This window comes from Rhinolophus sinicus, linkage group LG12, assembly GCF_036562045.2.
Source record: "Rhinolophus sinicus isolate RSC01 linkage group LG12, ASM3656204v1, whole genome shotgun sequence".
Classification (NCBI taxonomy): Eukaryota; Metazoa; Chordata; class Mammalia; order Chiroptera; family Rhinolophidae; genus Rhinolophus; species Rhinolophus sinicus.
In genome coordinates this window covers 42,996,556-43,266,735 of record NC_133761.1, presented here as the reverse complement: position 1 = coordinate 43,266,735, position 270,180 = coordinate 42,996,556, and the positions used below count along the sequence as shown (strand labels likewise).

Sequence of the window (270,180 nt, the reverse complement as noted above, 5' to 3'; positions counted from 1 at the left end):
TGAGAATTTAAAGGAGCTCCAGCCACACAGTAAGTTTGTACCCACTCATCAACTTCCAGTAAGTCCTCACAGAATGGTATGGCAATGGCTGCGGCCTTTTTTGGGTGTGATGGGCCTCTCCTAAGTACCAGGCATCGGCCCTTGGAATAAGAGGACAGGGCAGGAGAACAGACAGAAGTGCAACGTAATGCCTATGACTTTCAGTTCCAAATGCTGGGGAAAAGAAAAGAACTGAGAGAAATCCTGTTCAAGCAATCTGGGTTTCCACAGAATGGAAAGCAACTGTCCTCCAAAGAGTGGTAGTGCTACAGCAGGACAGACAGAGATCTCCTAAGGTACAGAAAGATGGGGCCAGTACTGGAGAGCAAAGAGGACTCCTCAATAAACCCAAAAGTTGGTGACCAAGCTGTAAAGTGAAAGAGATCACCCATGGTTTAAAGAATGAATAGTCTAGCTGTAAAGTACAGAGATCTCTGGAAACTTGCCATTGCTCAGATCTTAAGTCCTGCAGAATAGAAAGTCTTGATTCCATCATCAAAACATTTAGAGACAATGGTGAACTAAATTCAGCTAAAGATGCAACAAAGCCCAAACAAAGGCCAACTACTGAACAAATTGACTCAGCTCCCAACTCTAGTGGCTTGACACAAAACGGGCATGCACTTTTCTAGAAGAAAATATTATTTACTTCATTTTTTTGGTATTTTATAATACATATTACCCAGTATGCAATTAAAACTTACAAAATATGAAGAGGCAAGAAAATGTGACCCCTGGGAATAAAAGGAAGGAAATCATCAATAGAAAAAGACACAGAGATGACCCTGATTTTGGAATGATTAACAAAAATTTTAAAATAACTATGTTAAAATGCTAAAGGATCTAGTAGAAAAGGTGGACAACATGCTTGCAAAGGTAGAGAAATTTAGCAGAGACATAGGATATATTACAAAAAGAACCAAATGGAAAAGTTGGAAATAAAAATTTTGATATCAAAAAGAAAAACTTATTAGAATAACAGCAAACCAGACATAGCAAAAAATAAAATAGGATCAATGAACTTGGCTACAGGACAATAGAAAGTGCCCAAGCTGAGAAAAAATAGTTGGAAAAAAGAAAAAGAAACAGAACAGAGTGTCCAAGATCTGTCGAACAATCTCAAATTGTTAATATATGGGTAATTAAAGTCTCAGGAGACGGAGGAGAGAGAATGGAGAAAAAAATGTGAAGAGATAATGACTGAGAATGTTCTAAAATCTGATGAAGGACATCAACTCATAAATATAAACCTCAAAGAAAAAAATCTAGGTATATCATAATCGAACAGCTGAAAGATAAAGAGAAAATATGAAAAGCAGTTAGAGAAAAAAAGCATATTAAGTACAGAAAACAGATGGACAAAAAGCAAGACTTAAGTATATGCTGTTTATAAGAAATACACTTCAAGTACAAAGTTACAGAGAGATTGAAAATATGTCATGCAAAATGTAAAAGCTGGTGAACTCCAACTAAGGTTTGTAGTTTAGTTAATAGTATTGTACCAATGTAAATTTCCTGAATTTGATAATTTTGCTTCTTTTTATGTGATATGTTATCATTGGGGAGAGCTAGGTGAAGGGTACATGGCAATTCTTTGTACTATTTTTGCAAGTTCTGTGTGAGTCATCCTCTTTGCTATGAAAAATAGCTGGTCTTTCCAGCTGAGTAGTTTTTATTTTACTTTATTTTTATTTGTTTGTTTTTCAGATTGCTTCCTACTTGTAGTAGTTCAGAAATACAAAGGCCTTCTTTCATTTTGTAATATCTCTGTCCCTCTTAACTCTTTTGCTGCAACATTTGGATATGTTTTCCTGTGGCTTACACTATCAACAACAAAGATGTTTTGTATGCCATATTGTGTAACATTTTGCAATAAATTTTTGATGTCATCAATGCCATTAGATTCTAATTTATCTATACTTGAATCTAATTGATGACACTTAGTATGTTTTGAGTAATTTTTGCTAAAATTCAATATAATGGTAAATTTATTATCATATAACAAAGGTTTAAAATAAAAATAATGTCATTTATGCACAAGCAGCTCAAAAAGTTATTAAATGCATAAAATAGTCAAAATATCAACTTTTTTGGTGGGTTTTTGACACATTTTGGGGGAAAAATTGAAATCAATTAATGTAGTGAAAGAGTTAAACCAAGCTGGGGATATTTTCACCAATGTAATTCCCTTAAAAACATGGTGGATTTCCTAAGACTCTTAATGGTGTTTATTACATTCAACACAAGCCACACCCACAAATATCACAAAGATAAGCCCTTTTTACCTTGGGCTCCCTGTAAGATTGCAGTGGGACTGCGACATTAAGATTCTTAGAAACCCTGCTATTTAATACGGAAGATCCCCAAAGAATGCTTTTAAGATTCTTAGAGACTTTTGTCTATTTGAAAGGGTTTAGGATGCACCTGTTAAATCTTTCTGAGATCTTAACAAAGAGTTTTACAGTCACACTATTGACTTCATCTCTAGAATATGTTTTCTTGACAGTGTACTTTATTTGCTCTCTGCCTAAAAGTCATTTCTTAATTTTAACATTGTTTTTCACTTGGAGAGTCAGAAAATAAGAAACAGTGTTTTGTTTTTGAATCCAACAAGTCCTAGATCCTTATATTTTTTTATTATGGCAAAAATAAACAAATAACGTAAAATTTACTCTACCAACAATTTTGAAGAGTACAGTACAATGCTGTCAACCACATGCTCATTGTTGTGTAGCCACTCGGAGAGGATCCCCAGTACTGCATGACTGAATCCCTACCCCCACTGAAAAATAATTCACTGCCTCCCCCTGCCCCCAGTACCTGACAATCACCATTCTACTTTCTGTTTGTATGAGTTTTACTGCTTTAGGTGTGTCATATAAGTGGAATCATGCAGTATCTGTCCTTTTGTGCCTGGCTTACTTCACTGAGCGTAATGTCCTCAAGGTTCATCCACTTTGTAGCGTATGACAAAATTTCCTTCCTTTTAAGGTTGAATAATATTCCGTTGTGTGCATATACCACATTTTTTCCAGCTCCATTGAGGTACAATTGACAAATAAAAAATGCATATATTTAGCTGTACAGTGTGATATTGTGAAATGATTACCACAGTCAAGTTCATTCACACATCCATTACCTCCCACAGTTACCTTTTCTGTGTGTGTGGTAAGAACACTTAAGATCTACTCTCTTAGCAAATTTCAAATTGCAATATTATGTTAACTATAGTCACCATGCTGTACATTAGATCCCCAGAACTTACTCATCATATAACTGAAAGTTTGTAACCTTTGAACAATATTTCCCCATTTTCCTCACCCCTGCACTCCTGGCAGCCACTGTTCTAATTTCTGATTTTATGGGTTTGACTTTAGTATATGTGCTGCCAGCGAGCATGGGTTTGACTTTATAGATGCCACACATAAGAATATCATATGGTATTTGTCTTTGTCCAACTTATTTCATTGAGCATATGTCCTCCAACTTCATCCATGTTGTTGTTAATGCCAGGATTTCCTTCTTTTATGGCAGAATAATAACCACACACACACACACACACACACACACACACACACACACACAAGATCAGACAATTAAGTTTGTGAACTCATCCTATAAAAAGTGCTACATACCTCATTGCTGAATATCACTAAGGTCACCTTCCAAGTACTCCCCTTGGGAAGCTGTGCACAGACGCCAGCGCCTAGTCCACTCTTCAAAGCAACTTTGGAACTCTTTTTCTGGAATGGCCATCAGAGCTGTCGTCATATTACCCTTGATGTCCTGAATGTCATCAAAATGTCTTCCTTTCAATATTTCCTTTATCTTTGGGTAAAGAAAGAAGTCACTGGGGGCCAGATCAGGTGAGTAGGGAGGGTGTTTCAATACAGTAATTTGTTTACTGACTAAAAACTCCCTCACAGACAGTGCCCTGTGAGCTGGTGCATTGTCGCAATGCAGGAGCCATGAATTGTTGGTGAAAAGTTCAGGTCGTCTAACTTTTTCACACAGCCTTTTCAGCACTTCCAAATAGTCAACTTGGTTAACAGTTTGTCCAGTTGGTACAAACTCATAGTGAATAATCCGTATAGTGAATAATCCCTGTTATATCAAAAAGGTTAGCAACATTGTTGCAACAAGTTTCAGACCTCCTGCGTGCCTCTGTGTGTGTGTGTGTGTGTGTGTGTGTGTGTGTGTGTGTGTGTGTGTCACATTTCCTATATCCATGCAACTGTTAATGGACATTTAGGTTACCTCCACCTTTTCACTATTGTGAAGAATTCTGCAATGGGCATGGCTGTGCAAACACCTCTTTGAGAGCCCGTTTTCAGTTATTTTGGGTGTATACCCAGAGTGGGGACGCTGGATCATATGGTAGTTCTATTTTTAATTTTGTTGGATCATTAACATTTAACAATTCTGTCTTTTGCTTGTCTCTGTCTGTCTATACCTGATGATACACAGCTTAAAGGAACTAAGTGACACTCTTGACACCTGTCTAAAAATCTCCTTGGCTGGACCCATCAGTTCATTAGGTACATTGTCTATTTTCCATGTTACTATGAATAGCAATATGAAAGGCTTTCTATTGCTGCATAACAAATATCTCCTTCTGTCCAGCTTCCAATAGCATTTTTCTTACTTTCCTGTAAGCCCTTGCCAACAGCATCATTGAGGGTGCCAGGCTTTAGCTCTCAGTCTACTCAGGCCCTCCTCTATCCCTCCCACTGCCTGCTGCCAAAGTGTGCGTTCGTATGGCAGCACCCCACTCACAGTTACCAAAATCTGGTCCAGTTACATATCCTGCATGATGAATCACCACATTGTCAGTGGCTTAAAACAATTATCGTTTTATTGTTATTTCTCATGGATCAGCGGTCGGATGAGCTCAGGTGGTTCTTACTTGGAATCTCCCACATTAAGTAGGAGTTTATCAGCAAGTTGCAGTGTCTAGCAGAGAGACGATAGCTTGAGTCATCTCAAAGCCTTCCTCATTCTCTTTCCTGGTTGTCGATGTCACTTGGGACACTTCATGTGGCCTTTCTATGTAGCCTGTGGTTCCTTACTCATAGCGTTGAAATTTAAGGGTGCACACCCCAAACAGAGAGAGCCGGGTGGCAGCTGTATTGTCTTTTATGAGTTGACCTTGGAGGTCTTACTTCTGGGGTCATCACAAAGAATTAACACATTCAAAAGTAAAAGTCTTCCGCACTACCCCCAGGCCCCTGAGGATAATGGCGACAGCTGAGGTACGGAACATGAGTAAAAAGCTCTATGAGGGTAAAACAAAAGAAGCCTATGAATTGTTACATAGTCCAAGAAAAGTTCTCCTGCAGTCCAGGGACCAGATTCCAGCAGGAAATACAGCCAGAAAGAATCACCTGGAAGGAAAGGCTGCTTTCTCATATAAAATCACCAGTTGTATTTTACAGTTGTTAGAGGAAGCTAGTATGAAAACTGCTTTCACAAAAAAATGTGGGGAGACAGCTTTCATTGCACCTAAGTGTGAAATGATTCCAATTGTATGGGTTTGTAGAAGAATCCCAATGGGTGCTTTTCTCAAGAGAAATCCTAGAGTCAAGGAAGGATACAGGAGTAAGTTTTATCCCCTAAAGTGGAGGTTTTTCAAGGATGAGGCCCCTAATGATCCACAGTGGTCTGAGGAACAGCTCGCTGCTGCAGATGTTTGCTTTGCTGGACTTGGTATAGGCCAAACTGAAGTGGATATCCTGAGTCACACTACACAGGCTATTTTTGAAATACTGGACACATCCTGCTTGCCCCAGGACTCTACGCTGCTTGATATGAAGATTGAATTTGGTGTTGATGTCACCACCAAAGAGATTGTTCTTGCTGATGTTACTGATAATGATTCCTGAAGACTCTGGCCAGCAGGAGATGGAAGCCAACAGGAAGACAAACAGTCATATCATGACCTCAACGAAGTAACTCCTGAAAGGCTCTGGATGGCAAAGAAAACTTTTGAGTGGGTTGCAGAAAGAGCAGATGCTTCTGAAACGAGAAAGTCAGTGCAGGGTTGTAGTATGGATGGGCTCAGCTTCCGATCTCAGTCACTGTGAAAACGTCAAGAAGGCTTGTGGAAATTTTGGCATTCCATGTGAACTTCAGGTAACATCTGCCTGTAAAGAACAAGGTAAAACTCTGAGGATTCTTGCAAGCTGAGTGTGAAGGGGATGGCATTCCTACTGAATTTGTGGCAATGGCAGGCAGAAGCAGTGGTTTAGGACCAGTGATGTCTGGTAATGCTGCACCCGTGCTTCTCCCCTCACTCCAGACTGGGGAGCTCAAGATGTGTGGTCTTCTCTTCAACTACCCAGTGGTATTGGCTGTTCAACCATACTTTCTCCAGAAGGATCAGCTCAGTTTGCTGCTCAGATATTTGGATTAAACAACCATTTGGTACGGGCCAAACAGCAAAGCAAGTATGTTCAACACATGAATTTCCTTGAAGCAGGCTGACAAGAAAATCAGAGAGTGCAATTTATAAGAACATCACTGTATTTTTTTAGAAGAAAAAACTATAAATTTCTAGTTTAGCTGCGGGGGAAAAAATAAAACAAGATGGAAAGATTTTAAATCAATCAGAGAAACCAAACAAATTTATTAGTGAATAATATTTTTTTAAAAGGGTGAGAGACTTTCCCTCTCTTGACTGGAGGAGAGTCAAGTTTCTGGAAGAGCATGTAAGACTGGAAATATTGTTGCAGTCATTTCTGGAAAAGACAAAAATGTACCACAAGCCCCTTTTGAGGTGGTGGGTTGGTCAGTTTTCAGATTCCAGGCCAGAGGAACCTTTAATTACAAGTAGGCCACAGGGTCACAGCCATCTCCCAATCAGTGGTGGGTAGGATTCTATAACATTCATAGGGGGTGGGCTAAAAGGGAGTTTTGATCACGCTTCCTAAATGAAGTAGCACCAAAACCTAACGTTTTTGTCAGATACGTAGATAAGGCCTTGGCCAACTATTACATGAGGGCTGAACCCAGCCCACCACGTTTTTATAAATAAAGTTTTATTGAGACACAGTTACATCCATTCATTTACATACTGTCAGTGACGGTTTTCACACTACAATGGCAGAGTGGAGTAGTTGCAACAGAGAATATATGGCCCGCAAAGAGTACAATATTTTCTAGATGGTCCTTTATAGAAAAAGTTTGCTGAACTGTGAGATAGATGGCTCATGTTCTGTCATAGGAACAGGTGAGAGTACTTTCCCTGTCTCAGGACCTCAGGATCACAAAGGAGGTTTTCGCAGCGTCCTTCAGTTAAGGTGCACTGAGAGAGGGGTTGGTAGGGTGCTCTACCACTCAGAGATGGGAGGATATTGGACTTCTTGGCCTGCAAGTTCATTGATGAAGGTAAGCAGACCATGAATCACAGGTTGATGTTTGTGAAGCTATTTCTTAAGAAGATCTCAGATTAAGTGGTGTCCTAACCATAGTCTCCAGATCACTTCTTGTCTCATTTAACTAAGTAGATGAGTCAATGAAATATCTTTAATGGGGCTGACACAGGAACGAGTCAAAAGAATCTCTCCAGAAGACTGCTCTGTGGAGGGACTGGCTGAGCAGGCCTTCCGGTCACTGTTCTCTGAAGCAAAGCTCTATTGTGTTTTTCTTTCTAACTTAGGCTACTTTTTTCTTCTCTTTCGTAAGGGCTATTTCAGTAGCATAAGCATAAGTCAATTGTCATGGCTCTCTCTTAATAATAGCAAATTGCTATTCATAGAAGCTCTATTTTCTGAAAAAGTACCTGCCATCTCTTGAATTCTGCCTACAAATTTTTATTTTTTCTACATCAACCAGTTCTGTCCAGTCCTTACATGTCCATTTGCTCAGGGAGTTCTTTATGAGCCTCTGTTTTCAATACATTTTGTTTTCCAGTAGTGTTTTGATTAATTGCAGTGATCAAAATTCGTTACAACTTTTTGTTGTTCTCCCCAATCATACCTACCTCATACCCCATCATTTGGGACCGTAGATGGTCTCTGTCATTTTCAACTAATACTGATACAGTTTCCTCACATGGGACATAAACCACCTCTCTTTTCTGACCTTTTAGTGCTTCATTCCAATGTTCTATCAGTGGTCACTAACTAATTTACATCTGACATTTTCTCCTTTGTTATATTGTACTTGCCATCCAATTCAGAATGAAAATCTGGCTATTTCAGTTGCACAATGCATGATTTAAACGTTTAGCTTCATTTTCCTTGTAAACAAGAGTTTTTCTGTGTCTTTCTGAGACTTCTGAACTAGTTGGGTTTGTCCCTTCAGTGAGTTCCAGTTCCAGGCCGCTGCTTGCTCCCACATGCTCCCACATATTTCAGCAGGAAATAGCACTTTAAACTTTACCTTCGCTTATTGTCTCTACTTCATTAGGAATATTTTTATATTTCTGAATATTTTCGCAGGGTTCCTTATCATTACTTATAGCTTCTGTATAGATTTCTGTCTTTTTGGTATTTCATCCCTTTCTTTACATAATATTCTTTCTTGGTTTCAACGTGACAAGTATATATTTCAACAAGTTTTGGCTGTCTTCTTCAAGCACATGGGTTGTATCTTTAATCCAAGTCCTTCTGTCACAGATATTTGTATTTTTGTTTATTCATCTATTGATCCTTAATATTTCATTTTAATATTATTTCATTTTCAATATTTCATTTTTTATTTGTTTGTACCCAGAATATTAATCAAACCCCCAGGTCTTGACTTTGAAATCTTCTGAAGTTTCAAATTTCCTTTACTACATTCAGTATGTATGTCTTTAAAGAACTGCAGTTCAGGGCCGGCCCAGTGGCTCAGGCAGTTAGTGGGCTCTCAACCACAAGGTTGCCAGTTCAATTCCTCGAGTCCCCGCAAGGGATGGTGGGCTCCGCCCCCTGCAACTAAGATTGAACACGGCACCTTGAGCTGAGCTGCCGCTGAGCTCCCGATGGCTCAGTTGGTCGGAGTGTGTCCTCTCAACCACAAGGTTGCCAGTTCAATTCCTCGAGTCCCCGCAAGGGATGGTGGGCTCCGCCCCCTGCAACTAAGATTGAACACGGCACCTTGAGCTGAGCTGCCGCTGAGCTCCCGATGGCTCAGTTGGTCGGAGTGTGTCCTCTCAACCACAAGGTTGCCAGTTCAATTCCTCGAGTCCCGCAAGGGATGGTGGGCTGTGCCCCCTGCAACTAGAAATGGCAACTGGACCTGGAGCTGGAGCACCCTCCACAACTAAGATTGAAAGGACAACAACTTGACTTGGAAAAAAAAGTCCTGGAAGTACACACGGTTCCCCAATAAGTCCTATTCCCCTTCCCCAATACAAATCTTTAAAAACAAAAACTGAAGTTCTTGTCCAGATTATTTCCCACGTAATTGGCTAGCCTTTCTCTCTGGACCAGATTTAACTTTGGCTCCATTGTACGTAGCCTGACTTTACTCAGGAGGAAGGTTGAGAAGCAGTATATTCTGAACTGTTCTACAGTCCATTTGTCAACACATGTTTATTGTAAGCAACATTTTCACGAGACTACTTTTTCTTTATCCCTATAGAAGCAGAATAATCAAGTTATAGTTAAGTTGTTTCAAGTTGATTGATTTTCTCTATATGAATTTCTTCAAGTCCTCACGACATGTTTCAACAAAAGTCACTGCCACCAATCCAATGCCAACAGGAGTCCCCAGTCTGGGGTATGGTAAAAGGAGAAACTTTATTCAGGTGAAAAGTTTGCAAACCAGGGAAATGCAGCCTCAGGTGGAAACCAAAAAATGCGCCCCTCCTCGATGAAGGAGAAGCCTGATATATAGAGAAAATGCCTCCCAGTTCCTGATTAATACATTCTTGTGCAAATGAGGAATCCAAATGTGCACAGTTTGATTGGTCCAAATAGCATTGTTTTGATTTGTCAGAATCACATGGCCTGATTGGTCATTATGGAGCCGCTCTGATTGGTTGGTAAAAATGCAAATGAGGATATAGCTGTGCAGCTCCAATTGGACAGGGCAGGTCTCAGTCCATTGGTCAAAAGACACAATACCAGAAGCTCCTTTACAAGGGTCAGCTCAGACGACAGGAACACAGTACAAGAGGCTGGCAGCTCAGTCTTGTGGCTTTTCCCTGAAATGCAGTATGCATGAGAGGATCCTGGCAGCAATGGCTGCTAAACTCTGGTTATGGATTTGGGCCTAGTTAACCATTAGGAGTCCTTCTTGGCAGATATAATCCTTCTTGAGAGTCACACATGTTTAGTAGAATTCTATGTTAGGCTTTTCAAAAAGCCTGAAGATTTTTGCTTTTTGAGTCTTAATTTTTTACTCTATTGAACCTCTCTCTCTCTCTCTCTCTCTCTCTCTCTCTCTCTCTCTCTCTCTCTCTCTCTCTCTGTTTCTTCCAAGGAGAAAAAAAAGTGTAAGTAATCCCAGGCAGAAGAATGTAACCAGAGACACAAGCGTGAGGGAACTTCATTTATTTGTGGAAAACCTCATGTGGGTATAATGGGAGAGGTGGCGGGAGCCAAGGTTGGGAAGGCAAAGTAGAGCAGTGTGGGAAGAGTCCATTATAGTACCTGAAGGAGTCTGACTTATCCTGCTGAATGGGTACCATTTAAATTTGTTTGTTTTAGCACCTGAGCAGTATGTAATTTCTGTGTTGAGAAAGATAATTCTGAATTAGTAGTTTGGGAAGGTGACTTGATAATCAGGCGATAGCTACCATAGTCCAGAGCGAGCTGGGGAAGGTCAGTTGTGTCCCAGCTCAAGCAGCGTCTTTGAAACACCAAAGGGGAAAGTTCTCATGATCCACATATGAGTGGCCCGAACTAGAGTGCTAAGAAGAGGGAAAGGAAGGCATTGGAAAGAACTAGAAGTGGATTGAACTCTTGGTAGCCTAACTAGGGCCTGATTATTCTGGAAGACACTCCCCAAACTGGATCGGATGTTTCTGACCTTTCTGACTGAGCTGGAGCCCCCTTTGATCTCGTTACCGTCCGTTACTGTTCAATAAATCAGTTACATCCATTCCCCCACATGCATCAGCTGCAGCTGACTACAAGTGCCTTCCCGATTTCTGTCTGTGCAGCCCCTACATGGTACCACGTACAAAAAGTAGTGGGGACACTGAGGAAGATTGACTTGACAGCCCTTTCTGACTACAACTTCTGTGGCTCATTTGCCAACTAAACAGATATGGGAGATAAACAAGAAGAAACAGCCAACGGTGACTCTGACGTGTCCACCTCACACAACTGCACATTAGCAAAGACTTGAAAGGAAAGGCTTGGCGGGATGAGCTATTTTCAATTTTTTTTAAGTTTGAAGAGCCTGCAGGACATCAAGGTCCAGATCTCTGGCAGCAAGCTGGGACTGCTGCTGGTGTCGTCTCCTGAACTCTTTATCCAGAGCCAAATGCCCGTAGGTCACGTCAAACACTATGTGAAAGCCTAGCCAGAAGCTTCCTGGTGAAAATACTTACAAGAGTGTGTTGCACCTTTGGTTTTTCTGTTATGGTCTTTCCAATACTTTAACCCTTCAGCTTCAGGCCCGGCTCTTGGCACTCCTTTGTTTGTCAGCCACTTGGTACCCCCTTCTCTGATTTATAGACCACCGTGCTTAATCACACTGTATATACAATGTACAATATTATATAGCTATCTGTATATTCACATAGATCACCCACTATAGTAATGTATAATGACCTCCACTGCAGATGAAATTCAAACATGTCTGCTTTGTCTTATACATAGCTATAGAAGTAATAACTGAAGATAAGCATTACATAGTGTACTGAGGCTCTTTAACAAATGGATCATGATTAATTGTGTGGGAAATCTTAATCACCTACCACAACCAAAACCACAGCTTCTTTGTAGGAAAAACTGCAGCTACCCCCAGGAGATTATTTGCACTTTAACTCCCTTCCCTTGCCTCTATTGTCATCCTAATATTTCAAGGAACATTTCTAACAGGCCACTGTTAGACATTCTTTTTATAAGGATTGCCTAGATAATTCCTATCAGCAAACATGTTTTTTCTCACATCTTTCAAAAACTTCCTTGCTTGACTCCACTTTCCCTTAATCACTGCCCTATTTCTATCCTCTTTGGAGTAAAAATCCTATACTCACTCTCTCCAATTCTCTCCTCCCACTTTCTCTTGAACCAACTACAATCAGGTATGCACGCACCCACCCCATCCTTATGTCAACATAATCCTTATGTCATAAGTGCTCGCCTTATGTCATCAATAATCTCCCCATTTTCAAAGCCACTCGTCACTTCTCAGTCCATGTCTTACTCACCTTATCAGCAGCATTTGTCATAGCTGTTCATTTTCTCCTCCTGAATCACTTGCTGGACACCACTCTCTCCTACTTTTCTGCCTCCTCTTCCTCAGTCTCTTCAATGTTCTTCCTCTCTGACCTGTCAGTGTTACAGTTCCCCTACCACAGCCCTTGGTCTTCCTGTCTTTCTTATCTATCCTCATTCACTTGGTGATCCTTGTTCAGTTTTGTGGCTTTATATGCCATCTATCTGCAGGTGACTCCCAAATGTGTGTCTCCAGCCTGGACCTCTCCCCCAGATTACAGACCTGTATGTGCAGCTGTCTGTCTGACATCGTCATTTAGTCCAGTGATACATATTTCAAATTGTACAAGTCTAAAGCTTATCTTTGTGTTTTTTTTAAGATTTTTAATTGGGGAAGGGGAACAGGACTTTTCATTGGGGAACGGTGTGTACTTCCAGGACTTTTTTCCAAGTCAAGTCGTTGTCCTTTCAATCTTAGTTGTGGAGGGTGACGTTCAGCTTCAAGTTGTCCTTTCAGTCTTAGTTGTGGAGGGCGCAGCTCAGCACCAGGTCCAGTTTCTAGTTGCAGGGGGCGCAGCCCACCATCCCTTGTGGGAGTCGAACCGGCAAACTTGTGGTTGAGAGGACGCGCTCCAACCAACTGAGCCATCCGGGAGCTCAGTGGCAGCTCAGCTCAAGGTGCCGTGTTCAATCTTAGTTGCAGGGGGCGCTGCCCACCATCCCTTGCGGCACTCGAGGAATTGAACTGGCAACCTGTGGTTGAGAGCCCACTGGCCCATGTGGGAATCGAACCAGCAGCCTTCGGAGTTAGGAGCATGGAGCTCTAACTGCCTGAACCACCAGGCCGGCCCTAAAGCTTATCTCTTAATGACTGCCCAACACCATCCCCAAACACCATCCCAGCAGTCCTCCTCATCTCCGGTAATGGCAATTCCATTCTACTAATTGCTCAGGTAAAAAAAAGAAAAAGAAAAAGAAAAAATGTTGGTGTCATTTGACTTGAACTCATCTCTCTCACTTCTCTCTCTCTCTCTCCAGCTGAACTGTTAGTAAATCCTGTCAGTTCCACCTTCAAAATAATTGGGCTACTTTTTGCCAAACCCATTGTCACCACCATGACCCAGACCACCACCATCTCTTGCCCAGAAGATTGCAATAACCTTCTAGGTGTTTTCCACAAGTTTCCACACGTTTTCCGTCCTTGCCTCCAACAGGCTTTTTTTCCTGCTAAAATGTAAGTCCGACTATGTCACTCCTCCATTGAAAACCCTCCAGTGATCTCTCAGCACATTCAGAGTAAAAACTGAAGTTCTTTATAACAGCCATGAAGCCCTACATAATTTGGCTGCCAGTTACTTCTGCGAGCTGAGCTCCAGCTAGTCTATGCCTTGTTTTCTCTACCTCAGCTACACTGGCTTCCTTGCTGTCCCTTGAAATACCAAACATGATTCACCAAAGAGCAGGCTTTACCTGCTCCTCCCTCTACCTGGGCTGCTCCTCCCCACGTATCTGTATGGCAAGCTCCTCACTGCCTTCTATCCCGATTCAGACGTCACCTTCCTGGTCACTCTACTTAACAGTTCAATCTCCCCTATTATCCCCCCTCATTGCTTTATTTTTCCTGCTTAGCACTGTCATTTTTTAATGCACTGTAATTATATTTATCATTTTGATTGTCTTTCTCACTACATGCTAATACAAGTAAGGATTATTTTTGTTTTATGCATTTTTGTATTCCTAGTGACTAGAACAGCATCTCACACATGCTAGGCACTCAGAAAAAGATCTGTTGAACAATGAAAGCAGCAGGACACTTCATAACGCACACAGCCAGACAGCGCTGCCCGGATCAGAAGGGCGAGAAAGCATACACACAGCCAGGCCGCCCCACTCAGAGCCCACTCCTTCCGGTCAGGCAGCACACAACTATAACTGGCCTGCCTAAGCCATCTGGCACACAGTCTACACAGAAGCCGCTTTTTCAAGATTGGGAGAGATAGCTATTTCATCTAACTCATAGGCACAAACACAGAAGTCAAACAAATGAAGAGACAGAAGAATATGCCCTACATCAAGGAACAAGAGAAAAAAAACAAAAACAGGAAAAAAATTCTAATGAAACAGAGATAAGTAATTGGCCTAATAAAGAATTCACAGAAACAGTCATAAGGATGCACAATAAAAACTGGAGAATAGAGTAGAGGAACTCAGGGAGAACTTCAACAAAGAGAAAATACAATAAAGAACTAATCAGAGATTAAGAATATGACAACTGAAACAAAGAACACTTTAGAAGGACTAGACAGCAGAATAGTTAATACAGGAGAATGGATTAGTGACCTGGAAGGCAGAATAGTGGCAATCACCCAATCAGAACAGGAAAATGAAAAATAATTTTTAAGAACGAGGACAATATAAGGTACCTCTGGGACAACATTAACACTCTAACATTCACATTATAGGAATTTGGGAAGGAGAAGACAGAGAGAAAGGGGCAGAAAGTATGTTTGAAGAAATAATGGCTGAAAACTTTCCTAACCTGGGGAAAGATACAGACATCCAGGTTCAGGAAGCATAAAGAATTACCAACAAGAAGAACTGAACGAGGCCCACACCAAGGCATATTGTAATTAAAATGGCAAAGTTAAGAATAAAGAGGCAACGAGAAGGAAACGAGTCACATACAAGGAAAACCCCATTAGGGTATCGTTCTTAGCAGCAACTTCACAGGCCAGAAGGGAGTGAAAGGAAATACTTAAAGTGCTAAAGAAAGGAAACTACAACCGAGAATACTATACTTGGCAAGCTTATCATTCAGAATTGAAGGAGAGTTAAACAGTTTCCCAGACACGCAAAAGCTAAAGGAGCTCACCACCACTAAACTGGCTTTACAAGAAATGTGAAGAAATCCAAGGAATGAAAACACTAATTCAAAAAGACATATGCACCCCTATGTTCATTGCAACATTATTTACAATAGCCAAGATATGGAAGAAACCTCGGTGTCCATCATAGATGAGTGGATAAAGAAGATGTGAATGAATATTCACATAAATAAATAAATAAACAAACAAACAAACAAATAAATAAAAATTTTACTCAGCCATAAAAAAAGAATGAAATCCTACCATTTATGACAACATGGATGGACCTACAGGATATTATGCTAAGTGTAATAAGCCAGACAGAGAAAGACAAAAGCACATGATTTCACTTATACGTGAAATTTCTTTAAAAATCAAAACAAATGAAAAAACAAAACAAAACAGAAACAGAATCATAGAACAAACATGGTTGCCAGAGGGGAGGGGACATGGAGAGATGGGTGAAGAAGGTGAACGGAAATACAGTCAATAACAGCGTGACAACTTTGCACGGTGACCCATGGGTACTAGGCTTAGTGCAGTGAGCACATCGTAAGACATATAAATGTTGAATACTATGTTGTACAGCTGGAACTCATGTAGTATGATATAACAACCATACTTTAATAAAAAATAAAAAAAATCTGTTGAATAAATGAAAGAAAGAAATAACTTTTTAAAAAACATTTCATGTTTATTCAAAACTTACATCCACTAGCAAGTAGGCATACAAGATTGGAATTATGAAACTCATTGCAAGATATTTGTACATATATTTATCAAACCAATGACTAGCCAGCCATACCACTGATTCCAGATTTAGTTATACTTAAAGAGTAAAGTTAATTTATAATTAATTGTTTTATATTTTGCCTAGAAAATTCTCAAAATTATAGCATTAGGATATTAACGCTATATCTTCTAAACTACATATATCCCAAATGGTAAAATGATATCTTATTTCCTTATTCATATCAATTAAATATGATTAGAATGCTTAGCAGACCAGAAAGCAATTTTGTTTCAGTTTTAGATTCACTTAATATAAAATCACTTTATAAATTATTTAAATATTAAACAGATTAGTTTTGTAAAATATTTCTAAAACACAGTCATTCCATTGTTACAGTGTTACTCACGGATTAGTTATCATCTGCTTAGGGAAGCTTTATATTTCCACTTCCCTATGAAATATTTAAAGTATTCATAAAACTTATCAGAGAACATGGGAAATCAGAGAGCATAATAACAGTTCTCAATGACATAAACATTCCTGAAGAGTTTTGAAATATTCTGATTATTTTGAAAATAATTTTCCGAATCTAATAAAAAATTGATTTTCCAAAATGTATGCAACGTAAATGGCAAAGGAAACTCTAGAAATTTCATTCTAAACACTTGTTCAGGAAGTAAGTCTTCTCTACAGCAATGAATTTCTCATCATCTTCATATTGTTTACTATGTTCAGATGATGGGTATTAACTTGCCTCTTCCTACTTTTTCACATGTTCATTTTGAAATCTGGTAGTAATTCGTTCAGTACAGAAAACAATTTAATTTTCATTAAGGCTCTTTGAGACTCTGTACATCTGCAAAAATATCAAAAAAATGATCCAGAGCTCCAGTAACTGCAAAAGGATTGTTGTTAGAAACATGAAGAAGAAAGCATCCAGTGCTACTAATCATTTTCTCAGTCCTTCCTATTTCACTGCCGGTGAAATATTCCTAAAATATAATACTAACATTGGCATTATTATGATGAAAGCTTTCTATAGATAATAACATTGACTCATCAGGAGTCAAGAGCTGAGAAATATTTTTAGAGGCCATTGTCTGCAAAAAATGCCTTCTTACAGCTTCTGGGACTGCCATGCATTAGCAAAATTTGTTCAAAGGAAAAAGGTTGTGATAGGTGTTTTGCAAGGATCTGAAGGGTCCAAATGATTCTGCCAGTGAGAAAGAAGAGCAAGGGTCTAGTGAAAAAGCAATTTACATAGAGTACAATACCATTTGCGTGAAAAATTCAAATACACAAAATTATACCCTCTATTATGTACACATAAAATGGTAATGGTGATTGTCAAGTGCATGGGGAGTATTTTCCAGAAGGGCGCTGGATTTCACTTTGTATTCATTGATTCTATGACCTTGAGATTACATATGAGCATTCACGGAATAAAGAGATTTAGAGAAAGATTTTTCATGTGATTGTAAAAGAAAATGCAAAATGGGTCAAAAATTCAGCTTAAAACAAATTTTTGAAAGTGGGTCTAAGAAATTAGTTTGGAAAGCTAGTGGAGTGTAAATGTGCTTTACAGAGAACTTTGAATGAGTCGTGTAAATGATCTCTTTTAACTCTTACCACAAGACTGAGGCAGATGGGTAAACTAAGACTCAGGGAGGTGTCTGACTTTCAAATATCACATAAATATTAAGAAAGTTTGAATTTGAACTCAGTTCTTACTCCAAAATCCATCCTCTTTACACTGGATGATATTGCCTCTAGTAAGTTTGTCAGTTTTCTTCTGTGATCACCTACTAAAACATCTTTTACTTTTAAGTCTTTTAACACTATTATTCTATTACAAACAAATAATTCTATTATTGTTTGTTTTTTAGATCAAAAATATATTTAACAAATGTTCTACATATTATGGGATGGTTGCAGAGTAAGAAAATATTGAAGTGGAAACAAAAACTGTATGTGCCTATACCATTTAAACATAATCACTGTTAACATTCTGATAAACATCCCTTCATCTCTTCAAGATCACATTTTAGGGGCTGGCCCGGTGGCTCAGGCTGTTGGAGCTCTGTGCTCCTAACTCCGGAGGCTGCTGGTTCGATTCCCACATGGGCCAATGGGCTCTCAATCACAAGGTGGCCGTTTCGACTTCTCGACTCCTGCAAGGAATGGTGGGCTGTGCCCCCTGCAACTAAGATTGAACACAGCATGCGGGCTCTCAACCACAAGGTTGCCAGTTCGACTCCTGCAAGGGATGGTGGGCTGCACCCCTGCAACTCACAACAGCAACTGGACCTGGAGCTGAACTGAGCCCTCCACAACTACGATTGAAAGGACAACAAATTGACTTAGAAAAAAATTCCTGGAAGTACACCCTGTTTCCCAATAAAGCCCTGTTAAAAAATAAAAAATCACATTTTAATACTGTTCTGTAATCAGCTCTTAAGACTCATTCAACAATTATCAATTGAGTGCTGAAATGTGTTACATAACAATATGTCATGAACATTTTCCATCACTAAGTATCTTCTATGGTCATACTTGTTACATTACAAAATTTTAAGCTAGACCTCTAGTCTTTTGCTTCCTTAATGAAGGATACAAGCTGATTTTTTTTTGTATTTAGTGTGAAACTCCAAATAAATCAAATTGCTATTTTATTAATAGTCTCTGAGTTTTCAGCAGAACCACCTGTCATAATATTTTGTAATTTGTTTTATCTGCTTTGAAACCATTTCCTAGGGACTGGTATATGCCAGGGGTTGGCAAACTACGGTGCGTGGGCCAAATCTGACCCACTGTCTATTTTGCTGTAGAATTTATAGGACCACAGCCACACTCATTTGGTTACTTGTCTTTGGGTGTTTTGTGCTATAACAGCAGAAGTGATGGCCCACAGCAATAGTATGATCCCCAAAATCCAAAATATTTAACATTGGGCCTTTACAGAAAAGGGTTGCTGACCCTTGGTACATACTACAATGTTGATTTCTGCTCTGAAGCTTCTCTGGCCCATTTGCTCGCAAATTACCATAGTTTGGTACTAGAGAGCTAATTCCAAATAGAACTTCCGGTCTGGAACATAATGTTGGCTGCCTGAATCAGAATATGTCTATACAGCTTCCCCAAAATCCTTAAAATCAACAAATGGTGCAACCTTCAGCATTAATAGGACACAGGAAACAACTCAAACTTCAAACTACCTGTAAGTAGAGAAATAAACATTCCAGCAAAACTCATGCTCCTACAACCTGTGGGTGCTAAGAGCAGGGGAAGTGGCTTAGAAAGCTCCATATACAATAAAAGAGGGGAGCAAAGGACTTAAGCAAAGCATAGACAAAAATCACCCTAGCAACGTGCTCGCTTCGGCAGCACATATACTAAAAATCACCCTAGCAAGAAAATGTCCAACACTGTGTTAAAACTCAGGTCTGGGAGGTCACATTCATAGTACTAGATACGCAGAAGAGGCTTGAAGGTGACTGGGATTTGAGGCAACAGCCTCAAAAACAGCATTTCTGAGGGAGTCAGATGAATAGAGAAGGGGTGATGCCCCTCAGAGACAAAACAGTGAAGGGAAGAAGAAAGTTAAGGAAACTACAAAATAAGACACACCAACAATTTTACCCTCCTACACTATCACAAACTCATTTATTTATTTTTAAACTGTACTTACTTATGTATTTTGGTTGAATTAGGCATTTATATTGTCCATAAAGTACCTAGGAATAGCAAAAAATTAAACCAACTGTATACAAAGCAACTATAAGAACACAAACACACACAAAAAAATGAATCATACTTTTAGCTGACGAAAAATATTCCCCAAAACCAACCACAAAATACTACAGTATAACACAAAACTCTACACTGAATTATATATCACAGACAAGCACGTAAAGATCATTTCTTTTTTTAAAAAAAAACCCCACTTAGAATCATAAATTAAAAGACTGAGACTGGATGTAGACCAAGTAAAATAAAATTAAAAACCCAGGAAGAAGTGCAACAAGAATTAATCAAACTCAGGAAAGGAATTAAAGAATGAGACATAAGTGTCTAGGGCGGCCGGTTAGCTCAGTTTGTTAGAGCGCCAGCTCTTAACCACAAGGTTGCCAGTTCAATTCCCACATGGGCCAGTGAGCTGCACCCTCCAGAACTAGATTGAAGCAGAACGACTTGACTTGGAACTGATGGGTCCTAGAAAAACACACTGTTTCCCAATATTCCCCAATTAAAAAAAAATTGTTTAAAAAAACATAAGTGTCAGAAATGAAGGATAAGCTACAAGATGCCCAAGGAAGAAGGAATTCAAATAAAAATCTACTACGAAACGTTGAAAGTGAGTAAAACAACAAGTGAATGAAACCGAGATAAAGGCATTTAAAAGGGATCAGAGAGAATGTGATGGGAATGGAAAACAGATTCGCAAAAATTAAATATACACATAATTGGAATCCCTGAAGAAGAGAAATAAAACAGTAGAATAAAAGTAGTGTTTAAAAAGAAAAACTTTACTTTAGTGATCTGTGGGACAATATTAAGTTGCCTAATATATGCATAATTTGGATTCAGAAAAGTAGGGGCAGAAAAATATTTGAAGAAATAATAGCCAAAATGTCTTCTAATTTGATGGAACTATAAACATTCCTATTAACAAAGCTCAGTGAAGCTTAATCAGAATTAAAACAAAAGAAAACACCACCAAGTCTTGTCATCATAAAATTGGTGAAAATAGTGATAGTATACTTTTTAAAAGCATTTAGAAAACAAAACATCAGCAGTAGACCAAACGTAAAAATAATTGAAGACTATTATCAGAAACAATGGAGGCACCAGACAATGGAATGACATCTTTATGTTGCTAAAAGGAAAACGCTCAACCTAGGGTTCTAGATCCAGCAAAAACATGTTTTGTAAAAAAGGCAAAATAAATACTTTTCAGACAAAAAAATGCTACGAGAATTTTTTTTTGCAAACCAGACTTATACTAAACAAGTATTTATGGAAGTCGGTTATGCTTAAGGAAAATTGTATCAGAAAAACATACTCTACCAAAGGAGAAGAACAAAGAGAATGAGGAAATGAAGGGGTAGAGGAAGGGAGAGGAAGAAAGGAAAAAGGAGAAGGGGGGTGGGGGGAGAAGCATGAGCAAGACCAAACAAGTAGGAGGATAGGAGGAGAAGCAGAAAAAGCAGAAGCAGGAGTCTCCTGTTTTTGTAAATAAATGGGCCACGTGCATATGTATTTTTTACAGCTGTTTTCACACTCCAATAGCAAAGTTGAGTGATTATGACAAAGACCAGGTCACTACCTGGCTCTTTACAGAAAAAGTTTGTCAATCCCTAGTCTACATATTTCAGTAAAATGCCAGTGATTATCAGACTGGATATAAAAGCAAGATCCAACTATATACCTCCTCTAAGAAACATGTTTAAAATTCAGAGGCATAAGTAAAAGGATGAAGATGATACACGAAAAGGATGAAGGTGACATACCATGCAAGCACTAATTGTAAGATAGTTCATGTGGCTATGTTAAATCAAAGTAAATTTTGGGATAGGTAAAATTAACAGGAATAAAGACAGGTATTTCCTAAAGATAAAAGGATCAAGTCAATTATAAGACATAACAATTTCAATTGTGGAAGTATTGAATAACAGAACATCAAACACACAAAGCCCAAACTCTCAGAACAGAGAGAACAAGGAAAATCCATAACTATAACAGATTTCAACCCTCCTTTTCTCAACTGATAGTACACAGAAAATAAGTAAGAATTTAGAAGACTTGAACACTATCAACCAACTTGACCTAACTGACATCACAGAACAGTACTCTCGGCAACAGCAGAAAATACAATCTTTGAAGCACACATGGTTCATCACAAGAGACCATCTGCTAGGTCATAAAGCAAGTCTCAAAAAATTGAAAGACGATTGAAATCATAGAATATGTTCTCTGACCAAAATGGAATTAAATTAGAAATTAATGGGAGAAAGCTATCTGGAAACCCCAAATATTTTAAAATTAAATAACACAATTCTAAATAAGCCATGGATCAAAGAAGATACCACAGGTACATGAGTTCAAAACATATTTTACTAAATAAAAATGAAAACAGATAATATCAACATGTATGGATTACAGCTAATGTAATATTTAGAAAGGAATTTATACCTTTAAGTGCTTGTATTAGAAAAGAAGGTTTAAAATCATTGACCCAAGTTTCTACCTTAACAGATCAGAAAAAGACAGCAAATAAAATCCAGAATGAATTCAAAAAGGAAATTGTTAAGGTAATAACAGAAATCAATGAAACAGAAAAAGACAAACAGTAGAGAAAATCAATGAAACTGAAATTGTTTTTTTAAGATCAATAAAACTGATCAATCCTTAGCTAGATGGATCAGGGGAAAAAAGAGAAAATACAAATTATCAATATCAGGAAACTACTTAAATGTTCAAACATAGGAGACTGGTTGAATAAACTATGGTATATTTACATAATGGAATACTACTAACCAAGGAGGTGAAAGACCTGTACACTGAAAATTCTAAGACATGATGAAACAGATTGAAAAAGACATGAATACATGGAAAGATATTTTGTGTTCTTGGAATAATTGGAAGAATTACAACTCAAAGTTATCTATAGATACAATATAATCCTGATCAAAATTCCAATGACATTTTTCACAGAAATAGAAAAAAGATCTTAATATTAGCATGGAACCATAAAAGACTCTGAATAGCCAAAAAAGAAAAAAAAAAGTCTTGAGAAAGAACAAACCTGGAGGCATCACATACTGATTTCAAGCTATATTACAAATCTGTAGTAATCAAAACAGTATGATACTGGAATAAAAACAGGCACAGAGATTGTTGGAACCAAATAAAGAGTCCAGAAATAACCCCCCACATATATGGTCAACTAATTTTTGACAAGGGTGCTAAGAACACACAATGGGTAACGGTCCGTCTCTTCAATAAATGGTGCTGTGAATACTGAATATCCACATGTAAAAATATGAAGCTGGACCCCTATCTTTCACCACTCACAATAATTAACTTGAAATGGATCAAAGACTTAAATGTGAGACATGAAACCGTAAAACTCCTTGAAGAAAACACAGGGAAAAAGATCCTTGACATGGGACTACGCAATAATTTCTTTGATAAGTCACCAAAAGACAGACGACAAAACCTAAAATAAACAACTGGGACTACATTAAACTAAAGAGTTTCTGTATAGCAAAGGAAACAATAATTAAATTGAAAAGGCAACCTACAGAATGGAAGACAATATTTGAAAACTATATTTATGATAAAGGACTAATATCCAAAATATATAAAGAACTCACACAGCTCAATAGCAAAAAAGCAATTAATCCAATTTAAAAATGGGCAAGGACCTGAATAGGCATTTTTCCAAAGAAGATACACAAACGGCCAACAGGTACATGAAAAGGTGCTCAGCATCAATCATCAGGGAATGCAAGTCAAAACCTCAATGAGATATTATCTCCCACCTGTTAGGTTGGCATTTATCAAAAAGACATGAGATAACAAATGTCGGTGAGGATATGGTGGAAAGGGAACCTGATACAATTATTGGTTGGAATATAAAATGGTACAGCCATTATGGAAAAGAGTGTGATGGTTCCTCAAACCCACTTCTGGGTTTATATCCAGAGGAATTGAAATCAGTATCTTGAAGAGATATCTGCACCCCCATCTTTACTGGAGCATTATTCTTAATAGCCAAGATATGGAAACATCCTAAGTGTCTCTCAACAAATGAATGGATAAAAGAAAACATGGTACATATATGAGTATACAGTGGAATACTATTCAGCCATGAAAAAGGAAATCCTGCCATTTAAAACAACATGGATGGAACTTGAGGGGATCATGCTAAGTGAATAAGTCAGAGAAAGACAAATACTGTGTGATCTCACTTATATGTGCAATCTAAATAAAAAAGAAACAATTCATATGGGGAGAGCAGATTGGTAGTTACCAGAGGTAGGGGTTGGGGGGAGGGGTGAAATGGGTGAAGGGGGTCAAAATGTCAAACTTCCAGTTATAACTTGGGGATCTCATGCACAGCATGGTGACTATAGTTAACAATACTGTGTTGTATATTTGAAAGTTGCTAAGAGATAAACCTTAAAAGTTCTCATCATAAGGCAAAAAAAGTTGTAATATATGATGTAATAGATGTTAACTTATTTTGCAGGACTTACATATATCAAATCATTGTTACACACCTAAAACTAATACAACATTATATGTCAATTATATCTCAATAAAAATTAGATTTAAAAAAGGCAAAATGGGATAAAAATGTTGATAATTGTTGAATTAATTCGGGTTAAGGTTGAGTATACTATTATATCTATTTTTGTGTATCTTTACATTTTTTCACATAAAAAAAGTTAGGGAAAACATTATTTAGTTGTCTCTAACCTGGATTGGTGTAAATTACTAACTGAACTACACTAAAAACGTCGGTTCAGTGCTAGGAAAAAAAAAACCTCACAGTGTAATTGCATTAACACATAGTAATATACAGTAGCTCATGTTTATGAGTAGTAGGAAAAAAATCACTATAATGAGAAATGGTTGTACAGTTTTACATTTCTTGAGATGAGATTATCTATTTTCAATTGAATTGGTGGCTAAATTTTAAATCCTAAACTGATAAAGTTGGGTAATAAATACATTTCCCTGAATGTGGAGAAAGTCTATTTACACATTTTATTTTCTCAGTAGACAGTAAAGCTTTCTCCGCGTCCGTTGGAAACACACAGCTCCTGTGTGCATCTGGCAGAACCCCCAGTACGGAGAAGAGCAGGTGCTGTTTCCGACGACACCTACTTGTGCGTGTCCCAAAACTATAGTTAGAAAATGGCTCCGATTTAGCTGCTTTTCCCAGAACTCGAAGATCGTCTTCCTGTTTATCTTGGTGGTATGCCTATACTTGTGATTTCTCTGTCCTCTGTAATGTATTAAAACAAGATTGTCACAGATGGGGAACAAGAGGTCAGTAGTTAACAATCAGATGTTTGATTTCCTGAGCAGAAAAGATACTCTCATGCATTTTTAACGTTTTTAAAGGAGAAATAGGGCTAGTCCCTTGAAGGTAAATTCTGTTCGCTGGGCTTTCCTTAAGACTCAACAGTCATGTCTACATTCGTTTCCTGATTTAACTGTCCTTTGCATTCAGCCTCAGCTTTGCCTCTTTCAGTAAATTTTTTGTCAATCTGTAGTAGTCACTGCTTTATAGCTTAAGTACGCATTGCCTGCCAGAAAAGCAAAGGGAAGCCGAATAGGTGCTCAGTTAGCTTTGGTCCCAGTTGGTGTGATATGGAGATACTACTTTTACTTTAATTCATCCTTCAATTTCTAGAACAATTGATCTCAATTAGGTTGGGGGCAGAGAAAAATTTATAGTAATTCCTGGCTTTGGGAGACACAAGCCTTTGTTCTTCCCAGAGTATTAGGTAACACACCTAGTGCTACTAATCGTGTTAACTTAATCAATGGGAGGGACACTCATGGCCTGACTCCTTTCACTATCTGTAGATGGGCATAATAATAAAACCCACCTCATAGTGTTATGAGAGAGAATTAAATGAGTTAACACTTGTAAAATGCTTAGGACAGAGATTGGAACATAATAGTAAGCACCGCAGAAGTGTTTCTAAATCTCTGAGTGACAATGTGAATCTTTTTATAACATTGAATTCGGTGATGACTGCTACAATGCTGGTGGAGTTCCAGACTCTTATTGGTGACTGTTTCATTGGCTACTGCAATGCCAGCAGGTGGTTTGGTGAAACCTCAATAATCTGGAATTAGTTCACAGATTAAGCATGACTAAGTGAAAATTCTGATTATCATGGGTCTTTGGAAATACTTGAAATAATATTTTATTTTGGACTGTTCTATTCATGAAAACTGTGTCATATTTGACTGATTAAGAATCTTCAAGATACACATGTTCAACTTTTGATTTTGCAGTTAATTGGAATAAAAGCTAATAAAGGTTTTGATATGAACATTTATTCTTATAAGTAGATATCAATGAAAATACCTGAAAAGAGCATATAGAGACATAAATACACTTGTTTGCACAGCAGACCTAAACAATAATTTCTAAAGAAATTGTTGGACTACCTTTACTACCTACAAATAACTAAACTTAGAAGAATCAAGAGTTTGTGGAATGAGTGTTCCCTAGTAAAGTTCCTGCCCTTGAGAATAATTAAGGATCATTAAGAATTACTACAGCAAAAGGAGTACTAGATTTTACTTGTATTGAAATTATACTTCATATATGTATATCAAAGATGTTTTAAAAGTTTACTCTCTTAAACCACTTTTAAGAATTTCTAGATTAATTTCCTTGGAATCTTGATTGGTGCAAAGGGCAGAGCTAGCAAGCCCTTTTTCCTTGTTCCCATCCATTCCTATGCATCCCTCTTAGGGCACTTAACTCGGAACTCTAGACTGTCATTATTTGTTTACATGTCTGCCCCCTGCACCAGACTGGACACCTATGTAGTGTAACTACTTCCTTGGTGTGCCAAGGACAGTCTGGCAGATTGCATGCTCCAATAACATCTGCTGAACACCCTAACTAGTAATATCTGAAACAATGACATATTACTGTATTAAATAAAGCTCTGGGAAAGTTGGATACATACCTGACATAGTTCCAGGTCTTGATTCTTGACAAAAAGTTGGATTTCGTTTGGTCTGGAATTTAAAGCTGTGAGTATAATATTTACTGCAGTCTCCCCAAGGCCAAGCTAACTGGAATTACTGTCTTCTTTCACCATGTTGGATTCCCAGGATACTGTTTATTTATACAGGAGTATTTAATGACACTTTGCAGTTCTGTGTAGTTGAAGAAGAGCTTTTATGTTTTTGGATTCAGGTTAGTTTTTTTAAAAAAAAATATCCTACAAACCAGTTTATAATGATTCCTTATATTCTTCTACCTTTGACCTACACATTTCAGCTCTTGTATTGTTAAGTCTGAAACGCTGTCATTTCATGTATAAATAGGACTGCTGAAGTTACTTGCAGCCTATTCAGATGACACACCGGCCAGGCACAGCCTTTCCACATTAGCAGGTGTGCAATACAGATTGCAAAAATCTAAATCACACCCTTTTTATTCTTAAAATAAATGGCAGGCGGAAAGAAACACCCTTGGCTTATTTCTGGTAAGGTTTTAATGTTCTACAAAACAAAGAATTGTATTCATCAGCGTAGCACAGATTCTATTCATAAGTCTTTTTTTTTTTTTTTTACTTTAAAAAGTCGTTAATGTAGTAATGCTCATTTACAACTCAATCCAATTCTCAGGAGTAGTTCTATCAATTTGAATTGAAGTGCCTGAATGCGGATATTGGAATGAGCGCTGATTGCTTTATTTCACTCGGTAGCCAAAAATCTCTTCCCGAGGTTTCAAACTCGGCAAGATATCACAGGGTTTGAAAATGGTAAAAGTACATCAAATTTCAGCACTTTTAAATTTCAGGGGATTGGATTAACACCGCAGCGATACTCATTTTTTGTTTTTAACCATTTCAAGCCTAATTGAAACACAGGCTGTATTGGTGTAATGGAAAAAGCAGCCTTGGAATCTGATAGACTAACGCCTGGAGTCAGTCCCAGATCTGCGTGACACCGGCCAAGTTACTTGACTTCTCTGAATTTCCGTTTCCTCCTGTGCAAAACGAGGGCTGTGGGAGCCACCTTGCCCCGAGTCCAGAGCGCCAATTCAACAAACAGCAGCCATGTTCTGATCCCGGCTCCGAGACGACCTGGCGGCCGGCGCTCTCCCAGCAGGTGTACCACAGTCCCAGACGCCCTTCGGTGGCTCGCGGGCAGGCCCCTCGGGATCCCCGCGCAGGCTCCGCAGGCGGCGGCGGCGTCCCGGACCCGCCCCCGGCGGAGCCGGCCGTAGGGCGGGGGGAGTGTGCGGAGACCCGCGCAACCCCGCAGAGCACGCGCAAGGGGGCAGGCCGCGGCGCCGCCCGTGCCCGAGCGCGAGTGCGCGCCCGCCCCCGGCCCGCCCGCGCCCCGCCCCGGCCCGCCCGCGCCCCGCCCCCGGCCCGCCCGCGCCCCGCCCCTCTCCTGCCCCCGCGCACCGCCCGCCCGGGTCGCGGCGGGGCCGTGGTGTACGTGCCGAGCGCGCAGAGCGAGTGGCGCCCGCACGCCCTGCGCTCCTCCTCGGGCCGGCCCGGCGCCCGGGACACTGAGGCGGCCAAGGAGGCCGGTCTCGCGCGCCCAGGCCCGCGCGCCGGACCGGAGGTCGCCGTCCGTTGCGGAGGCCGCGCTCCCTCAGCTGCAGCGGCGATGAGGCGCTGAGGCGGCAGCTGGCGCTGCGCGACCGGACCCGAAGGACTAGGAAGCGGTCGGGCCGAGGGCGCAGGGTCGGCCTCCCGGAGGCGAGGGGCGGCGGGTGCATGGCGCAGTGACGGCCCGGAGCCAGGCCGTCCGGCCGTCACCCCTCCCGCTCGGCCGCCGCCATGGCCAACGACAGCGGCGGGCCCGGCGGGCCGAGCCCGAGCGAGCGAGACCGGCAGTACTGCGAGCTGTGCGGGAAGATGGAGAACCTGCTGCGCTGCAGCCGCTGCCGCAGCTCCTTCTACTGCAGCAAGGAGCACCAGCGCCAGGACTGGAAGAAGCATAAGCTCGTGTGCCAGCGCGGCGACGGCGCCCCCGGCCCCGGGGCGAGCCAGCACCCGCACGCCGGCCCCGCGCCGCCCGCCGCCGCCGCGCCACCGCCCAGGGCCGCTGGGGCTAAGGAGGCCAGGAAGGCGGCGCCGCGCCGGGACAGCGCCGCCGCCGGGGACGCAGCCAATGCAAAGGCCAAGCCCGCGGCGGCCGCTTCCCCGCCTCGCGCGGCGCCGGGTGGCCAAGGCCCGGCGGCGGCGGCGGCTGAGGCGGAGCCCGCCAAGGAGGAGCCGCTGGGCCGCTCGTCGCTCTTCCAAGACAAGGCGAACCTTTACCCTCCGAGCAACACGCCGGGCGAAGGGCTGAGCCATGGCGGCGGCCCGCGGCCCAACGGGCAGACGAAGCCGCTGCCCGCGCTGAAGCTGGCGCTGGAGTACATCGTGCCGTGCATGAACAAGCACGGCATCTGTGTGGTGGACGACTTTCTGGGCAAGGAGACCGGCCAGCAGATCGGCGAGGAGGTGCGCGCCCTGCACGACACCGGCAAGTTCACGGACGGCCAGCTGGTCAGCCAGAAGAGCGACTCGTCCAAGGACATCCGAGGCGATAAGATCACCTGGATCGAGGGCAAGGAGCCCGGCTGCGAAACCATTGGGCTGCTCATGAGCAGCATGGACGACCTGATCCGCCACTGTAACGGGAAGCTGGGCAACTACAAAATCAATGGCCGGACGAAAGTAAGTGTTGCTCAGGGTTTGCGCTGGACCGCCCTCCCTGGGCGGCAGCCCCCTGCGCGCGACAGGTGCCGCGTAGGGCGAGGAGCCCCGTGTCTCTATCAAAGGGGTCCCCTTATGTAGCACCCCTTAGAGAGGACGGACGTGATCCGTCAGTGGGTGTTCAGCCGGTTTCTCTCCGTCCGCTGTTTTCCACGTACCGCGCGTTTACAAACTTCTCCGTCTCATTGCGTGGGCTCGCCCTTCAACTTTGCTGCCTTCTCTCTTCCATTGCGCTATTACTTCAAACCCAGATGGAGTTTTAGCTGCCCAGTGGGGGGTATTAAAGTACTACCCAAAGCAAATGCTGGGTCTGCGTCTGCCCTGTGTTTGCTTTAGTTTCTCCATTCTCTGTGATCTTTGAACCACTCGTCAGATTCTAACCTACAGAGTCGGATGCCGTGTTTGGTTAAGAATCTCCCCGCCGACCACAGAAAGGTAAATTTAAAATAAGCGTGTAGTTAAGAGCCTTCATATCAGGAAGACCATGGCCGCTCCCCTCCCCCCTCCCTGCTGTTCTGAAGCCCATTACAAAACTGGGAAAGAAGTATTTCCGTTTTCAGACCTCTCAGTGTAGGCAGGTTACATTTTTAGCATAGGTTTTCTTTATTTGCTTTGTTAATGCAATCCCTCTGTTTTGTAGCTTCCTGGAAAAAAGCATGGAATTGGAAAGGGAGGGAGGGCTCGTTCTAACATCTCCATTTGGTGAAATCTCTTTGTTTTCTCTTTACGAGTGTAGTTTTTCCCTAACAGATTCTACAGTTCCCACCTAGTGTAATCCCTCTCCCTCAGTGTGGTGAATGGTACTCTTTCCTCCTTAGTACTCTCTTGCAGTTCTTTTTCATTTTTCTTCCCGGATGATAGGAAATCTTTTCTTTGTATCCAGCTCCACTCCAAGCCACCCTGCTCCACCCTCCACCATCAATCTCTGATTTTGTGAGTTGAGAGCTTGTTTTAGGAGACCATCACACGTGCATGTTTGCATACACACTGACTCTTCCCAGTAGTTCTTTGTGTGAGTCAGGCCATCTATTTTGTTAACCGTTTTGTGTTGCCTCTCAGGCGGCCAGAAAGGCTGAGCATAGGCAATGAGGAAAGGTCTAAACATGAAAATTTTGTGGGGGAAATACGGTGTGAAGTCTGATTTACGTGTGACCACTTCCTTGCCATTGCTACATGAAGGCACATGTCTTCAATATCCTGTAGTCTCAAAAAATGAACAGTTGCTTAATCAACCTGTCTTTAATGAGATTTTCGTTTATATATTTTTAAGTAACTTTGTCATGGACCGAATCTGAATGTAGTCATGAACTCGAGAGCAAGAAAGGAACTAGCTTGAGTCTATAGCTCTGCGAAGACTGACCTAAGTATGTTGTTGGGGCATAAGCTTCAGGGGAAGTCATGAAGATAATGGCAAAATCTTCCTTGATCTGCTTGCATTAATTTAGCTCTCCACGTTAAGCTCAGCCCTCTTCTCTCCTAGCTTCCTGTTTTCACCTGTCCTCAGGGAAGGGACTGCAGTCAGCCTTGTTCTTAGACTAGTTGCTTCTCAGGAGGAGGCTGTTAGAAAAGAGCCATCACCTTCCTAAGAAGCCCCAGTGGCTGAAGGAAACAGTAGTTCAGGTTTTAAATTACTTGACTGTACATACCGTTTTGTGATAAGGGACTAGCTGAAGGAAGGATTGATTTTTAACTCTTTAGATTTGATCTTATGCTTATAGGAATTTTAGGGACACAATCTCAGGATCTATGAATGATTTTAGGGAATCCCTTTCATTGGCTGAGAGAGTTGATACTAATCGTGTTTACTCATGTAATTTAAGTATGTATGTACGTATGAATGACTAAATGAATAAGTAAATAAATAAGCAAGCTTGCTTTGGGGGAAGGACACGGCAGTCAAATTACCAGCCACCACATTTGCAGAACCAGCGTGTGCTGTGCTACGCACCAGATTTGTCTCAATACAGACATGATGACGATAATCTTAATCCTATAAAGCAGGTAGTATCATTCCTAATTTACATTTGAGTCTATTTCAGCTCAGACTTGGCCAAGGCCTACCACTTAGGATAACCTAGCTGGGATTCAAACTTTGGTCATTTAGCTAGTAGCAAGCTCCATGCTTTTTCTACTGCCCTGCATGTTAGGTGAGAAGGTGTGGACTGCTTAGCATACTACTGGAATGAAAATTTGATATACAGATTTTGTTGACAGTGACTCTCACTAGCCTTGTACATGAATCGTATTTTATAGATGGGCTATATAAACTTTATTAGGTGACTATACAATGTTTATTTCAGATCTTGGCCAAAAAGCCACTGTCTAGCTATCCACCTGAATCATGCCCATTGCCGTGGCTCTTAAGAGACGCAGAACATGGATATATATGTGATTGACGAGAGGGGCTTCAGTTAAGAATTTTATTACCCTTTACAACATTACAGAGATTTGAAGCATTACTTGCCTTGATGTGTAGTATTTTTCTCACTTAGATTTTCACAGAATCTCTGTAAAATAGGTAGATTGTTGCTGTAGTCGCTCTGTTTATAGATTAGAAAAGTGAGCCCGGGATAGTTAGGTCACTTACTGGAAAACATGCAGCACACTGGGACTTAAAGTCAGGTTTCCTGACCAAAGTTCTGATGTTCTTCTTCACTGACGTTACTCTCTGGGGTCTTCGTGTTATGTCAGGGCCTGCTAATCAGGTGCTATGTAATGGGCTGTGGCTCCTTCAGTGCAGGCTCTGATGTCCCCCGCCTGTCTGGCCATAGCTTGTCCAACTACTTTAAAAGAAGAACTGCAGGGAAGGATGGCGTAACGCGGGAGAAAAATGGGAACATGGTTGTACCCACTTGTGTAGCTGATCCCCTCTTCCCACCTTTTCTGGTCCTTTTTTGGGGGAATTTTACCCCCTTTTGCTCTTAAATTGACCTTTGATCCTTCATCCTTTCTCACACCCTTTCTTCCATCAAGAAGCCTTAAAGTGATGTCCAGTAAGGAAGAATCCTGGTCTGCTGGTTTGTGAAGAGTAGTGTTGTGTGGGCTGTAAGAAATCACAGGAGTCTTCACGTGGGGGCAGAGGAAGAAGGAATGCAGAGGACTAAGGATCATGGGAAAGTGCTGAACTGTTCAGTTGGAGTTTCTTAGCCACTGTAAAGGAAAAAGTTTGCCTGCTAAAATTAAAATACTAGAATCACATACATACTTCTGGAATTTTATCCCAAATTTAACTCTGTTCAGTTAAAAAGTACATAAAGGAGTGATAAAATAGGTTGAGACCAATAAGCAGCAGATAATATTCCTAAGATTTTTCACTTAGTACTGCAGTTAATTACTCAGCTCTGGCTGATTACGGCTTTTTAAAAATATGTATGTATACATTTTATTGGGGAATATTGGGGAACAGTGTGTTTCTCCAGGGCCCATCAGCTCCAAGTCGTTGTCCTTCAATCTAGTTGTGGAAGGCGCAGCTCAGCTCCAAGTCCAGTTGCCGTTTTCAGTCTTTAGTTGCAGGGGGCACAGCCCACCCTCCTGTGTGGGAATCGAACCGGCAACCCTGTTGTTAAGAGCTCGCACTCTAACCAATTGAGCATCCGGCCGCCCCTGATTATGGCTTTTACAACAAAGACTAGGGGGAGGGAAGTTCTGTCACTTTATTATCACTGCCTTAGAAGTGGTGGTGACAGTCCTCTTCAATGTTATAAACAAAACCAAAAAAAACTCACTCTCTCTCTACTCTTGGCATCCAGGATGTATAAATTGAAGCAGCTTGTTTAATGTTTTAAAAGCTGTATCAAAATTCAAGATCAAAGTCAGTCATTCTGTATGCAGAAAGGCTGGAAATACTGCCGCTGCAGTAATTTTTACATAGCGCTTTAAAATTTAAGAGCTGCATGTGGACTGAAAGAGTAGTCTTAATAGGTTGTGACTGAACCAAGTTCAACTTTGTAGGAAGACATGTTATGTAGTGAATTAGTTTACATGCAGTTTACATAGAAGGTATCTCCTAAAGGAATTTTATTTGAAATTAAAAGGGTTTTTTTTGACATGTTTATAACTCTTCACTTATCTACGGCCTACTAAGCCACAAAAATACCCTGCAAAACCTTAATCACACCGGAGGGCATCTAAACGGAGGAGGGTAGTGGACTTGGTGCTGCTGTTAGATCTGGGTTGGATCCTGCATCTGCACGTTTCTGTGTCCTTGAGCCAGTTGCTTAGTCTCTGAGCCTCAGTTACTCCATTTATAAAATAGTGTTAAATGAAACCTGTCTTTCCTGCCTCTCACCTTGCTGTAAAGACATGGATGCAAAAACTTTTTAAGTTGTAGAACGCTGTGCAAAACTGTTGTTAATTGTGTTTCCCCGAAAATAAGACCGAGCCAGACCATCAACTCTAATGCGGCTTTTGGAGCAAAAATTAGTATAGGACCCGGTCTTATCTTACTATAAGACCTGGTCTTATATAATATAAAATAATATACTATAATATAATACCGGTCTTATATTAATTTTTATTCCAAAAGGCACATTAGAGCTGATGGTCCGGTTAGGTCTTATTTTCGGGGAAACACAGTAACTACTACTGTTCTTCCCATTTAAATTTTTTTCTATTTTTCTGATTTTTTCTTTAAGAGTGCTGTGCTTTTCCTGTCTTTCCCCGTTATAAGCAGGAGGAAAAAAGACTTAGTGATCACCCATTTTTGACCTAACAGTTCCCCCCCACCCCCCCCATACACACACTTTTTTAAAACAGGAAATAAGTTCCAGAGAGGTTAAGTGACTTGTTCAAGGTCAGAGCTGGTTCGTGACAAACCTGACTGACTGACGTTTGAATTAGTTCATTCTCATATCTGCAACTTTATGCTGCATCTCATGTAAAAATTGCATATTCCTATTTAACTAATTTCGGTCTATTTTATAACATTTTTGAGGATTGCTTGAACATTTATGACTTTTCCTTCTCCCATTAACTATCATTCTGCAGTTTGGCTTATCTGACATTCTAGTTTAAATTTTCCTCCTTTAGATAATTCCTCCCCAATTTCCCTAGGTATTCTGTATTCACCTTCTTTCTCTTCCTCGGTCATTAAAGCCACTTTCCCTGAAACAGGTCGAGTCTGCCTGCACTTAGTAGGAACTGTCTTTTTGTGCTGTGTCTGATTTACATGTTTATCCTGTTTTCCTTTCCCTTATTTTCCTCTATCAGCCCTGAAATCTTTGTTCATCTCCTCCCATGTTTTCTGACACCTCTGCCTTTCTGGTATGGCTTCGGATTGATGTTATCAACTTAGTTGTTTTTATTTAATTTTTTGCTTTAGGCCTTTCACACGCCACCAAATGTTTCAGTCTCCCTTTCATTTTTGCACATTCGTAAACAGTTTTCATGGATGCAGTTTACTACTGTGCTGGCATTCGGTCTCCTTTTCCACTGTGCCCTTGTTTCTGCACTTGAAACATTGTAACTACAGGATGACATTCAGATCTTAGCTTGTCTTTGCCTCTTATTCCAGCTAATGCTTTTTGTTCCAAAAAAAAAATGAAAGAAACAAACAGAAAACTGATAAATGGCTAACCTAAGTTTTTCTTTTATTTCACACCTGTATTTCCCAGTCCAAACTCTGAACTATTCTGTCACCTTTATTGGAATGCTTTGTACTTCATTATCACATTTTTCCAGAACCAAGTCACTGTTGTATTTCTGAAGACCTTGGATAGTATCTATATCCTCTGTTTGCTTATTGAAATCACCATAAAATTTTCATGAGTGTGGAATTCTTCTTTTCCTTATTCATTGTCCCAAATCCCATTTCTGTTTGTTGTTTTTTCCCAAATCCCGTTTCTTTACCAAAGCAAAATACAAGTACTCTTCTCCTTATTGTATTTTCTGAGTCCTGTTTTGATAATCTTTTCATTCATTTGTTCATTCAACAAGAATGAAGTAAATACCTTCTACGTATAGGTACTGTTTGGGGAGCTAGGAAAACCTGAGCAACCGGAACAAAACTCCTCTTCTCATGGGAGGTGAGGGGTGGGCAGACAGGCAGTAAACATGTACAATTAAATACACAACATGTTAGGTGGTAAAAGTTAGGACAAAAAGTAAACAAGGACAGAGTGGCCTGGGGAACTCTGAGTAGTACCTGCAGACATGATGGGAATTAGTTGGATCTGGACATAGTTTGAAAGTAGAGTCAGTGAGATTTGCTGATGGATTAGATGTGAGGTGTGAGAGAAAGGAAGGAGTCAAGAATGACGCCGAGGTTTTTGGCTTGAGCAGTTGGAGGGAATAGTTATCATTTTATCTTGCCTAACTCTTCTCCTTTTCTTCTCTTGCCCCACTTTTTCAGTTTCCATTTATAGTAGGTTGTCGACGCTTTTTGCAGCCAAAGCCTGAAGAACAAGGTTCTATGCTCTACTTTTCCACATTCCTTCAAATTGGCTGTGCTTGCTGCCACTGCTGTTGACTTTACAGTCCCATCCTTCCTTCTCCAAAGGCGTTTGGGTTTCTTTGCACAGTCAGTTCTGGCACAACAGGGTGGGGGCTGCTGGGGATCCTGCCGCACGTGTGCTGCTGACAAGTGCTTCTGCTTTCTTGCGTGAACTACTCACGATGGCTTGAGGGTGCATCTGTGTCACAAGAATTACACAGATCCTGAAATTTAGGGAAACTGGAGAAAACTCGTTCAACATGAGGGGCAAGCATAGATTTAGATTAAATGTGAAAATAGAAGTAAAACATTCATTCCATTTAAACATGTCTTGAAAAAATAAAACTACTACAGAAAATTGAAAAGAGGTAGAATGACCGTAAAACATCAAAAATAATTCCATTGACAAATAGATACGAGCAACTATACGATAGCTTCCTAAAGTAGTAAATAAAGAAGGGGGAAGTTTATGACAGCTTAGGGACCATCTTTGATGGTCTGAAAAAATGTTAGTGGAATATGAGCCCTCATCCTCTTGAGGTGGAGCCTGACACTGGAATTAGAAATAAAAGTACCAACTTTCAAGTGGCAACTGAAAGTGTTAAAATTACAGTATACATAGTATCCAGGACTTTTAAGCATAGGAAGCCTTGCTTTTGACTCCTGGGCAAGGGAGTGTTATAAAAGTATGGGTATTTTAAAAACTTAAAACCTGAAAGGTCGATCACCAGCTATGGAATCCAGAAACCTATAATCTCTAATTCAAACAACTTCAATTTAAGACTTATTTTTGTATAATAAAACCTAGATTGGAAATACCACATCTAGTTCGTTGAAAAGGTCTAATCAGGAGTTTGGAATCTTAAAAGATTGACCATGCATCTGAATTTTTTCTCATGAATATTGGTAATCAACTCATCTATAAGTGTTAACTAGAACTTCAGAATAATCTGGATGAAACAAAACTTGCCATGAACTGAATAATTGAAGCTGGGTGGTAAGTATAAGGAGATCGTTACACCAGTCTCTGTACCTTGGGATAGATTTGAAATTTTTTCATCAATACGAACATTTTTTAAAGAAAAAAAATGGGAACTAGAAGTTCCGAGTCTATAGTTTCAAACCATTTGTTGTTGCTTAATTGCTCTCTGATTTTAGCCAAATTTTCTAACAAAGCAGTAGCTTCCTCATCAGTGTAACAGGTTATTAATAGGACCTCTTTGAGTAGTTTGTTTGAAGTGGATAATAGGTGAGAAATGCTCAGCAACCAGTGCTCATTTAGCATGAGCTGTAATTATAACAATAGCAGAAGGAAGAGGACGGGGCAGCCAGGACTTCAGCTATAATATTAGGGTTTGTTAAAGGCTCCTTGATCTGTCTCTTACTCTGGCATCTGTACGCTGGTGGACTTCTCCACCTGAATGTTCTGGAAGTACTGCAAACTCAGCATGATTAAGACCAAAGTTTCCTTTTGGAGAGCATGAGGGTGGGTGGGGGTGTCTGATGGGGGAACATGTTTTAAAATTGATCCTATCTATGAACTCCATGATTCTTTCAACAACGATTTATATAGTGCCTGAAATATGCAAGACGAGTGCTGGGCACTGCGAGTACCCCAGTGCCTGGTCGGGGGGATTCTGTCTGCTCTCTGGAGTGTTACTGTGGGAAGGGATGCAGCACTGAGCCTGCAGTGAGTCCCATGTGTGATGCAGCTTGTGAGACGCACAGCATCCTGGGGGAGCGCGGCCTGGGAGACCCAGCGGGCTGCCAGCCAGAACCGGAGTCCCTGAAGAAGCAGTGATTAGACTGAGGTTTCTGGAGAGTGAGTCCATTTCAGGAGAGTGAAAGTCTCCAAGTCGAACAGAGCATGATGTTGTAGAGGACCATTCCTTCCTTTATCAGTATATCAGTTTTACTCATTTAAAAATTATTTCCTCTCTGTCTCATTCCTCATTCCCCTTTATACTTTCCTATTGAAACCCACCTTCATCTCTGTCCTAGATTACTGTAAAAGCCTAATTTTGTTGTTTCCCCGTAAATAAGACCAGGTCTTATATTAATTTTTGCTGCAAAAGACGCATTAGGGCTTATGTTCAGGGGATGTCATCCTGAAAAATCATGCTAGGGCTTATTTTCCGGTTACGTCTTATTGTCGGGAAAACACGGTATATCTTTCTAGTCCATTCTACCCATTGCCCTTGGCTTTATCTTTCCAAAACACAGACCCCTATCCCATTCTCCTGGTTGAAAATACTTCTTTCCCCCAAAGTCTTGATGTGCTGTGCAGCTTTTTTAGAAGAACATTTCATTTCCTGTCATGCTTTGTAGTCCAGCCACCAGAGCCTAGGAGGAGGTTCTGTTTTCTACCCCTGTGCATTTCCCTGGCTCTTTCCCTGTGGAATCAGAGGTTTCTCTGATTTGTTTCTTGCCTGGGTTTCTCTAAGCAGAACTACCACTCTACGCTGTCCTGTCTGTGGGCGTGGCACTTACCACTGATGGGACACCTACAATGGTGCTTTCCTCTGCTGATTGTGAGCCCCTTGAGGAGGGGGAACAGCCAGTGGGACCCTTGTCCTGTTCACATTGGTGTCCTCAGCTTCTGCGTCTGGCACAGTGCGTACTATGTTTTGAATTTCCACAGCACCACCTGAGATTTTAATAGCTTTATACCTGGATTGTTACATGGTATTGTTGTTTCCCTTAATTCATTCTTCTCCATGTACCACCTGTATCCATCTTACATAGTTTTACCAACACTTATAAAAATCATACTCAAAAATCTTCCAGATTTAGTTAAAAGATACAGTTTGATTCTCATGCATCTAATACTAGCAGACTGCTTAGACCCACACCATCTGTCCACGTCCTCTCTTCTCTGTTTCTCTGTTGCTCCTCTTCTAAATACAACCACTCTTTCAGCCAGACTGTTTTCCTGTTACTCCTGCCCGGCTCACTCCTCCCAACACGTCTGTGAATTCTTTGGTTCACGACCCACACCCCTCCCCCCACAATTTAAACCCCGTATGTCCTTTAGGGTCTAGCTTAAGTCCCATTCCCAAATATCTCCCTGACTCTGAACCTCCATTGAGCTCTTTTCTCAAAAGCTTTATGTACCTTTTATTCCTAAAGTATCTTCTTCAGAAAGTTACAAGGGCAGGGAGGCTGCTTTAATTTACATAGTTCTGTCTTCCGGAAGCACCTTTGCTGCTCTCCTCAGTCACTCCTCAGTCATTATTCATGGTAACACTTCGTGAATTGCGCTCATCCTACCGGCCCTGTCTGTACCTCACCTCTGCTTCCCCTTTTTTCTGTCCAGTTTCTACAACTCCGATAAGACTTTGAACATGCGGGAGGGTTTTTGTCCAATTGTGGTCAGTTCCCTATTCTGTGCTTACTATGCTGTTTCTAGTCCCCATTTTCCAGATAAAAATAACCCAGGCCCACGTGGCCTAAACTATTTCTGACTCTGAATACTGAAGGTAAAATGGAGTTCTGTGCTATTGCCTAGGCCCAAAGTCAGTTGATCAGGTTACAGATTGTGGTAGGATCCTGCACCTGCAGGAGCCTCCAGGGCAAGTAGCTTACCTCCCTCACCCCCACCCATGGCACGGGAATCCCCAGGGAACACGTGTCACTTCAAAACAAAGCAACATAATAGACAAGATGTTGAAAGAAAGCGACCAGACCCACTGAATGCTCTTGTGTGACCTAGAAGAGGAGCTGTGGCTACGAGCTGGCGGGAGCTTAACATTCCTACCACATAACTGGTGAGCAAAGGACAAATGTTTTAGAGCAAAAATTTAAATTTCTAAAGGTATAGTTTTGATTTAGTTTTAGAACTCTGATTTATTCAAAATCTCAAATAACCTTAAAGGAGGTTTAGGAGTTATATTTAACAAGATGAGAAATATTTCTTGATGATCAGAAAACCTTTGCCCTTAACCACGTTCAAGCATTTCATCAACTTTGGGGCAATGGTGGTTTACCTGTGTTGACAGGACACTGGCAGTGCAGCGACAGACTGCAAGTGTAGAGGCCGTTTGAAATTGGTCTGGGAATGCATTTGAACATTTTTATGCTTTAAAAGAATTTCACGTCCCAATTTTGCTTAATTTTGGTATTTAAAATGTATTTTTTCATTCTCTGAGTACAGTTTTTTAGTTGGTAAAGGAAAGTAGCCTGAGATTTAATATTTACCACAGATAATTTATGTGCAAAGAAGGGTTGTAGTTTTGGGTGGTTACAACCCAGAGTATTTTGGAATTGAATTTCTTGAATAAACAAAGTTTTAGCCGAAAATCATGTAAGATAATAAAATAACATTCTTCCCAATAGCTCACAAGTTTTTCAAGGTGATTATGTAAGTTACTGGTTCTTAGCTTTGTGTTGCTTCTGGGCCCATTTAGGATCAAAAGGAAGCGGTGTACCGTCTCACCATAATCATGACTGTACACAGTTTTCCTGACAGTAAAGCCCATCCAGAGACACTGCATTAAGAACCAGTGTTATAAGAAGCGTTCTGAAGAACAAAACAAAACGAAAAACACTTTTATTCCTTTTGTGTCTGGTTATGAAGAGCGAAGTTTCTGTTTTGTTTGTTCAGTTGGTATTCTTGCCCTGTGTCTATAGAGATATGCTCCCCACACTCTGCCATCCACAAATAGTCTCAGTTTAAAGTTCTAGAGCCCCCGATGAAGGGGTATGTGTTGTAACTTAACACCAGTGGTCTGTACAGACTTTGGAACGACGTTGGCCTTGCACAGCCTGCCTATGAAACAGCAGTTCTTCGGTGGGTACCAGGGGGGCACCGTGACCTCCCTGAGCATGTCTTTGCGGGGGGCACGCTGTTCCAAGCCCATGTGCGGGGGCGGGGGGGGGGATCCTCGCTGTGGGATTCTGGGTGTGAGGTTTTGCATAAAAAGACAGACTTACCCCAAAGTTTGGCGCTGGATTTTGCTTCTCACTTTCCTCTTCCTTTTACACTGTCCTGTTCCCACTGTGTATGTTCATGTGTGTTTTGCTTTTGTTTGGTTTTACTTGTAACTGGCATTTCAGTGAGATTAATCTGAATTTTAAAAAAATAAAAACCTTAGTAATAGTGCACCAGGGCAGGGGTGGGGCGGGGAGTGTGCTTTTACTAACAAAAATGAAACATTCATATCAGTTGATTTTCTTTATATTAAAAATAATTCCTATAATTGTTAGAGCTGAAGTATCTCTTGGTAATTTTGATAGAAAGTATTTTTAAAATATGTAAAACTGTTTATATTGCTGGTTTTCAGGAACTATGCTTTGATGTTGCATAGTAACTGGAAGATTGTTCTCTAATGTATACTTACTCTAAAGGTTCTCCCAGGTGTTTCTTCATCTTAGAATTGTCTGGGGCTGGGTGATTGTTGACCCAGCAGGAATGGGAGCAGGGCCTGCTGGCACTGCTCTGGATTCTTGTCACCCGGCTCTCAGCTCTGAGCAAGTCACTCAACTTCCCTCCAGTGTCTTCGTCTATGAAATGGGAATAACACTGACCTAACTGACAGAAGAAATGTTGAGAGATTGATTATTGTAAAAAGCTTTATAAAAAGTGATTATATTTTTAGCTCTCAGCAGCGCCTTTTCGAAGTATTAATTAAGCCTTGGCCGCCTGCCCTTAACTCTAAACCTTTGCTCTCACTCACTGTATTCGTTAACATTGGCATCACAAGTTCAAGTTCAGTGTTAGATTCAGAGTTCTTGGCTCGCATTCAGTCAACCTTATTTTTAATCTAACCTACTCTGTTGCTGATTGGGCAGTTGGCACAGCCTTGGCACTGTGAAGAGAGAAACTAGTCATAGATTAGGTTAGATTGTTTTGTAACTTGCTGGTATTATTTATTTTTTATTTACCATATCGTGTATAATTTAACAGGAGTCTTTTAAAACAAAATCCTAACAGGTAATTCTTCCTTAGCTATTTTTCAGTCATGCTTTATGGCTTCTTTACCCTTAATGCTCTCATCTTGAGGATATTATCAATTCCTAGAAGTATTTTGGTGTCCGTGCTGTTGAATTTGACTCCTGTAATAATTGTGCTCATAGTGAAAAATGCATTTTTAAGGTGCTCGTGTTGCCCTTGTTTTAAGAAATTGCTTGTAGAGTACACCCTTTTTTCTAAAATTGATCGTTCTTAATATTTTTAATAGTTGAAACATGAAACCATTTAGATGTGAACCATCTTACTAAATGTATTATAGGAAATAGCTTTTTTATGTTGACACTGGACAGTTATTTTAGTCATTTACAAAGAAAATAAAGCTTATTTGAAAATAAGGAATAAAGGGAAAGTGAATTTAAACTGCACGTGTCCACATCTGTATTTTTCTTATAGAAATCCATGCTGTCTAGATATTATAGGAGAGTAATTGCTTTCAAGTGTATAAAACTTTGAGTAATTTAATATAGTTTAAATACTTGGTCGTTTTAGTGCTTACTGTCTTTTCAGTTTGGGAATTGCATATATATCTTAACTGTAAAAATCTTATAGGAAAGAGATTGCTGCTTTGCTTGTGACTTTACATGTTTTCTGATTATAAAATGAATGCAGTGCTTCCAAATACAGGAAGAAAAAATTGACAGAATAGAAAAGGGCAATTGCCAGATTAAAAATTATAGGTGGAGATTTGTTCTAGTAAATCTTAGGACCAAGGAGACAAAAAATCAATAAGGGAACAATAGAGGACTTGAGCATTATCTGCCAATTTGACCTAATTGACATTTGTTGAACACTCCTTGAAATAATGGAATTAAACACATTCTTTGCAAGCACACATGGTACAATCACCAGAGTAGATCCCATGCTGAGCTGTAAAACTAGTCTGAGCAAACTTGAAAGGACTGAGGGACATCAGAGTATGTTCTAGGACCACAGTGGAATTCAGTTAGAAATAAATAATAGGAAAAATCATACAAATCCCATATATGTTGAAATTAAACAACACATTACTAAATAACTGTGAGTCAAAGAAGAAATAGATACAGACATATAAATTTAAAAGAAAACATAAGAGGAAATCTTTGTAACTTTGAGATTAGGTAAAGATTTTTTCAGACAAAAAGAAGATGAACCATAAAAGAAAATAATTGACAAATTGGACTTCAAACGTTAAAGCCTTTTGATTATTGAAAAACACCATTTTTTAAAAAAGACAAACCCTTTGGGTGAAAATACTTGCAAAACATATACCTGACAAAAAAGCTTGTATCTGGAATGTATAAAGATTTCTTATAACTTAAGAAGAGAAACAACCCAACAGAAAAATAGGCAACAAATTTGAATAGAAATTTCACAAAAGAAGATATATGAATGACGAAGTACATGAAAAGATTCTTAACATCATTTCTTACTAGAGAAATGAAAATTTAAAACTCACTGAGGTCCACTATACATATACTAAAATGGCTAAAATTTAAAATATTGACAATGTCAAGCTTTGGCAAGGAGGTGGAGGGATTAGAATGCTCACACACTGATAATTCATTACTTGTGGGAATGTAAAATGGTGTGGCCACTTTGGAAAACAGGTCAGCCATTTTTCAAAAAGTGAAATTATAGACTTGGCACGTGACACTCAGTATCTAAGTTTTCCACTCTGACATATCTACCAAGAGAAGTAAAAACATGTCCACACAAAGACTTGAGTATAATTATTCATCATCATCAAAAACAGGCAACGATCCAAGTGTCCATCGTCTGGGAACTAGATAAATGAAATGTGGTGCATCACACAAAGGGATACTACTCAGCAGTGAAATGAAGTGAACTAACTCCTCTTGTGCAACAAGTGGGTGAATCTCAGAAACACTGCCAAGTGAAAGTGTGTACCATAAATTATTTCACTGACTCCTTGTGGTAGAAGTTTGGGTGCTTTCTAATTTTTTTTCTATGACAATTCTGCATTAAATATTCTTGAAGATAATATCTTTGTGCATTTTTACAAAGTTTTATAAGAAAATTTTCTAGAAGTAGAATTGCTGGGTTACAGAAGATGATAAAAATCTTATCTGATATTGCCAACATTTGCTGAACACTTATGTACCAAACACTCCAGACCTTCTTGTTTAACTCTCCCAGAAGCCATGTGAGCTATAGTTACTATTATTTTCTTCATTTTAGAGTTGAAGAAACTGAGGCACCAGAATTTTTTTTTTTTTAAGTTCCAAATTATACACTAGGAAATTGCAGAGGCCGGGCCCAGACCAGGATAGTCTGATTCCAGCTCTTGACCTCTTCGCTAAGATGTGAAGTATGCTTCTTTTCGTTATGCATGTTTTCAGGGTGTTGTGTTTTCAGGTCTCCCAACTTGCTCTATGCATGACAGAAATTTCTTAATTTTAAAAAATTGAGGATGGGCCAAATATTTATCAAATGAGTCTCCTTACTGAAATCATTTCAGAAAGGCACCATTGGAATGTTGTTTAATTTCATCATGGACAAACTCACACTCAAGAAAAATACCAACCATTTACTTAAAGGGACATTCTTTTGGTAGTTTACAAATGTAGTATACAATTCTTTGAGCAGGTTAGTTTTTTCACATGAACCAAGTAGTAAAGCTCCTATTAACCATACGGTTTGCAGGTGGGCAGTATATGCAGAGGGTATCACCACCCTTCACGTGTGAAATCTGCGGCAGAATCACATGCGTGGCAGGATCCCATGAGAGCTTCTGAATCCGATTCTGAATCCAGGGTGAAGGGCAGACATGAAGTCTTAAAACTTCATGGAGATTCTAATTTACATTTGAGTCTGAGAAAACTGGTATAGGGCATACTCTTAATTGGTAAGAGATATAAAAAATGTGATACATGATTCCTCAGATACCCAAAGGACATTGAGTAACTATTCTAAACACCTTAACGACCACTAAATTGGCAAAGAAAAAGGACCGCTTACTAACTAAAACAACTGGTTTACATTTTCTTAATTGTATTAATCCCATAAATTAACACTTTCACCTTTTCCCCCAGGGTTTCTACAAGTAGGTGATACCATCTGCATTTATTTGGTCATCAGTGACTTAGTCCTTAGTGTTCTTATAATACATGTACCTTCAAGCGCTGTTCTGAAAGCTATTCATCTTACAAGAGGACCAGTCCTTTTCTCTCTCCCACCTTTTCTCTCCTTAGCCACTCTGCTTCACGTGACCCAGAGCTAATATGGTATGTTGGTTAAGATACTGCGTCAGAATGCCCAGATTCAAAACCAAGCTCTGCCACTGGCTAGTTGTGTGATGCTAGGCGTTCTCTGCCTTGTTTTCACATTGTTTCGTGGATAACAGTAGTACTTTTGTCGCAATTGTGGAGAAGACTAAATGAGCTTGAATGTCTGGAAAGCATTGTACGTGTCACACAGCAAGCTATTAGACTTAGCACCCCTCCCGTTTTCCTTTTCTCCTCAGGTGACTGACTACCTTGCCCTGGCTTTCTGTACTCTCTTGAGCCATTCCTTCTCTGCTGGCTTCCCTTCCTCTTCTCACTAAATGTAGGTATTTCCCTCTGATTTGGTGTCAGCATTCTTCTCTAGCCATACGGAACTCAGCCACTGGCTTTTATACCACGCAGACCTGGGTTTCAGTTCTACCTCTGACACATCCGAGCTGTGTGACCTTGGAGGTTAGCCCGAATCCTTCCAGGCTCAGGTTTCTGATCTGTAAATAGGGCTAATGCCCCGATTGCAGGCTTGTTGGGAGGATGGCAGATAACACAGCGCCAGTATCGGGTCTGACACAACGTGGATGCTGAGAGAATGGGATCTGCGGCTCTGCTGCCATTTCTGGCTTCTCTCATCCACTTGATCTCCAATTTTGTATCTTCACGTACCATTACTGAACTGTTGAGTCTTCATTCTCTTTCTCTAGTTGGATTTCATTCTTGCAATGTTAAAGTAGACTTTCTGTGTCTTGTTGGTGTTTTATTCGCGTTTTCTTATCTGATACCGAACTAATCCTCTGTCATCTTCCCTCTGAAACTTGCTCTTTGTCATGTGTTCCTTTTTGCAGTTCATCTTGACGTCCTCTGAGTCATGCGTAGCAGCATTCAGCACTTGATGCCCTTGCCTCTGCTTCCTCTCGGTGTGGCTTCCGTTGTACAGAGGCTCAGACACCCGTCTTTGGCTTTCACTTATCAGTACTTCAGTCTAGACCCTCACTACCTTGTATGCTTTTTCCAGTAGGCAGGGATGTCATCTCCCTGCCTCCATTATTCCTTATCCTCCCTCATCTCTCCTTTATATTCATCTTTCTCTTACCAGATTTCATCTTCCTAAAATGGGGAGTCAGCAGATTTTTCTCAAAGAGCTAAATAAATAGTAAATCTCTTAGGCTTTGTGGGCCACGTCGTCTTTGTTGTAGCTACTCTGCTGTTGCCACCGGAAAGCATCAGGGGATAATATGTAAATGAATGAGTGTGGCTTATTCCAGTAAAACTTTATTTACAAGAAGTGGTGGTGGGCTAGGTTTCGCAGAAAAGGCCAGAGTGTGCTAGCTCCTGTTGTCCTAAATGACAGCTCAGATTGTTATCAGTGCTTGTTTATGTTACTTCAGGCATTCATTCTATAGCTTGAAAAATCAAGTCTGAATTCCTTAGCATAGCATTTGAGATCTGCTATTATGTGGCCTTGATACAGCTTTATTTCTCTTTGCTCATCGTGCATTCTTTGTTTTAGCAAAGGCAGCTACCTCCTGTTCCCAGGACATGCCATGGTTTATTAGGACTCCTATGCGCCTTTGGTTGGATAAGGTCCTAGAGTAAGTACTCTGTATACGTTTTAATTTTCTTCCCTCCCTCCCTTCCTTCCTTTCTTCCTTGCATACTTTGAAATTACCACTCTTACAGTGTTTCTTGAAATCTTTCTTTTTTTTTTAATTATCGACTGCTAGGTAGGACCGTCTTCCTAACTCCACTTTCCTACTCTTATCTAAATATTTTAGTTTTAAGTGGTTTGCTTCTCATCATTTGGAGAAGAAAAATGTGCAATTACAAATGTTACAGAAATATTAATGCTCATAGCAATTAATCTGAATGGTAGTTCCTAACTCTTAGGTGCTACGAGACGCATCTATTAGTGATCCAGTGTTACATGGAAGTTCTTTGGGAAGGCAGCTTTAGGTCTGATGGCGTACCAGTTTCTTCCCAGTCCTAAGTCCTAGCCTTACCAGGCCTCATGGTCTCATGCAGACGTCAGCACACTCTTCTCTAAGGCCAGACAGTAAATATTCTAGGCTTTGTGGACTACCTGGTCTCTGTTGCAACTACCTATTCAGCTCTGCCATTGTAATTTGAAAGAACCATAGACAATACATAAATGATTGAATTTGGCTGGATTTCAGTAGATTTTTATTTGCAAAAATAGGTGGTGGGCCAGATTTGGGCTGCAAGCTGTAGTTTGTCACCCTGGCTAGTGGCATCGTGCCAAGTGATGTTTGAAGCCCCAGGTAACAAGTGTATCTTCCTTGAGTGTCTGTTTTACTCAGTTAACATGTGAGAAAAGTAGTTTAATTGGTAAGTAATTCTAAACATTATTTTAATACCTAAGTGGCTATTCATGGAATAGACTATAAAATTAAAATGACTAAGATAAAACTGAGCCTTTCAAGAAATGTCTTGCTTGTAGTGAGCTGCTTAGATCTGTATCTTCAAACTCTCTACCATTTGCTGGAAAAGTTTAAAAAGCATTGCTAGGTGTTGGAGCCATTGAAGGATTGGAGGAAGGCAATGACATCACATTTTCATTTTGGAAAGCTAACTTGAGTGAGTGTGGAAAATGGTTTGGAGCAGGGCATGGCAGCCCTGGGGGCTGGGAGACATGTTAGGAGGCTGGTACAGGACCCCAAGCAAACAATAAGGACCCTTTTTACGTGGAAGTAATGGAGATGGAGAGATTCCGACAGACAGGACATACGAGAACATTGGACTGCACGCCGCAGGGTAAGTAGAGAAAGACGAGTCAGGATGGTTTCTAAGCATCTCCAGGGAAATTGGTTGAAAGGATGCCATTTAGTAAAGGAAAGAATATATGAAGAAGAAAGAGCAACTTGAAAGCCAGGGAAGACAGGCAGGTAAGTTGTTTTGGGGATAGTTGAGTTTCATTTGCCTGTGTACATACAATTGGAAATTGGTTTTACGGGTCAAGGCTCCGGAGAGCCATCGGGATGGGCTGTGGTCAGCACACAGGAGCCGCCGAAGCACAGGACTGGATGCAGTCAGAGGGAGAGTTCTGGGAGCGTGAGCAGTGCTAAGCACGGAGACCCTGGGGGCAGCAAAACCTTTCATTGGTGGAGAAGGGGAGGTGAGGAAAGTTATGTTGAAAGAAAAGGAGGGAAACCAGAAGTTTGCTGTTTTAGAAAAGGAGGAGGAATAGAGGTGCAAGATGAAGAGTGATGGATCACACACAGCAGAGAGGGCTAAGCGGGATGGGGAATGGAAGACACGTGTGGCTTTTATTAAAAGCGGGGGAGGCCTCGTTTGGCACTCTGCCTTGGTAACGCCGTTGGAGTTAGGAGAGCGAAAGTCAGGGAGCAGTGAGTTGTATGAATGGGGAGAAGATGTGGCCGAGCGCTCGGGACCTTCTCAAGCCTGAATGGTGTCTGAGTCATCACATTCTGTGACTGGAGATTCTGAACCATGACTCTGGGCTGACTCCTGGGAGTCTGCGTTGCCAGCAGCCTCCCAAGCAGTGGGTGCTCCTCTTCTGAGGACGGCCCGGACCCACAGTTCTCGAACTGTGCACTGAGGCACCCCCGCCATTCGCAAATTCCCCAGGGGTTAGGGAACATTTTGAAATGTCAAGGGAAACACAGCAGCATCTCTTGGACACCACAGCATTAGATCGTTGTACAGCAGGTCCTCGAGTAACTGTCATTTTTTTCAACGTTGTTTCTTTGTAACATTGATGAGATGCTGCAGGAACATAACTCCTGTTCATAGCAGTTAGCCTGTGGGAACATTGGTTTTCATACACATGGTTTCGCTTAGTCTCAGAACCTATTGATGACGTTAAGTGAGGACTTACGTATTTCTTTTGCTGATGTCATGCCTTTGTAAAGCTGCGTAAACGTCAATGTGAAACAGCAAATGAGGCTGACATGTCGAATCAGATTCCAAGGTTTGAAAAGTTACGCAGTGTCCAACAGATGCTAAATTGTTCGGACTTAAATACTTGCTAAGCGCTCTGGCCTATACTACTTAGTAAAGAGAACGAAAGATACTGCTTTTGGCCTCGGAGTGTCATGAAAAAGTGGCTGAGACACTGTCATGGGGGCGGCCTGTGGGGTCTCAGCTCCTGCTCCCAACATAAGAACACAGGATGTGGCTAAGCCAAAAGGACACCCACGGAGCCATAGATGGGGGAGTCATACCACTATAGTCTCACTGGAGGCTGGATTCACATGACGTGCGACCTGCTGTCCGCTTTTCTGCCAACCGAGCGAGCGACTCCCTCTCTCCACCACAGCCCCGGCAGTTATATCAGCGGCCAATTGGCTAACCGGCTACAGCCAACGGCCATCTACTACCTGAGCCAGCACCTTTCCACATGAGGCCGAGAGCCTGGAAACTGCTCTCTGGGGCTCTGTACCCACCATCCACCCCTCCAGGGTCTCGATTCACAATCTGCGTGACAAGCATCTTCTGCGAGGGGCCCTGTGCCATATTAGCCTACAAGCACCTACGGACAGAAAGAAACAATAGTCTTAGGAACCAACAATGGCAAATCCCTTCCATCTGGGAGGATACACGCTAGCTTTTTGTCCTGGGAAAGGAGGGTCCCTGCCACTGGCACCTTTCCTGGTTTCTGGTACCAAACCTTTATGGCAGTGCTTGGGGTCCCTTGCATAGTTTCAACATGTAACAGAACAGGGTACCCCATAATAGGCCATAGTGAGAGCACATAGGTTCCCCGCAAAATCATCCCGGTATTGGGACCTCCGTATACTACAGTCACTTGCGGTGGCCACTCATCCACCACCCCTGGCATCACTTGCAAATCATGAGTCAAACCGGCCCCCCATGGGGCTATCAGGCCCAACCACCGACAGTGGGGGCTTTTGACCTGCCAGGGCCAAGTCCATTGCTGCCGTTCCCCTGCTTTCAAGCATGTGGGTGCTGGCAGCAAAATGTTCCCATTTCTGCCGTAGCCTGGCTTTAACAGAGTCTCACTTGTGGTAACTTGTAATTGAATGGGAGCGGCCGTTCGATGTAGCAGAGCTTCTACTGGTGCGGGCCTCCCTTCCGTGGTCTCTCATTCAGGACTCTCAGGATGTCCCATAGATGTGAGGACAGCCGCACACACATCGTGGGAGGGTGTTTCGACACCCGGAGGCCTTGCCTCAAAAGGCTGTTGAAGCGTTCAATCATGCCAGCTGCTTGTGGATTGTACAGGGTATGAAACAACCATTGTACGTCCATCCTGCTGCACTTCTTACCCCGTAAAATGGGTACCCCTGTCACTTTCAATGACTTGGGGGCACCCATAGAGGGCGCACAGCCGTGTAAGGGCGACCACTGTATGCCGCTGATCCGCAGCCGGACAGGGCCAAGCAAACATCAACCCGGCAGCAGTGTCCACTGCTGAAAATGCGTACATCGCATTGTGGGCCTTAGGCAGGGGTCCAATGTAATCCACTTGCCAGCGCATGAGGGGCACCCTCCCTCGCATAATCTGCTGTGTCTCCCAGGGGAGCCTCCGCCTTTGGGGGCTGTCCTGGGCACAGATGGCACAGTCATAGCAGGCATCTGCTATCTCCTGCCATTTCAAAGGCAGACCCCAGCATCTGCTCACCTGCCACATGGTTCGGCTCCCAGCGTGCTGCAATTTCCTGATGTGGCTAGTGGGCCACATCAGTGGCAGGGGCCCGCTCTAACCATCGGACCCGTGCTAGGGCATCTGCTTCATCATTACCTAGGGAGACTAAGGGGGAGTGACCTGTGACATGCATTAAGGTCACCTCCTTTCTCTGCCCTAGATCCCAGAGGTCCTGCCACATGTCTTGACCCCACAGTGGACGGTGTTCTACCAACCAGTTTTGGTGTTTCCATGTAGGAAGCCCCAATGTTAGGCCCCGGAACACCGCCCAGCTGTCAATGCAAATAACTAGGGGCCCAGGCTCGAGGCTGATTATCATCCACACAGCTCGTACCTCAGCCCACTGGCTACTCTGGCCCGTCCCAGTATCAAAGCAAATGGTGTCTGTTTTGGGCTGCACACCAATAGCCGTCCAAATAGCTGCAGCCCCTTGGCTAGAACCATCGGTAAACTAGGCATCTTCAGGTACTGGGGACTGTCCTTTGTAGGGCGAGGGCTCCAAGTCCTCCCCTCTCGGCAGAGCGCTGGGCTCAGCCTGGGCTACAAGCTCTGCAGGCCCCAGGACCTGTTACAGCTCTGTGCTCAAAGGTCTTGAACTAAGGGTGCTACGTTGCTCCAAGTAGGCACCCCACTTGGTGAGGGTGGTCTTTGCCACCCCCGTTTTGTGTCCCTGGGTCCACGTATGGACCCACCCATGGACGGGATATGTTGTTTGAACCAACACCCATGCCGTTCCTGTGATGGCTTCTGTGGCCACTAGGGCTGCGTACACAGCAGCCAGCTGCTTATTAGAGAGTAGCGGACTTCCACTCCTTTCCACAATTGGGACCAAAATCCCACTGGTGACCGGAGACACTCCTGCCGTTGCCAGAGGCCCCAACCATACCCCTCTTGGGTTACGTGAACATCAAGTTCAAATGGGCGGCCAGGGTCTACTACTTGCAGAGCCTGTGCCTACTGCACTGCCCGTTTCCTGGCAGTGAAGACTTGCTCTATAGCGTCTGTCCAATCCCATGAGGCCCCCTTTTTTATCATGTTATACAAGGGCCTTGCCATTTGTGCTAAATGGGGTACAAACGCCCGCCAATATTCTAGCAGACCCAAATACATCTGCAGTTGGGCGACCTTGGTCGGCCGGGGAAAGGCTTGTATTTTGTCAATAATCACCTCAGGTATGACCTTTGTCTTACCCGACCACACAACACCCAAAAACTTGATGGATAGGCCAAGGCCTTGGACCTTTTCCTCATTCACCGCCCAGCCGCATGACTTCAGGTGGCGGAGAAGAGAGGGAGCTGCTTGCTCTAAATCTGAAAGAAAATCAGAAGTTAGAAATATGTCATCAACATAGTGAAATAAGATCACAGAGGATGGGTGATCCCACTGTGCCAAATCCTGGGCCACGAGCCCATGGCAGATAGTGGGGCTGTGCAAGTATCCTTGCGGAAGGACTTGAAAAGTCCACTGCCACCCGTCCCAAGTAAAAGCAAACTGCTCTTGACACTCAGGTGCAGTGTCAATGGAGAAAAAGCATTGGCCAAGTCCACTACATAGTGATATGTCCCCAGGCAGACAGTCAGACGATCCATTAAATCATGAATTGAAGGCAGTGCAGCGTGCAAGGGTGGCGTCACCTTATTTAACTCCCTATAGTCCACAGTCATTCGCCAGGTCCCATCTGGCTTCTTGACAGGCCATACTGGGGAGTTAAAGGGACTGTGCGTTGGCCTCGCAATATGTGCCTTCTCCAATTCCATATTGTACGACCAATCTCCTCCTGCCCTCCTGGCAGGCGGTACTGTCGCACTGTAACCACGCGCCAGGGCTGTGGCAACACTTGAGGAGGGTGGTGAGCATGTCCGCGTGTCACCGCTTTCACCACCCGGATCCGGAGACGGAACTCTCCTACCGACGTCTGTAAGCTGAGGCCATGTAGCACGTCCACCCCTAGAATATACTCCGGAACGGGGGAGACATAAACCTTGTAGGTACGAGGAGGAAGCCTTCCTATACCCAGTGGTAAGGAAACGGCTTTCACAGTCACAGTTTTTCCCCCGTAGCCATCAATGCAGATTGCTGGTCCAGGGAACAGTTCTGGGTTCCCATAGACAAGACTGCAGTCTGCGCCAGTGTCAACTAGAGCCAAAACCCTCTGCACATTAGAAGGGAACCAATGTATGGACAGTTCCACGTGGGGCCTCCGGTCCCTGCTTGTCCCCTCTGACCGGGTACCTTGGCCCCACCCCTAATCAAGCTGAAAGGAGTCGGACTCAAGTGGCTGCATGAAGTCCTGGAGGGACATGGGTTGCGCTTTCCCAGACTTCTCCTTTAGGCTTCTCCGGAATTGTTCCAGACGCAACTGTTTCCAAAGTTCCAACAACAGTACATTGGGTTGTCCGTCTGTGTTCTCCCGATCGACCCCTGCTGCCTTGCAATCAGTCCACATCTGTGCGTGTGTTACTCTCTGAGGCCCGCGACCTCGCCCCTTTACTTTTGCTTTGGGCTTCCAGGTCTCAACTGTGCGGACCTCCTGTCTTAACTTCCTTCGCCTCCGGCTTTCAACATCCCCTAGGGTGGCCATGGCAGTTGTAACTTCATGGATCCGTTGCCCCACATAGGGTGTAAGAATGGCAACCAAGGATCCAAAAGCACTCGCAGGTGCAGTATCCAAAACCAGATCTCTCATGCTGACAGTAAAAAGCTCGTCATCCGGTCCCTGCATGTTAAGGTTAAAAATAGCCTGTCTCATACCCATTTCACGGATGATTTGAGTAAGTTCAGTACACGATTGCCATTGACTCACAGTGTCTGGCAGCTCGCCAGCCTGTCCCCATACTGTGCGTACCGCAGCAGTGAGCCACTGCATTAGAGAATGGTTGCCCTGGTTGTTGGCCAACCTATGGCAGTTTTATAACTTTTGTCGCAGGGATGGATGCGCTGTCACGAAGGCTAGCTTTTCCTTCTCGCCTGGGGAGCAGAGAATGCTGTCTGCTCCCTCGTCCCATAAACGTAATAGCCAAGCCGAGACTGGCTCTCCAGGGCGCTGTCTGTACCGCCTCCCCAGCTCCTGCAACTCAGTGGGAGTGTAAGGGGTGTAGGTAGTGAACTCAGTCACAGCTGGGTTGCCGGCAGCAACGCCCCCGGGGCCCAAAGGTTGCTCACGTTTTACCCTTTGCTTCAAGATTGGCCGGGCTTGGGGGTTGGGAGCTACATTGTCTCCACTCGCTTCCTCCGCCTCTGCCTCAGAGTCTCCACATTGGGGCTCCTCCTCTAACAGGCGGACCCGAGCTTCCAGCGCCTCCAACCGGGACACCTGGTCCGGCACCTGGGCCATTTCATTAAGCGCATTTTCCATGTTGAGACTCAAGGCCGTGAGGAACATCCAGCCCACACAGCCGACTGTAGCCTTCGCCTCCTCAGGCCACCACTCAGCCAGAGCCTGCAGGGCCCTCTCCACACTGGCTGGAGAGCCGTCCATGTCCTCCCACCCCTCCTTTGGGGTCCAACTCCTGAGAACAGTGGCCACCGGGCACCATACACTGTGTGGGGGCCACACATCCTCCTGCCCAGAGTCAGACGCCATTCCTACCTGGTCGGATCTTGCTCACCCTGCCAGGTGTCTGAGTGGGTGGAGGCCTCCGTGTAAGATGTCCACCACCCTCGGAGCCTAAGGCCGCAGCAGATCACCAAAATGAAGGCAACGCCGTCCATGGCCAAGAGGGTGGTGTGCCATCTGGAGGCGCGAGTCTCCCAGGCAGACCGCGCCTCCCATTCCTGGTGTCGCTCCGAAGCTGAGCTCTAACACGCACAAACCGCTCCACCGTGCTTTGGTAGGTTTTGGCCGGCACTGTACCCTGCTTACGAAACTGAGCTTTTATACGTATAAACTGCTCCAGTACTTTCTGGAGCGTTTCGGCTGACACCACACCCTGCTCGCTGAGCCATTTCTCGTGCGGGGTATCAGGCGGGGTCTCAGCTCCCGCTCCCCACATAAGAACGCAGGATATGGTGAGGCCCAAAAGGAACACCCACGGAGCCACAGGTAGGGAAGTCATACCACTATGGTCTCACTGGAGGCTGGGTTCACCCGACGTGTGACCTGCTGTCCGCTTTGCTGCCAACCGACCGACTCCCACTCCCCGGCGCCGCCGCGGCAGTTATATCAGCGGCCAATTGGCTAACAGCTACAGCTGACGGCCATCTACTACCCGAGCCAGCACCTTTCCACGTGAGGCCGAGAGCCTGGGAACTGCACTCCTGGCTCTGTCTCCACAGACATTGATGGCTCTGTGAACCAAGAAAGTTTAGGAACCATTGACATAGACAGTTCTGCACAGAAACTTCCCTGTGGAGCCAAGCAGCTGAAAAGGTTGGATGGTAACTGAAAGAGGAACGGGGAAGGTTTCTTGTAAAATAGAAGAGACAGGTGTGTTCTATGTGGAGGGAGGCAGCAGCTGACGGAGAAGCAGATGTGAAGATGTAAGATACGGATGCTGACTTGGAGTAAAGGGTGTCTGAGGAGATGAGACCCTACTTTTCTAAACGTCGCCCCAAACCAGTGGCATTACCGAATCTCATGGCCCAGTCCAGACCTCACGAGTCAGAAGATGGATTTTTGATAAGATTCCCCAGGTGATTTGTATGCATGTTCAAAGAGGCAGGATTAGCACTTCATGGAACACCTTTTATTTATTCAATTGCAGTATTGTAGGTTGTGTACACACCAGCTGTTCTGAGGGGAGTGACGTGGTGGGGCTCCTAGATTGAGAGACACTGACAAATCGGGGAATAAGAAGCTGAGCAAGTTGTCCCCGGGTTGCTTTAACACGTTGCGTACAGATCACAAGAATCTTCACGAGGGATTTAAACCCCGCCGTACGCAACGTGTTAAGTACCTCAGGTAAGTACCGTGTTTCCCTGAAAATAAGACCTAGCCAGACAGTCAGCTCTAATGCATCTTTTGGAGCAAAAATTAATATAAGACCCGGTCATATTTTACTATAATATAAGACCAAGTATAATATAATATAATATAATATAATATAATTAATATAATATAATATAATATAATATAATATAATATAATATAATATAATATAATATAATAATGATATAATACGGGGTCTTATGTTAATTTTTGTTCCAAAAGACACATTAGAACTGATTGTCTGGCTAGGTCTTATTTTTGAGGAAACCAGGTAGGAGACATGTCCATCTAGTGAATTAAAAAGTAGGGGTGAAAATAGTGGCTGAGAGAGGAGGGTGATGGAGAATTGGAATAGCCATTTTGAGGAATGCAAACAAATTTGACCGGGAATATAGACATTGCTAAGCAATTCTGAAGATCCGGCTGAGGTCAGAGACAACTTTTGGTGGTGCTAGTCTGCATGGTTGTGACTCTTTCCAGTGGTGCCAAGTAGCTGGGGTGTAGGAGCTGCAAAGATTGGATTCATCTAAATTTATTAGCTTGCTGGGTGATGTTAAGGAAAAAATGAGATGGCTAGCAAAAAACGTATCCTGGATATGGAAAGAAATGAAGCCACAGGAGAAGGATGAGAAAAAGGCAGAGTATAAGGATTGGCGGTCTCCTGACAGCCAATGAAAAGGTCACACGTCCTAGAGTTGGAGGAGTTTTTTATCCACCAGGAAGAGGAAATGTTCCTGTCAAGCTGACGAGCTTTACCAGCACTGGACAGGTTGCTAACAGGCAGGAAGTGTCAGCCTAGGGTCACTTTCGGGATTGAGGTATTAGAGACGCTTAGGACATACTCTTACTCATCAGTTATTAACAATGGCTGGACCACTGGACATAGAGACATGAAACTCGAGAGATCAGATACGAAGATCAATTTGGGAGTCAGTTATGTAGTAATAGCTTCTGCTAATTGAGTGTTTTCTCATTGTTAGAAGGCTGAGCAGTTTCTATGCGTTACCACATTCATCCTCTCATCAACCCTTTGAGGCAGGTATCAAACCACTTACAGATGAGGAAGCAGGATGAAACAAATCGCCTGGTCACACAGCCAGTACGTAGTAGCAACCAGATCTCTCTAATTGCCAAATCTGTGCCCTCCACTGCTACACTGCTACGTCCTGGGTCACCAGACTCTGGGAGGTGATTGGTACCAGGTGTGTTACATCTTCTCAGATGCCCATCCCAAAAACAAAATGAAAAATCCCTCAGATAGGCTTAAGCAAACCAAAAAATTTAGTGGTCCCCATAACCAGAGGTCTGATGATCCATCTTCTGGCACAGTTGGAACCGAGGGCTCAAACAATGTCATCAAAACTTGATCTCTCAACTCTTCTTTTCTGTATTAGTTATTCTCTTGTATGCTCTCTTCATGTAACAGCAAGATGACCCCACCAGTTTTTGCCCTTTGGGATTCTATTTGTAACTGAAGAGTTTGGGCCAGGCTTTATGGTCTCTTCCAGTTTTAAAACTCTATAGAGTTTTTATTTTCAGTCTCTGCTATGTCAGCAGTGCTGCTGGATGGAACATACAGTCTTGAACTAGATTGGAAGTGTGGAGTGCAGGTTCCTTGTTTTAGAGATAGAGAAAGCGGCCTTTTGTTATTATTGCATTGATTCTGCATCAAGAAAATTAAAAACAAAAATGTATTCCTCTATAGAGTAACTCAAAGAGGAAGTAGTAACTAGCTGGCTGTTGACCACCTGCAGTAAGAAAAGCGGATCTTACAGCTGTGCTCCAGTCATGGTGCCGCTCAGACACCTGCTCAAGTGAACAAACTACAGAACTGATTGGGCCCCTCCCTGGCTCACAACTAACTCTTCAGTGGCTCCCTGACCCACAAGATAGAGTCCCAGTTAGTTAGCAAGGAACGCTCGCTCACCTTCCTTCAGGAAGGGCTTGGATGTGGCCAGCCTCGCCTGCGCCACCCATTGCCTCTCACTCCCATCCCCTTGCACCGCACACGCTGTGCACACACCGTGCTGTGTCTTGTCTTCCATTGTGACCCTCTTCCTGGAACAGTCTCCCTCTTCTTTGCCTGGCTGATTCATATTCTTCCTTCAAGATGCAGTTTTCAGGAAGCTTTCCTTGATCCCAACTTGCCCCGGTGTCATTTTAACTGTTGGTTGCGTTGAAAAGCAAGGGTGCCCTTCTTACTTAGCCTGTGCAGGGGTCTGAACATAAGTCCTTCCAGAGCAGGGACTGGCTTGCCGGCACTGTGCTTCCATGGACCTAACTGAACACGTGCAGAGCTGCCCTCCTGCTCTTCCCCCTCCCCACGCTCAGGCTCTGCCACCTGTTGTCTTCATCAGTTCATGGTGATGACGTGTTTCTAGCTTCTCAAGTCACGACCTTAGCGTCCTCCTCTCTCTCTCATAGCCCATACCATCCTTCTGGAAATCTGCCTTTTCTGCCTTCAAAGTAGAATACGCACCCAGCCACATCTCACACGTGGTCCAAGCAGTCACCATAGCTCACCTGAGTCCTTACAGTAACCTCTGACTCATCTTCTGCCGTCTGCTCCTGCCAGCCGTCCATCTAGTTCCTCAAGGGGGCAGCAGCCTTTCTACAGAGGCCCAGATGGTTCAAATGCTGGTCTTCGTGGACCACACACTTTCTGTCGGAGCTGCCATCTCTGCATTGTGACATGAAAACAGCCACAGAGGGTATAGAAACGAGGGAGTGTGGCGGGAAACTGGGCATATACAGGCCAGGCAGTGGCTGGAATCGCCAGCCCAGGCTCTCCACTGCAGGCCCTTCTGAACCCTCGGGCGACTTCCCTTCTCACTCAGCCCGTGCCGTGCTCTGCACAGCCCATGTGATCTGTGCCCGCAGCCTTCACCCTCCCATCGCATCTTCTGCTACCCCACTGCCCCTTCTTGCCCTCACACATACCAGGCGCTGTGCCGGGAACACTTACTGCCTCATCTCTTTCAAATTTGCTCAGATGTCTGCTTCTCAGAGGTCGGCCTAACTGTCCCGTTAATAATTACACCCAGCATTGTATTCCCCATTCCTAGTTTTCCCCACAATATTTATCTTCTGACATCTATTATTCTCTATGTTGACTTAATTATTTGTCCTTTCTCCTTCTAGAATATATGTTCCCTAAAGGCAGTCACTCTTTTGTCTGTTCTGTTCATTATTATATACATCCCCTAATGTATATCATTCATGTATATCCCCAAGATCTAGAACAGTGCCCGATATGTGGTAGGTCTCAGAAAATGCTTGTTGGATGAATCAATAGTGGACATTTTTAAGGTGGGCTTTTTGTTTGTTTGTTTGTTTGGGGTTTTTTTAGTGACTTCTTCCTTCTCTCTTACCACTGCCAAACCCCATTTCACATTCTTAATTTTGCTTTAGCTGCTCTGTTCTCTCCAATTCTCCTCCCCTTCATCCAGGCCCTCGTGTCATCTATGTGTCAGTGACCCCTTATCCCGTGTCACTCAGTCCATTCCCTACAGGTAGCTCGGTAATACTTGTAGATTGAAATATGATTGTTTGGCTACCGTTACTCAAAATGTGGCCCTTTGCTAATCAGAGTCCTGAGGGTACACACTTCCAAATCAAGCTGGTGAAGGGCAGTGCTCCCAAGGCAGTGTAATCTAACTGCCCACTGCTCTCCACTTCCCTTTGAGCTCAGAATCGGGGGAAGTCAGACCTTACAAATTAGGAAGCATCTGGTTTAAATTCCGAGGTCCCAGGCCGCATCCCGTCCCCACTAAGTCATGGTTTCAAGTGGGGAAGGGGCTGGGAATTACTGTGTTCTATGGATACCCGTGAATTCTTATGAACACTTGGCTACACTGGCTTATAAAACCATCCTCAGCATGTCAGTAAGAGCTTGTCTTTCCTTCCCCATCTCCTGTGCACAATAGTGTTTACCGTTGGCATTTTTCTCATGGTGCCATATTCTTGTTTTTTGCAGATACTCTGTTCCCTCTACTTGGACTTTCCCCCTAACTCTGGAAAACCTCTATTTTTATCCTCCATCCTTCTGCGCATGTGTCGCTGTCTTCGTAAAGTCTTCTGTGACACCCCATCCCCATGAGCACTACCATCTTTGTTGCCTGGGTACCTTGTGTGAGGCTGTTGGTCCGTTACACTCTTGGATGCCTTTGCATGACTGCCTACCTATTGTGACCCTACCTGAGCGAATTCAGTTCTCTAGATGTTAGGGAGGTTTTTTTTGAGAGGTACTGCCCACGTTTCAGGCCACAGATGGATGGGTGCTCTAGACCTTCTCCCCCAAAACCTAGCTTCCAAAAGGCATGGTACTATGACAGCAACACTCACACTGAGTTCTGCCCCACACACATACAAAAATGTGTTAGCAAGTGAGTACAAAAATAATCGTACCAACTCTTTTCTAACTGGGTGATGTCGCTGCTCCATCCTTTTGTGAACAGTGCCAAGCACCATTTATGAAAGGTTTATTCTAGACAGAAGTGCTAATTTGGTTTTAGGATTCCGTTTGACCTAGTTGGGATCAGACAACAGAATTCCCTTCGTGGGAACGAATCGCAGAACCAGCAGGAGTCCTGAGGCCTGGGGTGCAGTCCCGGAGAGCACGGGGCCGCTGGCTTCCCTCGGTGGCACGTGTGCTCGTGTGGAAGCAGCGCCCCTGTGCAGCGTCTCCAGCCAAAGCACGGATCTGGAACGCCACTCTTCTGAAACTGTAGTCATTTCTAGGGTCACTCTGCTCACTCCCAGACTCGGTGGATTTGAGGAGAAAAGCATCCTGGACTACCTCACGTGACTGAGGTTTTTGGTCAGAAGCTTTCAGCATGAACCAGTGACTGTGTAGACGCAGCAGTGGTTTTACAAATGTTAGCTGACTGCTCCAGGAGGAATGTCGGGAACTCTAATCCAGCCCCCAGTCTATTCAGCAAGTAAATGCGTGGTGCACTCTCTCTGCTGAAGTAATTACATAATGGTTTACATCACACCTCTTCCAGACTCGGAACTGGAACAGGTGTCAAACTTCTCATCTCTGTACCCTCATGCCTGGTGCGGTGCCTGCCCACGGGCACCCAGAAGTGCCGAAGTAATTGTTTGTAACCTTAAGCAGCTGGGGGTTTTGTGTGTTCTTTTTTACTTTTGATGCTAAATTGCAAACTCTGCCGGGGAGTTTAATAATCACAAGTTTGCCATAGCTGTCTGAGCCCGTCTTACCAGTGGCATCTCCTTGCCCGGGCTGGAATGAAACCGCGTAACTCCCTGGGTGGGGAGCAAGCTGAGGCCTGCCCGGGGGTCCCCGACCTCCCTGCTGCGATGTGGCTCTGTCCTCTCCCTCCAGTGTGCCCTTCAGGTTTTGTGGGTGAGTGGCTGCTTAGCCAGCAACCTGAGGAAGGCTTGTGTCGGCTGGTGAGAGTGCAGCCGAGGCTGACAAATTACAGGTCTCTGTTTTGACAGTAGAGCTGGACAGTTCGAATACAAGCTGCTTCACCAGATGGTTCCCAGTTTGTAAGGTCTGACTTCCCGGATTCTGAGCTCAAAGGGAAGTGGAGAGCAGTGGGCAGTTAGATGACACTGCCTTGGGGGCACTGCCCTTCACCAGCTTGATTTGGAAGTGTGTATTGTTTTCTCTTGGGCTAGAGTTAGGGCCCAATAAGGAAAGTAGTGTGTATGGAGTTACGTTTAAACAGCCCATCGTCCTTGGGCTACCTGGGGAGTCATTTAGAGCAATGCTGCTTATTATCTTTTCTTTTTTCCTGTGGTTTTCACGTTCCTGTGAATATGGTCAAAAGAGTCTCTTGCACTTTTTAGAACTTCAAACTTGTGTTAATAATTAATATGGTTATACTCTGCCTTCCTACACAAATAATAACTACCTTGTATGAAAATATTCTATAGGAGCATAGTAAAAATATAGAAATTGTTATGTCACATGACAGAAAATTAATAGCCAAAGAGCTCTTAAAAGTCTGTAGAGAAAGGATGAACAACCCAGTAGGAAAGTGAACAAAGGCTGTGACTCAGCATTTAACAAAAGAAGATTAAATGGCCAATAAAAATATGAAAAATGTTTACTTTCACAAGTTGAGATGTAATAAACATTAATACAGTGGTACCTCGGTTTTCAAACATAATCCGTTCCGGAAGACTGTTGGAGTTCTGAAATGTCCGAAAACAGCCGACGGCTGGGCCTCAGGATTTTGCACTCAGCGGAAGCTGCGTGACGTTCCACGAAGCATTTACTTCTGGGTTTATGGCATTTGTAAACTGAAATGTTCGTCAACGGAGATGTTCGAAAACCGAGGTACTACTGTTTAAATGTTTACCTATCAAATTGATCAGCTTTTAAAAGAATAAAGTTTAATAATCAATGGGTGGGAAGATGTGTGTGCTGTTACGATGCTGGTGGGAGTACAAGCTAATGTAACCATTCTGGAGAACATTTTGGCCATAAAAAAATTTTAAGCCTTATCATTTCACTTCTAGGAATTTAATTTTAGGAAGGTATCAAGGATATTTACAGTGGTAAAGCTTCAAAACTGTTGATCATAATATTATAATATTAGGTTGGTACAAAAGTAATTGCGGTTTGAAAGGTTAAAAATAATTGCAAAAACCGTAATTACTTTTGCACCAACCTAATAGCAAAAGTTTTTAAAAACATTTTAAGGAAAAAACCTAAATGCCTTTTAAGTTCTGTTTTATAATGTGTTTAATCATTTACAATTAGGCAGACAACACAAGTAGTAAAAAAATTAGTCAAAAATCATTTATAATGAGTCAACTTTTGACCAGTTGTTTAACCATTTTCCTGTGATCAGGAAAGCAGCAAAAGTTTAATGAGTTCTTATTCTAAATGAGTTTATTCCATAAGAATCTGTCCTTTGTTCTCTTCTTTCTCCCTGCAATCTCTTCCTGGGCAATCTCTGGCAGCCACTTGGCTTCAGCTGTCCCCTGTGAAGACGGCACCTAAATCTGCAGCTCCAGCCATGACCTCTTTTTGGAGTTCCAGACTCGCATTTCCAACTACCTTTTGAGCATCTCCACCCGGATGGCCTACCAGCATGGCAAACTCAGTATGTCCAAAAAAAAATGAACCCATCTCTCCCAAACCCGTGTTCCCGACTTCCATTAATGGTCTGTTATCCTCAGACTCAAACCCTCCTAAACCATCTTTGATTCGGCCCTGTCCCTTGATTATCTGTGAGAGCACTTACAAGTCCTTTCGCTTTTCATATGTTCATCCCCCCTCCCCATCTTCTGCCCCCTGCTCCCCCTTGCCCCACCCTTCCCAAAACCCCTCCTCTGTCTTTGTTGCAGTTATGTTCTGGTCTTCACAGGGTCATTTTTATTTCCTGCCTACTTGCGCAAATCTGGTGCATTCTACTTGTCATGTTTCTGAAGCAGCTGTGATCAGGCTGCTGCCCTGCCCAAATGATGGCTTTCCTGCCTGTAGAATAAAGGCCGTTCTCCGCTGTCTGTCTCTTCCCCTCTCAGGAACTCCGTGTGAGTCAATCCGAATATTCCTTTTTACCAAGTATGACCTGGATTTTGTGTTTAAAACGTCCCTTACATAATTCACTTTGTTTGAAATTCCTGCTTTTCCAACTTTTATATTTCCTTTATGCGGAGCTTAGATAGTTTTCCCATAAGTCGGCCATGATCTGTCATAATGCTGTCGTGCTATGCCTGCTTTTCCGGGCTTCACTTTTCACCTGGAATCAGTACTCTGATGGATTGCTGCTCTTCTGAATGGTGTCGTCTCCCGCCCTGTGCGGATGGAGGCGTGTGCCCAGAGACACTGCCTGTGTCCTTAGTGCCATGTCCTTGTTTTCAGTGCTAGTTCATTTGTGCCATGATACAGATTTGAAAATTTTACCTCTCAAAACATGAAGTCTTGAGTTTATTTATGGTGAGATTTGTTATTTATAACATTGAAGTTTGGAAAAGTCAAGAGATTTAAATTTTTAAATGCATGTGGATTGCCCTTCCCCATTTCCCACATTCACTATACTAATTCATGCATTGAACAAAATGTATAACTTTTTATAAAGTTTATAATTGTATCTTCTAGGAAATGAGATTTGCATAAACTAAGCAAGTATAATTGAAATCTGCAGTTTTAAAAATCAGATTATTCTTACAGTAAATACCAATTAGCTCTTAGTCCAGTTCTTTTTCATGACCTGTTTTTCCCCCTTTGAGCTAGATTCAGGTAACCCTCATGGAGGATAATGGTAGCTGTGTGCTCTGGGAGTGGGGGGGAAGAGACTTAAAGGGTTTGATTGTGGAGTTGGAAAACCTTACGCGGTACCTCTGTATGTGGGAGAATTGCGCATATGTATGAAGTGTGTGTGCCACTCGGGCAGGTGGGTAGTCACTTCGGGGCCTGCTACCAATTTCCCCTGAGCTCAGTCAGACTACAGATGAGCCTTCCTGACTGAGACTGAGCAAGAACATAGGGACCACCTCAGTTCATATCCCACCTCTGCACTTCCTCTGTGACCTCTGACGAGTCTTTTATTCTCCTTGTAATTCAGTTTCCTGATACCTAACATGGAGAGATTAATTGTGTCTACCGCATAAAGTTGTGAAAATTCAGTGAGATGGTCCGTGCCCAGCGTGTCGTAGATACTCACTAAATAGTGTCAGAACCTCCAGGCCCGTGGGCTCTAAACCCAAAGCGTATGCGTGTATTTACTTGGATACATTTTCAGATCGGAAACCTTTTCTCCTCATTCAGAGTAAAAAAGTACTTTGATAGCTCATAAAATTTTAGTTCTTTTAGCTTTGAATCAGCCTTTTAAAAATAATTCAGTTCAAAAAGGAAAAAAAGTTTTCAGTCTCCTGGTTCAACTTCATATTGAGTACAAACCTCTCACTGCCAGTAATAAGTGTCTTCAGATTTCAAAAGAAGTATTGCAAACCTCTTCCCTTTCTTCTCAGGGTAAAAAACAAAATTATGGTGTTTTTTATTTTAAGAACACCCTCAATCATGTATATTTTCATATCAAAAAGGAAAAAGTAGTATTTAATTGTTTTGCTTATGTTTAAATGGGCCTTTCCCAGTGGGAAACTGAAATATTTAAAGTTGAGTCTCACAGAGGGGGCAGATTAGGAACATGTCTCCGAATTACATTACTTTGTCAGGCGCACGCCTGGACCCTCAGGAGGGTATGGTCGGTCGTGTCCTGCTCCTCTCAGGAACGACACGCAGACAAGCAGGGAGGCTCAGGCCGCCCCGAACAAGTCTCTGGACTCAGAGATACTTTCATTTCTCTTGATGGATTTTAGTATACTTCCTTATCCTAGAATTCGTACATCCAGCGGAAATCTCGGAGCACGGCCATCCTTTGTAGCTGTGTCTCAGTCTGCTAGGCTGCCAAGACAAAACACCAGACTGGGGCTGAGAAACAGCAGGGAGGGATTTACTGCTCCCAGTCCTGGAGGCTGAAAGGCCAAGACCAAGGCCCCATGCTGGCAGCCTGCTATGCCCTCTCGTGGTGGGTGAGCAGGGACCCCTCCTGTCATAGGGTACGAATCCCACCCTCATGATCTGAGCACTTCCCACAGACCCCACCTTCAATACCTGCACTTTGTAGGTAAGGATTTCCACATACAAATCTGGGGAGGAAACACACAGTCAGACCATAGCGGGGTGCTTTATCTAACAATAATCTTTCATGTAGTCCTGGAATAAGGAAGCTGCCTTCTTAAAAGCTTTCACCGTGGCCATCCCCACCCAGGACCACAGGGGTTCGCTGCTGCTTACCTTTCACATCCTATTTCTACCAAATTCACTTTACCTATAACTACCTCACTGTCACTTCACTGTTTCCTATGTTTGTTTTGCTCAGACTCTGTCTTCCCTTCACCTTTCTGAATCACATTTGTCTTTTATTAAGGATAAGCTCAGGTTGTCTGTGTGTCTCAAAGCCTGTCCTTTTTTTTTTTTATCCTACATAGGTAGTTCCTTTTTTCACAATTCTTTTCCTATTTATTATTTGCACTACTCAGTTTATCATTTATTTTGTATGTGCCCGGTTTTTTCTTTCTTTCCAGTTTATTCCATTCAGACAGATACCATACTGACCCTTTTTGTAGTGATGGTAGGTAGTCCATAAATATTTTTTAATGTTGCCAATTTCTTGGCTAATAAGGTTCATTAGCAGGTAAAATCACATGTAGAATGTGTTGCTATTAGTTGCTTTACCAAGAGATGAAGAGAAAATAATTGAATTTATTAAAAATATTGTGAATAAGAGTATGTTAGTCTTCTGTGTATTAAAAACAAACTAAGCAAAAACAGCAATATCAGAGTCTTTTTTACACAGATACGTGTAAAATACACCAGAACAACAAACTTACCAATTAAGAAATAGAGCATGAATATTATTTCAAAACTGGAAAAGCTGTTATATTTAAGGAACTTTCAATGTTGATACTCCAGGCCGTAGCTAAGAAGAACGTGAAGTAGGAACACTAGTTTTAAACATAGGAGCGGCCAGATTTGGTGAGACTTTAGAAGTAGCTTTTCATGTTTCTAAAATCCCCAAGGGGAGGAGATACATGAATTACCATATGTCACTGTATCAGTATTAGGTCACATGGTTATTTGAATGAATTCATGACCCTTCCACATTTTTTCTAAGTTTCCTACAGAATTTCTCTTTCCCCAGAACCTCTAGGAATTCGGGTCTCCGATTTTCTGTGACAGTGTTTCTCTTGGGGGTGCTTGGGCTACACTACACCCCTTCTCCTATAAAGTCCAGTTCCAGGGCCGGCCGGCCTGCTTGTCTTGTCTGCTTCCTTCTCACTGAGGCTCACCCTTCAGTTTACAGGCACCAGCACTGAGCTGTACTTACCCGCAGGCTTGCTAGTTTGCTGGGTCACGGTGATGTTTGGCATTTTGTGCTTTTTACCCTTGCAATATGCTGCTGCCTTTCCTAGGGCCGGTATTGACAAGCTGAGATGGCGAATTAAATGCAGGCCCTGCTGAGCGCTTACCCCTCCTACCTTCCTTTCTCTTCATTTGGCGGTGTCCCTCTCCCCAGAGCAGAGCTAGGGACCCAGGGAACACCAGATAAGGCTAAAATGGTAATGGCCACCTCCAATAATACGTTTAGATGCAGGTAATTGAGCTATAACAGGGATTGTAAAATTTAATTAACACAATTGTTTAAAACTTCTTTCATAGCATCTTTTTATTTTTTGAAGAAGCTTACTTGGAATTCAAATAAAGGAAACAGATAAATGCAACCCCTAGTTGAAGGTTGGGACAAAACCTGCTTGTTTGGCCTCTTCTCATTTTCCTGCGTCCCCCCACTTTTCCTCCCCAGTTAGCACCCCGCGTACCTCCACGTAAATCTAAGGCTCTCAGGAAATCAGTTCCGAAGTGACTGATAGAAACAGACCCCACATTGAGGCGTCGTCTTGGTATCTTTGATTTTGTTCTGTTCTCGGATGTTTGGCTCATAACCATTGCTGGGACGCTCCTTTCCTACCCTGCATGTTATTAAAACACTCTTTACCTGGCGTTTCCGTTGTAGTAAGTAGTTAACTGCATCCATTCACCTGCGTGGCTGAAAACCTCCAGTCATCCTTCACTCTCCCCACTCTGCGCTTCCCGTCCATCAGCAAGTTGGCTTGCGGCCTTCCGAGCCCATCCCACTTTGCCTCCCTGGTCAGCCTCTTTGTTTCTGCCCTAGAAACTGCGATAGCCAACTAGCTGGCATCTGGTTTTCATTCTTTCCCCCCCTGCAATCTAGAATAGTGGTTAATGACGTGGATTCCGAAGCAGATATCCTGTATTCACACCTGGTTCTACTGTCATGTGACATTGAGAACATTAATTAACCTTTCTGGTCCTCGGTTTCCTTAACAGTGGAAGGAGGGAGATGATCCTGTTCGCATCGTATGTGGGTGTCAGATGAGTTATTACCCAGAAAGTCCTTAGAACGTGCTTGGCAAATACGGAGTCAGCATCCGAGAACTGCTCAGTAGTGGGTGGTATTGAGGTGACTGCCATTGCTATTTGTTTTATTCATCCAGAATGAAAACCAAACTCCGAAACATGAATCAGGTGGCTTCTCCGTGGGCATCCTGTCACTTTTAGAACAATATCTGCAGTCCTCACCAGGGCTGGATGGGCCCGCTCCGATCGTTCTGTGCCTTGCTCTGCTGGTCCAGCTGGCTTGCGGTGGTTTTCCACCCTGCCCAGCCATTTCTGTTTTTGCACTCAGTTTCCCTCCCTGCAACGTGCTCACCCTGCGTGACTTGCCACACCCGTCATTTAAGTCTCCGCTCAGATGTCGGTTCCTCAGAGGCTCTGACCACAGCTCTAGCATATCATCCTGTCATTTTCTGTGTCCTCGGCTTAATTTTTTTCATAACTTATGAAAAGATAAGTTTTCACTACCTAACATTATCGTTTGTTGGTTATTTACCCCCACACACACACACACTAGGTTCCATAATAAATGAAAGCGAGGGACTTTGTCTATTTTAGTCGTCAGTGTGGCCCCAGCGCCTTCATATACGTAGCAGGTGCTCAAGAGGTGTTTGTTAAATGCCTGGTTGGGAGGGGGTAGACAGAGAAATATTTTTCCCTTTGTTCTCACAGGAGACAGGCTAAAGTTACCAGTTAGTTGGAGAGGCCTGGGTGAGCTTGTTTGAGATAAGATCGCTTTAGGGAAGAGTTCAGATTGTTTTGTTTTGTTTTATTTTTCATTCTTTTCCGTGGATAAGAATGTATCGTGTACTTCACCATAATTGTCTCAATCACAAATGGATTAATTGGCGTTGTTAAAAGTACCTTCTGACACTTACTACTCAAGGTCTGTTATAGGTGCCTTTTCTTAGCAGCGAAATGACAAGGAAGCTGGGTTTATTGCGCATCGTTAAACCCGTGCCGGTCTCCCTGTATTACCAACCTCAAGTCTGTCTGAAATCAGGAAAAATAGAGACAGACAGACATAATAGTTATCAAAAATTCTGCTTCTGCTTAAGAGCAGTAGGTCCAGGGTGTCTATGAAAATATGATTTTGTTTTTTTAAGCATTCAGGTTTAAAATGCTTCCTAGTCTCTCAGAGATGGAACACGGAATGACTTATTCACTAATCAAGTGAATATGAATTTTTAAAATTAGCATCTACCATTCAGCTTAAATAATTATATAATTTAATTACTGTTTGGGGACTTTGTACTAATTCTTTGGCATTAATACTTAACTGGTAACCTTCAGCATCTTTGTTTTTGTTTTCTTTGTAATTTTGAGATTTTCTTTAAAAACCACCCTTACTAATTTCATAATTTCAGTTGATTGTTATGTCCTACTTTCCTAGAACATGCAATTTATTTGTTTTTTATTTTGGGCCTCTCTTCTGCTTTCATGTTTAATATCCAACAGTCTTCTGAACTACATCTTGTTTAATCTGAGCAGAAAAAATGATTCTGGTTTGAAGAGAGGTTAGTTATATGCTAATTTATCATTTACCTTTTTTTTAAAATCACTGACGTTAAATGAGTTAATGTTTGGAGCTGACCTTCTAAGTTATGCCTATCCGCATTGGCACACTGGGAGACACTGTCAGCTGGGTGTTTGACCGTGAGACTGGTGGGAATAGAGGTGGTCTGTGGCGAACTCGGGGGACGGACATTTCCCTTGGAGCAGGACACAACTCCCTGGATCGTGATTGTCAGTATGAATAAGGATCGGGAAAGTGGGTCCTGCCATCCTTCTGCTCTTTGGGGTTTCCAACAGGAGCACCTGGCTTGTGACCCCAGTGTTCGTAGCAGGGTCGCTCGCTGCCTGATCCGTCAGGGTCGGCTCTCCCCATCGCTGAGAAGCAGAATCCCCAGCCCGTGGGTTGTTCACCGGCCTACTTTGTGTTCTTAAAATAAGTTCGACATAGAGTACCTTGCCTCTTCTTATCTATAAAATATGATTTTTATTAGAAGAGTTTAAGTGTACGTCAGAGTAGTCAAAAATCAGAGATCTCTTTTATAAGCTATTTTTTCATTTTATTCATACATGGACTTTTAAAATCATCATCATTATTATTATTACAGGCCATGGTTGCTTGTTATCCAGGCAATGGAACGGGCTATGTACGTCATGTTGATAATCCAAATGGAGATGGAAGATGTGTGACATGTATATATTACCTTAATAAAGACTGGGATGCCAAGGTATGCAACTTCAGCGAGCATTTATTTTTACTAATTTTTATAAAAAATACTTCTGCAAACGATTGTTTTATAATGGCTTTTGAGGGAGGTTCTATGTAAATAATTATTGTGGTTTATTTGCCGCTCACTCCTCCATTTTATTCTTTGCGTTCTTGTAGAGATGTTTTCTTACCTTGGGCTGTTAGATGGACTCATGGAGGCAGAATCCCTTCTTTCCCTGATTATGGAAAAACTAGAAGTGTATCAACAGTTATGACAAATCCTATAAACCAATTAGAATGTATAATACAATCTCTTGTTTTAAGTACATGTTCCCTTAATATTAGCCTATGTTTCAGTTATATTTAAATGATTTAAACTTTAGAAGTATGTTATGTATTACTTTGGAGGTGGTATAAATTAATTTTTAAAAATCTCTTTATTTACTTTTTTTGAAGCAAACTACTCAAATAGAAAAGTGAACACAAGGTACAGCCCAGTGGATTTCCGCAGAGTCAGCACACCTATGTAGCCAGGGTGATTTTTAAAAATTAAATAATCTTTGAAACACCACACACACACACACACACACACACACACATAGAAACCACCAAGTCTTTTTTTTAATTCCATTTTAATTAGGGGGAAATTTATTTTTTTAATTTTATTGGGGAATGTTGGGGAACAGTGTGTTTCTCTAGGGCCCATCAGCTCCAAGTTGTCCTTCAGTCTAGTTGCGGAGGGCGCAGCTCTCTGGCCCATGTGGGAATTGAACTGGCAACCCTGTTGTTCAGAGTTTGCGCTCTAACCAACTGAGCCATCCAGCCGCCCCGACCACCAGGTCTTAAATGTGCAAAACCTAGTTCTGTCCTAAAAGTGTATCCTAAAAGTTAGGACGTGCTCACAGTGCTCCAGTGATCTTTCTATACCATCCTGATTTAAGGCATATTCTCTGTCCTAGTCCAAGTTCAAAATGGAGGTAAGTTTTATTGCTAAGTAGAGTTTGAGGCATTATGCCAACAAGCATGGTTTTTCTGTGATAGTTTTCAAACTTTGAAGCAGAGAAATAAATTTGGTGATTTACCCTGAGCCCAACACACAAAACGATTAGTTTAACTTCAGTTAAGACTTTAAAAAAAAAAAAATTTTTCCCAAGAGTTTTTGAATATCTAGACAGCTAGAAATACATCAATCAACTCCTAACTTCTATATTTTGTTAGGTCTTTCTAGGCTGATCTTTTCATTTTGATATGACCAAGCCAAAGTCATTAATTGGTAGTTTGGATTAGTAGCTAAGCAGAAAAAGTCTTCAGTATTTTTACATGTAGAACTGAAAGCTCCCATTACAAGAGTGCACGGACTATGGTATGAGCCAGACATGGTTCTGGGTGCTGGAGATCGAGCAGGAACAGAAATAGCCTCCTCGAGCTTGGGACCTGGTGGAGGACCCAGGTTAGGAGCGTGACAATGACACCTGGTTGTGCCGCATGCAGGACGGATCACTGGGGCAGCACACAGGAGGCCACCTAATTCAGACGTCACGGAACGTTTCCTGGAAGGAGACTGGAAGCTTCAGCTATCTCTCTCTTTAAACATTTTCAGCAAGCCACCTGTGATATTCCCAATGACTCCAGTCAAAGGGCAGGGGGCGGGGGAAAGAAAAGAAGACATGTTCTTGGTCCCAGTCTAGAGGTTCTTCAGATGTTTGCATGAGTGCTGTGGGGACACTCTGAACGACACGGGAACCTGAGGAGGGCGAGCAAGGGAACCACGTAGCTTGATTTACCTTCTGTGGGTAAGCCTGGTCGACAGCTTCTCTCATTGTAGCTTCTGGGAATAGGCTTGGCCTCAGGGTGGCCTGATCAAATCACGTATTACTGTTCTTTCAATTTAAGAGTCTGTCTGCTTGGGAGTTTAGTTTTTGAAGGGTAAAGAGCTACTCAGTTGGGTGGGTTTTGCCTCCTCACTTTAATTCCCCCCAGATTATAAATATCACAAAGCCAACATCTGTCTGCATTATTCCCTCCCCTGCATCCAGTGCCCAGAGTCAGTATTGGAAGGAATAGATGGGTCCATCTAATCCCAAATGGAGGATATATATTTGGGTAAACAGTAGTAATCCTTTTTGGATGGAATCCAGTTGTAGAAGCAGATAGGTGGTCACCAGTGTGTCAGGCCCAGTCTGGAAAGGGAGAGCTGTCATCTCTAATAACGGCCACAGTAATGACGACGACGACAGCACTTTCTACTGATACGCTAACGCCTTAGGTGTTACATTCCATTTGTGACTGTCCTACTAATTACCTGTTGAACTTTAAGATGTGATAAACTGCTTACTGGACATACTTAACCATTTGTGGTACAGGCACACCTCAGAGAGATTGCGGGTTCAGTCCAGACACCACAGTAAAGCGAATTGCGGCCTGTTTGCTGCTGGAGGGGCTCGCCTCCGATTTGTGAGAAACACAACATCTGTGCAGCGCAGTAAAGCACAGCATGCCTGTAATTTAGTCAAGGTGATTTGAAATGTGTACAATTAAGAGTAGGTTAAGCAGATCATTAGCATACATAAATAAGAAATGCTTACTAATTTTTAAAACTTTCAAATGTCATTTTAAGACTTGCATTTAGATAATATTCATCTGTTTCATCAAGTAGTTACAAAAATTCTGAAAGAAATGAATTTTTCCTTGTGTCAGTGCATACACTTTGAATACCAACTCACCGTCAGACCTTTTTAATTGAGGTATATTTGTAAATAATCCAATTAAGAATTTTGATTCACTGAAATGGTCTTCCCCACTAAATTTAATTTTGTAGCATTCTTGGTTACTCATACTAACATATTTGGCTCTTTCCTAGGTAAGTGGAGGTATACTTCGAATTTTTCCAGAAGGCAAAGCCCAGTTTGCTGACATTGAACCCAAATTTGATAGACTGCTGTTTTTCTGGTCTGATCGTCGCAACCCTCATGAAGTACAACCAGCATATGCTACAAGGTAGTATTCCTTTAAGACACAATTGGTAAAAAGTATGGTAGGACAGAGGGGATAGATAGGAGAAACTTGAAAGTTTGCTAATGAGTATCTTGCTATTCTTCAGTTACCTTTATAATGCGTCAGTTTCAACTTTAGCTTGAGTAATTTTGTAAGATTTATTCCCAGTCAGTACCACGTGTGACTTTCTTTGCATGGTCACTCCTTGTTTGGGGTAAGAAATGGTAGCACAGGCCCCGTCATCTTGCCAGGCCTGCCTCCTTGTTTTGTGTGTCTCTTAACTACTAGCCATTCTATGATTTTGTGAGAGTACAGTTGACCCTTAACCAGTGTGGGGGTCACGGGCAGCAGCCCTCCGCACAAATGAAACCCGAGGATAACTTCTGACTCCCCAAAGACTTACCTACTAAGAGCCTGCAGTTGACCAGAAGCCTTACCAATAACAGTGAATTACATGTATTTTGTTTGTTATATGTATTTATACTATTTTCTTACAATAAAGTAAGCTGGAGAAAAGAAAATGTTATTAAGAAAATCATAAGGAAGAGAAAATACATTTACAGTATTTATTGAAAAAACCTTGCATATGAGTGGACCCACTGAGTTCAAACCCCCGTTGTTGTTCAAGGGTCAGCTGTATTGACTTGGAATAGAAACCTTAGATAGAGAAGGAAAAGGGCAGCTTTTTAAAAGGTGGTGAGGGGGAGAAAGGAGAAGGATGATGTAGAACAATGATACAGAATAGAAACCTAAGAGATAACCAGAGAGTAGACATGAAGAGAAGAAAGAATAGAGGAAAGAAAAGTAGAGAAAAGGTTCCCATGTGTGGGATTTAATGTTAGAAAAACATCCCTTTAGTTGTAGTAATAAACATCTCTTTTCCTATATTACACCCTTTTTCTACAAGGTTAATATTCTAAACCTATTATGTTTAATGTACACTTAAAAAATTTTTTTACCATTTACCATGACTCAAAATGTTAAGACTATTAAAATAGAAGATGTTGCAGACATTGTTATAAAAATAAATATTTGTAGAAAAATAGCACTATTTTTTAAGTACCTATTTTTCATTATAGAAAGGACTTGGAACATTACGATAGTGAATTACTGGCATGCAGTTGCTTAGAGCTGGTGAGAGAGGGCATACCCCCAGACACACGGGGGGAGAGTGGGCTTTTTTTAATGTTAAGACGCCAGCCTTTGATGAAGTTCCAGAGCTAGAGACTTTGTTGTCCTCTCTCCCTTTTCTCTTGCTTCTTTCTGAGCCCTGTTCCCGCCAGCCCCAATCACACAGTGAGGAAGCTGAGCAGTCTGGGGCGAGAGATCATAGAAAGCCAAGTACGGAGACCGGGGGTCCAGGCACCAGACGCCGGCCTGAGTCCCCATCGCTCCTGTCCACACACCAGGGCCCGTCTCTGCCCCGCTGCTTCTTTAGAACCTTTTCTGACCTCCACACCGCTTCTAAGACCTTTTTTATGAAATCTTGGTTGTATCCTTTCTAGGTAAAGAGGTGACAGACGTTTTCAGGTAGTGAGTGCCCAGTGATCACGGAAGATAAGTGCTGTAGGACCTGGAGAAGGGAGACAGGGCTGTTCAGTGGGAATAGGTGGGAAAGGGTCACAGTGACGCAAGCAGCAGGAGTGTGGTCATGTCCATGAGGCCCTGGGAGAAAGGGCCAGCCTGTCCCAGGTCAGCGTGGAGTCACGTGGAAGCTCCTGAGTAGATCAGTGGGAGACAAGAGGGAAAAACAGCGACACATGGTTGTTGACTCTTGTTTCCTGGTAAGGCCTTAGGGCTCAGAGGGGAGCTGGCCCAGATACCTGGAACTCTGATGACTAAGTAAATAAAAGTTTGGGGCAAAAAAGAGATACAATATTTCATGTCTGTGCACCTTTCCTGTTACCACACCACCTGGAAAACTAGGAGAGTCCAGAGGATGAGAAAGGGGCCGGAGCTCTAGAAAGAGCAGAATCCGGAAGTCAGGAGGCTGAACGGTGACCTCAGCTGTCACTTACCAGCTGGGTGGTCTGTGGGCCTCGGATTCCCCAGTTGTGCAAACCCCCCGACTCTGACTCTCACTGCCTTTGACTCTTTACTTCAAGCATTGACATGAGCTAGTGCTGTCATGTTACTGGCTCTTCGTGTGATCAGTGTTGCTTTTCCCCAGTGAACACTGGCCAGAACCTGCCAGGTGCCCTAACCTCTGTGTCCCGATGAGGGAGGGAGCGTTTGTAGCTTTCACTGCCTGTGGTGTGTGTGCACTTTCCCCACTGTTGGTACCAAAAGGTGTAACGATGTGCTTCATAGTGTTTAATAAGCCAGAGTCCTCATTTATTTGTGGAATGAGACATTCCAGATAAGTGAAATTTTCAGAAAAACGCAGTTTAGCTAAACTTTATGTCAAAACATAGTGTAATTATTTTGATAAAAATCCTAAAAATCCTTAGCATAATTTAAACCTTCCTTGATGACTCGAGGTTATAGCATTGTAAACATCCATCATGATTCTTTGCTGTGATGTAGCGAAGTCCCCTGAAGCTGGGATTTCAGTGCTTCCTCTCACTAAAGGGCCCCGGGCCTTGAGGCTCTGTTTCTCTTCTCTTCTTTTAGAAGTTACGCTGTTGATAGTGTGCTTTTTCTGTAACAGCTGTTCTTTTACCTTCTTAATGTCTGTTTCTGATCTGCTGTGGGCTTGCAGAACAGATAATCAAGTAGGCTAAGTAGCTACTGAGAAAGTCATAAAAACTCATCAACTTGGCCATACTAGTTTTAGCTACTCCTGGTTCTCTGCTCTGCTCCTGAGCGCGGAGGTTACGGGCTAGCGGGTTGGTCCCGGGCCGTTCAGCCTCCACTAACATTCCTACTGAGACATTATTTTAACATGACACGTTTGATAGACCATTGCAACAGCATACCACGTTTTTCCCCCAGTGTGATCATTCTTACCCTATTCTAAATTTTCTTTTAGGTACGCAATAACTGTTTGGTATTTTGATGCAGATGAGAGAGCACGAGCTAAAGTAAAATACCTAACAGGTAAACACTCGGGGCCACGGTACACCAGCAGGCAGCGCCGCAGCCAGGGGCTGAGCCGTGAGGCTTGCTCCTTGCTTTTGCCAGATTCCTTAACTCCCTTATTTAACAGAGGACTTCTCTTAAGTCATCTTCATTGTTAGTTTTACCCAACAAAATTGTCCAAAGATTAGGAAAGTCTGAGGCAAAGGAGGCTGAAAAAATTCTTTAGAGACAAGTTGAGTTTCTTTCCTGTGATTATCCTTTCCAAGCACCGGCTGCTGAACTCGTAGTAACCGCCATCTGGCTTCCTCTCATCCCCCTGAGAAGGAAGTTAATATCTTTCCTTTTTAAAAGCACATGCTCTAAAGAATAGGCCAGGTCTCCCACGTTGAATGTGGACATGAAGGAAATTGATACAAAGCAGATGAAACGCCGAAATGGGCAAATGAGCCAGGCCTGGAGAGTCCATGTGTGCCAGCGGTGTCTGCATAGGGCAGCACACTTGCCCTAAACCTGGGGTCAGACCCTTCAGCGTGCCGGCCCCTCCTCGCCCGCCCCTTGGGCTGTCTCCATCTGGTGGACACTTCCCTGCTTTTAACGCTGCCTCATAGTTCCCCGCGTGCTCAGTGTTCACGTCACTGATCCGCTAGCTGCACTCGCACAAGCCTTGGTAACCTCACATCAGCCTTTTATAAAACTATCCAAATGGGATGCTCAGATATTTTCTATGTATTTTTAAAGTCATTTGTAGCAGAAGCCTCGCAGTGTGCTTGTAGTGATATACTGAACACACTACTATTTTATGCCAATTCCAGTTGCTTTTCAAATAAAAAGACAGTCATTATGTCTGTGTAGAGAGTGGGTTTTTTTCCCTTCGAAGGTTTCCTAGTGCAGAAAACACACCGCCCTCACAGCGCTGAGTTGGCCTGTGGAGGCGTAGGTGGGGTAGTTTCCAGACCTTGTACGTTTGCGAGTTGAAACCTTGTGCTACTTACTGTTAGGGACTCATTGGGAAGCAGTGACAAGCTCTCTGGTGCTGAATGAATGAATGAATTTTTTGTTTTGTTTTTTTGTTTTACCTTTCAGGTGAAAAAGGTGTGAGGGTTGAACTAAATAAACCTTCTGATTCAATCAGTAAAGACGTCTTATAGAGACTTTGATCCAGCAATACCCCACTTCACCTACAATAATTGTTGATGCTGTTTGTTAACTTGTGACTACAAATAAATGGGATAAAGAAAAATAAACAACCAGTTGGCATTTTAATAAGGAAACAGAAACAACTTTTTTGTGTTGCACCAGAAAGAAGATTTTGACTGTATGGCTTTATACTGCATGGCTGACTCCAGACCCTGAATGCTTACGGGAAGAATATAAACTATCAACTGAAAAATGGTATTTACATCTGGACATGAAAAAAGTGCCCTAGATAGAATGTTTTTCACTCTTATATTTTGCCAGATCTGTCATCTAACCAAGTTCATTTCATCTCTCCCTTTTTTATATAGTCAAGTTTGAATTTGAAGTAATTTTTGTATGATCAGGTACAATTTGTCAAAACTGAATTAAGAAAAAAAATTGCAGTATTATTCCCCAAAATAGCACCAATCTATTTTTGTAAACCTCTTCGTACTATTAAATTTTGCCCTAAAAGACCTCTTATAATGATTGTTGCCAGTGACTGATGATTAATTTTCTTTTTACTTAAAATAAGGAGCACTTTAATTACCAACTGAAAAATCAGACTGTTTTGTAGTCCTGTCTTACACTAATTTGAACTCTTAAAGATGCTGCTGTTGTTTTTTTGACATTGTTAATAATGAAACATAATAGTAAAACCATCATCATTTACTATCAATAACTTTTAGTCCATGTTTTATAAGAAAAATTGCAGAGTAAGAAGGTTTTATCTTTTAAGTTAAATTTTTTAAAAACCACAGTGACTGGCACTAAATGAACTTGAGGTTCTCCTCAGCGTCAAGTTCCCGCGATAAAGGGCTTTCTTGAGCTTTCAGGTGCACGCTATAGAGTAGAAGATAATGTCCCATCCCTAAGACTTTTCATTTAGCTTCCCGTCAAGTTAATGGCACTTCCAATTTTGCTCTAATGTTTTCCTCCTCGTGGGACCCATGTGATCCGCAGGCCACAACCTTGTTTCTGTGGGACAGGACTGAGGGGGCCTGTGCGTCCACACGGACTGTCGGCGATGCCCAGACCACGGCAGATGCATTGCCCACAAGATGCGGGCCTGTCATACTGAAAGGTGTATGTTTAGCTGACAAAGCAAAAGAAGCAAAAAATAAGATAATTTTATTTTTATGTTTTATGAGGTTTTTTTTACTTCTCAAAAGAGAGAATATTACAAAATCACACAAGGCCTCCCAGACTTCCGCTACGTCATATATGAATTGGGATGGGTGTTGTCGGCTCCAGTCCCCTGGCAAAGCGAAAGGACGGGGTCCGCATCCCGCGTGCACTGTGGGTGGAAGACCTTCCCGCTGCACTTTCTGTCTCTGTCCTTGGTTTTTGCCAAAATAATGTGAGTATACAGAAATATTTCTGTATATTTCATCTTATGACACTTTTAGCATTTGTATAGTTTGTATTCAACTAGAGACCTTTTCTATGGAAAGCTCAGTAATTTTTATTAAAAGATTGCTATTGTTCATGTAAAACATGAAAAAAAAATTTAGTGACTGACAGTGTGGACTTAAGGTGGGATGAAATATTCAGTATTGCCATCTCACTTAGGAGAACTTGCAGGAGAAAAAGTACAGTTTGTCGTCGTTTTCCTTGCCCGTGTTCGGTTCTGTCCCGCCTCCTGTCCTCGTCCTAAAGAGTCCAGCAGAACATGTCTGAGTAAGGCCTCTGCGGCCTGACGAGGAGTGCGAGCTGGCCTTGCCACCTGTCTGCAGTGCGCTGCGCTGCGTTCACCCCCACTCAGAAGCGCTGTCACTTTCCAGTCCAGGAGAAATTGTATCATGTTGGTGGGAGGTTTGTCTGATGGTCGGGTGACGGCTACAGCCTCGTAATCGTAATCGGGAAGCCCCTGTCGCTCGGGTGCGTGTCTGCAGCTGTGCCAGGTGTCAGACTGCGCCCCACACGTCTCACTGTGTACTTTAGGAAAAGTTAATATAATCTCTTGGAGATCATTGTGAAAGGATCAAGAAGTCAGGGTAGCCATTTCTTTAATATCCATTTAAAATCTGTTCATTTCATGTTAGTGGGACCGTTAACTTGTCACCAAGCAGGACTCTATTTAAAACAAAATTTAAAATTATTTGTGGCCTCTATGTGTTTAATCCTAAAGGTAAAGCTTCTAATGTTGTTTTTATTCAACACATTAACCAGCTGTGAAACACAGACCTCTCTCAACAGCAGGCAAAGAATTTCAGGATTCATATACAGACAGACCATAAGGTCATGTAATTTGAAAAGCAGTGTTTCATTATGAAAGAGCTCTCAAGTCGCTTGTAAAGCTAATCTAATTAAAACGATGTATAAATGTTCTTGAAAAAAATGATGGTGGTTATTTCCAGCTGTCTTTTTTGTTTTTGAATCCTTTATCGCATCCTGACTTTCTTAATGGGCCCTTCCAACAGATAATGTGCTTTTCTCTCACACATCTCTGGCTTAGTCCAGGACATTTGGTGTTACTTTTCATAAATGATAACGAGGGAAAGAGAGAACAGGAAACACGGGAGTCCGGCCGCGCTCGAGACGTCCTGGTGTAAGTGGGCTGCCCCTGGGGCCTAGGAGCTCTGTGTTTGTGTTCTCACCATTTGGATTGTGTCCCTTTTCCCAGGATTTTAAAAACTGCCTAACACATGCTCTTGCGCATGTCTGTATCTCCCCTCGGCTGCAAAAAGGAAAGGGCATTGGACTCTTAGTTGTCACAGGTGTCCTATTGTGTACACAGAAAGTTATCATTTGTGTCATCATAGACTAAACTATATAAGAGCTCTTATAATGTGAGATCAGTGTACATGTTTGTTCGTCTCTTATTTAAATATATTTTTATAGTGTGGTGGTTTTGTTATTTTCCGGCCTATCTTAGGGCATTTGGAAAATTGTACTGAAATATAGTAGTAATAGTGGGTGAATTGAAGGAGAGGGCAGACGAGTTAGAGATGGAGACTAACTAAATTAAATAGTGGAGTAAAAAGAGCACAGGCAGAATTGACAAATCTAGTTCTGGTTCAACCACCTAATTGTGTGACCTTCACAGCCTTTTTCATCTGAAAATAAGCACAGTGGCTCCAGACGTAGAGTTGTGTGAGACCTAAATGAAGTCCAGATTTCCCAAGGTGCACCTGGTCCGAGGAAGAGTGCGGTGTTTGCCATGGACTGCCCTGATACACGTTTGCACCATTTATTTAATAATATTCATTGTTTGTTGTAAAAAGGGCTGGTCTTATGAGCTGGAAAGACTTTTATAAGAAGAGAACACGTAAATATAAGCCACTGCCCAAGGCAGGAGAGCCTACACAGCTGCAGCCAGCTGAAGCTCATTGAATGGGTGATATTTCAACTCTGAACAAGGTGGCATAAAGGCTATTGGATTACGTTGCCTTTTCATTAAGACTTTTTCTGCCAAAATTACTATATTTCTACGGTGTTCTATAAAACACCTTTATACCTTGTCTCAGAACACACAAAGTAGGCAGAGCAAATGTTACCCACATTTATTACTGAACCAGGATCAGAGAAGCCACTTGTTCACACGTGTGCTAGAGAGTGGTTGGGAGCCAGGACTTGAACACATGCTTTCCTGTCATTAATTTTGTTAAGTCAAAAGTTCGACATGCATGTGGGGTGGAGTTCTGTAGGCTTGTTAGGGAAAGAGCCCTCACCTGCTTCCCAAGAACAAGTTTTAACCCTTGTGATTCTTTGGGTATTTGCCCGGTTAGTTCTACGGTAAAGAACATAATTACATCGCTACGTCTTGGTTTTTCAGTGGTGGGCGGTATCTCTACCTTCCCTTCCCAGCACGGGAGACGAGAACGCCGTCTCTGTCCAGCCCTCCACCATCCCTGCCAGGCACGCTCAAGCATGTCCATGCCCCTGCTCCTCCTCACACATCACCCTGTGACTTAGATCAGGTTAATAGACTACTTGTGCAGTTCAAGGCTGGGCCAGGACGCACGAAACCATGACTTTCCTTCCACAATCTGCTTTTTCCTTAGTGTCTTGAGTTTTCCTTTTTTCCCTCTGGCTTCTAACCCTTTGTGCCAACTGCACAGCTGTCTTCCTTAGACTCCCCCCCCACACCATTGTTCTGGAGAGCCCTGCACCACTCGCTGTTGGATCTTGTTTCCTGGACCCGTACTTCCTCTTTCTTGGTTTACTTCCTCAGTCTGGTGGGGCATGTCCTTTGATGCTTCCTGTGGAAGAGTATGTGGGTGGCACATTTTCTGAGACCAACGTCTGTCTTACCTTTGCACGTAATTGGTAACTTCCCTGAGTTGGGAGTCTAATTGGGAAAGGATTTTCCTTCAGAATTTTGAAGGCATTGCCTCCCGGCTTCTGGGTTCCAGTGTGGGTGCTGAGAAATCAGAAGCCTTTCCTGCTCCTAATTCTTCACATGGAAGCCACTTTCTCTCTGGAAGCTCGTGGGGTTATTCTCTGTCCTCAGACTCTGTAGTCTTAGGGGGCCCTAGTGTGTGCCTTTCCTCACAGCCAGCATGCCAGGCGTGCCGACTGGCCGTGCCCTGCCTGTGGGGACATTTTGTTACATTACTACATTCATTATTTCTGCCCTCCATTCTCTCTGCTCGTTCTGGAACTACTGTTGTCCAGACAGTGCCTGTGCTGGTGGGAGCCGTTGCTTCTCTCCTAGTTGCTGTATCTCTGTTTCCAGTTCTCCCAGCAAGGGTTTCAGGTTTTTAATTTTCAAGAGCTCTTTCTTTGTTCTCTCATTTTTTTGAAAATATGTAACAACCTGTTCCATTTAATGGATATAGTATTTAACCTTTTTTCTGTTTAATGTTTGTCTTTCATGTTAGAAGTTTTCCTCACATGTCTGGCAGTTCTTGCTCGAGTGTTCATATTTAAAGGGCTTCTGGTTTTCCAATAAATATTGGCAGCTGCCTAAATCTAATCTCTTTCCTACTCTTCTCAACACCATACAGACAAGGAGAACAGTCACCTGTCACCCTCACCTGCAACATAACGATGAGACAGAATAGTTCAGCGTGTCTGAAAGCAGAGCCAGCATCAGAACCCGTGAAGACAGAGAGTCAGGTGGAGACTGGGAGGGAGGAGGGTAATGGGGGCCAAGCTGCGCAGTACACGGGAGGGCAGGGACCCCAACACAAGGGGCGGAAACACTGATAAACCTGACACCAGTGCTTCCGAGCCCTGGCCACCTGGGCATCAGAGGAAGTTTGAAAGTTCTGAGATTGCAGGTAGCCCTTTGGGGAGGGTGCGTTTCTGGGAGAGGGGACGCTGTCTCGTGGAGGCTTGATGGTAAAGTGGAGGAAGGAAGCAGGGGTCTTACAGGAAAACACGACAGACTCAGATGAGACTCCAGCCCCCCCCCCCACCGCACAAAGGCAAGTATCGTCTCTGAGACATACTGCATTGCACTGCCGAACAGAAGACAACACAAATCAGAAACCCCCTCTCCGCCTCCACAGAACCAACTTATTTGCAAGTCAGAAAATGACACCTTTCAAATGAGCAGAAAAAGGAAGACATGTATAAACACCAGGTTGGGAAGAAAATAGTCACTTACAGCTCAGGAAAATTCTCTTTTCAACCATAAGGCAGAAGACAACCGGAACAAGATCTAGTCTGAATTAATACCCCTAAATGGGACTTTGCAGAAATAAAAATTAACACCTGAAAATGTAAATTCAAAATCTCAGAACAAAAAATGGACCAAAAAGGGAGGGGGGAACCCTTAGGAAGCTGTGAAATAAGAGTTAATGTAACTTGGCAAGGAAATTGAAAAAGACAAAATTATCTCAGATTAAATTATAAGGTGCCCAAAGGAGAATAGACGCAACTGAAAAATATAATGAAGGGTGTTGAGAAAAGGTAGGAAAGCAGCCAAGAGTTCAAAACAGAATGGACACACACACACACACGTGTGCATTCTGGCATGCTTACACAACTAAATGCCACACAGCAGTGAACAACTGAACACAGTACGGTGACTCAGACGTCTTGTTAAGCTACACCATCCTGTGGAGCCTATGGACGTGGCCATTTGAATATCTGGTGTTACGAATGCAATTGAACAAGAAGTGGGTGCATCTTTATAAATGAGTCCCTGGAAACCATTTATATGTATATATACACACATTTATCTAGTGAATTACTTTAAATGTACACAAATACATAAAAGACTCCCGTGAGCAATCTTGTAAAACAAGAAGTACCCTCCCAGCTCCTTTGATGCAGATTTTGGTATACTGTTGGTTAGGGGACCCCACCCGTGCCCCCTCCCTCCCAGGTCCCCACCCAGCACAGTCAAAAATAACGGGTAACTTTGGACTCCCCCAAACTTAACTACCAATAGGGCCTGTTGACTGGGAGCCTTAACCGGTAACAACCAGTTAACATGTATCTTGTGTGTCATATGTATTATATACTGTATTCTTACAATAAAGTAAAAGTCATAAAATATATTTATGATATTTATTGAAAAAAACCCACGTGTAAGTTGACCTGTGCTGTTCAAACCCGTGTTGTTCAAGGGCCAGCTGTATTTAGTTTGCAAGGAATGCCTGTAACCTGGAATGATTTGTGTTAAGAGTACTCTAGCTTGGAAATACACAAACTTGGATTCTTCAGAGAAGCATGGAGACAGCGATCGCTAAGGTGTGTTTGCAAAAGCAGATAACACGAACTTGAGAAATGTGTTTCCCTCCCTGAGCACAAGAATCTGAAAGGCTCCTGTTCTGTTAGCCTCTGATGTAGGGGGCAAAGGACGCGTATGTCCTAGGAAGCTTCTAGACTAAGCTGGACGATCCAGAGCAGCGTTAGACATAAAGGAAAAGCACTGTAATTTCAGAAATAGTGGAAAAGTGTAGGTCTGGCCTTGTCTGGAAGGCTTCCTGTTGGGAATTACCATGTTTTGTTCCATGTGGGTACTGGTTTCTTTCTTGCATAAGACTATTACGTTAGTGTTCAGAGTGAAAAGTGAAATAAGTGCGAGTTTAGGGAGAAGAAGGTGCCCTGTACATCAGTTCTTGTATGAACAAGCACATTCCTGGCCTGCTGGGTTACCTCTTACAGGACTTGGGATCATAACCGATCCTTTCCTTTCTATGAATCAGAACTGGCAATTACCGCTACAGTTCTTGGCAAGTTTCTGTCTTGTCCATTTGGCTTTATGTTGCCTTCTGGTTTTTCAGAGACATTTATCTTACCACGAGTGCCACCTGGTGTTCAGTGACCAAGAGGGTAACTTCTGGTAGGTTTAGCACCAGCAGTGAAGCAAGCAAACAGCAGCTTGTTTCTGTTCACAATATTCTACATCGTAAACTTGAATATGGTTCCAGAGCCACTTGAGAAGACGGCTCCTTGGGCAGCTGGTTTGCTCAGTGGTTAGAGCACAGTGCTCATAACACCAAGGTCGCTCGTTCGATTCCCACATGGGCCAGTGAGCTGCACCCCCCCCCCCCCGTCCCCAACTAGATTGAAAACAACTTGACGTGGTGCTGATGGGTCCTGGAAAAACACAGTTCCCCAATAAAAATTTTAAAAAATAAAAAAGATGGCTCCTTGTTATTTCAAAAGTTATGTGATGATGGGGCCGGCCCGGTGGCTCAGGTGGTTAGAGCTCCATGCTCCTGACTCCGAAGGCTGCCGGTTCGATTCCCACATGGGCCAGTGGGCTCTCAACCACAAGGTTGCCAGTTCAATTCCTCGACTCCCGCAAGGGATGGTGGGCTCCGCCCCCTGCAACTAAGGTTGAACACAGCACCTTGAGCTGAGCTGCCGCAGAGCTCCCGGATGGCTCAGTTGGTTGGAGTGCATCCTCTCAACCACAAGGTTGCCGGTTCGACTCCCGCAAGGGATGGTGGGCAGTGCCCCCTGCAACTAGAAATGGCGACTGGACCTGGAGCTGAGCTGCGCTCTCCACAACTAAGATTGAAAGGACAACAACTTGGAAAAAAGGCCTGGAAGTACACACTATTCCCCAATAAAGTCCTGTTCCCCTTCCCCAATAAAATCTTTAAAAAAAAAAAAAAAGTTATGTGAAGATGAGTATCTAATCATATAACTTCTAACGTCCTTTTTTGTTCATTTCAACCCCCTCGGCAATTTAATCTGTAATAATAATTGTGTATTTCACTCCATTTGGTGAATATGCTGTAATTAACAACAAATTGCTAAAAAGGCAACAGTAGTAGCCTCAAGGATGAAACAGGAGACTGAGTAACAGTCGCCTCAGAACTGAGAACCATCGCCTCTCAATAAAGAACTGAGAGCTCAGCTCTGTTCTCCCAGCCGCCCAGCGAGGTGAGGCACCGCATGTGCCCAGCCAGGGTCACAGCTGGCACCGCGTTGGCAGGAACATACAGCAGCTGCTCAACACTAATTTACTTAAAAATCCTATCAGCTCTGAAAAAAATACCGTCTCAGCTTTGGGACAACCGGACGGTGAGGTTTTTGTCATATTTTCCCACCCACCTTAGAATTTCTAGTTAGAACATGCATTTATAGTCTACAAAAGCAAGACGAAACTTCTAAATTTAGAGTTAAGTTTGCTAGATAATGTCTAACCTTGACTTTAAAATACAGAAAGTCCACTCCTCACTTCCCTCAAATGGTGCTGGCATCTGCAGGCTGGCCCAGAATCACCAGCTGTTAGTAAGAGTAGGAAATTTGCTTTAAAAGGGAGAAAATGTTAAGTCAACAGAAAACTATTCCTTTGATATAATAAATGACTGTATGTAAATGACTAGATTTGGGACTGACAAAATTACGATGCAAGATTTTTCAAAACTTTTCAACATGGATTGAAATGAAGGCTTATTTAATTCTAAGTTTAACTTCAATTTTCTTGCCAGCTAACATGTTTCCATCATCGCTTAACACTGGCCAACTCTTGATTTCACACGTAAATATTTCTCAAGGCCCTCCTCTCTCCATCCCTGCCACTGCCTTTCTCCCTCCCAGCCATGTTGCCCCGAGAATCCATCCAAACCCTTCTCAGATGTTCCTGACTGGCTTACAGACCTGGCCACCCCCGGTGCATCGCCCCATCTGAAAATGTGTATTACCAAGGACCACAAACTGGACAGAATCTCTGCCCTCAGAATTCCACTTAGCTTCATCTGTCTGCAGTCTTTCTCTTGCCTTTTACCCCCGACGTTTTATACCCTGTTCATTTGAAACAGCCTAGTTCTCCCAGGAGAACGGGGCCATCTATTCCATGCCTTTTCTGTGTTCCTTCTCTTCCAAGGCCTTTTCCATCCTTCTCCACCAGGCTAACTTGACTCGCCCTAGAGCACCTCAGACGTCATCTTCTCCAAGAAACATCCCTGAAGCCTGGGCTGTGCTGACTGTTCCCACTGAGCAGAAACCCATCACAGTGGTTACTGTACTGAAATCCATCTGCTTTTGTCTCCCACCCAGCCTGTAAGTTCCTGGGGACATGGCCTGTCTTAGTCATAGCACCAGAACCTTGTACAGTTTGGGTTCAAAAAAGGTTCAACTACACAGTTTGTTGAAATGAATTAGAGGAACTGCATATATTCAACATAAGACACACATTTTAAGTCATTTATATTTATTAAACACTATACTTAAGAAATATTAAAACTTGTGAACATTCAACCAGACAGGCTAAAACAAAGATTGATGACAGTGCTGACAAATGAACAACTAAAACTCGCCTCTGCTGCTGGTAGGAGCGTAAACTGCCCCACGTCCTAAGCTAACCATAAACACACCCTGTGAGCCCGCGACCCCATCTGGGTATGTGCCCAGGAGAAAGGACAGAAGGGGTGAGCAGCACTGATTGTCCTTAACAGCCAGCCCCAACTGGAAATAATTCAAATGTCTATTAATTTTAAAATGGATGTATACACTTTGGCAAATTCACAAATTCTACAATGAAAAGAAGAACCTTCTGCTACACACAAGATACTACTCTATGATGTTCAAAACCAAGCTAAGCTAACCTGGGGTGACAGATGAAATTCCCTTTAGGGGTGGTGGGTGCGGACTAGGAGGGCAGCCTCGAGGGCACCTCCTGTGTCACCGTCGTGTGCTCTGACTCATCTGGGAAGTAGTTGCACAGGACAACACGGCACCGCACGCTTCAGATCTCTGCACCTCACGTACAAGTCATGTGGCACCAAAGTTAAAAAAATCAACTAAGGTCTTGGGACACGGCAACATGCTAGAGATACAGCACAAGACGAAGTAAACAGATAAAGTATGGGCCCTTTGCCGTAACACAGAATTTTTCAAAAATATGTTTAAATGCACAAATGTTATTTCTTTTATTATAACAGTTTCAGCTTTGGCTTAGGCTCCTAGTAGTAACCCTAGTGAGATAAACTAGGTGACCGTGTTGTCACAGACACCAGTCACTTAGCACCATGCTTTAGTCACTCATTTTGTTAAATTTTAAGAAAACAGCTAAACCCTGGCCTACAGGATTATAGTGGCTATTCATTACTAGTAATATTACAAAATAAATTTTACTCTACTCTTTATCTACTTTAATCTAAAATCTGCCACCAAAGTAAAACAGAATATTCTTTAAAATATATAAAATGTATTATTTCCTGTTAAGATTTTGGGGAACTTAAAAATTTTTTTAAATACCTGAGAACCCTAAAACAACTATATACTTTGTACTCTAGATGATGTTTTTGGTTACTGTGCCTCACACCATGAATATTAACAGTACTGGGAATGAGTTTTAATATTAATAAATAGTCAATTTAACCAAATATTTAAATCCTCACTAAATATCTTGAAGGAAGCATACAAACAAAAGATTAACAGATTTAAATACCTCTAAGAGCAAGCAAGACCAAAAGTGTCTAAAAATTATACATGTAAACGTGCAGAACAAACTCTGGGCTACAGTGTATGCAAGGCGAGAGTGAGTGTAAACATAGCACCTCTGACAGTACTTTCCATTCCAAACTCATGGATGAGTATATAAACTAGAATTCGGTATTGGTCACAGGAACTAGATTATAACCCACAAATCTGAGTATGAACCGCACCTTCCTGAGTGACTGAGGCCATGCTGCTGAGGTAAGACTGGGGGCATGTGAGACCCAGTTTGTTTCAAAGACTTGTTCCGACTTGGACACTGTCGCCATCGCGTTCAAGGCACCGGTCTAAGTGCTCGTTAATCTGAGACTCCACCACCTCGTTCTGACAGACAGGACAGCTGACCGTTTGGCTCTGAAGGGATGAGCTGCTGGAATTCTGAGCTGCAGCTGCGGGATGAGAACTACCCTGTGGCTCATCGCCACCAACCTGTACTTGCTCTTTCTTGATAAAAAAACCATCAAAAACAGTCTTGTCTCCTAGCTTGCGTCGTTTACTCGGGGATTCACGTTCGGGCCCACTCACACCCTGGGATGCAGTCGCAGAGGTGGAGCCCACTGCTTTCAAAGAATTTCTTAGCGACACCTTGGAAGCTGAAGCCCTTTGAGAGCTAGACGAGACGGGCTTTTTACTGACGTCGCCCACAGTTAGGCTTTGTGTTGGAGATCCATTCACCCTTCTCGAAGTTTTCTGATTGAGATCTGATACTCTAGGAAAATAGTTGCTTAAAACATTTTGGTGACCGGTGTTAAGAACAGGTGAGACTACAGAAGTTTTTTTACTTGAACCATTCTGTTCAAATTTCACTTGAGTTTTAGAATTAGGTCTTACAGCATTTGCTGAATGGTCTTGACTTAAAAGATCTTGAGTTTTATTAGCAGCGTGTGAAGTGATCAAATTCCCAGATGAATTGTTTGTTTCTCCTAGAACATATCCTTTCCCACTAAAAGGGATTAACAGCTGTGTCTCACCTCTGTTGGGTTTCCCTGCAAAAGAGGCAAATAAGATTTTTCCTTGACTCAAAATTTTAAGCCAAATATTAATATTAAGCCAAAGGATAGTTTTTCAAAATGAAGAAATACTATTTTATTCTAACTTTGATTCACGTACCTACCTATTAATGAAAGACCATCTTTCCAGTCGGAGTGCTCTGTACTGAGAACATCGAGGACAAAAAGCAGCCTCCTGTTTACGTAACGTATTCTACCACGCAAAGACCAACCACAAAGTAATTTCACCTTGAAACTCCCTGAGTGGTCAGGTTTAGTTCCAGGAGCTAAGTCTGCTACACATTCTCACCCTCCTCACAACGAGGACAGAATCCCTCCACTAAATTCTTCTCTAGCTCAACTGAACACTAGAGATCTGGGAAACAGAGTTCCAGCACACCAACAACTTGCCACGGGAAGAAGCATTAACCTTGGTAACCTGGACACCTCTTCAAAAGGCAGGGACTCTGAACTTCATAGGAAAGGGATAAATCTTGAAGATGAAGTTCGGGCATATACGTGTCACATCCTTTTCCCATTCCTCTCCCAATGAAAATACATCAATAGGAGAAGTCACTTGGCTAGAGTCCAACTGATAGGAAGGGGTGTAGTGAGGACTTACGTTCCGGGCATTGTTATTTGAATTATTTTTATTTTGACAATCTTTTTGCCTTCTGTTTCCTAATGACTCACTAAGTCAAGATAGGGAAAGCGACTGTACCCTCCAACATCAGTGGGAACGATTCTACTTTTACTCCCATCTACATAGAGCAAAGTCTATTTTCTGCCACCATTTTATGGACACTGGGATTGTCCTCTGAAGGCCACACGTGAGCACCTGCACTAGAAACCCTCCCTGCGCTTCTTTGAATACTACTTCTCAAGGACAGAGCTGTGTGTACACGGCAGCCGCGGTCACGGGTTACCTTTCTTCTTTGAAGCGGCTGCTGCAGCTGCTACAGCTGCTGCAGGCTGCTTTCTTGGCTTTGCCTTCTCTTTGCCTTTCTTTGAGTAGTTCTCTGGCTCCTTGACTTTGACGTAAGTGCCGCCGCAGGTCTTCTGGTGCGTGGACCACCAGTAGTCATGAGCAGAGGGGGCCCTGTTGGTAGAGCGTTTGACGTAGCCATAATAGGGCTCTTTGAACTGACATGGCCCGTCACAGCGCCACCAGTGTCGCCGGTATTCTTCTACCTCGTCGTGGAAATTGTGGTACACCTGGTCAGGAGAGAGTTTAGCACTGAGCAGGCAAGTTAACCACCTTAAGAAATTATATAAGCAGTTTTTTTAATTTTTGTTTTTTGTGTTTTTGTTTTGTTTTGTTTTACACTTTTAGCAGCTTTTTTTTTTTTTAACTTTTCAGTTTCCCAGAGCCTTCTGCAGTTTTATTTTGGGGAACACAACTATATTTAGCTTCTGTTCAAAAGTTCATTTTAATGAGGAACAGCAGATAATGTAATACTTCATAAACTATAAAAATAGAAAAATGTGAGATTAGAACACAAATTTTAAAAAAACAAAAGCTACATACACTAAAAGTTTTAAAAAACAAATTTTTAAATTATCAAAAATTAGGATATTTTGTGTACTGCCCTAACAGGCTTGTTCCCACAGTCGGCTGGAACTTTCCCCTGAAGCAACAAAACTGAAGGTTCTGAAGGACTGTTTCCTTCAATGCTGGGCCGGAACCGCACAAGCACCTTGCCTCGTGCGGCCTCTGCTAGGCCCGCTCCCCATCTCAGCTCTTTGTAATAAGTCTGTGGGGTATCATTTCATCTATTTATAGGTGAAACGCTCTCCAGAATTCCAGTATTTCCATCTTTGCACCCCTAGTGCTTCATGCAGGCTTGGCACAGTGAAGCTGCTCCGTGAGCACGTGCTGACAGAACGGAAGCTTCGGTCATTGAGTCCAATCAATTATCTGTAAATGTACCTTCCCTCCTTCAACAGGACCCTTCTGTTTCTCCCTCTCAGTGAAGTCTTACTCAGAACGGAAGCAGAAGACAGATACAGGAGAGTTCTGACTGAGAGGGAGGTGAGCCCTCCCACCGTGGTGGCACTGAGGGTGGCAGGGCACCACTGACAGATTCTCCTAAATGACTATGAGTGCCTTTTCTTCCGTCTTCTCAACGGGACACTACTATTGGTATAAGATCAGCAGCAACTGTATGTGAGATTTTTTTCACCAAAGACGTTTAACTTTGTAATACATTCCCCTTGTAGGAAAGAAGGCTAAACTTTCTTAACTCTACAGATAGTTTTATACTCACTATCTCCATCATAAGCAAAAAAATTCTATTACTTATAAGCATTCAAACAATGCACATTCTATTATGTACAGAAAGACTGGAGGACAAAGGCTTGCAGGCAGAGGTACGTTGAAACCCTGCCTTTTTTTTTTTTAAGATTTTATTGGGGAAAGGGAACAGGACTTTAATGGGGAACAGTGTGTACTTCCAGGACTTTCCCCAAGTTGTTGTCCCCCCAATCCTAGCATGGAGGGTGCAGCCCAGCTCCAGGCCTTCTGTCTTATGCTGAGAATTCTGCTTACAAATTCAATGGCCAGAAAGTCTGGGAATTGGGTCTGTTTTGCTCCCAGTTCCTATAACTCCTATTGCCTGGGGATGTGACTTTTTAACAATGTAGTCACTAAAATAAAAATGTTCTGCATTGTGAGGATGGATGCCCTGTGGCGTTTGTTATAATAGAATGTAACCTGAAAAAGTGAGATGTCCCCTAAATAAACACAGACTCCCATAACAAGAGAATCGAGTCTCCTCCCGCTGAACAGGGATTTTGCCAGGACTGGGTGTGAAGTGCAAATTCTAAGGAAGAAACTAGGAGCCTTTTCTACTGGCAACTCCGGAATTCTTTCGCTAATCCGGATTTTATGTGATTGTTTTTCATGCAAGCCACTTTCCTGATGTTGAAGTGACTCTCTCCACTAATTAAATGAGCTCTCTAGAAAGTTAACACTGACAGCTAGAAAAATACCCCGAGGTAAGTGCTTTCCATTTTCCCTCAGGCCTTTTACAAGGGAATACTCAAAACACCAAAGAATGTAATCTCTGTAGGCATTACTGTTCTACTTGGTTCAGTGTGGGTTAACCCTTGCAGGGGTGCTCGAAGCTCCGTGGGATCCAGGGGTCCAGAAGGAGTAAGAGCCGCCTGTGTTCAGAGGTAGAGCGGGAGAATAAAACACTGTGAAAGGTTCAGGGTCTGCCCAGGAGATTCACAGGAGGGAGACGTTATAGCCCACTGGAAAGAAGAAGAGCATTTTGATAGAAAACAGGAGGTAGCACATTTCAGGGAGAGGACCTATGAGGACAGGTGATAAGTTCAGTTGGAAACACCTAAGCAGGGACTTGAGGGAGGTAAGCAAAAAGGAATAGAGAGGTTATTTGATAAAATGAATTGATAACAATAAAAACTAATATTTAATTAGTGCTCAAACTGTGCTAAACTGTTTTGCATGGGGGCGGCTGGTTGGCTCAGTGGTTAGAGTGCAGTGCTCATAACACCAAGGTCACCAGTTTGATTCCCACATGGGCCAGTGAGCTGCGCCCTCCACAACTAGATTGAAAACGACATGACTTAGAGCTGAGCTGCACCCTCCACAAAGAGACTGAAAACAACGACTCAACTTGGAGCTGATGGGTCCTAGAAAAACAGTTCCCCAATAAAAAATTTTTTAAAAATAAATAAATGTATGGTTTGCATGTATTTTCTCCTTTAATCCTCACAAGGATCCAATAGACAGTATCATTATTCTCATTTTATACGTGAGTAAACTGAGGCTGGGAGAGCTGCGTAGGCCCCAGTTAATAATCAGTGGAGCCAGCATCTGAACCCAAGTAGTCTGACTCCTCATGCGTTTTCAACCCCACGCTCTGCCATCTCCTACAATATTATGCACAAATGGGAACCAAAGACGACTTCTGAGGACGGGAATGACACAGGAAACGGTAGCAGAACATAGGGTGGACTGAAGGAGGAGACTACAATACGGAAACACATTCAGAGACAACTGTAATAGCCCAGAAGACAGGGGTCGCAGGCCTGACATGTCACCCTAAGTGATCAGAGGCCCTGGGCCGCCGGCTCTGCGGCTCCTTTCCGGGGTCCAGCCCAGCCAGTCAGCTACTCTAGGTCTCTCGCCTGCTGGGGGAATCCTCAAAGATAGAATTTGTTTCTACACAGCTGTTTTTAACCAAATCCCAGAAATTACTGGATGAACAGCTACCAAGTACCACAAATGCTTCATATACCGTTATGTTGGCTCCAGTCAGACAATTGATGCGATGCATATGCTTACAGAACTCAGGGCCGTGCCCTTCCCAGTCCTTGTCATTATTAGTGACAAACAAGTAGGCGTGTATCATCTCATGCAAGAGGGTCTGAAACAGAAAAGGCAAATGAATTTGTTATGGTGCTTTTAAAATAAAAATGCATTTTCTTACTCTATTCACCTGTGGTCTTAACCTGCTTTGGATCACAGGCTCCTTTCAGAAGCTGATAGAAGTCATGGAACATCTTTCTAGAAAAGTTATACAAGCACACATGCACAAAACTTTGCATAGAATATCCAAAGCTCTATAGATCCCAGGTTAGGAACTCCCTGTTCCAGGAAAGCCTCCTTATTAATCAAAATGCAGAAGATAGGATCAATTAATTCACTACATAAAACTTTTAAAATTCTACATGGGGGAAAAACACCATAAGTAAAGTGAACAAACTCAGAAAAATATATGCACAACTCATCTCACAGGTTATTAATTCTTAAATACAAAAAGCTCCTAAAGTCTACAGGGAAATGACCAACAACCCAAAAGTTGCGGAGAGTTCACAGAAAAACAAATATGACCCATAAATATATGAGAAAATGTTCAACTTCATTTCTAAAAATAAATGTAAATACTTCACTAGTATGCCACTTGTTTATCAAGATTAGGAAAACCCTTGATAAGTTATTTAAAAATAATAAAAAATTAGTAAAGTTTGACACTGCTAGTAAAGCTAAGGAAAATAAACATTCCCATATGTCGCTGGCAGGAGTACAAAATAGTACCATGAAGAATTTGGTAACATCTAACAAAATCACAAGTGCATTTAGCCTTTGACCCAGCAACATCTAGGCTCATATGAACCGTCATACATCCAAAGTATTTTCATTGTGGCAAAAGATTGGAAATGTGTTTCGCAACAGGGGCCTGGCTGAATGAACTATGGTGCATCCACAGAATAGAATTCTATGCAGCCATAAAAAAGGATGAAAAAGATGTCTAGAAAATGATTTGGAGAAACCTACAAAGTGTGCTCTTTTAGTAAAGGCAAAGTACAGAAGAGTAGATATAGTATTTTGTGTAAGAAGTATGTTAAATGGCAGGGAGGAGGAATATGAGTGGATGTAAATATTTGCAAAATAGAACAATGAAAGAAAAAAGAAACTAGTAATAACGGAATCCTCGTAGGTGGTGAGTCCACCATGGAGAGGGCTGGGGGAGAACAAGATTTCTCTGTACAGCTTTCTATGGTTTTGGGATTTTGATTCATGGAAAATTTTAAAATAAACAAACAAAAGCTACTGCATTCTGCACGGAGGATGGAGAAATTTAAGTGCAAAAGTAACAAAAGCATTAATGCTGCTGTTTCATAGTTTGTTCTAAAAAATATGAACATATCTTCTAAAAAGGGAAAATCATAAAGGTCTTCAAAAGCATACCTTTTTTATAATCCTCTATAATTTTTTAAAAGAATTTCCATCAGAACTAGATTGGCATTAATTAAGTTTAGTCTTATAAAATTATGCTGAACAGAAAAATGGGAGACTCAAACATTTTAACTTGGTCATTATGAAAATATTCCTTTTAAAATGATCAACTCTGAAAATGAATTGTATTCACTAAGCAACTACTGTTCTAATTAGGGCTCCTTGTAAGTTTGATGGGGTTAATCATTTCAATTTTTTTGTGTTTTATGTTTACTATTTTTTTCTGCTTATTCAATGAGTTACCAAGAGAGTTGTATTAACAACTACAACTATGATTGTGGATTATTCCTCTTTTTGATTCTGTTAATTTATACTTCATGTAGGGTTGTTAGGCTATTTTTATTTAATAGGGTGTTTATTACAAAATGCCCCTTTTCTTCTAGTAAAACTTTTTCCCTTAAATCTTTAGTCTGATACTAGTAATACAGCCACAATAGCTTTCTGTTAAGTGTTTGGATAATTTCTTTTTTCCATTCTTTTACATTTAACATGTGTCTTTATTTTAAGCATGTCTCTTTTAATCTAGCATGTCATTCATTCCATGCCTTTAACTGGAGTGTTTAGTTCATTTATATTTAATATAACTACTGATAATGTTTAGACTCACCTTTCTCTTTATTTTATCTAGACTTTGTTCCTTTATTCCTCCCTTCTTTTTATTAATCAAGTATTTCTGTTGTACCATTTTACACTTAATAACTATTTACTTTTTTAAAAAACTGTGCACATGAATGCAGGAACAAAACCAGTAACATAAAACTTACCATCTTAACCATTTTTAAATATACTGTTCAGTAGTGTTAAGTATACTCACATTGTTGGGAAACCCATTACCTTTCATTACCCTTAAAAACAACATCCCTCATATTTCCAAGCATGTTTTTACATATTGCCCATACAATCTCTACCGCCCTATGCTCTTTTGTGTAAGTGGGGCGAGACAAGTCACACTGTGTGCACCGTGGGGAATTTCAGGCATTTGCTAGACTCAAGTAAAGGCAATCTAGGAGTTTCTACTGCTCCATTTTGCTAGCAGGAGCAACCGCCAGGTCTAGATATGAAGGGTCCTCATGCTGGTTTGTTCCGCTGGGAGGGCAGCACCATGGTAGTTGAACAGGACAATCAAAATTTATAAAACTGAGGATCACACACACATTGAACAAGCAGGGCTGTTGTAAAGATCAAATTGGTTAATATACCTGAAAACCTTTAACTTTGCAGCACTACAAAAATATAAGGTAATCATTAGCGTCACTATTAAATTTGCAATGAGGGAAAACTGACTGTTTTTACATGGACAGCAGTCTAAATCAATAATAAGCATTTCTAAAGTGCTGAGCTAAGAATCACGTTTATGCAAAGAATACCTCTACAAGATCCTTTCGTGGTCTCAACTTTAAAAGGGGTTCACTGAGACGGATGGAACACATTCCACCCTTCCCTTCGTAGCTGCATATCCCAGCACACCTGAAAAACAACCACCACAAAAGTGTTATTTACCAAATATACACAAAAGGGAAACAGATGTAAAAGCAAATCCTTACACATTCTTGGGCAGTTCACACTGAGAGAACTCTACCACAGATGGCTTTCCTGAAAGCATACCCTCTTTGTTGGGAGAGATTTGCATCTTCGCCCAGTTGGGAGCGATGTGAACAATAGTTCACCCTAGCCAGGAGGCAACAGCTGGAAGACAATCCGGTTTCGCCCCGTTCCTCCCGACAAGCTGTCGCCACTCAGCCAGATCTCCATTAACACTTCTCCAAAACGGTAACAGAAGTCTATGTGGAGACCTGGACTAGAAACACAATTCTGTATCATATCTTAATGTTTTGTTTTGTACCAAAACCAAGCAGGGTGGTACACAAGCGCATCTTAAACTTGCAACTGCGTTCATGTACAAATAGGTTATTTCAAATTTGAATTTCTCAGCCTTAGTGTGTAGGAAAGGGATCCTTTTAGCGGCGTCCCTGAAGATCCCTGGGGTCCAGAAACGTGGGCACGTCCACCCCGCCCACTACACAGTGGAGGTGCCCTAAGGAGCACCGCGGAGGACAGCACCCCGTCCTCGGCACTCTTTTTTTGGGGCGCACCTGTTGCTACTCCTTCCTCGGTCCTAAAGCATTACCATGTGACAAATCAGATATGCGTTATTTTCAAATGAGATAAGCGTCAAAGAAACGTTTTTTCTCACTGTGTCCGTTACAAGTCAAACGGTAGCGGGGTGGGCCACAAAGCTTTCTCAAAGTTGTCTGAGAGAGAGGGGGGCAGGGAGAAACACACCAGAGGAGTTGTCGGTCCCAAAACCAGAAGCCCTCGTTTAACGGACCCTGGAACAGTCGGGGCGGAGACAGAAAAGAATCCCAGGGCCGGGGCTGCGGGGAAACCGCCAGCCCGCCTCTCTTCCCCAGCGGGGCTCGGGACTCACATGGTCATGCGCAAGCTCCACTTCACTTCAACGGCCTCCAGCTGACCCCAGAAGTACTGGTCGTTGAACTGCATAAACAGGGCCTGTAAATTCGGGGTGGGGTCCACCAACTCCCAGGACGCGTCCACCAGGGACAGTGGCTCCTGGACCAGACCGTGCTCCGCGACCTGCAAGTTCCACTCCTCGTGAAGCCGTAACGCCAACACCAGGTCCTCATCCATCGCTGTCAAGATCCCAGGCGGGGTCCGAAGGCGTTAGGCTCGCCGCACGTCCCGAAGGTTCTGAGAGCCCCGTCGAACGCCCAGGAGATAACCGATTCTCGAGCTGCTCTCGCTTCAGCGCGCGGATCTCGCGAGAAATCCGGGAAAACTGCCTCGAGATCGAGAGTTGAGCTTGCCCCAAACCCCGAAACCAATATTCGCGGGTTTAATAAAAAGAACTCCGCACGACATCTCCTAGCGGGCTCAAAACGTGGGTTCCCAGGGCGTGGGGCCGAGGAAGGTTTCAGGAAGCTGGTTATTGCCTTTACCATACGACCATAACTTCCAACATTGAGTCACGCTCGGCGCATGCGCAATACCTACTTCTCGCTGCCTCGCCCTCCACTAACTTCTGCAACCGGTCTTCTAGCGCAAGCGCTCAATGCCGGGAGTGCTCCCGCGCAGGCGCACTGTGTTCACTAGGCCCCTTGCGCACGCGCACAATCTGAAGCTCAGACCCGGGCGCAGGCGTACTGGTCCCTCTTCAATCCTGCTTCCTCAGCCCTGGATCTCCGCGGGGCCTGGGTGGGCCCGGACAGCGGCAGCACCGGCGGCGGCGAGGGTGACAGTGACTGCGTGAGACTCAGACGGAAATGGCGATGGCAATATCGGACAGTGGGGCGAGCCGCCTGCGGCGGCAGCTGGAATCAGCGGGCTTTGAGGCGCGGTTGTACGTGAAGCAGCTCTCGCAGCAGTCGGACGGGGACCGGGACCTGCAGGAGCACCGGCAGCGCATCCAGGCGCTGGCGGAGGAGACGGCGCAGAACCTGAAGCGCAACGTCTACCAAAACTACCGGCAGTTCATAGAGACGGCCCGCGAGATCTCCTACCTGGAGAGCGAGATGTATCAGCTCAGCCATCTGCTGACCGAGCAGAAGAGCAGCCTGGAGAGCATCCCGCTTACCCTGCTGCCGGCTGCCGCCGCCGCCGGGGCCGCCGCGGCCTCTGGAGGGGAGGAGGGAGGAGGTGGCACGGGGGGCCGAGACCACCTCCGGGGCCAGGCTGGTCTTTTCCCCGCGCCTGGGGGTGCCTCCCGCGACTGTGCGGGGCCGGGCGAGGAAGGAAAGCAGCGCACTCTCACCACCCTGCTGGAGAAGGTGGAAGGCTGCAGGCACCTGCTGGAGACGCCGGGACAGTACCTGGTGTACAACGGGGACCTGGTGGAATACGAGGCGGACCACATGGCCCAGCTGCAGCGGGTGCATGGCTTTCTCATGAACGACTGTTTGCTGGTGGCCACCTGGCTGCCGCAGCGGCGGGGGATGTATCGCTACAATGCCCTCTACCCTCTAGACGGTTTGGCCGTGGTCAATGTGAAGGACAACCCGCCCATGAAGGACATGTTCAAGCTGCTGATGTTTCCCGAGAGCCGGATTTTTCAGGCGGAAAATGCTAAAATCAAACGAGAGTGGCTGGAAGTGCTGGAGGAAACCAAGAGGGCCCTCAGTGACAAAAGACGAAGAGAACAAGAGGAGGCGGCTGCCCCTCGAGGGCCGCCCCAGGTGACCGCCAAGGCCAGTAACCCATTTGAGGATGAAGAGGAAGATGAGCCAGCCGTCCCTGAGGTAGAAGAAGAGAAGGTGGACCTCTCGATGGAATGGATCCAGGAGTTGCCGGAAGACTTGGATGTCTGCATTGCTCAGAGGGACTTTGAAGGGGCCGTGGACTTGCTAGATAAACTGAACCATTACCTCGAAGATAAGCCCAGCCCCCCTCCTGTAAAAGAACTGAGGGCCAGAGTGGATGAGCGTGTGCGACAGCTCACCGACGTGCTCGTGTTTGAACTCTCCCCTGATCGGTCCCTGCGGGGTGGTCCCAAGGCCACTCGCAGGGCGGTTTGTCAGCTCATCCGGCTGGGCCAGTGCACGAAGGCCTGTGAGCTGTTTCTGAGAAACAGGGCGGCGGCGGTGCACACGGCCATACGGCAGCTCCGCATTGAAGGCGCCACGCTGCTCTACATCCATAAGCTGTGCCATGTCTTCTTTACCAGCCTTCTTGAGACTGCGCGGGAATTTGAGACGGATTTTGCAGGCACTGACAGTGGCTGCTACTCTGCCTTTGTGGTCTGGGCGAGGTCAGCCATGGGCATGTTTGTGGATGCTTTTAGCAAGCAGGTGTTTGATAGCAAGGAGAGCCTTTCTACCGCGGCCGAGTGTGTGAAGGTGGCGAAGGAGCACTGCCAGCAACTGGGTGACATCGGACTAGACCTCACCTTCATCATCCACGCCCTTCTGGTGAAAGACATCCAGGGGGCCTTGCACAGTTACAAAGAGATCATAATCGAAGCCACGAAACATCGCAACTCCGAGGAGTTGTGGAGAAGGATGAACTTGATGACCCCGGAAGCCCTGGGCAAACTCAAAGAGGAGATGAAGAGCTGCGGGGTGGGCAACTTTGAGCAGTACACAGGGGACGGCTGCTGGGTGAACCTCAGCTACACAGTGGTCGCCTTCACCAAGCAGACCATGGGCTTCCTGGAGGAGGCGCTGAAGCTGTACTTCCCCGAGTTGCACATGGTGCTTTTGGAGAGCCTGGTAGAAATCATCTTGGTGGCCGTTCAGCATGTGGATTACAGTCTCCGGTGTGAACAGGACCCAGAGAAGAAGGGTTTTATCAGGCAGAACGCGTCCTTCTTGTACGAAACAGTCCTCCCTGTGGTGGAGAAAAGGTTCGAGGAAGGTGTGGGGAAACCCGCCAAGCAGCTCCAGGACCTGAGGAATGCTTCTAGACTCATTCGTGTGAACCCCGAGAGCACAACGTCAGTGGTCTGACGCTGGGCCTGTCCATGTGTAGGAGTATATTTCACTTCTGTGTTATTTATATTTATATTTAGTTGCGTTAGCATTTTCTCTGTAGTCTCAAACAGCTTAATAAAAGATGCCCTCACAGATAAAAATTTAAAATCAGAAGAGTGTTAAATTAAGCCCAAATAACCAAAGCATTGCAATTAATAAAATATATAATAAGCTTTCCTTTTAAATTATCTAACTAATGAATATATTGTCACAGTACAGCATTTCAGCTTATTCTTTGAGTCAAAATATACTTTCTCACAGTATATGTTATACAGCACAGAGAAATAATCTCTAGAAATACATGGAGTCTATGTTGTGAAAAGTTTCCCAGTTCATTAAAATGTTAGGTTTCGTAAAGGGTACAGTGCTGCATAAAACACCCTGCTTCGAATAATTCCCCACCTTAAAATGTGATTGAACAATTTGGGGAAAAGAAAGGAGTTGAGAAAATTGGTGTTAGGGTAAATTTTGGTCAGAAGAATTCGTTCCTGGTATTAGCTAGCGTGTGGCCTCAATACTCAGATCCTATGAAATACAAGAGGAAGGTTTCATAAAACAGCTCAGCAGACATCCCCAGGGTGATCTGAATGGCTCATTTTTTTCAGTTGCTAATCAGCTTTATAACATCCGATTTGGGAGCATTTACTTGAAAATCTTAAGGACTATGATAAATAATGTTTTCAACATATTCCTGAATCATGTGAATTTCTACCTGGAGCTTTTGTTCTTATCATTTAAAAAAGTCAAAAAAAAAACAAACAGGTCATGTTGAGGAACCTGGTAGGCCCCTTCCAGTGTAGGTTATTTAGGGGTTCAGACTTCATGCAAATGAAAGAAGTTTTGATTGAGATACTGATTTAGAGTTCAATGTCTAGGTGGATGGGAAATTAGAAAAAAATCATATGTAAACCCTATAATGTTCTCAAGTATGACTGCTTTGAGCAGAGATTTGTTTTTGTTTTGTTTTTTTTTGTAACAGTGGGAGACAGGTGAGACAATGTACCCAAAGTGAAGGGAGGAAAAGGCCTTTGGTGACTTCTGCCAAAATAAAATGCTCCAGGCTGCGTTTTTCTTGTTTTATTTTTTCCTTCTTTGTTTTGAAAGGTCAACATACTGCTTAATTCAGATTGTTTAGTAAAACAAAAATAACTAAAGAAATTTGAGCTTCCCAAGGTTTCTAAACTATTGCTTCTATTGTATAACGATTAGATGACATTCCCCAGACTTGGACAGAAGTGCTAACTCACATCCATTTTTCCAGTTGCTTCTAGTTGTGATTCTTGAACATAAGTGCCATTTCTGGTGCCAATTACTTCAAAAGGTCATTGCTTTCATCTGAATACAAATAGTGGTGTTAAGTCTGTAAATTATGTAAAACCTAAAATAGCTTCCAAATAGTGGCTCAGGGTTGTAAGCTCCATTACTTAGTTTTATTCATGCCAGAGGAGCCCTTTTATTTTATTTTGAGCAATGACTATTTAAAAGTTGAAAATTATCAAAGTTACAGATTTTGACTAATTTTTTTTATATAACTTTAGAATTTTCTAGATAATAACCATACTGGATAGCTTAGCTGAACAAAAAAGATATAATTTGTCTTTTTAAAGATCACTGGAAACTTGAATTTGATAAAAAGTTTGTGATTATTTTGTGCCACTTACACTTTCTAAAATTGTATGAAACACGTATTGTGTAAATAGTTGATGCTGAGTCCATAAAATGATAACTTCTGAAATCAGAACCTTCTCTTATGGCATGAAGTAAAAACTTAACATGCGTATACCCAAATGTTTAAATGGTTGTTTCTCCATAGAACTGTCTGCTTTTTAAAACTGGAAGTACAGAATTTTCTTCCATTAAAATTTGTGTGTTCCTTAATCAGAGCTGTAGCTGCAGAAATAGCTTTGGTGAACCAAGTAGTGTGGGAGATGATTAAAAACCACCTTATTAGAATGCCTTTGTGCCGGGACAGAGCAATTGACTGGCTTCCTCCCAGTGGGGTCAGAGCTCTCCTCTAATGCTTGTTTCATTAGACTCAAAGCAAGTCCTAAAAATGAACGCACTTAGAGATTGTCCAGAATGTAGCACATACTGTAATACACCCCCCAAGGGTTGGTTGCCCTTTCTTGCTGGCCTCACACTTAACATTGTCACTTGAGCTTGGAATCACAGACTTGACTGAATTCATTACTGTTGAAAAAGGACACTCTATGGAATTAAGTCTCTTTGATTAAAGCCTCATTTCACTGAAGTGCTGAAAACGCACTTATTTTTGTTTAAGGTACTACCTATAGTTAAATGACCAGCACTGTGCTTTGCAGCTTGCTTCCCTGGGGTTGGGGGTTTGGCGCTTGACATGTATAAAATCAATCTGTGTACATTTTGCCTATTCATATGCTGTGATGTGAGGGAATCTGAAAGGTCTTATCAAAATAAAGCTTAAAATTCTTACCCTGGATAAATTTATTGATACTACCATGTTACACTTATTCTCTTCTTTAACCACAATTTAATGTTCTTATGTTCTTGTTACTAAAATAGAGTGTTAAGAGCCTAGGTTGTTTTTATGAGGGTTTTTTTTTTTTTCTATATGGTAGGAAGCTGTAAGTGTCTCCCTACTATCAAAGTTGTGAATAAATCAGATCTCAATTTTAAAACTCCCTTAAAAGGGAAATTTCAGATATACAAAATGTGAATTTACTCTGAAAAGTGGATTTTTATACCATCTCCGCATCCCTAAATGAAGAAAATACAATGTAGGCCAAATGACCTAGGAACTGGGATCATAAATGACAAAGATATGTTTTTTTAAGGAATAGGTAAATATTGAGGGAGCATATAATTGATGTTAAAATATTTATTGAATGCTATGCCTCACGTTGACTATAAAGAGTGGGGAGGACGAAATTAATTTAAGCATGCTTTCTCTTGAGATGCTTTAAAATTGGACATAATAGAGATTAAAAATTGGAAAAATAACAGGTCAACAAAAGGGATATGCTCACCAAATACCATTCCTAATCAAGAGAAATCTTATTGAAATAGGTTTAAAATTCATAAATGGTTTAACTTGTGAAAGTATAGACTAGACACTACTAATAAATGAAAATAAATTTGAAAAAAATACAAATTGGAAAAAATAAATTGGAGAATAAATGCTAATTAAATGAAGTTAAATAATTGAATGCATACTGTTGCAAAAAAACTGTTATAGCTTAAGTACTGTGGGAACAGTGAGAAGGGAGAGAGCAGTGTTATTATGAGTTTGGAAAATCTTCACGGAAGTATTGGTATTTGAGCTGGTCTTTGAAGGACCGACAAGATTTAGATGCGCCAAGTAAAAGGAAGGGCACGCAAAGACGCAGGCGGAGTGCCTCGTGAGGCCTATGCGGAGACCTGTGCGGATCTATTGCAGACTGGGGGGGACAGTTTGTGAAGTCATGTCACTGTCGCAGAGCCATTGCAATGTTTAAATGTTAGCAGCAAGAAAAGTAATTTAAGTAATCCATAACGATTACCAAACTGTAATCCATAACGATTACCAAGCTTCAATCCATACGGAAGGGTATGGAGTAAAAAGTCCTTCGTTCCACTCAAGTCCCCAGTGGTAACCACTGGTAAATTTCCTGCACATTCTTTCCCCGGGAACTGGGTGGTGCTGTCCACACGGTTACAGCACCGGCTTTTATCCACTGACTTTTAAGACTCTTCTTACATCAGTATCTGTGGCTGTACCTCACTGGGGTTTTTTCTGTCAATGAATAATATTCAATTATTGTACATACATCTTTACTTATATGTGTGACTATATCTATAGGACACATTTCTAGAAATTGCTCTGCCAAACTACATTTTAAATTTAGGTGAACATTGTCAAATTGCTGGTCGGGCAGGTTGTACCATCTCACCTTCTCCCCAACAGTGTAGAAGGACACCTGTTACATGTTCACCCACATTTATTCATTCTTTTAATAATACAATTATTCTTAGTAGTAGTAAGATTTATTCATTTTTACTAACCTGAAAAAATAGTATCTAGTTTTGTGTGTAATTTTTATGAGTGAAGTCGAGCAACTTTTATTTCTGAAGCTACTGTTTATGTCCCTCTCCATTCTTGTTAGAGTATCTTTGTATCATGATTTTCTAGAAGTTCATTGTAGATTTAGGAAATTAATTCTTCATGTGTACTGAGTGTTGTAGATTTTCCCCAGTTTGTCAGTATGTACTATTTTTGTAGTACAGTAAATTTTAGTCTGATATGAAGCCAGATTTACCTTGGTTTTTTCTTAGGGATTTCTGAGTTTTTCATAAGGCTTAGAAAGGTCTCACCCACTCTCAGATTCTAAAACATTCATGTTTTTCTTGGTAATGTATTATATTTTGATATTTGAATTCTTGCTCCCACTGTAATTCATTTTAGAGTAAAAACTGATGTAAGAATCCCATTTCCCCACAAATAATGATCAAGTTGTTGCAACAATTTTGAATCATCCTTTTTCCCCCACTGACTTGAAATGACATTTTAGTATGTTACATTTATATAGATGTGTAGCTGGGTACATTTTTAGGCTCTATATTCCATTTCACTGATATTTCTATTTCTGTGCCATTATCAAGCTGTTTTAATTAACTGTAGATTTGTAATTTAATAACTGGTTTCAGTCTTATGCCATTTTAGGTTTTCCTAACTATCCTCACATGTAATAAATATTCAAGTTGCATTTTGAGTAATTTTATGATATTCTCTACCATCTCCCAAAAGAGTTGGCATTCTGATTGAATTTGTATTGAGTCTGTAGATTAATTTTGGGAGAACTGACATCTTTATAATTTTGATCTTCCTATTAATTTATGCAACTGTTCTTTTGTATCTCAGTAGCATTTTTAATTTTTCTTCAGGTAGATCCAATACATTTCTTGGTGAGTTGATTTCTAGGTATTTCATCAGTTACTGCTGTTGTGAATGAAATCTTTACCTCCATTGTTTTCTGATTGTTTTCAGGGAATGTCCTGATTTTTAATTACAGATGCTATAACCAGTGCCTTATTTATTTTATGGATTTTAATAGTTTTCTGGTTGATTCTTTGGAGTTTTCAAATATGTAATCACATTACCAGCAAATATTCTGCCTCTTGGCAGTTTTTATACATTTTATGTAGTTCTCTTAATTATATTAAGTTGAGCCTCTTTGCTTGATATTAATATCAAGGAATTAAAAATTATGCAAAATGTGTATCTAGTAGGAATGTTTTTCCTATTTTTTCTTTGAAACCTGATGTTGGCTTTTGGTCATTACATTAAGGAAGCAATTATCTAGTCCAGCTAACTAAAAGTTGTGGTTTTTATTTTTTTAGGTCAGGAATGCATGTTGAATTATCAGATGAATCTCAGCATCTATTGACCTAACAGGACTTTTCTTCTTTGTCATGTTAATTTGGTAAGTTTTTAAAATAGAGTTCCTAACACTGAACCGTACTTACACTCTATGAATCAATTCTATTTGGTTGTGATATACGATTCTTTTTACTATAATGCCTGATTCTAGTGAAAATGTCATTCGAGTTTTTGCACTGGTACCCATTAGCGATTCGGGCCTATGGTTGTGTGTGTGCTGTTCTTGTCGTGCTTCTGTCTTTCATAAGGTGAGTGATAATGATAATGATGGGGGTGAAATGAGAAGGCCCGTCCCCATTTCTTTTAATTGCTGGACAATGAGAATGAAAAAAATCATACAGTGTGACACTGGTGTCTTCAAATCATAATTAGCTACTTTAAATACACTGATAGGATGGTTAGTGCTCCAAAAAGAGATAAGGAGGCCTTCCGTTGACTCACATCCACATTTCAAACTTAATCAGAGTTGTGTCGGACATGTAAGCTGTGTGTATGATAAACATGTCCTGTGTGTCTTGAGAAAACACGTGTATGCTTTATTAACACACAGAGTGTCCACATTTCATTTTTTCCCATCAGTTTCCCCAGAGCAGTGTTGGCATAACAGACAATTATAAAGCTCATGAAGTGAACGCTACTGAATGTGTTCCTTTAATAACCAGTGGCAGCTCCCATGTGAGAGGTGTCTGCTTTGCACCAGGCCCTTTACACACATTATCTCATTTGATTCTCACAGTAGCCCTGGGAATTAGGTAAGGAGAGAGACTTGGTGCCTGCCACTTGGCCACGGTGTCTTCCCACTAAGTGGCAGAGCTGGTCTTCAAGAGCAGGTCTTCTCACCTCCAGAACCCACGCTCTTTTCACTCCGTCTTTAACCATACCATGACTTATACATAGAATTGGTTAAAATTGGTGTTTCTAAGTGAATTTTCTGAAGCCAAAATTTTCTTGATATGCATCTCAATCAAGAATCAGAATTTGTCATGGAAAAAATTCAAGTATGACAAGCAGCGTGTGAACCTACCCTTGGGGACCATTGATCAATGATTACTATGTTCTGAGCAGTGTAGTAACCTTCGTCAGGTTATTTTATTTAATCTTCACATCAGTCTGTGAAGGAATTGAGGTTTTGTGAAATTAAATAATTTGCAAGTAATCCGTCCTACAAAGGGTTTCTAAGTAAGTGGCCCAGGTGGGACCTGAACCCAGACGGCCCTGCTCTAGGGCTGGTATCCTAAGCCATTGAGCTATATTACTGGGCTGTGTCTTACAAGTACAGATTGGCTTTATTGAAAAGGCTTATCCATCCACAATTTAGGTACTCTGTTAAAATTAAAGGTACTGTGTCAGAGAATGTTATTATTTATAACTTGCTTTTGAAAAACATAAAGTAGCAGATTTGAGTTAATGAGATAGTTCAAACCAGATTGTCTCCATTCATATCAATTTGTACATCATTGAATTCTGAGTAGTCACCGGGAGTAAACAGTCTGAAACGTGCAGAAACTTCACTGGGCATTAAGACAGGTATAACTTAGCTCCTGGACTAGGTGGGGTGCTCCTAGCTGGGGACGGGGCTGGGGGGTGTCATTTAAATAGGAAAGTGGCAGGAGAAAAGCTTGTTTTTCTCATGTCATACTTAACTATTTTTGCCTAATAAGCTGACTTATTTTCAGATTTATTATTGACCTAGCTAAACACATTAAACAAAGTTATATAAGCCAAGTTGATAAGTCCCTTTAAAACACTGATATTGATAATACTCTGAAATATGTGTGTGTGTAGTCTCGCACATTGCTGGTGGGAATTACCGTAAACTGGTTCACTGGCAATTTGTAAAAAAACCAAAAATATAATTTGTACAAACGGAGCAACATCAGAACCAGATGTGGCGGGGTGTTGGAATGACCAAACTGGGAATTAAAACAACAGTGATTAAGGTGCTAAGGACCCTGATTGACAAAGTAGACAGCACGCGAGAACAGATGGGCAATCTCAGCAAGCTGGAAATGCTAAGAAAGTACCAAAAAGAAATGCTAGAGATAAAAAAAAGAAGTAATAGAAATAAAGAATGCTTTTATGGGCTTACTAGTAGACTGGACCCGACTGAGGAAAGAATCTCTGAGCTGAAGGCTATATCAATAGAATCCTTGAAAAGAGAAAAGCAAAGAGAACAAAGAAACATATTCTGTCCTGAAAAAACCAGAATATGCAAGGAATGAGGAACAACTACAAAAAAAAAGTGTCACATACCCGTAAGGAAATATCAGAAAGAGAAGAAAGAAAAGAACAGAAGAAATATTTGAACAAGTTTTTATTGCAGCATTTGTTTTTATAATAGCAAAAGATTGGTAACTGCCCAAAGACTGGTAACTACCCATCAGTGGGGGACTAGTTTAATAAACTTCAGTGCACACACACAATGGAGTCCTATGCAGCTTAAAAGTGGTGTGGAAAGATGTCTAAAATACATTGTTAAGATAAAGCAAGGTGCATAATAGTGCCACTTTTGGAGCAAATATGATTGATTGTGTTATATTTGCTTCTGTTTGCATAGGAAGTCTGAAGGGGTGAGGGCTGGCAAAACTGAGTGGATGGGGCCAGGGATGGAAACACACCACAGATTTTTACATTTTTCTTTAATATTTGAACATGTCACCTTCCAAAATATTAAATAAGAAAAAACAATTTTAAGTGGGTGATCTTAAAAATAAGATCCACTCTTTCCATTCTGTACTATGTCTTTCCAGCACTTTTTTTCTATACATATGTGTAAAGTCTAAGGATACTTATTTTTAAGACTTTATTTTGAAAATTTTTGACACATTCAGAGCAACAAAATACTATAATAAATGCCTGTATACTCACTATCAAGCTTCAACAATTGTCAACGTTCTGTCATTATTGTTTCAACTATACCCAAGTCCCCACCCCACCCCTATGGGGTTATTTTTATTTTTATTTTTTTTACAGTTTTTCTGGGGACAAACTTTACACGCATTGAAATGCAGACACCTTAGCTCTAACTTTCTGAAAAACTGGATCTGCTCATGTTAACAACCCGCCAGCAAATATATAGGACATTTGCATGTCTTCACGTGGTGATGGTGTCACCTCGCTTCCCATTCGTTCCCTTACCCCAGCTTTTTTTTGAAAGAAAGTCATGTTTTCATACATAATCGAGAGTTGTAACAGTCAGAGATAGCCCCTGCTGCCTGGAGCTTGCAGGCCTCAGTTATTCGTTTTGAGCTGCATCAAAGGGGGTGCTTGGCTAGCTGGGAAGGCTGACAGGGAAGCCGGGCTGTGGGGTGGGGTGGGGCTGATGGCGTGGGGGTTGGTGAGTCCAGTCCTCCAAGAGCTGAGATGTCGAAGGCTGGGCTGTCCAGTATGGTGGCCACTCAGCCACTCCAGCTGTTTCAATGTAAACTAATGATTAATTAAAATATTCAGGTTCCCAGTTCTACTAGCCACAATTCAAGTGCAAATCGCCACAGATGGCTAGTGGGTACCATACTGGACCATGCAGATGTAGAACATTCATCACAGAAAGTTCTCTTGGCTGGAGTGTTGATTGAGGGGCTGGAAAGAGAGATGCAAAGAGGTGAAGTTTGCAAGACACAGAACTGAAAAAAAAATGGTGGAAGTTGTATCTTTGCTGCAAATATACACCCCTGCCATTGTCGTTTTCTTCTTTTAAAGAGTCATTTCCCTCTTCATGCTTTATTTTCTTTTTATCTACTGTTTTATTCACTTTTTATTGTTCCAGTCTTCTGTGCCCTCACTCCTTTCTTTTTCTCTGAAATGAAATACTATTTATTGACTCTCAAGAAAATTTGGTTCCAGTTATAGTGGACTAGGTATTTCTGAGCAATCCTTTCCTGAGAACAATTAGAACTACTTTCCAAAAAATATATATGCAAAGAACATAATTGAAGGCTGTAGTATAATTAGAATATACATCTGGTGTTTTTCCCTGGTTCTTGGCACAGAACTTCAAAACCCTTGGTATTTCCTGAGTGACAGGAGTTCTTTGTTATGCTAAGAAGAAGTCCTGGTGAAGCCTCTAGAGAGCTTCAGAATGGGGACTGGTGACCAGAAAAACCAATCACAAGGTCAGAAGACTGGAACTTTCAGCCTCCACCCCCACCCCCAACCTCTGGGGAGGTGGGGGCAGCGGGAGATTGAGTTCAGTCATGTAGCAAATGATTTAATCAGGTGTGCCTTTGTGATGGAACCTCGCTAACACTGCATAGCAAGGCTCTGGAGCTTCCTGGTTGGTGAACATATGGATATACTGGGAGAAAGCGCATCCAGACCCCACAACGAGAGGGTCTTATGTCCCTCCATCCCCCTCCAGACCTTGTCCTTTGTATCTCTCCTACATTTGGCTGTTCCTAAGTTGTATCCTTTATAATAAAACTGTAATCATAAACATAGTACTTTCCTGAGTTCTATGAGTCATTGTAGCCAATTATCAAACCTAGGCCAGGGGGGTGTCATGGGAAGCCCCACACTTATAGCCAGATGGGCAGAAGAGCGAGTGGCTCGGGGGCACCCAGGATTTGCAGCTAGTGTCCGAAATCAGGGCAGTCCTTTGGGGTCAACACTGACTCCAGATAGTATCAGAATTACACTGAATGTGGGACGCTCAGTTGGTGTCAGAGAACTGGTGTGGGAACACAAAGGCATCGCACAGCTAACAAGGGAGTGAAAAATGATGGGCTGAAAGTCCAGGAGGAGGAAACCCAATGAGATGAGCCCAGCATCTGAAAGTATTTTTCCCCTAGGGAAAAATCTGCCACTTCACAAGTGGCCAAGAAGTTAAATAACAGGCTGTCAACAGATACATAAAGCTAGGGAGACAAAAATTGGACTTTAGGAAATACCAAGAAAGGGTGACCCTGGTAAAATCCCATCTAAGCTTTGGATTGGAACCCTAAAAGTCTATGAATAAAGATGAACCAGAAATAAACAGGTCATCAAACCCTAATTGGATTAAGGGGATCTGAGATTGCTAGTGCCTCTAGTGGTCTTCCAGAAGCAAATACAAAATCTTTTATCCAGGATGATAAAATTCCCCTAGGCCTCAAATAGTCTTTGTAATTTTTTATTAGGTTGGTGCAAAAGTAACTGCAGTTTTTGCAATTGTTTTTAACCTTTTAAACCGCAGTTACTTTTGCACCAACCTAATATGTACAATGTTTAGCACTCAAAAACAATGAGATCTATGAGGAAGAGGGCCCATTTGATTAAAACCCAAGAGAAACAACAGACAGTAGAAACAAACTAACAGAAAACCCAGATAGGAGGGTTGTCAGGCACAGATTTTAATATGTTCACAGGAATAAGTGAAAAAATTGAGAGTTTCTCAGAGAAATTGAAACTAAAAACAAACAAACAAAATAATGAAATGGAGAGCCTACAGTTGTAAAATTTAGCAATTGAAATTGAGAACTCAGTAGATTGGTTTAAGAGTAAATCAGACCCAGCTGAAGAAAGCATTAGTGACTTGGAAGATATGTTAGAAGAAAATATCCAGACTGCAACACAGAGAAACTTTGAAAAGGGGGCATAAAAGACATATGGACTACATTAAAAAGCTACCATATACAGGTAATCAGAACCTCAGAAGGAAAGAACATATTTTCCTACTTTCATCTTTTTCGCCCTAATTTTTGAGAAATTTCTTTATCTTCCAACTTCTATTAAGTTTTTCATTTCATTTCTGCTTTTATGTTAATTTCCAAGAGCCTCTTTGTGTCTGACTGTCCCTTTTTACACAGCATCTTTGATCTCACTGAGGATGGTAAGAATGCAGATGCTCATTGACTTATGATGGGGTTATGTCCTGATAAATCCATCATAAGTTGTAAATATCATTTCAAAAATGCCTTGAACACACTTAACCTACCAATCATCCTAGCTTAGCCTCGCCCACCGTAAACGTGCTCAGAACACTTACATTGGCCTACCATTGGGCAAAATCATCTAACACAAAGACTATTTTATAATAAAGTGTCAAATATCTTATAATTTGACACAATGGTGGGGATTGCTTTCCCACCATTGTAAAGTTGAAAAACCAAAAGTGGAACCATCATAAGTTGGGGACCATCATTCTCTTGTTTTATTGTTGCTGTCATGTTGAAGTTTTCTTCTCTCCAAGCTTTGTTCCTCCTAGTTGCACTTTTCTGCTTTTTAAAAATCTTTTATGACAGAGGTAAGACTTAGTTGCCTGCTCATATTTACAAGTTGAATCGAAAGCTGACAAGAAACTCCGAGCACATGGATGGGTTTTTGCCAACTCTGGGCGTTAGTGTGACATGATCTGGGAACCCTGACATTAGTACTTCTATTTGCACCCTGTTTGGCTGGTCGGATTGCATGTGGACTTTTCCAGTCTCTTGCCTTGCTTGGGCAATAAGGTGTGGCCCACAGAGGTGGGGGATCTGAGGAAAGACGGCTGAGATGAAAACCTCAGCCTTGTTCTCAGTACTGTGCCCTCAACGGTGCCTGGCGTCCCCCAGCCCAGAGACGTTCTGTTTTACCCTCATCAGAGAAAAGCGTCTCCAGTTGTCACTGAGATGCGGCACAGGTAGTCACAGGAGGAGAAGGGATCTAACTGCTTCATAAGCAGCTTTTATCCTAATCACCTGAGAGGACTTAAGAGTTGAATGGGGAGAGGGGACAGAAATGTAAATAAATGATTGTAAGGACATGTCATAGATATTTAAAATGATGTCGAAGCCCAGAAAAAGCTAACTGACAGCTTCAGAGTAGGGAGGAAGGTTCCAGAGGAAAACAATAAAAATAAACAGAGTTTGGAAGGGTGAAAACAGAGTTTGCAAAGAGGAGGAGAGAAGGGCCTTCACTGCAAAGCACGGAGCCCATGCCAACAGTGCAGAGTTGGGCAGGGGGGACCCTGCTGGGGGCCATTGAGGGGCAGTGCATAGGAGCCGTGGCTTCCCAGCAGCCATCTGGTCTGTCACCTGTACCCTCTGATGGTTCCTTCTGATTCTGCCCACATCTCATGACCAAGTAGTCAGCTTCCCTCTGATCCTGTGTCCTGGCCTGCTGGCCCAGTGTGACTTGTTACTAGGAACGTGCCCCTCAGGCTCACTGTGGGGTCTGTGTTCACCCAGCTCCTGTTGACTTCCTGGGTCCTCCACACCTCCTGCTCCCTCTACCTCCCCAGCAAAGCAGGCCTACCAGGTGAAATTCAAGGCACAGTTAAATTTGAATTTCAGATAAATGATGAATAATTTTTGGTATCTGTATGCCCCAAATGTTGCGATACTTGGGACAAATATAAGCATCCCAAATACTTATGCTAAAAAAGACCTAAAAATCATGCCATCCCAGGCTAGCTGCATGCGGGATGTGGGCGTTTCTCTGCTCCTGCTGGAGGTCTGGGCTTGCTCTGCGGGAGACACGCTGGCTAGGCACAGCCTGGAATCCAGTTTTCCCAGAGTGAAACCATGTGCACCCCCATCTATCTGACTCTCCCGTCTCTTTCTCAGTTAGCTCCAGGCTTAAGGAAGCTGCGGGTTCATGATCACCATAAACGCGCCCTTAACCTCTGTCCTTGGGGATGCTGCCTCCAGGACATACTCAGGGGTCGGATTAAAGTATCAAGGGGATGAAGGCTCTTGCTGGTCGCCAGTCATGGGTCCAAGTGTGTTACTGCTGGATGTCCTTTTGAACCACCAGTCCCAGTGGCTCCTTCAGACTCGGCAACCCTGTGGCATCTGTGTTACGTTTGCAACTCGGGGACCTTTTCTGAGATCCCCCTCTCCAGGGTCTTTCTGTCTCCTGAGTGTGGCCTGGGAGAGAGCTTGCAGGACAAAAAAACGCTCTCTTCTCCTCAAGCCCTGTGGAACTTCTTGGGGGGGAGGGGGCGGGGCTTCCTCCTGCTCCTCTCGTGACATTCTGCTTCTTCCTCCAAGTCCTGTTTTCTGCCTTACGTTTCAATCGTTGAAAACAAAAGCCAAAGAGGGAAACATTTTACTGGCAATTTTTTGCCTTCCACCCTCCTGCTAACTTCCTCCAAGACAGGGAAAATGAAGCTCAATTATTTGTTTGAACTGTGAAGAAGCTAAAGAAAATAAAAGGAGAGGATAACAAACACATCAATATTATTTGTCAATATGTACTACATGTATATACCGGGTCTTGCCAGGATGGTGATTTTAAATAAAAACACAGAGGGAAAGACAGAGAGAGGAAGGAGACGGTGGGTCCAGTGACAATAATAAAATAGTAGTTTCAGCTTGAAGCCCTGGCAGCCTCAGCATAGAATCCTCAGTGCCCCTTCCAGGGCTCTTCAGCCCCTAGTGGGTCCCAGGGCAGCTCCAGTGACCTTCCCGCCCCCGTGGTCCCGCGGTTTTGCTGCCCCTAGTTCTGCCGTGTGCAGCTCTGGGCCATAACCTGAGCTCGTGCAACTCCAGCCATTAGCCCCCTGGTCTGAGATTTTTGTTTTTGTTTTGTTTTTTTAAGGAAACAAGAATTGGACTTTATAGTCTCGTTAGTCTCTGATTCTTTCCCCAAAATCGTTTGTGAAACGGAAAACAGTTTCCTTCCTCCTGTCACTAACTGTGCAGCCCACTTTCCTTGTTGACAAAGGGAGGATAATCCTCACAGTCTCCAACTCACAGTCGGTTGAGGGTGAAAGGAGCTAATATTTGTAAAGCACTTAGTTAAGTTCCTGGCGCAGTCAGTGCCCCCTGAGTGTTAGTCAAATAGAAGGAGAGATTTTCCTCTGCAAGGGACCTCCACAGCCCGCAGACCCACGCGGGAGGCCCTAGGTCCCAGCCACGCCCCCTCACTCAGACCCACGGGGAGGCCCTGGGCCCCAGCCACGCCCCCTCCCTCAGACCCACGGGGAGGCCCTGGGCCCCAGCCACGCCCCCTCCCTCAGACCCACGGGGAGGCCCTGGGCCCCAGCCACGCCCCCTCCCTCAGACCCACGGGGAGGCCCTGGGCCCCAGCCACGCCCCCTCTCTCAGACCCACGGGGAGGCCCTGGGCCCCAGCCACGCCCCCTCTCTCAGTCCCACGGGGAGGCCCTGGGCCCCAGCCAGCCCCCACGTTAAGCCCTGGGCTCAGAGGCTGCGGCCTCCCAGCCAGTCCACTAGGTTAACCTAAGCCTCAGTTCTGTGCCAAACATCACCTTCCATTTTGATTCATGAATTTTACATATCAAGAGGGTGATTTCCTTCTTTGAAGTTAAGGACAGTGTGAGTCAGCAGAGGCTGCATTAGTTTCCTAAAAAAAACGGGAAATATGTTTTAACTGCCTGCGGGCCACGCTAACTGCGGGGGGTGGGGCCCTGCACGTCACAAGGTGGGGGGGTGGGGGGAGCGCCCCTCACATCCAGCCCTGCCGTCCTTGCACGTGCCCAGGGATGTGAGGACAGGCAGGTGCCACTATTTGCTTGTGACGTTTCTGCCCTTCATTGAATGCTTCCTGTGGGTTAAGGCACTTCAACCTCTCCACACCTAAGGAAACAGGCACTCGGTGTCCTCACTTAACAGTTGAGGAAACGGAGGCTGTGGGCCTGTCCGAGGCCACACAGCTCCTGAGGGGCAGGCTCGGGCCTGGCTTTCTGAACCAGAGCCCACTCTCTGCTGCTCCCACAGTTCCGAGCCTTTGACACACAAGGGCAGAGAGCGGGGCGTGACACGGGCGGGAGGGGCGAGGACGCAGCCCCAGGGCACAGCTCTTCTCCCTCTAGCTTTGGGACACCAGGGGGCATGGAGAGGAGTCTGCCGTGGCCCTGCTCGGGCCCTCCCGAGGTGGTTCTTTCCCCACCCCTCTCCCCAGTCCTGGAGGGAGAAAGGCCAAGCACTCACGGTCACTTCCCAGCTGCTGCCTCACCTGCAGGCCTCACCTGGAGGCCCAGGAAACTGGAGGGGACATGGGCCCTTTTCTTTCCAGGGAGTAACTGTTTCCCTCCATTTTCCTCAGCAGCGGTGCCTTCTGCCCCTAGCCTTGGGTCATCAAGGCTTCTGCACACACCTCTCGCAAGGGGCAGCTCCCCGATAAAATGCCTGTTTGACTTCTGGTTCCTTGACTTGCTAGCTGGGTGAATTGGGGAAAATTTAACTGAGTCTCTCAGTCAGCCGGGCAACGGAGTGATGGTTCCCAGGGTTCTCTGGCGGATGAAATAATCCATGTAAAGGATTTAGACGGAATCTGGCACACAGTAGGTGCTTAGTACATGTCAGCTGTTGTGCTCACTGTTTGTGTTCAGCAGGGGCAGGCCGCGGTGGCCTAGAGCACACAGGGTGGTGACGAGTCCAGTGACAGCCGGCCCTGCTCCCACGCAGCAGAAGTGGGTCACAGAGCAGCGTCTTTCCATGCGACTGGGGGCGGGCCGCTGAGAATCCGCTGCTGGGAAAGGCAGGGCACCGCACGCCTGGCCCCAAACCAATCGAGCTTTCCTGATTCGAAGCGCTAGGACACACTTCTGGAGTCTAGCGCCAACCCACAACAGAAATATCAGGAAGGAAAATAGGAAAGAAAAGGGCCAATGTCAGTGAAAAGAATGTGAAGACGTCGTTCTGCCTTGGCCAGTGAATGTGAACTCGTCGGCGCTCCTGTTCCCCAGCGTCAGTTTCATTAAGAGGAAATCGGTTTTTGTGGCTGCCAGAGCAGAGCGCACGCTGGAAGGAGTGCTGACCCCCTCGGCTGGCCGGGGCCTCCCGCAGGCCTCAGGCTCTGCGTGGGGATGCTCGTCACAAGGTGAGGCTCAGCTGGCTGAGTGACCTCGCCTGGCGTCCACCCAGTGTCCTATGATGGACGCCTCCTTCGATGTAGGCATGGGACCTAGACCTGGAAAACCCATCCAGGAAGGACAACTGCATGTTAAACATGGGACCCTGCACGTAAAAGCTGCTCTCCAGGTGACTCTTAGGCAGTGTTGGCAAAGCAGTAACCAAGCATAAAATACAGCTAATTACAACAACAGATGTGGTCGACTTTGACCTCCAAGCTGGACTTCAGAAACTGATACCTCATCCTACCTCTGAGAGTCCCCGTGGGACCAGGAAGCAGACTTGCTTTGTCCCTTTGCTTTGTGACATAGAAGCAGTCAGAAAACCCGTTTTTCATTTCTGGTTTAGACAGCTGAGGCAGGCTCACATTTTCTAAGAAAAGCTAATTTGTATGTGACAGCTATTTGTGGAATTGTTTCTTTTTTTGTTCTCAGCATTTTATGGCGCTGTTTCTAAAGAAAGCATAGGTTTCAAACCCAGAGTCTACATAGAAACAGGAAAGACTACTGGATACAAATCCTTGTTTTCCCTTGTAATCTTTTCTCTCAGCTGCTTCCTGTTTCATGGTCAAGAACTTCTAGTAGGTTCTTCATTTCCTGGTTCCCAACTGTCCTCCATCTGGTTTTGTTCCAGACAACGCAGAAGATGCTATTTCCAGCTCCCTGAACCTCCCGTGCATGTGAGTGTGAGATTTGGTCTCGGACGGACGGCTGTTCACCAGCTCTTTGCAGAGCAGTGTAAACAGGGACCAGGGGCCCATTGGTAGCTGCCACATATTCTTTGGATACAAGGCTACCTTGGAAAACCAGATGCGATGTGCTTTTCTTTTTACTTATGTCAAAGCAGGGGTTAGCTCCACAATGTACAAATGGGGTCAGGGGAAGGCTGGGGGCACCAGTGTGGTTTACACAACTGGGTGCAGGAGGGTGGAGTGGGCGTCAACGGCTTTGGGTTCACTTAGTGACTTGTGAGGGTGTGAAGACACAGGTGACACAACCCCCGTGCCACCTCTTACAGCCACAAAGCCTCATTTGCTTTTGGCTGCACCTCGTTTTCCTGTCCCCCCACCATCTGCTTACTTTCCTGGCTCTAATGTCAGAGCTGACCACTTGTAGCCAAAACTCCAAAGTCTTAGTCCCCAAACCTGCAACGTTACAAACAGGACTAAAAGGAAGTCCAAGTCATCTTACCCAGTCTTCCCCATTTCCCTGCAGTATGTCATGGAGGAGAAGAGCAAACAAGCAACTGGGTGTATGGGGACCCTTCCTAAGGCCACATACTCAGCAAGAATTGGCCAGGGCCCCAGGCTCCCAACTGCCTCGGACTCACCCCGTCTTTCCCTGGGGGCAGCAGCTTAGTGCCCTGGTTTAACTGGCAGACCATCAAGTCCTTAGCCAGGAGCATCGCTTAACTCACTCACTCACTCAATGTCTGGTCCACCTAACAGGCAGAGCCACACAGAGGACCCCTCTGCCACCAGTGCAGGGACCAGTGTAACGGCTCTTCACACAGCCGGCTGGCTGCTGGGGAGCAAGTGCATTCCAGGAATTTGCATACAGGTAGTCCTGGGACCACAGGCTGGGAAACTTTCCATTTCCCATGGTGCTTATATTCTAATTCAAGTGTTTCACAAGTCTCAGCGACTGTGTATGTTGGCCCCTGCCACTGTGGCCCCCAAATTCAGATGATGAAAGCCTGACCCCAGTGTGACTGTATCTAGGGAGTAATTAGGGCTAAGTGGGGTCATGATGGTGGGGCCCTGGTCTGATAGGATTAGTGCCTTTATGAGAAGACACCAGAGCGCTCACTGTCCCCCTCCCTGTGTACGTAGCAAGATGGCGGCCTCCCACCAGCCCAGGAGAGGCCTCAGAATGAGACCCACCTTGTGGGCACCTTGATCTTGGACGTCCAGAACTGAGAGACAACGTTATTTCTGTTGTTTAAACCACCCAATCTGTGGTATTTCGTTATGGCAGCCGGAGACCAACACACCTGTTTCTCTTTAATTCCACCAGCCATTTCCGCCACACCAGTCTCTCAGGTCCCCATAACCAAGACCAGGACATCTGATTATTATTCTCTCTGCACACCCCACCCCCAGGTCCCATTTCATCACCCCAACCCCACACATTGAGGACTGCCTCCTGCTCACCCTAATTCTCAGCTTAAATGTCACTTCCACAGGGCGCTGTCTGCCAAGGATTTTGGTGTTCACCCATCTTATTAAATCCTTAAGGCTACTTATGATACATCACATAACTTGTCTTTGTTGCACGTCACATACTTTCTCTAATTCAGTTCTGTTGATTAGGCCCTTGGGTGGCAAAATTTAATGTAAGCTAATTTATTGTTTACAGCAGGCTCGCAAATGATGTCGTTTTGTTCACTATCATAGTTATAATGTTGGTGAGAAAAAAGAATCGATTCCCAGCCAGGGCCATTATATGCAGTACGCATGTAGTTCCCATGTCTGCGTGGGTTTTCTCTGGGGATTTGGGCTTCCTCCCACGTCCCAAAGACGAGCGCGAGCTGAACGGTGTGTCTGCACTATCCCACCTGAGTGAGCGAGTGTGTAAGACACGCCCTTTCCAATGGTTTCTTTCACAGCCTTTGGTGTTGATGTCGCACTTTAATTCAGACGTCAGCGTAAAAATTTAATACATGTGTAGTAAGGTGCAAAGTGTTAGCGAAGCAGGAGCTGGGCTTTGTTTTTCCAAACATGTTTCCAAAAGACTGTTTTATTTTAAAACACAGAGTCAGATACAAATGCCTTTTAACGACTGTGGTGGGGACAAGTACACCTGTTCCTTAAGTCGGTCACCTCTTCATCTCCTGAGCCCAGCGCCTCCACGTCTTGGGGAGCATGAGAAGAAAGATGGGTCTCCTCCTTTACATCTCTGTTTGCTGTAGTAAGTGTCCTTGGATGACAGTAATTATATGACCAAACTTTCCGTAACTGTTTGGCAATTATTAAAGTTTTGCGGTTGCTGGTTTTCCTACTGCTGTCTTCCCACCTGAGATAAAAGAGAGAGCGCTCATGATATGACCATCCACCTTTCTCAACAAGCGTGTAAGCCACTGGCAGGCAAGGAACAGTGAACACATGTGCAGTGTGATGGGCTGACCAGGTGCCAGTGGAGGCGGCAGCCCCTTTGCAGAAGTGCATCTTGGAGGAGATGGTCAGGCCAGCGACCCTGAGCCAGGGCGCAAGCAGGACTGGAAGTTTCAAGTCCAGTGTGTTCTCATGAGTTTACGCCCATTACCGAATTTGCTTTCTGTGATTAAGAAATCAATCCACTGTCCTCACAAAACGAGAGGTTTGGGGCTTCTTTTAGCTATATGAACCTCTTACCAAATTCAATACTGAGTTTCAAGGTTACACATCCCGAGATTTCTGTTTCACTGTCCCAATCTGTCAACTACTCCTTTCCTCCACCCACTTTCCTTTAAGCACATGCCCCGTCCTGGTCCCCTTTATCCCAACAGACAACTACCTAAGCTCTTCCACACAGGTTTGGCAAATGCACTGAATTAGGATTAGGTACCAAAATGCTCCTGGCAAGACCACTCAGTGATCTAGTGCTCTATTCAGTATAATCAGCAGATCTTTTTTTTCCCCAATGCAACACCCTCCCCTTCTCCAATTACCCTGTCATTCCTACAAGAAGTGTTCTCCACTTCCTGGGACCTTTTATATCTGTTTATATCAATGCTCTCGACTCTTCCTGGGTCCTACAAACAACGTCCCTGCCTTCCTGGGCTGCACTATTTCTTTACAAGCTGATGGGAGCTGGAGAAGAGGGACGCTTGGCTTATTCTCCCATGATGTGCTTTGGTGGGTACAGAAAGTCTGGATGTGGACACTGACCCCAATTCCTCACCTGGGTGAGAAGGGATCCGACAGTAGAGGACAGAATGAGCCCCAGGACTAAAACAAGAGGCATGAGCTCAGCATCCACCAACACCCGGGAGAAGGTGTAGCCCTCGGACGCCAAGCAGTCAGGCGGGAGCCAACAACCTGCTGTACGAGGCTGCCTAGTTAATGCTGTGTTTTCTCTGGCAATTTTCCTTACATTTCCTCCTTAGTTTCCTTGGGAAAATTCTAGATGACACAATAGTTCTCTGTGTTTATTAAACTTCTACTGTTGTTCATTTTGATAAAGTACTTTGTGCTATAACATACTTTCCTTTTTTTTTTTCCTCTCCTTTTCTTCCGCCTCCCCCTTCACTCCGATTCAAGCCGTTGTTTCTCAGTCTAGTTGTGTAGGACACAGCTCCCTGGCCCATGCTGGTATTATGAGCCTTGCACACCCCCAGCTGAGGCAGTCTGTCACCGGTTGTCGGTCGGCCGCTCACAGCAGCTCCCGGCTGCTCTTACTGGCTGCCGGCTGCTCATGCTGGCTGCTGGCCACTCATGGCAGCACACGGTAGCCCGTGGCAGCCCACAGCAGCCGGCGGCAGCTCCAGGGAGAGCTGTTGTTCACAATCTCAGCTGTAGAGGGTGCAGCTCACTGGCCCATGTGGGAATCGAACCAGCGGCCTTCAGCGTTAGGAGCATGGAGCTCCAACCGCCTGAGCCACCGGGCTGGCCCCTAACATACTTCCTTGTTTTACTATATGTTGACAAATACAATGTGAAAACCCACCGTACTTTAGTAAGCTATACTTACCAAGCATTTCCTCTAATTTTGCTGTGGCAGGTTCATTCACATTAAATAGATGGTCATTATTTCTAGGAGAAAAAGTAACAAGCTTTCTTACTCCCTAAACTAGAGGAAAAGACAACTTCTCTTATTTACACAGCAGGAGCACTTTTAAATGGTGTCCTCAGGGCCAGTCTCAGCCGCCAGGAGGCCCTGGCTCCTAACTGCCCCGCTCTCGGGCTTTGAGCTTCCTTCCTCGGGCCACACAAAAGACACGCAGGCGTTTACCCAGGAAGCTTTATCATTCTCACATTCGTTCACTCAGAAGAGTGAATATCTATCTCCACATACTCATGTGTGTATTTATGTAATGTACCTGTATGTCTAGCTAAGTGTCCACACACACACACACACACACACACACACACACACACACACACACACTGCACTCCCCAAATTCTGGCTTGTAATTCATCTATAAATTTCAACGTTAGGTCAAAGCCCAAATGCCAGCCTACAGCACTTTCTGTCTTGGCTTCAGCATCACTTTTTTCACAACCATGTAGAGTGTGCAGGGTAACTCAAACTGACTTAACTATTAGGAGGTAGACACGCACAGCACAACGTAACACTGACTGGATCACACATTCCCATGTCCCTGACTTCGTGTCAGCTGCTGCTGGCCGTCCCGGCCCTGTCACCCCATGCGGTCTCGCGCAATACTTACACCTTCTTCTTCTCTACCACACCTAGCCTCACCAAAGCTGCTAAGGCATTTTTCTGTACGTCAGAAGATAACACATCGTAACACTGTGAGGCACCTAAACACAGCAGAGAAGAGTCCGTTAACTCTTTTCCTTTTCAACTAAGGGACATCACCGCCCCCAGAGGAGTGACTGACCTTGATCGAGAAGCTGGCTTGTGAACGCTCTAACTCTAGCCAAATACTGCTTCTCAGTAAAGCAGTCTTCTTGTTCCTTCAAGAGGTATTTGCAAATTATCTGATTTTCAGAGGGAGGACGAGAGGAACAGGAAGAGAAAACGGGCAGTCAGACAGAATGGTGACAATTTCGCACAGCCCCTCGTAACAGAATGACACGTTGTGTTAGAGCGGAAGAAAACCCGTCAAGGACTGAGCACAGGGAAGCTGCAGGATTGTCAGCAGGTCTCTGAAGCTCATATCACTGTTTACAATTAGGAAAAAAGTGTCCCAAATAGCACTGACATTTATAAAAATAATTTCACACTCTAATGGGTTGCAAGTTAAGAAAATTACTATCAGCTCACTCTATCTTATGCTGCTTATGAAGACAAAGCCCAGACTTTTTGTAACTATTTTTTCCCCCAAAACATCTAACAACATGCTAGACCCTAAAATACTTGATGATTTCTACTTACAAAGGTGCTGAGAGGTAGAACTAGCACTCGCCCAACATGTACTAAGAGCTGGACTTTGTGCAAGAAGGCTGACATGGTGATTTCACTGACCATAGCATTGCTCTGCCAGGGAGTGGGTCCCAGGTCCCCCCAGCCAGTGCAGAGCTGACAGCCATGCAGGCCTCATGAGGGCCCCTGGCAGTTTCCATCTCAAGCCCCGTCTCCTTCTATGATGGCACACTTCCTGCTGGACATATGCACAATCCCCTCTCTTGAATCACCCCGAGCTCTGACAAACTCGGATACTTGCACTTGAACTTTTCTTTCCCTTGCGACATTAGCATTCAGGAATATAAACAAGCGACTTCACGTATCCTTCAAATCTTGCATTTACTAAATGCTACTATGCATCAAACACCAGGCTCCATACTCCAACCAGAACACGTGAGGTACAGCATGACAACGTGAAGTAGAGCATGACAACGTGAGGTAGAGCGTGACAACGTGAGGTAGAGTGTGACAACGTGAGGTACAGCATGACAACATGAGGTAGTGTGACAACGTGAGGTACAGCGTGACGTGAGGCACAGCGTGACAACGTGAGGCACAGCGTGACAACGTGAGGTACAGTGTGACAACGTGAAGTAGAGCGTGACAACGTGAGGTAGAGCATGACGTGAGGTAGAGCGTGACAACGTGAGGCACAGCGTGACGTGAGGTACAGTGTGACAACATGAAGTAGAGTGTGACAACGTGACGTAGAGTGACGTGAGGTACAGCATGACAACATGAGGTAGTGTGACAACGTGAGGTACAGCGTGACAACGTGAGGTACAGCGTGACAATGTGAGGCACAACGTGACAACGTGAGGTACAGCGTGACAACATGAAGTAGAGCGTGACAACGTGAGGTAGAGCGTGACAACGTGAGGCACAGCGTGACGTGAGGCACAGCGTGACAATGTGAGGTAGAGCCTGACAACGTGAGGTACAGTGTGACAACATGAAGTAGAGCGTGACGTGAGGTACAGCATGACAATGTGAGGTAGAGCGTGACAACGTGAGGTACAGCACGACAATGTGAGGTACAGTGCGATGATGTGAGGTACAGTGTGACAATGCCTGGGTGTAACTAGGATGATGGGAACACTGCTCACACATCAGGAAGCTGCCATCCTCTGGTGGGTGATGAACCAAGCCACCTCCTGCACGCAGGATGCGTTTCTCCCTCACCTGAGAGGTGCGGTCACTCACCCTAATCTCTCTGGTGCTACCATTCACCAGGGGAAGACACTGACCTTCAGGCCAGAAGTATGTCCAGCATGGGAGAACCTTAGTTACATCAGATATAAAGGAGAACTTGAGCGTGACTTACATACCTGATAACATTCCACGAAAGGTTTAAACAGTCCTATTAAAAATTCTAACACGGTATTTCCTTTCTCTGTAACTAGGATGTCCCTCGTCGTCACTTGAATGGTTTCACTTTTACAAAGCAGGTAACAGCCTTCTTCAAAGTCCTGGAAGGGGAGCGGAGAAGATGGAATGCATCCACTCGTGAGGTTAGCGGGTATGCAGCCTGGGGCCCGCAAAACAAGACAACATTGGCGAATGCCACAGGCCTCCCGATGGTTCTGGTTGCCAGACAGTAGCCAGACAGCATTTGTTCGAACCCTCAAACACACAGATAACTCAGGAGCCTTGGGAATCACAGCCTGGGTGATGGGATTTCTTTCACTTTGCACAGCCACATTCCTTAAATTGAAGTAGGCAGTGCACACAGTGAGTCCTTAAATACTTAGCATTATGCTTAGGCTCTGAACAGCTGGCACGATGCCTGCATTCTCTCGTTAGGCCAGTATCGCAATGGGACCTGCGGCTGTCCGTCCTGGCTCTCCCTGCCCCAGCACACCAGGCATCCAGCTCTGGGACCTGACCTCACCAGCTATCTACACCACCAGGCAGGACCACTCTCTCTAATCTCAAGCAAAAGGCCCAACTCCTTCCAACAAGTGGGTAACAGGAAAATGTGCTAGCTGGTCAATTTTTAATGAAATAGACTTGGTTTATTACAGTGGCTGCACGAATGGTCCAAGGAATGCCCTCCTCTCACCAAACACTCCCTAAGTTATTGATTAAACTTGACCAAGAATCAAATTAGACTTTGGTGAATTGTGAGTGTCCCAGCCCCTCTTTTTGTTTGCTGCATGGAGCCTGAAGAAAGGGAGACACATCCATGAATCCTCACCCAACGTTTCCAGAACTCACACTGCACACACACTTGCTCTCTGGCTATGAAGATTTACCTTCACTGCATTTCCTGGGAAGAAGATGAACTCATCTGAAAAAACATCGCGTAGGAAGTGAAAGCACCCGTAGATATCCTCTGGAAACAAATTTATTACATAGAATTAATTACCACATTGTTTTTCAAACGTTCAGGGAGTGCCAAGGAGTCCAAAGGCCGTATTTCAAAGGCACGTCATTCATGTATCAGGGATGAGAAGTAAGGCCTAACGAAGTTATAATGAATCCAAATTTTACCTACAGAGTAAACTACAGTCTAGCACGTGTAATGGTTGAATATGAATGACTTGTTCCAGCTTCTAACCAGTCTGGAACAAGCAAGACACCACGTTCCTGAGCAGACAGGAGCCCCACCCCCAAGCCAGGCTCCCCAGCAGAGGAGACAGACAGGCTCCATTTCTTCCCTCTCTTCTCCATTCCTGTTTCCTGACTTCCTGACCACATCTCCAGCACAGGGACAAAGCAGCACAGGGACAGAAAAAACTCTCTTGTTCTTCAGACATGTAGGGTCACCTTGCCCACCAACCACATCGGCTCCTCACCTTCCTGACAAGTGCTGCGAACTTTCTCACTAGGAAACACACACACACACACGTCAAAGGCTGCCTCCAGTCTCAGGGTGCCTACCACACCCCCACACGCTCAGAGACCACGTGCGTGCCCCTTAGTCAGAGATGAATTCCAACGTACAAAACCTTGGCTGGAGCTGCAATCAAAATCTGAGTTTTCCGTGCTCTGAACTAAGTCACCTAAGCTCTGTGTCCTTATCCATAAAATGATGGCTCGCACACGGGCCTTCGGAGGCCCCTTTCAGGGCTAGTCTGTGCCCGAGCCCCGTGCCTCCCACGGCTTTTCCTTAGAATTCCTACGGAGCTTTGGAAAACGAAAACAAAAATGCCAATGTCCGACTCACACTCCAGAGCCCCTGAACCAGAACCTATGGGCGTGGGGCTCGCCCTCCGGATGCGCTAACGTGCAGTCTGGGTAGAAAACCCCTGGTCCTCACTACAGCTTCTGTGAACAGAAACTGTGCTTTCCTCATTTTCACACTCCAGTGAGGAGTGTAAAATGCCACTGTGTGTCCCGTCTGCTTCTGTCAGACGAGGGAACTGTCACAGCAGCAAAACAGAAGCAGACCGGAGATGAACTGTGCTTTAGCTCCCGCCCTCTGCAGTCCTGCAGCTTTCTAGGCCTAATCTTCCTTATTCATAAAAGGGGAGGTTTAGATCACATGACATCTTAGGTCCCTTTCAATTCTCACATTCTAAGCAGATGGCCACGTGTTTAGGGGAAATCCTATTACACTTGTGAGCGTGCAGGCCCCAGTCCTTGCTGGCGTGCAGGCTGCACACACGCGCTGCGCATCGAAAGGCTTCCAGTGTTGCTCCCCACATGGAACTAATAGCCAGGCCTCTCCAAAACTCAGAACCACAGCCGCCAAAGTTACCTTTCCTGCAGCCAGGTGTCATCTGCAACGCCAGAGCCACCAAGGAGGGCCGGACAAAAACGTTGAGCAGCTGGTTCCTGTAGGTGGAGCACATGAGGAGCGTGACGTGCTGGAGGACGAGGCCGTCGACCATGTCCGAGTCCCCGGAGTCCACTCGCAGGACCACCCGGTCCTTGACCATGCCGGCGAGGTTGGCGTGCAGAAGGATGCTGGCCTGGACCACGTCTCCCGCAGGCTCATTGTCTGCACACAAGACCGTTCGTTCAGGCCAACGGCACAGACGGCGGGGGCACTGCCTGGCGTCCAGGCCCAGCACCCATCAGTGCTAGTGACGACCTACTGATGCAAGTGCCAGGTACTGGCTTTAGGTTCTTCCAGTGCAGCCAATGGCATCAGATGTGAAGGGCATTTTACAAGTACTGTTTCAAAATCAACTAAACTCTCTCTAAGGACATGCAACATACTTTCTTATCTAGCCCCAAGTTGTCAGCCATTCTGAAGTGCCCCTCAATTCTGACTCTGGAATTGAGTATTTTCTCAGGAACCAAGGGTACCCCAAGTTTTGTAAGAGCAATTTACATGACAAGAAAATTACATCTACGTGAATTTAACTAAACTAAGACAGGAAGTCCCCTGATAAGTATATATTATCATGCACACACACATGCACGCACACACACGCACACAAACACACACACGCACATGCACACGAACACACGCAAACACATGCACATGCTCGCACACGCACGTGCGTGCACACACACACACACACACACACACACACACACACACACACACACACACACACCCTTGCTCAGACCAATCCCAAGATGGCAAGACGATCACTCTGCCACTTCGAGGTGAGCCCAAGGACAACCCGGAGAGGCATCTCCTAGCACCAGGCCTCCCTGAGCACAGAGCGGTGCCAGGAGATTCTCGGGTTTTCCTGCATCAACGATAACTTACAGAAGAGGCTCCTGGAACCCCGTCAGCGGGCACTGCACTAGCCTGGAGATAACCAAGGAGCTAGGGTTACAGAAACATGAAGACGAGATGGGGACATTTAACAAACATTCTTGGCAAGGATAATCATTTTACCCGAGCCAACGAGTTGCTCGACAGGCAGGTCAGTGGGCACACGCTGTGTTAATGTGACATGGAAAGGACAAGTGACAGGAGTGGTCTTTCTTTCGGACTTCATCACATTCGTTCGTGCCTTCCTGAGCTTGCTCAAGGTAACAGTACAGTACGTGGTAGTATTATGTATATAATACAATACGGTACACTTTACATATGGCATATAATGTTATATATCATAAAAACCTACGTGAGAGCTTAGGACTATGGGATAATCTGAGTACAAAGAACTGAATATACACAACGCATTCTAACTTAGGAAGGAAACTTAATCTTATGTACTTACTCACTGACTCTCACTGTGTAATAACTGGAGTGATTTAGTGGCTGAACAGATACTCTTATCTACGGACTGGCCACATATTTATCCCATCTTGAAACAGTGACACAGCTTAGAAAGACGGGCGCCTATTTTCATGTGCTCCGGGGCCAAACGGTTATGAATTTGTTTAGCACTTTTCTCCTCTCTCATGACTTTCTACCTGTATTACATCAGCATGTCCCCTGTCTCCTGTTAGACCCTAAAATACAGACCAGATGTCTGAGTCATCTTTATTCCCCTCTTGATGACCAACACTCAGACGACTGCCACTCGGTCAGAAATCCTCCCAGCATCTCTGAGCTGTGCCCAGCTCTGCCAGCGCCCGGTTCGTGCGTCCCCATTTCTCACCTGGCACAGCAGCCTGCCAGCTTGCCTCCCTTCCTACAACCTCTTTCCACTGGGACCCACCGTAAAACTGACCCCAGCCGGTTTTCTAAAGGCCAGTCAGTCATACTGCCCCGCCTCCCGTCACCCAGAGTCCAGCCCAGACGCCCCAGGTATGCGAGCCTGGGTGACGTCCCTGTCCCACAGCCAACGTCCCAGCGACAGCCAACGCTCGCAGGTGAGGGGCAGCAGGTACTCGACGCCACCTCACACGTCCTCATCCCCACGCCGGCCACTCCTCCTGCCTATCTCCCTGCAGAGCCCACTTCCCATCGACACCCTTCCACGGAACCTTCCCCGGGTGTGGGAACCCCGTGCAGTGCTCTCCATCTTTACCTCCCTGGGCCGTTCCCACAGCTCCCACGTTACCCACTCCTACCCAGAACCTCCAGAACCTCCTGCTCATCTGCACCCCCAGCAGGACCAGCACCGAGCAGGTGCTCACACAGGTGTAGAGTGAGCAGCAGGCACCTGTGACCTGGTCTGAAGACGACCACGGCTCCAAGTGCAGCCTGCACGACTTCCAGTCAAAGAGCCCAAAAACAATGTAAGGCAATCATTGTCCTCCCATCTCCCAGCACAGTGCTCATAACTCCAGTGACGTCTCCCGTGTTGTTATGTGAAACAAGCCCTTCAACCCCCACAACACAGTGAGACAAGTGGGTGCAGACACGACGCGGTTTAGAGGTGGGTAGAGGGGCGGCTACCCGACTACGAAAGGATGCAACGTTAGAGGGCACGGGGGGCGGGGGTGGGCGATGAGGGGGAGATGAGGGGGAGGGGGTGATGAGGGGAGGGGGGGGTGGGAGATGAGGGGAGGGGCGGGGTGGGAGATGAGGGGAGGGGTGCGGTGGGAGATGAGGGGAGGGGTGGGGGTGGGAGATGAGGGGAGGGGTGGGGGTGGGCGATGAGGGGAGGGGCGGGGTGGGAGATGAGGGGAGGGGCGGGGTGGGAGATGAGGGGAGGGGGTGGGGTGGGAGATGAGGGGAAGGGGGTGGGGTGGGAGATGAGGGGAGGGGGTGGGGTGGGAGATGAGGGGAGGGGGTGGGTGGGAGATGAGGGGAGGGGGTGGGGTGGGAGATGAGGGGAAGGGGGGTGGGGGTGGGCGATGAGGGGGAGGGGGAGCAAATACATGGTGATGGAAGGAGAACTGACCCTGGGTGGTGAACACACAATGGGATTTATAGATGATGTCATACAGAACTGTACACCTGAAATCTATGTAATTTTACTAACAACTGTCACCCCTATAAATTTAAAAAAAGAAAAAAAAGATGCAACGTTTACTCTTCACTCGGCTGGGTGCCCTGGGAGAAATGACACGCTGACGATTATTCTCTACCACCCACCATGCTGGGTCCAATGTCCTACCACGATAACTCTGGGTTTCTTCCTCTCTCTGAGCCATGCTTCGCTCAAAGTCCTCTACAGGTTTTTCGTGTCCAGGCTATAGCGTTTCTGAATTTAGAGGTGAGGAAAGCCAGCATCCCTGTCCCAGGTGTCCCGCACACATACCTGGCCAAGTGAGGAGACCCCCGAAGGTGCGGGCTAAGCCTCTCAGCCACGTAGCCTTCTCCACCAGAGCATCGAAGTGCATGGACGGCCGGTTCTGGAGCAAAACAGCGACAACCAGGGCCCAGGGGCTCAGCGCCAGGTTCTGAATCTGCAGAAGCTGCATTCTGTGGGCGACCTCGGTGACGAAAGTATACATGTCCTCCGACTGCTTCTGAGGGATGTACCTGGACGGAGTACACAGAACCACCAGTGACGGCTCTGCCACCGTGACACATGCGCACAGAGGGGTGGCAGAAGGCGGGCCTCTCGGAAGGTTCCTGGACTTTCTGCCAGTTCCCTCGGATCCCACTGGGAAGTCTACCCTTGCCTAACACTATCCACACATCTCTAGGGCAGGCTCTTGAGCGGTGATAAAAATACTCAAGGGAACAGGGTCCTATTATTCCTGGTTCTGGGCAAAACACTTTTCTTGCGTTACAAATAGGACGTGTCATTTCTGTGAAAAGTGATGCCTCCCGAGCAGAACGCTACTCTTCTCCAAATCCACAGAACTTAGGATGTCTTGTGCGGAACATACGTAACGTGTTAATAGGATAACTGCACATGTATGCATGGGAGGCTGGCCGGAGAAGTGTCAGGGCGCCTGCCAAGCACTGCCATTCCCTTGCCTGAAAGATCACGAACTCTGAATGGGACAACACTGGGAACCCACAGAGCTGGCTGGAGCAGAGGTACACATCTGACCTAAAAGCAGGCCACACAGTAAGGTGGCTTAATGTGAAAGCTGCAGCCAGCGAGGGTGTCCTGTACTAGGTAACAACTGGCCAACCCCGTCTGAGATCTATAGCGAGAAAGCGTGTGGCAGCACAAAGCTGACACCTGCTTCTGACCTAACGCAGTTGCCAGCAGGTACCCTGGCTGCTATGGGATCGTTGGTGCTACAGGGAAATCAGGGGCCATGCTGCCAGCACCTGTGGCCTGGTTGGGCTTGGTTTTCCTTCCATGCTTCCCCTCGATTAAGAAAACCTAGAAGCATATCGTACCTGCATACTGAAAGGACCCAATTCATCTCCTTGCTCATAAAATTATTCCCTTTCTGAGCAGGGACCCACTCCCATTCATTATCAGTAGACAATCCTTTCTAGGATCAAAAACAATACTTAGTACACACTTTGGGGGGGCCTACCAAGAGTGCGCAACTATTTGCATGCATGCATTTGTTAACAATGCTGCATTTTTCCCACTTGTAAGTCCGTTGGACACGGATGCCCAAGCAGAATGAACGCTGCCCTGCAGGGAGCGCTTCTGGACACACGAGTATCCTTCTGTACCTGGGGCCTTCCCCGTCCCTGATGTGTGATCTCAGGTGACCAAGATGCAGCCCTACAGGTGGTCGAGCACCACAATGTACACCCTCAGGTTTCCCTCAGGGTTTCATAAACACCACCCCACACCTTGGGACCAGGTTGTATGGGCTGCGGCTCATCCTTCCGGCTGCCAGAGAGCGAAGAGACACGGGGTCGCCAATGTACACGTGAATGTTGCCAAAGTTTTCAGAGAGAATCTTCCGGGCTTTCAGCAATCCCTAACAGTGTCACGACAGGAGAAAAGGAAACAAGGAGGAAATTCAGAAACCATGGACGTGCAAACCAGTTTCCTCTAAATTCTAAGAAGGTCGGGTCTGGCGTCCTTTACGTACAGTTGTAGATTCTTTTGGCTTGGGAACCCCTAGAAGCTCATATACATAAAGAGTTTCTTCCAATATCTTATCATAACTGATGCTAATTGGGACAAGGTAGGTGTCAAAAACTTCTCTTTTGAAAAATGGTTCCATCACAATATTCAGAAGACCTGTAAACACAGGGAGAAATGGTTTTTCATAAATACTGAAGAGCAGAGAAAACAAGGCACATAAATGGGAAGATACTGAAAGTGTATGTTATATAGTAAGCCCAGAAATAGAAACAGTTAAAATTAAAGAAACAGTTACACTTACAGAGAAAAGAATACCGTGCCAAAAAGTGTCAAGTTCTACTAGCAGCTTTGATGACACTGCATCTAAAGCCTTTGGGTTTGTATTTTTCCTGCAGTCTGTAAGTGACCTACCAAATTTAGGGGTCAGTGTCTTGGCAGAGCGGCTTCTTGTCCCTTCGAGGAAAAATTCAACAGGAGCATAACCATTCTTTAAAGAGAAAACACAAACAAACAAAACACAACACAAAACCCATTGCCTACGCTCAAAGTGAGCAATGTTTCTTCTGAGTCCACCCCCCAAGCTCCCGCCCAGCCCTGTGAACAAACACAGCTTACAGTGACACTCACACCAGAGCCACACAGAGGAAACAGCCGGCTGAGGGGATGCGCATTCCTTCAGAGGAAAAATACAGCTAAGCTATCCATTCAGAAGTTAAGAATTTAAATAAGATCTGATAGCAAACATCGGGGGAAAAGCAAACATAGCTTGAAAGCACTCAGTAATTATGTGCATTTACCCGAAGCATGGTTTTGACATATTCAGAGAACACGGCCCAGTAGAGCTTATTGCCACCAAAGGTGCGTCGCATGAAGAAGGCACCTGACATCCGCAGCAGCCCCCCGATCATTTTCATTCCCAGGAAGTCTAAAAATAAAGGAGGGCTAACGTTTATTTGCGGATCCTGAAACTGTCTATGCAGATCTAATCTCAAACTCCATTAAGAAGGATTTCATGCATGTAAGGGACACCCGTGATAATAGCACCTGTACTTTCTGAAATTAAAATCCCAAAGAAGAGACACCTGATAGGAGTATGGAAAAAAGGGACCCTGGGCAGGTGCTTGTTGGGAAGTCACCTTGTGCCTCTCCATGCACCTCGGTGTTTATAACCAGAGCAGCTAAAGACAGGGCAACAGCAGGTAATGTGACAACTGGACCAATGTCGTCACGCCCATTTCTTTAGTCAGCACCACTGATGAGCTGACAGCAGACCAACATATGTCCTGCATGCTCTGGACAGCCAGGCCACACAAGCGCTCACCTTTCCTTTTCACCCACTAGGTAAAAATAATCCACTTTTTTTTAGTGGCACAGAGTAAACAGAGCAAACCCAGAATAAGAGGAGGCGTTCTTATCATTTTCCTTTATTTCCAAACAGCTCCTCACATGTCTATGCAGACGAAACCGCTTTGAAAGCGCTCAAGTTCCTGGGACTTTGACCTCCCTGTTCACTGCACTTACTGACCAAGGTATACCCCTGAACGCCAGCCTTGCTGGCTGCCTTGAAAGGTGATGAATAATTTCTTTGCCTTAGCAATCTTACTTTGGGGAATCAATCCTACAGAAATAAAAGCATCGATATAAAAATGTTGTAAAATTGTTTGTAACAGCAAACCTACTAAATCATGATATAGCTAAACTGCTGAATATTACATACGAGTAGCTATTCAAAATGTGAGAGATGAAGTGGGACCCTTACCTCACTCACACAATGTACAAAAATTCAGTCAAAATGGATCTAAGACATAAAACTATAAAACTCTTAGAAGAAAACGGGAAAAGCTTCATGACATTGGATTTGGCAATGTTTTCTTGGATATGATACCAAATGCACAGAAAACAAAAGAAAAAAAATGGATACATTGGACTGGGTCAGAATTAAAGACTTCCGTGCATACAGGACAAATCGGCAGAGTGAAGTCAGCCCACGGGGTGGGGGACAGGAGAACATGTTTGGAAAGCATTTATCTGATGAGGGGTTAATATCCAGATATACAAAGAACCCCTACAACTCAGCATGAAAGAACAAACAACCCGATTTAAAAAGGGGCAAAGGACTTGCTCAGATATTTCTCTTAAGAAGATACACGAAAGCCAAAAAGGACTGAAACAGTGCTGAGCACCAATAGTCATTCGGGAAACGCAAATCAAGTGGCAGCACAAAGCTGAGACACCACGTCATACCAATTAGCACGGCTATTATATACAGGAAAAAACAAACCAGAAAATAACAAGTGCTGGAGAAGATGTAGAACTGAAACCCTCGTGCACTGTTGGTGGGAACATAAAATGGTGCAGCTACTATGGAAAACAGTATGGAGGTTCCTCAAAAAATTAGAAATAAAATTACCATAGAAAACAGCAATTATACTTTGGGGTACAGACTGGAAGAATTAAAGACAGAGACCTGAATAGGTATTTGTACACCTGTGTTCACAGCAGCACAATGGCCAAAAAGTGGCAGCCAGCCAAGTGTCCCGACAGATGAATGGAGACACATATGTGGTCCATCCACACACTGCAATATGAGCCTTAAAGAGGAAGGACGTGCTGACAGCGGCTACCACAGGGATGAACCCTGAGGACCTGATGCTGAATGAAATAAGCCAGTGACAGAAGGACCACTACTGTGTGATTCCACGCATATGAGGTCCCTAGAGGAGTTACAGTCACAGAGACAGAGAGACAGAGAGGAGAAGGTGGGTGCCAGGGGCTGGGGACAGAGGGAATGGAAGCTAGTGGTTACTAGGGGCAGAATTTCAGTTTTGCAAGAGGAAAAGACTTCTGTGGATGGATGGTGGTGATGGTAGTTTAACACTATGAATGTAATGCCTCTGAACTGTATGCTTAAAAATGGTTAAGATGGTAAGTTTTATGTGTATTTTACTGGAACTTAAAAATACACAAAAAAGTTAGATCTATTTATTGACCCATAGTTACTATTATCAAATAAAAAAAGCAAAAGGCACATGACACACAAAGTAGTACAATCTCATTGTTCAAACCTAACCCCCAAACCCTGTGGGCATATACACTTCCTACATCTGCGTGGGCACAACAAAGCACAGCACAGGGCGTAACACAAACCGCCACAGGCTGCAACTGGAAGGAAGAAGGGAGAGGTTGTTTTCATCATCTTCTTCAAATACCTTGGTATTGTTAGTCATTCCGGTGAACATTTTCATTTTTATAATTTAAAAAAGTAAAAGAACAGCACGTACCCATGCCTGCTGCGATGACTGGCACAGGTAAATCGTAGTTGTATAAAATAAAAGACAACAATAGAAAGTCCATGTAACTCCGGTGACTGGGCAGCAGGACCACCGGCTGCTCCTGGACGGCTCGTTGTAGCTTTAAGATAAATTAATGGCACATTCTCAGTAATTTCAGTACTCATGTTGTTAAAATCACATCTCAACGCAGAACATGGAAGATGTGTGTACGTATAGAAGAAATACTAATGTTTTTCTGCAGCCCCTACCACACACACAAAACTTATTTGAGTTCCAGTAAACAATCTCCATAATGCAAGAACATTAAACATGTACATTTATACGGCTCTTAAGAATAGTGGTGAGCACTAACATACGTTAGCTGGCACCATACCCAGCATTTCACACGCACTGTTTAATACCACGTGTTGGCTGCCTTGCTTGTGACATGGTCATACAGCTAAAAAATGGCGCGTGGAGCTGGGAATGGGGCTGAAGTCAGTCTGAATGGTAGTCGACTGTGAACTGTAGCACCAGACTGCTTGTCTGCTGAAAGAGGGAACACAACTCCTCGCGGGGACATTACGAACAAAATCTGTGAATTATCAGGACAAAAGAGAGGAATGGAGCTTCTCTATGTAAACACTGGACTCACTGCCAGGGAGAATGAGAGCCATGCAGTTGGGAGGGTGCATTTGAGCTTCCAGATTCAACCTCAGAAAGCATCCACTGGAATCAAGGTGTTATGTGTTTTCCTGAAATCTAAGTACAACAAACTGAAGCAGGTAAGTTGTGATCAGCTAAGACATGGCCAGCGAACACCCACTGGCCCCAAACACTGCAGCAGACAGTCTCTGACAGATCCAATCCAAAACGTCATAGCAGGAAAAAGAAGGACTTAAAAGTACACGACTGAATATAAAAAAACATTCAGGGGCAAGAAGAGGAAGGCCAAAGGAGGTGAGAGCTTCCTATTTCCTAGCAAGAGAAAATATTAAAAGCATAAATGAATAAAATAATCAACACAGAGAAAGCGCTTCCTTATAGGAAAAAGCAAACTATTAAATAATAGAAGTGATGGAATTACAAAAACCACCATTTGACAATCATTAGAGTAATAACTGATTTGTGCAAAAATCATCAGTGGATGTAAAACTACTGAAGGAAAATATGATAAAAAGCAGGACACTCAACCATCCTCCAAGTATTTCTCCACGAGACCATTGTTAATTACAAAGGGAGGAACAGTAACTTAGTAAGGGTGAAACTCGGGGACTCAATAACGTAGTTAGACTTAGCTAGTTTGCAGTTTGATCCACCCTGATATTCAGCTGTTTTGTTTCTCCCCTCACTAATAACTTAAAAACTCTGTTTTGTTCCCTTTCCTAAGTCTACACATACCTCGTTAATCTATTTAATCAGCAGAATCCTAACCTGGAAAGGGCAGTTTCTCCCTCCTCAGGTGCTCGGACCCCGGAGTCCATTTGCAACTCCCTTGCAGTTTTTACTGGTGGCGCATAAAGCCCCAGGCTGCGACGGGGGAGTCTGAGTCTGAGTCCGGAGATAACATTATCTTAAAACAGACCAGATCCCAGGAAGGATGTCCGCCCTCCGCCCTGCCTGACCGACTCCCCCTTCGCTTTGTTCTTCTTCTTCTGTACCTATGAACCATTCTGCCCGGTCTAGGAACGGGGAGGTGGCCTTTGGACAGGGGTCTGCCGTCCTCCCAGACGCCGACATTCGGAGTCAACCTGCTTTCCTTCCCACCAACCTGGTCTCTTGATTTTTAACTTTTCCAGGTGGCAGACAACCTGACCTTAGCATGGTAACAACCTCACGTGCAGAAACCTGGCCACTACTGACCCCAGGTATCCTGACCAGATGCATTGAGAGGAATACACGTGGTTTCTGAGGTTTACCTGCCCAAAGGACACAGCCTGAGTCTAATAATGAGAAGACATCACTCAAACCCAAACGCGGGACATAAGACATTATTTCTGCTCTCTTCAGAAATAATATCATGAAACACAAAGACTAAGGAATGTTCCAGAGTAAGAGTCTACGGAGACATGAACACAGGATGCAGGATTTCCTTTTGCTAGCCAAGACTTAACTGGGACAGCTGGTGAAATATGAGTAAGGTATGTCTATCAGTACTGTACCAGCTCGTTTGCTTATTTTGATAACTGCACCACAGAAGGACTTGTTTACAGGAGACACAGCAGAGCATGCAGGAAAGGCTAAAGGACTGCAGGGCGTGTAGGTGACGCATCTACAGAAATGGTGTGCGTGACTTCTGTATGGCTATGTGAACATCTGACATCAGGACTAAGTTAGTCTGAAGTCTGCAGGTCTGAAGGTCAAGGAGCAAACAGCACCCGCCAGACAGGCAGAGCCTCTTCTGCCAGACGGAAGGCTGATGACTGGACCTGCCCACGGAGGGCAGGCTGAGAAGTCTGGAGCTGACTAAAGAGTCAGGGGTTGAAGAAGAGGCTGTTTCAACAAGCAATACTCACTTTCTGAATACCTTCTTCATTTACACACACTTTGGAGAAAATTTGTTTAAATATTTTGCTCAGGGCGAAGGCAAAAAACCGGATGGCTCCCAGGCGCAGATTGTGGCTCATTTCATCCAGGATCTCACTGGCTTCCTCCTGGAGGGCAGCCGCGGACTGCGGGGAGTCCTTGGAGAGCTAGGGGAGAGAAAGCAGGGCCACGGTCTGCGGAAAGAAGCTAGCGCTCTTTCCCTCAAACCAACACGACAAGTTCCAAACGGGCCAAGATGGTAGAACTCAAAAGTGGCATGTCTTCTCCTTAATTTAAAGAGACATAGTTTATTTCCCAACATCACAAAAATACACATTTTTAAAGACTAGAAATTCAGAGAGGCGGCTTTCTAGGACAGCATTTTAGACGAGGAGAACATCTCACCTTCCCCTTTGGTTTGTTAATAAGCTTATCCCCCATGAGCCAGTGTCCTTTCAGGAGATTAATTAATATGTTTGTTCAATGCTACTACAAGGGACATACAAAGGAAAAACACGGAAATACCACTCAGAGTGCATCAGATCGATAGGACACTGGTGTAAATCTCCCCAAACTATCCAAGGAGAATGAGTGACATCAGCGATCTCACAATGGAACTTTCTTTATCCGTATGGCCTAGCACATCTTTGGGTAAAGAACAAAATGTTGGCGTGTACTGGACTGCCCAGGGCCTGGACGTGAACAAGTCACAGTTTCTGTCCTCAAGGGAGCCAAATTTAATCCCGTTAACTTCCACTAAACAAGCAGTCTGAGAAGGAGCGAACTGTGTGTGACAGAGCACTTATCCAGAATGCTCTACTTTAGGATGAGGCACAGAAGGTCAGAGGATGGCACACTGGATTCCCAACCGCCCATTACACACAGTGAGGACGTATCTTGCTTTTCAGTATTGGAATGCGATGAGCAGAACAGAAAATAGCCATTTTGAAGTCAGCGGTCCAGTGGCATTTAGCACATTCACAAATGTGGTCTCGATTCACAGCTTATCTTTCTGAGAGCTCAATTCAACAGGCCCAAGACTGTGGGTCAAGGATAAACTGTTTCCTCTTAACCTGTGTTCCTTCATTTCACTCAGAGGTTCTCTGAAAGAGTGATGCAGCAAGAAAGGTTTGGTCTCACAGTCAAAAAGAACCCACATTGAGTATCGATGGCCTGAAGACTGAATGAACAGCAGCTTGGGGAGCAAAGACAGTGGCCAGAGAATGAAGAGCTGGAAGTCTGAGTGAGAAGGAGAAGAGGGAGGATCACAGTTGAAGCAAAACTGCTTTCCCAACTTGGACCTGCGACTCTCGTTTTTAAAAATTATGATTAAATACACATAACATAAAGTTTGCCTTTTTAATCACTTTAAAATGTACACTTTAGTGGCCTTGGATCTACTTACAGACTAAAGGGAAGAAGTCAACTGAGAAAAACAGGCTGGAGACAGAGGAAAGGGAGAGGGCGCCTGCCAGAGGTCTGTCCTACAGGAGCTCGGCGTCTCCCCGGAGCCCTCCCCCCCTCCCCAGCTGCCTATCTCAGGGAATGGCCGTACCATCTCGCTTCTTTCCTTTCCTCCACTTCATTCACCCAGCTGGTCGTCAATAAGGACCACTCCACTCCTCGCACTTCTCAACTCTGTCCCTTTCTCTGTTTCTACACCACTCACCAGTCCTGGAACTATGGCCCCACAGAGTGATCATTGAGCAGCAGCACCCGCTGACTTCCTGCCTGCATTTTCACCAAATAGTGTTCCTAAAACAAACGGCTCACACCACACTCCAAGTCGAGAGCGCTTGGTGGCTTTGCACTGCTGCAGGGTGAGATCTAATTCCTCCATGTGGTTACATAGGCCTCACTTCTTACTATTACCCCTTCTTTGCTTCTTTGGTCTGGTCGTGCTGGATGACTGTCAGTGCTGTGAATACGCGTATTCTCTGGCCCTTAACACAAGCCGGTAGTCCTCAGCTGTACTGTGGAACTCACTGGGCTTCTACTGGACGCTGGCTCCTCCCCGACATTGGGATTTAATTGGCATGGGGTGAGATCAATGCACAGGGATTTTTTAAAAGCTCCCCAACTATTTTAATGTGTACTGAGGTTTGAAAACCATGGGGAAAGTTATTAGCTCTGCCAGGAACACTGTTTTTCACCCACTTCACCTGGAAAATCCCTCATCTATCTTTCAGGCCTCTAACTCCCGACACACATTCAGCTGCCCCTCTAACTAGTTAGAGCCCCTGCACGGTGGGCTCCCACTCGCGTGTCTTGTACGTATCCCAATTGACCGCACGGCTGGTATCGATCCCCACCAGACTATACACTTAGCGGCCAGGAACCCTGTGCACCTCGCTCTGCCAGACCCCCAGCCTTTCGTGGAGAGGTTACCACACATCGTGGCTACGACAACATTTGATGAACATGTGAATACAGCTAAACCTAAAAACACACATGAAAGATAGCAAAATGAATTCACAGATTCAAAAAGAGAAAGAACTTGGTGACAATGAGCAAACCTGGCTGTGGTTGAAGAGGGAACCACTTACCTGTTTAATGACATAGTGAACCTCTTCAGAACTGAGAACACGGCTTTTAATGTCACTCGGCTTGCACGGAGTAATTCCCTTATAGACAAGAGGTGTGTAACATTTCATTGCAAATTTCAAGTCACTGACATGCCTCCTCTCCTCTAAAATATCTTCAAACTCATCCCACTTTTTGATCTCCTTCTGTGGATAAGGCAAACGAAAGAAAGTAATGCACCTACTGTTACATAAGTTAGGACATATCGGGGACTACCTGGGAAGGTTCCCTTTTTGCCAACATTTTTATTCTGTGACATATGAACAAGGGCAGACTGTTCTAATGTTAGATTTTCACTCACCAAGAAAAAGAAATTTAGCGATAATTAGGATCGACACATTGATATTGAATTATAATACTTTATTTTTATATTTCTGACTGCTATCGTTGTAAAGCCAGTACCCCTTTGGGAGAGGTAACAACGAGCAAAGATGAGACGTTAAGCTGTAATCTGACCAATTGTATAAGGTTTCATCAATCACATTGATAAATGTGCTGTTTCTTCTACTTAGCTTTAAAAATTAAATCAAAGCATATATAAGAAATTCAAAATAATGTCAAATCAAATCAAAGTACATGGGTGCAAACAAAAGGAAAATTCACTCAAGAAAAGTGTGCTCTGGGCAGATGGGTGGCTCAGTTGGTTACAGCGTGAGCTCTGGGCAGCAGGGTTGCAGGTTCAATTCCCACATGGGCCAGGGAGGTGCGCCCTCCGCAACTAGAATGAAGACAACAAGCTGCCGCTGAGCTGCCATTGAGCTCCTGGTCGGCCGGATGGCTCAGTTGGTTGGAGCGCATACTCTCAACTACAAGGTTGCCAGTTCGACTTCCGCAAGGGATGGTGCGCTGCGCCCCCTGCAACTAAGATTGAATAACGGCAACCGGACTCGGAGCTGAGCTGTGCCCTCCACAACTAAGACTGAAAGGACAACAACTTGACTTGGAGCTGATGTGTCCTGGAGAAACACACTGTTCCCCAATAAAGTCCTTTCCTCCTTCCCCAATAAAATCTTTAAAAAAAAAAAATAAAGCGTGCTCCCACATAAGCTACAATCAAGCGGTCTGTTTGCCATGCCTACTCTCTGCTCTCCACCCGCTGCAACCCAACTTGTCCAACGTTTGTTCATCAGGCAATGCTAACTCTGAAGTTTGTTTTCTGATTATAAAAGTCAGAGTAGTAATAAAAATAATTACAGCTAACGTGTACAGTTGTTTACTAAGTATCAGGCACTATTCTAAGAACTTTATATACATTAAGGAACAATCCTGTTTTTAATGCTTATATACCGGGGATGCCAAAAAAATGTATACACATGACTTGTACTCATCTTTCATTATTGGTATATATTAAGTATTACAATTTTAATACTTTTTTCCTTCCTTAAAATGTGTATACATTTTTTTGGCACCCTCTGTGTATATAAAAGGAACAATCCTCGGAGCAAACCTCTGACAGCTATGAAGTAGTTTCTGTCATGACCCCCGTTTTACAACGGGGAAACCAAGGCACAGAGAAGTGAAACAACTCACCCAGGTGAGGTCCCACAACTCACAAGGGCAGAGACACGATTCAAACTTCATCCAGCCTTATGGCTTCACAGACCTCGCTCCAACCTCTACTCTACACCACCCATCATGTTTAATTATGGAAAATTTGGAAACATGGAAACATAAGCAAATAAAAACTGTCCACAACTTTATACCCCAGGAATAACTACGCTTAACATTTATTAGTTTTCTTGTTTTCTTTCATTCATAGCTATAGAAATACTTAGTTTTAAAATTTAAAACATGGACCATACCATAGTTTATCTTGGCTTTTCAATTATATTATTATTTCCCTATATTAAATATTGTTTTAAAACATTGCAGTGGATGCATAATTACGTTATGCTCCCTAATTTTTTCTAATTACCAAAGTCACATGTTCATTGTAAAAATGTGGAGGACAGAATAAGACACAAAGAAACAAATTACCATCACGTGTCCTCCTGTGACCCAGGGACCACTTCAGTGCGTTTTCTATGCATGTGGACGTGTTCCCTCCCTACCACACACACATTTTGATTTGCCACCTGGTTTTTTCACTTACTGTCATAAACACTCCTCCATGTCATGTAAGTTTCCTCCACAACATTATTTTAATGTCAGACATTTGGATGATTGTTCATTCATTGCTATAACATTATTTCTCTTGAATGCAGTCATTAAACCCTGGCCTCTTTTAGTCTTTATCCTCCCAGACCTCGCCATGGCGTGATACCGTCCTTTTCCTACCTCCAACCATCCTGAAATTTTCCTTCTTTGGGTTTTTGTGCATGACTCTCTTGTCGCGGCAAGAAATCCATCTCATTTCTCTAATCCAGTGACTCTCAACCCGGGGGAAATTTTCCTCCCCAAACTGCAAGTATGTCTTCTTTCCTCCCACTTCCTTTAATGTGTCGGCATCTCCAATCCCTTTCTTCACTCCACACCTGGGCTGAGCGTTCTCACCTACTATAATAACTACCGTTCTTTTGCCAGGTGTAACGCGCTCCCGTGTATAATGCGCACCCATGTATTTGGCCCAAACTTTCCAGGAAAAAAATCTTTCATTTTAATTTTTTAATTCAACTTTTTAATTGTTTACTTTTAGTTACTTGTTTTTTGTATTATAAAGGAATTTTAGTATTTATTTTTTAACATATTATGGTACAAGAAAGTTTATGTAACAAATAATTACAATACACAAGAACAGATACAAGGTATAAGAAATGTTATATACTAGTAACAGATTTACGATATTTACACATCACAGAAGGCCAAGAACTCTTTGAAAGTTCAGCAAAACCAATTATCGTATTCCAGGGTGTTATTTTGCATACGGATATCATTATTGATTTCTAGAGTTACCCTTTTAACTCATATGCATAAATAAAAGAATTAAAAACGTTTACAAAGATATGGAATTAGTACTACCCCTGTATAATATAATGCACATCCTTATTTTTCCCTCACAAATTCAGGCAAAAAAGTGTGCGTTATACATGCACATACCTAGTCCCCAACACTTCACACTTGGCCTTTCTAAAACGGAACTCATTCCTCTTCTGCACAATCCTGCAACATGATTATCTGCTTGAAATCCTAACCAACAACCGCCAGGCCACGTAATTCCTCTGCATCAGTCTAGCCACCCCCCTCCCCCTTTACCTTTACCAACGCAGTGCACCCCTCCTGGAACGGGCATGGCCACTCCTTGGTCATGCAGCCAGCCTGTGCTCTTTACCACAGCAGCCTCCGCACGTCTCCTTGACTGTTTTGCCCCCTTTGAATCAATCCTCCATGCTGCCAGGTACTCTTCTGAATACACAATTCTGACCAAATTGTTCCATGTGTAAAATACTTAAATGACCCCACCCCCATCTCCTTCAGAATAAGACCTAACCACTTCTGGTGTCATCTGAGAACCTCTGTGGCCTGGCCTTTCCTTCGCTCTCCAGACTCATGGCCCACGGCGCTCTGGTCCTCTCAGCAGCGAGTGATTTGCATTCCCCCAACACAGTTCATCCTCCACGTGCCTCAGGGCCTTTGCACACGGCCCCTCTGCCTAGAAGGCCCTTCTGTTCCTCTGCTGTCCTTGAGTAGGCATCACTCTTCCGTGAGTTCCCCGATGGAATTCCTGTCTTCCTCACTAGGACGTCTTTACTCACCCACTACACGGAGTACATACTACTACCCAACGTACCCACTCTGCTACGCATCCCTCGAGGACAGGACAGTGCGTGTCCTCTTTGCATTTCCCACCTCGAGCCGTGTTTGGAATATGTATAACTGGTCAATAATTGAGTGACTAAATGTCGAGGTGATAGAAAAAAACTACAGAATGTTAAACTGCGACCAGGATTAGGCATAATGAGTATAAACAGAAACAAAGAGCACCGTGTAGAACATGTGCGATATGCAAACATGAACATCTTAATGCCCACATACATAGAGTATAGAGAATATATGAGAGAAAAACCTACCTGTTGGGGTTTGGGTGTAAAACTGCTGTCGTCACACGTCACATACTCTGGCTTATAAGTCTGGAGAACCTTCTCGAATTTCACATTTCTCATTAATAAAGTAACATACAGTTATGTAGGCTCTGAGTTGGTAGAATGCAACTAACTACCATTATAAATTACCGTATTTCCCCGAAAATAAGATCTAGCCGGACCATCAGCTTTAATGCGTCTTTTGGAGCAAAAATTAATATTAAACCCGGTATTATATTATATTATATTATATTATATTATATTATATTATATTATGTAGGACTCAGTATTATTATATTATATTATGTTATATTATATTATCTTATGTTATGCACGGTCTTATAGTAAATTAAGACCAGGTCTAATATTAACTTTTGCTCCAAAAGATGCATTAGAGCTGATGGTCCAGCTAGGTCTTATTTTCGGGGAAACACGGTGTATAATTTTAGGGATAAAAGGGATCTTAGAGACTTTCCATTTAGTGATTCTGGGGGTGGGAAAAGAATCAGAATCAGCCAGGGATATCTATCCATCCACCTATCCATCCTCTATTATCTATCTATCATCCATCTACCCATCCATCTCCACCCACCCACCTACCTATCTCTGTGTACAGAGAGAAAGATGGGAGAGGGAGGGAAGGAGAGACTCCTGAGGACGAGGACCTGGAAGGGAGTGCAGGCGGCACTTCTACTTTGAAAAGCTCGCCAAATACGACCATCTACCATCTTTCCATGCGTCTCTGTTCCCTGTAGGATCAAGTCCACACTTCTCAGCATCTGACCCCAGCCCTTCCCTCACCGTCCGTTTGTTCCGACCACACAAAGACCTGGACTTCCCCAAACAAGCTACGCTGTCTCCTGGCTCCCCACACGTCTTTGTTCAAGTTGCTACCTCTCAGAGTAACGCTCATTGTCAAGTATTTGAGCACCGGTTACATGCTTGGCCTTGTGCTATGTGCTGGGGATACAGTGGTGACGCAGACAGACTCAGTCCCTCATGCATGGTGGCACCTGTTATGAGACAGGGCCCTTACAAATGGCCCTGCCTGCTGTCCATCTGGAAAGCACTCGGCCATCACTCACCATAGCCCCGTTCACCTCCGCTGTGTACCATTTCCCAGTTCTCCCCTAAACCTGGACTCAACCAGTCACCTTCCTCTTTGAGTTTTTACCGAACCTTTAATACTTTCATGACGGCACCTAAAATACTTCTTTAAACTTGTACTTGGTGTCTCCCCTACAAGACTGTGACCTTGTCTGGGGAGAAAATGTGTCTTATACATTTTGTATTCCTAGTTCTCAGCAGGAACTCAATCACTGCACAATGAGAGAAAAATTCCTGAGCGAAGCCACTTCTTTAGCCCTGTTGATGACGACTCTCCAATACTCACAGGCTGACGCTCACACGCGTCCCGATCGGGCCCTCGCCCCACGTCTACTCCAGCGGCTTTTAACTCAGGTTGCACATTAAAAGGACCTGGGCCACTTAAAAAACGCTGATGTCCAGGCTCCCTAGAGATTCTTGATTAATTTGGTCTGTGAGGGGCACCTGGGCATCAGAATTATTTTTGAAAGTACTCCAAGGGGTTCCTACACACAGCCAGGGTTCATTATTAATTGTGCTTCCCTACGTCGTTCTGGAGATGTAGTTACCATCATAAAATAAACATATTTACATGGCTTCGCACCCAGGGGCACAATACAAAGGAGCCCACGTGAGAAGATTCAGGTGACGTCTCCCCCACCCTTTGCGTTCTCTCCTAATCTGCACAGCAGGCCGCTCCTTGGCCCTCGCGTTCCAGTGCCCCCGAGGTTCCACTCACTCAGCAGATAGTGGCTGAGAGTCCACAACACCAGGCTCTGTCCACAGGCTGAGAACACAGCAGGAGCAGGCAGACAAGAAACGTGCCCCGAGGGCGCTCATATGCCCCAAAGACATACAGACAAGTACACAGGGACGTTTCCCTGGGATGCCACCCCCAGTGGCGGCGTGCTGGCCAGCGTGGACCTTGGGAGAGCCCGATTCACAACCTTTGTCGCTTCCTGTGGGATACGCAGTCCCGCCAGGGCAGACGTCAAGCTACCGGCACAACCTCACTGAACACGGAGTTGGAGACAGATGCCACCATCGGGGAGGATTTCTACCTTACAGTATCATAAACAGACACAAATAACCTCAAAAGCATAGATAATAGTGGAATTTAGTAAAATACTTAGGAAGTGCTGAGTTTTGATTTTAACAGAATTTTATTTAATTGTAAATTTATAACTTAATCTTTAATTTTAAATCATGGCTGAGTTTTAACAAGGGCTCTCAAATTTCATGAAAATTTAACAATCAGCTTTGAGAGCCAGTACAAGACACTGCAGCACAACACTGGAAAGAGACTGTAAGAAAAATAAAACAGCAACTAACAAGAAAGAGTGAGTGGGGCGCTGCTTCAGATCCAACGGCTGGGGAAGGCCTCCCTGAGGAGGTATTTTGTGGGGACCGCAATAAGAAAAGCCGGCAAAGCTGGGGGGAACGCAGTGTGCCACACAGAGGGGACCACAAGCAGGTAAGGCAAGAGTGTGCTCGCTGTCGGAGAAACACAGGCCAGTGTGGCTGAGGCCCAGTGAGCAAGACCACAAAATCAGAGGCAGCAGTCGCCCGATTATGTGTTCCTGTAGCACACTGTAAGGAGCCCACACTTTTCATTGGGACTCTAACAGGAAGCCACAGTTTGGGTTATGGGTATGCCGGTGATGACCCATCCCGTCTCCTTTTTCTCCTGTGGTCTTCCGAAAGGTGTCAAGCAGACCTATCTATGGCTTCAGAGATCCGTTCCTTGCTAGGGTTGCCAAATCTGTATATTTAGACCAGACCTTCCTCTTTTGCTCTGTCAGCATATTTCTAACTGTGTGGATGTTTCCCGAACCCCTTGTGATGTACATGGTCCATCAATGCTAATCCACAAATTAAAAATCATGAATGCTGCCTCTCACATCTCCAACTGAACACATCCCAAACTGAAATTATTATTGTATCGCCCTGATTAAACCTGCTTCGCTCCCAGTTTCTGTCAGCAAAAGGCATCAGCACCCACTCAGCTGCCAAATCAGACACCGGGGTCAACTTCAGAGTCCTTTTCCTTAGCCACCACACTCAACCGTCCCAAAGATCACAGACTCCCCGAGCTCCCTTCTCCCCAGACACTGCCACTGCCTGACCTCAGGCTCTCCTCCCTTCTCGGGATTACTGCCATCGCGTCCCAACAGCTCCTGATCACGGCACCAGCTTCCTTCCCCAGCTGCATTCTCTTTCTACAGTCTCTACCTAAGTGAAGTAGGAGAGGTCACCCACACAAAGGACATGCAGAAACCTAGCAGTCCTCTTAGACTTTCAAACATACAGACGCCGTCATCCGTAAACGGTTTCCCATAAAGTGAAGATTCTATCATTAAGGGGGGTAAATGTGATACAGAATATTCCTTTAGGAAATAATCTCTGCCCACTTCCTCAGTTTCGTTTCTCATTTCCCCTACTTGGTTCTCCCAAACATGCAAGGGGATGGCTTTTTTCCATGACATCTTCCTCTCCCGCATCTCCCATTCGCACCTCAAACACTCAGCTCAGGTATCACCTTCTCTTAGAAGCCTTCTTAGAGTCCCCCAGCCAGGTCAGGTGCTCCTTCTCGGAACTCGGAACTCGCACCACCTACTGTGTACGCTCCAACCACTGCCCTTGCCCCACTCCACTGTACTCATCTGGTGACTTGTGTGACTTCCTTTGAAGTCCTTTCAAGCACGGGCTGGATGTTTAATTTCTGTATCTTGGACATTGAGGATAATGACTAAGGTACCCATTGCTGCAATGTTTGCTACAATCAGCAGTACCTTAAATATCTCAAATACCACTCTCAGATTAGCTAGAGTGTTGCACAATCACAGTGTGGCTGAGGAAATTAATAAGGGCAGCCTGAAATCGTAAGCGAGTCAGGTTGTTATGAGAGTAAAAACTGTGCAGTCACAAGAGGGTTCCTATCCAGCTTCAGAAGTAGAAAAAGCTCATATGTAAAATTACTTTAGTCTTTCACGTGAAAAGCTGACAAAAGTCTTATCACTGGTAAATGGGGAAGTAACAAATCAACTCTTTCTTTTACAATTCACAAACCAGTTTAGGACTGAAAAAACTACCTACGGTGAGGCAGAACTACACAGCCACCCTCTTCCCTGCATACTACTCCCTCTGGAGTAAAGTTGGAGGTCAAAGTATTTCCACTAGAGAACTGTGGGGTGAGAAGGCCCAGAGGCTAAAGTGATAAGCCTGACAGAAGTGGATAGTTAATAGCAATTATATGCCCAGAGTTATATATGTATAAATATATATTTTCTCTTTTGAAACTGTATGTTTTGGTTTTATCTTGCTTTTTTCTGTCTTCCTTGTTTTGACTTTTCTACACAAATTAACATTAGAGTCAGAAACCGACACTAACCGCTAGGATATGGTAACATGCCTTTACGATGTATTCTTTTTCCTCCTAAAGTAGATAAAAATTAATCTAGTGGTTTTAAAAAAAACAAGTTACCCCAGGATCGTGCAATCCTGAGAGCTACAATGCTTTCACCTCATAATTTCTTCATGAAAATTGTGAGTGACTAACATTTTGTTGGCAAAGAAGAACGGTTAAAATCAGAAGAGAAAGCGAGAGAGTGAATGAAGGAGGCGGTGGGGAGAGAGAGAGAGAGAAGCAGAGAGAGAGAGGCAGTTGGGGGTGCAAAGGCAAGTGGAGACACTAAGCGTCTTCCAAAATGACTTGTGGAGAAGTACAACGATATACGGAAGACAAAAACAGGCAGTGAAAATTTCCAGACGTTCCAATTGTTCCCAGATTTAGAAAAAGATTTCAGTTGTAAAAACTCTATGTCCACATACACGCCAAACACTTTCCTGCCAGGAAAGTCGGGGCAGCGCGAGGGCGGGGCGGGGAGCCGGCGCGGGCGGGCTGTCTCCGGCTGGGGAGGCCCAGCAGGTTTCTCAGGTTTGCCCCAAAGGGAGCCGACAGGCCCTCGCCGACGCGGATGCCTCGAATTCTCACGCCTCCTGCTTGTCCCAAGGGCTTTCTGAAGGCCCAGCGCCAGGTGGAGGAAAAGAGGCAACGAGTGGGAAGGAACCAGAGGGACCATCACGGTAGAAACTTCCAAAAGCGTACACCGTTTACACACACAGCGACACACCGTTGCCTTGGAAACCAAGTCACTCACCCAAGCCCTCGTCGGGGAAGTCGGGACCCACTCTTTCGGGCCGGGGGACGCGTCCCGGAGAAAACCAGGACTGGGGGAAGGGGGTCCTCTCTCAGGCCCGCCCCGGGCCTCGTTCCCCCGGACGCCTACCGAGTAAAGGAGCACCACAGCGCCGGGACTGGTGGAGCCGACGGAGAAACATGAGTTAGATGAACTGGAAGAGTCCATGGTGCGGCTGCAGTCCCGGGCGGGGCCTGGGATGCCTCGCTAGGCGGTGGTGGTGCGGCGGCTGGGGGCGGTTCTTCCGCGCAGGGCGGCCCGACCTCGCCTAAGGCGGCGGCACCCTCTACGACCGCTCCACAGGACCCCGGGCGCCGCCATCTTAACCCGGACGGAAGCCGCGCGGGGACCTGCCGCGCGCGCGCAGCCCGTCGGAACCCGGAAGTGAGGGGCCGCGCGCCGGCCTGCGGGCGGGCTCTGGGGCGTCCCGCTGAGGCCGACCCCACGATGGCGCGGGAGCCGGGGCCGGGCGCCTCCTCGTCTCGGCCTCACACGCTTCTGGACGCTGTGCTCCAGAACCTCTACGACTTTGGTGAGTGCGGGGCCTCTGCGCCCACGTGGAGAGCGGACTTGGGGAGCCTAGGGTGTCCTGTGCGCTCCCAACGGGGCCGGCCTGCGCTTTCAGGCTAAAAGTTCTTGCAAGTCCAGCACCCCCTCTCGCTTCGTCCGCCCTGGTTCCAGACTGGATCGCACACACACCTCGGTCACCTTTCTCTCACTCCCACGGTCGGACTCTGTCGACTTATTTATTCTTCATGAATCAAACCTCGCAACTCGTCTCTGAGTGTGGGGACCAACCTAGTTGCTTTGTCAGAAGCACCCAGGCTTTCAGACGTAACGGGGTGATGCACACAGGACCTGTGTTCTCGAAACTGCCCAACTCTTCACTTGTTGGGAAGCCCCTCCCCCCACGCGCCGCCCATACCCTGCTGACCCTCGCGCGCTGGTACCACCGAATCATGTTGGGGCCTCATCCTTCAGTGTATCCCCCGCCAATAACTTTAGAGAACATTCTCACAGAGAGCTTTTCACAACCTATTACATAAGTTGGCCGACCTATGCTCTTCCGTATCCTGATGGGGGAGAAGGAAAATAAATCTTAGAATGGCAACTCGCTGACACTTCATTACAAAGACAGTTCCACACACACTGAAGAACTTGCTGCAGGGAAGGTGACATCCCTGTTCATGCAACAAATGTAATCATTAGGCAATAGTGCCTTTAAGACCAAATATATTTCTTAAATTCGTAGCATGATGTTGCAAAAGCTATTTTATTTTGGAGACATTTTTCAAAATTCTGAGCTCAATTAAACAGTAAGAATAATAGCTAAAAAGTATTGAGACTTTACCATGTACTACTCAATGCTTTTCATGTATTTACTAATTTAATTTTCACAACAACCTACTGAAGTAGATGCTGTCATTAATCCCTTTATTACAAATGTAGAAACGAGCACTGAAGGTTAAAAAACTTGCTGAAGCTTACATAGCTAATAATTTGCAGAGCCTGGGTTCCAGTTCCTAAACAGTCTAGCTCCAGTCCCTGCACTTAGACTTTTACCGTGGACAAACCATTTCTGTGTCCTTGGGAATATTGGAGGACAGAGAAGACTTAAGTCTCTCACCTTGCGGAGTTTAAAATCTGAGGAAAAGACTAACCTGCAAAATCCTAAGTATAGTTTATGTCAACACAGACTAGAAATTATGCTAAAAGCTCTGAAGGCATGGACTGCAGCTACTCATTTTTATATCCCTAACATTGAAGTTTAGTTGACTCTTAATACGTGTTTGTTGAATAAATAAGCAAATAGAAGCAAACAAACGATCAGCTGATATTTACAGAACTCTGGTATTTGTACTGTTTAGGTGATTAATAAGGCGTAGAATTCTTGTCAGAACCTTCAGGTGACTGTCAGAGTTGGAACAGGTGAACCGAGGAGCTATGGGGATTTAGTAGAAAATAAAGGCATTCAAATTAAGCCATTGTTTTAGCTTCATCTTAATTCATAACTGTGAAAGAAAACAGGAAAACTAATAACCTAACTGTAACCCTAGAAAGTGTTAAAAAGAAACACTGGCTCCGGGGGCAGATATTTGTAGTGCAAAGTGTGAGCCAACTGGGATTACCAGCCTGTGGGACTATTGCCATGAGGACACTTAGTAAGGACGAAGGTGAGGACTAAAGTAGCAGGAAGAGTAAAGGCATTAAGTACTGTTACCGAGGAAAACATACTGTGCATTTTGGATTCCATAAATTGTGCAAATACAGCCCTACTTGAAGAAAAACAAATAGTTTTTTGTGTATGTACCTGGGTGGCGGTCATAACTGTGACGTGTACTCATGCATGACATGATTTGACATTGGTGGTAGCTAAAACCAAAAATAGTTCTATTCCTTACTGTGTTTGAGCTAACAGGAGAGACAGAAGATGAAGCAGAACAGAAAAGGAACAGAAAGAAGGCAGAAAACAAGAAGAGAGATGTGGGGCCTCCAGCGGCCCTGGCGGCAGAGCCAGCATCCCCGCCTGCTTCTCCTATAAGAGGCCAGAGGAAGGGCGCTTTGAGCTTCTTCAAGGAGCTCAGCAAAGAGTTGCGGTGTGCCGCTGCTGGGACCCCTGCCAGTGCCCCTCCAGGACCACAGGTCCCTTGTGCTGCAGCATCTCTCAACAGGGAGCCAGTAGAAGTGGTGGAATTCCACAGCAGAAATAACCGGAAACAGAAGCCAGGTGAAGACAAGAACACAGAGGTAATGAGTTGGTTTATGTGGATGGGGTGAAGACCCTGATATTGTGCGTGAATATCTTTAGGGACTGTGCCACAGGTCCCCAAGACCACCCTCAGGCTCAACAATTTGCTGCAAACACTCAGGACTCAGGACTCGGCCTACAGTCATGAGCATGGTTATGATTTATTACAGCAAAAGGGAAAGGTGCCTGGGCGAAGTCTGGAGGAAACCAGGTGCAGTGTCCAGGGGTCCCCTCCCAGTGGTGCTGCATGGGACCTGCTTCATTTCCCCTGATGTGATGTCTGACAGCGTGTGTGAAGTGTTGTCAATCAGGGGAGCTCACCCCCACCTGGATGTCCAGGGTTTTTGAGGGGATAAGTCCTGTAGACATGCAGACTGACTTAGTTATCCAAGCTCTAGAACCCCCAGAGAAAAAGCAGGTCTTCACTGCAGGTCACATGGTTAGTGCGGTTGTCCCTCCTTGTCTGTGGTTTCACTTTTCACGGTTTCAGTGACCCACGGCCCATGTGAAAATACTAAATGGAAACTTCCAGAAATAAACAGTTCATAAGTTTACATTGCGCACCGTTCTGAGTAGCGTGAGGAATCTCACACTGTCCCGCTCCATCCTGCCCGGGACATGAACCACCGCTCTGTCCAGAGTCTGTGCTGCCACCGCTCCCTGCACGTTAGTCACTCAGTAGCCGTCTCGGCAATCAGAGAGAGAGAGAGGCCACATTCACATAACTTTTATTACAGTACATTGTTATAATTGTTCTGTTTTATTATTAGTTATTGTTGTTTATCTCTGACTGTGCCTAATTTAGCAGTTAAACTTCATCATAGGCATGTATGTGTAGGAAAAAACAGTCCATACAGAGTTCAGCGCTGTCCTTGGTTTCAGGCATCCACTGGGGGACTTGGAACAACTCCCCCATGGATAGATGGGGACCAGTGTATAACCTATCTGGGCTGACTTGGCACAGCATGGGTCCAGGCCTCAGGTGTGTAAAAACACTCTCATCAGACAGAATATTCTAACTGCTCGGTTCCCAGGAGCCAGCGAGGGCCAATGATGAAAACAGGGCTTTGTTGGGAATGTGCAAGGCTGCTGGGTCCACCCTTTCCTGCTCATTAGCCTCCTGCTTGATGGCGCTCAGAGGAAACAGCCATTCATCAGTACTTTTGGCCACTGTTCTCGTCACCGGGATATAGCCTGGAACAAAACAGACAAACTCCTTGCTCTCCAGGAGCTTACATTCTGATGGAAAAGCAGTTTGATTTTACTGAGCAGCAGTGTCTCTCAGACTGAATTTGTAAGTCTGACTCAAAATTCAGTCCATGAGAGAGATGTGGTTGCTCATCCAGACTTTGCCCATAAGGACATCATGGTTTTGTCAAGTTCGTTGCTAAAATCCAGATATTCCATTTCCGTGGCATTCCCATGTGCTGTACACTGTTGTCTATCACAAAAGCAAAAGCAGGTTGTATTAGTTTCCTGGGGCTGCTGTACAGACACTTACTCTCTCATAGTTCTGGACGCCAGAAGTTCCAAATGAAGGCGTTGGCTGGGCCGTAATCCTCTAAAAGGGAGAATCCTTCTTTTCTTCTTCCCGCTTCTGGTGGCTCCAGGCATTCTTGGCTTGTGGCTGCGAAACTCTAAACTCCGCCTCTGTCTTCACCAGGCCTTCTCCCCTGTGTGTCTGGGCCTCAGATCTCCCTCTGCCTTTCTCTCAAAAAGACACCTGCCATTGGATTCAGGGCCCATCCTAAATCTAGGATGGCTCTCATCATGAGATCCGTAATTAAACTACAAATACCCTTTGAAAAAAAAAAAAAAGAGTAGGCTCTATTTTTTTTTTTTTTTAAGATTTTATTGGGGAAGGGGAAAAGGACTTTATTGGGGAACTGTGTGTTTTTCCAGGACCCATCAGCTCCAAGTCAAGTTGTTGTCCTTTCAATCTTAGTTGTAGAGGGTGCAGCTCAGTCTAAGTCCAGTTGCCGTTTTTCAGTCTTAGTTGCAGGGGGCACAGCCCACCATCCCTTGTGGGAGTTGAACCGGCAACCTTGTGGTTGAGAGGACGTACTCCAACCAACTGAGCCATCAGGCAGCTCGTTGTCTTCATTCCAGTTGCGAAGGGCACAGCTTGCTGGCCCATGTGGGAATCGAACTGGTAACCCTGTTTCCCAGAGCTCACGCTCTAACCAACTGAACCACCTGTCTGCCCACAAATACCCTTTTTCCAAAGAAGGTCACATTCATAGGTTCCGGGGGTTAGAACGTGGACATATCTTTTTGGAGACCACAGTTCAACCCACTACAAAAATAATTAGGCTCCATTGTTCTTTATGAATGTATAAACACATGTTGGTGCCCAGTGTTTACCACGTCTTTTTTACGGTTTAAAGAACCATCTGTGTGACCTTTTCCACAGTTCAGGTAGCACTTCATGTCAAGCTCACCAGCATCTCCTCAAAGATTTATTAGTATGTTCTGTAGTCATATCTACCTTTATTTTAGGATTCTAGGTCAACTTTGCAACGCTTAGACTCCAAGTACTGAGGCGCTGGGAACTATTGCAGGCAGGCCCAGAAACAATTCCCTCGGTCCCCGGGGCAGCCAGAGCCCCCAGCTGGCCGCCAGGGAGCTCACAATGATGAACATCACCCCAGTGTACCGTACCAATATTAGGAAGTTCTGTGTGTGCCGTGATGTGAAAAGGGTGGAAAGCACTGCTTTGCAATGTAATTCTGCTTTTGGGGAATTTAACACGTGAAGCATCTCGGCACCCCCCTTGGTTCTCAAAGTCTAGGTCTTCAGTTTCTTACATTCGCTCGTGTTGCTCTTTCTGGAATGGGAGAGTTTCCTTTCTGATAGAAAGGACAAAAGAGTTGGCATCGAATGAGTCTGCTTTTCTGGGCCTCTGAGCGACACCACATCTGCAGGAGCTGCAAGTTGTCTTCTTCCCGCCCCCGGGGAGCCAGCGCTTTTCCACTGTGGGTGGCCTTTCTCAGGAACCTCAGCTCCTTCCACATTTTACACTTCTTGACCATAATGACATTTTTCAGTTGTCCTCAGCATGCAGCCCTTTCCTCCTTTTTAAAATTTAAACTTTGAAAATGTGACTGTGTCTAAGGAGATAGAATGTGGACACAATAAAAACATCCACACTCATAAAATCTTCAGAATGTTGACATTACAACATGTAACTGAATACAGATGAGTACAGTGCTAGTCCTTATGTCGTCTCGGGTGCAGGGAACGCCAGGTAAAGAAGAATCAGTTGGGCTAATTGGGATATATAATGCTCCGCCGAGCGTTTGTCAAACCTGGTAAAACTGAGTTGTGCCCCAGCTCTAACAGCTTACAAGTTACCATAGGACAGTCCAAACAGACAAGGGATCAGCAAAAGAATGTAATAAAAGAGTGATAGCCTCATGGATCAGTGGTGGCGTCAGCTGGTCATCTTTGGAACTGGCCCTGCCTGAACCCAGGAAATGACCTTGTCCCGAGGCTCCGGCTCGTTAGATTGTGCTGTGTGTGAGGACAGGTTTGCATGGGTGTGATGTGGTGGCTTATAGTAAGTTACATGGTATATTTGGTTTTTGTCCCCATTCTGGCATGAGCTCCTAAAACCCTCAGAATTTCCTAAGTGATGAGAGTAGAAAAGGCATCTTGTTATATTAATGAAGACTTTTGGAAAGAATTGGTGTTGGTTGCCTGGGGAACCAACCAAGTGCTTAGAGAGTTGGAACTAACTTGGTCCATCTTGACACAAGTCTTTCACTTCCCCTGTTCATGAACCTTAGCCTCTTTGGTGGCCCACATAGAAAAAGGGTAAGAAAGACATAACAAATGATAGAACTGTGCACAGTAGATCAGAAGGGACTCTTGCATCCTTGGCCTGGACTGGGGGACACGTAGGCTACTTCTGAGTATATAACAGATTGCAAATCATAGCTATTTACTATGCTTACTGTGTATTCATTAACGAATTCATTATCTCACAATCCATGTGACCTGTCTTCATGTTCAGTTGTCTGCCTGCATTTAAACAGTAACCCTACAGTCCCATATCTGTAGTTCCAAAAGCCCAGAGCTTTGGAAATCACAAGTTAGTGTTTTTTTAAGTTTGGTACAAATTTATTTGGCAGTAAAACCTGACTTGAACTGACATGAGGATTAAGAATTATTTTGTTTGTTCCACTTGGCGTGAATATGCATAGATGTTGTTGCAGAAATATGGATGTGCTTAATTATGGGTTGTCGTCTTGGACCCCACTGGAAGTGGTATAGAACATTCAGACTAGTCACAGTATTACCTTTCGAAAACATACAAACTTCTGAATTTCCTGGGGCTTCTAGGTGAAGGGTTGTGGATGTGAGGTGCGTGCCAGAGCTCAGGTTTAGGCCCCACCTTAAAAGCTGTGCCCCTAACAACTGCACTGGAGACATAGCACGGGTTAGGCTGGGCTCTGCCCTGCGAGTAACCCAGGGGCACTGACCCAGAACTCATTGGCATGAAGACATTTCTCCAAATGATCTCCCCAGGGTCTCACTGCCTCTTAATCTCTACGTCACCTCGATCCCTCCAGGACTCTCCCTGAGAGACTCCCTGCTCCACTGTCACCTGTTACCTCTGTTCCACACCTGTTCTTCAGTGGACCCAGTGTTATATACATGTTAGGAAGAAAGTCATGGAGTCGAAGTAATTTATATTCAATAAGATACATCAAAAGTTTATCAAAACGGAAGTAGAACCAATGAATCTCTGAAGTGGTAAGTAGGAAAAGTTTATTGTGCCTTCACCAAAACGGCAGTTTGCAAACCGGGAGCACTCAAACTAAAACTTAGAATGAGACTCAGTCTCATTGTTCTAAAGCCACTTATGGAATGTGGAGGCAGTGATTGCTTACATTCTTAGAATTTTCTTAAATAAAACGGAATTGGTTAGTGGTTATTTCATGTTGTCACGCAGCAGCCTACCCGTCTGTCCCCTCGTAGCTGCCCCTAAAAAGAAAGAAGAGTCTGTGAGACGGATCCTTTCAGGGACTTTGCTTCACCTTTGTGCTTACACCTCATGTCTCTGTTTGGCCCCCAAAAGATGGCTTGTCAGTCAATGACGGGTAAGATTCCCCATGGAAGGAACAGCCCAAGCCAGGCGCAGCCACGTGGGGACCACCAGAAGATTCACGGGGTCGATAGAGGTGGACACAGCTCCTCACCTTCCCCCAGTAAAGGAGAGTGTCTGCCTATGTGGCTATATTCCTTCTCATAACCTGCTTGGGAAGTGATTCTAGATGTGATAACACCAGTTCTCCATCTCAGTGAGTTTCAGCATAAAGGTTTTGTCCCCTGGGGAGGTACAAACAATTATTTATACATCATGGGACTTTCTGCAGGCAAGGGTGATCAGTTTGAACCAGTTTTCTGGTATCATGTATGAGACTCACAGACCGTAGAGAAAACAATGCTACTTCCTTGTAGGTGCATCAATAAAAGCCACAAGGTGGCCCGATTCGGGGCTCTCAGTCCTGTGAGGCTGTGAGACCTTTGGCCCTGTTTCAAAACTTTCTTGATTTCTGTTTCTTTCTTAACCCTTCACCGCCCCTTCTCTTTCTCTCACTGCCCATGTTGCACTGGACGTGACAATTTCATATCAATTTTGGGGGAAATTTTCAGTGTCACTTAATGATTTTCAGAGGCAAAAGCAAGAAGTGATCCAGGTCACATTAGCCTCGCTTGTCTTACAAAATAAGCTAAGTTAAGCTTTGCTTGTGTGACTGAACTGGTTTTGTTTGCTCCGGGAGTCAAGTCCGACTGGTATGTGTTGCATTTGAACAGATACAAATGTATTCCTAGAACTACTTGTGTTCTAAAAAGAGTGTTTACCCACCCAGCCACTCTAATTGGATAAAGGTTGAATGTATAACTAATGGAATAAACAATATAACCAGTGCAGGAGAAGACACTCTGGGTAGCAGGTAGGCCCTTCCACCAGCTCCCGAGCCTGGTGCACTGCCTGCCTTCACCCCTCGCCACCACACACTTCTCTAGAACTCTTCCTTCTTTTTATAGCTTTCTTCCTTCTTCACTGCCTAACGTACAAGCTCTCAAAATCTCCAAAGGTGTGTGTCTCCCGTGTGTAGGACAGGGAGGCTGTGTGCGGCAGGATGGGTTAGGCGTTGGTGCAAAAACATATAGTCCCTACATCTCAGTGATTAAAGGCAAAAGTTCATTTTTTCCCTCATGTCACGTGTCCATCCGGACTGGCAGGGGCAGATGCTCTGCTCCACACCATCCTCAGCTGGGGACCCAGGACAAGAGGGGCGCCGTCGTCTGGAAGGTTCTCAGTGGTTGCTATGGTGAACAAGGGGCGTTGACGAGTGGCTCTTAAAATGCCCCATGTGGAAGGGGCATACTTGCTCTCTGCTCACATTCCTTTGGCCAAAGAAAGCCACACAGTCCTGCTGCTGCGGGGGCACAATGCCAGCCCTCCTGTGTGCCTGGAAGTAGGCAGTGGGTGGCGCCTCCTCCCACCGTGAGGATGGGGGGAGAAAACCAGGAAACCACCGACTGTTCAAATCAGGGAATGCACTGGGAATAATATACTGGAGTGATTTTAAAGCTGTGGATGAAAACGGGCGTTCGCTGGTGTTGGGATCATGCCAATTCAGCATCATGAAATAATTAGCCATTAACTTTCCCCCAAATGTTTGTTTTTATTAGAAACGAGGATCCAGACTCTTCCTCAGAAACACATCCACAGCCACAGAGCTAAGATGTTTCTGGTGAAATGTTAACAGCCGGCTTGGCAACACCCAGATGTCTAGCCGTGTCTGGCCAGCCCTGCCACCCAGGTCCACCCGTGGGCTCCACAGCCGGCAGCCCAGGAGAATGAGGCCTGCAGAATGAGGACGGGGTGTGCCATGGGCTTCACACGTCAGCCCCTCTCCTCTGCGGGCCTGCTTCTCCCCAGCCCCCAGCGGTTCGGCCTCACAGTAACTAGCGCACAGCTGGCCAAGAATTGTGTTACAACGCTTCCTTAGGTCCTCGTTAGATGGGGTGTTCTCATGCTGATCTAGTGACAGGTCAGCCAGGGGCATCCGTGACAGCTCCAGTATTGCGAGAAATCTGATGTTCTTGAAAGAAACTCACCTCTGAAGAGTTTAGTTAGCCATTGTTGCGTTGGATGGGTAGGAGGGAAGAGAGGAAGAACTTTTTAAACATTTACAAAGGAGATAAATGTTTCTTGGGATTTTGGAGATCTGTGAATAGTATACTTTTGTTTTTAATATATAAAATTTGTTTTTGAGGATTTGGATAAGATCCTGAGAGCATTAAGATTTAATCCATTTGTTTTTCAGAAGTACTGTTTTTCATACTAAATTGACTGTATAAGCATGCCAGTGGAAAAGATATCCTAACTTCCGAGTAAATGTAGAATGTTTTCAGTCATGGAAGAGGAAGTAAGACTTCCTGAGGTAGATAAATGAAAGTGGCACACAGCATCTTCTGTTCTTTCAGCCCATTCTCTCAATTAAGGCATTTGATTCTGGGAAACGTGAGTGTCTGAAGAAAATCATAAGCATAATAAAAGCCAGGAATCTCGCTATAATAATGTGGAAGATGCATTTATTGGGACTAATAGCACACAGAGAGGCCATGTGCCTAGAGCATGACATGCGTCCTCTGCAGTGTGAGCCTGTCACCCCAGCACCCAGGCCCATCCAGAGCCAGTGTCCACATGACGGCAGTGGCAGTGCTTGCTCGGAGGCCATGGGAGCCTGTTGATTCCTCGTCGGAGGGTTACTTGGTGATGAGAACGCTGGTCACTCCTTCCTGTTCATGGACCTGTGCTGCACACTAACCACACTATCCCGTTTCGTTGTAATGCATCCCCCTACCCCGTGAGGTTAGTGCAGGGGTCCTCGTGGAGGCAGAAGCCAGCGTCTGTGGAAACATGTGGTGACTGGCCCACACACCCACAATCCGTGGTGGGGAGCCAACAGGACCAGCTGAGGCACAGCCCCCTTTGGAGAGGAGAAACCAGGAGGTGTGGACTGCAGGATGCAGGCCACCTCCGCGTGGTGGAGGGCAGGGCCCTGGGCGGGGCCGACCAACCGGACAGCCTTTTCTAGTCACTGCGCAGCCTTTACAGCCCACTTCCTGTCCATCCAGGTTTGGGGGCTGGGGTGGAGTCGGGGCCTCAGTCGGCGGCCAGCTTTGACAATACAGTTTCTGGGTCAATTCTGTGGTTGGTAACCACAGCCAGAGGATAGACTGATGTAGAGTCCCATATTTTAAAGGCTTTTGTAGTATCTTTATTTTCTATTGGGAATTGTAAACCAAATTTCCACCCACCATTTCGAGAAATCTGATGTTTCTAAAAGAAATGTTCAACTCAAGATTGAGTTTTGTTAGCCATATTCTAATGGTTGGATGGGAGGGAAGAGAGGGAATAATTTCACTGTCGTGTCTTTACCCTCTGACACCCCTGTTCTCACAGTTACCCTTTTCTGAACCCCCCCCCCCACTCCCACCAGACAATTCTTTTATGTGTGGTACGTGAGATAAAAACATTGGTCTCTCTCATCATCTTTTTTCTTAGTTTCTATCAGTCCTTTCTTAAGCCTTGAGACCTTAAAATATTTTTCTCCATTTGCCTTCCATTAGCTATTAAGTGGGATTTTGTGCAGCAGGCTGGTATTATTGTTTGGCATTTAGGCATCTAGGCCAGTTTCAAGGCTTTTGTAAACATGGCCACTCTGTTGGTGACAATGTAATAATATAGTAACAGGTGATCTTAATAAGAATTGTTTTTCTTTTCAGACCAAAACTAGTATCCTTGAGAAAGATGTGCATATACAAGAATTTAACTTAGAAAAGGTATGTGTTTTGAAATTGTTGATTTTTCCAGCTTTATAATATAAAAAAAATGAGTATGTTTCCGTGTCCAGTGGTTTGGAACATGGCCAAGCACATCACACTACATTCACTTGGTTGACTAGCATGAATCATTTAAAACACGATGGCTCCATGACTACAACCCCAGTGATACAATGGTAAGTAGGAAAAGCAGAGGTGTGGTTGTACCTAGGTTTTTAAAAGGCACGAGAAGAAATTCAACTGCTAAGAATGGGTATTGGTGACTTTGTCTCTTCTTTCCACAATACTTTTTTAAAGAAAGAACGGATCTGTATTTAAAGCTATGCTAAACGGTGTCTAAATATGAGTAGGTATGTTTGGAGAGGACTTTTTAGTTGAAATCACTGCCTTTGTGGGTTGTAGCTTGTCTTAGCGAATGTCCCAAAGTGCTGCAGAGAGCTGCGTGTCATCCTAGTCCTGTCACTAATTTGTGCCAAGAGCGCTTTGTTTCAACTGTCCACATTAAACATGGGGCGCCGCGGTGTGGTGAGGTCACGTTAACACGTAAGAGGCCCCACAACTCCTGGAAGCTCACTGGCCTGGGGCCTGGGCCGGCCGCAGTCACTGCGGGTGACAGCCACACAGGATTTGGTGCCCAGCATGCCATAGCTCAGTGTCTCTCCTGAGTGCGTGTTCTTCCGTGGGGTTGGAAACGCACCTGGGTTTCATTGTGTCTGTGTCCACAGGCTCGGCTGGAAGTCCACCGTTTTGGGATTACGGGTTACGGAAAAGGAAAGGAGCGAGTCCTGGAACGGGAACGCGCCGTCATGCTGGGTGCTCAGGTGAGGGGCTGCGCAGCCTCCCATCAGCAGACAGTACGCAGAAATCAGGAAGGGCCCAGGGCGAGTGAGAGCACAGGACACTGGGAAGTTTGTGCGGAATAAAAAAATGACAACGTGTGTCTTTTTTCTTTCATTTCAGCCTCCCAAAAAGAGTTATGTGAATTATAAGGTTTTGCAGGAACAAATTAAAGAAAAAAAGGCAGCGAAGGAAGAAGAAAAGAGAATGGTAGGTGTAATGGCCTTTTCTTTATTAAACTGAACAGAAAGCTGGTTGCAGTTTGTCACAATAGACTCGGCTGCTTAGAAAGCAGTCTGGACAACAAGGTCTAGAGTTCAATGACCAAATTCTCTCCACTTATTCAGGTCAGCTACATTTTGTAATGCAAGCTGAGGGATCTGGCATATTTATGTGAAAGGTTTGCTTGAAATAGCAAACGGCTGTTCAGATAATGTTAGGTACTTTGGTTGTCTTCCTATCCTCAGTCCTCTGTGTATTTTACGTTGTATGGTACGCAGTGGCTTATGGAAAACCTCAGGGGAGTAGATGGTAGACTCCCTTCTTTTCAGCTAAAATGAAAGAGTGGATGTTTCTATTATTAGTCTTCTCTTGGAAGGGTTTTAGGATGAAACTTTGAGTGTTATTTTAATATGCCTACTCGATAAAAATATTAAAATTAAATAGTATCTCAGTGGCTTTTGATCACAAACCTTTTGCCTTGTTTCGAATTTCATCTCCGTTACCCATTACTGACTTATATGTTGTCTTAAATTCTGAAATCAGGCCCAGGACACAGATATTTTCAAGAAAAAGAAGAGGAAGGGGCAGGAAGACAGGTGAGGGGTACCATGAGGTACTAGGGTGGAATGATCTGGATAAACCTGGTTACTTCTGAACGTAATGCCTTGAATTTATGTGGTGTCTCTGGCCGGTTAGACTGCTCCACTCTCTCATGTGTCCTGATCAGACCCTTTGAGGGAAGACAGGATCTAGTAAGTTGCCCAGCAACCACCTCAGAACTGAATTAGGAAACTACTCCAGTCTCCCGTTTTCAGACCAGACCCCACAAATGACCAGTGGGAAAGCTGAGATGGACATTTCCAACCAAAGACTTCTGTCGCTCCCCCGAGAGTCTGCTGATGTGACGGCACGGTCTAGGTCTGTGTGGCCTGTCCTCTGACACGTCACAAGGCATCGAGCACCGTAATTTGAGTAATGGAATGTTGATTTTTTTGCTTTATGCTTGTTTGTTAGCTTTTGTTCAAGTGCCTTGTTTCTCTCCCTCCCAGTTACTATTTCAAAATTGACTCCTTTTGTTTTAACCTCTTTCTTGGACTCCAGCTTGCACATGCCGTCAAGTGGTCGTTTGTTCTGGCCATATATGTCAATCTATTGGGGGCCCCCTGTGTGCCAGGCACATAGGGGTGTTAGGGGTTGGGGATACAGCCATGACCACACTGAGGGTGCCCCTGCCCTCAAGGACCTCACATTGTAGTGAGGGAAACACACCAAAACATACAAACACATAAGTCAGGACTGGCAAATTCTGTGAAGGAGTTGAAATAAAGTATTGTGAAAGAAAATCATTGGGGATGGGCTGGGAAGTCATTCTAAGGAGGTGATATCTGAGATGAGAACTGAGTGAAGAGGATGAGACAGCCTGAAAAGATCCGGTAGCAGGACATTCCATGTGAAAGAAACCAATAAAGGCAGGAAGGCATTCGGCATGCTTCAGGGAGCATGGGAAGGCCAGTGGTACTGCAGTTAGGGGCAGGGTTTGCAAGGCTGTGCCTGGGAGGGGGCGGGGTCTGCAGGAGCAGACCTTGGTGGCCTGGCTGGTGGTACCGCGGTCCTTATCATCCTAACTCTAGTACCTTTCTCTCACTTTAAATGTAGGAAATTCAAAAAGAAGAAACCGGCTCCCAGTATTTTGTCAAGTGGACGGGTTGGACAGGTTGGAAAATTCAAAAATGGTACATTGATTCTGAGCCAAGTCGATATCAAGAAAATAAATTCTTCCCGAGTGGCTAAATGAAGTGCTTTGTAAAGTAAAGAGAGGAATGGGAAAGTGCCATTACCGAAGCTGGACCCCTGCATGACATCCAGATTATTCTTATTTATTTCATATTTTATAGACTGCTTTTTTATTTTAGGGGAAAACATCAAATAGAAATAAAAAATCTGGTTTCCGAAGCGTCTGTTTAATGGTGATAACCATGTTGGGCCAACTGCAGTGTACCAAGTAAACCTATAGAAAAGAATGTTTAATATTCTCCCGCAGGGTTTACTTCTAGTTTCAGTTTCACTGGTGTTTTGTGCATTTGCTCATACTAAGATTTTTCATAAATTTACTGATTTGTAAGTAATAATTAGCTTTAAATTGCCATTTAATTTTCTAAAAATGATTTAACGTTTCTATATCATGAAAGAACTAAGAATGTGATAATTTATCAGTTATTTTGTGGGAAAGCAGTTTCAATTTTCAGCCTACCCACTGTATAAAGTCTACTTCATAAGAAGTTATATAAATAAAACACAACTTTTGTGATATGTGTGACTGTTAACTAACACAACAGATCACTTCAGCTCATACTCTGGTGCCTACATTTAAGCAAATGTTACCTCCTTCAAAGTAATTACCTTGGGCAGCTAAATATAAAATTTTTAATGATAACACCTTTGCTGAAAGTGTTTGGAACTTCTTAAAGCTTGTGCCACATTAAAAAAAGAGTCTTCAATGACAGTAATCCATTTTTGCTTTTTTTTTTTTCATGGCCAAAAAATTGAGATCCAAACTAGTAACTGATAAAATTTTGGTCAAAACGGGTGTAAATGGCTGGCATTTTTTTTAAAAGATTTTTATTAAAATAAAGCTAACATACAATGTTATATTAGTTTCAGGTATGCATAATAGTTATTCAACATTTGTATACCTAAAGAAGTGATCACCATGATAAGTCCAGCAACCATCTGACACTGTACCAGCTTTCACAGTATTATTGACTATATTCCCCATGCTGTACGTTATATCCCCATGACTTGTTTTATACCTGGAAATTTGGACCTCTTATTCCCCTTCAACTTTTTCCCCCTTTTAAAATTTTTCAATTACAATTGACATTCAGCATTATTTTATATTAATGTCAGGTGTACAGCATAGTGGTTAGACATTGACATAATTTAACAAGTGATCCCCCTGACTAGTCTAGTGCCCACCTGGCACCATACATAGTCATTACCATATTATTGACTATATTTCCTATGCTTTAATCCCCATGACTATTTTGTAACTACCAATTTGTACTCCTTAATCCCTTCATCTTTTTCACCCTGCCCCCAACCCCCCTCCCATCTATCACCCATCTGATACTACATAGTTATTACAATATTATTGACTATATTCTTTATGCTGTACCCTACATCCCCATGACTACTTTTGACTTTGTTAAGACATAAGTTGACTCAGCAGACTGCCAAATGAGGTGCTCAAAAACTGTTTTTGAATTGAAGCAAAACTGGGATTGGTGTTTAACTTCTGAGGTTTATCTTGGAAGGCAATATTCATTCAGATATGTATTTTGGCAGTTTTTAAGAATAATTTTTTAAAACGGTGTAGAAGATCGCAAGCATGACAAAGCACTGGGAAAATTCTCAGGAGCTAGGAAGGCCTCTGCCATTAGAGTGGGTTAGAGTGGGTACGGTGAACTCCCTTTTTTCAACAGAGGCCCGGAGACAGGTGCCCTGCCTCACCCCGCCTGCCGCGAGTCATCACAGCTCAGTCAGCTGAGCGCGTGGCCAGACTGGATCAGAGCCCCAGGCTACTCAATTCTGGAAGAGCATGCACATTCCCGGCACAAATGCTTGGAGAATTCTGTTTCACCTATAGTTGCTGAGGAATGTTGAAAGAGCACTGGGCGCTCACAAAGCGAGCTGTGCTCTCAGGACTGAAGAGCAGGCTTAAGACCATGCTTTTAATTTCCCCATTGATAGTTTCCTCCAGCAAGGTTAGCAGCAGCGAGAAGCCACAGTGAAGAGCAGTCACCAAAGGAGGGTGTTTTGACTGAGATTCCCGACAAGCCACCAAGGGAGGAGCCGGGACTTCCATGTACTGGTCGTGTTCCCTCACTGTCTTCAGACCGCTGTCCCCCTTTGCAGGGCTTTCTTCCCGGGCTTGGTCACCCCGCGAGGATCAGTCCTTACCCCACACAACACAGCCACCTACCATTACCCTATGAACCTATTAGGGAGCTTGTGATACCGTCCCCACAGTTTGGCCCTGTGGCCCTAGAGACCCTGCTTCCCAAAGTGAGAAGCAGAGAACCCAGCATGTGTCCCACTGAACCAAAGACGTCGTCTGGGCACGAAGAGCCACCACCTTGCTGGTGTGATGGACCCTGACCTCAGGACAAGGTAGGGCTGCTGTCATGCCGGGGGGCAGGGAGGAACCTGCGCCCAGGCAGCCACACAGGCCCCTGATACTCCCTTTGCCCAGTTTTGATGGTAAACAGACATGCAGCAGCCCGGGAATGAGCAGAGCCCGGGGAGCTGAGGATCAGACGCCCCCACCTGGAGGTCTGGGTCACGATTAGCAGAGGTGCAAGGTGAAGGCGAGGGGTCCAGCCAGAGGGACGAGGAGAGGAGGCAGTGGGTGTCCTGTCAGTGACAACTCCACACCAGCTACAGCAGAAGGAATGCAGTTTGTCCCCATGGGAATTCTGGAACAGCTGCTCTGCAAAGCTGAGTGGAGCACAGACTGATCTGCCATGCAGGGGTGGCCTGTGGTGGATGCTGTGATGTCCCCCTCAGGTCCCCATTCAGGAATAAGGACTTCCTCTCTCAGTGCTGAGAGTGCTGAGGACAAAGCCTTCAGCCGTTAGCCCCCTTCAGAGACTGCCTCCCCCTTGCTCAGGTGAGATGGGTGAATGACGTGGGGCCATGAAAGCCCAGTGCTTACATCCCACCTTGGGACAACTCCAGAGCTGAGGTGGCCGAGGCCTCCGCATCACAGCCTGACATCTCCTCCGGCCCACTTCTGCTTCCTTCTGTGTGGCCCCCAAGCGTAACTGCTAACCTCAGACGCCTGCGCTCTAACCTCAGGCCTGCAACGTTCCCCGCCCCCACCATCAGTAACCCACTCAGTAAATGCAGGGAACTGCCGTGAGGCCAGTGCCCGGACTGCCAGGACTTGGAGATGGCTGCTCCTGTGGATCACAGTTTGAGGACCGCAACCAGGACGGTTTTCAGGTCAGACACGCAGGCTCAGTCTGGCTGGAGGGGCGGCTTAGGCTCCCTGATGCTCCTGGGTTACTTAAGACGTTTTCCCCAAATCTCAGCTTCCTCTTGTAACCCATGATCCATTTTTATTCCTGAATTTATCATAACCATATGTTCACTGTTGTCAATTTCCAGCCTTACCATCTCTTGCAAAAAGGAATCCATGAACTCCCACTGTCTGAGATGGCACTTTATAATTTAGAGTCGTGTAATCCCCTCAAGGTTTCCTGGCACATGTCACACAACCACAGTGACCCTGGCACCTGACCACACGCAGGCCCTCTGGTCAAGAGGCAGGGTGGCCTCCCACTTAAGCAGCCTGTGCCCCGTCCAGTTGGAGTCACGGCCAGTTTGGGAAAGGCAGACCTGGCCGCTGAGCAGTGATTACAGACCATGCCTTGTCTTTCAGTTGTTGGCAGTGTCAAAAGAATTTATTTCAAACCTGCTTAAGACTGTGGTAAAACTCAGGTTTTCCAAAAGGCAATACACAAAGTTCAACCAACCCCCATAGACCAGAAAACACAGTGTTTGCAATCCAAAAAATACAAAGGCTTGTGGATACCAATACAAAAATTAGAAAAAACTCCTTGCCTGCCTCCATACCCCCTCCGTGTTTCCAGTGGAACATGAACACCAACAGGACCAAGAGCTGCCACCAAATACGAATGAGTGACAGAAAGTGGATGCGATGGAGGAGGGGTTGGGGGAGGGAGAAAACAGGTAAAGAAAGGCAGGTAAATGGAAGCTCTGTCAACAGCCAAAACAAGGACACGAAGCTTTTTGTTACTTTTTAAATTCCTTTGCCAACGTTAAACAAACACCTTTCATGCTTAATACAACAGTTCAGTGCGAAATCAGAAATTCTACACCATGCATCTAATATTTTCTGCTTTGCTCACCCTGCACTTGCTTTTGGTACAGAAAGTCTGGGGCTGGGGTGTCCAGTACCGCCCCCCCCCCCCAGCAGTGGCAGCTTGTCTCACCCAGGAAGCACCCGCCATGCTCCTGCTTCCACGGCCACAGCCATCACTGTTCCTAACCCAGAGCTGGTTTTGGATCTTCAGAGCCATCCTGAGCTCCTGGTCTGGTGAGCAGGACCCACCTCGTGCACCCAGGGGCTCCAGGTCTTGCCCAGGACTGGCCCGTAGAGAGCGACACCCTCCGAGAGAAGCCAGTGCTCCGAACAAGCCCCCCATGTAGCTCTCAACCCCCAGCCCCTGTTTCTGACTGGAGTCCCCACCGTCCGTGGAGAAGCCGGGACCTACTTGCACAGACGGCCATCAGCCGCTTCACCCTTTCGCCCAGCGAGCCTCCTGCACTGCGGTTCAGTCTCTCATCACCTACTGTCAGGCGCTGGTTTTCAAAGCCGCTCCCTCTGCCGAGATCGTTGGAAACAAAGAGATCGTTGGAAACAAAGGAGACACTATGGGTGGGGGGGCCCCTTAGATTCTGGAACTTAAGGTAAACAAGGAGTCAGAAAGTGGGGTCCATCTCTTTCCACATTTAAAACGCAGACACCTTTGGGACTAATAATGGGAATGCTGACACGTGGCCTGCATGCAGCACTTTGTGCAAAGAGGCCATTTGAACAGGCCTCATGGGAATGGGGACTTCTGGGGTTGCTTTCTATGGGCCATAGAAAGCCAATTGTGCCCCCTCAAGGCCAGGCAGCTGTGTAATCAATATGGTCATAAGAGGCTTGGATGGAAGACACTGTGGTCAGAGAACAGGCTGGAAAGTCACCACACAGGCTTGATCCATTGAGAGTGAACCATTAGCCTAGACTCCATAGATGAAAGACTACACTATTTTTTCTTTAAAAAGTGTTATTCTATAATCCTCACAATACAGCAGAGGAGGTAGGTTCATATGAGTAGGCCCATTTTCAAGCGGGGATACTGAGGCACAGAAAGATTTGAGAGATCTGCCCTCACCCGTACCCCAACCCGTATCAAAGCAGGTTAAAGGTGAGTTTCCGAGGGCTGAACGTGGAGTCTCATCCATGCATCCTCATCTATTTTACTGCCCATTTAACATTAAAGCTGCCAGGATCCCTTTCTCCTCAAGGAGGAACTGCCCAGGAATGTGACCAATGAAAAGAGCTACAGGCTTAGTCCACTTGCAGGAGTCCTGAGGTTTCCCAGGGCCAGCACAGACCTTAAATATCTACTAAGGACATCTGGTTAGATTTTAACCAGTGAAAGACCACAGGCCCATTAAGAAATTTCTGCTGCTTTCAGTCAAAAGTGCCAGAGGAAGATGGAGTCTTGTTTCTAGGAATGGGGTGGGGGCTGGGGGCACCTCCAGAATGGGGTGGGGGCTGGGGGCACCTCCAGAATGGGGTGGGGGCTGAGGGCACCTCAGCAAATGCAAAGTGAGGCCTGCCAGGCTGGCGGGTGTGCGTGGCCCCATCACCTCCCGCCCCAGAGCTTGGGGCTTGATACTGGCATCTAGTGGGTGGAGCCAGGGAGGTGGCCAAACACCCTACAGTGCACAGGACACCCCCACCACAGAGAATCACCAACCCCAAAATATCAATTGTGTGGAGGGTGACAAAGCCTGGTGTCATCCACGTTCCTTGTAAACACACGTAGAGTCCCCCAAGGACTTGACCCGCCCTCAACATCTCACAGCCAGCTGGTGGCCATGGCACCAGCAGCAGCTTCATCTAGGAGCCTGAAACAGGTCTTCACAGGGGTCCAAGCCTTTCACTTGCAATTAGAATTAAGGCTGAAATGTAAATACACCTGGAGAAAGTACACCTAGGTCCTGCATTGTAATGCTTTCCTGAGAGTGTTCTGGGCGGTAGACGCAGGGCCACAAAGAACAAGGAGAACACACGGCCTGTGCCCAGGGCCCTAGTAAGCACCATTTTGGCCCAGGCTCACTCTGGAAAGATGGCCCTCACCACCGTGGTTGGGAGCTGGGGGGCACTGGGTGCTGGGGGGCAGTGGCCATGGGCGCTGGGGGGCACTGTCACAACTACAAACCTCACACAGGGCTAAGGAGTCAGCCTCCAACTACATACAGTTGTATAGGTCAGTTCCTCTGTGGGACACAATTACTGATGTCGCTTGAATTGGGATCATTATATTGGGCAGAAAGGGGGAAAGCAGGGCTGTGTGGACTGCCTTGCTTTGAATTAGGAGCTAGGAGGCTATGCAATGAGATGCTTTTGGAAACTTTTAAGAGATTAATTCTAAAAGGAAAGCCAGACTGACCAAACTTGCTCACCAGCAAAGAACAAACTGCAGAACCACATCACAGAGGCGTTATTTACAAGGCAGTGGAAACGGACATTTCCAATCACTGAATTCCCTTCTCACTGAAACTGCTTGATAGGTGAACACCAACTTATTCCTCAGTCAGCCCAACAAAAGCATCATCTTGATATAACTTTTATGTACAAAACTGTCACCATGTTGTAAAGGAACAGGAAATTCGATGGTAGATGAGATACCACGGCCCGTGGCTTCCTGGGAGGGTGACATAAGGCCACAAGGAGCTGATGCATTCCTGCTCTGTGTCACTGATCCTTTAAAACACAAGTGTGTGGATGGACCTGCCTTCTCTCTTAGGTCCATTCTTGTCCCTGAAAAGTGTTTTGTGCTGAAGACAGGAGAGATGGCTGTAGGACGGCCTGCCATGGTCCCTGGTATCAGCCGTATTGCTTCTGGGCTCCTGGAGGCTTCAGAGAAGGTAGAATCATGCCCACTCTGGCACCCACAGGGGACTGCTGATCGCTTGGTGGGGGGACGGGGGGACAATAGGGAGTTTCGGTGGCTTCTCTCTAACTCTAGGTAATTTTCTCCCTAAAGAGGCCACCTGAAATTGTGGGAATTTCCCTTCTCCCTTTTCCACTTCTCCATCTGACCTAGATCCTGAGGGTGACACCAAGTTCAGGCTGAGCTCGAGCAGCGCCTGTCCAAAGGCGCAGGCCAGGCCTACCTGGTGACCCTGGCTGCGAGGATTCTGGGAGCTCCCCAAACTTTCATCCAGATCCCACTGTAAGAAGTCTCTTCTGCCAGGCAGCCCTGTCTAGCCCGCCTTCCCAGCAGCTATGTGACTGCCTCGGTTGTGGCCTCATCTTTTCCAAAAGACAAGACATTTCCCAAAGCTGATGCACCTGGACCTGCCAGTCATGGCTTCCTCGGCCCCAGAAAGCCAGAGTTCCGCTGTGTCCTCCAATCTTCAGGAATCTCCCCAACCCTCCAAGCCGAGTCCACCCAGAGCGTTGGCTAGGGAGTGAAACTAAGGGACATGGAAACAGAGAAGAGAGAGGCAGCTGCACAGATGAGGACATGTGGCAGCCCAGGGCGGCCCTGGGTGCCAGGACCTCGGTGGGCAAGGCTTAAACACAGCACCAGACAGCTCCTGAAGCCACCGGGCAGCTGGCCCAGCTGGCCACTCCTGTGGACAGCCAGACAAGGCAGCCTTGCGGCCCAGGCTTCGAGGTAGGATTGTCGGATCTGCTGAATAGAGGGTAGGACCTGCACAGCACTGGTGGGTCACTCAGAAAGCAAGTGCAGTGTCTAAACAAGCAGCTAGAAGCAAGTAAACACAGTTGGTGCCGGTTTACGGGCTCAGTTTTATAAGGTACTCCTCAACCTCACAAATAAAATGCTTGATAAAATATATTCTTGTAAAAAGGAGAGAGAAAGGTTTGCTACCAGATGGTGATGGAGGTGGCAGGTAACAAGGAAGAAGGGGGTGCAGGAGGAGAAAGGTGCTCTGGGGACAGGACCACAGCCGGCTCTAGGCTCAGACCTGTGGACGAGCTGTCTTTCCGAGAGATGGACACGACTCAACGTGGATCTCAGGGGAGAAGGTAGTATTCCCAGCAAGGAGGGGAGGGCTCACCCCAGGCTCGTGCTGGGAAGCTGGGTGACAAGGAACATAATATTGCTATCTACTTCCTGTCCCTTCAGACATCCTGCCACCTTCGGGGTCCCGTCTTGCTTTCACGATGCTCTCATGATGACAGTAGGGTGGGTCTCAAAGCAAAGGTGCACTCTCCCTAAGAGACTCCCAGGGTCCCCCGTCTTGTATGCTCTGAGTCTGAGCATGGCACAGCTCAGAAGAACAACTCAGATAGGTCTGCAGGTGACCTTTTGGGGAGCTAGTTCCAGAAAAAAAGCCACCAGCAGGTGGGGCCTTGTCACATAATCATTCCAATTCCAATTCCAGTGCTTTCTTTTGTGTTTAAGAACTGAGAACTGAGTGAATTAATTTTAGCTGACAATCGAGGAGAGAGAGAGAGAGAGAGAGAGAGAGAGAGAGAGAGAAAGAGGAATGACCTGAAGAAACCATTTTAAAAGGTTCTCAACAGTTCAGTAAGAGGCAAAGATGAATGATTAGCGCCCCTTTCTGTGGATCCTGGGTTAGGTCTGCAAGTGGCAGACCGTACTGAAGCCTCCAGGACCAAAGAGCTAAAGGAGAACTTCTCCTGACAAAAATGGGAACTCGCAACCTTGGGACTCTGAAGGAGTGACACCAGCAAAGGGTGGACCCTCGGGACATGGGGTTCTAAGAGTCTCCTGCCTTCTGTTCTTGGGAAGCCAGTCACAGAGTCTGCCCTCCTCTCACGCTCCTCCCCAAAAGACAAGCTTTGAAAACAGATGGCAGGAAACAACACCACAAACCCCGAAGCTATCTCACTCCCTCGAGAAAGGTCTTTCTTCACGAGTATGTGAGCCGTCCAGGTGGGAAAAAAAGGAAAACACACACCCATGTTCACTGCCAACAGTGGCCTCAGCAGGCTTGGCTGGCAGACCCATTGTCTGTTCCCCAAAGAAAACACGTCTTTAAGATACTCAGTGGCTCCTGGGTCACACCGTGACATGGTCGTCTTGCCCTCGTGCTTACTGAGTGTAGTCAGGGGTGGTGGGCTTCTCCCAGACGCCGTGTAGAGCTGAGCTGGGCGCTAGTTGACTGACAGCTTCGGCTGCCCCAGGTTTGTTGGCACTTCCAGTCCTGTGTGCAGGGTGACCTGGAAAAGAAGACAAGATGAGTGAAGGTAGAGAGGTCACCACCATGCCCTGAGTGCCAGACAACACGGCAGCCACACGTGACCCCCTGCGCGCTGGGGGTCACAGGGCAGCAGCTTCTCTGTGTTGTGGGGCCTGCTGTTTACGATGTTGCTCACATCACTAGTCTAAGGAGTTTGCCCCCGCAGCGGGTCTGCACCTCTCCTCAGAATCAGGCTCCCCCACCCCCTGCAGCCTGGGGCCCCAGCCTCAGGTCCTCCTGGGTGGATATTTGCTTCTGTTTTCTTCCCAGGTCCTCTCTCCTTTCCTACATCGGTTCTATTAACCCTGTGCAATAATACCCTGCATTTCAGGCTGCCTCAACACCCTTTTGCAAATGAGTGAGGGTACAAATCAATCACTAATTGATTGCGGTAACCCATCAATATTCAGAGCCATGGGCACCACAGAGCAGCACTCTGCCCCTTTCCCACTACTCCCGGGAGAGGAGGACTCCGCTGCAGGCAAAGGAAGGTGCGTGCACGTCGTCTAGCTCCCTCACACCCTCACTGGGCTCCCATTTTGTCTCTGTGCCGTTTCGGGAACTCCTGAGCCGTCAGCACTCTCCTAAAACCGCATCCACTAGGACCGGGCCAGCCCCAAGCTCTAAAAGGACAAGTTTCCTGCCTGCTTCGTGTGGAGGTGAGAGGGAATAGGAGAGGACTTGCAGGACCTTACGATTGATCTCTCCCAACTCTCTTCTTTCTCTGCTCAGGGGAAAGCCACAGGACGACGCCATGAGGGCTGGCACCCCCTCCCCCGAAGGCCCCAGCATGCACCTGGCCATCAGGGTCCAAGCTGGGCAGGGGCACTGACCTTCCTCCAATTGCTTAACGCCTCCGCAGCAGCTTTCCCACATTACGCATTTCCCTGCCATCCTCTCCCCGTTCTACTGCCTCTCCACAAGCTGCCACTCCAGAGCCTCTGCTGGAATGCCCTAGGTGGGTCATAGGTAAGCTCTCCGCCTGGGCGAGCTGCTTGCTCTATGGCCCATTTTGCGCAGGTACCCTAAGGTGGCCTTCCGGGGGCATCACGGGGGAGGAGCCAGACGGGCTCCGGCCTGCAGGGGGCGCTCCGCACCTGCACGTTGCGATTGAGGCTGAGCGCCGGCATGAAGACGCCGTCCACGTGGTTGAAGGCGGTGGGGCCCTGCTGCTGCCCGTTGATGAAGAAGGTGAGAGTGTGTTTATTCAGGTCCAGCAGCACGCCGACCGTGGCCCCTTTGCACACGCCGCCTTCCGTCCTGGGGGGAGAAGCCCCAGTGAGCCCCTTACCACACCAGGCCTGGGAGGTAAGTGATGGCTCAGGAGAATGACGTAAAGGGGGCTAGGAACACCCTCACCTGGAAAACGCAGCACCTGGGTGGTGCAGGCAGCTGTTTTGGGTCTATGAGTCCTCTGAAAGTGTACTCACCTGGTCAGGGGCACACGGGTGAGGTTCCTTACCCTAGTGGGACCAGGTTATTCAGCCCCTTCTTTCCCGACAATATCTGGGACCTGGATACCAGGGTTGGGGTTTTGATGAGCAGGTCCCAATGGGAAACGTGGGTAGGGAAGGCTCCTTTCTGTCAAGGAAAAGAACTAACTTGGTGCCCTTTGCAGCTTTAGCCAAGCGACTATTGAGTCCATGGAAGAGGCTGACAGCAGGCCGTTGGGAGACTTTGCAAAGACCCACCCACTTCAGCTTGGCGTCTTCCCAGAAGGATCTCTGGAATCTGGAAAGGCAGCACATGGCAGGGGATGGGCGCTGAATCTGGAATCAAGTCCCCTGCTGGGTCGCCATCCCACAGTGAGAATGAAATTGTGAGGCTCTTGATAAATGTTGGTGATACTGCATTTTGTGGTGACGGGAATTTACATCCACTGAGCGGAGGGATCCTGAACAGTGCTCTCCAGGGGCCTTGGCTATTTGGACACTGACCACTGGGGGACGGTAGTGACCAGTGTGAGGTGCACAATGGGATTCCCGCCACGGCGCAGGCTCCACCCCAGGCCTTTCGCTCCCCAGCACAGGCCTCCTGCCTCCCGGCCTCACACAACCGCCGGCCTCACACAGCCGCCCACCGGGGGTTCTGAGTGAAACCCTGCAGCACCACTAATTAGGCCGTTAAACCTTTCAAAGCCTAGGTCTCGTCATCTGCAAATGGATTTAACAATAGGACATGTAAGTCAGGTACTTCCTATACCTACGGGCACAAGGGCATAAAGTAAGCGCTCAATAAATGCATCGGGCTGTTACTCCCACCAGCAGACCTCAATCTGGGTGCTGGTTGGCTTAAGCAGACATGGAGCTGGTGGGCCTGGACTCGGCCTCTTTGGGTCTATGAACAGGGGCAGGGGTAGGCCCAGCTCCCGCTCAGCCTGCAGGGCCAGGCAGAGGATGCAGAGGGACAGCTGCCTCCCCTCCCCCAGGCCTCTGGAGATAGGGGTCACTGCCTCTGTGCTGCAGGTGGACTCAGAGCACAGAGAGCTTCCAGGGCCCACTCTGCCCAGAGGTTGGCTGTTTGAGGCTCCTGAGCTCTCCTGGCTGGGGTGATAGCCCTTAGCAGACCAGGAGGGAGACCCCACAGCAAAGATGTGGCTACAGGTGGCCATAGCGCTTCATTTCTGGGTTCCTTGGCCAGTGCTGGCTTTGAGGATTTTCCATCCCCCCACCTCTTCCCACATGCCAGATGTGGGGACAGAACCCCTGGGGTGGGAGGAAAGGAGAAAGAGAATGAGAGCTATGGTGGGGGTGGGGCCTCTGCTTTCTCTGTGTCCCAGGAGAGAGACCCAGGCGCCCTGTCTCTACACATTGCAGTTGAGGCTGCGGGCTGCATGAAGACCCCATCCACATGGCTCAAGTCCCTGGAGGAACCCAGACATTGTGACTTCTTCCCAGTGCAACCCGAGGGGGCCCATCTCCCCAGGATCTGAATTTCCTATTCCCACCCTGGTAACACCAGGCCCAGGGTTAGCATCGAGGGTACCCTTACAGAGCCATCCACTGTGAGTGCCCCCTAGGCCTGCCCTGCCGGAGGGTGCTGCCCAGGAGTGAAGCCCATGCAAGGCAGGGCCGTGTAATGGGGTCACTCCAGGCAAATCACTGGCCATGGCAATGGCACCCACTCCCTCTGTGGCACATGGTCACAGCCATGAGGCCACTGGCTGTGCAGTGACTGAAGCTCAGGCTGATTGTATGTGAAGGAAAGTGGAGCAGAACCAGGAAGAGAAGCACAGACAAGGACCCAGTGGAACCTTGGCGTGTGACTTGCTGAGTGACCTGGAAACCTATTTGCTGCCATTCTAGTCTCTGCTGCTCCCTGTCACTGGGGCTGCAGGCACCGATCGCTTCTACGCGGAAACGACACCAAGGTAGCTGAACACACCTCCCCTGCATGCCTGATGCCCGAACTTGTTAATGGCAGAAGGAACACTGGTCCTGTGGGACCCTTGTCCCCAAACAGCCCAGGTGTGAGGAGGGTGGGCGGGGCCCGCAGCGCACCTGTTGGTGTGGGAGTTGCAGTGCATGAACCAGCTGCGGTTGTTGTCCACGTACATGGCCCAGGCCTTGTCGTCCTTCCCGAGCATCATGTCCTTGACCACACTGGCCCTGGCCACCCCGAAGGCGGGGTCCGGGTGGTTGTCATAGCGGTCCACGTGCAGCTCCCAGTAGTGCACGCCCTTGGAGAACGCCGCCGTGCCCAGCACCACCCGGTCGTCATAACTGCTGCAGGTGGCTGTCTGGTTGTCATTGGATAAAATGATATCCCGGTGCCCCGAGTTGGGGTCAAAGGTGAACCAGGCCACTGGAAAGGAAGGAGGGAGGAAGAGCAGGTCAGGGGATGGCATTTGCCGGCAGTCTCTAACCTGGGCTGAGACACAGGCTCACTCACCTCTGTCAGGAAGTTGGCACCCAGCATCACGTGTTCTGGTGTGTGATTCACGCACACGCACTCCCTTATCTGCATTCATCCACTTTCCCAATCCCATGAATCCAACTTGCCAAGGAACACAGACATTCTGGCCTCAAAACCCCACATCTAAATGCATTTCAGGGAGTCTTGGTTTCACATACAGTTGTGAGTTAAAGAGGAAGTAGATATTCACGCCCCACCTTGTGGGTGGGAGGTTTGGGACACTGAGGAAGTGATGTGACCAGTCACAAAGCTCCATTCTCCTGGTTCACAGCCCATTGGGTGGTGCCCTGTCTGCTCTCCCAAGCCTTCTGGTGTGGGAAGTGAGGCCCTTCCTCTAAAATTGTGTCCACTAAGCATAGGGCAAGGATACCTGGCTCTAGGCCGTGGGCTCCTAGGGGCAGAAAGCGAGTGAACCTCATGGTATATAAAATGACCCCTCAGGTCACAGCATTGTTAGGAGAGCATTGCAGCTGCACTCTTGAGAACAGCAAATGCTCCTGTCATCCTTGGGAGATGATCCAGAAGTGGATCGTGTTTTCCTCAGGGCAATCGGAGAACATGCTGGGATACGTGATGGCAACAGACAGAGCCCTGGGGCCCGGGCAGGGTGGGCCCGGTGCAGCAGGACAGACTCTCTTGGGAACTGTTCTTTATTTTGACTCAGAGGGTCAAAATCCAATGGAACATTGACGTGGTCGTGTTGCCTGGGACACAGCTAGGTGTGGAAGCCATCAGCCCCGAGCTCCTGCGCTGGGCATCCGGGGACAGGTTCCCGCTGCGAGGAGTCGCACCCAAGCGTCAGTGTGGCCTTCTCTTCTCTGGAACTGTCCCCTGTACAGAGCCCTGTACCCTCTCAGCCCTCAAAGTGGGAGTTTAGTCTTCCTAAGCTCTCATCTACGAGTGTCCTTTCCCAGGTCCAGCAAATGGGGTGAAAGAATATCTGTCTTTTTTTGGTTTGTGGCCAGGGAGGTACAGGCAAGGAGCCCAGGTGAGCAGAGCAGGGACAGAGCAGGCGGGGGCGGGCAACTTCCCTGCCACCTCATTTCCCCCACTGCCCCACTGCTCCATCTTAAGCAGTGGGTAGTGTTCCCCCTGGGCCCTGGGAGGAGATGTGGGCTCCTCCTTTAGAAGCTCAGCCCTAGTGCCTGAATCTGCCTCTGCCCCTGAGAGATGCCTGTGCTCACCATCAGACGTCTGCAGGACCACAGTTTTACTGTAAGGCCCAACACCAGAGGAGTTGAAAGCCTTGACCCTGGCGTTGTAGGTGCTGTTGAAATGGAGACCGTCGATGGTGCACAGGGTCTCCTTGCCGACGTACACCTCCTGAAAGAGAGCCGGAACTGCTCATTAGACGCCTGTTATGTGGAAAATTTCTCTTAGCAACGTGCTGCCATTACAAGTGCGAGAGTCACGGAGTAAGGAAATTTGGATGAGTGGTGGCAGGGGCGCAGGCCACGTCCAGGTTGGGCACGAACCCTCACTATTGGCTGACGGAGGCTGTGAGGCATGACGGACGGGTCCCAGGGAGGCAAGGAGGGACCGCAGGTCTGCAGCTAGTCAGGACGCAGCCCCACAATGTCCTGCCTCTGCTTGTGTCAGCCCTGTCAGGCAGGACTCAGGAGCCCAGGGGCACCCACACCTCCAGGGGGATGGTGCAGAAATCCCCACTTCCCCCGCCTTTGGAGCAAGAAAGGACTGTTGGTTTCAATGGGAATTCAAGCTAGAGAAGTGAGCTAAGCATCTAAATAAACAAAATAACCAATATACATATATATATTTTTTAAAAAGCGGGTAATCACACGTGATTGGAAAAGGCAGACCGAAGAAGGGTGTGACCAAAGGTGGGGTCAAGTGGATTTGGGCTGGAACCCAAAGGTGGGGTGCTCCATGCCTCCCCATCTTCTCCCACCCCTGAGGTTGGTGTCTTCCACTACTTGCCCCATCCCACCAGCTGCTTTTTTCCTGGCCACCCAAGGGGGTGAAACATTTCTGCATGGGACCCCAAAGAGCCTTTTCTGGGGATTATTTTGTTCCTCATTCACCTCAACCTACCCTGTCCTATTCACTTCCCTCAACGCTCAGCCTTTCCTTACACTTATCCTATGTCACTACACTCTCTTAGTTTGTCTAAAACACTTTTCCTGCCTGGTTGTTTAGGGGGCTTACTCTTTGTTTGTTTTTCTAAGTTATTAACAATAGCTATTTTAGTCCTCACACAACCCTGCAATATCGTTATTTTCTGTATTTTACTCATAAGGAGACTTGGAAAAGACAGTGGATTTAGCCCAAGATCACAGTTAACCCACTTAGAAGCCAGCGTTTAAATGCAGGTCTGTCTGCATTTGGAGCCCAGTATAACACACTGGTCCTCATAAATCCTAGCCCTCGGATTGAGTTTTTGTTAGTGGTCACGCCTTGTCCTTAGTTAAGCTCTGTGGCTGCTTCTCTCGACACCTCCAAACAGTGTTCTCTTCCTTCCCACTTCAAAAACATGGACTCTTTTCCTGTTCCTGGTGGAGGAACTACGTCAGTTCTTAGCTCATTTGCACAACCAGCGTGACTGAGGTTCTCGACCCAGTGAATGACCACCATTCCTGTCTCAAGCCGCCTCATCTTCTCACTTCCCTAGGTTGCCCGCACTCACAACTCCCAAGGGCGTGCTGCCCTATTTCCCAAACTTTCATGTTCTTGGAGGGATTCGTATAACCCAAGTGACAGGACAGTGCCTAAGTCCCTTTGAGAGAAACAAAAGGAATATTGACCTTTGGCAAGATTTGTTAAGTGGGTGCAATTCCCCAGGAGAAGAAATAGAAGAATTGTTATAGTTGAAGTGGTTTGTTAGAATGAACCTTTATTTTGTCGTTTTTGGGGACAGAAAGGAGGTGTTCTTAAGAAGACTCATAGAGTTTGTGCTTCCTGGTGTTCATGTCAACAAAACAAACGGACACTAACCTGAACTTCACTGTGTGAAATCTCGAGGTAAGTTCTATTAGGGGTTCTGCTTTGGGTGGGGGGGGGCGGGGAGGGCTGTCCCAAGGTTTCTACCAGATGCGGGAGTAGAAGATGCATCTCTGGCTCGGTCAGAGCCCTTATTGTCCCCCTGATATCTCATCACTGGGGTCATGAATGTAGAAGGTCACCCCATTCCAACAGCCATTTATCAAGTGTCTTCCACATGTGGAGCGCCTTGCCAGGTGAAATAATTAGTGAACCAGGCAAGACAAGGTGTGAGGGAGCGTTGGGGGGCTGGGAAGTGTGGGGGGTGGTATGTGGGAGGGTGTTGAAGAATAAATGTGGATGGAGTGCAGGGGTCAGTTGGGCAGTAGGTCCGTGCAAGGTGACACCTTTTCTGAGCTTTACCTCAGCTCACCTGTGTCAGTCTTCACAGAAAAAGCGTCCTGCATTTCCTCTGTGACCACCACCTCTGCCTGCTGGGCCGCCCCCACCTAGCCCTTGGTAGACAACGCCCATCTCCCACAAGCCCAGAGCTTTCCCGCCCTCTATCCTTGCGGCCAATAACCTCTCTGGTGGCATCAGGGCTAAGGGCAGCCTCGCGGGCTGGTCCAGGGCCGGGGCAGGGCGAGCCACTACGGCCTCGCCTCGGCCTCTGCCTTAGGCTCACCCGGAACTGCCCCCCGTCGCCGTCGTCCAGCTCCAGGATGTAGCCGTCCGCGGGGCTGTGGGTGAGAGGCGGCGTCCTCCAGGCCAGTGTGGCGCTGTTGTTGCGGGTGCAGCACTTCTCCAGCTGCAGCAGGGGGGCGGGTGGCACTGTGACAGAGACCCGAGATTTAGAGCACAAACCCCTGTGCCAGAGGGCGGGGGGCCCCTCCGCCGCCCCAGGGGCCCAGCCCCAGAAGGAAACGTGGCTGAGCTCCGTCACTGGCCACCCTGTGGTCATTCCCGACCTGTCCAGCGCACCTCGATGGGGAGTCCAGTCCCAAGGCGGGCTGGCTGGTCATGCAGCTTATAGGGGGAGGGGGCTGGGGCTGGGGCTGGGGGGGGACGGGGGGGCGGTTGAAAGGCAAAGACACACTTCACCCTTTGGCCAGGAGCATTTTAAAGTCCGGGAAGGAGGGGCAATCCTGGAGCATGGAACAGTGAGCCCACGGAACAGGGGTTTGAACCAGACGTGTCATGCATCCTACTGAGGTGAGATGGGAGAATGGTTTTGTTCTCAGCTGTGTTCAGGCTCAGGAGCTTTCAGAAATCAGTGTAGTCCACACTGACATTTTTAAAGGGAAAATCGCAACCTGAGTTTTGTAAAGACTACAGATTTCAATTTGGCGCCAAATACTAGGGCACTCACTGTCTTCCAGGTTTCAGCTGATGGTTTGGCTGGTGCAGCCCCTGCGTGACTTGGTCTCCAGGCTGGCTGAGCGCAGCCTGACTCCCCAGCCCAGGTTAGCAGCATGGAGGAGCCCTCTCTTCATCCCCAGGCCCTGCGCTGGCTCTCCCCCTTCCTCTGTGGGCTCATCCCACTGCCTCATCCCTCATCTGGAACTGTTCCAAGCCTCCTCCTTCCACAGCCCCACTTTCCAGAGGCACCCCTCCATCCTCCCCCACCAGGCTCCTCCCTCAGCATTGTGTCCCATTTACACCTGGTGCAGGTGGCACGTCTAAACCTCCCCCCAGGTGCAAGCTGTGTGAGGGGGTGTGCAAGAGATGTGTTTTTTTCTTTAGTTTAAAAATGGCCATATATTTTACAGGTCAGGATTTTCTTGAGTTCACAGATTCTGTAGGTATGGTGCTTAGTCCTTTGATAGTTTGGTTTAAAAAAACCACATGGCCTTATTCTCTCTCCTGAATGTACCCTGATGCCGCTGGGGAGGCAGCCTTTAGAACAGGACTCTGGGTCTGGCTAATTTTGTAACTTGGGCAAGTTTTGCAAAGTTTACTTAACCCTTTGCCTGTGTCTGCCATGGCTCTCTGAATTCACCTCTTACCACCCTCCACCTGGTTCACGCTGTTCTCACCTCTGACCTTCTTGCTCTTCTCAGAACACAGAAAACTTATTTCTGCCTCAGGACCTTTGTACTTGCCAGCCCTCTGCCACTTGAAATGTTCTTCCCTTATGTTGCATCTGTCTCCTCCTCCTCACCTCAACATACCCTTTAAGCCCCCTTCCCAAAAAGCACCTTCTTGTAGCACCTGCCATTATCAGACATTCTATTAGATTTGTTTGTGTCTCATTTACTGTCTTCTCTAGAATACCAGCTGAGTTTTATGAGGGAATTTATAGACTTGCTCTGGGCTGTGTCTTGAGCACCTACATGGCATAGTGCCTGGCCTGTAATTGTCTCTGAATCAACAAATGATCCTCTTTTTCAAATGAAAACACTCAGGCTCAGACTGCTACTGGCCTAGGTCACCTGGCTAGTGGGCGGCTGAGCTGGGACTTGAGGCAGGTGTGTGGCATGGGCGTCGCTCCCCCCCCCTACTTTGCTGCCCTCCACTATCACAGGTATTCCAGTGGCACTAAGTTGCCCCCTCGGGGGGGACGCCTCTTCTGAAAGAAGCATTGACTGAACTGGGCCAGTCCCAGCTCACCCCTACATTTCATCTGAATGAAGTCCAGCTGGTGGATGGCTTGCAGCAGCGGCTCACTGTCCAAAGTCAGGTCAAACTCTGCAGACACTTTCGGTTCCAGGGCACCTTTCACCCACTGCTCCTGAGACACCTGGACACGCTTGATCAGAGCATCTGAGATCTTAAAGGGAGCACAGAGTTTAGGGTGTCGGTTTGCAAAGGAATAATAATCATGCAGCACATGGTGGGGGAGGCATGGGGGTGGGGACTCCCTCTCATCGCTCAGGGACGGGAGGGGCTGTGCTCAGTGGGTGCGTGCTCAAGCTGTGGCAGGGAGGCAATGACCCGCCAGCGTGACACTGGGCAAGTGAAAATGCATGGTGTTGTTCAAGTCATACTGTGAAAGCGCCTTGTGTTAAATGTAAAGGAGCGCCTGTTTTAAAGAAATTAGAAAGTCCTTTTGTGAAACATGATGCTTTTTAAGTATACAAAAGCATTCTTCATAAAACCTCTTTTGTTAGACCTAGTACTTTGCAAAGTGAAACAAACTGGTAGTTTGTTGCAAGATCTGAAGAACCCCTTTCCCTTATCCCCAGAATTTGGAAGCTCTCTCCCCCTGGTATGTCCTCTGAATTGTACAGCTTCTTCTGCTCCAAACTGTCCAGGGCTTCTCACCCACAGCTCTGCTTCCTCCGCTGGAAAGTCCTGTCCATGCGAGCCTTGCACATGTCCTGCAGAGCCGCCACCCATGTTCCCAAGGGGCCTCATCATTTTCCCCACAGACGGAGGACTGAACTCCTGTCTGAATCGTGGCCCTGTTCCGAGCCAGCCTGGCTGCGGGGGTGTGCCCTGCCACAGTGGTCATCTGTCCAGGCCCGCAGGGCTCTGCTCACGGAGGTCATGAGCCGTGTCGCTCCTGCCAGCTCCCTGCTTCCTGTGCAATCTTTCCAGCTTGTTGGGTAAAGACTGTCCTTTCCTATTTGTGAGGAAAATGTTGAATTGGGTGTCTGGAAGTCAAAGTGTAAATGCATGGCATTTTGGCCCTAGAAATTATGACATCTGACCCTGACCAGAACCAGGGTCACAGCTAGTGAGAGGCAGAGCCAAGTTGAGAACCTGCATCTCCTGGAATCACTGAGCAAAGCAGAATTTACTCAACTCCAGGCCAGTGGAGGGGACCTCCTTAAAACTTCAGCTAGTTTGGAGGGTGGCAGTGGAGGTGGAGGGACGAAGCTGAGCCCGCCTGGTGTCTTCGGGAGCCAGCTCACCTGGAGGAACCCAGCGGGGTCGTTCTCCTTGATCACCTCCAGGCAGTACTCCATCAGCCCCGTCGACTGGCGCAGCTTCAGTGTGCAGTGATTGATCTGGTCCCAAACCATCTGCGATGAAAGAATCCCTAGTGACCATCTATCTCATCAGAGAAAGTACAGCCACGCTGCAGCGAGAGTCTCAGAAATAGCGCAGAGAAAGGCCGGAAGGGTGGCACTGCTCTGGCGCCTCGCACCCTCTCCTGATGCCCTCTGTGGCTGAGTTCCAGGCAGCCTCTTTACGGATAATAAACGGACCCACTTTCCAATAAGCGCAGCCACAACACCCACCAGAGCAAATGTCCTAAACTCTGGATAGAAAGCAGAGAAAGTACATAATCTGAAACTCCCCAACTTCTTGTCTCCCTTCTCACTTGTTGGGTGGTCTTGGGTCACTCATGGGCTCAGCTGCTTTGCTTGTAAACCATGGACCATGCCCAACACTCATTCCTTCTTTCCTGGAAAGTAATATTTTCTGATTTGGTGGGAAATGTCTATACAACACATGGAGCCCCTGGACAGTGAAGCAGCGCTCTGTCCATGCAGCGTGCTCACAGGGTGCCTTCCTGGACCAGGAGCCCCATACCTGTGAGGGGAGACCCTGCCCTCCCATTGGTGGGTAGCGTGTGTTAGTATTGCTGTTTACTGAGTGCGTGGGACATCAGAGAGCCTGAGGAGGGGGCAGAGCTGGAGGCCTCGTCACTGTCAGGGGGTACTCATGCTCTGCAAGATGAGAGCAGGAGGGATCCCTTTTGCAGAAAACAGGAACGTAGAGAAGAGGGGAGAGGATGGACCTCTGACTTGAAATCAGCAGGATTCTGGTGTCTGACCCTCACTTTGGAGGGAGAACATGGGTGTTGACTGGCTTTAGGGAAAGTCACATGAGTGTATGTAGGCCCAGGGGCAGTCTGCTCATCTATCCATTTCCTCTTCCCTCCCTCCCTCTCGCTGTCCCTCCCCCCCCCCCAACACCACATGCTGGGTGCAGAGGCTGTGATGGGACTGAGGGCGCCAGTACCCCAGGGACCTACCTTCAACTTGTGCTCCCTCTCCTTCGTGACCTTGGTGAGCAGCTTGGCTTTCTGCCGAGTTAAAGCATCGACCAGTGCGTCACACTGAGCGACTAGGCAGGCTTCGTAGTCTAGTCCGTTTTCCTGGGGGAAGCAGAGAGCTTTAGGGAGAAGGCATGCTGAAATCTGGTGAGTGCTAGACAAACGTACTTCAGAGAAGCTCGTCTTGGAAGCATCTGTGATGCTATTCAATTGGAAACATGTAGATGTGAGTTAGGGGAGGGGTACCATGGATCTCGGCTCATCTCTGTGGTGATATATTCTGTAGTCATTCAGACCCTGTTCAGAGAGAGTTTTTAATGCCATGGGAAATGCTCAAGAGAGACAATTAAGAAGGAAAAAAGCAGGTTACAAGTTGTGTATAGCATAATCCCATATATGTGTACATGAGTGTGTGTGTGCGTGCGTGCATGTGTCTGAAACAATGGAACACGGTGTCAAAATGGGGAGGTGGTCACCTCAGGTGGTCAGATATTGGTGAAATTTTTCTTAGTTCTAGCTATTATTCTCTACTTTCCAAAATTTCTGTAACACATCCTTTTGCTTTTAATAATAAAAAAAAACCCAGTAAAACAACCCCCAAAAATCCCATGCTCATGCTGTAGGGCCTGTCTTTCTCAGTTAAAAAAAATCCTTCTAGGTCTCTAAGATCAGCATGAATTTGGCCTCATGTTATGGACTGAATTGTGCCTGCCTCCCCCGCCCAATTTGTTGTGTTGAAGCCCTAACCCCAGAACCCCAGAAAATGACTGTCTTTGGAGACAGGCCCTTAAAGATGTAATTAAGGTGCCCCCCCCCTCCATCCATTAGGACTGAGGTCCACATAGCAAGCGGAGATTAGGACACAGACACACACAGGACGACCATGTGAGGACACGGAGAAGGCGGCTGTCTGCACACCCAGGAGAGAGGCCTCAAGAGACACCAACCCTGCCCACACCTTGAACTTGAACTTCTAGCTTCCAGAACTGTGAGACATTAAATTCCTGTTGTTTAAAACACTCTATCTGTGGTACTTTGTTGCAGCAGCCCCACCAAACTCATACATCTCGTGTCTCTGAAACATGAGAAACATGACTGAAAATGCTTGTGGCTGAGTCTGCACTTGAGCTCGTTAGGAAGGATGGTTCTATTGGCTGGTTAAGGAATCGGTGCCCTCAGTCCCTTTCCTCCACCCCGACACTGGGATGCTTTACCAGGTCATCACATGTGTGAACAGTTCCTCCACGTACACGTTCGTATGGAGCACACGCGTGTGCATTCTCCCCTACAGACAGAGCTCCCGAGGCCACAGATGGTGCCTTATTGATGCATGTCAGGCTCAGGATGTGAACAGCATGGGTGCTCATAAGTACACATACGTAGTAAATGACGCGTTTATATTTTGATGCACTGATGACATGGGTACAAAAGCACCATAGACAGATACCACATAGGACGACATGGCTGTGCAGCGTGCTGCATGGCTTCTTTCCAGCTCTTTCTGCAGTCCCCTCTAACTGAGCCCGTGTCAGCGGTCACCTGGGTGTCGGTGGCCTGAGTGTGTTGTCTGCCTGAGGCTGTGCGGTAGGACAAGCAGACCTCCTGCTGAGCACACCTTCCTTTCTTCTGGGTACGTCTGGTGAGCGTTTTGCACCCACTACCCTCCCACCGCCTGGTTTCACTCACCTGGATCTGCTGCAGAATGTTCTTCAGCTGGACCAGGAACTCCTTTGCTTCTTTAGCCTTATCAGAAACTCCATTTAAGGCCTGAGACAGTTGGGCCTGAAAACCACAGGTTGAAAAGGAAAACAAGGTGTTAAAGGCACACAGTTTGCATGTCATCATAAAGACTTGTGCTTCTAAGAGGGGGTAGAGCTAACCCCGCCCACAAACTAGCCTCCTTTATGAAGGGACCCTGACGGACTCATGGCACCACACCATATGCTCATCTTCCCAGCAACGGCTGATAGTGTTGACTGACCCCCAGTCTGCTGTCTGGACCCCAAACTGCGAGAGTACGGAGTGCTCAGCTGATTGGTTTGAGCCCACAGGCTGCTGGTGATGTTGGAAGAACCCAGGACAAGAAGGCACCGGCGCCCTAGGCCTGGTCCTGGCCCCTCCCCCCGGCAGCTCTATCCCTCATCAGCAGGATTTGTAGACCCTTACGTCTATACAGCCCAGGTCCTATTCCAAGTCCACCCACCTCACCCCTGCACATAGCCTTTTGGCCTGAGGGAGGTGCCTGGGAGAGGGGTTCACAGGCCCTGGAAAAGTCTGGGAATCCTGAGGCATCATCTAGAACAGGGGTGTTCAAACTTTTTTCAATGGTTTTCACCCAGGGCCATATGTGGTAAAATACACTCGAGGTGAAGTACGTATTGCCTCACCTGGTTTATTTAAGTAAACTAAATATATTTTTGGAATTTGCTGCAGGCCAATTAACAATGGATTGTGGGGCACAGTTGGCCCGCAAGCCACAGTTTGGACACCCCTGATCTAGAAGGAGATACAGGCTCCTTAGCCTGAGGGACTCTCCACCCTGCAGAGAGGGGTTCGCACAAAGGCAGCTGGGACCCAAAGGTGGAACTGCGAGCTGGGGCCAAATCTATGACTTTCGGCATCATGTTTCTTTTGAAAAAAACACATACACACACGATCAAATCTGTCTTCAAAACTTAGCTATTTATAGACTGATGACCTCGCTTTTTAACATGACCTCATTTTTCACATTAAAATGCCGAGGAAGGAGCAAAACAGGGCCAGAAAGGCCAGGGTCATGTCCTGCCCTCTCCTGCCCCTCATTTCTTTAGGTCTCTGCTCAAATGTCACCTTGTCGTGACACCTCTCCTCTCGCTCTGCTTTATCCATTTTCATAACATCCATCACCACCCCACATAGGTTCTTTTTCAGGCTGTCTCCCCTCCCTGAAATGTAGACTCCCCAGAACCGGGACCTTGCCTGGACTTCAGGAAGAGCATCGGGCAACCGTACATTAAACGAGTGCTTGGTGAACGAATGAATCAGCGAGTGTGACTCTGTCGACCACATCGGTGGTTCTCAAAGTGTGGTCCCTGGACCTCTCACCTGGGAATTTATTAAATGCAAGTTCTCTGGCCTACCGCTCAGAAACAGGGTGACGCCCAGGGATCTGTCTTTTAACAAGCCCTCTGGCAAGCTCTGATGCAGCTTGAGACCCGCTGGACTGTCTCGTACAAACAGCCTCAGCCGAACATCTCTGAAGAAGGCACATGAAGCCATGGGAAGGGTGAGACTCAGGGAGACACGTGCAATGAGCAGGAAGGGGCCTCAGGATCGGGGAACACTTACATTCAAGGCGAGATCAGGTGAGGTTTAGGGTCTGTCCTGCTGGGAGAAAGCTGTGAACCTCAGACAGGGGTTCAGCTTACATGTGGCTCCTTGGAGAAGTTTTCCTTTCTCCACTGGCGTCACCATCCCTACCGCCACCTGGACTGATGTGGGCACGTCCCTCCAGAGCTCACCCAGCGTGTCCCACTCTCTACTGCCATTATCGATACAAAAAAAATACCCAGTAGGACTTATGGGAATGACAAATGTTCTACGTCTGCTCTGTCCAGCGTGGCAGCCACCAGCCATAGGGGGCGACTGAGCACTTGAAGGGTGACTAATGCAGCCGGGGGGGGGGGGGGGGGGGACTGGGATTTTTATTTCATTTAATAGGTTAAGTTTCAACCACCACAGCCCAGATCTTTGCACCTGTCCTTCCAGGGGTGCACCTCCTAGGACAGCTCATCTGTCCCCAGATAACTGCCTGGTAAGGAGACTGACATGCTCGCACCGTTCACAGGCCCCAAGTGAGTCTGTAACAACGGGGGTCGTCAATAGAAGTTTGTCAGCGTCCAGAGAAGAGTTGCATCTCCCTCCGCAGCACACTTCCCTCTGTGGCTGCACCAGTCCCCTCCCTGAGGACCTGTTCGGTCCTCAATGGTGGGGACTTGGTCTTCTATTTGCATTTCTAGCCAGGGTGCTGGCATAAACTGGGGCTCCAACACTCCTCCCTGGCTAACTAGAAAGCAGAGTGGTTGCTTGTGTGAGATGCGTGCTGAGGTGGGACAGACCCCAGCACACCCACCACCACTATTAGTGGCCTTTCCTGGCCAGAAGCCCTGAGAGGACAGCACCAGCCTCCCGGTGCCCAGCCCATCCCAGGCTTGCTGACCTGCTTCCTGCTTGGTAAGTAGACCAAGGAGCTTGGCAAGGAGCCCAGAACAGAGTGATTTGGAAGGAGATCAGTGACTTCAGGCAAATGCCCGGCTGAAAGGGGAATCATTTCACAGCTCAGTAGCCACTGCTCCCAGGCTCACCAGATTTGCTGCCCGACCTTTCCCTCTGCTTCTGAGTGCTGTCTGGAGAGGCTTCCACCCCCTCCAGCATACCCCGCCCCCACACCCAGGGCCCAGTGGTGCTCATCGGCAAGTGTGGCGTGCTTATTTGGCTTCAGTTTTTTGAGACATGCACTTCTTTCTCACGGGGACTATTAGAATGCTAGCAGAGGACACTGAAAATCATCCTGCTCTAGTCTGAGAGAAAAGCCTGTAGTCTGAGAAATGTGAATGGATTGTTTCGTTTCTGTGGATGTTGTTTACACCAAACTTTTGGAAAGAAAGGAAATATTCAGGAAGAACATGAAAAAAAAAATTTATGATTGAGTGGATTTTAACCTGAATCAAAAAGTTGCATTTTAATCTTCGTGTTTCTTTAAGGTTAGAATTACATTCCTGTGTTTTCTGAGTTTAGATGGACAGCTGAAAAATACCATACTGGGTCAAACCACCTCCCCGCCTGGCCAGCGTCACGTCTTCACCCGCAGCCCCAAGGAGTAGCTTTAGTGGCACAGGGTGGTTTCCTGCCTTCTCCGCCCATTCCAGGTGGCCTGACAGTGTGTTACGATACATTAACCACAAGGGCCCTGGGTTACTAGGGTGCGAGTCCTGGCTCTGTCACTTGTCAGCTGTGTGCCTTGGGAAAATACTTCATCTCTATGTTCTGTAGTGGCCTTGCCTGTAAGATGGGAATTACAATAATAGTCCCTACCTCATAAGAGTTCTTACAATTATGCTTAGTAAGTCAGGCATTCCCCAAATCCTCTGTAATTGCTCAATCTGGGCCTATCATATGTGAAGTGTTATAGACAATGTTTGTGTCCCCCCAAATCCGTATGTTGAAGCCTTAACTCCCAATTCAATGATAGTTGGAGGTTGGCCCTTTGGGAGGTAATTTGGTCATGAGCGTGGAGTCCCCTTGGTGCCCTTACGAGAGGCACAGAGCAGTCACAAAGGGAGGAAAGGCCATGTGAGGGTACAGAGAGAAGGCGGCCGTCTGCGAGGCAGGAAAAGAGCCCTCACGAGGAGCGGAGTCGTCTGGCACCTTGATCTTGGTCTTCCAGCCTCCAGAACTGTAAGAAATAAATCTCTGTGTTTTAAGGCACTCAGTCTATGGTATTTTGCTACAGGAGCCCAAATGGACTGAGACATGAACTTTTCTAAGTTACCTAATGAGGGCCTACTTATATTTTCAGTTCATACAGCTTCAGAGAGAATTCTTATGTTTTCCATGGTGTCTGTGGAGAAGCCCCTAAGTTGCCTCCTTCCAAACTTGGTCCTTGTTCTCTAACATCAGGATTACCCGACAGATGTGCATACAGTGAGACATGAAGGGACTAGACATGGTTCAGCCCAACCTCTCCCTTTATACACGAAGAAACTGAGCTTCTGGTAAAATTTAACTATAAAGGAATACACAAATATATTACTATTTTACTATTAAATGGTCTGTGACCAAGTATGGGCACCATGCCTGATGCAGAGTAGACACTCGTTAGATGCTACTTTCTGTGACATTACCTAAGATCATAGAGCTAATTAGAGGCCATTCTTATTTGACTATAAAAAGCCTAGAAACTAGGTGCCCCTCTCAAGGAAACTACTATCCATAGGCTTGAAGGATGTGGAGGAATGAGACCAGGTAATTCTAATGTCTGTTTGAATCCAGCTAACACCATCTACTAACGTTTGGGGAACACACTGCCAAGTGAAAAACAGGCAAAGCCCCCAGTAGAACTATCAGCTCCATCAACTGGTGGGGTTTGGGGTTCAGTGCTGCCCACGTGCATTGGCAGAGGCAATGTCCTATTACTCAATGAAGATCACCACTAAAAGTCACTCCAGAAAATTGAGTCCTGCACAGCCAAATAACCCCCCGACCACTGTCTCCCAGAGACGGCTCTGACCATGTCATCTCCCCACTCACCAATGTTCCCCGTTCCCCTTAGCTCAGCGTCCAAGGCCCTCGCCAGCCTTACCTCCCAGTGCTGTTCTCGTGGTTTCCACCCTTTGGTCAAACTGGACGTGGCCTCTCCTGGCTTTCCTCCCCCCTGCCTTGGCCCCTGCTCCCCCACTCCTGCTCTGACTGTCGCCTGTGAACTTTCAATCCATTTACAAAGACCCTTCCAAACGCCACCTCCTCCTGAAGTTTTTGCTCCCCTCACCGCATGGAGCATGTACTTTGAACCCTCCTAGGACGCACAGCACTGCGTGGGGAGGTGCCTCAGCTCTTCGATCCTGTTGGCCAGTCCCACACCTCCAGTGCCCTGCAAGCTTGTGTCGTGTGTCTGGGACGGCAACAGGGCCTTACATGTGGAAAGTCCTCCACAAATGTCTGTGTTGGTGCATCCATTTTGTTCTCGATTTTGTCTGACTCACTCCCCCAAGCGATTCAGGTCTCAATCCTCTCACACGCTGGGCATAATTAAAATGGCCGTGTGGCCACTCTGAACCCACCGCTTCAGGGGCACAGAGCCCCACATGGTAGCGGGCTCTGGCAGTCTGGCCCTACCCTGTTGATTGAGATGCTTTTCACGACTTCTGGGCATGAACTATTTCTAGTTAACTGCCTCCACGGATCCAGCCCAATTCGTTCATCCTGGATGGGATTTCGGATGTACCTCCACTCACTGCCTCTGCTTGAAGTCCAGAGGGTTCCTCCATCTGGTCCTGCCCTCTCCCTTCCTGAGCAACCTGCCCAGTGCTGGGAAACCCTGTCCCAGAGCAGCCGGCAGACAGCGGCTTTGTGTTCCAGTCTCTGAACTGCCAGCCACAGGCTCCTAGAGCCCAGTAACCATCCTGAGTAGAACTGCCCTCGTTGGCAGAGATGCGGTGGTAGGCCTCGGTTGTCCTTACTAAGGAAGCAGATGCCGTGATAGAGCTGGAGACTGGAAAACACAGAAGCAGTCCCCTCACTGGGACAACCCACGGGATGGGAGCAGGGCGAGGAGCACAGGGTGGCCCTGGAGCGGGGAAGGGATCGGGCCCACATAGGGTCCTGAAATAGGGACTGGGACAGACCCTCCCAGAGGGAGCAGCAGCCAGACCTTCTGGATCCCGCAGCCCCACAAAATCTCCCCTCCCAGTTCAGTTCCCAGAATCTAGCCCCCACCCCCAAGGAACCAGGTCACGGAGACTGCTCCGTGGGTATGAAGGATGGGGTGGCCCCTTGGGTAGAAGTCACTTGGGGGAACAGCAGGTCAGTATTTGCTGTGAGGAGGACATTTTTGGGTGGCAGATCTCTTCCACGTTAGACTGTGGTCCTAGGTTGAGGGGACCACCTCCCAGAAGGAGAAAGGACCTTTGGTGGAAGAACTGTGATCCAGGGGTGACCTGGTCAGCTTCTTTGTCCAGTGGATGTGGCCCAGATTTGGGGGGGGGGGGCTGAGGCAAAACAGCTCAGAGGATCTGCAACCTGAGCCAGGAAGGAGGAGATGGGGGACTTGAATGGGGCTCCCAGATGCCCGTGCAGTGCATGGACGCTGCCTCCAACCCCAGAACCTCCAGATGGAGGCTGCGGCCATGACTCTGTGAACCCTGCAGAATTGTTATCTGTGAGGATCCCCCACCCTTACTGCCCCCACCCAGGGCTGGTGCAAAACAAGAGAATACTGACAGGATGTACCTTTCCTTGGTCCCTCAGACTCATTGAGTCCCCCTGCTGTGAGTTCTATGGTGTATTTGTCCAGTTGCTGCTCTAACAAGTTACTGCAAACTTAGTGAGCTAAAACAGCGCGGGCTTATTCTCCTAGCGATCTGGAGGCCAGAAGTCCCAAACGAACCTACTGGCTAAAAGCCAGGTGTCAGCAGGACTGGTTCCTTCTAGGGGATCTGAGGCAGAATCCATGTCCTGTCTCTTCCAGCTTCTAAAGGCGCCCACACTCCTTGGTTCCTTGCATTACTCAACCTCTTGTTTCTGTCTTTCCATCTCCTACTACTGACCTTGGCCTTCCTGACTCCCTCTTAGAAGGCCCCTTGAGATGACATTGGATTCAGCTGAGTAATAACCCAGGGTTATCTCCTCATCTAAAGATCCTTAATTTAATCACATCTGCAAAGTCCCTTGGGCCATGCACCGTGACCTAGTCCCAGGTCCGGGGGTTGGGACATGGACATCCTTGGAGGTCACTAGTCAGCTTGCCACACCTGGCGATTGAATTTATCCTTTGTAACCTCATTTCACATGTGGTCACTGAAGTGTCAACATCTGCTACCTTAGACACCTGTGTGCTTGATGAGGTCCTGGTGGGTGTGTTCAGTATCACATTCCCAGCCCAGAGCCAGGTGCCTGGCACACAGCAGTGACCAGAAACTATGTCTGATGGAAGTTCTCACCTGGATCCTCTTCTGCTTTCTGAGGGCAGGAGGCAGAAGACCCGCCCACGGAACTGACGTCTACTCCACAGAGACCCACCCCTGAGGCCAGAAGGGCGGGTCTTGCTGAGAAAGGTGCAGTTCTGGTGCTACAGAGGAAAACCGGCTGCCTGGCCACACGCTGGTGTGGGTGGCCTGCCCTGTCCTGCAGTGGCACAGCTGTCTGATGCAGGGGACGTCGGAGGGATAGCCAGAGCCGTAATAACAGACAGTGTTCACTAAGCGCTGAGCCTTTACACATGCAATTTAGTTGATTCCTCACAACCTGTCAGGCAGATGCTATTATTATTCCCATTATACAGAACACAAGACTGCGGCTCAGAGCGCTGAAGCAGTTTGATCCAGATCACATAGCTAGAAAGCAGTGGAGCCAGGACTCAACTGAAAGCCAGGTTTTTCCGAACCCCAAACCCATGCTCTTAGCATTGTGCTGCCTTTCAGATACTCACCCTAGATGGAGGAAGGAGAAAACCTGATTTTCCACCCAAATCCCTCAGAGGCAGAGCTGGTGGGCGGGGACAGTCCCTCAGCTCCTGGCCACATCTTCCTGTCCAGCAGCTCTCTGTCCCCGGCAGCTGCCGGTTTACCAGTAGGGATGCTGTCAGACCTGAGCTTCATTCTCCACTCCGTGCAAGTTTCAAATGTGCAGCTGCTTAGGAAACCGTCATAGCAACTTCCAGTATGTGTCAAAGTGACATTCCCTTCAGCCTGGGCTCTCTGCCTGCACAGCAGTGAGGCCTAATGGCCCCACAGGAGAGCTGAGAGTGCATCCAACGGGAATAAGGTCGAGGCTGTATGCCATCTCTGTCCCCATTGAACCTGGGTCCTGATGCAAGTGAGGAGTGGAAGGGATTAGTGACACAGTCACAGAACACGGCTCTCAAAAAGATCTTTCTGTTTATAATTCTGACTCCAGTTCTAAGTGTGCGGTTTTCCCCACTCCGAGCAGTTCTCCAACACCACCTGGGTGTCCCATGATTCAGCTCAATGCTGACACCACCTGGAGATAGTGTCAGATCCCACACGTTCAGGGCTCAGTCCTACGAGATTAGCTGCATCCCTTCAGATGCCAATCACAATCCAGGTTGTCACCTGTGCCTCTGACCTACCAGCTATAGATGGCTATAGATTGGAGGTTCCCATGACCTCCTCCTTGTGCTTGATTGATTTGCTACAGTGGCTCACAGAACTCGGAACAGTTTATTTACCAACCAGATCCCGGGTTTATTATAAGAGGACAGAACTCAGGAACAGCAGATGGGAGAGATGCACAGAGCAAGGTGAGGGAAGGGGCGCAGAGCTCCCATGCCCTCTCTGGGCGGGTCAGTCTCTCTGAATGTCCACGTGTCCACTGATCCAGAAGCTCTCCCAACCCAGTCCTTTGGGGTTTTATGGAGACCTCATTACAGAGGCAGGAGTGATGAAATCATTGGCCATTAATGATTGATTCAACCTCCCACCCTCACCCCTTCCCAGAGGTTGGGGGGGTGGGTCTGAAAGTTCTAATGCTCTGATCACATGGTTGGTTCTCCAGGTAACCAACCCCTTTCTTTAGGTGACATGGGGGCTGTCCCAAAGTCACCTCATTAACATAGCATGACAGCTTTACTACTCTCATTACTAAGGATAGTCCACGGATTCCCTCCCAGGAACCTGGACAAAGACCAAATATATATTTCTGAGTAGAAGTCACCACTTCACACTATTACACTGGGAGGGTATGTGAGGCGAGAACTGAGGTGGGGGACATGTAAGCAGCTACACTCCCTATCCCAGACTCCGTGAGTGTGTGGGACCTGTTCTCTGTTCTCCCATGACCTTGCTCACCCCCAGTTACAGCCCTGATCACCGTGGTCCTGTGATGTAGTTACTTGTCCACTTCCCTGCATCCCTCCCTGGACCGGGACTGGTGGTGAGGTTAACCCATTCTTGTGTCCCAACGCTGTCCTCATGGAACAGACTCAGCAGTGTTTTCTCAGCTCACTGAATACAGTGCCATGGGCTCTGGTGCAGCAGAAAGGCAGGGAAGAGGCTTGGCTCCCTTGGGTGGGGGTCCTGGGCATAGCTGTGGTTGGCATCTAGTTCTGTTTCCAAGGGCTCCGAACCTGGCTCCTGTCTGGTCTCACCTCCCCGCCTGCCCTGTCTAGCTCTCCCAGCTCACTCGGTTGCCTCTCCGGGTCCCACCTGGCGGGAGCTCCTGAGCTCCACCCCTTTGGGCAATTTTAGATTCCCTCCCACCTCAGAAGAGAGAAAACAGAGCCAGACCGTCTTCTTTCCTCTGACCCTTCCAATGTAGGTGGGTGAGAGGCAGGGTGGTCCAAGGGAAGGGGAGGCTCCTTGCTCACAGAGAAGTTCAGGTAAAGGCCATGTGATCCTGTCAACAGGGACAGGTGGCAGGAATGGCTGCAGTATAACCACACATTGGCTGGCTTGACTCAGAACTTCCTACAACGAGCACTTTCCTCTGAGCCAGCCACTCAGGGAGATGGTGAGTGAGGTACTCTGCTCCCTGGAAGCCCAGGCCATAGCTCAGCTGCCCACTAACTCAGGCCCCAAGAGCAGAGTAAGCTGACTCTCCCTGACCTGCCCGCCCCGTGCTTGGATGCCCTGCCGGGTGACTATCCAATGATGCCTGGCACTGGGCTTTGGAGTCAGGGCCTGAAATCAAACCCTAATTTTATGTGACCAAGTTGCTATTCTCTCTGAAGCTTTGTGTCCTCACCTGTGAAATGGGGTCATGACCCCTGCCCCCAAGGGGTTCTAGGTTTCAGTGAGCACATGCATGGAAAGCCCTGGGTCTGGAGCTGGCACTGTACTTACTGATGGTGCGTCTGAGTTAATGAGACCCCAGAGAGGGCTTCTCCAGGCAAGTGCAGGAACCACTGCTCTCCTGCTGCTGGCTTCCGAGTTATGCTTCATAACAGTACCCCAGTTTTGCTTTGAGAGATTGCCTTTCCCCACTGGGTACAGTCTAGTGGGACTGGAATCAGGGCCCCAAAACCACTGCCTTCACCCCAACAAGGGGCAGGCCCTGATCTATGTAGGATGCCAGCTCCTTGGAATTCAAAATTGAACCAAGGGACCAAGAGATCTAGGGAGATGGGCATTTGTTCCCTAGTGCCCTGACTCCTGCCACTAGACCATCCTCGCTGATCCTGCTCTACAAGCTGGACAAGTAAGTTCGCGAACTTGTTGCAATGATGTTGCTAACCTTTTTTGGTATCAGAGGGATTATTCATTATGAATTTGCACCAACTGGACAAACAGTTCACCAAATTTACTATTTGGAAGTGCTGAAGAAGCTGCGTGAGAAAGTTAGATGACCTGAGCTTTTCGCCAACAATTCATGGCTCTTGCATCATGACAATGCACCAGCTCACACAGCGCTGTCTGTGAGGGAGATTTTAGCCAGTAAACAAATAACTGTGTTGAAACACCCTCCCTACTCACCTGATCTGGCCCCCAATGACTTCTTTCTTTACCTGAAGATAAAGGAAATATTGAAAGGAAGACATTTTGATGACATTCAGGACATCAAGGGTAATATGACGATAGTTCTGATGGCCATTCCAGAAAGAGTTCCAGAATTGCTTTGAAGGGTGGACTAGGCACTGGTGTCGGCGCATAGCTTCCCAAGGGGAGTACTTCAAAGGTGACCGTAGTGATATTCAGCAATGAGGTGTGTAGCACTTTTTCTAGGATGAGTTTGTGAACTTAATTGTCAGACTGTAGCATGTGTGAAAGTCTTTGGGACCAGAATGCCTGATCCAAATCCAGCTCACACTCTCTGTGACCTTGGGCAAATATTTAATCTCCCCTTGCCCCTGTTTTCCTCAACCATATGAAAGGGAATAATGGCAGGAGGAACCTTAGAGTGTCATTGTGGGGTTAAGTAAGTTAATGTGTGTGAAGTGCTCTGAATGGTACCTGCACACACGATGCTGTGTGTTCAAACCTGACTCTCAAAGCACCCTCTGATTCTATGAGTGTGAGGAAAAAATATTATTTTTCCAATAAATGCTCTTTTATTCAAGTTAGTCAGAGTTGGGGTCTTTTGCTCCCAACAAAGAAGTCTAATGTGTAGTGGTTAGGAGGCTACACAGACACAAGGACAGCTGTTATAATTAGTGATTCGCGCTGCACGTGGATAAACACAATCTCTGTGGAGATGCTGGTGGTGAGAGGCATCTTCTCTACCACGACTCAGCTTCAGACTCCGACTCCCCAGATTCTGACAGTTCAGGAGTTCTGCGTGACTCCTGCCCCTGGGCATGCAGGGGGAGCCATCCAGCTTGTCAACAGGGATCTTCAAGATGCCAATATTGATATGTCAGAGCCACCAACCCAACTTCTTTGGCTGGGACTTGGTGCTGAGGTCAAAACAAGAAGAGGCACAGCTGATGGGCAATATCGCCAGGAACTGGCTCAGGTCTCCATTATGCCTGCGGGTGCCCAGTTGCTTCTCATTCCAAGGGGGCCAGTTACTGCCAAATGACCCTCAAGAGCTCCTAAGTGCAGGAGCCAGACCGAGAATAACTGGAAAATTCCTGCCCCCCTGGGACTTGGACTTGTCAGTTCCTCTTGAAGTTAACAGGCAGGGGGGCCAGCAGGTACCATCCTTCAGACACAAATCACCTTTGCACTACCTGTCAGGCTGCGCCACACCTCTACATTTTACATGGCCGTTCAGCTGCCAGATGTGCCCTTCCCTGGCTTTGCCAGTGCCCACAGTCACCATTCAAAACTCAGCTGTAATGTTGCTCCCTCACGTTGTCTGGCCTGCCCGCCTCTCCCGAGTCCAGAGGAGATGCTTCTTTTATGCACCTCCCTCCCCTGTCACCCCACACCTCATCACTGTCATCATGTGTTTACTCTTTCTTCTGCTAAATTGTGCATTGTTAGAGGCTGGAGACCCCGTTTGCTTCATTTTTGTGTGAGCACCTAGTGCAGAGTCAATAAGTATTGGTTGAATAAATTATTTTTTTTCTTGGATGATATGATAGGAAAGTTTATAAAGTGAACCAAGGATCAGAAGCAAGGACCAGGGCTCTATTTTCTCTTTGCCTCTGACATGAAATATAACATCAGAATGGTCATGCTATTTCACTTCTACACTTTGGGGTAACTTATTATAAAATAGGATTATATGGACCTCATTTGTCACTAGCCACATAGAGATATTATAAGGAGAATATACTCGTGTGTATACTAAATATCTCAAACTATCACTTTTAAACTTGCTCAGGAAGAGCTGGATTTATTTCTACCATAGCAGAATAGATTTTAAGCAAAATGAAACTACCAGGAAAAGATTCAGAACAGAGAAAAGTTCAAAGGAAACCCAAGGAATCAAAAAGACCATCTGGTTTTTTTTAAGATTTACTCCTTGCTCAGCTGAATGCACATCACAGGATAGGCACTCCAGAAGTTGTATGAGAGACAGGGAACATTTATCTCTCTATAGCTCAGGGGATCATGGAAAAAAGCCTCAAGTTTTTAAAAGTCAAGTTAAAGAGCAATCTAACTATGGGTCTAAGACACCTATAGGTTGAAAAAGTGAGTCTGCATTCTTCTGCCGCCAAAGGAAAAGACAGAACTATTCTGACCAACAACCAGGGCAAGGCTCAGAGCAGACAGGCACGTTAGTGAGATGGAAAGAGTGCACCTATATCCCACAGCTTATGCTACCATGTTTCCCCGAAAATAAGACCGGGTCTTTTATTAAGTTTTGCTCCAAAAGATGGACTAGGGCTTATGTTCAGGGGGTGTCTTATTTTTTCATGTACAACAATCTACATTTATTTAAATACAGTCATGTCATATTTTTCTGGAACATCGTCATAACGTACTAAATGTGTCCAGCTTATTTTCCGGTTAGGTCTCATTTTCGGGGAAACACGGTAGTTATGCTGCAGCAACACACCCTCACAACTCAGAAGCTCCCAACAACAAAGATTTACTCCTTGCTCAGCTGAATGCACATTGCAGGTGACCTGTGCTCTGTGCCTCACTTCATATCCTCTGCATTTCAGGATCCAGGCTGAAGGAGCCCAAACATGTGAGGTGTCCTAGCCTCATAGCAGAGGACAAGGACCTACAGCAGAAACACACGGGCCCTTCAAGCTTCTCCTGGGTGGTGGCAATATCACTTCCTCTCTCATTTCAGTGACCCAAGCAAGTCACATGGCCCAGCCTTGTATAGATGGGGCAAGAAGTGCAACTCTTCTATGAGGGGAGCAGAAAATATTGTGAGCAAATAGTATGTGGTGAGATGTTCTCCCGAGTCAGCCAACTTGGCTTTCCTTTACTAGCCACATGCTCCTGGTTGATCTCTTCCTCCCCTACAGGATCTATGTTGAGGGATATAGTACCGACTTCTTCACTGTGACAACTAAAATTAACTATATTACAGCATGTGACTTTTTCCCTCCTTCCCCTGCGTCATCCAACCCCTCCGTCTCTCACGCATCTTCCACCACCTTCCATGCTGTGAACTTCAATGTAATACACTTGACCAGAGCCCCCAGTGCAGCTTCAGTGGGGGGGGCAGAGAGGGAAGACGGGCACCCTCAGACTTGCTTCTTAGAGACAAGAGCCAGGCTTCATACACTCAGGGAGAGGTAAGAAAGAAATCCCTAACGTATTTTAATATTTGTATTGGACTTTATCCTAAAGGGAATAATAGTATAAGCATGCAAAGATGAATATGCAAGAATAGTCATTGCAGTTTTAAAAATGGTAAACTTTTGTAAGCAATCTAAATGTTCAGGAATAGTGATTAAATAAATTATGCTTTATTCACATAACTGAAAACACACAATTCAAATGACAATGTTTTTCTATATTTATTGACACAGGACAATCTTCACTATGGATTGTTCAGTGGAAAGAAAAATATTATACCAAACACATATAAGAATGGCTCGTTAAAATTTTTTATTTAAAAATTATATATATAAATAAATGGCATACACAGGGAGTGCCAAAAAATGTATACACATTTTAAGAAAGGAAAAAATTGTAATACTCAATATATACTGATAACAAAACATGAATACAAGTCAGGTGTATACATTTTTTTGGCACCCCTGATTTGTATATACCATTAATGTAATTATATATGTTATAAGAGTACAGATGATTTTTCATTGCAAAATATTGTCCGTATTGTCTGAATTTTTAAACAATGAGTATTATTCTTTTACAACCAGAAAAAACAATGAAGCTATTTTCGCTTAAAAAATTCATATGTTACTAAGCTCTCATTTCATATCTCCATCCTTGAGCAGCTAAGAAATTTTACAACTGAAAACTAACAGCCACACTGCTCTTTCCCCAAACTCCCTCTGATTCGGAACTTTCAACCATCAGAACCATACCGAATGCAGCACCAATCTTTCTTATTGTAACCCTGGATGGCTAATATTTTAACATAATTACTTTTGGTGATTGTCACCAGGCCTCAGGGGACGTGACAAGGATGAAGAGCCTCCCTTTGAAGCCACCTGTCTCTCCTCCCTCTCCTGCTCTTCGCCCAGAGTTTTCAGTGCCCGCAGTGGTCCAGAGCTGCCCACCTGACATCCCAGAGCACCCCACCTCAAAGTCTTCATTCTCCCCAACCCATGACCAGAATCTGAACCCACACCCTAGTGTGCCTGGGGTCTGCTAGTGCCAGGGGGAAGGCCATTCAATCTGGCTGAGTATTTTCTCAAGGTTCAAAGAAACAACTGGCTTAACTGGCCTGGGTTAGTAACTTAATTTTCCTTCAATTGCCAGCTCTTTCCTAGTTTCATTTCCCCATCTAGGTTAGTTATTCATGTTGTCACGTGCTGTGGGTTGAATTGTGTCCCACAAAAATCCGTATGCCAGCATCCTAATCCTCAACTCTTCAGAATGTGACCCTTTAGGAGACAAGGTCCTTTCAGATGTAATTAGTTAAGAGGTGGTCATGGTGGAGTAGCGTGGTCCCTTATCCAGTACGACTGGAGTCCCTATAAACAGGGAGGAATTTGGACACAGAGACCCACACACGGGGAGAAGGCCTCCCAAGGAACCACTGAAGCAGGGGGGCCATGGCCCTGACACCACCTTGATCTCTGACTTCTGACTTCCAGAGCCGTGAAACATTACATTTTGGTGATTTTAAGCCACTCAGTTTGTGTTAATTTGTGGCAGCAGCCCTAGCCAACTAACACATTATGTGTAGTTTTTAATTTTTTTCCCTATTCTCACACGTTCTTTCATATGTACTCACTAAATGGCATCACATTACAAGTGCTCTTTGTCCACGTCACTCATATAACATTGGGTTCTCTGGAGGAGAGGGGAAGTGGGAGAGTTCCTCGTGGCCTCAGAAAGGAGGTTGGGGACCACCGGAACCTGAGCACGTCGTGGGTACAACAGGCACCCTCCCCTTTCCAGTGTGAGGACACTGAAGAAACTTATCCAAAAACATAGCTCTGAACCAAACCTAGACCTTTTGATTTCAGTTCAGATCCTTCTGTTATATCAGCCAATGGCCGATCAGAAGGTTGGTCCAGGCAATGCTGGGATAGAGCTCTCCAGCACCCACTCAATGTGACGTGATAAAGTGTCCCCCCCAAGTGACAGGTACATTAGTAGGGCAGACACTGCTTCTCAGCCATCCTACAAGAGGGCTCCACACAACTTCAGCCCCTGAAACAGTCTCTTTTTTCATACATACTTGGCCTGGACACTCACGATGATTGATGATAATGATAGCGGCTTTCCTTTACTGAGCACTTATTATGTGATAGGCACCGCCTTAAGTGCTTAGAATGCATTATCTCATTTAATACCACGTCAATCCATGATGAGTGGTAGAGTTTTAGGATTGTCATCTCTAAAATAAATTGCCCTTTTCCCTGTATTCTACTGCCTCGGTAGCACTAAAGATTTCAGTGATGTCAGTCTAGTAAACTTACACTCAGTCTATTCTCTGGACAAGATAGAGAAGCGCTAACATCTGGGAAAAGTCACGCCAATATGTGCAGCTAGCTTCTGTCATCCCACGAAGTCCGCTGACTGTGTTTGATTCACTATCGCGTATAAGGAGAAAGGAAGTGCCATGCTGGTGAGTGTGGATAGCTCTTCAGTAAGGGGCTCAGAACAATCCATAACTCCTTCTCCCCTCATTTTCTATACGGTTCCCTGGGCTAGCCCTTCCTGCGTGAATCGCTGGCTCACAGTTCCTCATGAAGTTAAGAGGGACTGCACTGGAATAGTTACCTGTGGCATTGCTATCAGAATACATTTTTGTGTTAACACACCATTCGTTTATCAAATAAATGTTGCTTGTGGCCTACTGGGTGCCAGCTGCTCTGTTGGGTACCAGGAGTGCAAAGATAAAAAAAGACACAGTCCTTGCTGTCAAGACATCCAAAGTACAGTGTTATTTATGCATTCGATGCATACAGTTGCTTGAATTAAGAAACAGACACTGTAAGTCTGTTAGCTACAAGACACCATTGGTAGGTGTAAATAAGAAGAGTGTAGTAAAGTGGGATTTTATGTTTAAGGCTGCCTGGAGTATGGAGTGAGTATCCATGGAGATTCTGAGAAGACTCAATTGGCAGAAAAGTAAAACTGAGCACAGCAAGATCAGGCTGGCCGGAGGAACAGCCAGAGACCACAGAGAAACTCAGATGGTGCTCCGATTGGCAGCTTGGGGTTGGATCTCAGCGGCATGAACCCTGACTTTTCCAATGCACAATGGCTGTTCATTCTCCGTCATGCGGCAACTACAGCTGCTTCTTCATGAGGATCAGGCCACCCCCAGCCACCGCTATAACCGTAATAGAATGTGTTTGTGACATTCATGTTTCATGAGATTTGCTCTTAGAGTTTTCTCTCCATGGTCAAATTACAAAGAAGAACATTTGCCTTTCATGTTTGGACTCCTTCCTTTGCACTCTCCAAATCCTTCCAATCCTTTGAGACCCAACTCAGCTCCCATCTCCTCTATGCTCCCTTCCCTCCTGTGTGTGGTGGGTATGGCCTCTGCTCTCCTCATTTACACTCCAGGTTGGTTTCAGACACTGTTAGCACCAGTCATTTGCATCTGGTTCTGTTCCTCATTCCTTGTGCATAAGTAGACGAGCCCTCTTGTCCATCTAAAAATAACTAGAGCTGATGACCAATCCAAAACTGGCTTCTTTTCCCGTCCATTTAAATTTTCCAATTACAGTTGACATTCAATATTATTTTATATTAATTTCAGGTACACAGCATAGTGGTTAGACATTTACATAATTTGAGAAGTGGTCCCCCGATTAGTCTAGTTCCCACCTGGCACTATACATAGTTATTACCATATTATTGACTGTATTCACCATGTTGTACTTCACATTCCTGTGACTATTTTGTAACTACCAATTTGTACTTCTTATTACCTTACCTTTTTTCACTCACCCTCCCAACCCCTCTCCCATCTGGTAACCATAAAAATGTTCCCTGTATCTATGAGTTTGTTTCTATTTCATTTGTTTGTTTATTTTGCTTTTTAGACTCCACATATAAGTGAAATCACATTGCATCTATCTAACATACTCAACTCAGCACAACACCCTCCAGGTCCATCCATGCTGCCACAGATGGCAAGAACCCATTCCCTTCCCTGGCCGAGCAATATTCCATTTGTATATATGTACCACCTCCTCTTCATCTATTCATCCATCGATGGACACCAGAGCTGTCTCCATATCTTGGCCATTGTAAACAATGCTGCAGTGAACATATGGATGCACATGTTCCTTTGAAGTAGTGTTTTGGGTCTCTTTGGCTAAATACTCAGAAGTGGGATTACTGGGTCCTTTTTTGTCTCTTGTTATAGCCTTTGTTTTAAAGTTTATCTTGTCTGGTATAAGTATTGCTACCCCAGATTTTTTTTTTCCATTTTCATGAAATATCTTTTTCCTTCCCTTTACTTTGAGTCTGTGTGTGTATTTCCATCTGAAGTGAGTCTCTCGTAGGCAGCATATGTAAGGGTCTTGTTTTCTTATCCATCCAGATACTCTATGTCTTTTAATTAGAGCATTTAATCCATTTACACTTAACGTAATTGTTGATAGATACGTAGTTATTGCCATTTTATTATTCATATTTTTAATCTTTTTTTCCCCTTCTCTTTTTCTTAAAGAAGTCCCTCTAACATTCTTTGTAACACTGCTTTGGTGGTGATGAACTCCTTTAGCTTTTTCTTGTCTGGGAAGCACTTTATCTTTCCTTTGATTTTAAACGATAGTCTTGCCTGTGCTGGACCTGGAGGTGTGTGGAAGAAGACACACTGCAAACCAAGGTTGGCTGCCACTATGACCAGGCTTGGGGTACTCCATAAAAAGCCCAGGACACCCCAAGGCCTGATGCTACTTGCTGGCTCCTGTAAGATTCAGCCACTGATAAAGCCTTGGGCAGTACACGATTGGATGAGGTAGGGTTTCATGGAGTCACTAGCGTGGGACAAGTGGTGGTCACCAGGTTAATGTAGATTCTGATTTGTTGCCAGTGCTGAGCCTGAACCTACTCAGCAAAAGTCTCAGAGCACACCGAGGCCAGGCACTGTTTGCCTGGGGCCCATGGACCCTGACAGTTTTTCAAGAAAGAGTGCAACATGGGTAGGGCTTGCTGCTCTCTGAGAAAGTGCTTCCAACAGTGCACAAGTTGGGTGGGGTGGGATCCCAGCTGAGTCAACAGGGTAGAGTAAGTGGAGCTCACCAGGCCAATCAGATTCTGATTTGGCCTATGGGGGAGGGTTCAACACAGGAAAGATGGTGCCCACCCGCCAGCTACACAAGAGAAGGATTCTACACAGGAAAAATGGTGACTGTCCCTCCAGTCCTTGCCCTGAAGCCACACAACTCAGTCTCTCCCTGTATGTTTCTGACTTCTCCTGAGTTACCATCCCTCTGCCAGAGCCCAGGGTGAGTGTCTGCGAGTGAGTGAGTCTGTGTGCAGGCCCTTTAAGAGGATGTCTGGGTTTCCCGCCGCCTTCTGTCTCACCTGGACAGTCAGAATCCTAGCTGATTTTCACAGCCAGATGTCGTGGGGGTTCCTCTTCCTGGTACTGGTGCTCCAGACTGGGGAGCCTGGTGTGGGGCTGGGGCCCCTCACTCCTCAGGAGGGACCTCCATGGCAAGATAACCTTCGCTATTCTTAACCACCACATGGAGGTGTGGGACCAGCCTGTTTCACGTCTCCATCCCTCCTATCAGTCTTGATGTGGCCTCTTCTTTATATCCTTAGTTACAGGACTTCTGTTCAGCTAGACTTCAGATGGTTCTCCAGGTTGATTGTTCTATAATTTAGTTGTAAATTTAATGTGGTCATGAGAGGAGGCAAGCAGAGAATTTATCTACTCCGCCATCTTGGATCTTCCAACTGACTTCTTAATCTTTTTTCAAGTCCCTTTCACTGCCACCTTTGTCCTCTGAGTCTTTTTTCTCATCCAGTTTTCTGATTTCTTTTTTGCTCCACCCCCCTTCAACTTAGCCAAGCAAACTGAGATGTTTAAAAGGTTTCTGCTGCCAGGTTTTACTGGCATACTGGGTAAATATAACAATGTGGGAAAATGATGAAAATTTACAAGAATCTTCAAAAGGATTATAGCCAGGCTATTCCTGTTCTTCATTGAAATTTAAATGAAGCTAACATTTAATCTTCCTTAGCCTCTCAAGCTAGATGTCTCCTTAAATGTGGCTTCTGGAATCCCTTTTATCATCATTCCTTCACCACTGTCTCCAGATCCAATATGTTTTCTGTAAGTTTCAGATGCTAAAGGATGTATAATTCAAGTTCCCTCATTTTTATCAGAAATAGCGTCATATTTCTCAAAGTCCCTCTGCTTCATGTGAATATGCTAATCCCTGACATTTTGCCAGCAAATAATAAGCTCCTTGATAGAAGGAACTAGATTTTAAATAAGTTTTTAACACATCAAATAATGCTGTACATTTTTCTTCTTTCTTTCCTTACTAGTAAAACTCCTACTCATCACTCATGACCCCAGCTCAAACATCATCTTGTCCTCATTCTGCTCCTCTATTCTCTTTTCCCATTTCCTCTTCCAAATCCCAAGGCAGAATTAACAGTCTTTGCCTTTCTGTTCCCTCATCAATTTATTTATAGTAAAATATAGTACTTATTCCACTTTTTTATATGAGGTGAACATACATTAGGCTGGTTATAAAATTGTCCCATTCCTCCAGTCACCTGTGGTCTGTTTTATATGTACCCACAGCCTATGGTTACAGTAGGAACCCAACAAATTCTTATCCAGTAGAATGTTTTAATGAATACTACAGAGAGCTATGGGAGGTGTATCCTTCATGTACTAGAGGACACACAAATGGACTCAGGAATGAAAACCACCTGAACCTTATGGCGTTAATTCATACTCTCCGTGGGCCCCACCACAGACATTCCACCACCATCATCATCATTATGACACCCAGGAATCCTCAGAAGAGCAAGAGTCCTGACAGAGAGGCAGCACGGACCCTGCCTGTTTTACACAGGTGGCCCTGAGGCCTGTGTACCCCAACGGAAACAAGAAGTCTTGAGGAGGTTAACTATGATGTACACGAGGCAGAAATCACTCGAGGAACTATTTGAACTTTGATTTAATCCTCCTGTTGGAAGATAATTTTCTGGGTCTCTCAAATTTCTGCAAGTCTTGCCAATGAGGCACCAACTGCTCTTTTTCTGGACTATCTTTCACGGATGTTTGTGTAGACAGCAACCTGGGAAACCAGAGATGCTGCCTTCCTGTGGGCCAAGTGCCCATGCTTACTGCCTTTTGTAAAAGCTTCAGGTGCCCCAAGTTTAGGATTCCTCTTCTGGAATGTAACCTACTGTGTGTGCTGGTGTCATCTGGCCCTCATCATGTTGCCCTGTGGGACTGAGGCTCAGGGAACTGGCACAAACCTGCTGATACTCTGACTGTGGCTATTGCTGTGAGTAATAAACTGCTCTTCATCTCTGACCCAGGAGTTTCACATCTCCCGCATCCAGGAAGCTGTGGCAGGTGAATTTATTAGCATGTATAGAGGCTAAAATCTCCAGCCTCTCATGGTTCCTGACACATCCCCATCAGAGTCTCCGTGCTTGTAGTGTAACCTGACTTCCCCTCTGTGCATCTTCATTCTCCCAAAAAGCTTGCAGGTATGGCACCTGTGGGTAGGCAGGGCTGTGTCAGGGATGAACAATCATCAGTGAGAAGCTGCAAATACTTGTAAAGGAAACCACTTTGGAAGGCAATAAGCACCCTCCAAAGCTGGTGGTATGTGGTGATGGTTCCATGAAGGATGTGAAACAGGATTAATGATCCAGCTGTCTGGACCAAGCACGGTCATTTTGGAGTCTCTTTATAGTGTGGCATGGAAAGGGAGCAGTCTGTATTCCAGTGATGGGGAAGGTCCTCATTCCTCGATCTGAACATTTTCAAGCCGTCTTCAGTTTTTGTAATAGTGACTGAGCATGCTCAGGAGGAGGAGACTATCTTAATAAGATTTTCCAGAGATTTTTTATTCTTTTCAACTTTATTTAAGTAGGCTACTTGTTTGTTTATTGATTAATCTATTTATTTCAAAACGTATTTAAGGCAGCTTGTAAGGGTCTATAGAATTCAAGAGTGCATAACTTAAAAAGAAAAACAAGAGTGGGGGTCATAAAATGGAGACAGAAATAAGGCTCAAAATCTATAACATAATTACATCTATTATGTTTGCACCAAATATTTGGCTCTAAGCATTTTTGCAGCCAAAGAGAAAAGTAAAACCTGATAAGTTTTTACACAATAATTTAAGGTGTCCATTAGATTAAAAAAGGGAAACATTTGCATCACAGAAGTTGGGGTGAAGGAGGGGAGTGACAGCCACCACAAGAGAGTACAAAGTCCCACCAGGACCCTCCTCCCCTCCAGAACAAAAACCTTAAACCACTGGGGACAAACAGTAAATCCTGTCCCTCCTTATCACCACCCCAAACAAGGTGAAGACTGCCTGTGGCTAGAGGGAGTGAAAAAAAGAAAGATACCCTGTCTTTCTTGGGTTGTTGCAGAAAACAGTCAAGGGCCAGACCATTTGAGGCTTCCTACTTCTGGGGAAGTGGCAGGACAGCTGAGAAGATGCAGCGGAAAGCTGGAGAGGGGCTAATCAGTTGACTTGATGAAACCAAGGAAAGAATCAGTGAACCTGAAGAGGGTCAATAGAAATTATGGAAACTGCAACACACAGAGAAAAAGAAAAAAAGAAAAAAGAACAGAGCATCTAAGAACTAAGGGACAATTTCAAATGTGGACAAAAAAGTGTTCTGTAATAAAACCAACAAATCCAGGGACAGCAAGTAAGCTCACAGGGTGATCTGATCAGAAATTCCTAACCAGGCAGATGATGATAAGTAGTACCCCCCACAGGTAACAGGACTACTGTACATATCGATCAACTAGAGAGCTTGCTAAAACTCAAATCCTGCGTGAACAGGACTGGCAGGTCTCAAGAGTTTGCATTTCCAGCAAGCTCCTGGGTGACACCGCTGTTGCTCAGCAGACCACACGTTGAGTCACAAGGTCCTAGTCTGGAGGTCAGCACATTTCATTTTCTGTAAAGGACCAGATCGTAAAAGTTTTCGGTTTTGCAGGCCACAGATCTCTGTTGCCACTACTCAACTCTTCCAAAAGCAACTGTAGCCACAAGTAGCCATAGGTAACTTGTAAACAGACAAGCATGGCTGTATCCCAGTAAAACTTTATTGACAAAACAGGCGGTGGGCGACAGTTTGTCCATCCTCTCCCTAGTCTGTCTCAGAGACTAAGAGATGGATCCCTGCTGGAACACTCCATGCTGTTGACAGCCACAGGGAAGGTCCCATCACCACGAATGTCTACCTACAAAGGACCGTCCCCTGCAGGCTAATAGCCAAGGAGGGGCCACCACAGTGTATAGTATGAATACGTGGTTGGAAGGAGTGAGTGTCCCTTCACAATTTGTAAAGTCCTGCCCAATTCAAAACCCCAATATCTCTATCAATAGTCTTCAAAAAGAAGATAAAAGCAAAAGGTTGAAAGATTCCACTTTCAAAACTCCAGACTTTCACTAGGGTTGTGCACAGTTCCAGCCACATAGTCTGAGGGCCCTTGGGTTTCCACTCAGTACCATGGGGCTTCGAATCAGCAGCTGGTGTGCAGCAGTCAGTCGGGAGCTGCAGACCTCAGAGCCCTGGGAGATGTGTGCCAAGCCCTTCTTTCTACATAACTCTCTCTTTCCCCACCTCACCCGACCCCAAAGCGCCTTGGGTGGGCCCTGAAGGCTCAGTCTCCTCATTGGCTTTAAAATATAGAGGGGCTACTTGGTCAAGAGCTGTGCACATCAAACCAAGTTTTGAGGGAAGGCAGATCACTAGTAGTTAAAAATATTAGGTTGGTGCAAAAGTTACTGCGGTTTAAAAGGTTAAAAATAAATGCAAAAACCGCAATTACTTTTGCACCAACATAATATAAACTCTAGATACTTGTGGTCATCCTCTAAAAACTAGTTCTAACAATAATGTAAGGAAAACAGCAAACAACAATTACTGAAAACAGGACAATACACATATTGTTTCCCCCATGGTCCCTGTCTACATGAATTTTTTATTATTTAAATAATTTTGCTGTTGGGAGAAAACATTGGTATAAACGTTATGGAAGGCAATTTGGCAACAGTAATCAAAGGTCTTAAAGCCAGATGTCCTTTGATATAGCAAATCCATATTCAGAAATTTACGGTAAGGAAAGAATTAAGAGTACAGTTTAGATTTAACTAGAAAAAAAATGGTTATAACAGCAAAAGACTGAAAACAACCTAAAGTCCAGCATGAGGGTGTTGATCAAATAAAATAATAAATCCTTATAATGGAATGGCATGCAGCCATCAAAAATGATGTACATTAATTGACAGGAAAGATATATTGTATTATTAAAGCAAAGGGGCGGCCGGTTAGCTCAGTGGGTTAGAGCGCAGTGCTCTTAACAACAAGGTTGTCGGTTCGATCCCCACATGGGCCACTGTGAGCTGCACCCTCCATAACTAGACTGAAACAACTACTTGACTTGGAGCTGATGGGTCCTGGGAAAACACACTTAAAATAAGTAAAAGTTAAAAATAAAAAAAAGCAAAAAAGACAGTTACAAATAAATATACAATAGAATTCTAGAGGAAAAAAACTCTAAAATGTTAGAAATGTGTTTCTCTGCAAATTGGAATTTGGGGATGATATTTCTTTTCTACATTCCTACACATATAAATCTGATTCTTAACAATGAGCACCTGTTAATTGTGTTGTAAAGTAGTATAAATATTCAAATAAGTATACTTATGACATGGCTCAGCTATGATTACATGTTTAATCTTTGTCATTTATGTGTCATCTCTCTTAATGGAGGAAGTCTTTCTTCAGAGGCTTTACAGGCTAAAAACCTTTCCTTATCTCTGTTATGAAATAAGGTAGGACCAGGGGCCCCTGGCAGTGGCTCACCACATGGGAGTAACCTGCAGTCCTGGTGACCCCAGATCTCTAGGCCCGGCCATCTCCTTTGCTCTGTGACATGCTGACTCATTGGGAAAGGTAATTCTGGTGTATCAGTGAGGTTTGGTGTTAATACTCATCTACGCTTTAAGGTGCTCAAAGACTTCTGAAGAAGCACACCACACCTCAGTGCTGGAATCAACTTCTGTCCATTTTAATTCAGGGTCAGCTTTCTGCACCCAGCAGGAGTCACGGACTTTGTTGACATTCTGTGACATGTCACACTAGGGAAGAGATATGGCCCACAGTGACCCTTTCCCTCTGGTTTCAGGAAAATTAGAATTCCATAATCAATAGGCAACAAGAGAAAGGCTCTCACGGAAAGCGTCCCTTCCCTGTCCTACCCTTCCACAGCGTAGTTTCTTCACATCAGCTCTGTGAAACAATCAGTCCTCTCCCAGGAGAATCACCTAAAAATGTGTTTAGCCAAGACCTAAAGTTTTTATGCTCTTTTAAATAGGTGGTAATCAATCTTGTTTTAAAATAGATCTCAGTGTGACTTGTATGTCTCTTTACCTAAGAATCACTAATTAGATGGCAAGGTCCAGTCAGGCTAGAAACGAAGTAAAGCAGGGCTGTGATAAAGATTTCTGGGGGAAGGGATGCTGGGGAATGTTCTAGTTCTGGTCGTGTGACATGCTTTGCCATGGCTCCTAGGATGTTTAGGCGACAACAACAATCCAGAGACTTTAAGTTTTACTAAACGGATGCTGCCACGGTGGGAGGAGAGTGCGTAATTGAGTATTGTAGCTCATCTGTGAAAAGTAGCCCCTCCCAGCTCACAGTGCCGGCCTACAGGCCTGCCCACCAAGCAACACCAAACACCCACCAGGGAGGGCTCCCTCCTTTAGCTCCTTTGATCGCTAGCCTCAGAACAAGCACTCAATAATTTCCCTTTCTGTAGAAAAACAGCACCTGCTGAAAGAGAACAGCAGAACTTCTATTCATTCTTGAAAACAGATTTTCAAAAACTATCTCAAAGCATTCCTTCTGGATTTAGGAAGATGTCTTAGTTTTCTGAAGCAATGGCACAAAATATAAAATTAAGACACTAGACTCTGCATGCAGTTGCCCCCCGTGGACACGTTCCAAGACCCCCAGTGGATGCCTGAAACCGCAGACATTACTGAACCCTGTATAGATTGTTTTCCCCTTTACGTACACACCTATAGTAAAGTTTGATTTATAAATTAAGCACAGCAAGAGGTTAAGACAATAACTAACAGTAAAATAGCACAATTATAACAATGTACTGTAATAAAAGTTATGTGAATGTGGCATTAGTAAGAAAATTCAGAGTGACTGGAACACAAGCACTGTGACACCCCTCAGTGGATCTGATCACCGAGACGGCTACTAAGTGACTAATGGCTGGGCAGCACGTACAGTGTGGAGATGCTGGGCGAAGGTGTGACCCACCCCCTGGGTAGGACACTACTCAAAATGGCGAGAAATGCCAAACTTATGAATTGTTTATTTCTGGAATTTTCCATTTAACATTTTCAGACTGCAGTTGACTGTGGATCACTGAAACTGTGGAAAGTGAAACCACGGATAAGGGGGACTTCTGTGGTCATGTTTCCCAGATTATTGTCCCATTCTATTGAGCAAATATCACATGTGCTTTTCATATTTCCTCATAACGTTACATTGTTGGTTGAGGATAGATATTTTATAAAACAGCTGTTAACACCAAGTCACGGATGATCAATGATTTTCCCTGTGTGATAACTCATTATCCAACTCACTTTTCCTTGGAAGGGGCTTGATCTCTTTGGAGATTGCAAACTCAACTCATTTTGGTTTGCACTCTTCACTAAGTCTCAAGATTTAGGTGACAACATCCAGAATTAGTTCTAGCCTCCTAGGCTGTGCAAATTTAGCAGCCGATGAAATCTGAATGTGAACCTACACTTCTTGTTTTGCTAATTGATCACAGCCTCTTTGCAAAAGATGTCTTTATTTGTAAAATGATGTCTTTTCACTTGAAAGATGAAATAAGCAAGGCAACTACAATTACTGTGAAGCAATATGCAGCAAAACTTCATATGAATGACAACTAACTCACGGCAGGCTTTCCTATCTGTTCAAAGCTATATTAGGACTCAATATAAACAATACCAGAAGTTACCAGCTCATGTTTTCTCCAGGGAACCAAGTCACTGAGGTCAAATAAGCACTTTGCCCTGTAGCTTTCTTCAGGTCTAGTGGTTTTAAGAACTCTAAAAATAATAATAATAACATCTATTGGTTGCTGTGCTGGAGGAGAAACATATAGTATTATATTCACTCCTTACAACAGTTATCTGAGTTAGATATTATTATTCAGAGGGTTTCAAATTGTGCCTAAGGCTTACAGCGCATGATTGACAAGTGCTGAGATTCGGGTCCAGGTCTGGTGACTGCACAGCAGCGTTCCTCAGCAGAAGATAATTATTTTGGGGGAGGTTTCCTGTGTACTGTAGGATGTTTAGCAGTGTCTTGGGCCTCTACCCACTAAATACTAGTAATACCCCCTAGGTATGACAACCCAAAATGTCTCCAGACATTGCCATATGTCCTGGAAGGGTAGTGAAATTGTCCCCAAATGAGAACCACTGCTCAAAAATTAGAGATTTAACTCCAGATTGCCCTTCTTCTGACCTACTATGCACATTTCCCTCTCCAAGGGGGATTACTAAAGTGTTCCCCTTCTGTTTTCTGATTTTTTATTTGAAAAATGTTAAATTATAATAATAATGTGCGCATTGTACCAGATGAAATTATATAGTAACAGTATATAATAAATCTACAATAGGAATAGTTAGTCCCTTCTCCTCTCATCTATGCCCCCCCTCCTTGTCTATTTCCAATTGGATAATATGACACAGCCAGGGCAAATCGCTTTAATTTCCTGTGTTTTCCCTCCTCAACTAGAATACATATTTCCTGTTGGGTGATTTGGAGACTTCCTACTTCTTAGAGGTGTGAAGTTTACTGGAAAGAGGACACTGAAAGATAAATGTCCAAATTTGCAGATGCTAACTGGGGAACTAGGAAAAGGGACTCTAACTCTGTCAGGCCTGACCGACTGACCCCAGGCGCCATGAGTCCAGATGCTCAGCTTAGCCTTTGGATGGGCAATTAAGGTGAATATTCGTTAGAACTGACCCCACTCTTGCTTTGGGGCCATATCAAGGGCCTGACTTGATTGGCAGCCAGAGTTATAGCGAGTTGCCTTTAGAAGCTGTTCCATTCCCACTTGGGAGGTGGCACCCCAGGCAAGTCTGTGGCAGCCTGCAGATGAAAGTGTGCGTGTCTGGCTCACTAAGAGCTAACTCTGCGACTCCACCACACTCCTGCAGCTACTGTGGCAGAGTCCCAGTGAGAAGGTCTCTGGGGAAAATGATGCTCCCGTTTTCAAAGGGCACACATCCAAATTCTCAAACAGGGTGCATGAGGAATTGTATCTTCCCTTAGACTAGGAGGCATTCTGGGGGTAGAACGTGCGGGAGACTAGTTGAAAGAGTAGGAAAATGTCTGCTGTGGAAGCTGCTAGGAGTTCTGCTCTGGAGACAATAGTACATCCCTTCACTGAGGGCTGGGATCCAATCCTTTCTGCAGTCAGAGAAGACTAACCAAAGGCCAAAGGCATCAGACACTTCCCGGCAGGCAGACGGTAACACTTGAACTTAAAAAAATCTTTTTAGAGGGAAAAAGGGGCCCTGAATGCCATAAATCTGGAGGGGGCCATTAAGGTAAGTTAGCCAACTTTAGGAGTGAAAGAGCCCTGCTCCTGCATTCTGGGTGGGGGTTGCACCAGGCGATGGAGTCATAAAAGCTCTGCAGGGAGGGGACCTAGTATGTCGTCTTTCCATGCCCTTCCCAACCCCAATATCCTGTTCAGAGTACCTGGAGTTCATTTCAGTGTTTGTCAAATGACTGATGAGGGAATGAGTGAGTGACTGGGTGAATGAATGAATGAATGAATGAATGAAGTAATTGCTGCTTGACCCTCTGGCCCGCCCTCTGCCAACTCTCCCTAAAGAGACCAAGAACACTTCCCCTCACACCCAAGCTCCCCGCGCGCGCTCACCTTGTGCTGTTTCCACATGGCTCCCAGCGGCTTCACCTCGTGCTTGCCGTGCCGGCCCTCCTCCAGGCACAGGTAGCACACCGGCGTCCGGCAGCTCACGCAGTACATACTGTAGTTCTCCATTTCGTGCTCCGGGCACGTAGGGAACTTGCGGGCTGCGCCGCCCCCTGCCGCTCCGGCTGCGGCGCCCCCAGGACTCTTGCAGCCGCCTCCTCCACTGGGGGCGCCCTGGGCCGCACCTGGGGACGCAGAGGTGGCCTCGGCGGGAGCCGGCGGCAGTGGCGGTTGCACCAGGCGATGCTTAGCGAAGGGTCCCCGGGATGGATGGCACTTGAGCTGGCAGGCAGTGCAGTAGAGCACATCGCACTGCTCACAGAGCGTGGCGGCCGGCTCCGGCGGGGTGCGGTCGCACAACTGGCAGATGGCCACGGCAGGGGCTGCGGACGCCCCCTGCACGGCTCCGCGGCCGAGCTGGTACCGCTGCACGATGGCCTCCAGCAGCCGGTTGCGCTGGAAGCCGCGCAAGCCGCGGTGGTCAAGGGAGGCGCTGCGGTGGCACTGCGGGCACGTGATGGAGCTGGAAGAAGAGGACAGCGAAGAGCAGGCGGCACCCCGGGCCGCGGCGGCCGAGGAGCCGGGCGGCGCGGGCACCATGGGCAGCACGCGAACCCCGTTGGGGGACTTGAGGCTCGGGGTGTAGGAGCCATAACCGCTGTCTGTCTCACTGTACAAGCTCAGCTTGTCCGCGTGGTCCCCGCCACCGCCCGCACCGCCGCCCAGGCCGCCAGCTGCGCTCCCGCCGCTGCAGGCCGGGCCAGCTGCTGCATCGTGGTCCGGAGGGGGCGCGGCGGCCAGCCCGGAGCCCCGGGGGTGCAGGAGAGGCTGCGGCAGGTGCGGCTCTCCGTCCGGGGTCTGCACTGCGATCGTACGAGCGCAAGGCAGGCAAACGTTGTGAGAACAGGGCAAGATGATGGGCTCCCGAAACATGGAGCCGCACACAGGGCACTTCAGCTCCTCCTCCATCGCTGCGCCGGCAGGGCAAGCTGCTCAGGTCCTGGGGTGGAATGACCCAGGCTCCGGAGACGGGCGGAGGGGAACAAGCGTGGTTAGCACCGGTGAAACTGGAGGCGGGGACAGCACACGGGCATGACTGCTACACAGCCCACGGGCACGCCCCTCTTCTCTGTCCTGGGGCCACCGCCCTAAGACAACTGGGGGCAGGAGAAGGGAGGGGCTCCTCACCTCCTGCCCGCGAGGCTTCTGCACCAGCGGCTTCAACCTGCGGCCAGAGTCCCGAGCCGGTCGGCTGCCCTCGTGGTGGCCTGAGAGGCTCTCTAGGTGATGAATCAGCACTAGCGCCGCCCGCGGCTGCAGCGCGCACGTCCTCTGCACATCAGGACCAGCGGCCAAGCTGCCGTTCGCTGGCTCTCCTGCTTCAACCTCTCGGCTCCAGTGAGCCGTTGCCCAGGAGCCCCCTTTTGCCTCTGCCCCGCCCCAATCGGGGCGATCTGTAGGTGAGAAGGCGGGTGAGCAGGCCGCGTGGCAGTGGGGCTGGGTTCAGCACCAGGAGGCGGCGGACAGCGCCCGGGAGCGGAAGGCGGAGCGCGAGCTCCTGGCCTGCTGACCCAGGGGCGGCCACCTGCCAGGTCGCTGCCCCGTGACTGTCTTGGCGGGGTGCGGCCGGCGGCCGGGAGACCTTCGCTTCCCCGGCGGCTGCTGGTGAGGGGCCGAACGCGCCCTGGGCTTTCTCCGCGCGGCCAGGATTGACCCGCTTCTCTAGTTCGCTGCCGCTGCTCCTGCGGCGCATCTGACCTTGGCCGCGCGACGCTGCAGCCGGCGGGCGGAGGGCGAGCACCGGGCTGGCTCTGGGATCCCCTCCCCGTCTTCCTCCCGCCGCCGCGCGCCGCGGAGTTGTAATTTCCAGAGCAGGAGTGGTGGGAGGGAGCGGCGGGAGGAGGCGTCAGCTCAGCAAATAAGGGCTCGCCTCTTGCTGCTAGGGAAATCAAGGGGCAATTTTAAGGGTTTCGCAGAGAGGATCATTAGTAACAACAATCTATTATTGGGATGGAGTGCATCTTGAAGTAGTACAACGCCCTGCCCCGCCCACCTCTGCCATCACCACCCCTGCCCACTCCCGAGCCCCTACCTACCGCCACGAAGGGGTAAAGACAGGGACTTGAAAAGCCAGCTGTTTACAAATGGGTAGGGAGCATGGTTTGAGAGTCGCTTCCTAAATCTGTGATAGAGCAAAAAACGCAAGTCACAAAATGTCGGACACTCGAAGTCAAAGGGTGAGGTTTTATTACGGATTGAACCACAAGCCATTTTGTCTCTTCGTTTCACAGAAGTGCCCATCCGCGGCCGATGTCAGTCGTCTATACAAACTGAGCGAGGACACCGGATGGGATTTACAAAATGCGACTTCCTGGCGGAACGCGACGACGCGCCACTTTAGGCCCCTTGGTCCTCAGCACCGCGCGCCCGGGACCAGCCTTACCCGCCGCCAACCCGGCGAGCGGAGAGGTTAGTTTTCTGAATGGGGAAAATCTCCACGCTCTGCAACGCCAGCCGGGCGCCGCGGGAACACCCTCCGCCCGCGCGTGGCCCTGGCTGCCTTGTCTGCGCCGCTGTTCTCCCTCCGCCGCCGCGCGAAGGACGGGTGGGCGAGACGAGGGCCTCGCGGGAGAGACAGGCAGAAGGAAGGGCTCGCGGCGCAGCCGGCTCAGCCTACGGAGTATCAGGCTGGCATGAAACAGGCACACATTAGGTAACTATTTGTTTAAAAACGAAATGAATACTGAAGTCACGCCTCCCCCTACCCCACCCGGTTCTCCGGTTCTCCATTACTCCAAACAAAGGCAGGACCCGCACAGCGGAGCACCGCGAGCGCGCTCAGCGTCTGCCAGTTGCGGTGGGAGGGAGCCGCGCCGGCTGATAGGTCACTGCAGGAGAAAGCCGCAGCCCCGGCTACGGGTCGGTGCCCAGGGGACAGGGACCTCCCGCAGGTAGACCAACGGGGGAGGGGCGTGGTGTTGCACTCCAGACTGCAGCCAGTATGGCCCAGAAAGCTGGCAGTCAGGACTCCGGGGTGGGAATCTCGCCCCACCCCAGGAGCTTCCTTAAGCTTTCCTAGTCCCCATCGTGCATCTGTCAAAGGAGTATTATAATACTCAAGTGTGAGAAGTAAATGAAGCAACACAGATTGCATATCAGACTTCCTGCTTTATAATCCTGTCTCTTCAGTGCAGTTTGCCCACTGATGAGCAGTTTGTCTTAAAGTTGAAGAGCAGACCAACCTAGTGCCAGACAGAGCCCCAAGAGTTCAGAGTCCCCTTCAGCTGCAGGGAGCTTACAGCAATACTTCCACCAGGGGTCAATATCTCCAGGTGGGAGATGGTGACAATCTTGTCCTAACTGGCCTTCTATAGATAAAGGCAGGATCAGGAGTGGACCCTGCCTGCAACGCTGTGAGAAGCCTTCAGGAAAGTGGCGGCTGTTTTGCTACCGTGTCCTATCAGAGATGCTGGGCACAGGTAGGTATAGGTAGGTCTATGACTGCATGCACTCAAAGATGAATTTCTTGTGATTCTGACAGTATCATCACCCACCCCAACCCAGCCCAGCCTCCTGGTGACTACAAGGAAGTAACTACCCCTTCCGGTTCTACTGTGAACGACCTGCCCGGACTAGTCACGTGCCTGAGACCCACTCTGCTTTGTCATTTTCAGACCAAGGGAAACTGCTTGGAGGTGGGGGTGGGGAGACCTCCGAGAAAAATAAATCTTTCCCTGTACAGGACGACCTACAATTCCAGCAACTGTGAGGCTCAGGCTGAGCATGACTTTGTTTCCTGTGCGGAGGCAGCACATCTGATACCGCACAGTTCTCCACCTTTGTAGTTCTCACATGCGCTCCATCCCCACCACCCAATTCCGTTAACAGAATCAACTTAGCCTTGGACTGCGCTGCTGCGAAGATGTCGTTCACTTGGGGGCTTGGCCTCCTACAACTGCTTTGTGTGAGCTGAGGTTTCACAGCCGTTCCAATACTGAGCTGTACATAACCATCAATAACAATTGTCAACATCGTCTAGGAAAAGGCCTCCTCCTGCCCCAACTGTGAACTGTATGTATACAGAAAAGTCATTTTATTTCTCTGATCCTTGGTTTTTTTCTATCACAAAATTTAAGGATAGAATTCACTGAACTTTAAATTTCGTTTTCATTCTAAAAGTCTCTGTATGTTATAATAGTTTTTAAGAATGATCTGAGAATATCCCACTTAATCAAAAAATTTGATATCAAGATTGAATGACATCCATTTGTTTCAAGTCCCTAGTATATTGTTAAAAGCTGGGCGGTGCGCAGAGAGCGAGGCAAGTAATAATATTTGCATTGCAGCACTTGAAAGTGTGTCCTGGTCTGTTCAGGCTGCTGTAACAAACATATAATAGACTGGGTGGCTTAACAATAGAACTTGCTTGTCACAGTCCTAGAGGCTGGGAAACGTGATGTCAAGGCACGTGATGTCTCCTGTGGTTGGTGAGAATGTCCTCCGTTTGTGGTTAGCCGCCTCTCACGCCTTCTCACTGAATCCTTAGGGGGTCAGGAAAAGGGGAGAGCAGGCTTTCATGTCGCTGCTTGTAAGGGCACTGATTCCACTCAGGAGGGCTCCATCCTCATGACCTAAATATGTCCCAAAGGCCCCCTCCTAATACTGCCACATTGGGAGTTAGAGTTTTAATATATGAGTTTTGGGGGACACAACATTCAGTCCACAGCACACTGTAAAATTACATTTTCATATGTCACCTCATTTAATCCTAACTACACTTAACCCTGGAAAATGCACATCACCACATTTCCTCAGCTTTATAAATGTACATGTTTTCACTTTTTAATGTCACTGAAGTCAGGAACTAACATTAAAAAGTGAAAGTATGTACATAATACATACGATGATTGACACATACTTCTCCTCCCCCCACCCCTACCTTGAAAATTTCTTATTAAATAGATGGTGCATCTTACAATCACTGAAAATCATGGAAATATTTTATTATTTCCATCTTACAGAAAAGGAAACTGAGATGAGGAAACTCCACTTGCAATGGTGGACCTAGAACTGGTCTGAATTTAAGTTTAAAGCATTTTTCTTTAAGTTGCAGTTGCCACTGGGGACTTCCATCTCAGCTCTGAGTGGACAGCAGGGGAGCTCAGGAACGTAGATGTGCCATGCTCTCTGTCCTCACCCCGGGCTGTTGGACGTGCAATTCTCTCTGCCTTCCCAGGCTTCCCTCACCCTGCAGGCTAGGAGCATTTCTAGAATGTTCCTGGAAGCTTCCTGGATTAGCCGTCTGTAGCCCGACTGGCACCCGGAATTTTTATTTATGTGTCTCTCCCCTCCAGACAGGAAGCCCCTCAAGGATTGGGATCGTGTTGTTTTGTTCCCCATGTTGTGTTTTCTCTGTCACTGCCTGCCTCCTACTCAGTTATCCATGTTTGTGGACCAACTGACCTCAGACTGTAAGCTCAAGAATACCCACTCCCATAACCTTCCCTGAAAAGCACAGCTCTGGTGGAAAGAATTTTTTTCTTTTCTGTAGAAAGTATCAATAGGTCCACATGGAAATCTCCTTTTAATTCTTAGGTTCAAATAGGTTATTTTGTTTTTGTTCTTTGGTGTGTGTGTGTGTGTGTGTGTGTGTGTGTGTGTGTGTTCTCTCAACACACTTTACTTACTCTTGATCTTCTTAGTGTTTAACTTTATTATTTCTACTTGGTTCTCTCTCCCTTAGTCATCACCATCTCTATTCTAAACTACTAATGGATCTCAGTAAGATGACCCAATATTTAATTTAAATTCAATATTAACTTAAATATTTAAATATTTAATTTCTGTCCCTCTAATGTCATCCCAGTTACTCCGTTTTCCATGACCCCTCGTTTAAAAACAAAGACACATTTGGACACATCTGAACAATACACTAATAATTAAAATTCCACAATGCATTCTTATCAAGGCAGAGAAAAACATTCTGCCGTGAGTTCCTTTATGCTCCAGGAGAGTTTTTATGCTTAAGGGTCTCCGAAACACTTAAAAGGCAGAATAATGTTACCTCTCCTCCTCCTCAAAAAAAAAAAAGCACAAATAAGTTGAATTATTTACTCCAACTAACACAGTAAGTTACAAGTAAAACAATCAATCTGCTTTGCCTTTTGAATTTCAAGTGTGAAATAGAATGGCATTTCAGGCTTTATCATCTAAAAATAGATGCTGTAATCTCAAGCATAAGAATCTCTGAAACAAATTTTAAATGAAAGCTTATGATATTTTTCTCTTAAGTTACTTTTGTTTGTTTTTACAGTGGAGAAGGATCCAGTAAATTTAATAAAATGTACAGCACAGGAACCATAGGGTCTGTAGTAGTTCGCATTTTATTAGAAGACAGTGGCCCCATCCACCTCTGTGCAGCACAGCAAGGCTCCTTTGTGGAAAAGTTAATGAGGAACAATTATCACTAGCAACACAAAGCATCCTCTCCAGGGTGTGCAACTGGCTTCTTTTCCAGGAGACATACTCTGTAGAAGGATCTTAAAATCCAGCCACTTTCCCCGTCAGACATCCTTGATTGGCGCTTACCAATTTTCTGTTTTAACTTTTTGAATACCAAATAATGACCTCCCCTTTCTAATTCTGAGACTCTTCTTTACAGACCAGGAGACCTGGTCTTGAAAACCTGCCCTTCCCTCACTGCATCCTTTGGGGGCAAAAGGGTTTAGAATCAAACGTCAAATGAAGCAAATTAATTCCAGTTTACAGGCCTCTTTCTATACCCAGGGTATCTTTGTAATGCATGGCAATTAATATTATTACCACAAAAGCAATTTGGGTTTCAAATACTTCCTCATGCTTACAAATTTCAGCCATGAGAATTGTAATAGTAACTGTAGTTACATGTGGATTTTCAACTGTATGAGAGGTCGGCACTCCTAACCTCCACATTGTTCAAGAGTCAGCTATACTGTATATTGCATGGCACCTTTTCATATATGTCCCCTAATCTGATCCTTCCTGCAACACGGACTGGCCTGGGAGATGGTGAGACTGAAGGATGGGCCTTGACCCCCAAGGCGGGTTCTCACCAGCCATGCTAATACAATTTGGTCCCCAAAGTAGGCACAATTGATTTTTCCAACACTGGGCAACTGACCAGGTTGGGCCAATCAGAATCTTTTCCTCCTGGAATACGGAATTGGAACCCAAAGAAAGAGTCTGGATGGGTCCCTAACCCAGAAGTTAAGAAGCTGTTATAGTCTTAGAAAAAGCAAAAGATGCAGAGTGAAGAATAAGACAGAAGTGCAGACACAGACGGCTCCCGACTGCCTGTGCCTGAGACCCAGTTTCAATCCTGCCCTTGGGTTCCATAAAACACCCCCCTACCCTTATGACATCATGATACCCTGACTTTCAGAAAAGATAGGGGTTCAGAAGGAGTTGAGAAGGTTAAGACTGGGCGGAGCCACCTGCCTGCTGAAATGATTCAGCTCATGCCCTCATGCCGTGTAGTTGGATACTCTCGTCACCTCTGTCTGGATGTTGGCATTTTTCTGCTCTCAGCCTGTTTCTATTGGATTTTGGCCTTGACTCTTCATTGGTTTTGCTCTTTTCATTCTTGAATGCAGTTTTCTTCCCATAGCTTAACCTTTTCAGTCTGTTAAGCTTCACCTCCCTCTTGTTTTCACTCTAACCACCAACTCTGAAGGGCCATTGACTTCCCTTGGTTGGACTCCCTGCTTCCTCTCCTTGACCACAGCAGAAGCCATGGCTCCATGATGTCCTGATTCTCGCCACTCAATACTCTCTTAGACAGAAAATCGATGGGATGTACTTGGATGTATTAGGAAGAAGTGAGAAAATGTAGGAGGAGGAGGAGGGGTGGGAGGGGATCCACAGTGACTACAGAGAAAGTTCATAAATAGCTTTGATTAACTGTCTCCAGCCACATTATCTGTTTTTACAACAGATGAGGAGAGGTAGTCTGGAGCAAGATAAGGATCTGAGTCAACAGAACTCCACCCATCTTAGGAAGTCACGCCCTCCCTTGGAAGAGTATGCACCACTTTTTCCGCCAAATCAACATGTAACTCCCCCACCCCACCCGGCAAACTATAAATCCTCAGGACAAGGGTTCTCTCTCTCTGGCCCTGGGGCTTTCTTGCCCCCTCCCCCCCACCTCAGCTAGGCCCATTCTCTTCCCTGAGAACAACGTATCACTAATACCAGGGATCTAGGTCTTATTCATTCTTTCTCTCTCTCTCTCTCTCTCTCTCTCTCTCCACCTTGGCTAGGCCCATCCTCTTCCCTGAGGATGCATCACTAATAAACCCTGCTTGCATATTACTCAGTTTGCTGACCTTTGATTCTTCACTTCATCAGCAAGAACAAATGTGTCAGCAAGAAGAACTAAGACTCCCATAACAGAAGTCCCTAAAAGTGCAGTAGCTTCCCATATTAAAACAAAGGGAAATCCCTAAGGTTTGTACACTGTAAAGTGCCATACATGGGATAACAAGTTGGTTACTTGGTGGAAATAACAGAGATCAGAGAAAAAGTTGTAGAATATTGTGTAGAAGTACTTTTAAACTCTTATGGCTTTATTCACCCACCTCCCCTGCAAGGTTACCACCAAGGGGAGGGGACACGTCAGCCCCCAGGCAGGGCATCTCTATGGTAAAGTCAAAAGACCACTTAAAACCATGTCACTATCTGATTCACTAGCTCAAAGCATTACTTTATGACAGGGAAGTCACTCACACTTAAGTAGACTATGGTTTCTTAACGTCAATTGTATTTGACCTATTTCTATCTAAGGATCCCTGGGCTTGGGTAGAAATGTGGCAAACTCCTTGGGTTCTGAGACAGGATGGAGGCTAGGAGTGTGCGACTTGGAGCTGAGCTACATGGTGGGCATCGGGCTCTAGCTGGGAAAGCTTTGGAGAGATGCTCAGTCCCCCAGAGACTGGGATTCCTCAGCTGCAAAATGGAGATAATAACAGCATGTACTATGTACCTCAAAGAGCTGGGGCTCCGACAAAACACATACAAAATATTAAGAGAAGTGGGAGGTGTGTAGTACTCAACAAACATTTGGTATTACTACGTATTTTTCTGCCCCTCAGCACATGTTGTATCACTGATTCTCAGTACAGAGTAGGGAATAAGTGAATTGCAAATAGACTATTTTGGCGGGGGTGTCGGACTGTATTTGAGGATAGTGGGGAAAGTGAGCCACATACCTTGCATAAGTGAGAAGAACTATTAGAACTGATCTATCAGGAAGTGGGCACAGCGCTAGGAAGAATACGATCTCTGTTCCAGCGGAGCTTAATATCCGAGACAGACATCACAGTCAAAGCAAAGCAAACATAGAAGCAATAATCTTGCTAAAAATAGAGAACAAGCGTTTTTTAAAAACAAGGAAACAAAGAGAGACTTTTAAATATTTATACCACGTGTAGATTAAAGGTTAAGAGCATTGATTTTAAAGCTTTTGGTGAAACAATGCTAAATAAAGAAATTATGACCAACTAATACTTATATATCTTTTATATACAGGTAACTGGATACTATTTTGATATATTAATCAAAATAGTCTCAGTAGGGCTGGCCCGGTGGCTCAGGCGGTTAGAGCTCCATGCTCCTAACTCCGAAGGCTGCCGGTTCGATTCCCACATAGGCCAGTGGGCTCTCAACCACAAGGTTGCCAGTTCAATTCCTCGAGTCCCGCAAGGCATGGTGGGCAGCGCCCTCTGCAACTAAGATTGAACACGGCACCTTGAGCTGAGCTCCCGGATGGCTCAGTTGGTTGGAGCGTGTCCTTGAGAGGTTGCCAGTTCGACTCCCGCAAGGGATGGTGGACTGTGTCCCCTGCAACTAGCAAGGGCAACTAGACCTGGAGCTGAGCTGCGCCCTCCACAACTAAGATTGAAAGGACAACAACTTGACTTGGAAAAAAGGCCTGGAAGTACACACTGGTCCCCAATAAAGTCCTGTTCCCCTTCCCCAATAAAATCTTTAAAAAAAATAGTCTCAGTAATTTTTCAATAGTTTTTATTTTCAATCATTTCTCTTTATCTCAATATCCTCTTACTGAAACTCTATACCCATTGCAAAGGGATGATTGTCATAGCAGAATCAGAGAGAAAGAAGACAGTTAATCTCGGCTTATGATTCCCAAATAAGGTTTTTGAACTCATGGCAAAGACAATATTTTAAGAGAAAAACTTTAATTTTCAAATTTTGAGTATAAAAATTTCTGAGGTCTAAATGACTCAGTTCACATAATTCTTGTCATAAATCAGAGTTTTAGAAGACTGTAAGATCAGTTAGAATCTGTATTTCCTGCCTCAGGAAAAACCCCAAAACCTAACAAACAAAACACTCCACAGGAGAAGACAGAAACAAGCTAAAAGGCAAACTGGAGAGCTGAGCCAACGGTATGTCATTAGGAAGGCATCACAGATCCTTTGCCTCACATTGGCCCTGCTGGAGGGATAAAGGATGATACACTTCATGAGGTCAGGGAACATGAAAGCAGAGGGAACCAAAGCCTTAATTTCTGGGTGTAGAATGAAAGCCACAAGCTTCATGGAGAGCCCCGATGGGTGAAAAGGCAATAGGACTGAAATGCCTACATGTTGTGTCTAGACAGACGTGCCAGCTGGGTATCTACACTTCCCACAAGTGCTCCAAAAGCACCAGCATGGTTGGGTGTGTGTGTGTGTGTGTGTGTGGCTTATTGTGACTCAGAATTAGCCAGACAACTAGCAAACCTAGAGTGGCCATTTAGTCAGAATCTACAAGAACCGTATGACCAGAAGGCTGAATGAAAACCAGATGTCTCAACAGATTTCAATGTGTGTGAGGATGACAGCACGTGAGACTTGATGCTTAGTCCCCCTACACAGACACACACTCACGACAAGCTCTCCGGAGCTCACGTTAACCCCAGGGAGTAGATGAGGAAAGGGTGAAGGTGTTTGCCTGGAAATGAGTGAGAGAACATTTAATTGAGATAAAATATCATGTAGCAGAACGCTGGCTGAAATAGAAACTAAATTCACTTACAGAGACAATAAACAAGTTACATTTCTGTTCCCCTAAGTTTTTGGAATGAGATTCATATAGTTCTTAATTTAATCACCATAAGAACCCTGTGAAGTGGAATTATGACCACACCACTTCACAGATGAGAAGGTAAAAGATGGGAAACATTAAGCAACTGCTCAAACAGGTTTGGCCATTCAGCGTTGGGACTGAAAAGTAACCCACATGTTCTGATTTCATATCATCATTTATTTGAAAGTGTTTGCAAACCTGCCATGTGCCAGGCACCCTTAGTGAAGAAGACAGATACAGTGTCTTATCTATAGAATTTTTCAGGCCAAGCAGGGAGACAGAAATGTAAGATGTGTAACAGACATCATCTGAGGGCTTTTTTGCCCCTTGAAATCTAAATATTTTGGTTCAAATAGGTGATTCCACATCTTTTGAAAGCCCAAATTTCTTAATAGAGTTTTTAAGAACTCACAGGGTGCTGGCATTAATATCATTTCTGCCTGTAGCCATCTGCTACCACACAAGTCATTTCTGTTCTTTACTTATGTCAAATTGGACATGACACCCGCTCTTCTTGAGTTTCCTAAATGCCTCCTCTCCCATCTCTCTAGCTCTAAGCTAATAGTTTGACTCAAGACTTGTGTTTTAGGGGCATTTGCTTTGCTGGTCTGGCTGAACTTCTACTCTGAACTTCTGTCCTGCTCAGTTGAATCAAATCCTGGGCTGCCATGCCTTGACCCTGCTCCTCTTATTTCATGTGAACAAGTTGCCCAGCTTACCAAAGTCTTCAAGTGTGTTATATGGTTCTGAAAGCTGTGGGACAAAGTCAAATGATGTAACATACATGTAATTGGAGTTGTAGGAGGAAAAGAGAGAGAGCAGACTGTGATACCTTAAAGGTATGTATTGTAAACCTTAGGGCAATCACTAAACATAAAATACAATGGAATAGCTAAGTCAACAGTGAAGGTAAATGCAATCACTTTTAAAATTCTCAATTCAAAAGAAGACAGTAAAAAAGAAAAAAAGGATCAAAGAGCAGATGGGACAAATAAAAACAAACAGAGCAAGATGGTAGCTTTAACCTCTGTCATATTAACAATTCCATTAAATGTCACTTTGAAAAAGAGTTTGGCAGTTTCTCATAAGTTAAACACAATATATCATACAATCTACACTTAGATATTTACCAAGAGAAATAAAAATATATGTCTACACAAAGACTTTTGTGCAAATGTTTAGAACAGCCTTATCCATCATTGCCAACCACTGAAAACCGTCCAAACATACATCAACAGGTGAACAGATAAGCCACGATACATACATACAATGGAATATTACTCAGCAATAACAATGACTACCGTTACACGCAACAACACAAAATGTCAAAAACATTATGTTAAGTGAAATGAATCAGACACAAAGGCTATCTATTCTAAGTCCCATTTATATGACATTCTAGAAAAGGTAAAAAAATGTTGGGAATAGAAAACAAGTAGTTCAGGGACCTGGGATGGAGAAAGAGCCTTGGACACAGGGGACACAGGGGACTCTGGGAGTAACAGAAATGCTCTCTGTGTTGGTTGTGATGGTGATGGTGTGCATGACTGAATAGATTTATCAAAACTCAATGAGCTGACCACTTAAAAGTGCTGAATTTGTTTTAGGTAAGTTATGCCTGTATTAGTTTTCTACTGCTGTAACACATCTTTAAAGTTTAGCATCTGAAAACACAGTTGAGCTCACAGTTCTGTAAGTCAGAAGTCTGGTGTCCTGGGGTTGAATTCTCAGTGCAGCCAAACTAGCGGGTCAGTCCGGCTGACCTCTTGTCTGGATGTCCTGGAGAAGACTCTGCTTGCAAACTCATTTAGTTCCTTGTGATAGCATTTCCTTGCTGGCTGTCAGCTGCGTCAGCCCTCAGTTCCTAGAGGCCACCTGTATTCCTTTCCACGTGGCTCTCTCCATCTTCAAGCCAGCAAAGGTATGTGGAATGTCTGACTTCCTCCTCTGCGACAAGCCAGAAGATGCTCCCTGCTTTAAAGGGCTCATGTGAAAAGGACGAGCCCACCTGGATGATGTCCTACTTTGTGGACAGCTGTGCTGCCTCACGTAGCCTGAATGCAGCAGTAAGACGCGTTGCATCGCAGTCCTGGGGATTATGTGGGCAAAGGAATTCTGCCTGACACAATGCTTGAATGAATCTTCCTTTAAAAACTAAATTTCATGTAATTATACATTTAAAATGTTGCCTTTTGGAAAGGATAACATTATTTAAATTTGGAACTGTCCCAGAAAATCTGGGATATACTGTTGCCATATGATCTAGTTATTTTCCTGCTACATGTTAGGATATGACAGACAGGGATTAAGCTAACATTTTTTGAATGCCTACCATGTACCAGACACATGCTAGACATTTTGCATAAATAAAGCATCAAAGAGCCTTTGATTCAAAGGAAATGATGGAGAGGGGATGAAGGGAGATGGGAGGCAAACACAATTTCCAATGCACAGAATTGGAAGAATGGAAATGTCAGAATGCAAAGCTGGGTCATTCTGGGATTCTGTTCCCAACAAGGCAGAGAAGAATGGAACCAAAATGGAGGGGTGATAGTGATAAAGCCATAAATAGCCCACACTTATGTGTCTCAAGCAGGGCTTCCCCGTGGGAATGTCTTAAATGGTTTAGAGGTGTCAGGGGCCAGGGACAGCCAGAGCAGCCTCCCCTGTTTATCCTTTTGATCCATACCAATATCATAATTTAAAAAATGTGCTATCAGGTAAAAAAGAAAAGTTTGAGAAACACTGGTCTGGGGTGCAAGACAAAGCTCCTGCAGAAGTGAGAGAGAAAACAAAGGACCCAGCAGAACAGAATCGTGCCCCATAAGGAAGGGTTCTAGGGTGGGGATCTGCCCTTTAATCCCACAGAAGTACTTGGCACATCTGTGTGTGTGTGTGTATCAGATTTTGTTAAATATTTTTTTTTAGTTTTCAATTATAGTTGATATACAATATTATATTAGTTTCAGGTGTACAACATGGTGGTGAGACATTTATATACCTTATGAGGTGATCACCCTGATAAGTCTAGTACCCATCTGACACCATATGTGGTTATTACAGTATTACTGAGTATATTCTCTATGCTGTATTTTACATCCGCATGACTATTTTGTAGCTGTCAATTTGTACTTCTTAATCCCTTTCCCTTTTCACCCACTTTCCCAACCCCTCTCCCATCTGGCAACCATCAAAATGTTCTCTGTATGTATGAGTTTGTTTCTATTTTGTTTGTTTATTTTGTTCTTTAGATTCCACATATAACTGAAATCATATGGCATTTGTCTTTCCTGTCTTATTCCATTCAGCACAATACCCTCTAGGTCTATCCATGTTGTTGCAGATGGCAAGATTTCACTCCTTTTATGGCTGAGTAATATTCCATTGTATATATGTACCACCTACTTTTTATCCATTCACCTATTGATGGACACCCAGGCTGCCTCCATATCTTTGCCATTGTAAACACTGCTGCAATGAACCTATGGACATGTGAACAACATTTCCTTGAAGTAGCATTTTGGGTTTCTACAGATAAATACCAAGAAGTGGGATTACTGGGTTCTTCTCTGTCTCTTCTTATAGACTTTGTTTTAAAGTCTATTTTGTCTGGTATAAATATTGCTACCCCAGCTTTGTTTTTCATTTCCATTTTCATGAAATATTTTTTCATCCCTTTACTTTCAGTCTGTATGTCTTTTGATCTGAAGTGGGTCTCTTCTAGTTTAGTTATTGTATTTTTCATTTCTGACTGGTTCTGTTTTATGTTTTCTATCTCCATTTTTATGTTTCCTACCTCTTTGTTGAAGTTCTCCCTGAGATCATCGGGCACCCTTATTATCACTGTTTTGAACTCTGCATATAGAAGATTGCTTATCTCCATTTTGTTTAGTTGTTTTTACGGAGCTTTAGTCTGTTCTTTCATTTAGGACATGTTTCTTTGACTTCCCATTTTGGCTGCCTCCCTGTGTTTGCTTCCATGTATTAAGCAGGGCTGCTATGTCTTCTGGTTTTAGTAGAGTGGCCTTATGTAGTAGGTGTGCTGTGGGACTCAGTGGTGCAATCTCCCTAGTCACCTGAGCTGTGTGCTCCAGGTGTGCCCCTTGTGTGTGTTGTGTGTGCCTTTCTGTTGTAGTTGAGCCTTGGTTGCTGTTTGTATGTCAGTGGGAGGTATTGACCCTTGGGCTGATTGGTTGTGAGGACTGGCCATGACTACAGTGGAGGAGATATAGTGCAGGGGCTGAATCTACAGAGCAGTATTCAATTTAGCAGGGCTCCGGTGCCTGTGCAGTCTGCCCTTTGGGTGCGTCATTTGTGAAGGTGGTTGTGTGGTGCTCTGGTGTGGTCTGAAGCTGGTCACTGGGTGTATTGGTTCTGGGCTTCTTGGGAGGGCTCTGTTGCAGGTCAAGCCCAAACACTGTCTGTACCCTACCTGGAGCCACTTGGTATGAGCTACAAAGTGATCTTGCAATTATTGCTACTTGTGCTGGGCTTGGAGGTGCCTGGGGAAGGTTAAGCTGCGCACTGAGGCCAGCTGCTGCTGATGCTGAGCTTGTGTCTGCTCAGCAAGTACAAGGCATGCCGAGGACAGATGCTGCTTGTTTTGCGGTTTGTGAACCTCTGAGAGATTTTAGGAAAGTCTGCAGCATAAACTAAGACAGGCCATTTTATGGAAAAGCCACTGGAAATGGCTAGGGTGAGCTCACAGATTTGGTGGGGCAGGTTCTCAGGGAATCCCCGGGGGTGGGGGGGGGAATGGTGTTAGCCAGGTTGATGGAGACTCAGATATGGCAGCTACCCATGTCTGCACGCCAGGAGTGTGGAGGGCCCAACAAAAGAACAAAATGGTACCTGCCCAGACAGAGCTGCCCTTCCAGCCCTTGCTCTGAAGCCAGAAAACTGAGTTCCTCTCCATATTTCTGGTGACTTTTGAGCTGCTGCCCCAGTGTTGGAGCTCAGAGCAAGTGAGTCCATCAGTAAGTAAATCCATTTGTGGGTCCTTTAAAGGGAATGCCTGAGACTTCAGCCACCCTCCAGCTCACTGAGCCACAATCTCCACTGGTTTTCACAGCCAGGAATTATGGGGACTTCTCTCTCTGACACTGAGACCCTGGGAAGGGGAGCAAGGTGTGGGGCTGGGACTCCTCGCTCCTCAGGAGGAAACCTTTGCAGCTGAGATATCCCTTCTGATTTTTAACCACCACACATGGGTGTGGGACCAGCCTGTTTTGCATCTCCACTCCTCCTATAGTCTTGACATAGCTTCTTCTGGATGTCTGTAATTGTAGGGCTTCTGTTCAGCTAGGCTGCAGGTGGTTCTCAGTGGTGGTTGTTCTGTAGTTTAGTTGCAATTTTTGATGTGGTTGTGCGAGGAGGTGAGCACAGTGTTCACCTACTCAGCCATCTTGACCAGAAATCTCTTGGCACATTTTTTCTGAGCTATAAAGCAGCAGAGAGATCTGGGATTTAGGTATTGGGAGACCAAGGCTATTGATATGCTCCCCTGCTGCACACCACAGAGGAAGAAACAGAACAGGGACTGTGACTAGACTGGTGGCACAGTCTCCTTGGTCTCCGAGCTGGGTGCTCCGGGCGTGTCCCTTGTGTGGGTTGTGTGTACCCTCCTGTTGTAACTGAGCCTTTGTTGCTGTTTTCACATCAATGGGAGGGATTGGCCTTCGGGCTGATTGGTTGTGAAGGGAGCAGGTTGAATGGTGAGCTGCCTGCTGCTGCTGCTGCTTGGCTTGACTGTCCCCAAGGTCCCTGAAGGTGTTGGCACGAATGCCTCAGCCTACACAAAGAGCCCTACCCAATCCCAAGCTTAACCGGCCACCGTGAGGCACTATGGTGGAAAGCCTAAGGATTCTGGAGTGACACACACCTGAGATCCCTTCCTGACTCCACCACTTATTAGGCAGCTTCTGAGTGTCAGTGTCCACATCTATAGAAAGGGACTGCTGCTAGTGCTTTCCTCATAGGGTTGTTGTGAGCATGACATGAAGTTTCTGTCTGCTATTGTACCTGGAGAGTAGTGGGCACTCAGTAAATGGCAACCTGGATACACCTGATGGACGGGTCTGGTATTACTGTGGCCTGGGGGTGTGGTGCTGTTTGAAAACAGGGTAGACCATGTATCTGTCCTCTGCTGAGTTGACCCAGTCTGTGTGTCTGGATTTTATTCTCTGTCCACCTCTTGCTCACCTCCTTTTCCTCTTCTTTTGGGGTTGGACCCTGTCCCCTGTCCTTGGGCTGCTCACTAGTGTCCTTCTTCCAATAAGATCATCACTCAGAACCACAGGATACTGCACCTGCTCCATTGCTGGTTTATATCCCTGAGTTCCAGGGATGACCTTTTCCATACCTGTTGGGACTCTTGGTCCAACTCTGCTGGTGGTTGTACTTGTGGAGGCCTTTTCTACTAGGATTAGCTTTCCTGGCCCTGGTTTCTTTCCCTCCTTCCCCATCTTGCACTTCCAGATCTCAGAATCATTTATCCTGTCTGAATGCTGACACCTGAGCATCAGGAAGCAAGTGAAGGTAACACCAACATGCATAAGTACCAGCAGGTCCCCTCCTCATCCCAGAGAAGTGGAGAGAGAGCATGCTGGGAAGGAGCACCGGGTGGTGAAGAAGGGAGAGAAGAGCCTTCCCAGGGGTGGATAGGAAGGGGAAGCACATGGCAGGTGGAGCAGCTCAGCCCAGGTGCTCTGCAGGACAGGGAAGGGCTGGGTTGAGCCTGGTAGAAACACCCAACCACTTGTATCTCATCTTTCCTCCCCAAAGTTGCCCTGTCCCTAGTGACTGCTTTGCTAAGATATGTTCCTTCCCCCAACAGGCTTTTCCATATCTGAAAGTTGCACCATCAACAGCCCATTTGCTTAAGTAAAAAAGCCAGCACTCCCCTTGGATTCCTCACCTTTGTCTCTCATCCCAGTTCACCACCAAGTCCTGTTGGCTCTACTTGTAAAATTGACCTCTAATCGACCCACTCACCCCCAATTTCATCCTCACCCCTGGAGTCCAAGCTACCATCATTTTCCCCCTGGATTATTCTGACGCCCTCTAACTGATTGCCCCTATCTCACTGTTGCCTCCTTAATCCATTCTCCATTCAGCAGTTACAGTGATTTAAAACACACACTCACATACAGTATCACTTTATCACTGCTTACAATCCTCCTATGGCCTCTCCTGCTCTTCTAATACACCCCAACTTCCCACTAGGGTCACACTATGATGACACAGCTGGCTCTGATTCTCAGATGTCATCTGATGCTCTTCTCCCTGTTGCTCATCAGCTCCAGCCCTGCTGGTCTCCTTGCTGCTCCAGCCCTTTCCTACCTCCCGCCCTTGCACATGACCTTCTGGCTGCTGGGAGTGCTCCCCACACTCACCAGCTCCTGAAGAGCCTTCTCTGAACACCCATATAAGGAGCACAGCCCCTCCTCCTCGGTGCTATTTCCCGTTTTTGTTTTTCCTTTAGAGAACTTTCTATAATCTGCAATTCTCTTGCTTTCCGTTTGTTTACTTTTCAGTGCTTTGCTCCCTGACCTCACAGTATGCTTAAAGGGTGGTGACCATGTCTGTCATGTTCATTGTCCCATCCCTACAGCCCAGCACACCTCGCAGCACCAGTAGGTCAGAAACAATATTGTCCTGGAAGGAGCATGGGAATCAGGGTAGATAAGTGAGCAAGATGAAGCGCTGGCCCTCAGGCGCATGAGTCACCCACATTCTTCAACACATGGGGGAGGCTGGGACTCAGTCTAGGAGGAAAGGAGGCCTCTCTCAGGCTTGGGGGGTGCCAGGCAAGCACTGGGGCTGTGAATGCCCAAACTTCAGGGGCTGGAGAACACCTCCCATGTTCTCTCTGGCAGGAGCTGGGCAAAGGGAGTTCCCTCTCCATGCCACTCTTCCTGGCTGTGGAGCTGGCACAGAGGCTGGTTAACCAGGCAGCATGTAGTCCCACGCGTGCCAGAGATTAGAACTCAGCCCCGCGGGGCCCGCTAAGCAGTTTAGCCCCAGAATCTGCCTCTGCCTTTTGCCAGACATTCCAGTACATTCCACTCACCCTTCCCTCTGGCCTCCAGCAGCGGCAACTCATAAAGGCCTCTTTCACCATCCACACATGCATTGTATGTACCGGCTTCAGGCTATTTAAGCTGGGCCTAAAACTGGCTGTATTTCAAAGATGAAGAGATTCTGGTATTTATAGCTTTAGTAGGGGATTTGGGCCTTTTGAGGGGAAAGCACCACATAAACTTCAGCCCTGACAACTCAGTTCTCTATGATGTTCAGTTTAATAGCCGTTCTGACTACAGCCCTTGTAGAGAGAGTCACAACCTGTTTCCCGTGGTCACACACAGCCCCTTCCCCTGGGTCCCCCGTGGTCACACACAGCCCCTTCCCCTGGGTCCCCTGTGGTCACACACAGCCCCTTCCCTGGGTCCCCCGTGGTCACACACAGTCCCTTCCCCTGGGTCCCCCGTGGTCACACACAGCCCCTTCCCCTGGGTCCCCCGTGGTCACACACAGCCCCTTCCCCTGGGTCCCCCGTGGTCACACACAGCCCCTTCCCCAAGCCACCTTGTAAGGGCATCCTCAAGATTCATGCTTTGTGCTTCTCATTTCCAAGGAAAGGAACAAGTTCTTGGCAAATGAAAGAGTGTGTAGCCCAGAAAGACAACAGTAGAATTTGTGGAATTGCCAATCTCTTCTTCCTTTTTCCTGTTAGTGTGTTTTGGAAAAATCTCATCACCACTAGGAACCCCAGTTTCCCTGTCTGCATGACTGATCTGCATGGAGCTAGTGCCAAATGGGGGGAACACCCCTAAAATGCTGGGTGTCTCCGTCAGCCATGCTCTGACCCTTGAGCCAGAAAAGAAGAAAAGGAAGCGGAAGAATTGAAGACACGCTGAGGCCACCGAGGAGCCAAGACAAGGGTGTGTGAAATGTCAGTGGCTGGAGGTGTTTGGAAAGGAACTGCAGAAAGGAATAGGTGAGTCATAGGGGAAATGGAAACCTCCTTGTTGGTCAGAACATAAAGGCACAGGATGACTTGTTGAAGGTTTTAATGCTTCTGGAATGCAGCAAAGAAGAGAAATCAGTAATTTGGTTAAAAGGCTGCATAAGAAGCCTCTGTCTAAGGTTGGAGAGCAAGTTGCATTTGAGATGGGAGGCCCGACGTGAGGGCTGAGGGCCATACTTGCTACGATTAATTAAAAGCTCAGGATGTCCCAGAGGCATCACCTTCCTTATCTAAACATTACAAACAACTCTGAAAAGCAGGCATCACAATCCCCATTTTACAGATGAGCAAGCTGAGGTTCAGTATGGTCACATTTCTTTCATTTCTTGTGAAGTCACAGAGCGAGTATTTGGTAACCCACACTTGCCCGCCCTTAGCGCACTGTGGAATAACAAAAGGCAGCCTGGTATAGTGAAAGTGGCATGGATTCTGCACCCAGACAGGCTTTGCTTTGAACCCCAATCCAATCATCTACTATGAGTGGCCACGAAGAAATTGTTTCACCTCTTCAGGGTTTAATTTCCTTATCTGTAAAAATCAGAGTTGTTTCTTAACAAAACTAGCAATCATAATTCAACACATTAAAAGATTTATACATAATGACCAGATGAGATTTATTCCTAGAATGCAAGGATTGTTTAACATACAAAAATCAGTCACTGTAACACACCACATTAACAGAACAAGGGGGGAAGCTAGATCATCTCAACTGATGCATAAAAAGCATTTGACAAAATCTGACACCCTTTCATGATAAAAACACTCGACAAACTAGCAACAGAAGTAAACTATCTCAACATAATAAAGGTCATACACGAAAAGTCCACATCATACTCAATAGTGAAAGACTTAAAGCTTTTCTGCTAAGATCAAGAATAAGAAAATGATGCCCATTTTCACCACTTCTATTTAACATAGTGCTAGAACTCCTAGCTAGAGAAATTACATAAGAAAAATAAATAAAAGTCACCTGAATTGGAAAGGAAGATGTAAAATTATCTCTGCTCATAGATGACCTGATCTTATATGTAGAAAACCTTAAAGATTACACACACACACACACACACACACACACACAAACACACAAACTGTTAAACTAAGAAATGAATTCAGAAAAGTTGCAGGATACAAAATCAACACACAAAAAGCAATTGCATTTCTCTACACTAGCAATGAACAACCCCAAAAGGAAGTTAAGAAAACAATTCCATTTACAATTGCATCAAAAAGAATAAAATACTTGAATTAATTTAACCAAGGAGGTGAAAGACTTGAATACTGAAAACTGCAAAATGTTGCTGAAACAAATTAAAGAAGACATCAATAAATGGAAAGGCACCCCATATTCATGAATTCTTTCCTTTTTGTGGTGGAATAATGTTTCATTGTTGGATAGACCATAGTTTGTTTATTTATTCATCTGTCAATGGACACATGGGTTGTTCCCATCTTTTGGCTGTTGTGAATAATGCTGTTATGAACGTGGGTGTACAAATATCTGTTTGAGTTCCTTCTTTCAATTATTTTGGGTATATACTTAGGAATGAAATTGCTGTATCATACAGTAATTCTATCTTTAAATTTTAAGCAACTGCCATTACTGGTTTCCACAGTGACTGCACCATTTTATATTTCTACCAGGAATTTATAAGGGTTCAAATTTCTCCACATCCTCACCAACACTTATTTTCTGTTTTATTTGTTTGTTTGTTTTTGGCAATAATGGGTGTGAAGTGTTTTTTGGCAATAATGGGTGTGAAGTGATACTGTGGTTTTGATTTGCATTTCCCAAGTGTCTAGTGATGTTGAGCATATTTTCATGTGTTTATTGGCCGTTTGTGTATCTTCTTTGGAGAAAAGTCCATTCAAGTCCTTAGCCCAGTTTTGAATTGATTTTTTTTTTCTTTTGGTGTTGTTGATTTAAGGCATTTTTAAATTCAAGAAATGTTGCGTTAGTATCTAATATGCAGAAAAGCAGTTAAGTCAGTGGGAAATACAAAGATGAATAAGACACTGGCTCCCACACAAGTAAACGCTGTAGTGTCACAGTGTTCACACTGTGTGGGGAATTGCGTGTGGACAACTCACTCAGGATAGACAGCTCAGAATTAACATGGTACCCCCACAGTGTGGGGGAAGCAGAGTGCAGGGAACAGAGCAGTCCATTTGGAAGAAGAGGCATTTGCCTGGAGGTGAAGGGTAACTGGGATTTCAACAGACAGAGATGTGGCAGGGAGACAGGGCCCAGAGAACACATGAGCCGAGGAATTGTCTAGGACAAATTTAGTTACGTTTATTTATTAGTTAGAATTTTTGCTGGAGACATTTGACTCCAATTGACTTAAGTAAAATGGGGAATTTATTGGCTCATGTCATTAAGAAGCCCAGAAGTAATTGGCCTCAGGTATTATGGAATCCGAAGACACAAAAGAGATGATCAGGGCTGTGCGTCTCTCTCTATCTCTTGGAAGTCTCTCTTGGTGAGAGGAGTGGGAACCCAGTCCCACATTTCTCTAATTTTTCAGTTTTCCAATCCCTGTCAGGGAGGATTTGACTGGCTGGGTCTGGCCCGGCCCATGGTCCTACCAATTGCTAGGCTCCCAGGCTGGGGCAGTGGGGTGGATCGGTGGTCCTCGCTCGCGTGCCTGTGGAGTGATAGTTATGTCATTCCCACCGAGAAGATGGCTCTTCACATTAAAGTGGGGGTCTGTTGCAAGAAGGAGAAGGCAGGAATGCCGAGAGGATGGGAGCAGCAAATGCTCACTCCAGACTCATTCTTTGGGATGGTTTATGTTGAGTTTTCTTAAAAGAAGCTGAAATGAAACCGTCTCAGATTGCATAGGAAGGAACATGTCAGAAATCTGTCCTCTTCGGGTATAAGTGATGCCCAGACCTGAAACCTGTCTGTTTCCCAGCATCCCTTCCCCGTGTGCACACACACGTACACACACATACACACTCGCACGTGCACATGCACACACATGGGTGCACTCATGAGAGCCCCCTCGTCAGGTGGTCCTGCAGCCCTGGGGTTCCAGGAGCTCAGCCCACCGGCATCACCTTCTACCATCTCCTACACCCCACACAAGAGAGGCGTGGAACAGCATTTCCCAGAATCCCCCTCTGCATAAGCTTCTGATCAGTTTTCCAAAAAGAAGCCTCCATGAGACATAGCAGACAGAGAAGGAGAAGTAATTGTTGTCTGGAGGCATTTGTGGGGAGACAAGAGGTGTGCAGCAATTTCTAGGCAAGCCCCTGTGAGTCTCCCATTTTGGGGGTACATGCAGCTGAGGAAGCTGGCAGCCACCTCAGAGAGTCACTCATCTGGCTGCAGGCTGACTTAGAGGGAGCTTCCAGGAGACTCTTGGTCAGCAGCTCCTGGGTGAACTTCCTGACAACCACACTCTGTGGACTGAGGTAGGTGGGCAGGATAACCCCAAAGCTCTTGAGATTCACAATGGATCTTAGTTGAGTTCTTAAAAACCACTGGTTGGCTGTGCAGGCTGCTGGCAGTTATTAGCTTGACTTTCTATCCTTTATATTCCCCAGCAGCTATGTGACCCTCTTATTCCATGTCCTCACATGGATGGAAGGCTCCTGTCTCCCTGATCAGACTGGAAAGATGGCCTCTCCTGGACGGACCATGGTGCACCGTGACAGAGGGGAGCCCATCCATTCTCTGCTTGGCCGAGCCACCAGAGTCTCCTTTCGTGGGAATGTGCAGATGAGGCAAAGGGACTCGTAGTAGTTGGTGGGACTGCAAATGAGAGCATGCAGAGGATGGAAGGGGCCATTTTCTTGTACAAGAAACTGAGTCTGCAGAGAGAAAAATCAAGGAGCTGCTCAGAGAAAAGCAGGGCTGAGGGACCATGCACTTCCAAATAGAAGCAGAGAGGAACTTTCTCTGGCTTTCCAGGCCTTGGTTCCAGTCCCAGAAGCTCACACTTGGTTCCATGAATATTCCTGCATCATTTCACTCCATTCCCTGCCTTTTGTTTTCACTCATTTGAATGCATGTCCATGACTTGTGAGCAGAAGAGATGACTAAAACTAGAGGAGCTCCAAGATTATTCTTTTTGCTCAGGAAGTTGACAGTGCCTGACCTACAGGCACTTTATAAAATATTGATTAATTATTTAATTAAAGCCCAACCTCACCCCATGCCTAGACCAAGCACAACTACTGAAATAATTTATCTTTGAGAAGTAGCCACGAGATAAACACTGACTGCTGAATCATGTTTTATTTTTTTAAGAAGACTCATTCTCATTAGTAAAACTGTTTCCAGCTGCATAATCCATCATACAGTGTCACACTTTTGGGGACAAGAGCAAGAGGCTTAGGCCAGAAGTAACTTGGACTGGAACCTTAGCACTTGTAGTAAGTAATGTTCATGCCATGGCACAAACTAACAAAACTATCGGAACTGAGGTGGTGGCAGTTTTCCAGCCCGTTGTCCCGTGGCTTATGATTTTCTCTGTAAACAGAGGTGGGTACTTGAAGACGTCTCTGGGTTTTGGTCCCCACCGTCTCCTCAGAAGGAACCCACCTCTCACTGCTCACTCCCCACAGAACTGTGTTCACTGTGAAGCCTCTCCTTTCAGCTACGCCCGCCCACCTTGTGGGACACACAGCTTCCCAGCCAAGATCAGGCCCAAGATTTCCCAGCACAGCCTGGGAAAGGCAGTTTTTAAATGGCATAAAGTATGTGACTAGCAAGCTTGTATTGTAGGTGTGTCTTAGTATGCACATTTCCTAATCATATTTATTAGTTATTCTCCATTTTCCATTGAAGCTGGAGTGATAGTCCTGTCTTCCTGTGGAGAAAAAAGCAATGTGAGACCGCCGCCTCCCTCCCCTGCCATGGAGGTTGCATGACTCACTCAGGTCACACAACCAGTGAGCGGCACAACCATGCACTCTGGGGGCAGTCACTGAGCAACTGATGGTTTATGTGAAACGTAAAAACATGTACTGGCCTTGACCAGCTTTTCACCCAATGAAACCTTTCTTGTTGGAGGGCACTTAGAGTTCTAGAATACACTAGATGAATTTTAAGTGACAGACTTGCCTAGCAGGATCATTAATAAAGTAGAGAGCTGAATCTGTAGGCATTCATTAATTTTCATAATAAATAACGTTTGAGCACCTGACACATGCTGGGCACAGCAGATATTGCAATAAAAACACCACCACGAAACATTATCTTCCCTTGTGGAGTTTAAATTTAATGTGAGAGGTAGATTTTAAACAAATAATCATATCAACAAATACATGTGTGACAGAGTTGCATGTTTACTCACACTGTACTCAGCCCTCAGAAAAAGACTCCTTAATTTCCAAAACTGATCTAATCTTCCCCAAAGCCACCTGCGGGGTCCTGGAGAAAATTTAAAAATGTATTGCAATCTGTCAACTGCAGTCCAATCCAGTCCTTTAAATCAGTTCCTCTTGGAGAACCCATTCTTCAGATTGCCTCGTCCTCCACTGACCTCTTTCCACAATGGACTTGGGCGTGCAGGAGGCTTATGTGACCGGAGCGTGGAGGCAGGGGCCACCCGGGCACCAGTCCCTGAGTGTTGCTCACTGGCTGGGGTGCAATTCTCGGTGATACGTCGTAGAGACTCTGCATTCTGTCATTTTCATCTGATGATGGCTGGATTTTGTTTTCTTCAGCAGCTGTCTTGTTTGAATTCTAACTGTGAGCTTTGTCCGCCACGGGCATCTTTGCTCAGTTGTTTTCAGCTTCCAGCTGCTGCTTTCATAGCCTTACCTCTGGGGGTGCTCTCCACCCATGTCGTTAAGATGGCAGCCAAAGTTTGGGGAGAGTGAATACTCAGATTTAAAGTCTTGTTGTCTCTGAGGTTTCCTTGCCTCCAGCTGGTCTGCCAGTCCCCACTCTGTTCTCTGACACCACAGGCCACTAGGGCTTTAGCTTGGTGTCGCATGAGCTGTGTGTGAGTTGGAAACAGTCAAAAGGGCAGCAAATACACGCCTTGCACCTGGTGCGCTGTGGCTCTCAAGGGCACACACCTCTCTCTCAACTGCCTGCTGTCTCCTTGAGCCCTGGGGTGTCTCTTGCAGATGCATAGGTGTGGGGACAGAGCCCCAGAAAGCAGTTTCCAGGCTCTCGGCCTCACATAGACAGGTGCTGACTCAGGTAGTAAATGGCCATCAACTGTGATTGCATGGCCATCAGCTGTGGCTAGTAGGCCGTCAGCTGTAACCAGTAAGCCATTGGCCACTAATATAACTGCTGTGGCTACGCTAGCAAAAAAAATAATGGGGGCTAGCAAGAAGATGGTGGCTGAGCCTGCAAGCGGTGCAGTGAGGGTTGAGAATTGTGCAGCTCCTGCTTCCTGTGTCTCCAACCCAGCCGCCAGCAAGAATGTAGTGGTATGACTCCCGTATCTATGGCTCCGTGGGTGTTCCTTTTTGGCCTCACCATATCCTGCGTTCTTATGTGGGGAGCAGGAGCAGAGACCCCGCATGACTCCCCGCACAACAATAGGTTAGCAGTCAGCCAAACATTTGTGTGGAATTTATACTCACATTTGGTGACCAACCCTTTCTGGGGTTCTTCAGCTTCCAGCACTTTTTCCTCATTTCCAGGTGCTCTGCAGTCCTCAGCTCTGTCCTCTGTCTCCTTAGGCCACCAAAGCTTCTGTGTTCTGAGTCCTAAGCTGAATGCAGGTTGGAGAATGTACAGAGTCAGGAGGACAGTAAACGGAAATCTTACTCAGTGCCGCCCCATCTTTCAGATGTAGATTTCTCTCTTGTGCCGACATTTCCCCAGAACCCCTGAGTATTCCCGGTAGGCCCACAGTTCACCAGTTATCCAGGGAGCTGAGTAGTTTGTGCTCAGACTTGGGGGTTCATTCTTTCTGGAACGCTCCAGATTTCAGGGTATCGCCCCTAAATGGCCTTCTGCTCTGCCACCCTTAAACTCTGTCTTCTGCCACCTTTAGTCAGTAACGCTGTGATTTTCTATGGCGGGATTTTGGGGTTGGGATGCAAAGTGCTCACAGGCAAAATAAGCCACAAACTTGTAATTCTTACTCTTACAATCAAGGGTAAACTCCCTCATAGTTTCTGCTCATTTGGGTCACTTTCCAATGCCTTCCAATAAAAACAATTTTGAAAAATTTACAGTTTTTATAAAAAATTTTGTGGGAGGGCTTGCTGGCAAACTTCATGCCACAGACATTAGTGGAAGTCCCAAAGAAGTCTTTTGTTTTGTTTGCTTTGCTATTTGCTTTTTACTTAACTTTTGCTCTGTTCTTGTAGTAGCTTGAGATTAGTTTTGTGATTTTTCTTTTTGAATACCTGTCTTTGAATGAAGTGGGTCCTTCCTGGACCAGTTACTTGTGGGAAGCCCATCTGGGTGGGGCCAGAGTCATCTTATCCTAAGGACTGAGCATGTGGCTGATTTCTCTAATGACAACAGATGGGTGGCTGAGGGTGGGTTACGGTGCAGTCTTTCTCCTCCATTCTGCCACACTGACAAAATGCTGCCTAAAATGTGGCTTGTCTAGATGATGTCTTGTTCAGCCCTGTTGTGCGCGGAGGCCTGCTCCCCGCGCCATTTTTCAGGCAGGGCAGCCTGCGGGATCTCTGCTCCCACTCCCCACACAAGAACGCAGGACATAGTGAGGCCAAAACGGAACACCCACGGAGCCATAGGTAGGGGAGTCATACCACTACGGTCTCACTGGAGGCTGGGCCCACCAGACGTGCGACCTGCCGTCTGCCTTTCCGCCAACCAACCGACCAACGACTCTCCTCAACTCTCTCCACTCTGTTCCTCTCCTCCCTTCCGCTCTCCTCGGCTCTCCTCTTCCGCTCTCCTCGGCCCCCCCTCTGTAGCCGCAGCAGTTATACCAGCGGCCAATCAGCTAACCGGCCACAGCCGACAGCCAATCAGCCACAGCCCAGCCAGCACCTTTCCACGTGAGAGGGAGAGCCTGTAAACTACTCTCTGGGGCTCTGTCCACACAAGCCCCCACTTCCTCTGCTCTGCTTTGTAATCAAACTGGACCCACAGGGGGTCTCCCCAGCGTGGATGCCCATTGATCCACTTTGTACTTTGTCGGTCTCCTTTCAAAAACCTGCATCTTGGAGTGCGCTGTGCATTTTCTTCACCTTGCTTGCCCTCGCTGTTAGCCCTGCCTACTATCTTTTGGTTTGGGATTTCTAGTGTTGCCTAGTTTTGTCAAGGATGATGTTGGCATGTCTGTTTCCTGTTCTGTTTATTGCTTTTGTTTGGTTTCTGAGAGGAACTGAAGGACAATATAACTGACAGTGTCACTGAACTGACAATATAAAGCTAGAAGCAACCACTGAAAGTTTTGTTAAACTTTTTGTTTTATTTTATTTTTATTTACCATCGAATTGTAGATTCACATAAAGTTGTACGAAATAATGCAGAGGGATCCCGTGAATACTTTACTCAGCTTCCCCAGCAATAACATCTTACAAAACTAAAACAATATCACAACCACCATACTGTTTTTGGTACAGTCAAAGCACAGAACGTTTCCAAGGCCGCAAGGACTTCATGGCCATGCCCCCTTCCCTCCCGCATCGGCCCCTCCTTAGCCCCTGGCAGCCATTTCTATCATTTCAAGAGTGTTACATAAACCACACAGTATGTAACCTTCGGGGATTGGCTGTGGTTACTCAGATAGTTCCCTGGTGGTCCTCCTAGGTTGTTGCCTGTATCAATAGTTTATTCCTTTTCATTGTTGAGTAGTATCCCATAGTAGGGATGTGTCACAGTTCATCGTACGGCAGACCCAATGGAGAATATTTGGATTGTCCAATTTGGGGCTATGATGAATAAAATGTGTATAAACCTTAACCTTCATGTACAGGTTTTTGTGTGAATGTAAGTTTTTATATTTGTAGGATAAAGGCCAGGGGTGAAACTACTGGATTGTTTGGTGTTTGCCTATTTGACTATTATAGAAAACGACAAAATGTTTTCCCAAGTGGCTGTATCGTTTCACATTCTCACCAGCAATTTATGGTTGATCCCATTGTTCTGCATCTCCACAGCATTTGTTGTTGTTACTAATTTTTATTTTGGCCATGCTGGTAGATATGTTGTGATAACTCATTGTGGTATTAATTTGCATTTCCCCAATGGCTAGTGATGCTGGACATCTTTTCATATACAGATGCTTATTTGCCATCTGTGTTTCCTCTGGAGAGATGTCTCTGCATGTCTTTTGCTCATTTTCTAATTGGATTGTTTGGGTTTTATTGTTGAATTTTGAGAGTTCATTATTCCTTTTGCAGATGTGTGGTTTGCAAGTACTTGCTTATAGTCTGTAGCTTGTCTTTCCACCCTGTCAACAGAGCACAAGTTCTTTATTTTGATGAAGTTCATTTTATTAATTTTTAATTTTATGTTTCATGTTTTGGTGTCAAATCTAAAAATTCTTTGCCTAGCCCTGGATCCTGAAGATTTTCTCCTAATTTGTTTACTATAAGTTTTATAGATTTGCATTTTACATTTAAGTCTGTAATTTTTGTATAAGCTGTGAGAGTTAAGTTGAGGTTTGTTTTGTTCTGTTTTGTTTTTGCCTATGAAACAAATTTAATTAGTAATTAGTCCAATTACTAATAAGGTTTCTCTCTTTCATTGAATTGCTTGTGCACTTTTGTCAAAATCTGTTGAGAATACTGTGTGTGTCTGCCTCTGGATTCTCTGTTCTGTCCCATTGATCCATGTTCTATCCTGCTGCCAATACCACAGAGTTGTGGTGACTGTAGGTGTATAATAAGTCCTGAAAATGCAGTAACGGATTCCTCCCATTTTATTTATTTTTTCAAAATTATTTTAGCTACTTTAGTTCCATTGCTTCTCTAGGTAATATTTAGAATAATCTTGTCCATGTCTACAAAAAATCTTGCTCATGTTTTCATAGGAATTGCATTAAACTTACATATCAGTTTGGGGAGAAGGGATATCTTTACCATATTGAGTCCTCCCATCCACAAGCATGATATGTCTTGCCATCTGTTTAGATGTTCTTTTATTTCTTTCATCAGTGATTTGTGGCTTTCAGCCTGCAGGTACTATATATGTTTTGTTAGATTTACATCTACATGTTTCATGTTATTTTGAGCGATTGTGAGTAGTATTGTATATTTAATTTGGCTGTCTACATGTTCATTGCTATTATATAGAAATACATTTGATTCTTGTTTATCTTATATGCTGTGACTTGATTAATTCGTTTATTAATTATAGGCAATTCCTTAGGATTTTCCATGTAGGCAATCATGTCATCTACAAACAGGGACAATTTTATTTCTTTCTTCTCTATGTACCTTTTGTTTCCTTTTCTATAGCCTTATTGCACAGCACCGTGTTGAAGAGGTGGTGAGAGCAGATATCCTTACTTTGTTCCTTATCTTAGGGGAAACCCTCAGTCTTTCACCGTCAGGTATAATGTTAGGTGTAGGTTTTTTGTAGATTCTCTTTATCAAATTGAGTATGTTTCCCATGAAGTATAGAAAACTTACCTCTCTTTATCCACTCCATTTATAATAAAATTGCCTTAAATATTTACTTTACATACATTTAGAACCACACCAGACACTGGTATAGTTTTCGTTTCAACTGTTAAACATAATGTAGAAAACTCAAGAGAAGAAGGAAAGTATATTCTATTTACCCATATTTTTGCTCACCATATTGTATTCCTTCCTACAGTCCAAGATTCCATGTTTAAAAATCATATCCTTTCTATTTAGAAAACTGCCTTTAGCCATTCTTTTAGGGCAGGTCTGCTGGTGACAAATTATCTTAGTTTCTTTCATATAAGAATGTCTTGATTTCTCCTTTATTCTTGAAAATATTTTCACTGGATATAGGAGTCTGTGTGAGCAATTCTTTTATTTCAGGACTTGAAAAATATGCTACCTCCTTCTCTCCATGATTTCTGAGGAGAAATCCTCTGCATTTGATTTGTTTTCCCTGTATGCAAGGTGTCATTTTTTTGCATGCTGCTTTCAAGACTTTTCTTTTTCTCTAGTTTTCAGAAGTTTGACCATGATTTGTATTGGTGTAGATTACTTTGGGTTTCCCCTGTTTGGTGTTAGTGCAGCTTCTTGAATCTGCAGATTTATTTCTTGTGCCAAATTTAGGATATTTTCAGCCATTATTTCTTCTGGTACTTTTTCAGTCCTGCCTATTCCCTCCACTCCGTCTGAGATTTTAATGACACACATTAGATCTTTTGTTGTAGTCCCACAGGTTCCTTAGGCTCTGTTCATTTTCTTTCAATTGTTTAGATTGGATAATTTCTATTGTTCTATCTTCCATTTCACTGATTCTTTCCTCTATCCCTTCCATGCTTCTGATGAGACTATCTGCTGAGATTATTTTGGTTTTTGTATTTTTCACTTCTAAAATTTCCATTTGGTTCTTCTTTTTATCTTGTATTCTTTGCTGAGAATTTTTTATTTTTTTCATTTATTTCAAGCTTGTTTGTAATTTCTTGTTGAAGCATTTTCATGATGACTATGTTAAAAAAATCTTTCTCAGATAGTTGTAACATCGCTGTCTCTTGGTGCTGGCGTCTATTGATCGTTTTCTTTTTAAATCCAGTTTGAGATCTTCTTGGTACTTGGTATGCTGAGTGATTTCCTATTGAAACCTGGACATTTTCATATTATATCATGAGACTCCAAATCTTATTTAAACCTCTGACTTAGCTGGTTTCCTCTGACACCATTCTGCTAGGATTAAGGGAGAATGCCAGGTTCCCTAGTTAGCTTCTGTTGAAACCTGACGGTTTCCTCTGGACAGGGATGGGAGTTTCAGCTCCTCACTAGGCCTCCACTGATACCTCATGGGAGGGTCTGGAGAGTCTCATTACTGCTCCCCATGTGGCCTCCAATGACATGTGGGGGTGGGGAGGCTGGTTAAGTTTCCCCAGGGATGAAAGTTCCTGCTCCTTACTCAGCCTTCTTTGATACGATCCCAGTGGGGGAATTGGGGTGCCTTATTACAGCTTGGTGAGGATAGAAGTCTGGGCTCCCCACTTAGTCTTTGCTGTCATGGGTGGGGATGGAGTCACAGTTTCTTCTGTGGTGTTTAGTGGGAGTAGAGCTGTTAATGTAGAAAATGTTTCTGTCTTGCTAGGATGCCCTTGACTTTTGGTTAGAGCGAGCAGGCTTCAGTTGGAGCTTTTTCTATCCATGCTCATTGGTGTTTCCAGTTTGCTGGCTTTTTAACCTCCAACTCTCGGATGGATGATGCAAAAAGTAGACCCAAGGAGCTCACCAGTGTGTGATCCCTTGGTATATTAGTTTGCTAGGGCTCCCATAAAGTAACACAGACTGGGTGGCAAACACAACAGAAAAGTATTTCCTCACAGTTCTGGAAAGTAGACATTCAAGATTAAAGTGTCGGCAGGGTTAGTGTTTCCTAGGCCTCTCTCCTTGGGTTATAGATGGCTGTCTTCTTCCTGTGTCTTCATGCGATCTCCCTCTGTGTGTGTCTGTGTCCTAATCTCCTCTTCTTATAAGGACACCAGTCATATTGGATTAGAGCCCACCCTAATGACCTCATTTAACCTTAAGTACCCCTTTGAAGATCTGATTTCTGAATACAGTGACATTTGGAGGGATCAGGAGTTAGGACTTCAACATAGGAATTTTGAGGAGGGACATAATTCAGCTCATGACACTCAGGTCACAAGGCCCCTAGCCTAGTGCCTTCTCTCCACCTTTCAAGGTTTTCTTGTGTTTGTTTTCTATACAATGTACAGGGTTTTTAGCTGCACTTAGTATGAGGAATAGGGCAGAGTATGGATACTCCATCTTCCCAGAAACAGACATCCCCCATTGAATTGTCAGACTATTAAACCAAGTTCGATGGTCGAGGCAAGGGCTGAACTAAGGCCAGGGAGCAGAGCTCTGAGAAGTGACTCAGCATAAAGGAAAGAGGGACAAAAAAATCACAACTAAGGTCCAAGAGTCTAAGGCATTTTAGTAATAAAGTTGCAAAAAATAAGGTACTGGGTGGCTTGGATATAAAACAGAGGGACCTCAACTAGCCAGAGAAGCAAGAAGGCTTGGCTCTAAGCCAGCAGTGGAACCCATACAAGCCACTTATGCCAGACCTGTGAGCTCACCTTGGGAAATGGCTCTTGAGTGAGTCTGGGGAGCCATTATACCTTGAGAGGAGGACCACTTAGCTGAGGATAGGGAACCTGATCTAGTGTGTGACGTAGACAGGAAGCCACCTCTCATCTGATGGGATGGTTGTTGCCTTGATGAATTGACAGGGGTCTGTACTGAGGCCAGCAGGATCCATGCAGCAGCACCTGTGACAGTGGCAGATGTCCCACTGTGTTGACCAGAGTGATCGCAGCCTCCATGCTCCTATAGTAGAGGCCGCCCTGGTGCTTGTGAAGCTGAGATCAGCAGACACTGGAGGCTCAACTGGAGTGGCCACTGTGACAGCCGTTGGGGCAGGTCCAAACTGCCCCACCCCCACCAGGCAGCAGTGGACTGACGAGCACTGTGCCTAGGATTTCTCACATAAATCTGGGGAAGTATATCCCCTGAAGAAAACTGCATTTCCTGCTAGTCATGTAAGTGGCTACAGAAGCCTCATGATTTGTGATATTGATGTAAAAATGACCTGACTGGTTAGTACTTAGCGGACACATTAAGGGAAGCACATTAGTCATTATTAGAGCTCTTGTCTGAACCTCTGGGCTATGGCCAGGAGGGGAAATATGGGTTTTAAAAATGAAAACATCATTTCTTATGCAGGAAGTACTCCGACACCTCCTGTTTCCTCACAGCCCTTCAGCTACCTTGTCATAGCATTTGGATTAGGGTGGTGCAACCTGCTTTGGAAGTGCACGAAAGGGACACCCATCTGGAGTTGAAAGATGTCCATTGGGGTTGGCAAAACATATCCTGATTCCCACCTTCATTTTATGGTTTTTCAGAAGCAAAAGGAGAGCTGGACCTGCACACACTCTGTAGACACAGTCATTGCTGACCCTTGGACAGGCGTGTCCCCTGCCCCTGGTACCAGCCCTGCAGTCCCCAGGTTCAGCTCCACACTTGATGGGGACGAAGGATGGAATTTCTCTTCCTTTGTTTCCTCAAAAAGGCCATCCCCGGGGAATCAGGGGGAAACTACACTTTATGACCCAACACTCCTATTAAGCTGGGAAGAAGTAACCACATTGCCACCTGCTGTCTTGGGCAGATTCTTTAGGAAGAGGACAGTGGTGCCATTTTAGTGGGAGTAGATAGGAGCTGTATGTTGCCACAGAGAACCGTCTTTGATTGTGTATTAAACTCAGGTCATGTTTACCTCTGGTCCCCTCTCCTAAGGGCTATCTCCTTCAGTTACTACCTGTAGCTTGAAGCCAGGACCCCATGGGTGAGACCCTACAACCCTTCACTCCACCTTGTAGTTATCATGCTTGACTATTCCCTGTGTTCAAGCCATAATGTCTTTAGTGTTTAGAGTGATCTTTCTAAAATGCAAATCTGATCTTGTCACACAGCGTTAGATGCCTGACGTCTGTGCCCTTGTGATATCTGTATACCTTTATCAGCACTCTGATCATAGTCTTAAAATCCTGGTGTACTTCTCTGTCTTCACCACTTGGCTGTGAACTTCACAAGGACTGTTACTCACCTTACAAACCTGACACGTGGCAAAAAGCCTGAAACATAGTGTGTACTTGTTAGAGAGAGAGAGAGAGAGAGAGAGAGGCTCTGAGGAAGCCTGATATGATTCTGCCATGTTGCATCATCATCATCGTCACAAAGAGACCAAATCTAAAGTAAAAAATGGCAAAGACTCAAAGAAAATAAGTCATGCAGACTCAGGAAAGACCTAATTAAAAAGCTACTCTGTCTGCTGCCATGTTATATTTATAGCTGAAATATGAGCATTCCTGACAGGAAATATAACTTATAGCAAACCTAAGATTTTAAGGCAGTAGTAGGTCCAGGCTTGCTTAGTAAATCATCTCTGTGCTCACGAGGTGGGATGTTTTTATTCACATGATTTTTCCATTTTGATGAAATTCTTAGTTCATTTCTGTTTTCTGAGTGAGGTGACATTCCTGGGATGAATTTGTTATTCAGCAATTGGAGGGAGAGAAGGGAAAGGATCCTTTTGTATAAAACCTTTTGCTAAATACACGTGAACTTCATACATACACTACTGCCCTCAATACACCTTAACTCTTGTTCACAATGCTGGTTTTTCGGGTTATATTGTAGCTGCTATGTTCAGAGAGCATCATAAATAACTTTTTTTTCCTTTAAATTAAAGTTTATTGGGACAACAATTGTTAGTAAAGTTACATAGATTTCAGGTGTACAATTCTGTAATATATTACATAAATAACTTTATAATGTTTCACTAAAATCATCACAGAAATCAAACCAATGAGAAAAGCAAAATCAACAAGAATGACCTAGAACCTTATGCTAAGTATGAAGAGAAAAAAGCAACTGTGTAAGTAATGAGACCCACATTTAAAAAAAAAATTTTATTGGGGAACAGTGTGTTTCTCCAGGGCCCATCAGCTCCAAGTCATTGTCCTTCAATCTAGTTGTGGAGGGCGCAGCTCAGCTTCCACTGTGGGGGGCGCCGCCCACCATCCCATGAGGGAATTGAACCAGCAACCTTGTTGTTAAGAGCTGGTGTGCTCTAACCAACTGAGCCATCCAGCCGCCGTGAGACCCACATTTCTGAAACCCTGATACCCAAGACCTGGATGGACGTGCCCGCAAGTCCCCTCACTGGAAGCAGGGGCAGCATTAATCTTTCACGGAGATTGTTTTTTACTTTTTTGGGGGAAAAAAGTCTCACAGGCTTTTCAGTTCTATAAACAGTGTTCTTTAGCTTAAAGATAGTTCAGATGTTTTTAAAAGATAAAAATGATAAAAATGTACAGTCCTCCCTCACCCCAAGTGCTGAGTTAAAGTGTTTTTATTACAATCCTTTAAAAATATGTGTTTTAGACATGATTTGAAGTCCTGGTCCTAGTGACTCTTGTACAACCTTAAAACCAAGATGAGCTGTGTTGGTTAATTTTATGTGTCAACTTGGCTAGGCGTGGTACCCAGGTATTTAGTCAAACGCCAGTCACTGTGAAAGTATTTTTAGATGAGATTATGCTTAGATGGTAGACTGTGGGTAAAGCAGATGGCTCTCTGTCACGTGTGTGGCCTTGTCCATCCAGGTGAGGCCTTAAGACAAGAGAATGAGTTGCCCAGAGGAGGAGGGAATTTGCCTCCAGGCGGCCATGGGGCTCAGCTGCAGCCTACGCTCTTCCCTGGTCTCTTGTCTGTGGCCTGCCCTGCAGACTTCAGACTTGCCAGCTCCAATAATCGTGTGAGCCAGTTCCTCGAAATCTCTCTCTCTCTCTCTCTCTACACACACACACACACACACACACACACACACACACACACACACACAGCCTGTTGGTTCTGTTTCAACAGACGACACTGACTAATACACAAATTCACTAGTCAAATATCTTCAGCCTACAAAACCAATGAAATTGAAATGAACAGTTCTAACATAATGTGACAGAGGTCATCAATTTGTTGGGGTCTCTGGTGGTGGGTTTCAGGGTGGAAAGACGGCTTCTCAGGGCTGTTTCAATATTTCATGTGTTTCTATATCTGACTTTAAAAACATAAATGCCAAGAAGAGTTGTTCATATAAATGCATTGTACATAACACTATAAATAACTTCAGTTGTTTTTTTTGAAAGTCCTGGAAAATCAGAACTTACACTTAATTAAAATTTTACCAACAAGCAATCATCTTTATAATTCTATAAAGCTGATTTATTCGGTGGTGGATAAGATTAGCGGTGTAGCATTACTTAGACCTACATTAAATATTATCTAACTCAATTACTGTTGGGACTGAGAAGAAAAACATCCTTCACTGTAAATAAACTCCTTTAGCTGGTGCATACAAATGCAGGAATTCAGTACAGCTTCTCTGAACTATGAAGTTGGTCCCGCCTGCCAGAAAGCGGGTCTTTACAAGCAGCAGCCCCCATAGTCATGTGCTGCAGCTGATCCAGTTCTTCCACCGCTTTATTCGAGCTGTCACAAAGCCTCCTTCACCCAGTGTGCCATGATAGCACCCGGGCTTCAGGTCACAAACATCACCAGTGCAAATGCAGGCAGGAAAACGGGTTGCCGGTGTTCATTTATAAGCTGGTCCACCAGATAATCCAGAATATACTTTTGTCTTTTTTAATTCTCACTGAAATGAAAGCACAATATATTTAAAATGATCACATTCTTTTATATGTAAAGAGCTCTTAAATATTAATTAAGAAGATAAATAATCTTATTCATAGAGAAGAACATGAACAGGTAAGGTGCAAAAATGATTAAAATGGTACATAAACAAATGAAAAGACTTCTATTTAAGCACGGCAAATGAAACTCACATTTACCTTTGCTTCCTCCTGTACCCTACTAAAACTGCAGAAAGAACTGAAAAAGCACAACTCCACAGTGAGAAAGAAATTAGGGCAGCTGAGTCACACAGCTGTCATTGTGGGAGCCAGAAGCAGACGGACATGCGGCTCTTAGACATCTGAGCAGACGCTAAGGCCACAATGTGGAGTAGGGACCCGCACAGAAGCCTGGAGGAAGCTGAGTCACACTGCAAACCCCAAAACACAGGGACTGGGGTTCCGGGCACCTCTGAAAACAGGGGTAAGGTGAGGCCCAAACCAGGAGGTTCTGATGAAAGTATTTAACAAGAGTAGTTATACTTCAGGGACCCTCTCTCCTCCAGTAGCTAAGCTCTGTCCCTGTGGGGACAGAGCCAGGAATGCAGTTTCCAGGCTCTCAGCCTCCCGGGGAAAGGTGCTGGCTCAGGTAGTAAATGGCCATCAACTGTGATTGGATGGCCATCAGCTGTGGCTAGTTGGCCGTCCCCTAACCAGTGAGCCATTGGCCACTAATATAACTGCTGTGGCTATACTAGCAGCAAAATGGGGGCTAGCAAGAAGATGGCGGCTGAGATAGCAAGCGCGGATTGCAGTGAGCAAGTGGGGTTGGTTGGCAGAGAAGCGGACGGCGGGTTGTGGATCATGTGGCTCCTGCTTCCTGTGTCTCCAATCCACCTGCCAGAGAGAATACAGTGGTATGACTCCCCTACCTATGGCTCTGTGGGTGTTCCTTTTTGGCCTCACCATATCCTGCATTCTTATGTAGGGAGCGGGAGCTGAGACCCTGCATGTCACCCTGCATGACAGTCCCTCCTCTGTCTTCAAGAAAACTGAGGTGACTGTTTCCCCGGATGTGGAAACACCAGGTGTGGCTGAACACAGGGCAAAAGCAGAAGTCCACACATTAGGTAGTGACAGCCCTCATCCCAGTTTTCTCCCCATCCTGTGGTAAGAATGTTCATAGGCAGGAGGTTGGAGGGTTTTTCTCTGGGGAAATTAATGAGCCCAATGGAAAACAACTACAGTGCATGGCCTCTGGGGGTTTTCCTACAAAGCATCCCCCACCTGGTCACCCTATAGGAAGCCAAAGTCAAAAATTCCCATCCATACGCATACAGCTTCCAAAACAGGATTGTAGGGACTTTTAAATATGAATAAACCATTAAGAATTATCAGATATCCCAGAGATGCTTATAACATGAAAGACAGAGGCATTGAACTTCCTGACAGCCACCCAGAAGGTAGAAGACCATGGAAGGATGCTTTCAGAATCCTGGGGGAGTTATTTTCAAAACGAAATTCCAAATGCAGCCACGTAAATATTATTGCATATTAAGTCTATAGAATAAAGGTGTTTTCAAACACTGTGAGGTCTCGAGAAGTTTGAATCTCAGGTACCCTTTCACAGAAAGCTCCTGGATGATGTTCTTCACCAAAATAAATTAGTGAGCAAAGAAAGAGGAAGATGGGGTATTCAGAAAATAGAGAATCCGAGAGGGGTCTGGGGAGGAATTCCTAGGTTTTCCTGGAGAAGAGAATCCTAGAGAATCAATGGTGCAGCAGGTCTAGGGAGGAGACCAAATAGGAGTGAACTGACAGAAGGCTCCAGAAAAGACGCCTTGGGGTGAATGGACCGCCATACTACTTGAACATATTGGAGAAGATTTTTTTAAAAAATTCTGTCAGAGATCTTGGAGATGAAAGGTGCATACAAAACAAAGCAAATAAAATATGAGACAATTATTAGCTCCAGGAAAAATAAACAACACAAGGAAATGTATCACAGTATACAACGTGACTTAATTGTAAATGGTATTTGCATGAACATAGTAATAAAATGATGTACATTGCCATAACCAACAAAGACAGTGATGAAGTGTGGGCCTGAAGAAACAGTGTAAGGGGTTGAACTTCGTATCTCCTGTAGTGGAAAGTCCCTGGTAATAAGAAACACTGAAGAATTAGGAGTTACTATTACAACCATATTATCTCGAAATATGAAAGAAAGAAGAATAGGGTAAAAGCATTGGTAGGCAACTGGTGTTCTCATTATAAGCTTGATTATAACGTAATTTTTAAGCCATATGTGTGTATTATTGGTCCTTTCCCCTTGAGTTTCATGCCTTTGTGTAGTCTCCTCCCACAGTGAATAAGTAATGGGACATGGTTACATATAGGAAGTGCGACTTCAGAGAGCAGACCACTGGTGCATCAGCACTGCTTTCTCTCTTGGGTCACCTGCTCTGGAAGAAGCCAGCTGCATGTTACAAGGACACTGGAGTAGGGAGGAGCGAGGCCTCCTGCCAACCTCAGCCTTGCCAACCACGAGAGCCATTTGAAAGTGGCTCCTCACACCACTCGAGCTTTCAAATGGGTGCAGCCCCATCCGGCTGCAGCATCATGACAGACACTGAGCCAGAAACACCCATCTCAGCTGCTCTTGAATTCCTGAGCCATAGAAACTGTAAAATAAGATGCGTTTTTAGTCACCAACTTTGGGGGTTATTTGCTACCCAGCAGTAGATAACTACTATGAATAACCACAGGCTAGAAAAGCTGATTATGAAACTGCAAGAAATGACAGGAGAACCTGGAGCAGCCATAGTCTGGTGTGAATGTGACTGGCAATCAGGGCAGGTGAGCCCCAGGATGGATGTGTGAGATTTACAAATCCGTCTTGGTGACTCCCAGAAATTTTATGGTGTGTAGGGCCTCTGAAGGCGGTGGTGGGAAGGCTCGACTCCTACTAGGGAAGGAAGTTCAAGTTGTTGGGTAGCGTGAAGGCAGAGCGCGTGGCACTGTTGGCTTCCCAAGCTAGTGGCGAAGTGTGCATATGGGTTACATACAGAGCAACTAGAGGGAAATTTTAATAATGAAGCTATCTGGGTGGTGGGATTATAAGTAAACATTTACCTGTTTCCTTAAACTGTTTTAAACTTTACACATTTTCTGCAGTAAGCATGTGTTAGGCTTACAAATTTTTTGTAACTATGTAATATGCATAACATAAATTTTACAATCTAACCATTTCTAAGTGTACAGTTCAGTAGTGTTAAAACATCCACATTGTGGTACAACCAATCTCCAGAACTCTTTTCTTTTTTTTTTTTTAATTTAATTTTATTAAATTTATTGGGGTGACAATTGTTAGTAAAATTACATAGATTTCAGGTGTACAATTCTGTATTACATCATCTATAAATCCCATTGTGTGTTCATCACCCAGAGTCAGTTCTCCTTCCATCACCATATATTCGATCCCCCTTACCCTCATCTCCCACCCCCTACCCCCAACCCCCTTACCCTCTGGCAACCACCAAACCATTGTCTGTGTCTATGAGTTTCTGTTTCTCATTTGTTTGTCTTGTTCTTTTGTTGCTTTTGGTTTACATACCACATATCAGTGAAATCACATGGTTCTCTGCTTTTTCTGTCTGACTTATTTCGCTCAGCATTACTCTCTCAAGATCCATCCATGTTGTCACAAATGTTCCTATATCATCTTTTCTTACCGCCGAATAGTATTCCATTGTGTATATATACCACAACTTCTTCATCCATTCATCTATCGAAGGACATTTTGGTTGTTTCCATGTCTTGGCCACCGTAAACAAAGCTGCAATGAACATTGGAGCACACGTGTCTTTATCTCTAAATGTTTTCAGATTTTTTGGGTAGATACCCAGGAGAGGGACTGCTGGGTCATACGGCAATTCTATTCGTAATTTTTTGAGGAACCTCCACACTGCCTTCCATAACGGCTGCACCAGTCTGCATTCCCACCAACAGTGTATGAGGGTTCCTTTTTCTCCACAGACCCTCCAACATTTGTTACTATTTGTCTTGTTGATGATAGCCATTCTGACTGGGGTGAGGTGATATCTCATTGTGGTTTTGATTTGCATTTCTCTGATGATTAGTGATGTTGAGCATTTTTTCATATGTCTATTTGCCATTTGTATGTCCTCTTTGCAGAAATGTCTCTTCAAGTCCTCTGCCCATTTTTCAATTGGGTTGTTTGTTTTTTTGTTGTTGAGTTGCATGAGTTCCTTGTATATTCTGGATACTAGCCCCTTATCGGAGGCACTGTTTGCAAAAATCTTCTCCCATTCAGTTGGTGGCCTCTTTATTTTGTCAATGGTTTCTTTTGCTGTGCAGAAGCTTTTAAGTTTCATATAGTCCCATTCATTTATTTTAGCTTTTACTTCCATTGCCTTTGGAGTCAAATTCATAAAATGCTCTTTGAACCCAAGGTCCATAAGTTTAGTACCTATGTTTTCTTCTATGCAGTTTATTGTGTCAGGTCTTATGCTTAAGTCTTTGATCCATTTTGAATTAACTTTGGTACGTGGTGACAGATAGCAGTCCAGTTTCATTCTTTTGCACGTGGCTATCCAATTCTCCCAGCACCATTTATTGAAGAGGCTGTCTTTGCTCCATTGTATGTTTTTAGCTTCTTTGTCAAAAATTATCTGTCCATATTTATGTGGTTTTATTTCTGGGTTCTCAATTCTATTCCATTGGTCTATGTGTCTGTTTTTCTGCCAATACCATGCTGTTTTGATTATTGTGGCCCTGTAGTACAAGCCAAAGTCAGGAAGTGTGATACCTCCATTATAGTTCTTTTTTCTTAAGATTGCTTTGGCTATTCGGGGTCTTTTGTGGTTCCAAACAAATCTGATGATTTTTTCAGAACTCTTTTCTAATCTGTACCCATACAACAACTCCCCATTCCCCTCCCCCAGCCCCTGGCACCCCCCTTTATACTTTCTATCTCCATGAATTTGACTAATCTAGGTGCCTCTGTAAGTGGGAACATACAGCGTTTTGTGTGCGTGTATCTGGCTTATTTCACTCAGCATCATGTTGTAGCAGGTGTCAGAATGTCCTCCCTTTTTAAGGCTCACTAATAGTCCCTTGTATGGATGGACCACGTTTTGCTTATCCATCCATCTTCTATGGACACTTAGGCTGTGCATTTGTCTGCTCAGGCTGCCATAACAAAATGCCACAGACTGGGTGATTTAAACCACAGAAATTTATTTTCTCACGGTTCTGGAGGCTGGAAGTCCAAGATCATGGTTTTGGTTGATTCAGTTTCTGATGAGGGCCCTCTTCCTGGCTTGCAGATGGCTGCCTCCTTGCCATGGAACACGTCTGTGGTGGAAAGGGCTGTGCAGAGGTTATGAGGGATGAAGAGAGCCGGAGACATGCTCTTGTTCCACGCCCTCATTTTACTGACGAACAGCCTGGGACCCCGAAGCAGGTGCTGCCAATGCCCCTGCCCACTTCTGAGTTGGTCTGAAAGTTCAGCAGAGGGTTCTCAGAAGCTAAAGACTTCCCTCGGTCATCATTTCTCTAGTCCTCGCCCACAGAGAAGCCAGGGTACAGGGCCAACTTCTACAAAAGCAGGTGGCACTGTTGGGTTGCTCGCGTCTCTCGGATGGACAACACTGAGGTGGTTCTACACTGTTCCTTGAAGCAGCCAGAGGGATTGAACCCCTGTGCCCCAGCATGGCCCAGCCATTAGCACCCCTTTACTGGCTTTTCTCCCTCCACTTTCTCCTTATTCCCACTCTTCCTAGGACCACCTCTCAAATAAGTGACTGGTCCCAAATCCTTGTTTCAGACTCTGTCTTTGGGAAACCCAAACTAAGATGCCCAGGGAGTGATGCTAGATAGAGATGGAATGGGTGCGAGAACCCAGGCCATTGACGTTTGACCCCACTTCAAGTTGTAATTATCAGAGCAAATGTGTGTTTGCAATAATCTGCTCACAATTTTATCTCTGCAACCAACCAATTCACATGGTGCAGACTGATAGGCCAATTCAGTCTGTAGAATGAGAAGTGTTCACAGATAGAGAATGTGAGCTGCCATCTCCCTAGAACAGCCCAGGGGTGAATGACTGAGAACACCAGCTCTCGGGTCAGAAGACTGTGCTTGGAGCACCAAAGGAAAGCAAGAGGAACAGGCGGCCTCCAAGATATGTTTCTAGCCACCCAAAGTGGGCCAAAGAAGTGTGCTTCTCTCCCTTGGAGGCATTCTGGCTACGGAATAAGAGCTTTCTTCTGGAATGAGGACATCCTCCCCCTGTATAGGACAGGAAAACCCACATTCTGACTCTGCTTCCCCATTTTTCCAGGTTCCGTGAGCAGATCACACCCCCGTGTCAATATGTCTTGTATTCAGATATGGGTTACCCAAGTTGGTTGGGGTGCATGCTTGGAGTTACATTCCAGTCCCAAGGGTATGTATGAGCTGTTTATTCCACTGGGCTTAGGGGCTAGCACCTTCCGCATCATCTCTTGGGGGACAGGTGGCTCCTAACTGCTGTGTTAGTTCTCACTCGTCTCTCTCAAACGGTGCCCTTTCTCTGAGTCCTGAGGGCATCCCCTTGTGAGGTCATCACGAGTGTCTTTGAAACCTAGCACTGGGTAGGAACTGGGGAGTACAGGGGGACATCCTCAATGAGAAGAGTGTCATGAGATGACTACACTGTACAAAAAACATAAAATCAGGAAATGGATTTCTTAACTCATTGTCTAGTGGTGCCACGAACTGGAATGAGTTTCTTTGTGTTCTCACATCTTTCTTATTCCAGAAGAAATGCCCAGTGTGAAAGGAAATAACTCAACCACTGGGGACCCTTTGCCTTTACACCAGAGACACCTGACCGAGTCACCTTGACTGCCATGGGTGTATGTCTGATGGCAGATTCTCTTCTTAACTGGATTACACAGAGGCAACTGTCCTGGAGCCTTGTCACCTGGATGTTGTATAGACTACTGAGTTCCAGAATTACCAGGCCTGGTTTTCCAGCATAGCCGGGGACAAATGTAGAGTTGGATTTTGGGGGGGAAATCCTAGCGGGTGAAGCCACACTTTTTGAACTTGCCTGGAAGCGGTGGGCACAGCAGTGAGCTTCCAGAGTTGGAAACACTGGAGGCATCATGGAAATTTGATCCAAAGTAAAATTATGAGTATCTTTAGTGTGTGTCAGACATGAAAAGGCCTGGATACTCTTCCATAAAAGTCCAGGAATGTGGAATTTGTTTTGCTCCTTACTTCTGGAGAGCCCCCAATTAAATTCACATTAGTTGAATTCAATTAAATTTAATAGATATTGTATTTGAGTTGTTGGGAGTGTGCAGGGTACACACTTGAACACACACACACACACACACACACACACACACACACACACACACAAACCAGAGTGATTTTCCAAGATGCCTTTCCAAAAGAAATCGGGTTTTAAAAGGTCTCCATCGGACTCTCATCAATCAAAACGCCACGGAGCAGCTGGGCCCATTCAGCCCCGCACAATACCTGCCAGTGAGGCCTGTCTTCCCAAAGGAGTCCAGTGGGATTTCTGCCTGAATGGGAACCCAGGAGAGAGGGCAGAACGAGGTCGCCAGCCTTGGGAGCCGCAGGGGAACACGTGGGGCCGACACCATCTGCAGGAGCCTGGCGAAAAGGGGAAGCACAGAACAGAGGGGATTGATAAAACCTCGAGGCTAGTTGCCAGTGGTGTCAGTTGCGTGAATGTTTTTTTCTTCAAGAATGAAGGGCACTGTGTCCCCCTCACGAGGTCCTGGAAGGCTGACGATGATGTCACCGCTCCAGTGTCAATGCTCACCAGTATCCCTCTCCTGGATGCCATTCCTTAGGTCTGGGGTCGGAACACCAGTCAGGAGGTTTCAAAGGGAGAGAGGAAAAGTGTGATACATGTGATACTTCAGTGATTTTATTTCTGCAGCCTGTCCCTCCAGGACCAGGGAGCAGACGAGTGAGAAACTGGCCCACGAGGTTCTCCGGGCTGCGTGCTGTCCTTAATTAGACAGTGTCTAGAAATTCTCCCTTGGGGTGTGTTTAACTGCCTTTTTTTTAAAGGTGACCAGATAACTGGGCACGTCACTTTCCAGTCCTTTAGTAACACTCAGCTATTAATCCACACATCGTGACCTAAATAGTCTCCTTTCTTTCTTCCTTTTTTTTTTTTTTTAAAGAAACACATTCAAGAGATAAAATGATTTCCCTTGGACTTTTCTTTCCTTCATTTTGGCAGCTGAATTCTGAATTGTCCAACAAAACCTACCTGTGCTCCTGTCTCTAAACCATGCTGGATCTTACAAATACTCTAGAGTGACAACTCTCAGTAAATGAACACCTGCAAACGATTGGGCTGCATCTTCTCATGTAATTCCCATAACTGCAAATTAAGCATTACTATACTAGTCCCATTTTACAGATGGGGAAAGCAGGCAATTAATGAATGGGGGAAACAGGAGCAACTACATGACTTACCAATTTACAGAGTTAGTGACTGAGAAAGCCCGAATTTGAATTTGACCTGGTGTGTGCAACTTGCTTTGTCTGGCTCGCCCACAAAATCTGCAAGGTCTCTCTCCCCTCTAACTGGCATCATTCAAACCGATGCTCCATTCCGTTTTAAATGAGATCCCTTTGCGATCCTCAAGAAAGACTGGAGAAATGTGTGCATCGCAGGCTCAGCTCCCAGCGACCCCCACACAGAGCGGCCTTTATTGCTGCGGAAGAGGGTTGTGCACCCTGGAATCTGAGCAGAGGATGCCGACAGCACCCTCTCCCTGTGCTCCGGGGGGCGCCCATCCTACAGACCCTGGTCACAGAGGCGGTCACCGCTACCGAAGGCAAGCAGCGATTTCCGCCTTCCCGGTTCGGGACAAGCAGACACCCAGTGGGCCGCACAGCGCGGGACACACCTCACAGGCCGCGTGGAGCTCAGGCAGGACCGCAGGTCTGAGTCGGATCCCGCGGGGTCTCCCCAACGCTGTGTGGACCGCATGACGTAGTGGAGTTTCAGCACAGTGCCTGGAAATCAGGAAGAACTCCGTAACTTGTGAATATTGTTTTCCAAAACAGATATGAAAACATCCTAGAGGGAGAAAGAAATGGATAATGACCACAGCCTCACGACATGTGTGGGCAATGCTGAGCAAAATGTCGCTTAGAAAACAATGCTTCTCGCCCACCCATTTCGAAGCTCTGTGTCTCTGTCAGCTTCAGGATCCATCTCACGCTGGCTTTACGGTGGCTTTTCCCACCTGAAAATGGCCTGAGGAGAAGCCGACCTAGCCTTCTAACGCCATGGAAGTCACTTGTATGCAACATAGAAATAGTGTACAGGTAAACTGTAGATTCCCTCATTTCACAGGGTCCCCTTGAAAAATCTTCCCCTAATGTGATAAATGTTTCAAATTAAGATGATATGGTTTCCTGGGACTGGTCTCCAAACCATAATATGGCATCCGGAGAGCTAGTGTTCTGGAAACTCCCTGTGTGGGGCTGAATCCTAGGCACCTACTAGCCTCCCTGTGTGATCTTGGGCAACTTACTTCACTTCTCTGTTCCTCAGTTTGTAATTGATTCAGTGGACACTAACAGTATCGAGCTCATAAAGGTGAGATGAGATGATCAGCATAAACACCAAACAGTGCCCAGTACGTCGTCCTGTCTGTTATTATTTATTCAACAAACACTGGTGAGGACCTACTATTAACACATACATGCCGGGCACTGGAAGAAATCAATATCTTAAAAAATAATAGCTACACTATGTGATCAGTGCTGCTTCTCACATGGTATTGGAATTAGACAATAAATGTGGATTATACACAAAGTGCTACAGATTCACATCGAAGGAAGCAAATAAATCTGCTGGGGCAGTTGAGGAATGCGTCACAGAAGTTAAAATTTGAGCTTTGTCTTAGAGACATGTAGAAATGCCTAGGCAGAGAAGGTGATTGTCTTAGGCAAATATTATTGGAGCAGAAACCAATTTGAATAGACTCAAATCAACAAAAATGGAAATGGGAAGCATGAAGCAGCCCTGGGGCCGGCGGCTGGGAAGCAGCGCCTGCCTCCTGGCTCTGGGCTCCCTCTCTTGGCACCCTCAGGATCAAGTGTCCTCACCTCTCTCTTGCCCTCTGTCCCCAGTACTCTCATATCTGCCCCACCGCCTCATGTGCCATCGGAAGTGTTCTCGATAATCTCCCTGGTGCATTCCTCTATGCCAACTCCAAGGAATAGCTCTCAGCTGGTGCAGCACAGGGAGTGGGTGGGAGGCACATCTCCAACGTCCCTGAAAGCAGGGTCCGGGATTGTTACAGGCGGAAGGGATCGGCTTGCCAGTGTGGCAAATTACATAATCAGATTTCTCACTTTAACACAATCTTTCATTCCTGAAAATACATGTATGTCTTTTAAAAAACTCACTGCCAGATTTTGTTTGCTAATATTTAATGTTGCAACTAATTTCATGAGTGAGAACCATCTGCAATATTCTTTTCCTGTACTATCTTTGTCTAATTTCAACATGAATGTTTTACTAGTCTCATAACATGACTTGAGTAATGTTCTGTCCTTTTCTGTGTAAGATTGAAATGTTCTATCCTTAAGTGTTTGGTAGAATTTGCCTATAATGCATCTGGGTCCATGATTGATTTTTGAACTATAGATTTCATTTCTTTGCTGGTTATAGAACAAGTAAAGTTTTCCATTCCTTTTTAGGTCACGTTTGATGATGTGTATTTCTTTTGGCATTTATCCACTTCATCTAACTTTTGAAATGTATTAGCATGAAACAATTCATATTATATTTAAACTGCTGCATCTATAGTCATAGCCCCACTGTATTACTAATATTATTTATTTCTGCTTTCTTCCTTATCTCCCGATTAATATTGCCAGTGTGATCTATTTTATTAGCACTTTAAGGAAGATTCTTAGCCTTATCGATCCTTTTCATTGTATGATTGTTATATATTCCATAAATTTCTGCCATCTTTATGATTTTATTTTACTCGGGTTTTACTCTATAATTCTTTTTTTCTTTTTTTAACTTCTCAATTTGGATGCTTAGCTCATTCAATTTGAGCTTTTCTTCTTTTGTAAGCACTTAAGACTGTAAACTTTACTTGTCACACCAAGTTTAGGATTGTTGTATCTTCCTGATAAGTTAAATCTTTCATCATTTTGTAGCCTCCGTTTGTATGTGTAGTAATGTCTATTTTTGTCTTTATGCTTTAAGTCTGTTTTGGTTAGAATTTGCTTGGAGTATACTTTTGTGTCTTTTTATTTTCAGCTTTGCCTTGAAATTTTAAAATGAGTCTCCTAAAAGCAGCATACAGTTGGATTTGTAAAACTTAATCAATGTTTGTCTTTTAATTTTACAGTATAACCACGTGTATTTATTTGATTACTGATATATTCAAATTTATTCCTGCTTTCTGGTTTTCCTCATTGTTTGTTTTAGTGTTTTTTTAAAATAGAAGTTTATTAATATGTATACCTTGTGTATACCTGGGAGATAATTAAGGAAAAATGAGTAACTCTCAGAGGTGGCTTAGAATTCAGGCTTAAATGTCATCTTCAGAAAAACAGAGAAGAGTGTGGGGAAAGTCACTTGTGGAGAGGTGACCAGGAAAAATGTGGTAAACAAGAATAAGGTTCATTATACAGATTTAACTTGGCGCCTTCTCTATTGATAAGAGTTTCTTATGATTTGGTCACCTTCTCTTCCTGGTACAGAGAGATACCCTTACAAATAAATTTTTTTTTCTTTATAAAAAATATTTATTTAAAAATTACTTATTTTTTTCTGTTACAGTCGACATTCAGTATTATATTAGTTTCAGGGTTATAGCATACTAGTTACACATATATATATAATCTATGCAGTGATCCCCCAATTAGTCTAGTACCCACCTGGCACCATACATGGTTATTACAATATTATTGACCATATTCTCTATGCTGTACTTTACATCCCTGTGGCTATTTTGTAACTATCAGTTTGCACTTTTGGATCCATTCCCCTTTTTTACCCAGCCCCCCCAACCCTCCTCCCATCTGGCAACCATCAGTTTGTTTTCTGTATCTGTGAGTCTGTTTCTATTTTGTTTGTTTGTTTATTTTGTTCTTTAGATTCCACACATAAGTGAGATCATATGGTATTTGTCTTTCTCGGTCTGACTTATTTCACTCAGCACAATACCCTCTAGGTCCATCCATGTTATTGCATCTTTTTGTTTTTTCTTGCCTTCTTTTGTATTGATTGGGCTTTTCTTTCTTTCCTTTTCTTTTTCTTATTGTATTTTGTTACTCTAATGGTTTGAAAATTTGCTCTAATAGTTTAAAGCTGCATTGTCTTAAGAGTAGCCAGTAGCCACATGTATTCATTGAACACTTGAAATATGAACAGCATAAACTGAGTTATGCTGTAAGTGTAAATTACACATCAGGTTTTGAAGACAAATTTTTAAAAAATGTACAATATTTCATCATTATTTTTATATTAATTAAATGTTGAAAATATATTATTTTCGATGTATTAGGAATAAAATATATTATTAAATTATTTTCACCTATTTCTTTTTCCTTTTTTAACATGGCTCCTGGACATTTTTAAATTATAAAAATGTCCTGCATGTGTGGCTAGCATTGTATTTCTGTTGAACAGCTTTGGTTTAAAGATTACACTAAATATTTTCACATATCTATTTAACTTAACAAAGTCTAATGTTAACAAAATTCTTACTTCTTCTTAGACACTAGAAAGACCAGAATCATTTACCTCAATACAGACCTTCCCAACTTATATGCCTGTATTTTAGTTCTTTTTTTTTTAATAACATACATGTTAGCTGTTATTATTGTGGTTTTATGGAGATTAAAGGAGAAAATTATATAATTATCTCAACAGATGCAGAAAAATTATTTGATAATATTAATTTTACCCATTCATGATTTGGGAGGAAAAAAGAAAAACAATGTTAATAAGCTTAACTTATTTTTCTTTAAAGCACCTCAAAACACTTACAGCAAACATCATACTTAAAAGAGAAATGTTGAAGTCACCTTGTTAGGGAGGTGCAGTGAACTTGTCTGCCAGTGCAGTGACGTGGGGGCGGGGCGATAGGGATTGGAAAGGGAAAAACGAAACTCTCATGGTTTGAGCATGATATGATTGTCTATATAGAAAGACCAAAAAAGATCTGCTGGTATATTATTAAAACTAATAAATGATTATTCACTATGTGCTAAACGCAAAATCAGTATTTTGACTGAATTTCAATTGCATCTCTACATACCTACATTGATCAGTTACAAAAGGTAATAAAAATAAACAGCATATACTAGCAACAAAAATGTAAAATGCCTAGAAACAAATCTAATATGCAAGCCCTTTATGAAGGAAAACCGTAAAACTTTATTGAAAAACATTAAAGATCACCTAAATAATTGAAGAAATATTCCATAGTCCTAACTAGGCAGCTTCAATATCTTAAAATGTAATTTCTCCTCAAATCAATCTCTATTTTACTGTAATTCCAATAAAAGATTCCTACACAGCTTCTTGCTGAACGCGGCCAACATGGTGTTCAGCACTTTGTGGAGGTTGGCCAGGTGGCCTCCATCCGCTTTGGGCCTCATGCCGGAAGCTGGTCACGACTGTGGATGTTATTGATCAGAACAGGGCTTTGGCTGATGACCTTGCACTCAAGCAAGGTGACAAGCGATGCTTTTCAAATGCACGCAGCTCACTGACTTCATCCTCAAGTTCCCACGCAGTGCCCGCGAAGTATGTACAACAAGCCAGACAGAAGGCAGATATCAATACAAAATGGGCAGCCACAAGATGGGCCAAGAGTGAAGCCAGAGAAAAGAAAGCCAAGATGACAGACTTTGATCGTTACAAAGTCATGAAGGCAAAGAAAATGAAGAACCAAATAATCAAACTTGAAGTTAGGAAGCTTCAAAAGGCAGCTTTCCTGAAAGATTTTCCCAAAAAAGTGCTTGCTGCTAAAGGTGCAGCTGCAGCAGCTACTGCAAAGTTTCCAGCAAAAAAGATGGCTGCTGCAGCAACAAGTCTCCAGCCCAGAAGTTTCCTGCCCAGAAAGCTGCAGGCCAGAAGGCGGTGCCTCCAAAAGCTCAGAAGGGTCCGAAAGCTCCAGCCCAGAAAGCACCTGCTCCAAAGGCATCTGGCAAGGAAGCATAAGAACATAAAAGGCTGTTATAAAAGTAATAAAGGTTCTTTTTGATAAATTAAAAATAAAATTCCTACACAGTTGTTTTCTACCCTCTTTTTCTTCTCCACCTTCTTCATCCCTGCCTTCCCCACACCCTCCTCCTTCATGTTTAATAAAACCTGCAAACCTTATTCTAAAATTTATAAGGATGAGCAAAGGCTTAGGAATAGCCATAACACTCCTTACAAAGAACAAGGTAGGGAGACCTACCTACCAAATACAATAATTAAGTTATAATTTTCTAAGCTGTGATAATTAAGACAGTATACTATTGGCATGGAATATGCCAACTGAACGATGGACATGACAAAAGACCTGGAAACAGGCCTGTGCATATGTGTATATTTCATTTATGGCAAAAGTAGCATTTCAGGTGAGTGAGGAAACTACATGAAAAACAATATTCTAAGATATTTTAATGAACTTAGATTAGGGCAAAAGGAATTTTTGCATAGGACACAAACACTATGAATCATAATGGAAAGACGGATACATTCAACTACATTAAAAGTAAGAATTTCTGTTCCTCAAGAGATACCATAGAGAGTGGAAAGATAAACCACAAGCTGGTAGAAGACATTCACAGCCTATGTAATTGACAAAGGGTTAGTGACTGGAATATATCACCATTTAATCTGCATCCATAAGAAAAAAATAAATAACCCAAAAGAAAGACGGACAAAAGCTATCCACGGGCACTTCACAAAGGAGGAGATCCATGTGGTCAATGAATATGAAAAATGCTCCATCTCAATAACAAACAGGAAAGTATAAATTAAAGCCATAGTGAGATACCTTGCGGGAAACAGCGTGATGGCTCCTTAAGAAATTAAAGGTGGTGTTACACATGACCCAGCAATCCCACTGCTGGGAATGTACACAGAAGAACTGAAAGTAGAGACATGAACAGATCTTTGTACACCGGTGTTCCCGGCATGCTAAGAGGAATGTGGGCATCAAGTTCTGGGAAACTATGCAGCAAGCCAATGTGTCTGACTTATCATTCAACGAAAATGTCTTGCAAACCTGGTGCTAAAGACTCAAGAGACAAGACTGCCCAAATGGCACTCACATTACACTGGGCCTTAGATGGACAGAGATTGTCCATTTTAAAAATGTTTCATCCAGGAAGTTATTTGGGATGAGGTAATTAAAATAAATGAAGGGATAAGGATTTTGGTCTACCAATAAGAAAAGACTTTGAACATCTTGACAACCAAAAAAAAAAAAAAAAAAGGTTTTCTGTTTTCATCTTCTATTTAGAAAATTGATCCACTGAATTATGGTGACAGAAATTAATGGATTTGAGCCAAAGAGATGAGCACCGATTGTAAATTTTGAGGGAGTTGTCCTGGGCTGTAGAGTTTGGGGAGGTCAGTTTCCTAGACGTCATGTTTCTACAGCCTCTGAATACAGGCCTCTGTCATTCAAAGTCAGTGCTCTTTTGTCCCTTGCTGCAACATACAGAAAGGGAATTAGCCTTCACTGGTGTGGGGAGAGTCGATGCAAACAGCAACGACATGGTATTTATTCCCATTAAGCCTCACAGAGTTCATACTGTTCATTTTCTACGTGTGTAAGTGGCCAGATCCCAAACTGCACCCTACAGGGAAGACCCCCGGTCCCACCGCCTGTTTTATTGTGGCACCTTCCTCTGCAGAGCCCACCCCAAGTCCCGCCGGGTCCTGGCTGCAGTCACCTGTCACAGCCTCCATGGGTGCCCAGGTCCCAGCCACAGAGGTCAGGTGAAGTCTGGGCACTGGAGGCTTAGGGCAGCCAAGGCTGAGAACCTCTGCTTCTGTCTTTGTGGTAACTTACAGTCACACACACATACACAAAGCTTTTTATTCCAACAAGATTTACGATTAGTCATTTCATGCTTCAGAATTGTATTCAATCAATACTAGTGGCCTTTACTGCGTTACATTACTTTCCCTTTTTCTTTTGTAATCAAAAAAATATATTTTGTTTTTAATAAACCTAAACGTCTCTAAGGAGGGATCATGATGTGATCTTTTTAAAAAAGGTCTTAGTTCTGCTAAGCAGTTTGATGTATTTGTGGTTGGCAAATGTGAGTGTGAAAGCCAGAGGAAAATGAATTTGCATGGTTTAGCAGTATCTCAGAGGCCACCATAGGCACTGGATAGGAAAAAGACAAATCTACAGCTTGGTTTGGGGGAGGACCACAGAGAGTACCTTTTATGCATTAATTCACTTATTCGGAAAGTATATATCAAGCTCTTGTCACATCCAGAACGAGCATAGTGGTGAATCCCGCTAGCGGGTCAGTAAAACAGAAGTATCTACCACCACAGGTTTTAGACTCATCATCACGCCTTCTAAACCTTCAGTGACATCTACAATCTTGTCACTGCTTTCAGTCTGGAGCTGGGAACCGGAGGTGCTGAATTTGCCAGTCCACCGCAGGAATGACTTGTTGGGACACCCAGGGCGCAGGTGCTGGGGAGCTCCATGCAGTCACAAGAGGCTTACCCATGGAAACTTGCAGAAATGGCACAGAGCATAGGAACTTGGAATGTGGGGTTCCAAGAAATCCTGTCTAAATTTCTAAGGCCAGGCAGTCCCAACCCAATTTTGGGTTATTCTTTGCTGCATCATTTTTTCCTACCACATCCCTAAATACTGATATTTAACAAAGTTCTCATCTCAACCCTCTCCTCAGTCTCTATATTTTTCCAGAGAAACGTCAACCACCTATATAACTGGGTTATATATGTATCTGGGTGCTCTGTTGGGACAGGGGAGAGTACTCCTATTAGCCCCTCCCTTCCTCTGCTGGGATGCCTTTGAGGGGCTACCCTAGCACCCCAGGGGCCTCTGCAAGCATAGTTTAAAAGCCACTGCAGTAGGAAATGATGGGGCCTAGGGGTTCCTGGCCTCTAAGCCACAAGGAGCAGACCTGAGGGTACCAGTGAGGGTTATAACACCTTCACTAGGGACCAAAGAGAAGGTCTTTCTGGGGCCTTCATATCTCATGGCACCCCTGCTGGCCCACCCTGTGCAAAAGGACCACTAGACTGAACCCACAGGCCCCAAACTTCCTCTGATTTAGTTCAACAGTCCGCTGACAGACACCCTGTGACTATGGTTCTCGCTCTACTGGTATAACCTTGAAAATTAGGGTCCACCTTCTGTGCCAGGTGGAGGCATTGCATTTGGCTCAAGTCTCTTCCTAACTTACCTGGGCAAGTACCTACTAGATACTATGGTGTTCTCCCTGTCAAGCACTCCGACCGCTGTCCTCTAGCCCTGGGTGTATACAGTTGGGTGTACCCACAGTTGTACGTGCTGCTACTCGCGGGAGGCGGATTTCCCAGCGACAGCAGACAGGACAGGGGGCGAGGCCTCCCCAAGCCCCGCCCCATGATACTGCGCTTTGTCCTGGCTTTTCCGTCTGTCCGGTCCGTCGGGCACTCACAGCACCCCTGGGGGTGCGAAGGGCTTTCACACAGTGGAAAGCAGCTTTAGCTTTCAGATGAGATGTCCACAGTCCCACGTCAGCAAGTGGATGGCGGAGGACTCACACCCAGTCTGCCTTCTTGTAAGGAGTTGCTTTTCAAGCCCAGCTGCTCCAGGACTCACCCCGTCCCCACTGAGAGCTAATAGTAGCACGCTCCTCCTGGCGCTGCTTCCTTTGTTCTTAGGCACAATAATGGAGACGCCCTTTCCTCCTAAGTCCCCTCCCCATCTCTTGGGGAGCCC

General features: G+C 45.1%; 6 protein-coding genes, 1 non-coding gene and 2 pseudogenes across 22 annotated transcripts; 6 read left to right on the top strand and 3 right to left on the bottom strand.

Annotated features, from left to right (window-relative positions):
• The first annotated feature begins 5,263 nt into the window (after positions 1–5,263).
• Positions 5,264–6,550, top strand: LOC109461251 (bifunctional phosphoribosylaminoimidazole carboxylase/phosphoribosylaminoimidazole succinocarboxamide synthetase; annotated as a pseudogene).
• Positions 6,551–28,129: 21,579 nt separating this feature from the next.
• EGLN1 (egl-9 family hypoxia inducible factor 1) lies at positions 28,130–79,354 on the top strand. 4 transcript variants are annotated; one of them, XM_019757349.2, is made up of 5 exons: positions 28,134–29,401; positions 69,710–69,829; positions 72,671–72,807; positions 75,776–75,843; positions 76,909–79,354. In XM_019757349.2, exons 1-5 carry the CDS (start codon positions 28,517–28,519, stop codon positions 76,971–76,973), a joined length of 1,275 nt encoding a protein of 424 aa, XP_019612908.2. In that variant the 5' UTR covers positions 28,134–28,516; the 3' UTR covers positions 76,974–79,354. The 4 variants fall into 4 exon arrangements, with proteins under 4 accessions (XP_074172557.1, XP_074172559.1, XP_074172558.1 ...); XM_074316456.1 differs by lacking the exon at positions 69,710–69,829 and having other exon boundaries at positions 28,130–29,401; XM_074316458.1 differs by lacking the exon at positions 72,671–72,807 and having other exon boundaries at positions 28,130–29,401.
• A 7,198-nt stretch (positions 79,355–86,552) lies between these two features.
• On the bottom strand, positions 86,553–97,621 carry SPRTN (SprT-like N-terminal domain). 2 transcript variants are annotated; one of them, XM_019757368.2, is made up of 5 exons: positions 97,040–97,621; positions 95,979–96,078; positions 93,110–93,238; positions 89,771–90,059; positions 86,553–88,841 (listed from the first exon to the last, which is right to left on the bottom strand). In XM_019757368.2, exons 1-5 carry the CDS (start codon positions 97,258–97,260, stop codon positions 88,090–88,092), a joined length of 1,491 nt encoding a protein of 496 aa, XP_019612927.2. In that variant the 5' UTR covers positions 97,261–97,621; the 3' UTR covers positions 86,553–88,089. The 2 variants fall into 2 exon arrangements, with proteins under 2 accessions (XP_019612927.2, XP_019612928.2); XM_019757369.2 differs by lacking the exon at positions 86,553–88,841 and having other exon boundaries at positions 89,630–90,059; positions 97,040–97,394.
• A 142-nt stretch (positions 97,622–97,763) lies between these two features.
• On the top strand, positions 97,764–102,545 carry EXOC8 (exocyst complex component 8). The gene has a single exon (XM_019757367.2). The coding sequence runs from the start codon at positions 97,893–97,895 to the stop codon at positions 100,068–100,070; it is 2,178 nt and encodes a 725-aa protein (XP_019612926.2). The 5' UTR covers positions 97,764–97,892; the 3' UTR covers positions 100,071–102,545.
• Positions 102,546–118,981: 16,436 nt separating this feature from the next.
• Positions 118,982–149,005, bottom strand: GNPAT (glyceronephosphate O-acyltransferase). Of its 5 annotated transcripts, none has more exons than XM_074316453.1 (17): positions 148,866–149,005; positions 139,435–139,617; positions 136,879–137,055; positions 134,372–134,501; positions 131,888–132,015; positions 131,706–131,763; positions 131,502–131,543; positions 131,095–131,246; positions 130,850–130,980; positions 129,396–129,619; positions 126,038–126,280; positions 124,590–124,669; positions 123,663–123,803; positions 121,808–121,907; positions 121,634–121,727; positions 120,934–120,995; positions 118,982–119,277 (listed from the first exon to the last, which is right to left on the bottom strand). In XM_074316453.1, the coding sequence occupies exons 1-17, from the start codon at positions 148,941–148,943 to the stop codon at positions 119,234–119,236; spliced, it is 2,067 nt and encodes a 688-aa protein (XP_074172554.1). In that variant the 5' UTR covers positions 148,944–149,005; the 3' UTR covers positions 118,982–119,233. The 5 variants fall into 5 exon arrangements, with proteins under 5 accessions (XP_074172554.1, XP_074172555.1, XP_019612924.2 ...); XM_074316454.1 differs by having other exon boundaries at positions 131,718–131,763; XM_019757365.2 differs by lacking the exon at positions 131,706–131,763 and having other exon boundaries at positions 131,502–131,577.
• Positions 148,931–163,759, top strand: FSAF1 (40S small subunit processome assembly factor 1). Its single transcript, XM_019757366.2, has 7 exons — positions 148,931–149,307; positions 151,165–151,523; positions 160,336–160,392; positions 161,118–161,213; positions 161,353–161,439; positions 161,995–162,047; positions 163,108–163,759. Exons 1-7 carry the CDS (start codon positions 149,223–149,225, stop codon positions 163,244–163,246), a joined length of 876 nt encoding a protein of 291 aa, XP_019612925.2. The 5' UTR covers positions 148,931–149,222; the 3' UTR covers positions 163,247–163,759.
• A 3,135-nt stretch (positions 163,760–166,894) lies between these two features.
• Positions 166,895–215,716, bottom strand: TRIM67 (tripartite motif containing 67). 2 transcript variants are annotated; one of them, XM_019757376.2, is made up of 10 exons: positions 214,685–215,716; positions 185,981–186,076; positions 184,274–184,396; positions 183,204–183,314; positions 181,957–182,116; positions 180,032–180,177; positions 177,594–177,732; positions 175,995–176,298; positions 173,592–173,754; positions 166,895–172,474 (listed from the first exon to the last, which is right to left on the bottom strand). In XM_019757376.2, the coding sequence occupies exons 1-10, from the start codon at positions 215,705–215,707 to the stop codon at positions 172,409–172,411; spliced, it is 2,331 nt and encodes a 776-aa protein (XP_019612935.2). In that variant the 5' UTR covers positions 215,708–215,716; the 3' UTR covers positions 166,895–172,408. The 2 variants fall into 2 exon arrangements, with proteins under 2 accessions (XP_019612935.2, XP_019612936.2); XM_019757377.2 differs by having other exon boundaries at positions 181,963–182,116.
• Positions 214,064–224,385, top strand: LOC109461272 (uncharacterized). Of its 7 annotated transcripts, none has more exons than XR_002139669.2 (5): positions 216,064–216,198; positions 217,030–217,207; positions 217,543–217,689; positions 218,280–218,809; positions 224,303–224,385. It is a non-coding gene; the product is annotated as an uncharacterized LOC109461272 (transcript). The 7 variants fall into 7 exon arrangements; XR_012490688.1 differs by lacking the exon at positions 224,303–224,385 and adding an exon at positions 218,113–218,217 and having other exon boundaries at positions 218,481–223,017; XR_012490685.1 differs by lacking the exon at positions 224,303–224,385 and adding an exon at positions 218,113–218,217 and having other exon boundaries at positions 218,303–223,017.
• A 37,129-nt stretch (positions 224,386–261,514) lies between these two features.
• On the top strand, positions 261,515–266,426 carry LOC109461254 (uncharacterized; annotated as a pseudogene).
• The last annotated feature ends 3,754 nt before the right edge of the window (positions 266,427–270,180 follow it).

Excerpts from the sequence above, each read along its gene's own strand:
- GNPAT (XM_074316452.1), bottom strand. The coding sequence starts at position 148,943 with ATGGACTCTTCCAGTTCATCTAACTCATGTTTCTCCGTCGGCTCCACC. Across the intron at positions 130,981-131,094 it reads AGCCAAAAGAATCTACAACT|GGATTGCTGAAAGCCCGGAA; the intron begins GTACGTAAAGGA and ends TGACACTGTTAG. Across the intron at positions 123,804-124,589 it reads TCCCAGGAAATGCAGTGAAG|GACTTTGAAGAAGGCTGTTA; the intron begins GTAAATCTTCAT and ends CTCCCCTTCCAG.
- EXOC8 (XM_019757367.2), top strand. The coding sequence starts at position 97,893 with ATGGCGATGGCAATATCGGACAGTGGGGCGAGCCGCCTGCGGCGGCAG.
- SPRTN (XM_019757368.2), bottom strand. The coding sequence starts at position 97,260 with ATGGATGAGGACCTGGTGTTGGCGTTACGGCTTCACGAGGAGTGGAAC. Across the intron at positions 93,239-95,978 it reads CACGAAAGGATCTTGTAGAG|ACCCTCTTGCATGAGATGAT; the intron begins GTATTCTTTGCA and ends TTTCTGTTTCAG. Across the intron at positions 88,842-89,770 it reads AGCCGCTTCAAAGAAGAAAG|GGAAACCCAACAGAGGTGAG; the intron begins GTAACCCGTGAC and ends CCTCTTTTGCAG.
- EGLN1 (XM_019757349.2), top strand. The coding sequence starts at position 28,517 with ATGGCCAACGACAGCGGCGGGCCCGGCGGGCCGAGCCCGAGCGAGCGA. Across the intron at positions 29,402-69,709 it reads AAATCAATGGCCGGACGAAA|GCCATGGTTGCTTGTTATCC; the intron begins GTAAGTGTTGCT and ends TTATTATTACAG. Across the intron at positions 72,808-75,775 it reads CAACCAGCATATGCTACAAG|GTACGCAATAACTGTTTGGT; the intron begins GTAGTATTCCTT and ends ATTTTCTTTTAG.
- TRIM67 (XM_019757376.2), bottom strand. The coding sequence starts at position 215,707 with ATGGAGGAGGAGCTGAAGTGCCCTGTGTGCGGCTCCATGTTTCGGGAG. Across the intron at positions 182,117-183,203 it reads ACCCCGCTGGGTTCCTCCAG|ATCTCAGATGCTCTGATCAA; the intron begins GTGAGCTGGCTC and ends GCTCCCTTTAAG. Across the intron at positions 177,733-180,031 it reads GCGACGGGGGGCAGTTCCGG|GAGGTGTACGTCGGCAAGGA; the intron begins GTGAGCCTAAGG and ends GCTCTCTTTCAG.
- FSAF1 (XM_019757366.2), top strand. The coding sequence starts at position 149,223 with ATGGCGCGGGAGCCGGGGCCGGGCGCCTCCTCGTCTCGGCCTCACACG. Across the intron at positions 160,393-161,117 it reads AAGAATTTAACTTAGAAAAG|GCTCGGCTGGAAGTCCACCG; the intron begins GTATGTGTTTTG and ends CTGTGTCCACAG. Across the intron at positions 162,048-163,107 it reads AGGAAGGGGCAGGAAGACAG|GAAATTCAAAAAGAAGAAAC; the intron begins GTGAGGGGTACC and ends CTTTAAATGTAG.